The following is a 288,358-nucleotide window of genomic DNA, read 5'->3' as shown; positions in this document are numbered from 1 at the left end:
GCTATCTTCAAGTGACGCTTTCCAAGTTTGTTTTGTAAAAATCAAAAAAAGAGTTGTAATCTAATTTATCTTAAGTTTGTAATCGGGCAAACCAGTGTAGATTTATTTATTGCTAAAGACTCAAAGCACTTTTGTACGTCGCTCTGGACAAGGGCATTTGCCAAATGCCCAGATGTAAATGCAAAAAATATATATATATATATATATATATATATATATATATATATATATATATATATATATATATATATATATATATATATAATATAAATTTTTTTTTTTTCATTATTGTCTTCATTTAAAAAAGTAATGTTGTAATGTGTACGACAAATACAAATGACTGAAGTGCTGTTCTTGATATTTACTAATCATCTGGATTGCATTGCAAAGTGAGCACATTCTATATGGTGACACCTTGACTGGCTAAGTAAAACAAGACACAGTTGTGTTCACACAGTTCTCTATGAAGACTTAAAGTATAACAACTCAAATATTCAGATACATTTTAGTGAGTAAGATTGAGGTATATTAGGATTTCTTGGAGCAAGGTATGGTTCAGCTTCTTCTTTTTTTGTGGTGGTGTTAATAGTGTTAGTGTTTGTGTGTTTATATATAATTCAAAACATGAGCCCAAATAGTAAAAGTTTTTCTATGTTGCATCTACAATATTTTGTATTTGAGAAAAAGATAAAAGGTTCAGATACCACAAAATTCCACGGGTTATTGCAAGCAATGTGGGGGGGAAACAATACTTTGGGAACCTTTATTATTAAATTGAATGGAATGGAACTGGGAAAATTGTGTATAAAATGAAAAAGTGAAAGAGCTAGAGAGAGTGGGGGAAGAGAAACCAATAAGGAACTGTAGAATGGCCACTGCAGAGCCAACTCAATTACAGAGTCCACTTTGTCCCAAGGCCTCCAGAATCCTCTGTCATCTGATTCAATAGCACTGGAAATTCCATCCAGCTACATCCATCTCCCAAATGAAATGAAAGCCTTCATCTTTTTTTTTTCTTCTTCTTTCTTACTTGCTCTATGTGAGAATGGCAATGCTGAAAAGGTCAGAAACAGACAGAGAATCGGAATGAGAAAAGATTTATTACTTTTATACTGTTTCACCAATTTGGGCAAGTTAGTGGTTTAATAAAGATGGATCTTATGGCATGTTCATAATGACAGGTTCATATTAACAAATGTGGGCTAGATATGTATAATCTGCATATTTATTTATTTATAATTTGTGATTTTGTAAAAAGGTACCAGAGCCATCCAAACTTTTACTACTACTACTACTACTACTACTACTACTACTACTACTACTACTACTAATAATAATAATAATAATGATTATTATAAAAATAATAATAATAATAATAATGCTAATAATAATAATGATTTATTTCTCCTATTGTTATTCAACTAAATTAATTATTTGACATTGTATAACACAAACCTTTTTTTTTTCCGCAAGCCATTTATTTTGTAATTACTATACACTATATATTTACAGTATAAGTTATGTTTGGCTGACTGGGTCTTAATTATTCTCTTAATGAATTTGGAAGGTGTTTTTTTTTTTTTTTTACCCTACCTACCATCCATTTCTGAATGTTGGTTTAGTTTCTGGGAAAAATTACATGTTGACATGTTGTGTTTATCACCTGAGTCGTTTTATATAGATGGTGAGGACCACCCAATTGTTATTTAGGCTTTTAAAAAGAAATATAGAAAAGAAGGAGAGAGTGTACTTTTTTCACATGATGTAAACATCATAAATTGAATGCTTAAATTCAGATCTATCATCTCATAATCATCTATTGATCTCACACCCAAATGTCTTGTATGTATGTATGTAGTGTATAGAAAGTACAAAATAATACCCTTGCTGTTTCAGTACTTTTACAAAAGGCTGCAAAGTATGCAATCCTGACTATGCAAGCATGGGTATGGGAATGTGTCTGTTTGTTATATCACATTAGGTAACTATGTATATAAAACTGACAGACAGGGTCAACACCTCAGTGAAAGTGGTAGACAGAATCTCATCCCCAGCCAGCGTGAAGGGCTGCTGTTTTAATCAGCCAAATGAACCGGGTTAAATGAGTATGACTGAAACTCATACATTTTAACCAACACTCCTTCGCTCAATTTCAGCTTTCATTTCACCCTCATTCCCTCCATTACTTATCTTTGGGCCTTATGCTGTCAGCCTCCATCAGGCAGTGAGTAGAACACACATATATGCACACACACACACACACACGAGCACACGTCTGGGTTAATCAGTGTCGTTAATGGTGGATGGTTCTCTCATAGAGATAGCCATTACCAGGTGAAAGGAGGATCATTCAGAAGCAAATGCTACTGGCAGGCAGAATTTCAATCAGTCACCCTATCGTTACAATACCTCTCTGCCTCTCCACTCCTTCATTTCACTTGGCTATTCATATTGGTGAAAAGTTATTATTAGGCTACTAGTTTTACACTTATTTTTTACAGCATTACAGACTTTAAAACCAAGGAGATGTATTTCTTGTTCTTTTTTACTTCTTTGTGAGAAAGAAATCTTACATCTGACAAAGAAGACAGCAAACATGATATTTTTGTAGTGTAGTATAGGATCTTTTAAAGACTTTTTTTTTTTTTTTGTCAATGGCATGGTGTTGAACAATGAACAGATTGTTACCTAGTAAATACATAAAATTCATTTTTATTGATAGTTGAAAGAAAAGTTAGACACTGCGTATAACTGGTACACTCTGTGTAAGCAGCTCAGACTTATTTTAGCAGTTCAACAGCAGTAAACACAAATACAATAGTCATCTTCCTGTGAGCTCTAAATCTTGAATTTTCTTTCAACAATGTCATAGACTCAGTCTTTAGATCTGAATAGGGATTCATCCTTCTCTCTCATCGCCATCTCTTTCCCATTTCCTTCTTTTTTCTTTTGTAACTCTGAATGCCAGGCCAGAATAGGGAATTAATCTTAATTTAGGTGAAACTTAATTCCAGTAGCATGCTCAGGCAATGATTAGAAGGGAACCATTCTGTAATCTGTGTAATCTGAGACCTGATGAGCCTGACTGACATCATGCTGGGAGCATCACCATGGCTACACCGCATCAGCCAGCTCCTCCAAACATAGAAAGGTCATTCTTCTCATCACAGTGGAAAAAAAATCCTTACAGCTATTTGCAGCTCTTTAATTTGTTTATATATATATAACTGTTAAATTGTTAAATATATAACTTAAATTAATATATGTATGAATAAAAAGTACACTCAGTTTGAATTCTATGGTTTTGCATATCATAACATAATAAACAATATCTGGTCCTTAGCAGGAGTAAGAATGAGGTAAATACAACCTCAGATGAACAACACCACATTAAATATTACACCATTATTTCTTTTTACAAAAATAAAGCCAAAATGAAAAAGCCATGTGTGAAAAATTAAGTACACTTTTTCTGGACTTACATAAGTTCTTTAATTAGAGCCCAAAAGGTCAAATTTGGAGTAATCATTCCAAAGTCTTTCTTACAGTCATTCATTGTTTAATGCCAGTGCTAGCTAGTTTGCATATAAACAAAATGACCTAGAGACCAAAAAGATATATGCATGTATCCCCCAAAAAATGAAGGACTGAAAGTGTACCCAAACCTCTGGCACACACACACACCCCCACAAACACACACACACACACACACACACACACACACATATTGACAATATATAAAATAAGAACATACTGTATTAGAAAATGTAGCGAAAAACAAATCACTATTTGATTTTAAGCCACCAAAGATAGAAGGGGTACCTTCTATATAGATTTATTTTACATCACATGTCTGGACAGCATTTCTCTAAACAGCTTAATATCACAGTGAAATTTTCTTTGGGTTATTAACCCTGTCTACTGGCCAATTCGAGCATTATAATAACAAGCATGTATTGTATTGCGGTGAAACCATGGGGTGTATATGTGAAAAAACGCACAACACATTTCCTCTACTGGAGTGACAGTTTCCAATATGTCACATGCTAACTAACTTTTCTGTTGTTTTAAGAACCACCCAAGGATCTTCCAGTGGACAGTAATGCCAATGTTGGATTGCAAAATCTTTTGAAAGACAGGACTAAGACCTGGCCAGATTTTCATGTCTTTCTGTAAAAACCTGTTCAATGCCTGCCCAGGAAATAACACCTGGAGCTGAACTGCCCTGGGGGACCATACTACACAGAACAGAGTCCACTCAACTGGATTGCTGCATGAATTATCTGGTGGATGAGGAGAGGGTGTGATCCTGAGGAGTGCTCCTGGGCCTTCTCAGAAGATTTTTCTTTCACTCTTTAAATACTTCTACTTCAAGCACCCGGTCTAGGCTGCTCTCAGACTAATTATTCATATAATATTAATGTGTTGTAAGTAATAAATAGCTCCTCTACACAGTGTTCTGTGAGCCAGTGATGCAGAATGTGGGAGAAACTGTCCTGCTGTTTTATTGGAATACTGAATATGTAAAGACACGTGAAAGTAGCTTACTTTACTCGAGCAATTTCTTTTCTTTTTTCTTTCTTACACGTGTGAACTCACCTATATTTGAAGGATGTACTAAATTTGTTTAAATTACCAAATTGGAAAATATTTTCTTTTTAAATCCAATTGATGTTTAAGATCCACCAAACAGAAAGCAACGAGGAAATAGTGTTGCTATCTTCTTTTTCAAATATTAGAACTATAAAGAGATATGTACAGTTGATAGACCTTACCTCCTGAAAGTGCTAAAATGCCTTAAGCATATTGCAATTGATTTAATGTGTATGTAGTAACAACAACATCTTTGCTACTCAAAGTACTTTTCAAAGACAAATTAATGAATTATGGACCTGAGCACCACAGAGATAGAGAGCAATTAGAAGAGAATGTGTAAGAAATGTGGCAACTGATAACACCTTGGCCAGACTGACACAAATTGAGGAAAAATGTGTCTCTGGAATTGTAGATTACGAGAACTACAGGGATGAGATCTTCAAAAGTCATGGGGAAAGAATAATAGTTCTGCAAGCCATGGCTAATCATTGCTACATTGCTCTCCACATGTAATAAAAAAAAACCTCTACAAGCTGTTGACTACTACAGCAGATTTTACTAGCTATAAGGACTTTATTCAACCACTTCTACAGCTGTCATCCAAAATCTCAAATCAACCTTAGAAAGTGATCTCAGACAATGGTTCCTAAAATATTTCACTAAATTCTGTATTTTTGTTAACAGCATGGACACATCATACACACTACATCAAGCAACTACTACACCCAAAACAAACCTTGTAGAAAAATTGTACCAAAGAGCCAAGTCAAGGCACAAATTAAAAATTAAAGCACCTTATCAAGTCTATTAGAATACAGAAATGCACATGTAGACAACTTCAAGTATTGCCAAGCCAGCATAACCATAATACATAAATGTGCTTGAAGAATGTGCTTGCTACTGCTGATACAGGCACTTGATTACTTACCTAAATGTAAAAAATGGTGCAAATTTTGCTAAATGTCATTATTAAATCCTGACTGTTGAAATGGATAAAAAACACTTATGTGGGTCTTGTAATTGACGCTGTTATGTCAAGACTGTGCTCCAGGACAGTACCTCTCCATGCCAGCAGAGGTCACTGTTACCTGAGTTCATGTTTTGCTATTTGTTTCTTACTCCATTTACACTTTCTGCTCATGGCCCATATAAATACATGGTTTTCAGTATGTCTTTGCAAGTCTTACTACTATTTACTGTTTCTTAAGTTTTGAACCATTTTATTCTGACTGGCTTGCCTGCGATTGAAACGTTTTTGCTTTCACTCTTTTGGATGATCAAATAGAGTAATAGGAATTACAATTACAATTCAGCTTAATTAAATGTAGTTACATTAAAATGAATACAGTGGGCATAACACAAAACAGTTTTACAGAAATCCAAATATAATTTTAGATTTAGATCCTTATTTAGTATGACAGAAGTAACTGTGGAAAGTGCCAGAGACGAGATTAGAGGAGGAAGTAAACTTGAGAACAACCAGATTCAAAACGGAACCCACCCTCTTCTGAGTAACACCAGGTTATGATATATACCTCACTATATACTTAAAGTCAAACAGAACTGAGAGTGTTTAAAGTATTCTAAGCATAACCATTAAAGTAATATTGTATTCTAATATTGTATTCTAGGGTTTCATGTTTCCAAACAGAAGTGGAGCATTAGGATGGATCAGGCAGGTCCAGATAATGCCGGCTGTGAAGTTTTAATGCTTTAGTGCATATGACCTTTGTTAATTTTTAAGATGTACATTTTGGGTTGTGTTCAATATTAACATGCACCTGAACATGGACCCACACACCTTTCCCAAGTCTGGTTTGTTACGCATCTTGGTTTTCTTAGTCAGTCAACTGTGTCCCACTTACTGCTGAGGGAGAGAGATCGGCACAAACGACTTGGTATTACAGTGTTTAAAATTAGCCACAGTATCCTTCATTTCTGCCTGGTGAGCTGTGTTTGTGCCAGCGTGTAGCACTGGCCATCCGTCAGCCCGTGCCCGTCTGTGCCAGAAAGACACACCATCAGTCAGCACCATGACCCTGTCACTTCACAACAAAGGCACAAACCCATGAGCGCTAGCTCTTTACCGAACCTACAAGTCCAAATACTCATGTGGCACATTTTCAAAAAACACAAACAAAAATTTATATATATGCACAAACTACCACCACGTATAGGCATCAACTTTTTTTCCCTCATTAACATAGTTAAAAAGACAACTTTTGTAATAAAGAATAAAATTACATTTGCTGTGAGCAGTGCACAGGGTTGTTATTTTTGCAACTGCTTCAAATGTGTATCATATTGTCTTTTTTACCAAAAAAACAAAAACAAAAAAAATTATCATGTCTGGGAAGAGGTCTGAGAGTGCACTGATTAGGTAGTTGCTACTGGCAATCACTCAAAATGTTGTAACCATGGTATCAATCTAAGTATAGAAATTTCAAAGAAAATGGTCTCTTAACAAAGCAAAATACCTGCAAAAACAGGTTGAGTAACAATAAGAGTTACATACAGCATAAAAAAAAGAAAATAGATAATGAATAGCGAAATTGAAGCATCCTAAAACATAAGGATTTTTCAATATGCAGAAAACACAGTAAGTACAATAGAGTAAAATTGAAAATTAAAATAACAATACATAAAACATCATTTGCACACTGTGCTGAATTTTTTTTAACTATTTATATATTTAAATCAGATTCAATGCAGGTCAGTGGACTTACACGCATACATCTATTAATGCTTATGAAGTTCATTTCTGCACCTACCTAAACCATTAACTACCATGATTGTTTGCCACATGCAAATGAAAAAAAGCAATACATTAATACTGCCTCTTTGTCATGTGACTATTCTTGATGTTTGTTATCTTTCAAAATGATGCAAACAGGGATCACAACAATGTATTCAGTATTCAGTGAATTACGGCACTGAAAAGTGAAACCTAATAAATGGCCATGGCACAAGTACCGTAATTTCCGGACTATTCCGGACTGAATTTGACAAATATTTTAATTTTGAACATAAATAAGCCGCACCTGTGTATAAGCTGCGTGTGTTTACACTTAAACTAATGAACTTTACACAGGCTTTACCGAAAGACAGTGTCTGTTACACGGTGTAACGGGTGAAATATGTTGTGGCTCCGTTAAGAGCAGAGCGGCATTTTGGGAATAGCCTGCCACCGCACTTTTCCGCTATTACTGCATGTGTGCAAGACCGAGGAATATGTCCTTATTATTTTCTGATGCTCATTTCTAAGTTTCTTTGACTAACCCGTAACGCTGTTGCCAAGAAAAATAAAAAAGCACGAGTTTTGGAAACCTGTCTGTGCTTATATGATTTCTGTCGCAAATGGAATTAGTGAGCTCTCCCTTAACCCTGACTCAACACATTACAATGGCTTGTATCTAAACAGTAGACTACCAAGTAAGTCATTATTCACTGTCTTCCTCCTTCCTTTCACAACTATTGCTCTCGGGAGTTTATCTTTTGGCATCGTTGTGCGTTTAAAAAAAAAGTTTTTTCTCCCGATGACGTGCAGCTCAGAACACAGGTGTGGTGCGTTTTTTCGTTTCCGTTCGGAAAATTCATTGGTCTAATGTTATGGGGTTCAGTTTTTTGGCTTGAAGTTTGTGAAACCTGGAAAAACCCAGGAAAAGTTCATAAATAAGCCGCGGGGTTGAAAACGTGGGAAAAAAGTAGCGGCTTATAGTCCGAAAAATACGGTATATGCTTTTCAGTATATTATAATTGATGTCCAACTCTCCAACCTTAAATCAATTAGTGCCATTTTAATTTTAATGGAAATCTGTAATCCATGTTAAAGTTATGTAAAATGTAGATATTTGGTGCACATGTCACAAATAGGACATTACCTTGCATTTCCCAGGAGAGATTAAATTGTGCTCATCAATCTGGGTGTAAGGCTATGTGACAAGTGCAATATCAGTCGATTAGAGAAACTGGGGTTAAAGATGGGGTCGGCCTTTTCAGTCACACCACAGGACTTCCTACTGTCAGTAACCAAATCAATATCTCATTACTGCATGTTTTGCACTTTCTTTTTTCTTTCTTTTTCTGTTTCTCCTTGGGTCTCACTTTCAGGGCTTCTTTTACTGATTTTATTTACATTGATGCATTTAAATCTTGGTGTATCAGACTTTTGTAACAACTGACAAACAATAAGTGGACATTTAAAATAAATAGACATTTTATTGACGACATTAATAATATAATGTGACATGCATAATGACAATAATAGGCATAAAGATAGGACAAGATTTTTTATTGTGAATAAGAGCATTCTCACTAACATGAAAACAAATAAAAAACAAATATACACATGTTTGCTCAGACACACATAGCTATCCTGAAACAGTCTCTTACATCAAGCCTCTTCATTACAAGTACAATTGTGAGCATAACAGAATAAAAAAATAAAAAAAAGTGTTACTATGTAATAATCAATGCACTTGAAAAATATAATTGTTATATTTTGTGGGAGAAGAGATTTCTTTAAACTATATATTTCTAAAATACAGGTTTATTTGTTATTTTTATAACCAGATAACCAGTTATTTGTATACCATGAATGTGACATGCTTTATTTCAGACTTTTAGGAAAACTGTGAAGAGCAGCAGAAAGTCCAGTTAAGCATTCACCTCACTGTTGCTCCTCATGACATTTCAACTAATTAAATACCAACGATGTGACACCTAAAAACGCTTAATGTTATGTTTAATGTTGTAATAATTTGTATCCTATATTAAACATGCTCTTACTTAGGGTTGCTAAATAAAATTTGTGTGTATGTATGTGTCTGTGTGTCAGGATCTGCTGTATGTGTGAACATTTTAAATTATTGTAAAAATTAACTCATGAACAATCAACTACTCATCGAGAACAAAAGCATAAAAAGAGGGAAAAGACCTCTGAAACGTTGTTTGTGTATGCACAACAAAAAATAAAATGTTCCACTGGGTTTATAAAAATTTCTGAAAAGCTAAAGCCCCATAAATAACAGAAAAGGTGCATTAAGTGTGAATTAAGTGAGTTGAAAATGAGAAAATCTACACTGTTGATCATGCACATCAAAGCAAGTCACACAGGGAAACTGCTATTTTTTTAAATTGGTTAAAATAGTTTCGGCTGATGCACTGGAATCATTGCATACATAACAGAAGATGCCACTGCAAGCAGAATTGATTCATAATCCATATTTCATTCTCCCAAAAAAAATCAAGACAAACAGTCTTTCACTCATAAGCGTCACCTTAATCTTTTTTTTGTTTATGGCTTATGACTATGTGCAGACAAACCGGCTTGTCCTCAGTTTATATACAGCATTTCTTTTGTTATAATGAATGAATTGATAGATTATCTTTTCTTGTCTTAACATATTTATATATACATTAATGAATGATAACTGCTGTAAACGTGATTTTAACTCGACATTATTGCCAATATATAAACATGCAATAATCCATGAAATTCCCAGGTATAGATAAGCTTGTTTAATTATGTGTTAATGTATTCATACTCTGGAGCATTAGTAGCATATGAATATTGTCCAGATTAAATACGTTTGTATCCAGCTAGATGAATAACGCCTAATGCAAGTAGAACATGACAAAGTTTAGCAATTATGCTACAACACTCAGGCCTGGAGAGCACACATTGTCTTTTTTAATATAGGAATGATGTTAAAAAGGATCATTTTCAGTTATATTTGTAATTGAAAGCAAATCACCCTTCCTTCTGCTTGGTGATGGAAACCTGCTGAATTTGGTTGTTTACTCAAAAATACCTTTCTACAATGGTATGCACTGGTATGAGTCTGCTTTGATCAAACACCAATGTTTAACGTAAACCCAATTTTATATCAGCCTACAGTTTAGTATTCAAACCAACTCTAAAATCAACTCTCAAGACAATCTTTAATGCATTGCTCATATCAGCTCTTAACTGTTCCCTCAAATCAGTGCAAGATACACTTGCACCCAGTCCTCACTCAATTCAGCTGTCTATCAAGTCCTCAACTTGGCCCTCAACACATTAATAAGATCCTCAAGAGAACATTGTATTCAGATCTTAAATGGGTCCTCATATCAGTCTTCAATCAAGCCCTTAGGTCCTTAACTCTCCAGTCAAATACAGTGCACTACCTTGTTTCCTTCAGCCGGTTTGAACTTGCAAAAAATAATATTAAAACAGTCTGCAGTACCTTCTACTCAATACCTTTACACAAACAAGAGTTCATACCAGGTCTACAGTGTACAGAGACTGCTGTAGAGTGCAGTCTCACATCTCACAGGACTGCAACACTAAAATCAATGCTTATCTAATGTTTGATTTGATGCTGGCCTGGACCCGATTCTATGGCCAGACTACATGAGATATAACATATGTAAGTAAAAACACAATAGCAGCTATATCCAGTGTCATAGTGGCAGATATACAGCCACAGACACAAATGTAGGGTAAGACACTATAATTCATTAGAATTGATTAGAATCGAGATTTTCAGTCAAAATCACTAACATTGAACAAGCAAGGTTAAGGTGATATGCAACATGAACTTGGCAACATGAGCATGAACTTGGCAAATACTACAAACCTGCAACCTGAAGCCAATTAACAGGTTCATAAATCAAGTAGACAATAATGAGGCAGAAGGCTTTGAAATGACAGGTAACAAGCCCTGAGCATAAACACAGCAGTTTATAAAAGGATAAGAGGCTCCTTATAACAAGTATATAAATGAGTACAGATGACTGTCATCAATAATCAGGTGAACTTAAATGAGGTAATGGCAGTTAAAGTCTTTGGTGGCCAAGTTTGTGTGGTTTTATGGCTTATGGATTTTAATGCCTACATCCTACAGTAATCATCTTGAAGCATGGGACTGTTAGTGTAGTTGTCTGCATGGACATGAAGCACTAACATCAGCATTCAACATTTCATACATTTCATTTCATCAGAATATAACAAACCAGTTTTATTGGCAGTCACACATGTCCCGTTGAAACATGTTGGTATCACTCTGGAAACTTGTTTCATGGAAGCTGTGGATTTATTTAATTCAGAGTAAATATTTCTACAAGGAGAGGAACTTTCTAATAACACACATTCTACATTTCTTTTATGGAGTTTACAATTTCCCTAATGGACCTCATATATTTAACATAAAGGAAACTTTTGTGCTTTTTTCCTTACTTATATATATATATATATATATATAATCATAATCATATAGATAAATTATTTAATAGAGCTTACTTTTAACTGCATTGGACATTACTGAGTCTCGATTCCTGATGTAACTCATTCTCTTTGACAGTCTTTAATATCTGTTTTTATAAAGCAAATGATTTGAATGAGAAATAGCAAAGCAGCTTAGAGTCCATTTGACTTTATGAAAACTTTCCTCTATATTCCAGTCATTCACTTCATGAATCAGTGCACACTCTGAAAACTCGTTTAAAGAGAATCATTCAAAGGAACATAAGCCAACAGAGAAAGAAAGCCATTTTTCTGAATCTGCACCAGTCTTCTCACTTTGACGCATATCACAGCGACCTTTTGAGAGAGTTTGATGGATAATGCGCATTGTATTTTAGAGTATATAATACTAAATCAAAGATTGTTTTTGGAAAAGAGCTGACCTGCAGATTATTGAGAGCAGCTCTTCATAAAACATCTATAATCATATAGTGGAGATGCTTGGGAATGTGCTCACTGTCTGCTATATTCAACAATTAACATGCAGTTTTAATGAATTGCTATTAAATGTTTCAATAATATCAGACAGAAAGGTTTATAATTTTTTTACATTTGGCACAACATCATGGTGCTATGCATTTTGTTCTTAATTTTTCCAAAACTTCTCTTCCCTGACAGATGGATACGGGAAGTGTGGCATGAATGCAGAGACGTTGGAATACAAAAGAAAGTATTTTAGATGGTGCAAGAAAAAACATGACACCTCCATTAGGCAAAGATAAATAGATGATTTCCCTTTTCTCAGCTTCCTTAGGGGGAAAAATGTCCTTGGCACATATTATTTTTATAGCATGACACATAAAGACCGCTATCATAAAAAGCAGCCGACCACTTCCTGGAACTAGTATATTTATGGCTTCATACTGGTGTGTGAATAATAAATGCTTTCACTCTCTTGTATTCTGCCTTATAATACATTAAATGTGTGTGCATAGATAAACCCAGTGGTGGGCGGTCATGGCCAGCAAAGCCTTCTCTGCTGGCCTAAACACTATCAGAAGCACTGACCTACATTTACAACAAAATTATAATATTTGTTCCATGAAATTGTATTAATTTATTCCCAACAGTTTATTCTCTTCATTTCGTAGTGCTTCCAGTATGTGGATGTAAATTTTTTTGTTCAATCAGATTTCAATCTCTATGTGCTGCCATCTCTATGTGATGCAAATTATGAGTCTGCATCTCCGGTGAGTAGGTTGTATTTTATTTACATTTTTATGTTTTTGTCATGTTATTAGACAAATATTGATTTTAAACTGCTCCAGATGATGTAGGTGCACAGTTGCGGTGGTAGTTTAGAAGTTTGGAGTTGGTCTTAACTGGGTTTCTTGCTTTAGTAAAATGTTTTTCACCCTCCATATGTAAAAATCCTCTCTTTCTGTAATGCCACGCATTTTTATATTGTGTTTTTGTATAGTATTGATGGTTTCTATAATTGTGGTATTAAGAGGTGGATTAAGTCGGGTAAATTCTCACTTAAGGCCCAGGTACCAAATGCACGGCCCGCCATTGGATAAACCTAGACCACTCCTACAGATTACTCCACATGATCTTAGTCTCTGAGATCTCTCAGTCTCTCTAATAATCATTTAGCATAATTAGATTAAATAAATTTTTTACATTGAATAAATGTGCATTATACACGATCGGCTAATAGGTTAATGAAGTTTGATGATTCTAGCGATTATTGTTGGTATATGTGCAGCTCTGAATTTACACTACATACTACAGTGGCCGAGAAGTGCAAAACACATTAACAAATCCGAAAACAAATGAGCAAATCCAAAAACAAACTAACAAATCCGAAAACAAAATAACAAATGCAAAAACAAATTAACAAATCCCCCCCCCCCCAAAAAAAAAAAAAAAATCCAAAAAAAACAACAAAAATTCAGACAAACCGGAACCTCAAGATATACAGGTAAGAAATCTTATAACTTTGTTCTTGTACATTTGTAAAGTTCTTAGTTTACTTTAAATTAATATTTAATTCGATTAGTGCACCTTTAAATATAAGAAAATAACAAAAGTACACATTGGCAAGCAAGGAGAAACTGTGTTCCATTCACAAACTATACCTACCTTTTCCTGTTTGTCTGAATCGTTGCACGAAACATTAACAAATTCAAAAACACAAGACAATTCAGACAAACCGGAAAAAGTAGGTATAGTTTTTGAATGGAACACTTACTGATCATTGGACGAGACACCTGTCATTCAAGATATACAGGAAGTACAACAGTCTTTTTTTTCCTTCTTTTTTTATTACTATTTTTTTTTATTAAGCAATTAGCCATATACAAACAACGTGGGTACAATTTACATTACAATACACAGAGCAGTTGCATATAAATACAAATATATACACATATATTAAGGGGAAAGAGGTAAAAGATAGATAAATAATAGATAAATAAAATGTATAATACTAATACTAATAATCAAATTAAATAAAAAAAGATAAAAATAAACAGGGCTATGGTTTATTCTGTAAATCATATTTTCCTATAAAGGACAAAAGATTAATTGCATTTGGCTTTTGTGAAAGAAATAAACTCATTATAAAATGCAAAAAACGTTGGTTTCACTATCAAGTATTTAGATTTTGTATAACAAATTTTTCTATCATAAGTAAATTATTAACAAGAACGTCGTCTTTGTTATTGTTCATTACAAGTCCAAAGATAATGTCCTTCACAGTGAAATTTCTTAGATGGGGAACCTTTGGGTAAAGCCAGTTATGGATATCAGACCATAAATCATCTAAAGTCCAACAATCTGCAGCAGAGAAAGTTGGAACGTATGTGTAAAAGTGTACAAACTAAATCTTTACGTTATGATATACTGCAGCATCTCCAACATCACTGCATATGAACGTCCTTCCTCAAAGTAGCTTTGAATTGAAAGTAGCTTTACTTCTGTTTACTTCTGTTATTTTCTTATATTCAAAGGTGCACTAATCGAAATAAAAAATAGTTATAAGATTTTTCACCTGTATATCTTGAATGACAGGTGTCTCCTCCAATAATCGGTAAGTGTTCCATTCACAAACGATACCCACCTTGTCTGAATTGTCGTTGTGTTTTCGCATTTGTTAATGTGTTTTTGGATTTCTTATTTTGTTTTTGGATCTGTTCATTTGTTTTCAGATTTGTTATTTTGGTTTTTAATTTGTTCATTTGTTTTTGCATTTGTTATTTTGGTTTTGTATTTGTTGTTTTCTTTTCGGATTTGTTTATTTGTTTTCGGAAATTGTTATTGTGGTTTTGCATTTGTTATTTTGTTTTCGGTTTGTTGTTTTGTTTTTGCAGTTGTTATTTTGTTTTCGGATTTGTTAACATGTTTTGCACTTCTCGGCCACCGTAACATACATTTATTTTTTACTGTTTCTCTTTTGCACACCTTTGCACTGCATACCTCTCTGCATACACAATATTTATGTATTATGTTTAGAGAAATGCTAATATTTCTCCTGTTTCAGTCTCAAGGCTATGACCTTAAGCTTTCTTATATGCAATATTATTCATACTTGCAGGTAAAACAAGTGTATTCGTAAGTCCATTGGGAATTCATGGTAAACAAGATCCGCAAATACACTTCCCTGAAGGTTCATTACAGTAATGCTCTGTTAGGCAATGCTGATCTGGAGATGAGTGACATTCATCAGTGACTATCTAGTTCATGGCATAAGGGAATGTGACAGATTTAGTGAAGGAAGGGAAAGAAACTGCAATGTGCACTGAACTGTGCTCTTTTCATTATCCGGCTACCAATCAATAATAGCTGCATCTCTTGCCAACAGAACATAACACACAAACACACACACGCACACACACACACACACACACACACACAAAAGCATTACCTTAGAGAGTAGGGGGGGAATTTGGCTGAGACTATGGGTAAAGCGGTTCATTCTTACAGCTCCCATTCTCACAATCTTGAATTTATTTTCCACAATGGTTAAAGAACTAACAGGGTCAATATGCTGTTAATAATGATCTGCTGCTTCGAGCAGTCATTCCTTCATTCATTTTCAGTTACTGTTCAGACACAGATTTATGTCAAATCTGGAGCAGATCGACCAGTGCAAAGCGGGAATGCACCCTGGATAGGATGTAATTTAATGGCAGGGCAATTGAAAATATGTTGTTATCCTCAAACCTTAATCCAGATATGCATACATGTGTTAAGGTGTCCAGAACCAAAACACCAGAGCCCAAACTACAAACAGTGAAATCTACTCATATTGCTTGTATATCGTTGCCCATTATTCTACAGCTGTTAACCTGCAATGGTCTAGTGATGACCTTATCTTATTAATGATACTTTAGCTTTCTAAACATGGCAGCTAATAAAATTAGACTTGGTTTTGTATTTGGGCAAGAGTTTTGTAGGTGGGTGCATGTAGGTTCATGTACTTTATAAATTCACTTCGGTGTGTACGCTTGTGTTTATTGGGACTGTGCTGGTTAATTAAGAACCAATGCTGTCTAAAGGCCCAATCTTTCTATAAACTATTTTCTATTGTTTAAGTAAAGTACAACAGTGTTTAAGTAAAGAACAGCAGAAGTGTTAGGTTTTTTTTTAAGTTATGGGTAATTAAAGAGGATTTGAAAGAGGTATTTTTGTATTAGTTGTGTATTACATTTTTATTTGTATGTCTGTTTCTGGCCATTGAGTAATATTATAGAGACACAGAGAATAAAAAAAATGGTAATTTATTAGGATTAAATATCAACCAACAACAAAATATAAATGTGACACAAAGCTGAAATAATAGTTTAACAAATGCTGGCAATAGATACACTTACATCAGTTCATTATCAGTAAAGTGAAAATAATACATGGCAACAAATAAATAAATAAAAATAAAACAATACAATTTCACAACTGCACAATTTCTTGTTAAATTCGTAATGTATAGTTACAATTCCATTAGATGACCATCTTACAATCGGTGACTCTACTACTTGGTTCTTGATTTTCCCTTTCATGCTGGTCGGGCCGTAATGGTTCTGAAGCCACGGATAACGATGCAGTTGATATCCAAGCTCAAGCTTGCATGCAGCATTTTCACTCCTACTATTTTTGGTGTAAAGCCTACCATTGTGTTCATGGTCTCCCTGGGCTGCAGAAGTGCCACACTGTAGCAGGGAAGAAGAGAAAGACAGCTTAGACATGAACTCACTGAACTTACTATACATAAGTATACTTACTATATCAGTGTCCATAATATAATTATTTCCAATTTGGTAGATATAGTTCTTCCAGTTTTGGAAGAAAATCAATACACAGGTAACTGGCAGAGATCATACACACAAACACAGAATACACAAGGTTTAAAAGTTATTACACGTAGAATGCACCATTTATGCTTTCTTTAACATGATTCTGTGTACATACATACACACAATACATGAACTCTGTTCAGTACAAGTATCCTGCTTGATCTGCTTATCTACATTACATACTGTACAGACAGTAGTTCACAAACCATCTCCCCTGTAGAAAGACTAGAATTTAGCTAATAGTGAAGATAACAAGACAAAAGGTTTCCAGGTTACCAAGAAGTCACCCCACCCAGTTTAGGCATGTACTGTTCAGTTATTTAGTGGGTGGAATTTGACGTCAAGATTCTTCAAACACTGGAACAGTGCTTTTTTTGTTGCTCTTTCTCTTTGCTGTGTGACCAGTAAAGAAAGAATGCACAGACTCATTAATGAAATTGCACTGTGCTGACTCGCACTGCTTTAGCTTCTATTCCAGCTTAACTAACTCAAACAAGATTAAAGTATAACCTTCTAAAACTATACTGTTACAATATTCAAAGTCAGATAGTGGGGTGAAAAGCACTTTCACCTGCTTGTTCCAAAGACATGGTATGATCTCATTATTGCAACACATTCTAGAAATCATGTAATCAGTGCAAAAGGGAATGAGGTTAGATTGAACTGCGGTAAACTGCGAATGAACTGTAAAGCTTTTCCCGTACTTGATAAGCACTTTGTCCTCCAGCAAGCCTGAACCGGCTACAGTCAACATGCCTTTCACTGCCACAGAGAACGGATTGGTGAATGTCACCATAGCAACCTGTGGTCTGTGGGCAATGATGGTGTCCTCATCTGCAACCTGGACAATACCAACCGTGATATTAATACAAGTGAACATGGCTTTCAACAATTTTTCAAGTAAACATTAAACATTTAACCTTAACTCTAATGCTGTTTGACAATGCTTAATGGATTTTAAAGAATAACCTTTATTTTTAAATCCATTTTGTTTATAAAATCAGATTTGTGCAGTATATATATATATATATATTTTCCCTCTTTTCTCTCCGCATGTTCTTAGCCTGGATCTCTTACCTGTATGTTAATGATTGGGCTAGTAATGTTAAACTCTTCAGAAGCCAATATTCTCTCCTGAGTGCCCAAATCTATTACAACTGCTGCCAGATTTATTAGCTGCTCATTCCCCAGTGCTGAATACTGACTGTATGGGATCTGGTGCTGAAGCACTTCACCTGAGAAAAAAAGAAACAGAAAAGATATATTAAAATATAGATAACATGATAATATGGATTAATTATAATTAAAGAATATAAATATATTACAAAATTACACAGTTTTATCAGATTTCCTGGGTACTATTGCAAAATAGTCTTGAAATGAATGCATGACATTGCCAAAAAGAGCCAGAACTGATCGTGGATTATAAGTGACATTCTTTTCACATTAAGACAAAAGTTGTGTATGGTTTGGGGAATACTTTCCCTCATTCTAAACTTATTACAGATAAACCAGTTTACTGAACTACAGTATTTGGACTTTTTAAACAATGATACCTTATACTCATAAATTACATTCAATTCTGCTCAAATTTTTAGAAATCATCCCAAATTAATTTTACACTTGCATAAACACATACTTTTATGTGGAGCAAGCCGGATGATGTTATCAGCCTCCCAGAAGGTGTCAGATGGTCTGCGGTCATAGCTCTTTGCCTGAGCATTGACATATTCTTTTACTGTCTTCAGAACACTGCTATGATTAGTCACAGTGACCGAGAAGCAGATAGTTTCTCCAACCACAGGAGCTTTGATGTGGTTTAGTTCTAAAGAAAGACCTTTTACTGATCCTATGTACAAGGAGACGAAAAAAAAAAAAAGACATCAAAAACAGCAATTAGCCATATCATTGATGAAAAATTAACAGTCATTTTTAGTATCATAAAAACAATAGCATTAAATGACAGAATTTACAGTGGGTGTTGTCAGAAGCAAAATATTCAATATTAAATAAGGCCTAATATAATTTAATATTAATTTTAGTATATGTTGTCATGAATATAAAATATAAAATAAAATATTGGTTAATATTGTCTTACATACTGAATAGACTTACTTGGACTTGCTGTGCGGAGAGATGACCGTAGGGCTGCATTGATGAATGAAAACACAATTTAGCTATTTAGAAATACAGTACAAATAAAGGAAATGTAATAATTAAAATACCCCCCCCCTATTCCTTTTATTTAACCTTTTTTGTTTTTGTAGGTAGAAGTGATATCCTCTGGTCGGTTGGATCCCAGGCTCTTAGTGCATATTAGTACACCCACTCTGTCTGTCTCAGTGGTGCAGCTTAATACTTGTTTTTGGCGCACAATGCAAACACGTACATCAGCATTAACTTCAGCATAGATGAATTGCACATCATAGTCTATGTTGAGCTGACACTCCCGAATGGCTTTTACTGGTGCAGGACCACACCTGTATACTCCTGTGATGGGGGTGGACATGGGATGGGTAATTCAGCATTTATTACTCATGTAATTAAATCACTATACCAGTCTGTACAGTACGAAAAATATCTCCTACTGAATATAAATGATTCCAGAGATTCAGGATATGCTTCAGCTAAAAATATTTGACTGACCTCCACTTCTCTCCTGTGGAGTGGGATCAAGCACCTGCCAGCCATCAAATACTGGTCCAAGATCTCCCCTCTTCATCCAACACTCCACCCACACATGAAAGTTCCTGCAAGGATGATATAACTGGGGTTAACACTGTTTCCAAGTTTAGTCTTTTATAATAAATAAAATCATAATAATAAGGCTATATATTAACTGCCCATAGAAAGAAGTAAGTAATAATTTTACCAGTAGCACCACTAACACACAACTCACCAGATGCTGTCACGATTTTGAGTCAGTTTTTCTCCTTTCTCAGTGTAATACTCCTCGATCACCAGGTTCCCATTAGTGTCATGAGCTGAGTTATAGTTGGTGACCACTCGAGTCGGGATTCCCAGGACTCTCAATACTAATTAAGACAGTTTTTAAGAATGAATTGTTCTCTAAAAAGCAAAATCCTGTCATCTTTTTTATCAGCACTGAAAGCTTATACAGTATTGCTCGGTACCTGTGCACATGACAGCAGCAAAAACCCAACACTGTCCATATTTGACAGGACTAAAGCCAGATTTGGCCCACTGTTTCAGAATGCTTCCACTGTCTGTCCACTCTGATGGGTTAAGGCCACTGCTGTAATCCTCTGACCAATTTCCTTGCAGCACGCCACAGTCATCATTATTATTTATCTGCTCAAAAACAACCCCACTATCAGTACACAAGAAAGAAGCTGAGACACGGGATTGAGAGGAAGGAGAGGACAGTGAGAAGTTGCTCACCATAGCTGAGACGACTCTGCTGATGTAAACAGGGTCAGATCGATTAACATAATCGCTCTTCCAGTTTTTCTTGTGTTCATTGCTCACCTGCAACACCATCATACAGATCTCCAGGATACCACTATCATACTGAAAACATTCATAATAAGTTAGTTAATAATGAAACAGTGAACAGTTTACAGATTTACAGATGACAGCACACATATTTGAATATGATTACATATGACCTAATAAAAAGACACACAAAAAAGTCTGAACTAGTGAGTGAATTAATTAAATACCATATAACTACAGGCTGTAACTTGTAATTCCTGACCTCCGACCAGGAAAAAACAAAGAAAATCTTCCATGTATCTGAATTGTTTTCTCCTCAGGAACTCAAAGTGATCTCCTCAGCTCTTAATTTCTTTGAGTTCAACAACTGACATCAACACAACACAGATGTCAATAGCAATAAATTAATTACTTGGTAATTGCTTTAAATAGATTTAGTATTCGCTTTGGATCAAACAATATATTGAGTTGTTAAATATATAGATTGCTGTGTAGAGAATTTATTTTATTTGAAAAAGTAAACATCTCTCATCACAGTAAGCTGTCTAGTTTGTTGCCAACAAAAGACAAACATGAAGGCATCCATATTGCTTTTTCCCTTCTTTCCCTAGTCTAAATTACACAGAGCTGGAAAATGATATCTTTCTGCACTCTGATCTCGGTCAAATGCTGCATGCTTGAGTCTTTTGGAGCCGACAGTTCAACAGAGATCAGTGAAACAAAGAGATGACGATGAAGCCTGTGCTTAAATGTAGAAAAGATTATATATGATGCTGGCAATTAATTAAATAACTAATTTCTGCTAAAAATTTAGAATTCTTTAACATTGTTCCATAATGTTTTACATATATAAAACAGATTAATTATAGTATATATGAAGAGAGGCATGCTGGTTTTTAGGGGTAATTATTAACACACTTTAAAATGTGATAAAGACATCAATTTCAGTTTTATATATAGTTCACAATCCAAAATTTGACCATGTGACCAGATGTTTTAATATTTTGCACACACACACACACACACACACACACACACACACATATATATTATAGGGCTGTCAATAGATTAAAATATTTAATCGTGATTAATCGCACGATTGTCATGAGTTAACTAATCACAATCTTATTTTAATTAGACACAACTTAAACTCACATATTTATCTGTTCTAAATGCACCTTAAATCAATACTTTTCAAGTTTTTATTACTCTAATCAAAATGGTCATGGACTAATGTAGATGCTTTATGCAAATGTATTAAATTATTTTACTATTATTGTTTATTAGTAGTGAAACCAGACTCAACATAAAGCATGAAGACAAAATATTCTTGTAAATAAAGTAATTATGGTGTTTTAAATTACATAAATCATCATGACAACAAGCTGAACTTTTGCTATGTTACCACGCAAACGGGTAACGAGGTGATACCGTAGAAACTATACCTCTTCTTACTTTTATGTGTAGTACATAATCAGAGAATATTAGTTTTCGATGTGAATTATTAAAAGTAGGCATTTTGAGCTTTATATACATATATTTTTTATGTCTGTGATGCACATGAATGTGAAAACGTGTGTTGCGTTGAAGGTTTTAATTTCTTTTATAATTATATTATTTAATTATTTTTGTTTATATTTTTAATGAAAATGGTCAAACAGAAATGTCTGCATTAATCGCACGTTATTAGTTACATTAGTGGCATTTAAATATATATATATATATATATATATATATATATATATATATATATATATATATATATATATATATATATATATATACACAGTGAGGAAAATAAGTATTTGAACACCCTGCTATTTTGCAAGTTCTTCCACTTAAAAATCATGGAGGGGTCTGAACTTGTCATCGTAGATGCATGTCCACTGTGAGAGACATAATCTAAAAAAAAAAAATCCTGAAATCACAATATATATGATTTTTAAACTATTTATTTGTATGATACAGCTGCAAATAAGTATTTGAACACCTGTCTATCAGCTAGAATTCTGACTAGACTTGTTAGTCTGCCTTTAAAATGTCCACCTCCACTACATTTATTATTCTAAATTAGATGCACCTGTTTGAGATCGTTAGCTGCATAAAGACACCTGTCCACCCCATACAATCAGTAAAAATCCAACTGCTAACATGGCCAAGACCAAAGAGCTGTCTAAAGACACTAGAGACAAAATTGTACACCTCCACAAGGCTGGAAAGGGCTACGGGGAAATTGCCAAGCAGCTTGGTGAAAAAAGGTCCACTGTTGGAGCAATCATTAGAAAATGAAAGAAGCTAAACATGACTCTCAATCTCCCTCGGACTGGGGCTCCATGCAAGATCTCACCCCGTGGGGTCTCAATGATCCTAAGGAAGGTGAGAAATCAGCCCAGAACTACATGGGAGGAGCTGGTCAATGACCTGAAAAGAGCTGGGACCACCGTTTCCAAGGTTACTGTTGGTAATACACTAAGACGTCATGGTTTGAAATCATGCATGGCACGGAAGGTTCCCCTGCTTAAACCAGCACATGTCCAGGCACGTCTTAAGTTTGCCAATGACCATTTGGATGATCCAGAGGAGTCATGGGAGAAAGTCATATGAGACCAAAATAGAACTTTTGGGTCATAATTCCACTAAACGTGTTTGGAGAAAGAAGAATGATGAGTACCATCCCAAGAACACCATCCCTACTGTAAAGCATGGGGGTGGTAGCATCATGCTTTGGGGGTGTTCTTCTGCACATGGGACAGGGCTGCACTGTATTAAGGAGAGGATGACCAGGGCTATGTATTGCGAGATTTTGGGGAACAACCTCCTTCCCTCAGTTAGAGCATTGAAGATGGGTCGAGGCTGGGTCTTCCAACATGACAATGACCCGAAGCACACAGCCAGTATAACCAAGGAGTGGCTCTGTAAGAAGCATTTCAAGGTTCTGGCATGGCCTAGCCAGTCTTCAGACCTAAACCCAATAGAGAATCTTTGGAGGGAGCTCAAACTCCGTGTTTCTCAGTGACAGGCCAGAAACCTGACTGATCTAGAGAAGATCTGTGTGGAGGAGTGGGCCAAAATCCCTCCTGCAGTGTGTGCAAACCTGGTGAAAAACTACAGGAAACGTTTGACCTCTGTAATTGCAAACAAAGGCTACTGTACCAAATATTAACATTGACTTTCTCAGGTGTTCAAATACTTATTTGCAGCTGTATCATACAAATAAATAGTTAAAAAATGATACTTTGTGATTTCTGGATTTAATTTTTTTTAGATTATGTCTCTCACAGTGGACATGTACCTACGCTGACAATTTCAGACCCCTCCATGATTTCTAAGTGGGAGAACTTGCAAAATAGCAGCGTGTTCAAATACTTTTTTTCTCACTGTATATATATATATATATATATATATATATATATATATATATATATATATATATATATATATATATATATATATATACATACATACATACACACACGCAGGTATTACATTGTGATTTGGTTATAGAATAAAATTTTCTTCTACATTGATCCATCAGTATCAATGTGAAGTTTCTTTTAAAAACATATTAGAGTACATTGGAAAATCTCCAAAGGTCAAACTTATTCTGTATCATTTCTTAAAGTATCACACTGAGATTGCTCTCACCAGATCAAAGCCCCATGGCCTGAAGATGATGTTTTTGGCTGTGCCCTGGTACAGTAGGCCGAAGTCATTTCTCACATACTCTTCCCTCTGATTTTCTTTAGGCAGGTAGACAGAATCAGCTAAAAAGTACAAACACAAACACAAACACACACACACACACACACACACACACACAAAGTTAAGTATCTTGAAGCAGGTTCGCAACTTATATAAAATTATGATCTTTTTCTCTTTTTGGCTTTTCCAATTAGGGGTAGCCACAGCGGATCATTCATCTCCATACCCCCCTGTTCTCTACATCTGCCTCTTTCAAACCAACTACCTGCATGTCTTCCCTCACCACTTTCATCAATCTCCTCCTTGGTCTTCCTCTTTTCCTTCTTCCTGGTGGCTCCATCCTCTGCATTCCCCTACCATTATACCCCATGTTCCTCCTCTACACATGTCCAAACCATCTCAGCCTCCCTCACCTTGTCTCCAAAACGGCCTACATGCGCGGTCCCTCTCATAAACTCATTTATAATCCTGTCCATCCTCAACACTCCCAATGAACATCTTCAGCTCTGCTACCTCCAGCTCCACCTCCTGTCTTTTACTCAATGACACTGTTTTTAAACCATACAACATCGTAGGTCTTACCACAATAATATAAACTTTCTCTTTTACTCTTGCAGATACTCTTCTATCACCAATTACTCCTGCCACTCTTCTCCACCCACTCCACCCTGCCTGCACTCTTTTCTTCACTTCTCTAACACACTCTCCATTACTCTGCACTGTTGACCCCAGGTACCTAAACTCCTCCACCTTCATCACCTCTTCTCCCTTCAACCGCAACTTATATAAACTTATGATTTGAAACAGAAAAGTTTTATTGTGTAGGAGCAGAATGGTTTAGTGTACTGTGTAGTGCAACTGCATATGTATTGGATAAAATGTTTAAAACTTTAAAAATCTCAAACTCACCTGCACACCAAGGATTACAGAGGAGGGTGAACTTTCCAATTTTGCAGTTGTAAGACCCATAGCTAGACTTGACCAACAGATGGAGCTGATACACTCCGACTATAGCAGTGGGCGGACTGTAGACACACACCGAAGTATTGTGAGGGGTACTGGGGTCTAGCCTGCCCTGCTGAACGTAGGCAGACCACTGGGACTGAGATTTGTTTTTTGAGGACGTGATGGGAACATCACAGTAAAGGCCGTCTGCAGGGAAAAATAAAAAACAGGAAGGCTATAGATTGAAAAAACAGTAGGGTAGACCTTTAAGAAAGAGTACTTTATTCTCATTATTTTTGCATCATTGTCATGAGTTAAATCGGGATTAATCGCAACTTATAAATGTGTTGCGTTGAAGGTTTTAATTTTGCCTTCATATATATTAATTTATTTAAATGCACAATGCATTAATCACATCTTAAATGCAATTAAAATGAATTTGCGTTAATGCATTACTAACGCCTTAATTTTGACAGCCCTAATTGTATATATAGAAAGTAATAAATTGACCTCTTTTTTATTGCTATATGGTATTAGCTCTGAATCATTAAGCTTGACACTAATTTTATCAATAATGTCAAATAGGTGTTTTATAATCAATCGATATTTGGAACCCCCAGTCTTTCCTGTCTAAATATAATTTGGCCAAATTGTAACATCAACATAAAAAGTGTATGAATGGCAAGATGAAGGAAGCAGGACTACAATAAGGATAAGTCATAAAGCCAAACGATGTAGATTCATACCTAGTTGTATTTTCAGCACAAGTTCATGTTTGTTTGACATATATGGTCTGTTAAAGCTCAGAGTGAGTCTAAAATTCTGCCCCCTCCTTACTATGAGAGAAGAGGATTTTAGCTCTTCTGTCTTGTGCCACACATGGTTCTGAGCTTCCTCCAGGCTAGCATGCACAAGTTTCAAACCTGCTCACACATAAACAACAGAATATTAAAAACAGACATATGATTATGATTTTCAAAACATTTTTAAGATTTAAAAAAAATATATTATATTGCATAATCTTAACTCATAAATAATGAATGTATAATGCATCATGATGAATGCCATAAATGTAAATCATGTGACAAAAGCAAAATACAATTAAATGTTCATATACAGAATAGTAGAAGCTCACCCTCCATTAGTGCTGTTCTTGATGTTTGAATCTGTTTGTCATAAAGTCATCGTTTCTTTATATAACCAGCAAAATGCCACTCCTTTCTATGGAAAGAATTTATTATGCAATTTGCTACATAGTACAGCGAGTAGAGTACAGACAAGCAGAAACGCCCTTTTAATTGCTGAAGTCATGCATTGCATCTGGCATGCTGCAGTTATCTTTTAGGTATCTGATTTTCTTTTTTCAGAACTAATTTCATTCAATAGCACCTTACAATTCACAAATATCATTAGATATTAATTAATCTCAAGAAATCCTTGAGGTGATGGTTTAGCTCCCACAAAGCCCTGATTTGAACGAGTCTGTCTGGGATTACATGAAGAGACAGAAGGTAGTCAGCCTACATCAACATTAGATCTGTGGTTAGTTCTCCAACATGTTTGATAAAAACCTACCTACCTTGTTCCTTTGGCAAAGGGTGGTCAAATATACTGAAATCAAATACTGTTTTGATTTGGATTGCTCTTCCGGTCATTTTTTAAGTAAAAAACTACAATCTGGTAAATGGTGTTTAATAAAAGGAATTTCATTCAGAAATCTATAATAATCTATATGTACTTAAAAGAAGTAATAAAACAAAGTACATCAACAGAATTTTTAAGCATTGTGTGTGTTTTGTTGTTGTTCTTTTACTATAGAACTGGCACTTTATATCATAGTAACCATGGCATTACCTGGTAGTACAGGTTAAGACATGGGTGTACCCCTTTAGGGAGGTGTGTTTGGTTATGAGCTACAAAAGTTATGACTCAAATGGCTTGTTCTCTACTCGTTTCACTTCTGTTTACGTGACGTTTTTCACACTCTCACTCCTGGAACATTGCTGACTGGTTACCATGACAACAGTTTAAGCCATATCAAAAGGTTGAGGGGTGCACTGCTAAGATTATTACTCTTTTTTCACACCACTTCATCTTTACAGTAGATTTAGTGTGCACTTCCACAATTTTCTAACTACACTATATGGGCAAATATACAGTATATGTATATGGACAGCTGCCAATTCTCATATGTGAGTAAACCAACAAAAATATATTTATAAAGGAGAGGAATATAAAGCTGTTTGATGTTTTTTAAAGACTAAAAAGTGTGCAAATAAAAGAAATAGTAATGATAACTGTTATGTGCATGTGTGTCTGAGTGTGAGGTGTGTTTATATGTAAGGTATGTTTGTGAGGCGTGTCTACTGTACATGTGAATATGCAGACTTTATCAAGTGTGTGTCTCCAGAATGTCTTTGTATACTGTATTAGTAAGATCTTTCTTCACTGGTAGTAAAGGGCAAAAAAACCTGTTCCAGCATGACAGCCCCATCTTCGTTGAACTGCTGTGCCCCAGGCTTTCTCAGTTGTAATCAGAACCTGGACTTAACACTGGACACACACTCATTACTCATCTCAGCCCATTTATTTATACTCTACCGTACTACACTGTTTACATGCTGTTTTTTGCACCTTTGACTCTTATACCGTTTACATGTTGTTTTTTGCACCTTTGACTGTTTCTTATTACACTATACTGTTACACTATACTGTTTACATGCTGTTTTTTGCACCTCTTGACTGCTGCTGTTTTTTGCACTACACTGTGTCTGTTTATATTCACTCCCGGGTATAGTTTTTACAGTTCTCCTTGTACAGTACTTTATATTCAGAGTACACAGTAGGTTTACTAGTCGGCGCTATCTCATGTTTTGTGTCTTGTCTTGTGTTGTCTTCAGAGGTGGGAAGTAACGGAGTACAAATCCTTCGTTACTGTACTTAAGTAGATTTTTCTGGTATCAGTACTTTACTCCACTATTTATTTTTCAGACAACTTTTTACTTTTACTCATTACATTTTTACACAGATATCTGTACTTTTTACTTCTTACATTTTTAAAACCGGCTCGTTACTTTAGTTTTAATCCATTGATTTGGTGAAATATATATTTTTATTTTCACTGCGCGCCGATTTTAGCCGAATAACCGATTTCCTGTTACTGCGCGTCTTTTTCAATCCGCTGGTGTATAAAGTCCTGACTCTCACTCTTTACGAAGATAAGAATCAGCAGGCAGAAGGCAGTAAGAAGTTTGGGGTTAATGTGGATGAGACAGAGGGAGTCAGTGATGTAAACATGACTGAGAACAGACACATTCGTGATCATCATCATCTTTTCTCTGCTTGTGTTCTATATGTGGATCTTCAGCCTCGATACATTCATTAGGTAACAACATTTTTAATTAGTTTTGTATTAATATATATATATATATATATATATATATATATATATATATATATATATATATATATATATATATATATATATATATTTGGCTAAATTACAATTATTGTAAACGGCACTAGATGTTATTAACACACTATCAATGCAGCGTGCATTTCTGTTTTTACATTTTTATAAAAAGTATAAATAAATTAATAAATAACTAAATATAAAAGAGGCGAAATTAAAACCTCCAGCAAAGCATACACTTATTCATGACGTCCCTTCTTTATTTAGATATACAATAAATAAATAAACTACACCGAAAAATATTTTTAATCAGTAAACTTTTGTTTTATTTTTGCACAAAGTCTCAAATCAAACACCAAATCCGCCATGTTTTACACAATTTCCCCTTTGGGTGGCGTTTTGTGGGTTTTTCCCTCATAATGGCTACACGAACATAAATTACTGTCTTTATTGATCGTACAGATAAAAACAATACATCATTCAAATCTGTAAAATGTCTATGATTATATATATGTAAAAGCTTCTTGACTTGAAGAGGTGCACTTGCTCCGGTATCACCTCATTAACTGTCCGTGTGGAAACATAGCAAAGGCTCTTAATAATGTCCACACATTTCTGCACTGTTATAGCCTTTATATTTAATCACTGTGCATATGCTTACATATATATCACATGCTGTATATATGCTACATATTTATCTGCACGATTGCAACTTTTTGCACTTCTGGTAGATGCAAAACTGCATTTCGTTGCTGTGTACCTGTACTATGCAATATCAATGTTCTATCTATCTATCTATCTATCTATCTATCTATCTATCTATCTATCTATCTATCTATCTATCTATCTATCTATCTATCTATCTGTCTGTCTATCTATCTGTCTGTCTATCTGTCTGTCTGTCTGTCTGTCTGTCTGTATATTATGTGATGTCCAGTTAACAGCTTAAACAGGTAGAAGTAATAACTAGTTTTTACTTAAGTACATGTCAGAGCCAAGACTTCTTTACTTTCACTTAAGTAAAAAGGTATAATCAGTACTTCAACTTTTACCCGAGTATTTTAAAACATGAGTATCTGTACTTCTACTTAAGTAATGGATGTGTGTACTTTTGCCACCTCTGGTTGTCTTGTGTTTTCTGTCTGCACTGTCTGTCTGTATTGTTTTTCGTCTGCGCTGTTTGCACTAGGTTGCCCTCGATGCACTTTATGTAGCTTGTTGTTGTTTAGTTTAGCGGGAGTGGCGTTGTCTGTCCAAAACATTGTAAGTGGCTGTATGTATTACATAATATAATAAGCTCAAGAGAACATATTTTACAGAATATGACGCACACACCAAACTGTTTCTGCCATAAACAATTGTCATCTACTTTTTCCCCAAACAAAACGTAAACCGACCTGGCAGCAGCACTCCCAAACCTCTAGTGACCTCTAGTGGCATAAGCAACAAATGTTAGAAATGTGTGTGATGAACAAAACGCAAGACACATTTCACTCTTTTGAGTTGTATTTGCATAAATCATTAACGCGTTTGTGCACAAGTTTCATGATAAATAAAAAAAAATCTAAAGGATCTTTGGACATTTTTAGATAACTAAACATTTGGGTGCTTTGTTATTTCACTTGTGTGAAAAGCACATGATTGCCTTTATGATCAGTTGAAGTTAAGGAGTCAGCTCTTCATAAACACACTACTTAGAAGTCCTGTGAAATATGCAAACAGATATATAGTATTGAATGATAGCTGGAAATAACAATTAGTGAATTGAGGGATAGGGGTGGCAGCTAAGCAGTGAAAGAACCACAGAGATTTTCACAACCTTTGCATTTTATTTATCTCTTTCTGCTTTGATTAGTGAAGTAAGGATATTGTTTGCTTAAAACAAACAAACAACTAACAGCATTTAAAGACAAAAAAGTGTGTTTACTCTCTGATTCAAGATAAAAACAGAAGCCCAATCTTCAGAGTCTTGCTGCTACACAAATGTGGTCATGCAAAGCACTACTACAAAACAAAGCGATTTCAAACTGATGTGTCTTTAATCATTAATCATTATTTCAAACACCATTTGTGTTAGCTGCTTATCAGTACCTTCTAAATGTAATTCGTTTTTTTTTTTTTTATGTTATGGAATATTCAGTAAATAGGTCATAAACTAAAAGTAATTATGCATAAGTGATAGGACATGAGTGACATGGACTGAAAAAAAAGTACTGTTTGCAGTCATTGTTGCAAAAAATATTACATGTAGTTAAAAAAAAGGACCTTTGACATTTTACTAAATTGAAGAAAGACAATTGTTAACTATAACTATAAATAGGTATTTAAAGTACATTATTATAAATTATAAGCAAAGTTTCAATTTTTTTTTCTTATTCAGTTTGCCAACTGTTGTTCCCTTTTTGAACACAAATGTGCAAAAAGTAAAAAAAATTAAATGTACATTTTTATCATATGTTCATTTAAAATTACAAACAGGAAATTATATAAAAGTGCAGATATAATGGTTATTATTCCAAAATAAAATGCCATAACCTAGAACAGTCACTGGTGACTGACTCATTCAATTAATCAGACCACTATCATTAGCTGTGGTTTAATAAAGATCAATGTTTTACAAGTTTAAACCTGTGGTTTGTTGTATATGAGAAAGTCAGAGAAGTCATGCCATGTGTTACTGTCGTGGTAGAGGTAGGTCATGGAGGACTGGAGTGAGGGCTGCAGGGTGTGAGGATGGTACTCAAATAGCCATAGGACGATGCCCCACACCAGCATGGCAAACAGTGGGAAGGGGTCTCTTTTGGGCTTGGGGATGTAGCCCTTTTCTACAGCCAGCCGACTTAAGGCAAAAAGAATTCTAGATAGCAGGTACATGTTTATCTAGAAAACAGAAGATAATAGTATCACTGCATCAGATCAGTTTATGAGCCCATACTGATTAAATTACCAACAAAAACCTTTTGCATTATACAAACATTATACAAAAATTTATTTCACATCAGATATGCACACCTATTGATATGTAAAGTACAAAACATACCTGGCTATTGATATTGTTATTGTCCCCAAATACCAGCCAACCTCCGAGACAGGCAGCCAAGAACGAATGAGACTGAAGACTCTTTCCCTGAATATACTTCTGAAGAGCCAACAGTCCTTTATAGGAAAATACAAAGTAGGCTAGGTTCCTTGAGTGTGTATATGTGGCCTGGGCTATTGCTTTTAGCTTGGATTGAAGGCTAGAATGCAAAAAAAAAACCCAAAGCATACAAAATAAGTAACTGTATAATAAAGTTGTGTGTATATATATATATATATATATATATATATATATATATATATATATATATATATATATATATATATATATATATATATATATATATATATATAATAGCCTGCTTTACCTGCCACTTCGAAAAAGAAATGTCATCACCAGTGCATGCGGAGCCCGGATCTTGGCACCGTACCTGTAATACAATTTAAGATAAATGAATAACAAACGGACAGTGACAAGTTCTTAGTTGTTTTCTCTATTTTGGAAAAAACTCTCAACCTAGTAGTATTAGTAGTAAACTAGCAACATTAGATCACATTAGTACATAAAGCTGCGAAACACATTTGCTTATGTGCCCTTTAACTGGCAGTGGTAGCTCGGTGTTTATGACGTTGAACCTTTAATCAGAACATCTTGAGTTTAAATACCAGCAGCACCATTGGGCCTTTGTCAGAAATTGTCATAAATGTAGTCCTATGTGTAGGTCTGCATCATTTTAAGTTAGTTTTATGCTAAATCATGAATTTCTGTGTTGTTTTTATGTGGCCCTGGGGTAAACATTGTTTGTTTTTTTCTTTTCACTTTGTACCGCACCAACTGTTTATGTTTAAATTGACAATAAAAGCCATTTGACTTGAAAGGAGAAGAGATGTTTACATATCTATGATACGCATATCAAACCTCAACCAAGAGCAGATCTATAATTAATATTAGAATAATAAGCTTAGCATTGTTTTGCACTGAATGGACCAGTGAAACACTGCTTACACCCATCGTACATATAGTACATATAACAATGTACATTTTAATTAAAAAAAAATGGAATTAAAACCAGAAGTGTGTGAGATGTATTGTAATGACAGCAGTCATTTTGAGCACAGTCCGTGATTATGTACTGACACATGCGCAGTGTCTCTTTCAGACTCAAACGAATGGGTCAGTTACAGTGACCTGTGTCCCATTTGCCAGTTCAGTGAATTAGCACGGACGATGTGCGAGTCACTATATGGGAACCCAGTGTTTTTTTTATTATTACTAATCGATAGTATGATTTATCTAGACGTACCCAAACAATTTATGAAGCTGTTAAAATGTGTCAGGGAACTTGTGTGCAAGCCATAAATAACACAACTGTTCCGAAAAAAAAAGAGAACACACTCACACCGCGCCATTTCTGAATCCTTTAAGCACAGCAAGAACTGCTTTGTATTTTTCCTGCTGTAGTAAAGTGTTGACTGTATATAGCAGGGTTTTCAGAATATCGGACCTTGCCATATCTAACCATTGGGGATTATTAATGCTGTGGCAATATCTCCCGAGCACCAGCTGCGCGCCGACCAGAAACATGAGTTTGGTATAAAAGGTTCCGCGTGTATGCAAATAACGCACGAGCATTGCTTATGAGCCAGTGTGTACTTGTGTAGTTGTAAAAACTAACGTAAATTATATAAATGACAAATATATTTATTTGCAACAATTGTCCAAATTGATGAAAAGTTTGTCAAAAGAAGAAAAACATTTTGATAATTAATTAAACTTTTATTTAAGGACAAACACGAAACACAACAATACAACAAGCAGAAAAACAACAAGCAGAAAAACAACAAGCAGAAAAACAAACAACCAAAAAAAAAACCAATAATCCACAATATTATGTATTTTCATACAGACTACTGTTTACAGACTCTAATAACCTACACATACATCTGTACATGAGATTACATAACACAGCAGAGCAGGTTGGCAAACCAACGCTGGCAAACATCTGACTTGCACTACTCCATCATGTCACCTTAAGCAACAACCTCATTCCATCATTATATGCTACCTTAAGTTTTTGCATGCTTCTTCTTCTGTAATGCTGCCATAAATAGGCAGTATACATAAGTGTACAGTATGCTCTATACAGTACACAGGGGCGTAGATTACACGGGGGATGCAGGGGTTATGTCCCACGCACATTTTATAAAAAGTACATTTGTCCCCCTCACTTTTTTAGTGGAGAGTTGTGTTCACGACATGTTGGGGTTTTAATGGAGCAATGTATATAAATGCAGAGTGATTTAAAATTCAAAGAGACAAGATAGTCTATACATGACGTTCACATATCCATGGCAATCAGTCATTCACTTGTCACGTCATCATCACACGCCCTAGTACTGTAGCTCGAGTCGCATCCGCGGTCCCGCGCGCGATCCAACAATCGGTTGCGATGAGCTCAAAGCGGCAAAAAACGCTTCACTCCTTTTTTACAAAAAAGTCAAGCAGTGCAAGTTGGCATATGGTATCCGAATTGTGTTGCGCAATGTTTAGTAACTCTGCCTGTTGCTCTTGTTGAATAATTAGCAAGTTTTAATAGATTTAAAGGATTATAAGGAAAAATAGCTAATTGGACAAACGTTCACTTTTCTCTGTGTATTTTCCTTAAACTCTTTTATAGATGGGAAGGAACGTCGCAGAAACACTTTTGGCAGTTTTGAGTAGCTCTATATATTGAGATAAATGTTAGCTTTAACACTGTGTAAAAAGCTACTACTTTTAAACAAACCAGCCAGGAAGCTTAAAGGAGTTCAATACATATTTTCTTTTAATAGTTTGTTTTGAATGACTTGTTTTATTCCTGAAACATGGACTTTAGAATAGAACAAAATGAAGTATTATTTGAATGTGCAAGTATCCATTACTGTGTGCCATGTACTGTGCATACACAAAATACAATTTGAAATATGTAAACAATATACTCCATAATGTCCATTATAAGGATATCTTTGTACTTTAAACTCAAAAAGGTACACATTACTACCTTAGAGTACCAATGTGAACCTTAATGTACAACTATACATTTTTGGGTAAATAAGGTACAAAGATGTCCTTTTAAGGGTACTGTCCCAGTGGCAAGCTGTTGTCTTTCTTTATTTCTTTCTGTTTTATAATCATATATAATCATAAAGCATAAAAAGCAAAAGAAAAAAAAATATATGATTAAAAATAAAACCTGTCAATTACACAACATTTAACTAAGAAAAAAAACAAAACAAAAAAAAAAACAGGTAACACTAGACATTTCGCCCCCCCACCCACTTTTGAAATGATGGCTATGCCCCTGACAGTACAGTCTTAATATAGTTTGATCACATTCTAAATTTCCTAACCAGCATATTTGCTTGTGCATACATGACATTGTCTGAAGATGTCCCAATCATCAGACAAGTCATCAGTCATATAATGTCCTAAATATTTTAGCTCATCACATACTTTAAGGGCACTTCCAGAGAGAGAAAAGTCAGGAATTTAAAGTTTCCTGTCATCCTTAATCCTGATAATCATAATATTTATTTGTTTTTTTTAATTATATATATATTTATTATATGTAATGTCAAAATCTAAGCCATATTAAGAACAAACCCTCAATAGCTGTTAAAGTCCTGCATTGTATGGACAAAAATCACCAAATCATCCGCATACATCAAATAGTTGATCATGTTTTGACCAACAATACAACCTGTTCCACAACTATCTAGCAGCTTTTATGTCATCTATATAAATATTAAAAAGAAATGGGGATTTAATACTTCCCTGTCTAACCCCATTACCTAAATTAAATTGAGCAGACAAATTAACTGATAAGCATACCAAAAAGCTAGAATTCTCACAAAAGATTTAGGAACCCCTTCTGTCGTGTAGCTTACAAAATAATTTTTCATGATTTACACTATCAAAGGCTTTAGATGCATCAATAAAACACATACAAATTGTGGAATTTTTACTTACAGTGAGGAAAATAAGTATTTGAACACGCTGCTATTTTGCAAGTTCTCCCACTTAGAAATCATGGAGGGGTCTGAAATTGTCATCGTAGGTGCATGTCCACTGTGAGAGACATAATCTAAAAAAATAAATCCAGAAATCACAATATATATGATTTTTAAACTATTTATTTGTATGATATAGCTGCAAATAAGTATTTGAACACCTGTCTATCAGCTAGAATTCTGACCCTCAAAGACCTGTTAGTCTGCCTTTAAAATGTCCACCTCCACTACATTTATTATCCTAAATTAGATGCACCTGTTTGAGGTCGTTAGCTGCATAAAGACACCTGTCCACCCCATACAATCAGTAAGAATCCAACTACTAACATGGCCAAGACCAAAGAGCTGTCCAAAGACACTAGAGACAAAATTGTATACCTCCACAAGGCTGGAAAGGGCTACGGGGAAATTGCAAAGCAGCTTGGTGAAAAAAGGTCCACTGTTGGAGCAATCATTAGAAAATGGAAGAAGCTAAACATGACTGTCAATCTCCCTCGGACTGGGGCTCCGAACAAGGTCTCACCTCGTTGGGTCTCAACGATCCTAAGGAAGGTAAGAAATCAGCCCAGAACTACACAGGAGGAGCTGGTCAATGACCTGAAAATAGCTGGGACCACCGTTTCCAAGGTTACTGTTGGTAATACACTAAGACGTCATGGTTTGAAATCATGCATGGCACGGAAGGTTCCCCTGCTTAAACCAGCACATGTCCAAGCACGTCTTAAGTTTGCCAATGACCATTTGGATGATCCAGAGGAGTAATGGGAGAAAGTCATGTGGTCAGATGAGACCAAAATAAAACTTTTGGGTCATAATTCCACTAAACGTGTTTGGAGGAGGAAGAATGATGAGTACCATCCCAAGAACACCATCCCTACTGTGAAGCATGGGGGTGGTAGCATCATGCTTTGGGGGTGTTTTTCTGCACATGGGACAGGGGGACTGCACTGTATTAAGGAGAGGATGACCGGAGCCATGTATTGCGAGATTTTGGGGAACAACCTCCTTCCCTCAGTTAGAGCATTGAAGATGGGTCGAGGCTGGGTCTTCCAACATGACAATGACCCGAAGCACACAGCCAGTATAACCAAGGAGTGGATGTGAAGAAGCATATCAAGGTTCTGGCATGGCCTGGCCAGTCTCCAGACCTAAACCCAATAGAGAATCGTTGGAGGGAGCTCAAACTCTATGTTTCTCAGCGACAGGCCAGAAACCTGATTGATATAGAGAAGATCTGTGTGGAGGAGTGGGCCAAAATCCCTCCTGCAGTGTGTGCAAACCTGGTGAAAAACTACAGGAAACGTTTGACCTCTGTAATTGCAAACAAAGGCTACTGTACCAAATATTAACATTGACTTTCTCAGGTGTTCAAATACTTATTTGCAGCTGTATCATACAAATAAATAGTTAAAAAATCATATATTGTGATTTCTGGATTTTATTTTTTAGATTATGTCTCTCACAGTGGACATGCACCTACGATGACAATTTCAGACCCCACCCTGGTTTCTAAGTGGGAGAACTTGCAAAATAGCAGGGTGTTCAAATACTTATTTTCCTCACTGTATATACAAATCTAAAATTCTCCTTTTGAGCAAAAATACACATATCCAATTTTAGATTTAAATCCAAACTGGTTATCAGAGGTCAAAACAAACTTTTCCAACTTGAATACATAACTGGCCAAGGCTATAGCTGGCGAACTATCCATTCTATTTCTTTTCCCAGCTATATCTTTGATAATAGGCACTAACATAACAGATAAGATAGAATCAGGTAAAATGCCATGAACTAAAAACCCAGTAAAACAAATAGCAAGCAGAGGACAGAGTTTTCTATTCGCAAATTTTAAATGCTCAGCAGAATATCCATACCACATGCATTGTTTTCTTTTAACCTCATAATTGCATTACAAACCTCTAGTGAAAATCACACATCATCATTATTTTCAATATGACCCACTACAAAGGGGTTATTTTTTTTACCACAATTAAAGAGCTCATAGTAATGTTTTTTCCACAGCTAAGTTATGTTCCCTGCTCCGCATACCCTATTAATATTTGTTGGCAAAGATGTTTTACAATTATTATAATTTTTTATTTTTTTTCCAAAAAATCTTATAAATTATTATTTTGCAGTGAGCCTTTATTGTGTTTCATTCCTCTTACAGCAACTTTGGAGCGTTTCTCAGATCAGAAATTACATTTTCAAAACTACTTGTTCAACCTCCACATCATTTAGTCAATTGTGCTCATCATAAGAATATTTCTTGTTGCTTTTCATCAAATAGCGATTGCTTTGGTACAGTCATTTACTCAATTGTGTACAAGTGTAATGTTTCCTACATTATCAGTTGTTTTTGTCGTATTGAACAAAATATATTATACTGAGTAGTCTTAACCATAAAACATCTCAGCATCATCTTATTGCATAAGTCACTGAATGCAAAAAGTTTAAACCAGTTGTCATTATCTGTCATCTAAAATTTCTATACCAGTTTTTCTTAGTTGCTTTGGAATCATCCTTAAGATTTGCCAGTAAATGCATTCTCAAAACAATTTGTACAAACAGCACAATACATTTTTTTTTTCTTGCAAAAGCCTGTATTTTAATATAGCTAGTTTAATATTAAAAAGTTCATCTCTCAAAAGTAAGTATTTGTGTCAATAAACACATATAATTGCCATCAGTATAACAAGTCCTTTTGTCATTGTTTACAAACTAGATAATCAAAATGCTTAGTCGTGTTGTCAGTATGATTCTGTAAAGTTTTAGTATTTCTTGATATAAAATACAGTTTGGGTTACAATGATTTTCTTCTGTATGGTATATATGAATCTCAGCAGCACAAATTCATTTATTTAATTGCATATTTTATTTATTTTGATTGCAAGAGATCGGACAGGATTTATACTTTTACTGTACTATACACGTGTTTGTTAGTTTCTTAGTTGTTCATCCATTTTCAAAAATGTGATTTTTTTGTTTTGCTTTGTCTGTATACACTCTTTAATTGAAGGTTTACAAGATTCACCTTTGACCTGTTTTAGAGAACTAGTTGATCATCATCATCTGATGCAGTAAACTCTGTTTGTTTTAGGGGTTAAGACTATTTAGGTAAAACTAGTATAACATATTTAAATCAACATGACATAAACAACTGATAATGTAGGAAACAGCAGACAATTGTACACAATCGATTAAATAAATGTACTAAAGCATTTGCAATTTGATCAAAGCAACAAGAAATGTTTTTATGATGTGCACAAATGACAATGATGTGGAGGTTGAACAAGGAGTTTTGAGAATTTAATTTCTGATCTGAGAAACACTCCGAAGCAACTATGAAAAACTGTTATTAAACTGTTAAATGTTATTCATCTTTATTCTGAAAACTCTTATAGGGTCCATAAATGTTCAGAATTATGTACTTTTTGCCACCATTACTGAAATAAATTCCTATAGCCTAGTCTACATCCAGTCTAACCACTTTAACTAGCTGATATAACTTTTGGTGCCATTCTCCCATGAACAATTCAAGCACTCAAATCAGTGGTAGATTCCCCACCACATAAAATGTAAGGAGTTCAATCTTTCCAAGTCCTGTTTAGGTAAAAAAGTCTCTCGAACACACAAAACATCACAGGTTTCCAATAATCTATCTACCACAAGGCAGCGTGATTTATGTACTATGTCCAACACATAAACCTAGGGCATTATATGACACAATATTGATATTCACTTGGCTTGACTCTTGGCTGCTACTCTCCCGTAGAGCTACAGGTGTAATGTCAGACACAAGCGCTGATGCTGCAGAGCCGTCTCTCCTTTTGACCCACCAGCCACGCTTCCACTATCAGCTTTAGATAGAAAACATATCAGTAATAATATAAAATATGAAATAAGAATACATAAATAATGCTTTTCTTAAAATAACATTTCCTTAAATTGCCCATGAACAGCGTAGCCCTTTCCAGCCTTGTGGAGGTGTACAATTTTGTCTCTAGTGTCTTTGGACAGCTCTTTGGTCTTGGCCATGTTAGTAGTTGGATTCTTACTGATTGTATGGGGTGGACAGGTGTCTTTATGCAGCTAACGACCTCAAACAGGTGCATCTAATTTAGGATAATAAATGTAGTGGAGGTGGACATTTTAAAGGCAGACTAACAGGTCTTTAAGGGTCAGAATTATAGCTGATAGACAGGTGTTCAAATACTTATTTGCAGCTGTATCATACAAATAAATAGTTTAAAAAAAATCATACATTGTGATTTCTGGATTTTATTTTTTAGATTATGTCTCTCACAGTGGACATGCACCTACGCTGACAATTTCAGACCCCTCCATGATTTCTAAGTGGGAGAACTTGCAAAATAGCAGCGTGTTCAAATACTTATTTTCCTCACTGTATGTGTATATATATATATATATATATATATATATATATATATATATATATATATATATATATATATATATATATATATATATATATATATATATATATATATTCTGCAACAAAAACTGCCTGATGCATATATTTGAAAATATAAATATTTTGCTAGTTATTTCCCTCGATGATAATAAACAGTCAGCAAGCCATGTTGTAAGTCACCATGTGTAAGTCTGCCTCTAGTGCCACAGAACAAGCTTTATTTCAATTCAGAACTAGGGACCACTGAACGAGTTTTATATATGGACTTGTTCTGTTCTACTTTTTCTTTGAGTATATTTTTTTTCTCTTTAACTCAATGTACAGCCAAGCTAGCAAGCTAGTTATTTCAGGCAATAATATTTACACATTGCTCTTGCTTTTTATAGATGAGTAACTGCTTGATATTTTTTCTTAGCAATGAATCTGAAGCACAATTAGGTGTTATGATTAGGTTGGGAAAACATCATCCCCAGCTGCCTTTTCATCTGAGTACAATGCCAAGTTCAGGATTTTATTAGCTGGCGACGATGCAGCTGAGCTAGTCACAATATCTGGAAGACGTCCAATAGCTACATGAATTACAGACTTGTCATGATTAACACGGGACATTGATAAATGTGCATGACAAGGACAATTTGTAGGTAGGCACTCAGAGCAAATTTAAACTGACTTCAGTTCAGTTAGATCTTAATTTTGTAGTGCTTTTGTTTTCAACAAACATTGTCAGCAGCTTTCTGGGTGTGGGTCCCTAATGAGCAATTTGTGACCTACATAATGGCAAGAATATATATATATATATATATATATATATATATATATATATATATATATATATATATATATATATATATATATATATATATATAAAAAAAAAAAAAGACACTTTTTACAAAATGTTTTATTTAGAGGTTTAATATAAAATGTCTTCTAGAATCTATATGCCAAATTCTAATACACATCTACTACTGTGGCTCTTCAACCCCAATAGACTTGCCTCATTGAGACTGGTGCCCTGTTACTGACCTTCTCCTTATTTTTTTTTTATTTGTCTTTCTAACGAAGTCTCACCTGGTGCTGTATTCATTAACACAGGATTTCATTCCATTCAATTGTAACAGATTAATTCCCAAGTTGAGGATAAGGCAATGTGTTTGATGATCGGCTGGATTCAAATTAAACCCCAGAAATTGCCACCTGGCAAGGAATCATGCAGTATTTTGGGGTCATGTTCAGAGAAAGATCTCCAAATTGACCCCAGAAACACAGAAGGTCTGAAATTGGCCAGTTCCACAATCTCCCTCAAACAGTGGCTCACCTACATTTAAAACCTAAATTCTAATATTTGTTTTATGGAATTGTATTAATTTATTCCCAACAGTTTATTCTCTTCATTTTGTAGAGTTTCTCTTTTTCGATTTTTTTGTCCAATCAGATTTTAGCCTCTATGTGCTGCCATGTCAATCTAATCTGACCAGGGCCTTCAAAGTCAATACTGCAGGCCCTTTTACCATAGTCTACTTAAGAAATAGCTCTGATCAGATTTTATATTCGCCTCACAGGGCCAGCTAGCTGGCTCGGAATAGAGTCAGCATTTTTCCGTCCTCTGATTGGTTAGTCAGAAGGAAACTGTTACTGTTACAAGTTCGACTGGCAAAACAGGTGTGTAGCACTGCACTCATGAATACATCTGAGTTAGACATTTTTATGCCTATGGAGGAAGAGAAATTGATTTGATCATATTTAAAAATCTATTTTCTAGAGAAGCTAGACATCGTGAGGAGGCCGGCCAACCCCGCTAGCTAGCTTGTCTCAGCCCGGGAAAGGGTTTGTTCTCCACTTCCAAAACAGTGAATACGAGCGGTACCACTGGATTACAGCCTCTGAGGATCGCTGCAAATTATGAGTCTGCATCTCTGGTGAGTAGGTTGTATTTTATTCACATTTTTAATGTTTTGTCATGTTATTAGACAAATTTTGATTCTGAACTGCTCCTCGGACTGATCCCAGGGGCAGAAGGGCTAGATGGCTTTTGGAGTCGGACCCGGTAAATTGGGTCATGGTGCACAAAAAGGGAACTCAGCATAAAAATGCTGATGTGCTGTCTTGTCACCCGGTGACATCAAATTAAAAGGACTGTGAGATAGTAGCTGAAATAATAAGTTGACGTGGTGAATACTGCACAATCTTTTAATGACGTGTCTTGTTCCTTTAAGACCACTGAGGGGGCTGGGAATGTGGCTGTTTCTGCCACGTCCTTCTGTGCGGACAATGTAATGGCCTGTCTGATTAGTCATTAATGCAGCAGATATTGTTACTATGCAGCAGAACCATCCAGATATTGGCACAGTACGGCGATGGGTGGAGCGTTCACGAAGGTCTCCTAGAAGACAGCTGGCAGGTACTATACATCTCACAGTTTATGTAAATTCCATTATAAATAGACTGTCGTGTCACTTGGTTTCTTGTCCTCTCACAGATGACCCTGCTGCTCAGATGGTGGTCCCTCATGTTCTTAAACATGACATACTTTTCAGCTTCACTGGGCCACAACTGCTGATAATTTTTCTCCGGAATGGGTGTGGAAACAGGGAAAGCGCTTTTGCTACTGGCCATCTAGGTTTAAGGACATAAAGACAATGTACTGCATGCTAAACTTGTCATAAGCCTGTCACTGTTCATCAAGCACCCATGGGTGGGTCCCCAAAAATGCAAACCTTTGAGAGAGAGTCCAGATGATCATTTTGGAACTGACAATAACAAACGGCAGTTTGTCTGCTCAATAATAATTTTTTATTTTTTTAAATATTTTTTGAGCAGACTTTCGCTTACTGCCTATTTAAGGATTACATTTTGATGCATGGCATTCCTAAAACTTTACATTCAGATCAGGGCTGCCAGTTTGAATCAGATGTGGTCTTGACCCACTGTCGTTTGCTGAATATAAAGAAAATCACAGCATCGGACGGAATGGTGGAGCGTTTTACCAGAACGTTGACTGATCAAATAGCTAAGATACTGTTGCCATGTGGTGGTCAGTAGGACGATTACATCAAAAAGGTGGTGTTTGCATACAATACTTCACCTCCCCTAGCACCAAGTTTTCACCATTATTTTTGGTTAATAGACAAGAAATAAGGATGCCCACTGACTTGTTGCATGCCACATGTGCACTTAACCAGAACACAATTTAACATCTCATGCTGCATTCGTTTCCACTTTACTTGACAAAAAACAGGATGCTTTTAGGAGTGCTACAATGTACAGTGAAGTAGCTTTTAAACGCCAGAAATTATATCATGATTCAGAACTCAGGCATCAGCCTTATGCAGTCGGTGCCAGGGTGTGGATCCATAATCCTGTGAAAAGCAGCACGAAGCTGGTACCTCACTGGAAAGGACCTTTTAAGGTTGTACAAGTCTTAGAGTCTGGTGGAGAGTCAGGACTGACATACAGGATCGTGAGCACCTTCCCAGCAAACATGTCCATGTGGGCCCCACATGGGTTTTATTTGGGTTATATGGGCATCATATGGGCATGGGGTCAGAGTGGGCACTTTGATGGGCTGAATGTGGGCCCCAGCTTAGTCAGGGTTGTGGGCCCCAGTTAGGTTGCCCATTTTGTTTATCTAAATGTTACATATTACCAATAACATAGTATGACCTTTAGTTAAAAAAAAAAAAAAGAAAGAAATTCAGTTGTGCAGCTCACAGCGCCTCCCATTGGCTCCTGTGCTCCCGCCTTCTGATTCTGAAGAAAGTGAGTCGTCACTCACTACCACTGGAGCACGATAACCTGACATCTCTGTCACGATAAGAAATGATCTTTTGTTTTAAATTAATCACATTTTACTGTTGCTTTTATTTAATGTATACTTCTGAAAGATTTGGGGTAAATAAAGTTACAGGCACGATATAACAATAATAAGTGTCGAGATTGAACTGGTTTACCTCAGAGATAAACACCTGTGGAAACTGAAAATTCTTAACGATTGGCAAATAACTAGGAAATTGTCTACTAAAATGTGTCAATAACGACTTTTCAAACCATTTTCCACCGTGTTTTCTCCATATAGTGTCCTCATGATAGGACGGTGAAACAGTAAAAGCACTGTGGAGTAATTTTTTTCTTTCACTACCTTTTATAACGTGTATATGTAATAACCAGAAAAGCTCTGAGGAAATTGTGACAATACTTAACATTATTTTAATGTGATTTAGGTGAAATAGGTAGAGGTGATAAAAAAAAAAAAAAGTTCAAAAGTCCCCCGCTCTCGGCTCCGAGGCTTCACGAACTGAGATGCGTTTGATTGGAAGCTGTGCAGTGCAGACCGACAAATTCGATAGCAGACGACTCCGTATTCTTCCGAATCGCTTTCACTGTATTTTTATGTCAAGCACGCTTTAGTTTGTGCAGTCAAGTCAAACACTTGCTGTGTTAGCTCCACTAAGGCTTTTTGAAGACAAAACATCGTTATAAATAAGTAACTTAAACTAATGTTACAGTGGTCAGTTCAAATTCACGGTCTAAAGTGTACCAGTACAAATTTAATAATCGATCTGTGTTCAAGTCCTCACTAATTATTCTAAACATTAATCACAACAAAGCCTGAAATTCACCATATTGATGCATTTAACTTTTTGCATGATGTTGTGTAATTTTAACATTTACTCAGATCAGTTAACAGTTTGGGCAAATGGTGAATTAGAAGGTGCTTACAACCTTGTGATTTTTAGTGATTTTAGTTCTAATAGTCTTATGCTCATGTAACTTGCATGCTTTATACGTACAAATAAAAGGTTGTGCCCTGGTTGATGCGGTAGCATGCTTTACTTTATATAAAAATGTTTTGCTTGACAGGTAGCCTGAAGCAGAATCCTTTGCTGAAAACGGTTAGTAAGAAAAAGATGGAGACAGCGCTTGGTAAATGGTTCGCAAATGCAAGAGACAGAGAAGGCAACCGTGCTTTGAGAGCCCAGCGGGACCATGATCGGAGGGGAGTACAGCCGGAAGTGTAAGTCATATAACCTATCGCTAGGGCTACACAATTAATATTTTATCCCAATCACTGTTTTTGCCTCTGTTTAATTGAGGGAATACTCCTGATTAAAAGTACATTTTAAAAAATCCTATAAATTAGAAAAAATATCTCATAAATTACTTATCCTCAAGGCATCCTATATGGTGGCTGAGAGAGCTCAACACGCTGCAACTTAAGAAAACACATGCAAATAAAAAAAAAACACCAGCAAATAAAAAACCCAATGTTTATGTTTTAAGGGGACCACAACAGTGACAAACCCATCTGGGACTGCTTAATGTTCAATGTCTATTCGTCAGTTGTGTTGTCGATGACCTGAAAGGTGTGTTGTTCGTAAACAAAAACAAAAAAACTCACCTTTCAGATCATCAACAACACCACTGATGAATAGACATTAAACAAGCAGTCCTGGGGTCGTCACTTGTTGGGGTCCCCATGAAACATTTATTTTGTGGTCTGTGCTATTTGCAGTGCAGATTAATTGGTTGTGTTGTGAGGATTTGCAGGAGGTTTCTTTATTTAGTTGCGTTGTGAGGACTTGCAGCACGTCTTGTTTAACTGATGAAGATGTTTTCTTAATTTTCTGGTGTTTTTTCTATTTGCATATTTTCCAAGTTGCAGTGCATTGAACTTTCTGGGCCACCGTGATCCAAGGTGTGACTTACATCTTTAAGCTGATCAGAATCATTGTTCTAATCACTGGCTTTTGGCAATGGACAAATATTAGTTTAAGAGTCAAATTCAGACGCAAGGTTGATATTTCAATTGTTACATTTCATAAGTTTTGGATTCATAAGTTATTACTGTGTGAGGCAGAGGTGGAAACAATTCACTGATGAGATTCTAGGATATGTCTTAATAATATTGACGCATGTTTTTTTAGATGCTGCTGTGAATGATAGTATTTTAAAATTTACTAAATTGCCTTTTCTGTCTTCTCTTCATTTACTGTTTTGTAGGTGTGCAGCCGAGGAATCTGCATAGACCCACCAGTGAACTATTTTACCCAGTAATTCTGTTATTCCTGTTTCTTGTTTACTTTTATTAAATGTGATTTACACATTCTGAGTTGAAGTCATTTATTTTTCACAGTTCAAATACTCAACCATGTAATTTTAAACATATAGCAGCACATAAAATCAACTAATATTAGTTCTTTGTTTGGTCAGGCACAGTTTTACATTGTAACTGAGGTTTGAAATGGTTTGAAAGTGGATTTTCCATAGTAGCACATTAAGTTCACCCACAGAAATCAATGATGAAATTAATAAATGGGACCCAAATCTCACCCACTGTGGTCCCACAACCCCATAAAGGGGCTATTTGTGGGTTGGCCCATGATTGAGTCATGTGGGCCCCATAAGGGTCCTTTTTGTTGCCCACTCTGGCCCCATTTTTAACACCTATTTGGACTCAAATGAGCCCATTTAAAGAACACCTATACAGGTCCCACTTAAAGCCCACCATGGCCCCATCAGTGGCCCCTCTGGGCAAACACACATGGGGCCCAAGTGGAGCTGATGGACAAATTTGTCTGGGCCCTATTTGGGTTGCCCATGCAGGGCCCAAGAGACAGCCCATCAAATACCTGCATGGGGCTCACATGAAAATGTTGGCTGGGTTATTCATTGCTTGTTCCAGCACTTTCATTTAAGGAGAGATTGTCTGAAGTTTCTCGTTCCTTGCATAATTCTAATTCTCTAGAGTCTGACATATTAGATGGGTTGAAGTGCAGTTTACCTTAAGGGGATTTGAGTGTGGCACCTGAGGGACCTGATGAGAGCATACTTGATGTAAGTAGGGCTGGAAGGACTTTAAAAGTAATGAAAACGAGAGTCAGCATTTCACTGAATGGTGTGCAATATATATTCCACTCTTTATTTACTTTATATAGTTCTCCACATGGCACTGTCACTCTGGGGACATCATGCTCATGCCTATTCCCTTGCCTACGGCAAGCCCCAAAGGACAGAATGCATTACACACACTTAATGTAACACCCCATTGCCTTAAATTCAACTCGGGAATGAATTTGATACACTATGATTCATAAATGTCCTGTCAGCACATTCCATTATGTTTTTAATCTGTGTAATCATCTACTGAAGTGTATATAATTTGTAAAAAAAAATTGTTTATAAATAACAATAAAAATTCCCCATGTAATCTCAGTGTTGGGGTCACGAGCAGGCCCTGGGGGGGCGTGGCCCGGCCACTTAAATCACTGTGCCCCCTTACTTCTCAAAATAATAACGAACTTAATAATTACAAAAAATGTTTTGCAAATGTATTTTATTATACCATGAATACTGGTTAAAGAATGAAGAGTATAAGTAAATAAATAAATAAAAATTACTAACCCATAATGCAGTGCCAACATAGTCAATTACATACATTAATGTCATTAACGTCATTAATGTAAATCAGTAGGCTAAATAATCAGTGAAATCGTTATTCTAAAGTTTGTCTAAAACATTTACCAAAACACTTTTAATTTAAAACTCTTTAACAATGGATTTAAGAAAATGGTCAGTCTTGTTCTTAAAAAAATTCATTCCTAGTCCTCTCGTCTTCAGTTCTTCTAAAGGTAAGATGCCCATATGCTTTAGTAGCTACATTTGGTTATATACTGGTGGTTAATTTGTGTGTGTTTTTGTGAGTCTTGCACTTTAGAGTTATGATAAATTAGGGTTTACATTGAGTGACACGTTTAATATTTTATGTTTATTGAAGTGTAATAATTATAATAATAGTAATAGTATGTGAACGACCCCCCCCCACAAAAAAAAAGGTTCTATTATATTTTAGATAATTGTACTCATATTAAAATATTGAGCAATGATAATTAATATGATTATTATTAATAATTTAAATGTTAAGTCTGCAATTTCTGCAGAATAAACCTTTTTTGTTTGTTTGTTTGTTTAGTAAAGCCTCACTCTGCTCAAGAGTATCCAGAATTTGGAAAGGTTTAACATTCTGAATAAATGTAGAAAAGTTAAAATAAAGAAATATGAGCAAGTTCTATAATATTCTTACTGCCATAATATAAATAATGTATAGTCCCACACTTCATTATTTCATGTGTCAAGCATCTTATATTTCTCTCAGGCAAAAGTAATCTGAATAGTCATATCAATCATCTGAAATTCAACATTTCCCAAAAAAAAAAAAAAAAAAAAAAAACCCAGCTTGAAGTTAACTACTAAATCAAATTGTGCTGCGTATAACAGATGGATGCCTATACAAATACAATTTTAGATTAAATGTCATGTAACCAAATATTATAATATAGTTTTATATTATAACATTAAAATGTAATATTAATATAAAACAACACACGCTGTAGGAACCATATACAGTAGAACCAGCCATAATCACAGATTTGCAATAGCCTCTCAAACCACTAGGAGTCTCCCACTGCCTTAAAAAGTTTTTTTATGTTTTTAATGGATATACTCATGATCTGCGGAATCGTAAATATCCACTAAAAGCACCAGTATTGAAGTCCAGGTGATTCATGTGGTCATTCAGAAGATTTATAATCTCCAAAAAAACTCCTAAACCACCATGAGTCTCTTACTGCTTCAAAAAGTTTTTAGTGTTTAGATATTTATGATTTGTGGGATGGAAGTACTTCTGTCAAAGGCACCTCTGTCAAGAGATTTCATAAAAATCCAAGTCCGTAGTTAAATGGTTCTACTTTTTGCATCTTCTGCATGCTACCTGGTCTACAAATTTGCCTCATCACTAGCATTATTATGAAGTTTTTCAAAGACCATCTGGTTAGACGTTCATATAAAGCTAGTGTCTTAAATCTGGGTGTGTGTATATTTCCTGTGTAAAGTCATTTAAACATCTGATCAATATTATATTGATATTTGTGAAGTAAGCATTTTTATTTGACAGGTTTTGTGTCTTACCTGCAAGAAAAAACTTTTTAATCATATCTATCATAATCATAATTATTATTCCCAGTTTACATGTCAATGGAAAGAATATGGCCAAAATGTATTTTTTTTTTTTATTTATTTTTTTTTTAGTTATCTAGTATTCCCTTTTTTCTGGAGGGTTTTTATAAATCTTGTGCCTATCCCAAAATCAACGAAAGTTGGTGAGGTAGAGGAACATCCATTAAATCCAATAGTAAATCTAGCACAGAATCAAACTGGGAAACCTAGTTGTAAGGTGGCAATGCTCCCCTCCAGATAAACTTCCAACATGCATGAATAGAAATGGCGGCTAACACTGACTAAAGAATTGGACTACTGCTCAGACAGTGGTGAGTTACAGCTGACAGTCCTTAAGTAAGACCTCCACTGCTTGTATCATGTTACTTTTGAATATAAGCTTCATATAAGCTTCAAGTAAATGTTAAACACATTTTCAGTTTAGTTCAATGAGACCCCAAGCTTATCGTTTGTGTACCGTATTTTTGGGACTATAAGCCGCTACTTTTTTCCCACGTTTTGAGCCCCGCGGCTTAAACCACGAAGCGGCTTATTTATGAATTTTTCCTGGGTTTTTCACAGTTTCACAAACTTCAAGCTGAAAAACTGATCTCCATAACATTAGACCAATTAAATTTTCGAACGGAAATGAAAAAACGCACTTCACCTGTGTTCTGAGCTGCACGGCATCTGGAGAAAAAACTTCCACCGGTGTTGATTTTTAAGCGCACGACGATGACAAAAGATAAACTCCCCAGAGAAATACATTGATACCTTGACCTACGAGTTTAATTCGTTCCGTGGATGAGCTCGTATCTCAATTTGCTTGCACAGTTTTCCATATTGACAATACTTAAAATGGCATTAATCCGTTCCAACCCTGAAAATGACACCCAGTTTTTATGTTTCATGTTATTAAATTGGAAAATACATTTCTAAATAACAAATCTTGTATAAAAACATAATAGAAAGTGTATGTAAAGATATAATAAGGTTTTATTCAGTGTATTTTCCTTGTAAATGAGACGGCTTGAGCTAACGAAAATGCCGGTGAGGGTGTGTGTGTGTGTGTGTGTGTGTGTGTGTGTGTGTGTGTGTGTGTGTGTGTGTGGAGGGGGGGTAGAGGCGATAAGCGGAGGCGGAGGGAAAACAAATTTTTTACTATCACTCCTGTACACTACGTTTCCCTAAACTTTTACATTTTTACTTTTTCTTCTTTGCTTATCTTAATTTTCGTCACAATCTTCGCTTTCTGGCTTCGCTTCGCCATCTAGCAGCGGCGTCTCAAGCTCGTACCTCAATTTTTTGTTCGCATAACAAAGCAAAAAAATTGACAGAGTGACCGCTCGTATGTCGGAAAACTCGTACATTAATGCACCCGTAGGTCAAGGTACCACTGTAGTTGTGAAAGGAAGGAGGAAGACAGTGATCAATGACTTACTTGGTCGGCTACTGTTTAGATACAAGCCGTTGTAACGTGTTGAGTCAGGGTGAAGGGAGAGCTCTCTAAAACTCCAGTTGCAACAGAAATCATATAAGCACAGACAGGTTTCCAAAACTCGTGCTTTTTTATTTTTCTTGGCAACAGCGTTATGGGTTAGTCAAAGAAACTTAGAAATGAGCATTAAAAAATAAAAAGGACATATTCCTCGGTCTCCACACACACGCAGTAATACCGGGAGAATGCAGTGGCAGGCAATTCCCAAAATACCGCTATGCTCCTAATAGAAGCGCAACATATTGCATTTAGTGTCTTCCGTTAAAGCCTGTGTAAAGTTCATTAGTTCATGTTAAAAATAAAAATCTTTGTCAAATTCAGTGGGTGCGGCTTATATAAGGGTGCGCTTTATAGTCCGGAAATTACGGTATTTTGATTTAGAATATTGAATTAAATGTGATATATATGCTATATATCTAAAATGTTAAGCTTGCTGGTAAGTCATAAGGTGATGTAGGTTACTATCATGCAGCTTTGAAGTTTTACTTAATAAAACATTTTCTGATAATAGAAACTGACTACTCAGTTTTCTTAATAGATTATGATCTAACATGAATCTAGACATGTAACTTCAGAAAATACACAGCTGCTATTCAGTGCCACACTTGCCTGTATGTCATTGGTTCACATGATTCAGAAACAGGGCCTGTGCACTTCTTGTAATGTACTTGCCGATTAGTTAATTGTGATTGAGCATTCATAGCACAGTGCTTATCTTTATAGTTTTTTTTTTTTTTTTTTTTTTTTTTTTTTTTTTTTTTACTGATCACAGGGATTTAGATCAGCTAATCCAAATTAGAATGGTGTTAAAAAGTTCTGCTGAAAATAACTCTGTGAAAGTTTACATCTTTGCTGTCACTTATACGTGTTTTCACTGCTCCTGCAAAGGTCTACACTTCCTCAATCTTTTCACTAGCATGGCATCCTGTGAAGAACAGGACATTCCATCTGGAAAAATAGCAATATGTTAGTTACACCAGGGATATTTAGGTGAAAGGGAGACATCACAGCTGGCAGTTTAAACTGATCTCAGAGACTTGTGGATAATTAAACATGAATATAACCTCCAGCATCTTGCCCTCCTTCTCCACATCAATAAACACACAGTAGGGACCATTCACATATACATACACCTGGGGAGAAAGGGCAGGGGTAAAATAGAGATCATAATTAGCAGCATTAGGTGAACCCACTCACTTACTATCCCATCCCCCAATCTTCCCCTCCTGTTTTAGCATTTACTAAAAACAACACCCTACATGCTAAATAGTCTACGCAGAACGTGATGCAAACAGGGATGTTTACACAAGCTGAGAAATATGGGGTAGACAATGACACTTTAATTGTTTGTTGTCCATTCCTGCTCACTTTACTGTTATTTTGTAATTGTAATTGCCATTGCAATGTTATCAACCTGGAAAGAGCTAGTCCAAAAAGTTGGCATGCATATACCATATCATGAGAAACGTCCAGTGTCTATGCAATTGGCACAGCTTTGAGAAAGGTGGCAGGTCTATGTTTTTTAAGCTAAACCTAAACTCATAAACATTACCAAGAGAGCTTAGTGCTAGTTTGCTCAGGTACTATGCGTCTTCCAGAGTTAATGGCATTCACATTGAGCACATATGATATATATAAAAATCACATGCATTTAATAATATTTTGATTTCATATATGCGGTTTTGTCTAAACTTTTTAAAAGAATGCAGTTCTTTCTAAAAAACACTTTCACTGAAATCCATAGGATTAATATCTTGGGACAATTGCTTTGAAAGGGACAATAGCGATCACTTTCTATGATGTCTAACAAGCTTGGAGACACGTGGAGCAGAAGCGAGCTTGTCTTGCAAAACATTTTCAATTCCATTATATTCTTACTTTTAAACATGTAGATGTCAGACTAAATGTACTTAAATAAATTTTCAGATTATATTTTTGTTATAAACATAACTATACACACTATGACATCCACTGAAATGCTTCTTATGACTGTTTAGTGACATATAATAACATTAAAAATTAAAAGAATATACCGTAATTTCCAGACTATATAAGCCGCACCCACTGAATTTAACAAAGATTTTTATTTTTACATAAATAAGCCGCACCTGTCCATAAGCAGCAGGTGTCTACACTGAAACTAATTAACTTTAGACAGGCTTTAAGGAAAGACACCAAATGCAATATGTTGAGCTTCTATTAGGAGCATAGCGGTATTTTGGGAATAGCCTGCCACTGCATTCTCTCCGGTATTACTGTGTGTGTGAGACCGAGGATTATGTCCTTTTTATTTTCTGATGCTCATTTCTAAGTTTCTTTGACTAACCCGTAACACTGTTGCCAAGAAAAATAAAAAAGCACGAGTTTTGGAAACCTGTCTGTGCTTATATGATTTGTGTTGCAACTGGAGTTAGCGCGCTCTATCTTTACATACTCTTCTATTATGTTTTTATACAAGATTTGTTATTTAGAAATGTATTTTCCAATTTAACAACATGAAACATAAAAACGGGGTGTCATTTTGAGGGTTGGAACGGATTAATGCCATTTTTAGTATTTTTAATATGGAAAACTGATTTGAGATATGAGCTCGCCCACGGAACGAATTAAACTCGTAGGTCAAGGTACCACTGTATTTCTCTCGGAAGTTTATCTTTTTTCATCGTCGTGCGCCACCGGTGGAAGTTTTTCTCCCGATGCCGTGCAGCTCAGAACACAGGTGAGGTGTGTTTTTTTCGTATCCGTTCGGAAATTTTAATGGTCTAATGTTATGTCGCTCGGTTTTTTGGCTTGAAGTTTGTGAAACCGGGAAAAACCCAGGAAAAATTCATAAATAAGCCGCTTCGTTGTTTAAGACGCAGGGGTTCAAAACGTGGGAAAAAAGTACCGGCTTATAGTCTGAAAAATACGGTAAATAAAGTATAACAAAGACACCAAAGAATAAAAATGGGAATTAAACAGAATTTACAGTAGTAAAATGTACAGTAGTAATTAAAATAATTACATGATATTGATTTTGTGTTTATTAACAGATTTTGTTGCTCTTTACTTATTTTTGTCTCTACCCAGAATAACCAAATCTTAACTAATTGAAACACCTAATATTTTACAAGTATTAGCTATTAGCTATTAGCCTCGGTCACATGTCTTACCTCAATCTGCTACCTTCTTAAAGGGGCTGCTCCGGCCGCTAACACATAATACATTACCGCTAAACTGAACCCCCCAAGCTAGCAAAATAAACAAAAAAACTACACAGTGGATTCATGTTTATTATATTTAGAAAATACCAGTCATATCATTTTATTTTGTTGTATTTATCCACCACACCTTAAAGGCCGGTCCGTGAAAAAATATTGGCTGATATTATATTAAATATTAGCAATTGGGAGCCACTGCTACATGATCACAAAGTTAGATTGGTCTGTATATAGCACTATTGTAGTCAGGTTCTGAATTTTGTGAGATATTCTCAGAAAAAAAGTATTTCCAAGGATTTGTTTTCAACAACCTCTTTTTATGCATTATTTCTGTTGCTTTTTCAATAGTAACGAATGGCAAAAGGATTTTCCGTGTGTGAAACCTCATATTTGTGCACCAGGGAAAAAGACCATGGTCAAAGGTAAAACCAGAGTTTTTGTGAACAAAGAGCAAATAGAAATAAATACGTTTTTCAAGATTTGTCCATTTCTTTTTAATTGTTTATACATCTAAATTAAGCAAGAAAATATTATTACTTAAACACATTTTTTTTGTTGGAAAAAAAAATTCTTTCTTTCTTTTGGACTGCATTCATTTGGCATCTGTCTACTGTTCTCCTTGGATTTTCCATCTACACCTTTAAGCGCATTCTGTGAGTATATAAGTGAGTATATAATTACAGATTGTAGTCTGTCTGTTGCTATGCATTTTTAATACATCAGCAATAAAAAGGGGCGACAATAAAACTAGTACTTACCAGACATATTTGGGAACATCCTCAACACAGCAATTACACTGACATGATGACAGTGTTTGTTCCACTGGTACAAAGGTATTAGATTCTATTATGATGCAGGGGTTTATATACATGGAGTGGATTTGCAGAAAATTTTATCAAACCTAATTTATTTTAGTAGTTTATTTTGTAGGTATGCAGTTACTATAATACTTTGATGCATTCTAATCTTTGTTTTGACCACATCCCATTTGCTGGGCAGATCATTTGGAAATGAAAAAATGAAAATTGCTGTATTACAGCAGAACCAGGTAAAGTACACCCCTTTTGAGGATTTCTAATAAAACAAATTTCAGGTTATGCAAATATTCTTGAACTAAAGTTGAACATTTCAATATTTAAATCACTATTTGATATGCAGTTTAAATATTTAAATCTGTTTACTGTCTATTTACTTACAAACTGCACTTTATCAGGAGAGACTAATGTCTACCTTTCTTGCCCACATAAACTGTTCTCAGAAAAGACCTCCATAACACTGAAGCAGGCACTATGAATCATCTTGAGGGTAGATCTACAAACAACCCTGTTACCCCAAGGCGTAGCAGATATCATCATGCTTGTGTTGTTCTGGTCCCTAGTGCCAAATTAACATACAAGTACCGTAACCTACCAGTTCCTGAACACAAGAGCCTCTAGAACGTTGGCCTTTGCCATTAAATGGAAGATTTTGCATATTGGCTATATCTTGCATAATGCCCAATTCTAAAGATAATAATTATTAATCAGGGACTGATAGACTTCTCAAATGTATATCTGGCAGCCATTTCTCTAGACCACTGCACACAATTGGCATTTTGCTGGTAATCACTAAAGCAAAAAAAAAAGTATATTCATTGTTATATCACCCAACTCTAGTAGACTGCAACCTTCAATATAAATTAAGCATTGCAGACCCCTGGTTTACTGCTCCTTTGCCATGCAGGAATGATATTCTCTAAGCAGAAACCCTAGACCCCCTGTTACCTATGGGTGTGGCTGTCAGGTATGAACACCTTTTTATTAAATTTTTATTAAGTGCAGTCCATTCACAGTGGAATACATCAAATATATCATACAGCACTGTATGACTCTGTCAGAAGGTCTTGAGATGTGTGAATTACTGTACTCAGATGACTCTTACTATCCTTAGTGTTAATATTATATATGTACATGTGAACCATAGTAAGATATTTATCTACTTACGACACCTGTGGGCCACAGAAAGTTTTAGAATTGTAGAGCCACCCAACATAGAGGTAACATCAGATATTTGCTCTTTATTTATGCACAATTATACATAGTTGCAATTAAACAATCAAATGTTTCAATACATTAGTGCACACACACGTACACACACAGATTAGTTCACAGTATAGTAACATATTTAAAAATGCTGTCAATCATTTGAAGAATGTTTGCTTTCCTATGCTTCAGTTTATTAGATGATTGTTGTTTTGAAATGGGTAAAGACATTTTTTTTTAATTATTGTAGCAAAGAAATAATAATATAGAAAAAGCACACTTAGGCTTTTGAGAATTTTGGACTCTAGGGATTACCCATTGGCCCCTGGATCCAAGGTTTTCTCCATAGGAAACTGCATCACTGCAATTTTGTGTTACCTATAAAAATATAATTATTAGTATTATAGGTCCTCACATCAAACATTATGCTCAGATGCCAGTTTATTGCACATAATTACTTTGTAGCTACAGTCATTGGTCATTTTATTCTGGAACATCTTCTACAAAGTTGCACTTTTAAGTTGCTTGCTGTAGCCTCTGTTCTTATAGACAACTGTTTACCCTAAATTGTTTATCAGTGGATTAGTAACCACCAGTAAGACCAAAGATTATTTGGTTGATGATGTGGTGTGAGTGTATATGGTGCTGCAGTGTTGCTATGATTCTTAAACACCTTGTTGTCACTGAAGAAATATTCAGCCAACAAAAGTTCTATAGTCAGAAACTGCCACAGAGGATGATTAGCCCACACCATATAGAGACTGGCAGTTTTGTTATAGTAAAAAAATTGCATGGCTAGAATTAATGATGGAATTACTACAGTCAATACACCTAATAACCTAGCAAGTGAGACTGTATGTCTGCCTGGACATGTGGACTTTTGTCAGGACATGGTCAAGAGATTTTATTTTCCAATAAGGCTCAAATTCCAAAGCATTGTAAAAAAAAAAAAAAAATTATAGCTTACTGTGACTTTATTTATTTTCAACCATATTAATAAGATTTAATTAAATAAATTTACCATAAGGCTGAGCCTACTGTAAATAAAGAAAATGGGTGTCTGACCAAGCTACTGTAGATCTGGGTAGTTCGATATGAAGATGCAGACTTGAAAAACACTCAGCGAAGAAAATGTCTTATGTCCGATGTTTGGAATGACTAATTTTTTCAACATAATACATTGTCCATACAGAATTTCAGAGCATTGTGTATTCATCAGGTCAAATTATTGTCTATTCTGAATAAGCAAACAGACATGTAAGAGTTTGAATACCAATTAGAACAGAGAAGCATTGCATACATATTTACTTTTACATTCTCTGTTTAACACATGCACCACTGTTCATAACAATTTTTAAGTCCTTTCCATTGGGTTTCTTGTTTTGATTGCACTGAAGCTCGTCTGTTCACTGAGGTCCATAGCAGTGACTTAGACTTGCTTTTTGTGCTTTTCTGTTGGGCAGATTCTTTGGGATCCCTTGGGATGACTGGTAGGTAGATCCTTTGGAATAACGAGATCAAGTTATGAGTCACATCCTGAGACATAAAGATGTCCCCTTAGGATCTTTATCTGGTCTTCACTGGAATATTTTAGTATACTGCCCAAGTTCTCTTCTGTAAGTTCACCTGTCTGAAAGAAACCATGAGAGTAGTCAACTGTAATGGCCTGACTTCCAGTCACAATAGTCTGATCGTTCTCAGTTGCAATCTGCCTTCTGTTACATTGTGTGGTTGCTGTAGCTGATGTATGTTTGTCTGGGGCTAAGTCCTGAAAGAGAGAGCACATGCCATGTTTCAAAATTTTCCTCCCAGCTGCTTGTAATTAACATCTGTTTCTTCATGTCTAAATGAAATCACAAGAGTAAACCAGATTGTTATTTCCCTAAATATGGAGCCCATAGTGCCTAACTCTCTCCACAGGCACAATTTAAATCTCTCTGCAGGATACAAACAGTGTGGTTGCATAATCATAAGTAATTTCTGCTGAATAAGCTAATATTTACCTTGTGCAAAGACTATCTACATTTTGCCCAGTTTTACTTTAGTGCCCAGTTTTACAAATGGTGAAAGATAAGTTTCAAGACTAAAGGGCCAACTAAATATAAAACAATTTACCTTGTAGTTGAATTTCTAGAATGAGATTAGGCAGCATTTTCAAACCGAAAATTTGGGAATAAAGTGATACTTGTTGCTGCAGTGACTTAATTGTATGTACTGCATAAGAGAATACAAGCAGAACTGCACCATATTTGAACATTTGTAGGCACTTTGGTTTCAGTGATTTCATCTTATGCTCCCACGTTTTGTTTATCATGTCCTGCTAGTCCATTTTAAACACATTATCAGCATTAACACAAACAGCATTACTATATCTTAACAATATGAAAAACACACTAGTCATGTAATGGACACACAGAGGATAAACAAGATGAAAACAGAGAGAACACATGCCTATTTTTTTTACTTGCATGCATTAGATGCATATACTGTTTGTTTACTGCCCTACTGTCTTGTGTCATACTTTTTAGCTGTATTGTAATTACAGCTGTCCCCTTGGAATGTATAAGGGTGTGAAAGTGTGTATATTTAAAGCCATGAATGTATAAGACTGGCAGTCCATACAGAGCATTTTCACACCTCAAGCCCAGTGTTCCCACAACCGCATCTGAAACCACCTCACCAGGATAAACTGGTTAATCACAAAGATGATGATGATCCAAGATAATTTGTTGAAAAAATGAATTGTCACTTATTGTTTCTTGTAAAACTCTGAATATTGCTTGCTATATTGCAGCAGGTCATTCTATAGATGGTATTTTACAATCTTGATCCATGTGCCCCTTTCTGCATGGCCCTGAGAGAGAATATTACATAGACTTAAAAACACCCTTTTATTTCATATTTACAAATATTTCATATCTGGTTGCTCAACTCAAAGTAGTTTAAATCAGGTACATTTTTATATACATGTATAAGTAAGAAAATTGTTTTAGTACTGCTCCACTTATTTTGACAGGCACAGAGCCTATGGATGAATAAATAAAAAAATGAGAACATGAAATGTAGAACACAAAAAGGGCTTCTCACCTTGAGTTTCCAGGTTCTCACACAGCTCAGTCTTGGCCTCTCCATTGGGTCTGAGGTTGGCCTTGGGGTTAAATTTGTTGGACATGGTGGCGGCAGTGACCACAGCCTTCAAGCTACGTGTGCTGCGCTTAGCCACATTCTGCTCAGGGTGGAGGAGTACCACGTAAACTTTGGGCATGTAGAGCAATCCCAGAGACACAGACGCACTCAGGCTGACTGAGATGGTAAGAGTGGTTGTCTGGATGTACATCTGCAAATAAACAATGACAAATGCGAAACATGAAAGAGTTACATATGGAACATGTATGAACATGCATGTTTTTATTATTACTATTACTGTTTCTGGGATAGGCTCCAAAACCTCAGTAATTCAGATCAGGATAAAGCAGTTAATTATTAGATATACCAAAGAAATCCTGAAGCCAGAAGTTTTTTTTTTTTCGTTTTTTGTTTTTATTACAGTCCACAGTACAGTCTAAATTCTTTGTCTAAGAAGATGGAGTAGGTGATGCTTCCTTCAATAATGATATTACAAATCGAGTTTGCCAGTAAAAAATAAGACCATTCTAGATTTATAATAATAACTAATTTAATTCAAAGACCTGACCTCTACTTGCTGCTAAGATTGAAATTCTTCAAGGAAGACAGAGTAGACCTAATTTTGTAAAGAAACCAAATAAAACCAAGCCTCTCCAAAAAAAACACACATAGGCTCTAAATGAATCAAATGCCTTTATTAATTTTAATTTTCTTTTCATTTTTATAGTGAGGGGTCATAGAAGAAACTGGGTTAGCCTAAACTTGCTTTTTTTACAGACTGCTGCTCCACCAGATGACAGATTGCAGCTACAAGATGATCCAAAGCCAATCATGAGATATAATAAAGTGGGACTTGCCTGATGCAATTCTAGTGAAACCTGGCCAGGGGATATCCTTATATTCTCAACAAACAACTTTAACTGCTTAATCTATTGCTAATTTTGCTTCAATGAATGGCAGGAATATAAAATGCCAATGATGAAAACATTTTCTTCGATAATACTCTTAGTCCATTACCTTTGGTCCTCTTCGGTCCTCTATATCTCTTAGTGAGTTCATATTCTCACATGGGTTTTCATACCACTGCTATGCAGATGACACTTGAAGCAATTTTATCCCAATGAAACTGAATTTCTGTTAATCTCAGGTGTTTCATTCCTATGCCAGTTTCTTGTTATCTCCATGAACAACACTCAGATCTCACATTCGATCACAATGCTTAACAATAGTGTGACTAAAGGCAATCAAATATACGGTTCTTTGCATACTGCTAATCTAACATGCAAATGCATTATTTTTACCTTTACAACATCAGAAGGGTTTGTTTATTTCTAGCCACACAGGCCACTCAGTTGATTGTTTGGTCCCTTGTCATCTCAAGACAGCACTACTGCAACTCGAGCCTGGCATCTTTGACCCTGATCAACATTCGACCTGATCCTTTCAACTAATCCAAAATGAAACTGCACAATTAAATCAAATTCAAATTAAATTATAATAATCTATTTTAATAAATGAAATTCAAATGACAGAAATGAAATCTGTATTTATCAGGCCTGATAAATGAGACCCAGTATCTGAACTGCACCCTTTTACATTAGTCTACAATATCACAAAAAACATGCAGAAATGTTGACCAAAATTAAATTATTAATTCTGAATTCAGAATAAATAACCCAAATCCACAGCATTGAAAAACAGAAAAGCACCAAAATCAAATAATCAACACATTCTTTGGGTTATTAAGAAGATTCCCTGCTAGAAAAATACTTTGATATAATTCCTTTATCCTTCCATTTATTTTAATTAAGTAGTTCTGAATATCTCTTTAAAATGCATGCAGAAATACAAAGCCTTGATAAAGTTTCAAAGACTGGGAAATATTAAAATAAATGTTTTTTGCCTTTCTTTTTTTGACCAAATATTGTAATTCTGCTTTACTGAAACTTACTGTTTATGAAGAGCTTCTTGAAGAGTAAGTTTATGGATAAAATTGTACCTCCTTATATAATGGCATATGACTGTTTGTATCTGCTTCACATCTGTGGGTAATTAGCAGTTGTATTTAGTTTCACCGTGCCCCACACTCATTGTTTCAGGTTTGTTTTTTCTTGGGTGGCATTGTTTCTTGTTCTCGCTCAGGTTAGGGATTTTCTTGTTCATGTCACGTTGTGTTTTTTTATTGTCACTGTTTGTGTATGATAGCACTGTAAAATAAAACCTCTGCCTCTGCGTCTGCTCCCACTTGTATTACAGAACACTGCCATAGATGAGCAACCTTAAAATGATTAATCATAGAAATTATAAAAATCATGTAGTTCATGATAATACAATCATAAGCTGTTTTTAGTGAATGATCAGGTAAGCAATGGTTGGGGAAGGCTTATCTACTGTAGCACCACTTGTTTTAATACTAGGTTCAACAAAAACATTATCTGTGTCCATGTAAAACAGGACCACTTTAAACTGACTGGTCTGACTACATAATTTTGTACCTTATTCATCTTCCTAGTCATGGTTACCATGGACCAGATCACTGGAAAACTGAGTGCAAAGCAGGGATTCACCTGGAATGAGAAGTCAGCTAATCATAGGGCAACAAACACACACACACACACACACACACACACACATACACACACACACACACACACACACACACACACACACACACACACACACACACACACACACACACACACACAACATTCAACCAACATAGGGTAATCCAAGCTCAGTGCTGAACCCCTGACCCTGGAGCTGTAAGACAACTGCAATGCCTGCTGCAGCTCTGTGTCACCTATCATTCTGAATTTAATTTAATAAAAATGAACAACTGCATTCAGAGAGCAGGCAAGTGAATGGGAACAGGGGACTAAAACAGGTTTTGCCCTCAGGGACTTTGTCCCAAGAGAGACTCTGACTCACTGCATTCACACTGCTCCACTTTATTTGTCCAATTCACAAAGCTACATGTAGATTAAGACTTTATCAATATTATATATTAAGAGGTATGTCATTTTCTATGCCCAAAGAACAAATCATGTTATTGTAGAAAATTGACCCATAATGAAATTGCACTTTCACTGTGTTATTAATGCAAAAGAACCATTATATTTGTGGTAGCACTCCATTTTTTAACCTGTCATTACTGAACACTAATATAAAGATGCCACCTTGTAGGTTATTACCTAAAAAGGCATATTACATAACGGCTGCAGTACAACTCACTGGCAATTCACATTGCATCACAATATTTCTGTAGTCCAGCATGACACGTTTGGGAAGCAAAAGTGATGACAGGAGTGAACAATACAGCAAAGTACAACACAATTTTAGACCCACAGAGAAAATGGTTACTCTAAGTGATGAGTCAAAGCATCAAGAATGCTATTCAAAGAGTCTTTCAGCCTTAAAACGCACCTGTATGTAAATAAGTGCTGTTGGCCTCCCCTTCAAGGAGACAACAATTATTCTGTCACCAGCACAATACACGATAATGCTCCAGCAAATGAACCATTTAGCACCAGTGTGACAGCCTACAATTCTCCCAGGTGAGCATGCATGCAAATAGCAGTCTGAGTGACGTGGGCGGCTTGCACTCGGACCTCAGTATCAAACTCCGCGCTTACAATACTTACCGGTAGATTAATGTAATATCTACCACTTCAGCAGAGGACACATCATTTTGTTCTCTCCTTTAGACCAGGAATTTCCCTTGCTGATTACACTTTAGAAATTGTACCAGACAAACTCCATTCAAACGATCCAGAAAACCCCTAGTGGCATTCATCACATTTACTTTGACACAAGCCATATGAGGTTGGCAGCCAGAATCCTGATAAGGCGTCTGGCAGTAAACAGGCGATGAGCGAACAGGTTGACAGATGAAGTAAATCACAAGCTAGAGGCAAGTGAAGCGTTTAATTGCTCTGAAAAAACAAGTCATCACTGACTCGTTGTGTTTTGTTGTACTTGTCAGCTCAACTGATTGTGAGACATTCTTGTTGTGATGTGTCAATCCTTATCACAAAGCATTATATTTTTTAAACATAGTACGGGAATTTTCACATTTTTCACAGTTGGGGCATTGCAAGTGTAAGACCCGGTGTAGACAATTCACTCGTCTTATATTTATTTAATATTGAACATGAGAGAAATTCAATAATTTATTTATAGACTATACAACTTTAGATAAATACATCATGTTGGATATACCACTGTTGAGCGATACTATTATATTTATTGATTTTTTTTATTTAAAAAAAACATTGTGTAGAAGTAATTACCAATTTAATTTTACACTTTGTTGGTTATGTGTTTAATTATTCAGTAATTACTAAAGTAATCTTGCACACATTTAAAGCAACATTAGTTCCCTAGTGAAAATTCCCTTTCATTTCCAATCATTCCCACACCATGTTTGAATCTTATATCCTCCTAAAAAGAACTTAATTAAATAGCATCAGAAACAATGGAGTGTGTGGGACTTATTTTGTGAACTTGGTCCCAATTAGTTAATTATGCAATCATGACTGCTTGAAACTCATCATGGTCTGGTTACTCAGAGTGTTAGTATAGTAATAGTCTAAATATGCATTGTTCTGTGTCCCAGGTTCGACTTAGCTTATCTTGGCTAAAAAAAGAATTCTCTGTGTAGCTTTCCTGAAGGTGACAATCACCTCTTCTTTTTTCTTCCTCAGTCCTTTTTTCTTTTTGGTGATTGGGTTGTTACAGAATACAAATTACCACATTATGTATTCAGAATAATTCAAAACTGATGAATCCTAATTCAGCTCACATTATACAAATACACAACTATAATCTGACAATTATTATACTTTGAAAATAAATATATAAAAATTATTTTTCAAATGCAGAACATTGTATTTAATATGCTTTTAATCTGCCCAGCTCTGGTACAGTGGATATGAAATTTTCACCTCTGTTGGAATTACAGGTTTTTGTGATGTAAACTAATGAATCTATAATAAGTAATGTCAGATCAATTTTTATGTCGGATCAAATAATGTGATAAAGTAGCTAACAAAATTCTAATGAAAAACAAATAGCTTTGGAAGCAGTGGTGGGCCATCTGGGCCAGCAAGGCCTTCTCTGCTGGCTTAAACACTATCACTGATTTACATACATATTTTATATAATTTTTTATTCATGAATATGTATTAAATTATCCCAATAGTCAGATCTATTCATTTGAAAGCTTTTCTTTCACTTGTGCTGCTTTCAGGAGTGGACTGTTTCTGTGGAGATTTCCTATCCCATCAGTTCTAGCCAATTTCAGCCATTATATCACGATGTCATGGTCAAAGAAATCTTCCTTGAGGCCTTCAGAATCAACAGTGCAGACACCTGTAGCATTAAGCCCATGTTGCTTAAAGCTGTTGTTTTAACCAAACAGATTCCGAGTTAGGATCATCAGGGCCATCTAGCAGGCAAACCGCATCTGTAGCAAATTGAACAAGCTCAAATATATTTGTGTAGAATTTGTGGCTGTTTTTTTATTCCTCCATGGTTGACAGGGTCACTAATATACTTACAAGACCAATCTTCAAGTCCAAGAAAAGTTGGACATCATGAGGAAAAGGCAACAAAACAGTTCAAAACAGTTGTTAAGCGTTTTTATAACCCATTTATACAGCAATTTTGCATTATCTTTCCTGCAAAATTTGCACAAAAACACACAATTTGTCTTAATTTAAAATCCCCAAGAAAACTCTATGGTATGGAAAGGAAATGCACAACAATGCACAGAAAATGCATTTTATGAGGTTAATATTGATGCTTCTGCTAGAGAGGATGTAAATTTAATGGCCATCTATCAGGGAAAGCCCTCTCCAAATCGTTCTACAGGTTATCAATAGCATTTTTTTTATGCTACAAATGGATAATTCTGAAATGTTGGCTTCCCCTCGGGAACTTGATCTGCATCAACAACGCTTTCGGAACGCCTCTGCCTGACCAAACTCAATAAGCGCTCTGTGTGTGTCTATTCTTCCCTCTTTTAGGTTTCACTATGGCAAGCCAAAGGTAAGAATGTTATGGAAAGAGGTAAGCAATCCTTTAGGCTAAGTGTGTTATTCCTTGCCTGCATGTCTGGGGGTGAAGCATGCTCGTTTCGAATTGTGCACACATGCTTAGGCGTACACTCCACTCCCGGAGTCTGGTCCTGCTTCTGCTGTGACAAAGCTGAGGGAGTGCAGTTATGGCCAATTCTCCGGGTCGAGGATATGCTTGCGAGATATGTCTATCCCGGTGCTGCATCATCCTTCCATTGTCTACCAAGCAGCTTCGGACCTCCTCGGTGGGCGCAGCCCCAGCCAGGTACGATTTCACATCAATAGGAGGGCTTAAACAAAAAAGTTCTGACAATTCTGGACCTCTGAGCGGTCCCAGCTTCTGCCCGGGAACGTAGCGGCTTTGGGGGGCCCGCTGCCTCACAGGGGGCCTCTAGAACAGCTTCAGGCATTGAGATGATGTTCTCACACACATGAAAGAGTTGGGGGTAAGTCTAAACGGCAAGAAAATTGTGTGTTCTCCTGTACTGAAGACCACCTATCTAGATATAGTGAGGGATTCAACCACAATGCGGGCACAGTTGTTTCCTGCTCAAATCAAGTCTATACTCTCAGCTGTCAAGAGAGTGAGAGCAGGCCAGTCACTCACTGTGAAGCAGTTTCAGAGACTGCTGGGTCTGATGGCAGCTGCATCAAATGTGGTAACTCTTGGCCTCCTGCACATGAGACCTCTGCAGTGGTGGATCAGGAACAGAGGGTCACTCCACATGATCAAGGTCATGCGGCAAGCCTTACGGGACTTAGACATGTGGAGGAAACCTGGGTTCCTGCCACAGGGCCCTGTGTTGGGAGCTTTCGAAAAGGTCTTTCGAAAGGGCCCCATCTCTTGTGGAACATCAACTGCCTGAAGATGCTGGCCACGCTTCTAGCATTGAACATTTCCTCTCAGACCTGAGGGGCCATCATGGCCATGGACAGCACATCTGTAGTCTCTTACATTAACCTGTGGGCCCAAGGGAAGCTGCTTACAGAGGGCATTATACATACCAGGGTGCCTAAACCAGGGAGCAGACGCCCTTTTAAGGCAAGGGCCGAGGCCCAGGAAATGGAGGCTCCCCCCAGAAGTGAGTGCAAATATGGAGGAAGTTTTATAGAGCATAAGTGGACCTGTTTGCGACTCGAGAGACTCGAGAATGGTTGGCCCTTCTTGAAATTATGGAGGCTATGGCTGTTCAGGGGAACAGCTTTTAGCCTCGGGTCTCTCAGCCGAGGTTGTAGAGACCATTCTCCAGTCCAGAGCTGGCTGTTCACTATATGGTGTGAGAAGCATCAGTTAGATCCAATTTACTACCCGGTTGGCCCAGTTCTGGAATTCCTTTAGGAACAGTTCACCAAAGGGTTGTCTCCTTCCACCCTACAGGCTTGTCTGTCTGCTATTGTGGCACATCATGCAGTCGCTAGGGAAAAATCCATTAGTGACTCGTTTCTTCCGTGGTACCCGAAGGCTGAGTCCTCAGGTGCAACCTAGAGTGCCTTTGTGGGATCTGGCAGTAATTCTGGAGGCCCTGTCCTAGCTTTCCTTCGAGCCTTTGCATGTGGAGGAAATCGACCAGCTGTTTGTCTGCTATGGTCCGTAAAGGAGGGGTCTTCCTGTGGACAAGCAGACCCTCAGCAGGTAGGTTGTGGATGCTATCTCCTCCTCTTATGAGTCTTCTGGTCTCCCTGCTCCTTTGGGGTCAGAGCTCACTCGACCCGGAGTGTGGCGGCCTCTAAGGCCTTTTTCTCTGGGGTTTCTCTTCAGGACATTTGAAATGCTGCGGGCAAAGTCATACAGCCTTGACCTTAGTGCCACTCCTGGCCCCTCAATCCTTTGACCTAGCTGTGCTCATCCACAGTAGGCAGGGATTTGCCAGTCTGGCTGTGTTGTATTCTCATTCCCAAAGCGTTGTTGACACAGCTCGAGTTCCCAAAAGGGGAGCGCCTCTAGGGTACATATGTAACCTAGAGAGTTTAGTTAAGTCAAGAGGCTTTTATTGTCATTTCTACCATACACAGTGGTACACAGTACACAGTGAAAATGAGAATCCTCCAGAACGCTGGTGCTACACTAAACAACATAGAGCTACAAAACACAACATAAAGCTACATAAAGTGCATCGAGTGCAACCTAGTGCAAGCAGTGCAGACAAAAAAACACTGCAGACAGACAACACAAGACAGTGTGGGACAGATACACATAACACAAAATAGCGCCGACCAGTAAACCTACTGTATACGCTGAATAAACAGTACATGAACAAGAGATATGTAAACAAACACAATGCAGTGCAAAAACACATAGGTAACCTGGACCTGATGAAGGTCAGAGGGGTACGGGAACATCTCTAGGTTACGAATGTAACCCTGTTTTCCCCGAGGAAACAAGACGCTGTGTCTCAGTGCCGCACTCCGTTCATCCCTGCAAGCGCTTCCTTCACTCTCCAGAAGCTAGCAATGTCTCCACCGAGCATGCTTCATAGCTTCCTGGTCACTTTGTCACCCTGTCGGTGACGTCACGCGGTTTCATTGGACAGATTGCACATGTGGTTCAGAGCGTGATCACGCAGAGGTGCGCCCAAAGCGTTTTTGCCTCTGGGAACCAGTTTTACATACATAACCTAGAGATGTTTCCTCTTTTAAAGCTATTCCATTTTATATCAAATTTTTCACTTTGATTTGAGTTACAATTTAGATTGTTACAGTTTTTTAAAACAGTTAATTGTTGTTATCTATGTTTCCATCTGTGGGATTGATTTTTTTTTGGTGGTAAGTTGTATGTGTAGTTTTGCCCAAACGTATATTAGAATTATGCAAAACACGGTCACATGCCTTATGGTAAGTTTTTTTTTCTTTTTTGCCCCAAAATGTGTGATTGCTTTTCTATGAAACTTTATTGGTTGCTATAACAAAAAGTTGAAAGAAAAAAAAACAAGATCATCTAACATGATTGATATTGGTTTGATTTATGTTTTATGAAAAAACCTACAATTAAAAAAGAAAGCTGCTTAAGTTCCTGTACAATAATGGATAACCTAAAACAAGCTGATAATTTTGTAGACTAAACAAAAGACTAAACTTTTTAAGTAAACACATAATACTCTTTCACTTCAATGTACTAAATCGTGATTTTTGTTCCCTTTTACAGCAATCACTATAAAACTCTTGGCTGCTCTGGTTTCTGTGACAGAGCATGTAATTGGAAGAATATGCCTAGTTAACCTGACTTGGACTGAACTGAATTAACTAGTTTTTGCATGACCTCAATGAACTAAATGAATTAAATAAACTGGTAACTGTTGGTCATGAATAAAACGATGAAATGGGCCATGAGTCGTTTCTGGAGTCATGTTAGAACGAGAAAGCAGCACTTTGGAGAAGTTTTACATCTGCACACAAAGCATAATACCAGTTTATGAATATGCAGTGATTGGTGATCTTGCACAATAAACATGATGTGGATTACATGACATAAATTTTTTATTTTTTTTTACTTACTGCAAAATTTTGTAGAGCTGATGGTTGTAAGTTATTTAAAAAAGTTTTTTATGTAAAAATATTTCAATAACTAGGAGTGTCATATCATAATTCTTTTAATTGTTTAAAACATTTAATAAAATTTTGCCTATGATTACAGTGTTAATAATTAACACTTAGTTTTATCTTTTACACTTTATAGGCTGATCCCTTACGAGGGAAATATCAAGGTCCGTGACGTCGGAGTGACGTGGGGCCGCCTTCCCGTGGGCTCACCACCTGCAGGAGGGACCGTAAGGGACGGTGCTGTGAGGATTGGGCAGCAGTCGAAGGCGGGGACCTGCTTAGACTGCTGCCCCCTGCGACCCGGATTACGGATAAGAGGGAGAAAATGAATGAAGGATGAATGACTTTATAGGCTGATATAGCACAAAAGAGAGTGCAGACTGGGAAGGAGCATATGATGGTTAGGATGTAATGAACGAATACGCCCCTTACTATGAACTTGAATGAAATTGGTAGAGCTACTGGTTTTGAACAAACTAAACAAGCTGGTAACTTATTATACTTAATAATAAATAAATAAGGATCTGAGGACTCACTGATGTCAGATAGGCTGATATTTGCACATGGTTTGTTCTGTTTGCTACACTTTCCACTAGAAGAAAGAGAAAGAAAAACATGCATTTGAGAAGTGAATAAGAAAAAGGCTAGAAAAAGACAAGCCTTATGTGTTATTGCTGTGTTGTTAAAAGCAATAACTGCTATACATTAATGTGTTGTTAATTGAATAGTGTGTTAAACATAAATGCGTAAAAATGACTGGTGGCTATTTTTCTTTTTTAGAATAACTGCAGCATTGAGAACTACTTTATGCAGGTATGCAATTTAAGTAACATTAAATTGTGACCACTCTCAAACTTCACATTAAATTATGGAAACAGTCATTGAATATATCAGTGAACAAATTTGAATGAATAATATTTGTGAACTGAATCATAAGATTTGCGTCACAGGGATGAATCTGAGATTTTGGACTGTTTTTTAGAAACAAGAGCATTAGTGAAGTCATTCACAGATGTTGGCTGAGAAGGCCTGCTGTATTCTGCATTACAATTTATCCAGAAGCTGTTGGGTAGGGATCAGGTCAGGTCTTTGTGCAGGCCATTCAAGTTCTTCCACAACAGCCCCGGCAAACTATGACTTAAAGAACCTTTCTTTGTGAAAAGTGGGCATGTTTGGGTCTGTTTGGTCCAGTATAGTGTATTTCTCTGACAAATGCCCTTCTGACCTTAACCTTTGCCCAATGCCTTGCTTCAAAAAGAGTTTCCATATTCTTTGAATTTTTTTTTCCAAACAAATTCTTTATAGCCACACATTGATTAATCTGTCCTGGCCTTGTTTTGACTTTGTGCATGTACTCAAATCTATGTATCCATTCAAAATTACATGAAATCTGATGACATCTGGTTGCACCAGAATCCATTTATAGGTATCCACACAACTCTGGTGAATAAATGTGCAATAAAGTAATTCATACATTCAGGTCTTTCATTTTTGTAAACACACACTCTCACACACACACACACACACACACACACACACACACACACACACACACACACACACACACACACACACACACACACACACACACACACACATACAAATATGTTTGAGTTTTGGGAGCCCTAGAGCTATTTCTTTAAGCCTAACCCTGAAAGATTTGTGTTTAAAATAAAGCTTATCAAAATATTAATCTGGCCAATTCACATTTCTGGAAACATTCAGTTAAATATCATATAATAAGCATTTCACAATCTGATGATGCATATTAGTGTCATTATTTCAGGCTGTCTTACCTTGTCCATTGATTGTGAAGTGCCAAAAAAGATAGGGATAAATGCAAGCCAGATGATGCAGGTGGTGTACATGGTGAAGCCAATAGGCTTTGCCTCGTTGAAGGTCTCAGGCACCCCACGTGTCTTAATGGCATAGACTGTACATGTGACCATTAACAGCATGCTGTATCCCAGCAGACAGATAAGTGACAAGTCTGAGATATCACACTTGAGGACACCTCGTGCCATCTCTGGGTTTGACATGCGTTGGTCTTCATAATCCACAAAAGACTGGGGAGGATCTATCACAAACCATATACACACCCCCAAGAGTTGTAGTGAGATCAGGATGAAGGTGATAACCAACTGGGAGGCTGGGCTTATAAATCGTGGGGCACTTACTGACATCTTCCCTTGTTCAAAAATACGGTAAATGCGGTTGGTCTTGGTAAGCAATGCAGCATAACTTATACTCATTCCAAGGCCCAAGAAAATGCGTCTGAATGAACAAATCCCAACATCTGGAGTGGCAATCATCAGGAAAGTGGTAACATAGCAAAGGAAAATGCCTGTCAGCAAGACATAGCTGAGTTCCCGTCCTGATGCCTTAACAATTGGTGTATCATTGTAGCGTATGAACGTGAGCACTACAAACAGTGTAGCCATGATTCCCAGGATAGCAAGAAAAACAGGTATAACCACCCAGGGTGAGTTCCACTCTAGCTTTATAACAGGGATGAGCTGGCAGGCTGTGTGGTTCTTGTTGGGGCGTAGGTCAAAGCGGCACATCTTGCAAGTGAATGGGTCCGCTTGGTACTGGTAGCCTTCGCAACGCTCACAGTGCCAACAGCAGGGAATACCTTTCACAATCTTTTTTCGCCAACCTGGTTTGCAGGGTTGGCTGCAGTTTGAGGAGGGCACCTGCTGCACACCACCAGACCACTGCATCATTGAGATCTGAGGCACAATACAAATTTTTTTTATATCAGGCAGAAGCATACTTTAAAAATACCAGTGAAAATTGACCTTTAGAAGACACCACTGATTTATAAATCATTGAAGGTTTCAGGGTTTAATATGGCATATGCTCAGGTTACACCCGAAGGGACACTTACGTTAAGGTTGAGCTTGTCAATCCAATTGCCAATGATTTTGTACTCAGCAGTTTTGTTGTTAATCTGGTACTGGAAGATATCGTAACGACCTGGGGAATCTCCATTCTCATTGAACTGCACTGGATTGCCAGCTGTGACTGAAGATAAGCGCATGGGGACAGATCGTTAATCACAAAATGCATTCCATCACTTGTATGAAAAGTATAGGCGGCTTTTTTTCCTTTTTTTTTTAAGTACACAATGATCAGTGTGCTAAATGCACAAGATATTACATTTCCTGAATAAATACCTGGTATAAGGTCCAATGTGCTCCAACAAAGGGACTGGTTGGAAACAATGTGAGGAACAAATTTTGGGGTATCACTTTAAAATCACCCAGTCTCTGATTTTGAGTTCCTTGCACAGCAATACCACAAGAAACAGTTTTGCTGTCACTTGATTGCTTTTTTAAATTCACAAATGAGCACAACATGGGTTCATAGAAAATCAGTGAAGATTATCACATAGGGTTAGTTTATGTACATAATTGTATCCTGATTTTTTTTGTGCTTGGTTGGAAAAGTTTTGATTCCTAATCCACAGTGTGAAGTCTGATGAGCCAACCCAGCTGGATTAATGGCTGAAAATATTTCTTAGCCAGAGTATGACAACAGCATACTGCACCACAAAAACCTACACATTGACTTAAAGGATTACTGGGATTTTGTGTAGGAGGAATATAACACTTCAAACACTGGTGTGCATAACTGCAGTGATTCGTACCTTGGGAATACATAATTAGTTAAGTGTATTACATGAAATGCTTTCTCAATCTGAATAAACAATTTATCAGTTCTATCATCATCAAAAGCTGCTAAGCAACTATTGCTGATAATATCATTTGATTTCCATTCAGAAACCACACAACAGATGACAGCAATTTTAGCTACAATTTCTCTTGAAGTCATCCTGTACTTCAAAACTGAACTTGAGCTTAAGGACATGAAATAGTCATGGGATGAGTCTGGGATGGGACACTAATTTTGAGGATTATACTGATCTTTGCATGGCATCTTGCAGTCCATGAAACAAGAGAGATTGTCTAATTCACAGTGAGCTCATCAGATGACAGATCTGACAGACAATTATACAGTACAGACCAAAAAAGGTGTGTCCAAACTTTTGGTCTGTAATGTATATGGAGCAAGTCCAGTGGCGGGCGATCAGGGCCAGCAAAGCCTTCTCTGCTGGCCTAAACACTATCAGAAGCACTGACCTACATTTATAACCTAAATTCTAATATTTGTTCCATGAAATTGTATTAATTTATTACCAACAGTTTATTCTCTAAATTTCGTAGCGTTTCTTTGGCTGCACTGCTTTCAGTGCGTGTATGTTGGATTTTTTTGTTTAATCAGATTTCAGCCTCTATGTGCTGCCATGTCAATCTAATCTGCCCAGGGCTTTCAAAGTCTGTACTGCTGGCTCTTTTACTGTAAAGAACATTATGAATGGGTCTGTTTTTTTAACCAGTCAGATTTAATTTTCGCCTCACAGGCTAGCTAGCTGGGCCAGAATAGCGTCAGCATTTTTCCATCCTCTGATTGGTTGGTCAGAGGGAAAATGTTACAGCCAAGTTTGACTGCCAAAACATGTGTGTAGCGCGCTGCACACATGAATACACCTGAGTTAGACTTTTTTATGCCTACGGAGGAAGAGAAATTGATTTTGGTCGGCCAACTCCGAAGCTAGCTAGCTTGTCTCAGCCTGGGAAAGGGTTTTTGTTCTCTACTTCCAGATCACTGAATACGAGCGGTACCACTGTCTTACAGCCTCTGAGGAGCGGTGCAAATTATGAGTCTGCATCTCTGGTGAGTAGGTTGAATTCTATTTACATTTTAATGATTTCATCATGTTATTAGACAAATATTGATTCTAAACTGCTTCGGATGATTTAGTTGGCACAGTTGCGGTGGTAGTGTAGAGGTTTGGAGTTGGTCTTAACTGGGTTTCTTGCTTTAGTAAAATGGTATTCACCCTACATATGTAAAATGCCTCTCTCTTTGTAATGCCACACATTGTTATAATGGGTTTTTGTGTAGTATTAATGGTTTCTATAATTGCAACGTGAAAGTGGTGGTATTAAGAGGTGGATTAAATCGGGTAAGTCCCCACTAAAGGCCCAGGTACAAAATGCACGGCCCACCACTGAGCAAGTCATATAGCTAATCTCAACATATAATATAATCATGTCAAATTAATATACAGGTTGAAAATATTTAAGGTGACTAGATTAGATACTTTAAGTTTGTGACCTGGCCAAAGTATTAGAGAATTAAGAAATGGCCCAAACATTTTCAATTGTGATTATTCAAAATTAATTTACAAATAATCACAGATTGACATGTAATACAATAACGAGAAATTTCCCTATCTGTGAGAAAATCACATTCTATTACAAATACCACAAAAGCCACCACTGAAATAAAAACAATAGAGTGTTCTCCAGCCCATGTGAGGGCTTAGCAGATTAGATACTGAGGAGTGCTTCATTTTGGACCTGTCTTATTGTGCCTCTTAACCACTCCCACTTCACTGCAAGTGGCACTCCATTCTCACCCCGTCACAATGAATTATAGGATATAAATGTCAGAGGCGAGCTGGCATCAATGCAGTCTCACCTGAGAAGAGCTTTACAAGCTACCACTTCTCAGTGCTAATAGTTTGGGACACACTCCAAGACTGCAGACCTTCACAGGAATATACAAAGTGAATCAGTTTAGTTAAAAAAAATAAAAATTATAATAAAAAAAAAAAAAAAAAAGCTGTAAAAGACAGAGAGAGAGAGAGAGAGAGAGAGAGAGAGAGAGAGAGAGAGAGAGAGAGAGAGAGAGAGAGAGAGAGAAGCTCTATACTACTAAAACCTTTTTCAAAACCAAAAAACCACATTCAAACCAAACATTGCTAGCCAATTTTGACCACTATATGGCTTGCATTCAGGAGTATCACCAAAGAAATGTCTAAAATCAATAAAAATAAGTAAGAGACTAACCTGTGGCGTTGACTTTGCGGATGTACTTTAGAAGGAGACTTCCATCGATAGGGTCCATTTTTGAGCAAAGTCCCACCTTTCCAGGACACAGGTCTCTGTGCATGTTATGGAGAGCATGTGCCATGGCATATACAGCATTGATCACAAACATCACTTTGCCCTCTTGCTCATATGCTGAATCTTTCCCAATCCTCTCTTGATCTGAAATTAATTAGAGAACAGCTTAAATTAATAGATGTTCACTGATGTATAATTAGCATTCACTTCAAAAGAAATTAAAGGAAAATGGCAAGTGGATATTTTGCTGGCATGGTTTGGGCCTCTCTTTCGCTTTCGAGATTCACTGGCTTACTGCAAGTCATTACAAAGTTCGGTCTGATCACCTTTATTCCATGGTGACATTTCTATCCTGATGGGAGTGGCCTCTTCCAGGATGACACTGTCCCTATTCACAGGGTACATGGGCTTTCTGAGTGAAAATGATGTAAATTGTAGGCTCTGTACTGTCATTTGTCCCATGCCTGCATATCTCTACCAGCCAGAGCAATTTATTTTCAAACAGAAACATGCCTTAGACTAAAACCAAGACATGACCAAGAGCCAAAGTGATTAGAATAATAAATTTGTTGAATTTTTTGTGCAAATTGCCAACACATAATGCACAAAAGTCAATTGTTAGTCTAAATGAAAGAGACTAATTTACTGTAATTACTTGGGAACTCAGACACACAATTCCCATCCTCATCTCCACTGTAAGTACTTGTTAAAGTAATTGCTACGGTGGATATAAAAAGGCTATACACTCCCCCTGTTAAAAGGCAATGTAAAAAAAGAAACCAAGTTACATCATATAATGACCTTTTTTCCAGCTTTAGCATGATGTAGATTTTAAAAAATTCAAATTAAAAATTAAATACATTTTAAAACTTTTATGGGGAGGGAGATTACAATAACCTGTTTACACAATCGTGCACACCTTGACACTGTTTTAAAAGACCCTTACCTTTTTAATAATAGACTCATTCTTTCAACTTTATTTGCAAATGTTATTCCACCCTTCTTGGCAGAAATGCTGTAAATTGATGAACATGTGAGCTCTCTTGATACCATTCTACAGGTTTTGGAAATAGCTTTATATTTGTGCTCTGACTGGATCATTGGAAATTGTTGATCTAGAATCATGATCATGGGCACCAGTCATGATTATCATTTTCAAAAAGTCGAAGTTGCAGAGAAGCATGGTTCTGGCATCACCATTCTTCTCAGTGTGCATGGTGTTCTTAGGGTATTAAGCTGTTAGGATTTTTCACTTAACATAACTTTTATAATTATGCCCAATAAGTAATATTTTAGTTTCATCAAAGCATAGCACAATTTGCCACAACATGTGGGGTGACTGTAGACATTTAATATAAAAGTCTAGGATTTTTCTTGAAAATGAGCTCCTGTCTAGCCCTAACCCATTTTAAGATATGTAAGATAGTTGTAGGCTACAGGGATCGACCTGTACTTGCATGATATTCCTGCAGCTCCTTTATTATTACCATAGGTCTCTATTGGTAGCCTCTTTGATAAGTTTCAACTTGTCATTTTGACAATTATGGAGAGACTTCTTGATCTTGATAATATCATTGACGTTTTCTATTTTCTCACTTTTCGATGATGACCTTCATAATAGTCGATGTTACATAAAATGTTTTTGACATTCTCTTCTGGCTGATACATTTCCACAATGAGATCTGATATATGCTTTATAAGATCTTTGGAGAACATGGCTTCAGCAGTCGAATGCAACCAAGATGCTAAGAAAAACCTACTGAAATAACTATCTCTTTATTTAATGTTAATCACTTTATTGATGACATGTCTATGATAATAATTTTTGTACAAGTTTGAATGTGGTTGGTGAATTCAGAGTGCAGCCACATGACCCATATAAAAAGGGTGTAAGTGTACTGCATCACCAAGCTGCAACTGCTGGGCCCTTGACCAAGGCTCTTAACCCACATATGCTCAGTTGTAAGTCGCTGTGTATAAGGGCGTCTGCCAAATGCCACAAATGTCAATGTCAATATTTAACACAAGTGGAACCTACCCTGTGTGCTACTAACAAAGTGGACACTGAGTGTATAGAATGTAAAAGTATTTGTTCACCTTAAAATATATTTTTTCATTTTATTTTTATTGGTTGCTCTATCACATTAAGGGTGGGAAAGTCTTTGACATGATTCAACATTTTAATCACAAATTTTACTTCTGTATAAGCTCTGTGACTATCTTCCTGTAAAGGTCAACCAGATTTACCATCACAGCCTGTTTAATTGAAAATTCAGAAAATTACCAACATTACAAAATGAGGATGCTTCTAATTCACTGGGTCAACATGAAGCATTTAGGAGTAAAATGAAAAACAAGTTGATAGCTTTAATTATCCACTCCAGTGCATATTATAATATTCTGAGTGAGTCTAATTAAACCATCTTTAATAAAATGTTGATACGTTTGACAAAAGCAAAGCACTGTCATTTCTAAACCCTTATAAGTGCTTTCCAAATCTGTAACATTTCTGATGACCCTACCAACATATCCTGGATGATGAATGGAACATGTCTGCATAAGGGTGGAAGCAAGATTAATTATCTCTATTCTTTCATAATTATACCAGACAGCTGTGCATTCATTTGGGTTGTGGTTAGCCAATGTCTTTTTTTTAAAGATGTTATTATTGGCTTTGAATGACTCCAATTATGATTATGTTTAAGCAAACTAAAGAAGGGCACATAATATGTCATGTGTGCAGATTTTCTTTATCCATACAGATACTAGCTAGATTAGTTTCATGCAGTGTAGCATTAGAATTGGATTTTCTCCACACATTGCAATTAAAATTGCAATGAGAACACTGACAAGACTTGGCAAAAATGCCAACTAAAAATACAACCAAGCTTCGAACTAAAAGGAAAATTCAGACTTGGTTGTCCAGCACACCCTACATGTTCAGTTAGATAAACCTCTGGAGAATTTGGAGGCCAAGTCAACACCATGAACTGTTTGTAATGTTTCTCAAACCATTGCTGAAAATGTTCTGCAGTGTGGCAAGACACATTATCCTTCTGAAAACGGCTACTGCCATTAGAAAATACTGTTGCAAAAAAGTTTATTTTCTGCAATGTAGGTAGGTGTTACATCTACAAGTAAAATCTACAAGAATCGCAGAACCCAATTTTTCCAGGCTAAGCATTTCCCAAGGTTTCCCCCTAAACATCATTCTGCCTTCAATGTCTATGGAACTGTCTCCAGTTTATAGGTTGTTCTACCTTGGGCCATTTTTTGTACATTCTAACTACTGCATTCTTGGAACACCGACAAGACCAGCTTTTTTTGGATGATCTGACAAAGTCATCCCAGTCATCACGATTTGGCCCTTTGCCAAAGTGACTCAGATCCTTGCACTTGCCCATTTTTTTCAACTTTCAACACATCAACTTTAAGAACTGACTGTCCACTCTAGGGCTAAAATGATTCCTCTATTAACTTAAGTAATTCGAATACAAAAATCATCAAGGCAAATTGCTTCATTTATTCTATTTAACTACACACAGAGCATTGTGTTTCCCTGCAGACCATTATTACTGATCAAATCAATCAAATCAAATTTAATTTGTCACATACACATACATACAGAGTACGACATGCAGTAAAAAGCTTTATACGACGGTCCGGCATGAGGGAATAAGAATAAACCAAGAAAAAAGAAGGCAGATAAATCAAGGGTATAAACTATATAAAATATAAAAAAATATATATAAGAAAAAAGTGTATATACAGGATGCTTATGACAGTAAACATTTACAACAGTAAAAATTTAAGGTGGTTGATGTGATTGTCCTTAAAGTGACCGTGTGCGGTATGGTGTGGTTTAAAGTGCACTGTGCTGTGCAAGTCGATAGTTAAAGTGAAAGTCCAGACATTAAAGTGATTAAAGTGTCATAGTGCGAAAAGAAAAAAATGTACAGAGGAAGTGTGACGATGGAGAGAGTGGACCAGTTTTAGATCCTGGGTGTTTCCTGGTTCAAACTCCGAATGGCCTGCGGGAAGAAGCTCCTCCTCATTCTCTCTGTGTTTCCCTGAACGTAACAAAGAAAAGAGTCCATTGTTGGGATAGCTGAGGTCCATCCACTAAACTCTGAAGTGCTCTGGACTGGTAACACAGATGTTTCAGAATAAAAAAATATAGGAGCGGGGAGAAAAGAGCGAGGGGTGAGGAGAAGATTCATATGGAAGCCCGTTTCCGGCACATGAAAAAAAAAAAGTTGGCCTAATTTTGACTTTTTTCCTTGCAATTCCAAGTTTCTTTTTTACAATTCTGGAAAACATTTTTTAGCCAATCGGGCAGCGTCACCCCTCTGTAGTGCCAGAAGGCTTTATACATTTAAAATTTAATAGGCTACAATCAACAAATCCCTTATCAAACTAAGCCCCCGATCCCCAGAGAGAACTCTGTCTAACAATCAACTTTTTTAAAGTTATCTGAAATTCTTTATATTTCAGATTTTGCACTAAATGCACTAAATAGGTTTAGTTTTCACAGATATTTTTGTATGCAATTTCAGCAATAAAATGTAAATTTTTCTAAAAAGGAAACAATATACTTGTTCATGTTAAGAGACCTGACTTATTTTCTAATGTATATTTAGTATTGTGCTTTAATAAAGAAAAAGTACTTACATTTACATTTTAAGCATTTACTGTACCTTGTCCAAAGCAACGTACAGAAGTGCTTTGAGTCTCTATCAATAAATAAATCTACACAGGTACGCTAGATTACAACTTAATTTAATTAGCCTACAACTCTGTTGAGATTTTTTATTTAACAAAGCAAATTTGAAAAGTGCTAGTTTAAGTGTTTTCACCAGGGACTCTGCTGTTCAGACATCTAGGCAAGCATCAGTGTTTTGAATCTGATACCTGCAGCTACTGGAAGCCTGGAAGTGGAGGGAGTGCAGCCAAGCTGCGTTTTGGATTATTTTCAGTGGACGAATAGCACTCAGGGGTAGACCCGCAAGCAGAGAGTTGCAGTAGTCCAATTTTAAAATAACAAGAGACTAAACAAGCACCTGGGCAGCGTGTGTGGACAGAAATGGTTAAATCCTTCGGATGTTGTAGAAAAGAAATCGACAAGAATGACCCATATTAGCAACATGTGAGGAGAAGGACAGTTGATTGTCCATAGTTACACCAAGGTTGCGAGCAGTGGCTGAAGGGGAGAGCAGATAGGAGTTCTTGACCTGGAGATTCATGGCCTGGGATAACCAGCAGTTCTGTTTTATCTGATTACTCGATTAATCATTGGAATAATCAGTGGAATAATCGATTAGTAAAATAATCGATAGCAACAGTTTTAGTTCACTTAATATATCCCACCTGTTGACAGGTGCCACTGTAACAAGATAACCAAGGTTATTCACTTCAGTTGTCAGTGGCTTTAATGTTAGAGCTGATTGGTGTATATTGGCAATGAAAAATTACAGATGCCATTATAAATTGGAGCTGTGTGCAAGACTAATCCAAAGGGAACACATACTCTCTTTAACCACACATCTCTGTCTCACCTTCTCCACAAACACACAGTTCTCATCCAGAGTCAGAGCACACCCACACACTCTACTAGCTAGCTTTCGGCCTTTAGAGAAATCCATTCACATTAAAAGAGGCATCACAAAGGGGTTTTGTGGGTCTCACTGGTGTCACAGGCTGTGACAGAGTAGTACACCCCTCACCTTCTGCATTTGTGCCACTCAGGGGCTTTAAAAAACTGAGCCTGTTTCCTCTGAAGGTGCAGTTTCCCCAAAGACTAATATCTTTGTGTGCCCAGGGAAATGCCAGTGCACTAATTCTGCAGCATGCTCCAGTTCTTAGTCTGTTTCATTTAAAGTCTTATTCTTAGGTGCTAGCTTTGCATGTCCTTCTGTATATACTTAATCTTTGTGCAATGATACTTGCCCCATTGTTCATATAGTTATATATAACCAGTTGAATAAGCAATTTCACGTTATTTAACACTATTTTTATCCATTCCTTTCACTTGGTAACCCAAGGTAGTAACCGTTGGTAGCCCTTCTGTTCAAAAGTATTTTCTTCACCAGTCTAAAGAAAAAAAAAAACTCAAAGAAAAAACAAAGTAACAAAGAAACAGATACTAATACAAACTTGATGCGCACATTATCAAAGGGCAATCGGTTTGGCACTCATCAGCATTCAAATTAAACTATCACTTGATCTGCCTATGTCAGAATGAAACAATTTTATGGAGCAATCCATTAACTCTTGGCTGGAGAGGAAAAAGTAATCAGAATGGACATAGCCATCATGATGAAAATTAAGAGAGCACAACAACCGCTTCAAAAATTGTGTGCATCACTTTGTGCATTACTTAAACCATGAAACCCTTACAGTTATGAAAAGGCAATTGTTCTTTTAAATATAATTCAGACACAAATGCTTAAATTCTTTTGTCACCGACTTAATCTTTTAGGTACATCAACGTAATACATACCAACAGTTAGTTTTGCTGAAATTGCTTTTATTATTAAGGAAACTACGTTTATAAACACATAAAGTATTAAAATAATTTTTACTCTCAACAGATTCATTCACTGTGATCAACACATCAAATCCTACAAATATAATTCTTTCCCAAGCAATGACTTTTCAAAAATGACACACATAAGCTCTAGAGCTTATTTTGGTAGAGACTCACACGGTTGTTTAGTGCTGAAGCAGGACAGAATGATAATGGAGCAAAACAATAACTGAAAAGAGCAAAGACATGGCCAAAGCAGTAATGCAGTGAGGGTTCTTTAAATGAAAATATATCACATATATTTTCGCACTATATATGCACTCTCTATCTGTCAAACTACATGTGGTCCTGAGTTACCAGTAGTTTTGTCCCCTTTTTCTTCCTGGACCTGCCTGATTTAACCTGATGCCCTACTTCTGGATGGAGTGCTCTTCAGTTTGAAAACAATCAATGCTGCTGAGCATGGCTCCACATGAACAGCCTAAATATGCATTAGGTTACTATGGAGCATTAGATTAAAAAACAATAAAGATGGATTTGGACTGTAATTAATATTAAGCAGTTTGCTACCATGGCTAGGGCTACAACTGTCATGAACAGTTTTGCACTTAATTGTTAATCAGTAAACAGACGATAACCTCAACAATGATGAAATTATAATGAATGGACATGCGTCTAAATTTGTTTTTACTCGCCAATCACCTCTGGCTTGTCATTAGGGATCAAACATAGAGGGACAAATTTCTGATGTTAAAATTAGGTGTTATTTTTTTCTCTGACTGCAAAGATCTAACAATAGCTAGTGCTGAAATATTTTTATAGGAACAGCTCTCACACACACACACACACACACACACACACACACACACACACACACACACACACACACACACACACACACCCCGCCGGCTGAAGTTTTCTGTTACAAAGATACTTATTTACCCTTTATTGATACCAGTGGTTTTTGTGGCTATGGTTGCATATCATATGTTTGTTTTGAAATGAAATATGCAATCATTAACAATTAACTTTTGATATAAAAAGAATAAAACTTTTTTTATAATAAAATAAATCCATTTATTAAAATAATAAAATAATCCACTCTGCTTTGCACTCAGCTTTATCACACAAACCCCTTTAAATTAATATAATATTATGAAATAAATATCAAATTGTAACAGCTGTAGACAGAGGACTTTAGCACTGTGTTAGTATATTCTAGTCAGTACCTCATAATTTAAAATTATTGGTAGGTGCAATGGTTAGCCATTATTGTCACGATTAATATTTGTCATTGTCATTATTATATGCCTGTTTACTAACACCATTTGTGTTTCTCAAATATTTATTGTAGTAACATTGTGCATAACCCAGTGTGTATCATGTGCATTGAAGTGTGGAACAATTTCAGAGTTGTAGAGTTGTAGTTTTACTTTGATTAATACATTTCATTTACTTAATAAAACAAAAAGATCTGTATTTATGGTTGACAGTTAAGGCACCAGATCGATATGCATTTGAAGGAAAACCAGCAAATGCTGTAAATCTAATAAACTGCCTTGGAGACCTAGTGGGAGTTACCCTGGTGCAGCTCAACCCCCTATATTAAGAAAGAAGAGTCTACACCTCATTATATTTCTTTTATATATATATATATATATATATATATATATATATATATATATATATATATATATATATATATATATATATATATATATATAAAATCACCCATTCGACGTATAAGTGAAGTGAGCTCACTAGAAATGTGAGATGTTCTCGGGACGTGTCAAGGTGAACCTAGCAATAACAGTATATAGCTGCAATAGAAAACTGTTAGATTTTGTTAGCTGTTCTACAGAGAAAAAATTATAGCCTATATATTGTGGATAATATATACTTTAAATGCATTACTATAATAACATATAGTGTATTCTGTAAAACTTGTATTAATCACTAGTGGTTATGTATGTGATTCAATCTAATACAATCTGGTTCCCACAATCATCTAAACGAAATCCTCCTGAGCTGGGAATCAAATTATGCTGAACCCTGAGGTTACTAACAATGTGGGTAAAACTTCTGCACCACATACTTAGAAATCATATTGTTGAACTTTTGTAGAATATATATATATATATATATATATATATATATATATATATATATATATATATATATATATATATATATATATATATATATATATATATATATATATATATCTTCAATCATAGCCTCACCATGGGATTTATGCTTACAAGAAGTATGTTTTTTGTTGTCTTAAAGTGGAGATGATTTGTTGCTCAGAATTGCATAAGTACAAAAAGAAACAGATGGTTTAAACACAATCATTGTTTCTCAAATGATCTTAGAGTTGCATATACCTTTGTGTGCTATGATGTATTACCGTCTACTTTTTTCTTTCCCTTTCTTCCAGATATTTGCACTATTGTTACCTATAACTGAACAATTAAATACTCCTTACTTGTGCATTTCTTAATGCCAGTTCCTTTCTTCAAGGCATTGCGGTTGAGTTTGCAGTTGAAATTGTTCTCCCAGAATTCAGCAAACCAGACATTCCTCCTGTTGTTTTCCAGTGTTCTGCCGATGAAGTAGTTATCAAACCCTGAGATCAGACAGGTCATAATTAGTGTTAACATCTACGGAAATTCAATTCCATAAGCTTCAGGATCAAATGTGTAATCCTATGATTTAGCTGATTATACTGTTAACAATTTACACACTTGATTAAAGGTCTATATGCAATTGATGTACTATGTAGTGCAAAAAAAAAGGAGCACATTTTCCAACAGAGAATATTAGTTTCAGGAATTGGAATGTCTCAAGAAGAGAATCTAATCACTGATCTACCTCTGATAGACTGGTTCGGATAGTGATGGCTTTTTTAGCCATATATTAATTTACTCATTCTTATACATAACAGCTATACAAAACAGCTTCTATACAAAACAGCTTACACACATGGACTTGTGAGTCACAAACTTGACATGCTGATGCTTAATTACCTTTTATAGATCTCAGACCTCTGTCATGTTTTCTGTTACAGTGTGATTCATTCATGTGTCTTGTGTCTTTTACTGTTAAATTTAATATTGTAATCATTAGCAAACCACTTTGGTAGAAGATTGCAGCCGTACTCTTTTTGTGCAATACTAATACATCTATAGTTTTTTTGTGCAATAATACTCTTTTTATTTTCTTTATAAAAATTTTTGATAACTTTTATACTTTTATTCTTTTTTATTTATGTTGCTTTTTTATTTCCTTTTTATTTATTTTTTTACATTTAAAAAATGTGCATCTAGATGCTTCTGTCACCAAAACAAATTCCTTTTAAGTGCAAATATGCTTGGCAATAAAGCTCTTTCTGATTCTGATATTATCACACCAACCCGTGTTTTATTTTCTGTAAAAGCTCTATACTAATATTCTGAAATGAATAACATTTTGTTATTGCCTATCCAGCTGTGTACAGGGGACTTTAGCACTGCTTTATTATTCTTTTGTAAGTATCTCATATTTAAACATTTAGGTAGTTGTAATGTTTAGCCATTATTGTTACTATTACTGTTTGTCTTTGCCATTATTATGCACACTCTTACTATCACCATTTGTGCTTCTTAAATTTTTATTGCAATGTTTTTAATCAAACGCACAGATTAGACAGGTCATAGTCACAGGGTCAAAATCCATGAAAATTCTATTTCATAAGCTTTAGGATAAAACGTGTAATCCTATGATTTAGATGTTTATGCGATTAACAATTACACAATTTACTGTAGGTCCATATGCAGCTGGTGTACCATGTAGTGCGATAACAATCTGGGAGAAAGAGGCCAAAGAAGCACATTTTACAACAGAAGGTATTAGTTTCAGGGATTAGAATGCCTCAAAAATAAAATCTAATCATCAATCTACCTTTGATAGACTGGCGTTTGGGTAGGATGGTGATAGCTCCTTCAGCCATCTCCTCTTGGTGTAGCACAGGAGAGATCTTAGAGCCCCAGCTGTCTGATCCCACCCAAATAAAATGTCCTGTTTTGTTGGCTTTCTTTGCTGCCTGCAGGAGTCGCCTTGATAGAGAGAAAAGAAGACGAATTTCAAATGTATTGTTAATACTGACTAAATACTGCATATATTTTTATTGTTTACTACTCTATAATATTGTCCAACACATCAAATGAATGGTTTTATAATGACAACAAAGTAACAACTCACAAAAAATGTACATTTGATTTACAGTATAGGATTAAGTTGATGATGGAAAATATATGTCAAAAGCATCCTTTAGAATTACATAAATATGGTAAACTACAAAAGGTGGTTTCAGTTTAGAGGTAAACTGCAACTGCCGTGTGAATTTTTTCAAACATGCAAATTGAATTTTTTTTTTTTTTTTTTTTTTTTTTAATTTCAATAAAAATTTTATAAAAAAAACCCCAAAACAATAAAGACCTTATATTATTAGGCATTTTTCTAAATTGGTAAATTAAAAAGATTTTTACATTTGAAATGTTTTGGTTTGTTAGATATGCCTTTATTTTCTAAATGACATATAGCATAAATGTAATAAACATGCAGTGTCATATTTCGATGTATTTATTTGTTTGTTTATTAAATCCACTAACAAACATTGATATGCCAGCTGATTAAATGGCTGACTAAACACAAATGGTCATAAAACAAATTTATAAAGATCATACAATGGCAAACGTTATGCTATTAAAACATTTTATCTACTACATTACTTGCTGAAAATAACTATATAAAAGTCGAATGATAATGTTTTAAATGAATCCCAGTTTATTATGGATTTGTTAAATAGAGGTTTTGAATATTCACATATTGCACACATTTCACAATTACAGTATGTAACTATTTTTTTAAATAAACACATTCATGACAAATTAATAAAGTAAACTGATGTTAGCCAATAATGTGACAAAATAGCTTTAAAATAGCATAATTATAAAAAAGTATACCAACAAATTAATCTAAACTTTACTTTAAGTATTTTATTATAAAAAAAAATTATATATAATGTTTTCTTTTTTTCCCTGTTCAGCACTCATTTTTGACAAAAATTGACTAAGTTGATGCTCTAAATTTAAGAAATGTAAATCGTCCTGGAAATCTAAGTTGCTAGTACCAATGTCATATATTGCTCAGCTTGGTTTTGTCAATAACACATTGACCTTTATATGTCTGTAGAGGCTGCCACCTCCCTGCATAGCTCTTGGCACATTAATTCCCACCCTCACTTCACAGCCCCTAAAATATGCAAATTTTTATTTGACTGTTCTGGCAAAATGCCTAAAAATAGACAAGTTAAAGATCACAGAAAAACAAGATACTACCCAACAGCCAATTTGCAAAGCTGTCTTTGGCGGTACATAGAGTGAACTCTAAAAGTATTCAGACCTCTTCATTTTTTTTTTTTTTTTTTTTTTTTACATTATGCTTTAAATATTTACTTTTTTAATCAATATACAATCCATACTCAATAATGACAAAGCAGAAACTGGAATTGTGCAAATGTATTAAGCAGAAAAAAACTTAAATATCACAGTGGTATAGGTATTTAGAAACTTTATTATGGCACTTAAATTCTTGCTCAGTTTACACCATTTGTCTCTGTTTTCTCTTTTTTTTTACACTTTGAAAATGTATAACACAGAAAAAAACAAACAATGAGGTAAAAGGAACTGCCTGCAGAGCTCAGAGACAGGATTGTGTTAAGGAACAGAAGGCACAGATTTGGTGAAGGCTACAAAAATTTTCTGTTGCATTAAAGGTTCCAAAGAGCACAGTAGATACATGACACATGTGCAAGACACATTACAGCCAAGTTGTAATTAGAACTTTTCTTGCAAATAACAGGCAGGCTTTCATGTATATTTTATTGAGAAGAGGCTTCCATCTGGCCCCTCTGCCATAAACACCAGATCAATAGTGTTATAGTAATGGTTGCTTTTCTGTGAGTTTCTCCCATCATATGATCTCTGGAGCTCAACCAGAGTGTCCATCAGGTTCTTGGCCCCTTAAGGCCTTTTTTCCAATGACTCAGTTTAGTAAAGAGTCCTGTTTCTTCCAAACTTCATCGATTTAAGAATTATATCTGTGTCTGTGGTCTTGGAAACCTTCAGAGTAGCAGAAAAACAATTTGTAGCTTCCCCAGTAATCTCCTGGATTATTTTCCCAGCAGCACCACTACAATCTCTGTTATTCATTTTATACTACACTGATTTGCCAATGATTACTGTTTTTTAAGTTGTTAACAAATGACATACTGCACATGGTGATTTACATTTGCATTTAATGTAATGGAATATGAAACAACATAGTTTAAATTGTCATTTAATTTATAGCAACTGCAAACTTTGTCACTAACCAGTCTCTCTGTTTTTTTTTAAACATTTATTTTTTATCCCGATATATGAGTAGTATCCATAGAAATGATATAATATTAGGAAAACATTAATATTTTAATGTTGATTTTAAATAAATATATACTGTTTGTCAACATCCACTGATCTGAGAATTCACATCTGTTCTAATATTTGATTCTAAAACAATCAAAGGGCCACAATACAGAGTTCAAAAGTGGTCATAAGACAAATCCACTCAATTAGATAACTATATGGCCAACTAAAGTTAGCTTCCAAGATAAATGCACCAAGTAATGAAGGAGCAATATATCAAGGTATAAAAGAAAAGAAAAAATCATGCTACAGTGGTTCCTCTTGCATATAGAGCAGAACCCCCACTGACCTCAAGAAATGAATATTTTTACTGTACACTGGAATTTCATTTGTTTATTAGTAAACAATTATGTCTTTGTATAAATAAATTAGGAATAAATCAAAAAATAATATTTCGCAATAGATTAATTATTGTGTTAATAATACACAAATATGAGTGCCAAATATAAAGGTCAGATCTTATCTAGCTGACCTTTTACAACATTTAGAGTGATTCCAATACTTGTTTCATGACAGAGTTAGTTTCAGTGCAGTCTTATGCCAAACATAATGATTGCAAAATCACATATTTGACTTCATTTAAATAAAGATTAAATGTAAATATTATTCCTACTTCCATATTAGTATTATATTAGTGGTCTAAAGTAAAATATAAAGGTGTACAACAGGAACTGTTCATAAAATGTTCATATCTTAACAACAAAATATGCCAGTTGGACTACGGCAATTTGGACATGACATTTCAAAATGTTCATTACAGAGGGAAAAGTTGATTTCTGGGTAATGTAGTGATGTCATTAGCCCCCACAAAATAACAGGAAACTACATTGAACATTAAACATTTACTGTATATTTAAGCTTTACATTTTGTCTTTGCTATACTATACTAAACTATACTATATACACATTGTTTAGGAAAATATTATAGTAAAATATAAATTTTTTATTTTAAATTCATTTCTGCCGACGTGAATGCTTAAATGTTCTAAAAAGTCTGCTGGGAAAGACAATTAAACTTTTTCCACATTGTGCTCAAAATTTCCATACAAAGTCTTAATGTTCATATAAAATTTACGGACCAGTGCATGCTCACATGGCATGGGCAACGTGGTATAATTGACGTAGTATAATTGAAATGTTGCTGATGTGATAAAACGTGTGGCTGTGGGCGGAATTACGGCCACACTGCAGCAGTGTCCTAATGAAAATTAGGCTCTGCTGTGAAAATATTGACGTACCACGGTAATAAACTCACCTCCCTAACTCTTGTTTTTTTTTTTATTGTGAGCTTAATCTGGTTAAGAGTTTTTCAAGTTAGCATTGCTAGCCTCTCTATCTTTAACTCATATTGTTATTTGCTATTAATGAAAATGCTTTATATTGTTGTTAAGCAGGCAGCAAGGCAGACAAGATCTCAAACTATCTAGCCAATGAACAGAGCCTTGAATATGCCAGATGACACAAAACATTGTTTGGACTCCGTTTTCTTCCATTCGCCCCTCACTCTACCCACTAAGTCAGGCCCTCTCCCGAGTTTATCTGCACAGAGCATTCCACATTCCCTGCTCTCTAGCAGCATGTCTGCTTGTATGGTTGTGCAGTTTTCCCTCGCCATACCACATGCTGTTATGCTGTGAGTCTGTTAAGTCAAATTTATTTTGGGTAACATACTAAAGTTGTCTTCGCTTTGCACAAGAATCCCCTAATTTTTCTTCCCTTAGGTACAATTTCACCTTCCGCTTGCACCATGCTGTAAGACTTACACTTGTACAGCAGGTGTCAGAATCCCCTGGCAGCTGAAGACAGGCTCTAGAACAACATTAACCATCTTAAAATGCACTGTAATGCTGTAATCTGGTAGAGTTTTATACACCGATAATGACTTAGTAATTGAACTGCCACTATTAACTCCACCCTCAGCGAAAATGGAAATATCGCTTTGGGTTGGCCTCTGCTGGCTCATAGGTGCCCCTGACAGGCTTTAAACTAATTATGGCAACCACTTTTTAAAATGTTGGTTGCCTGCTGGGAATTGGATGCTGCTATTCAATCTACAGTATGAATGTGTTTTTTTTTACATAGTGCTGATCATGACAGATTTTACTATGACACAGTGCAAGACTTTTATTAGCACAATGGATATTTTACTAAAAAAATTCGACAGATATATTAACAGATGTTTGTGGTATGTGTAATAATATAAAGGATCATAAGCAGGTCAAGCTTGTCTGCTATTGATGCCTGTATGGCATTTTCAGTGGTCTTATGAAATAAAGCATATGTGTGCTTCCTAAGTCCTGAATACAGATGTAGTGATTAAGTTCCTCTGGGAATTTCCAATATTGCATCAGGTGCGACGCACTCTGGCAATCCATTAGTCATTTTACAAGGTAGAATCACTGCATTCTACAAAGTTGAGCTGATCCACACCTCACTCCTAGCAGATGGACACTTACAGTAGGCAAGGGTGAGGTGGCTCATTTGGAGTAATTATCAACCACAACCAAGATGTATGCTAGAATCTCTATTGGGGCTTTAGCCAAGGAACTAGAAAAGAGCCCTTTCATTTGGCTTTTGTCTTACCACTACCTGGTTACATGCTTTAATGTTTGCAAAGGCTCTGTGTGCCTCACTGAAACCTGCAATGGTAAAAATTATGCCTTAGGACTGATGGCTTCTGGGTAAATCCTAAACTGTACCTCAGAAACAGTGGCAATTAGTTTGCCCCGATTACAATGTCATGGTAATTACAACTTCAGTTTCAACCTTCTTTGGCCAACAAAGTTGCTCTTTTAAGAAATGTTTAGGTCACAGAGGTTATAAAAATGTAAAAAAAAATATTAATAAATGAATAATATTAATAAAAAATCAAATAATAATAATAAACAATAATAATAACAATTTAGCTAGCATACTTTAAAAGAATGCTGCAAACATTTTTTTTTATCAAATTGTATTTTTAGATAACTGAACTGAAGTTTTTTAAATGCTCTGTGCTGACAAGTTTGCATCAGTTGTTGGTGGACCTGTGTGATGGCTAAGATCAGAGATTCTTTTCCTTTTTTTGCCTTCCAGTGACCGGCATTGTAATTCAAAGTTTTACCCTTAGGCCTCTTGCTAGGGCCCTGGGTGTTTTTCTTTCATCTGATATCCAGAGGCATCAGGATGCTGCTTTTATTGGACAACTGGCTCCTACATGTCACCATCAACAAACAGGCCATTTAGGAAATGGCAACTCTCCTCATACTGTACACATTAAAGTGCTTGGTCTCCTACTAAACTCAGAAAAGAGCTTTTGTAACTAAAATGTGTAATATGATTTAAAACAGAAGAACTATAACCTGTTGTTATTCACTACCTGCTCATTGTGGGGCACCATTTTAGCCAATAGCTCACATCTCACAAGTAGTTAGCTCATTAAATCAACAAGCTGCCAGCTATACATCCCACTTGTAGGTCACAACATGCTTCTTGATGAAACACATTCATTGTTTCTGAAATGAAGCCAGATTGTTTTCAGTCAGAGAGATAAAATTGCAGCGATAAAGATGTTGCAGTTAACAACAGTATACTGTTGCAATACATCTTTAGTCCCAATCACAACTGTATTTTATAACTTTATTATATAATTTTTTCAAATTCTGAAATTGTTAATTCATAGTTTACACATTTAAACTTGCAGTTGTCTTTTGTCTGTGACACTAAACTCGGGGTGGCCAAATGTGAAGTATATATTTAGCATTAAACATTTACATATACAATAATTATTCTAAACGTTAAAAGGAAATGTATAGTAAAAAGCTTAAATAAACATGGTAAAAATGTTTAGAATTTCTAAAAGGATTTGGGACATGTTAATTATACAATTACATTTAAATCATATAAACACTTTGGTTTATATTGAACCTTTTCAATATATACACTATATATATATATATATATATATATATATATATATATATATATATATATATATATATATATATATATATATATATATATACTGTATATATGATCATTACACAGAAAATGTTGCAGGAAACACGAAAAGTCCGCATGAAAAGAATTATAGACCTCACATGGAAACTACAAATTTCCGCATTTTTCATAACCATTAACTGCATAAGATTGCAGAATGATTTACAGTGGCATCAGCCTGCTACACTAAACCACTACACACATCTAGTGCTGGGGAAAAATGGGGGACTAATAAAACACAAAAACATTCTGTGCATTACACAGAATGTGTCTCATAACTGCAACAACGTTTGTTGGTGTATTTTGTACATATTTCTAGAATTTTGAATCTTGGTAAAAGCTGTTAAACAAAGTTTGACTGTGGGTGGTGTGCCTGCATTTCATTGCTGCTTCGCTTATATTGTAATGCAGTAGCAACATCTCAGTTCTAATTAACCAGATTAACCTCTAAATTACTAGATGCAGATTTCTAGGGCGAGTGTGGAAGGTTGCAATTATCTTGTTGCAGTTCAGCCACTTTGTTAATCCCTGTCCCTCTAACTTCATTTAAAAAGCCTAATGTCTACATTGTCATGCTTACTCCATTTTTTGTACTTACCTTATATCATCTTCACTTGCAAAAATGATCACCACTCTGGCATTGGAATTTTCTCCAAGTGTGTGAATAATCTTGTCAAACTCTCCTAGTTTGGGTTCACGAGGAATTTTCACTGTCTGTGCTATACACACATGTCCTGCAGAATGTAAAGAAAAAGGCATAATGAGGAAACAGTTCTTGTAGCTTATCTTTCATAGTTTCAGATCAAACAGATCATACATTGAGCTGTACACTCGTAAAATGTGGAACCTTTCAGGTTTCTCAGTAGTCCTGCTGGCTGAATCCTTAAAGGTTCTATGTGTAACTATATGACAAAGTTATTTCTTATTAGAAAGATTTTGAACATGGCATGCATTTTGGGAGCTTCTATCTGCTAATTATCCAACAAACTCTTAAAGAACCCCTGAATAATTCCTGAATCTATTAACTGTGGAATGTTTGCTGTGAAAGTCCAAATAATTGTTTAGTTTTTATTGTTTTTTTTTTTTTCAATAGACCAAGTTCTCAGAGCCAGACATTTAAAATACAGCTAAACAGTCTTGGCACTTGGTGCACTAGCAAAAAAAAAAAAGTCTTCTTAACTTCTTAATGATTCTTAGACTTCTAAATGGCTAAAATCTTGGAACCCTGACAGGGAAGTCCTTTGTTGTAGAATCCTTTATTGAACCTTAAATAGTGCCACCAGTGGGACAAACATAGAAGCCTTAATGGTTTAAAAACAAAATGAATGCAGGAAAAAAAACCAGAAATAATTTTAGTCTTTCAGATTCATTTAATCCTAGCATTTCCTCCTATTCCTCAACACACTCAAATTTCTTCTTTGAGCTGTGAAACTATGAAATAAAATTGCTCCAGGAGTCTACAAAAACCATTTCCCTAAGACTCTAGTCTGTTTAATGCAATTCTACACTGTTTTGCTTAACCCTATCTCTTCTGAGTTTTTGAGTAGACTGTATTCTAGATTAACTATATAAATGACTATATATATATATATATATATATATATATATATATATATATATATATATATATATATATATATATATATATATATATATATATATATATATATATAAATATATATATATATATATATATATATATTTATTTATTTATTTATTTATTTATTTATATAATTATATCCTTACTTACAGGTCAGACTATACACAGACATACACACGCTAAAAGAGTTTGACATGAGTTCAGTAGCCTGACTCTGCTCTCTTTCCTCTCTGCAACCCATTGAAACCCTGCCAAATCCTGACAGACTGTTTGTTGCCCTCCCAAATAGAGGGAATTTTTCACAGTTGGCCAACCTCTGTTGAAAGAAATCATCAAATGAAATGACAAGAAAATCTTCAAATGTAGGTTTTAAAAACAAACAAACAAACAAACTATTAAACAAATTAAAAAAAAAATGAAAAAAAAAATGGGTAGGGCTGATGAATCACGTGATCAGCAAGACTCTTGCTGACTGTAGATGTGCTGTGATTCAGACGTTTGATATGCTCCTCTGAAATGACTCCTGGACTGGATTTAAAGACTTTGTCTCTACACGCAGATGATTAACAAAGTCAAAGTGAAAACATCACCCACTCTCTATTTTTATACTAATAGCATTATTAATTAATAATTATTACAAATAATTAACAAAAGAATATATATTATTAGTTGAATATAACTTTTCTGTATAAAATGTATTATCTACATTGAACAAGTGTTAAAACAGATCATATTAAAGGATTCTTAAAATGATTTAAAACCATTCTATTTTATTTAATTAAAAAATTTTTTTAGCATAAACATTTTTACTGTCCATACCTGCTCTACCTATACACATTCTAGCTGTTGCTACATATATAGTTAGACACATTTATTAGACATTTCTCCAAAGGTTTAACAAATCTATGGGTCAAAAAAAAATGCAAGGTCAACAAAGGAACAGCAAACAAACTGGATAAATGCATAAATATGTATGGCATATGCTTATGAACTGATGTCTAGAAGGTTTATTAAACATAGTACTGCAAAAAAATATCAGAGCATCATTATGGCACATAGTGTCAGATAATGCCAAAGCAAATGTACAAGTATAAGAAATTAAATATTTGATTTTATTCAAGGCAATATTTCAGTAAATTTAAAAAATGAACTGTACTTTTTCTCAGCTTTTTTCAGCGCTCCACCTCAATGCAGTTATACCCCAAGATACCTCGAAGACAATGTCAGCAAATCCTATGCCAGAGTCAATATTAATGGGCAGGCACCCCATACAAACGGCCAAAGTGGAGCCACTTAAACCTCTAAAATGTTCAAGGACTTTAGCTGTCTGTGTTCTCCAGCAAACTTTGGGGACTTAAATCACTGTCAATTAAAACATTTCTGGCTCACATTTAGAGATTGTTGAGAAAATATACAGATGTTATTCTAAAAACAGTCTCTACAAAAGCAGGATTGTAAATCTAAGGTAAACTTGGCACCTGTATAATATTTTACTATTATAAAAGAAAGTCATTATAGTTATTAAACCATTGATTTTTATCCACTAAATTAGACTAATTTAATGTCATGTCAGTCAGATGAAACTTGGCTTACAATGACTTCCATATACCACCTATTTGTGCTTAAATTATTTAAACTTGTGTACTGCCTTTTCATAGATTTTGTGGAAGTGTTTTACCCTTTCATTGTATGTTTAAAATTTTTCTCATTTAAGGTCTGTCCCATCGCTTCAATGCAATATACATTTCATACGATGCAATCACTAATGGCCTAGAGAATTAAATGATTCTTGCAAATAATTTGCCACCTGAACATATCCACACCTGATTGAATTAAGCATTTAGGTCCCTAAGGTTTTCTGTTTGCCATGAATTCTAAATCCTCCTCGGATGTGGGTTTGTGCATGCTGGTCCTGTAAAATGTCCATCATTCAGCAGTTGGTCCTGTAGACTCCACAGAGCTCTTAACTATCAGCCTTACTCTGTGAAATCCAATCACTGCAGTCACCTTTAAAAGTCACCAAATCTCTTCAGCTATTTCGGATTTCAACCCACCATGGCTGCTCAACACATGATAAATCTGGGCCATTACCGGAACTCTAAAGATATATTAAATATTGAGATTCGGGGGGAGTCAATGGGGCAAAAGGAGTGGGGGCTTTTAATGCTGCTGCTGATGCATTCAAATTGATTAAAAAAAGTCACTTTGTCAAGAGACTAAGTGCTCAGATTTGCCAAGTGCCTATATCCAACTGCCTGGAACACCACTTAGTTTATGGGGTGGGAGGGGGTGCCTAGACAGAGAGTACAACCAGAAACATCTGATTATTGTTTTTTGAAATACAGACATCTGTTAGAAATTGTTTACAAATTATAAGCTTATGATATACTCTTCCTGTAAGGAACTAGAGAATGTTCAGTTTACAAATAATGATTTGTCTCTTTATTAAAAATACAAAAAAGGCTAAAAGCAGAATATACATAAATCACCACATGGAAAACAACAGAGACATGGAACCAGAAACTCTCTCTCTCTCTCTCTCTCTCTCTCTCTCTCTCTCTCTCTCTCTCTCTCTCTCTATATATATATATATATATATATATATATATATATATATATATATATATATATATATATATATATATATATATATATATATATATAAACAATTTGTGTCAAAAAAACAAACTAGGTATTCAGAACTGAGGAGGATGGCAATAGGAAGGCAGAAAATCGGAACCAGGGAGCATAAGGCAGGAAGCAATGTCAGTAAAACACAATACAGAAACACCCAGCCTCTGTGACACCTTTTTACATTCCCCTTTTTTCACAGTCTGTTTGTCTCACCTTCTCTGCCTCTAAGCTTCTAGGGCAGATGTGCAAACATCTCTATGGCTTGAGAAAAGGCTATTAGAAGAAAGCAGAGTGCAGCTGTGAGACTCATGGTTATTCATATCACAGCCCTCAAGTCTCATGCTGTCCTTCCCCCAGCACATTTATGAGACTGGTCTGGACAGGAGCCATAGCTAAATAATGGAAAAGAGTAATCTTTTTAGCTGCCACTGTAGCAACTGCCAATGTTTCTGCTTCAGAAGAGAGGGAGTATGTTTGGACTGCACTTTAAAAAAAGAATTTTAAATTATATTAGTATGTACTTTCATCCTGTCTGTTATTTGATGCAATTAATAGTAATTGAATGAATTTTGGTGTAAACCGATATACCGTCTCATAGTGTCGCTCTAGCATTAGAAGGTTGTCTGTTTTCCTTCTTTTTTTTTGTTTCTTTTTTCTTTTTATTTGTTCATTTAAAAACATTTGCACATCACATGAGCCAAATATGCAACAATTTGCAATTACTGCATTAAATATTTATTATTACACAATATTAAAGTTAACTCATTGCTATCTTTTATTAATATCGAAATAAGAACATCTGAATAATACCAAGTGACAGGACTAAGGATTCAATGCTGAATGTTTCTTTGTTAAAGCAGTTGTTACTCTTGACACCTGCAAATATTTTCAATCACAAAAGTATTGTCATAAAGTCAGGTTTCAGGTTCTCATATTCGTCATTTCATGGCTTTTTATTTCACAGTGCTCTGCTTCGAACAGACAATTTTTCTCGATGGTTACTGTGATTTTGACAAATACTAATCAAATTTGCCACCCACCGAAACAGCTTTGTGACTTAAAACTTCGGGTTGTCTCGTTATTTGTTTACTGGCAATTAATTAATTAATGCCTTACTGTTGGCCGCTTCTCTGGCCATTTTCAGCACTGTGGGTAGAATATTTGCTCAAACTCTTAAGCACTCACTGTGACTTTGCCTGCTGCCTTCCATTCTGTTTAGCTTTGTGGTTAAAGTAAAAAGATCGTTAATGTCCTGGTGTTAAGGTGATGATTTTTTGTTGCTGAAATTCAAGGTTGCAAGTTGTATCTCCCTTCTCCACATTAGCCTTGTAGTGAGATAAGATGTCAATACATGGATAAGAAACAGTATCTCTGCTGGAGCCACTCGGCTAGAGACAGGCAAAATTGTACTGGGGAACTCTGCAGCTGATGCATTTCAACAGCAGTAAGTGGGTTTCTTTTCCCTACAGCAAATTACGTGAGGGGTATGTTATAACAGGGTTTCCATCCTCTGCAATATTTAGCTCTTTTTGAAACACCACATACCTACCAGCAAATCTTCAGCAAAGGTCTTTGGAGGAATCTAAACACTACAGAGAAACAAATGTCTGAAAACAGGGGTGAACCAGCCTTAGGGAGTCTCAATTGGGTACAACTATTTTGGAGTTTTGTACTTTCGCTCAATTTTTGGGTCAGGTGGAATTCTTTTACAAGGTTTTTTTTTTTTTTTTTTTTTTTTTTTTTTTATACCCAAACTACATACCTCCACCAAGACCTTATGTATAGTTATTAAAGCATTAGATAATTATATTTATTATCATCATGTTTTTATTTGTACTATATCATAAATGAACAATATGCAACATGCTTTGTTGCCAACTTGTATGAAAGGGTCTTTGCTATGTCACAAGACATTTTATTATACAACAGCTACAATACACTTCGAACTTCAAATGTACAACATATTTAGGAGACACTTTAAAGTTAGTTTTATTAGGTCTGAGTGAAAAGGTCATAGCTATTTCAGTTTTTACTAATTTACAGTATTTTCACTTTTTGTTGCAGGATCCACCTTGTCAAACCCATTCTTTACGGATTTCTGTTGACAGCAAGAGATACCTATAGGCAAAAACAGCCCAGAACCAAATACATTACTGTACGTGGTATGAAGTTCACATTGCAGACAATGTTATCCAAGTATGACACATTTCTTAACAAAACCTGTAGAAATGGATGATTACTGGCAGAACTGTTGGAATAAAACATTTACAGAAAAAATGCCAATGTAACTGACATAGCGACTTTATATGTATGAGAATATGTGAAGTGTGTGTGTGTGTGTGTGTGTGTGTGTGTGTGTGTGTGTGTGTTTACAGTTTACTGCACTCCAAACAAGCCTGCAAATTATTTTCTTAAAGGAAATTAAAGAAATACACACTGATCTAATATGTCAGGTATTTTCTCACCATCATCACGGGTCTTCTGGATAAAGGCATCCACTCCACTTTCTCCATAATTGCCCTCTGAGGCAACAGTGGCCACATAGTTCCAGCCCATATGCCTCACTATGTCCACTATAGCCTGTGCCTGGTATGTATCCGGGGGAACAACTCGAGAGAAGAAGTCATAGCGTGTGTTGTCACTCAGCTCTGGTGCTGTAGACGCATAGCTCACTTGGGGGATCTGGGAAGGACAAAATACATTGAGTTTTAAGTGTTTTAAAAACCCCTGCTAAATCCAATGTCACCTTTGACTACCACACACCCTCATGACAAAAACGTAATACACCATACTTTCTTTCGAAAACAAGCATTTCTCTAGTATTGTTATTATTAGCAAAAAAAAAAAATATTAATATTATACTGTTAGTGATCATGTAATATTCAGTAAATATTTGAGATTGAGACTTTTTCTTTTTACATTTTGTCCTTTTACACAGCATATTAAACACCCTTTGGTTTATTTTGCTACTTCAAATATTACTGACAATAATCAAACAACAATATCAAACTCCATAAGCAACTAGATTTCACAGCTTTGCTGTGCCACCTGCTGAACTTTAAAAAGTTTAGTGAAGGTGGTTGGACACCTCTCCAAGACCTTTCAATCCAGCTTCTTTCAGAATAGATTGATGGGGTTAAGGTTGGGTTACTGGGCAGATCTATTAGAGTCAGCAACGCATTCTTCCTCTCCATCTCCACAACTTTTAGGTGTTTTTATGAAACCCCTCAAATAACAAGTCACAAAAAGTCTATTTTTTTTTACTTCAATAGGCAAATGTTTTCTCTGCACAATAATAAGCCAATGATGGTAAATAAAACATGCATCTTCGTTATTATATGCGGTTTTTAAATGAAATTTTACATTTTACAAAACAGAATTGGAAACTAGTGTATTGCACACACTAAAATTATAAATTAGTTAATTATTTTGTAAAATTGTTTATAAATATTAATAGATTATTGACAAGTTTAGACAAACAATAAAGTCTATAAATTCATAAAAACTGTACAGCATCCTATGCTGTAGCTAGACAGCATCGGATGGTGGTCTGTAAGATGGCTTTGAAGGTGAAGAAGAAGAGGAGGAGAGTAAAGACTAAAAAAAAAAAAAAGATTACCAGTGGTGGTAACTAGGGCTACAACAACTAATCGATAATAATCGATAATGAAATTCGTTGTCAGCAAATGGCGATTAATGGGGCTGCTCAAGTTACGGGTTAGCGTGACGGTAAGATAGCACAGCCGTGTGCGAAAATGGTGGACAGTACAGGGTCAGCAGGAAAAGTTTGCGTCCCAAGTCATCCAAGTCATGGGAGCATTTTAAAGTATATAAAACGCAAGTCATGGGAACGAAGAAAACTGTACCTGGAAGTTATGTAAAGCGGAGTTTGTGTGGCATATGAGCATGTGGAAAGAAAACACACTGGTGTCACAGATGAAGGTGAAACATCAGCACATTGAGCAAAAATTTTATAATCCTCATTATGAAAAAATGGTATAGTTTAATGAAGTGCTATTGTGTAAACTGTTTGTTTGTCGCACTGGATCTGTTCTGTCGGGATTCGTGAGCATCAGGTTGCACAATCAGCTCGCTCATGACATACAATAGTGATGGATTCACTTAAAACTGCACGAACAAACACTAAATCTAAAAGCAGCAAATAATAGCATCAGTAAATGATGTAATTCTTATAGTTGCGATTGTGGTTTTCAGTGAATGTTAATGCAGTTGTACACTAATGCATTTCCCCCTTTTTTATTAAGTCTGTTAACTTGCTGTATTTCGTTCCATTCTCTTTTTATAGCATATGTCTTCTACATTTGTTTTCAAACGTGACTTATTGGACTTTACTACGTTCACATGCTTGTTTTTAAATGTGTGTATATTTAATTTATGCATATAACATTAAATTATTATACAAATTTAAATAAATTATATCTTCACAAATGAAAAAAATATATGTGTATTTATTAAACAAAAATTGTCAAAATTTGTTGCATTATATTTTATATTGATTTTTAAGCCTGGTTGTCAACTTGCCATCTGTAAAATACAATACCAATTTTAATTTACACAAATTGCTTCATCTTGCATACTCAAGCGCTGTTTTTTTTTATTTATTTATTTATTTATTTATTTATTTATTTATTTATTTATTTATTTTTACAGAAAGAAAAAAAACCAGCATAATTAAATTTGGTAAACGATTAGTGCCCCATGCACTCCTCAACAAGTAGCCACTATAATCTTTAAAATGTCTAAATTAAAGATACTTAAACTCATATATGTGGCTTTTGCATTTTTTCTTAAGTACACTTTTATACATAAATACCCTGAATTGGGTTTTATATAGCTATACTAAGCAAAACATCTAATTAAAAACAAATATTTTTTATCTGATTAACCAAATAATCAAATAATAATAATAACAATAATAATAATCATCCGACTAATTGATTATCAAAATAATCACTAGTTGCAGCCCTAGAGACAATTTAAGGTGGAAGACTGTAGTGTGAGATTCAGGGAAGAGGTTAGACAGGGGCTCGGTGGTAGTGAAGAGGTGCTGGATGATTGGGCAACTACTGCAGAAGTGATAAGGGAGACAGCTAGAAAGGTACTTGGTGTGACATCTGGAAAGAGAAAGGAGACGTGTTTGTGGAATGAGCAAGTGCAGGAAAGCATAAGGAGAAAGAGGTTGGCGAAACAGGATTGGGATCAGCAATAAGATGAGAAAAGTAGGCAGGAGTACAAGTAGATGTGGCAGCAGGTGAAGAGGGATGTGGTGAAAGCCAAGGAAAATTCAAATGAGGAGCTGTATGAGAAGTTGAACCCCAAAGAAGGAGAAAAGGATTTGTACCGATTGGCCAGGCAGAGGGACCGAGCTGGGAAGGATGTGCTGCAAGTTAGAGCAATAAAGGATGCAGATGGGAATAGGCTGACTAGTGAGGAGAGTGTGTTGAGAAGATGGAGGGAGTATTTTGAGCAGCTGATGAATGAGGAAAATGAGAGAGAGAAGGTTGGATGATGTGGAGATGGTAAAACAGGAAGTGCATATATAGTTAATAAGGATTAATAAAGAGGAAGTGAGAGCAGCGATTTAGAGGATGATGAGTGGGAAGTCGGTTGGACCAGATGACATACAGGTAGAAGCGTGGAGATGTTTAGGAGAGATGGCAGTGGAGTTTTTAACCAGATTGTTTAAAAAGATTTTGGAAGGTGAGAGGATGCCTGAGGAATGATTTTTAAGAATAAGGGAGATGTGCAGACCTGCAGTAACAACTAAAGTTGTTCAGTCACACTATGAAGTTATGGGAAAGACTAGTAGAAGCCAGGCTGAGGAAAGAAGTGACCATCTGTGAACAACAGTCGGAAGGAGTTGCAATGTGAGTTTGTGGATTTAGAAAAAGCGAATGACAGGGTGCTGAGAGAGGAGTTGTGGTATTGTATGAGGAAGGTGGTGGGACTGCATCGAAGATCTGCTCTAAACCCTTTCCTGTTTGCAGTGGTGATGGACAGGTTGAAGGACGAGGTCAGACAGGAGTCTCCATGGACTATGATGTTTGCGGATGATATTGAGATTTGTAGTGAGAGTAAGGAGCAGGTTGAGAAGAGTCTGGAGAGGTGGAGGTATGCGCTGGCGAGAAGAAGAATGAAAGTTAGAAGGAGTAAGACAGAGTACATGTGTGTGAATGAGAGAAACGGCAGTGGAGAGCGGTTACAGGGAGAAGAGGTGGAGAAGGTGGAGGAGTTTAGGTACCTGGGGTCAACAGTGCAAAGTAATGCAGAGTGTGTTAGAGAAGTGAAGAAAAGAGTGCAGGCAGGGTGGAGTGGGTGAAGAGTGGCAGGAGTGATTTGCGAAAGAAGGGTATCTGCAAGAGTAAAAGGTAAAGATTGAGATGGTTTGGACATGTGCAGAGAAGAGACATGGGGTATATCAGAAGGAAAATGAAGAGGATGGAGTTGCCAGGAGGGAGGAAAACAGGAAGGCCAAGGAGGAGGTTTATAGATGTGGTGAGTGAAGACATGCAGGTAGCTGGTTTGGAAGAGGCAGATGTAGAGGACAGGGGGGTATGGAGACGGATGAACCGCTGTGGAGACCCCTAACGGGAGCAGCCAAAAGAAGAAGAAGAAGATGAAACAAATTTACTGGAATATTTTACTGGAATAAACTCCTGATGTCTTATATGTGCACAATAACCATTCAATGTAGCAGAACTGACTCACCATAAAAAATCTTAAAAGCATCACTGCCACAAAATCGAATTATTCCTGCTAAAATTATGAGTTCCTCCTGCTCTCATTTGACCACAGCACATAATTATTTTTGTAGTTCCAATGATTCCTGCTAAAGTATTGTTTTTGTATACATTTTTTCTGAAGCAGCTTGTTGTTAAAGAGGCATTGAAAGTGAGTTTGAGACTTAATAATCTGTGCAATACTGCAGCTGTGACCTTTGTGTCCTTTGCCCTCTCTGGTCAGCAACTATTTGTAATTTTTCTATTTTTAAAGTGTGGTGTTTTTTACACAGGGTGATGGCAGGAAACAGGATTTTCCAACTCATATTTGGTTTACTCATATTATAAATCAGCAACTGACAGCAATAACATCATCCATTTTAGAAACTTTTTTAAGGATAACATTCTGATTTCTTTTCTCTCTTTGTCTTTTTTTTTGTTGTTTACAGAAAAGTTTTGTTAATTTTTTTAAGTGCCAGTATGTCTTAAATTCTGTTGTTACATATTCTCTAGGAGCATGATGCCACGTTAATTGATTAGCAGTAACAATAACATACTATGATGATGCAGATTCAGATCTAAAGGGTAAATATTTTCTTACATATTTTTAATGTAAACACTACAAAAAAAAAAAAGACTGTTAGTTTAAAGGCCTTTACACAACATATATCAAACATCCTCGATGTCATTTTTATTCATTTTTTTCAACTGATAAAACATTTCATTAATGCAGCCAAACAAAAAAAGAAATAAAAGACTGTTTTGAGTTTTCCTTCTCTGTGTTCTGACAAGAGTGGAGTGCTTAACAGAGGTTACTTCTGTTGTCATGCATCAGATGTGAATCTATTTTAAGTTATAAAATAGGATTGCTTGGATAGCTGGTGCAGAGGAAGACATTTAATCATAGCAACAGCCATCTAAAGTAAATTCAAAATATCTGTTCCCATGAATCAAATTTCATCTTGTAAAACGTGGGGGAATGTACACACTTGGTAGGATTTAATTTTTCTCATCACTGTAAAGCATTGTTCACAGTTAAGGCTTTTGACAGCTTGCGTACCTAGGGCAGATTGGGTATTAACCAATATGAAACAAATATCTTCCTCACACTATATAGCACTGTTGCTCAATTGTTGTTGTTTACTCTGATAGGAGGGCCAATTTTCAATCTGTCAGTGTCAGGCTAAGTGCCACAATAAATGGCTGAACAGCCAAAATGGAATGTCAAAAATGTTGTGCAATCACAAGCAACAGAAGAAAATTGCCCAGTGCTGTGCCACAACAGCTGTCTGTTGAGAAGGGTTACCAACCACCATCATAATCCAATTCCATAAACCAATTTTATTTAGATTTTTTTTTTATACTGGCCAGCAGGCAAAACAGAATCATGCATTCCCAGTCCCAGGTGTGAATGGAACGTCAGAATATCTTCACGTTGCTAACCCAGGTATTATGTATGTTGTATAATTATGTCAGGTCAGTCTCTGCAACTTCTATATTTACTATTATTAGTTAGTTACCTATTATTAGTTATTAACAGATATTTCTACTCAATTTACATGGTCAGAAAAGACACATTTATATTTAGTTTTAATTCCACTGCCAAAACAGTTACTACAATATTGTCAATGGCAACGGATATGGCAAAATACATAGTTTACATAAGCTTACTTATTAAAGTCAATAAAATGTAATTATTCATAAAGACTCAACATGAAAGTTGGATGAAGATGAAAACCAAGATTAAATTCTAAATTTACAAGACATCGATTTAACAAAATGTCCACACCAATGTGAAATAGCAAGACAGTTGTATATCACCTTCGGAATACACTAGTAGAGGGAAAATAAACAGACAATTCGGCTATATTATGTTCTAAAAGTCAGTTACTCAATATTAGAACATAATTTCTTGTTTCTAGAACTGCTCTATAAAAGCAAATTTCCATTCGCAATCATGGAGTTATACTGAATATTGGCATGGCTATGATTAGCTTTAGCACTTACCCACTATGGACAAATCACGGCCATGCCGATAATCTCTCTCGATACTGCTAAAGCTTTTGAGATATTGCTTAGTTATCCTCAGCCCACAATCTCATTACATGACATCCAGTTGAGCTAAAATCCCCTCTCAGTCACCTGACCATTAATTATACTCACCTGTCCATCACACTACTTCCCTGAAACAATCTGGAATCACAGTGTTGCACTGCAAAGTCTGTCCCTCTCCAACATGGTTTGTGTGATGAATCCAAGTCTAAGTTATCTGCCTGTTTTAATAAGTGCTTCTCTTTTATTAATAGTCTACTCTAGTTTATGCCTGTTTGCAAATCACCTGACCAGTTGTCTGGCTTACATGTCAGAGTTTTACTTAGCAATTGGTTTTAACAAAATAAGAAAATCAAACCTTACATTTGTCTGTCCTCTTCATGACATTTAGCACTTACAAAGCTTGAGAAGGTTAGATTGGCATGACAAAAAAAAAAAAAAAACACTTTGGCCATTTTGCGATGCTAAAGCTTCAAGAAAAGCATGCAACCCAGGTCTTTGTTAGAAGGCCACTGCTGAGAAACATCCATCAAAAACACCACACTGGCTATAATGTCACACTGCATAGTCTAACGAGGCAATTTTATTACTGATGAACCTTTCTGACATCCACGAAGACATTCAGACACTAAAAGTGTCTGACTTTAAGCTATGAAGCAATGAAATTGATCTGTCAGCATAATGACAGAGCAGCGCACAATGACTGACAGAAAGTGGCAAGCTCTCATTATTTAGGTCTTCACCAAATGGAATGTTTAGGTGATGCAAAAATTGGGCTGCTTCCTAGGGATTCATTTTACTAAATACCAATTTAGCAAGCCACACTAGCGGTTGAAAGAGTTCTACAATAAAAATGTTTTCTACACATTCCTAAAGTTCATACGACATCTGCTAGATGACACGCATTCTAGCTTGATAACCAAAGCATCTTTGAAATCATGTTAGTTATAAAGCTGAGATTACTTTTCCCAGAGAATTTCTACATAATACAGTCTTATAGCATGCTTTGACACTTAGATAATATACTCACTGCACAGATTTGACCTTTGAAGCTTTGCATTTCATGCTGGAAGTGGCATTTATCTCATTCAGTACCTCTGGTGTATCTGCAGTCATGCTGTCCTCATTGCAGCCTTCAATTGCATTTAGCTTTGTGATTGTGCACTTTCAGGTGAATCAAAATATTTGACTCTTATTCAAAAAGGGTCCCAAGGGCTTGACCGAACAATGGCAAATATAATAAAGGAACTGGGGAAATAGCCGCCCCTGGGCATAGACTCACAAAAGGGCTTACATTAACTGCTTTAATGTGGTGCTCCATTCTGAGAGCAATAACATTACACAAACTTTAACCATTGCTCACTCGTTTTTATCTTGGACCTAATCAAACTGTTAGTGTACTCAAGAAATCTCTATATGTGAAGAAGCTAAATGTAGTTTACTTAATTGAATGAATATGTAAAGGATATTTGAAAGAATAGTGTTCATTAATAGGACAGAGAAATGATGTGCTCTTACACAAGAAAGCATTTTTATCTACTTATCACAGTAATTAAATAAGTGTATAATTAGTGGAAATGTTATTCTTAAGCATCACTGCAAGGGGTTTGTAAATGGCATGCATAGATTTATGGTTGGACTAAATAACACCGGTAATGTCCTCATGGATCCCACTTTATAATGTCTTAGAAAAACATCTTACAAATGGTAAAATAAAACTCATTTAACTTAATGACATGCCATCTTTGTAGTGTCATGGCATTTTCTATAATCATGCAATAATTCATATAAAATATATAATAAGAAAAAAGAAATTCACTTTACTTAAGGGTCTGAGAAAATGTCTCTGTCACAGTGATATACGGCAGAGCTTTATGGAAGGTCAAGGTTAATATAAAGTGATGCGTTAAGGAAATATCTCAGATTTTTTCATTTTTCAATTAACCCTTCTTGACAAGCAATGTCACAGCATCACCCTTATTTGATCCTGACACATTGGAAGTACACTAAGATACAATTTCAGTTGTCAGGATAGTTTTAAGTAAGTGTGCCACGATACAACAACAAAAATATTTCACTTGTTACATGTTATGTTAGCTTGACATCAAAATTGTGGGGGAAAAAAAACAGCACCATAAAGCAAGTGCTACTTCTATGTCCCACTTTGGTAAGTATCTTGCTTCTGATACTACCTGAATAAACTGGCCTTATACTGTGAAGGTGATAAATGGGAAATCTTTAAGGTCAGACTTGTGATCAGCAACGGCATGTGTGGGTTGGAAGGGGATGGAAAGTATTTGCTGGTTCATTATCTGCTCCAAACAGCACAACTCCTGTGAGATGCCTGGGAGGAGAGTAGCTTATCGAGTGTCAGGATCAGACGAGTTGGGACATTATCGCTACAGCATCCTCGAGGCCACTGGTCAGTCAGCTAAAGCCAACACTAGAGTGAGACTTTTTCTTCTTTTATACTAATATAAACCCTTGAAAATTAAAAAATTTAAAATAAACTGATTAGCAAAAGTCGAGTGATAGAAAATAATGGGGAAAAATACATTATTAAAATGTATTCATTTCATTGTCTTTATGGACAAATTAATGTTATCTGCAGGTGTGTATTTGAAAGTTGTGGCACTCAAACAAGTCTGTCTCACTGGGCAAATATTTATGTAATTATTTGAAAATAGTGTCATATAAGTGGTACAGTCTGTTTGCTTGAGATTTTTCAATGACTGCACACCCACTGGATGTCTCGATCACTAACACCAAATACACTTAGAGACTATGGATATTTCAAACTACACATGTACATAAGTTTGAATAATTTTACAAGAAAACATTATATTGCACTTACTGTGGCTTTCTCACTTTAGGCTTTTTTGTAAAAATAAAAAAATAAAAAAATGCTGTTAGGACGTGATTATTTCTTCTTCTTACTTTAGTAAAATTATCACAACAAAAGCTAAGATATACTGATCATCTTAAACAATAAATTGTGTTCATGTAACTGAAAAGCTTATCAAAACACTTTTGTTTGTCTTGCTGTCTATTTTTCTTTAATTTTACCTTTTCCTGACACTCTGTATTCTTACATTTTAAAAGGTGAAGCTCTAGAAAGTACACTAAATTAGAAAACAGTCTATTTTTACCGACTGCTGAACATTTCTGCCCAGTCCTACTTTGGCTCTGAGTATGAAACTGGGATGCAGTTCTATGTTTGTCTCTCTCTATGTCTGTCCCTCTCTCCATAGGGCTACCAGCAGCTCGTAGACAAGCCTATGGGGATTTTTCTTGCTGCTCCAGATGGCTAGTTTGCTATTGGCTCCAGCTATTGATTTGTGTAAGACAGCTAATAGTCTGTACTTGGCAGAAGAAGCATTTGATAGCTTGATGAGTCCTAGAGCAGCTGTTACTGAGAGCTGTTATTTGCAATATAAATATGAATGAAGTCATTCTTCGAGCACACATATTCCATTGACAAATATTATCCAAGAATTAGTATCAATCGTACAGTCTATTATACTAAACCCTAATGTTACTAAACCCTAATGTAATCAGCTAAAATAATATAAGACACTCCTCTGCGTCATAATGGTGTGTTTCGAATCCTGGGCTAATTGGAATCAATTTATAAAATCTTCATTAAACATTTTATGCTGTTCAGGATCTTGACAGAATTATCTTGGGATCAGTAGGTTTGAAGCTGGAATACAGCATGCAAGTCTAGAATTCCAGAATTCAGAATATGTAGTCATTCAAACTTAGGGGCAATTTAAAGTAAATCTACTTTCTAGCATGTTTTAGGTGGGGGAGAATGGAGAATGCAGAGAAAACCCAAGTAAATATAAGAAGAATATATACAAATAAACAGTAAAAAATAAACTGACATCAAGGTGAAATTGGGAAACCCAGAGGTGTGAGGTACAGTAGCAATGCAGCCCAATGGAAATGCTCTATTTTAGTCCTTTTTTATGTAATCAATGCTTGACAAGTCTCTTCTCATCAACAACTATGTGCCAATCAACACTTTCAGAACTAAACACAAGTCTAAATCGAGAATCTGCTGATGGCTTGTGAGAAAGCTTCATTTTATGTGACAGCTTAATGGGATCCCATTGGAATATGAGCCTAGCCTGGAAAGTTTGCATGAACTCTGGGTGTCACAGGGCACAATTCTAGTTGTTGATTTTATAACATTTTAATTCAATATTTAAATATTTATTTATCCAGTAGATAAGCTTATATAAGTCTAACATTATATGTCTATATAATGTTAGACTTATAATGTTAGACTCATATAGGCTTATCCAGTAGATTGTACATGCAAAATTGAAACTTATCCAAAAGCATTCATACAAAAAAAAAAAAACAGGTAATTAACAGAAAAACAGCAGACAATTTACATTCGATTTAATTACAGAGAATCTCTCAATGATACTTGGCTTATAGCATCCGCAGATATTTAATGAAGAGAGGGTTAAATTATAGATGTTTACAAGAAGCATTAATTATTTAAAGTTGTCTTTTTGGTCTCTCAGTGGCTGCTGTGGGTAAAATACTGGCAAGGGAAATGCCACCTGCATAATTATAGTGATTAGCACGTGGCTCTAGCTCATCTTCCTTTTAGCACCGATATTTATTTATTAGTGAGATGCACCAGATAGGGAATTTAATAGCTTGAATAGTGGGTATTAATTGCTTATTCTGTCAAACAATTATGCCATTTAAAAAAAATACAAAATAAACCTAAACTATAGAAACTACAATTAAAACTAAATATGAATCTAACAAACAATTTTCAGGCAGTAAATATTTAACACTGAATATATTACACACAATAACTTACAGGCCAAAGTGTGATATGGTTTATGTTTATTATTAAACTTTTTTTTATGATTCTTGAGAAAAAAAACATCTATCATTCTGAAAAAGAGGGCAAACAAAGGAGTCAAATCATTTAAACAGATGCCAACCTCGATGATAGTTGTTTCAGCTTTAATACTGCATCTTAATGTAAGCTTTTCCAATTCAAGAATTGTATTAGATTGTTTTATAAACTAGGCATTAACAGTTGCATTGAATAGTTTGTCTAGGACAATAAACATTTTCACAATTCAGTTGCTAAAAAGTGCACCAGAAGAGGAAAATATTTGCAAAACAAAATCACTATGGATTGATGAATTAACCACCAGTTGTTTCCTAAGCTGGCAAAATGGGCTGGATCGGTTTAGATTGTGCAAGCTGAAGATTTTTCTAAGATATCAGATCTCTCACTCTTGCTATTTCCTTCATCAGGAAAGAGGTCATCAGTGTAATTCAGAGATTGACAGGTCACAATTCAGCTGAGGGTCTAGAAGCCTCTACTTAACACTCCACCTGACAGGCATTAACACAGTGTCAGAGAGTGCACTTATTTATTCTCTGTGCATTCTCATTCTCTTTCATTCACATACTTATATAGTGTATTCATATTTCTATTACTCAATCTTTTTCCATTCTCTCTCTCTCTCTCTCTCTCTCTCTCTCTCTTTCTCTTTCTTTCTCTCTCTCTCTCTCTCTCTCTCTCTCTCTCTCTCTCTCTCTCTCTCTCTCTCTCTCTCTGTAACACACACATACAGATAGCTGAAAGTAAGATAAAATGCTTTTCATTTTGGTCAGCCTCTAACAACTATTATTTATTAGCCCTAAAATAATTTGTAGTTCTCACCATTTATAACAATCAAGCACGCTGTAAACATGTTCTCTCTATAATTTACAGAGCCCAGTGTAATAGCCTTGTTTTTTTTTTGTTTTTTTTTAGCCCAGATTCAGTGGTTGGAGGTAGAGTATACTAATTGGTGAATGCACATGCATGTTAAAAATAAATGCAAAAACAATATGTAGTAATAATTTTATATAGGAACCCATCCACCCATGTTTTCTGCTACTGATCACCAACAATGAAGCAAATCACAATTATCTGTATAAAGAGAAATGTCAATTACTAATGACTTTGAGTGCATACTCATTCATATTCTGACCACAGATTAATCTTTCAAGTCTGATTATAAGAGCTCATGGGCAGAACGTTCCTGTTTTTTTTATCTTTTGTGAATATGAAGGCTGTCACAATGGGTCAACACACTTTAAAAGGTTTTTTGTATCCTGGCTGATAACCAGTACATATGAATTTTAATTAGGAAGTGTAAAGCTCTGTTCACACATAGAGCAACTTTCAACAAGAGCTGGTGATTTCTAGCATCATTAGAGACGACAAATCTTCATGAGCTAAATGTGGGTGCATCTATTTAAGCTACAAAATTGACAGAAGTTTAACTTTGTGCAAATACAGTAAGACGTGACTTGGTGGAACGACTACCAATGTGAGTGAAGAATATTTGCATATACAAATGTTCTCCCTTCAGAATGTGAGAAGAAAACATAGCTGTTGTCAAACATGGAATTCTAGTTAAACCACACAAGTTACCATGAAAACCAGTAGTGGGAACAGCTAATAACTAATAACTAATAACAAATAACATAAAAAAAACCCTGAATCAGTATGTGAATTTATTATGAATGTGAATTTCATCTTTTCAAAAGATTTCCTTATTAATTTCATTGATAATTTAATAGTTATACTTTTTGGTTTAAACTTCTTTAACAACATGATCTATTTTCATTTTCTATAACAGGTTTTTTTTGTTTCTTTTTTTACCTATTACCTACAATCCTATTTAAGTGCTTGCAGTGGGATTCCATCTGGACCCAAAGCAACTGGTTCAGCAGCTCTTTTATACAGTACTTTTTCTGTCCAGCTATCTCCACTTCTTATCCATATATTCTGGCTCTAACATAAATGGTGTCACTGCTACAGATTTCATGCTAACATTGCCATCCTCCATCCCTTGTGGCCATCATCTTGCAGATCATTAACTAGTTGCTGCTTGGGGTAAAGCTGCATTGCAGGCAGAGCTAATCTCAAAATCTATCAAGCCTCACTTATATCCAAGATTTTTCTCTTAGAGAAAATAAAAAATACAGCTCCAATTAACAAATTAATACAAACGTCAATATACATTTATCACAAATATTTCAATATAAACATATTAAATGTGCTTCAAAATGGACCTTTCATTGCCTTTATCTGAATTGTGAGAGTCTGATTCATTTGACTGTTTAGTTTTTTTTCAAGGCTTTTTTGAGATGCTCTATAATAGGATAATGTGCAGGGTTCTGAATTCAACCGTTTAAAGGCAACAATATAATTTTACCTCCTTTTTTTTAGTATTTGCTAAGGGTTCTTTGAAACATTCAAAGTTTTGGTAGTTGTACAGTGAGGATCCCACCCGTGAGAGATAAAAAAAATGTGTTTATGGAATATCATAGAAAAAAGTAAAAAGATTTATTTGCGACTTCATAGCCCCATAAACTTTATGTGTTATCTCTGCTTGCACTAAAAATGTTTCAAATGTGCTATGAGAAAAAAAATCAGAATGCCTTACTGCCTAAGAATAATATTTGGGTTTATCTCGCTTTAGCTCTGTATGTGTGCAAGCCAGCAGTAAACAAAGTGCAGACCAGGACAATAGTTTCAAAACGGAAAGACATTAGAAAGATCACATATATCAAAAATGTGAGGTAAAATGTGTAAAAATATCAAATAGGAATAAGCACAGCTGGCCACCTCAGTGTTGCAGTGTTGTGTGGTTACAGGAAAGTCTTGCATGGTAAAATGTGAAAGCATTTCCACTGACTAACAAAGAAAATGTTTCTGAAGCATTTTATTTTGATGTTGGTATAATTTGCCATATGGAAGTGGTTGAAACATGAAGTATGTTATGTGAAAGACATCAGAGATGATTTTGCCTTTACTTGATGTACAGAGAACACACTGATAGGAGATCACATTTGATTATGCTTGAGAACATGCTGAAAATACATTTAAGTTGATCTTAATGTGAGCGACAGTGACAGACTGGTTTGGCTGACTGCAGAAAGAAACAGCTAAATCTTTACTTTATGCTTCCAGTTCCATTTAAGCACACAGCTGGTATGTTTTTTTCCCCCTGAAAGACTGTGATGATCATGCTGACTCTAATGCGCTCTTTAAGATTCATTTAAAAAAATGAATCTATAAATGACTAAATAAACTATACAAAAGGCATGGTATCTGCTCTTTCTCAACTTTCTCTCAGTGTGTCAGATATCTGGTTAAAAACCGTGCTTATAGAAGCAAGGATTTTGCTGCACTTGCACAGGGGAAACTCCGAATTCATTAAGTTTTTACTACAGTACATATTTTGTGCAAGATATCGAGGCCCTCATTGTAATGATAGCATTGATCAGGCCATGTTCATTTAGTTGAGTCATGCTCTACTAATCAGGTCCAAATTGCAGTAGTAGTGGGATTTAATAGTAGCATTATTCTGCTGGAAGATACGGATGATGTGATAGAATGTAGTGAAACAAGAACTGAATCTCAGCACACTCTGTCAGCTAGTAATTAGTTCTATGTCTAGTAATCACTGTCCTTTGGGAACGTTAAAGAAAAGTGGTTGTGAACTTAAAATAAAACATCAAGTAAATTTAGCTGGGGATCTTGGGGTTTTGATGGGTTATATAGATCTAAGCATGACATGCAATTATGTCTATTCTGGTTGTTTGTTTTGGTAAATAATGAAAAATTTAAATTAAATTTTTAAAAGCATATATATCTGGCTGTGCTATAAGATTTATTGTATGTCACAACAGATGTATATACTGATCATATAAATCATTAGGTAAAGGTCACCATTTCCTATTCTACTGATAACCGCAGAGAATCTTATGGCAAAATTGTACAAAATGGTACATTACATGACACCTGAGCTAGATACATGACACCTGAACTTCACATTCATGTATGAGCCTTCCCCAGACTGTTACCATAAAGTAGGAAGCACACAGTTGTTTAGTATGTCGTTGTATTCTGTTGCATTACAATTTCTCTTCACAGAAATCAAGAGGCCCAAACATATTTCTGCATGACAATGCTCCTGTGGAGGAATGGAAATACTCCTGTGCACAAGCTAGATCCATGAAGACATGGTTTGCCTAAGCTGGAGTGGAAAAATTTGATTGCACTGCACCTTAGCTCCACTGAACAAATTTGGGATGAACTGTATAACTAAATGCTTTATCTATTTGTCTAGCTAGCTGGTTATATAAAGTATAAGTTTATAAACCTTGTGTAATTTTTGTCAGTAGGAAATCAAGGTCAAGAACTGCAAAACAATGAGCTATTCAAAGCAAGACAAAAGCCATTTATGATGCGTAAACATTGTCTGCAATGTCAATTGCCTCTTTCTGTGAAAGTAGTTTTTTTTTTTTTTTGCCACATTAACTGAAACAACATTCCAGACCAGCTTTTAGTAACAACAAAAACATGATTAGGCTGAGATTACATAGTTTGACAGAACTAGTTGCCACCTATGGCAAGAGAAACTTATAATGATAGCAAATAATGCTAAGGATGACCTTTATATATTTTATATATACAGTATAGTATACAGTGCCTATATGTGTAATCTGGCTCCCTAACACTTTTATGCAGACTGGATGAGTCACAAGTTGGCAACAAAGATTTCATTATCTTTGAAACCCTGGGTGGTTTGCTAAATGTAATAGGCCTGCTGGCAATATCCCACAGTATCCAAGAGTAATCGATTTTTTCCCCAAGCTGGTCTTATTTCTTTACTGAAGCAATATGTTAGCCTGTAGTTCTTTAATGTGATCACATTTTGCAACAACACATCACTACAGGTTAAAATAAAGTTGGGATTTTGACAAATTAAAATGTGGGTGGACAGATAGTAAAGAAACTCAGAGAGACCCAGAAGCATTTTCACACTAACATTTTCAAAGCCACGGAAATGACTTGCTATTAGCATATCTCTGGTGAACATTTGCCGAAACATTATTCATGCTCATACTTTAATATAGAAGTTGAAAACATCTCATCGATAAGCTAATGGAAATAAAGTATAGAGATATAAAGTCATATTTCCTGAGTGGTTGACATGAAACTTGAATGTTAGTTTGAGTAATTCAGGCAGGTGCAGGAGAACATATAGATAGTAGTCTGGCACAAAAAGAGTAGAACTGTGTCTGGTTTCACATCAAGACTGTTCTGCTGGGTAGGGCACATTTAGAACAGTAGGGTGACATGGTGTCTAACCATCACAATTTATGAGTAAAAAAGGTTTTACAAGGCTACAGTCACTCCATAAATTCAGCAAACATATGGGTATTGCAGCAGAGCAACATAAAAAATAATCCTTTTTTGTAACTTAAACTGGTCTTCACTTTAATCTTAAAAAAAGCAATAAGTCTATGGGTTTCCATTTTTGAGAACACCCTTTTTTCTCTACAACTCCTGAACAGATGGAGACCAGATTCAACTGAACACCTCCCAGGGGAGCATGTGAAAGCAAACAGACATTAGGTAAAACAAGCAGTGTGTAGTTGGTCACGACAGGAGACATCAGCAGGCTTTGAGAAGCTGTAAAATCAATTCTCATCCATTCACTGTAAGTGTTGAACACCCACAGGCAGAGACAGACAGAGCCTCAGTGATTCTGGCACATAAAATGGTCTGAACTAATGCCATCTTCAGTCTGTGTTTTTGAGGAGTCCTACATCCACATGCTCTCTCACGTATTTTCCTATCCTCAAACCAGTAAGGCATACTGTAAAATCCCCAGAATGAGCAGATAGCGAGCTGATGAAGTGAGCCAAATGAATTAAAAGGGCATAAACATTACATGCACAACTAGCTCAAGTAAAGAGTCAGCCAAGAGTGCTGATGAATTCTAAATGAGTCGGAAATCAGCATATTTCTCTAAGTGGCTGAGCAATTCTTTAGTGGCTGCTTCCATTTTTCTTTTGTAATAAATTTACAATAGCATTTCATTTTCTTCTGTTTATTTCTCTACTCATGCAAACTGTAATGCAAAATATATACATAGGTCCACATTAAGTTTAGGTAAGCTTTTATAAAATTCTTTAAAAACTTACATGCACAGTATAATTCCATACCACCAAACTTTGCAAATGCCTTATGGCCAATAATTTGTGGTCACCTGAACAATCGTACCAAATATTTGCCTCTTGAACACTCAAAACCAGGTTTAGCTTGGGATACAGCCTGTGCTCCATCCTAAAGATGTTTACAGATGTTCACAGGATTTCTTCCACTCCATCCAGCAAACCAATATTAATATGGGCCTCACTTTGTACACATGAGCATTTACAGTCTGAAAAGGGTTTGTGCCTCTTAGTTCCAGTTAAGTAAAATTGCACACAGTTGTGTGCTTATACGTTTGAGAGAAGGCCCATATATAATTATGATGGTCAGGTGCAATTAAGGCCTAACATAGTAAAATGCAGGATATGTATTATAAAGTTATCTTTGGCTGGATTATAGTAAAATATTCCTCACATTCCCATTGTCCCTACTAAAGTATGCCTGTTGTGTTAACAGTCAAGGCTGACGGGGATGGTTTCAAGGGGGATTTTCATGGCACACTTTGGGCTTGTTAATACAATCAATCATCGCTTGAATGCCACCGTGTTTTCGAGAGTTACTTGCCTAGTGCATCCTTTCATGGCCACAATTTATTATCTTCTGTGTATGATAATACAAAGAAGAAAGCTCAAAGAAAAAGTCACCTCAAACTGTTTTCAAGAACATATCAAGGAGTTTTCGACAGTTGCCTTTCCAGCCACAATATCTGAATCCAGTAGAAAACCTCTGGGATGTGGTAAACCAGGAGATTCACAGCATAAAAGTACAAGAAAAACAGAAGTTGTAAAAGCAAATGTGTGTGTGTGTGTGTGTGTGTGTGTGTGTGTGTGTGTGTGTGTGTGTGTGTGTGTGTGTGTGTGTGTGTGTGTGTTTGTGTGCGTGCGTGTGTGTGTGTGTGTGAAGATAAATAGATTAAACATTTTGTACATTCTTTATTGCCATTTTATGTACATAAAGCTGCTGTGAGACAATGTCCATTCTTAAAATTGTTTACAAATGAATTGAATTAAAAAATGTATTAAATTCTGATAGATAGATAGATAGATAGATAGATAGATAGATAGATAGATAGATAGATAGATAGATAGATAGATAGATAGATAGATAGATAGATAGATAGATAGATAATTTGCATTATTTGCAATGTCACTGAAATGTCTTTCAAAACAGCTCATTTGCATGCATGTTGTTCATAGTAACCAATTTCCCTCTGCAGAAACAAACCCAGAACAAGAAGACTGTGGTCTGACTATTATACTGAGTGTCCTATTATAACATGGTGACAGATTGAAAGAAAAAAGAAATAAAGGAAGCATCGTTTTTGGAATGTAGAGGCTATTTTTGTTGTTGGAAATGAGCATTGCTTTATGGAAAGTAAACTGTTATTGGTATGATTACACTTAATAAACAAAATTTTAAAATAGTTAAATTATATAGAATGTTTGATTTTCATGTAGACAGGCTAATAACCATTACTCTCAGCTCCTCAATAACATCAACCTCTGCAACTGAACACATGTGCAAGTAGTTATGTTCAGTGCCCTAAATGACATACTGTGTGGCATTTCTTAATCTGGCTATTGTAAGACTTAATGTGGTCACTCAGGTGCACTGTCAGAGAACAGGAGACCTGGAAAAAGAACGCCTATGTGGACGACGGAGCTTCCTTCAACTGAGAAAACAAGGCTCAGGAGGTTTATTTACAAGCTCATCTTTTACAATGCACAGGATTCATGTGTAATTGGCTTGCTGCCCAGGCGTCAGCACTGGGATTACTCTGCATGAAATTAAACAGCATCTGAAGGGAGTGCACACCCACCTCTGGCGTGATAGTCCTTACTGATGGGCAGTTATCCATTTGCATAGATTTCCCAGGGGATTTGTTGGTACACTATTATTATATAACCAGTTTTTGTTTATCAGTGCTGCAAGCACAAGTGGTTTGTGGAATAAAGGATTTGGGCCATGGTGACTAAAACCCTTGATACCAATGTGTCTGATGGTATAATATATACAAGAAGGGATATTATTTTAAAGTAAGAAACAAAGAACTGGGTAACAACTGATTCTCTTAATCTGAATATTGTTCTCTCTTACATTTAGCTTGGTCCCAGAGTCTGAATTTACTATCCAGCTTCAGAGGAATCTGACTGAATGTAACCAGATATAGTCCTCCAGACACATATTTTGGCTGGACATAAGGCAATTAGGCATGGGCCATTCTAAATTTTCAATCCATTTGTTTTATTAACACAAAATTCTTACTCTATATACGAATAATCAAACTTTCCTTTCAGACCAATGGTCAAAGACTACTTATTTACAAGTGCGTAGGTACTGAAATAGACAAGGTTTGTGCACATAAGATAATATCACAGGACTTGGTTTCACCACTATAGATGAAAATAGATGATCAATCTAATTATTAATAACAGTATAGTTTGGCCACACACCCAGACTTTGTGAAAGCCAAATCCTACAGTGGATAGAAAGTGTGGATGTGTGAATTCATTAGTTTTTGAGGCAGTTTACACTTCACTTGCACATGCAAGTACACAAAAATAGAGATGACAAGCAGTGCAGTGTGATGCAGGGCATGACATTCTACATGCCTCTACTGCAGCCAATGTGGATTGGAACACATTAAAAAATAAGCATAACTGCCATGTGTGACACACATTGAAATGATGAGAACCAGACAAAACCAAGCAGAAACCTGCAGCTATAAAAAAAAAATGGTAAATTATTGATTTGAATATATTTCTAGCTTGTATAAGTTTCAAATCTGTCTTCTTAAATGTGTCTGGTTTATTATTTAAAAAAATTAGATGTTTCAAACATTTGGTATGTAGTCCTATTTAATGCAGACACATTCCATTTCTTTCTCACTATAGTCACATTTGAGGCACTGGGTTTAAAGATCAGAAGAATCTGGTATCAGTGAAAGAGATGATCTGCATTGTACACAAACTCTACAATTACAGTACAGAAATTCTTTTCATGGAAAAAGATTCATGTCAAGTGGTTAAACTGTGCAGAACTTCTTCTTTATAAATGAGATATAAATAAAATATAAATCAAGGTGAGATATAAATAAAGGTGACCAGTAATACCAGGTGCAAAGTCATTCAGCCATAAAATATTCAGGAGACACCAACTTTCAGTCCAGATGGTGCTGTCACGAGAATGCTCACAGCTCAAAAATAGGCTTAATGTGTCTCAGGGAAAGAATCATCACACCCAAATTGGTAGCCTCTGGGTGTTATCTTGAGGACCAATGTATAGCATTCTGTACACAATTCATTTCTTGCCTTTGCAACTGGTATCTTTTTCTTTAGGACATGTTGTTAGTACGTATGCAACACACCCACTTGTCATACTACTAAAAACACAACAGATGATTCATGAGGCTATAAACATTGCAGGTGAAAAGCTGCAGCTACATTTAGCCTAATCGCATGCACAGCTATTGGAGACAATGGAGATATGTGTGTACATTTTTCTAACTGATGCAAATTACATACTGGTATGCATTATATTTCCTTTATTGTTTTAGATTTCTACTGATAAAGACTATTTTTATATGAGTCAAACACCATTCTTAAATAAATAAATAAATAAATAAATAAATAAATAAATAAATAAATAAATAAATGAATGAATGAATAAATGAAGAAGCGATGCAAAATAAACCTGGCTGCCTAAAGGAAAAGCATAACCTGTGTTCGTTCTAATAGATTCATTGTGTTAAATGAAATCACCTCTTACATTTGTGCTTTAAAAGCTATATTCTATTTACAGCTACAGTATATACAAAGTTATCATAAAAGACCAACGACAAATTAGGTCAATACAGAAATGCTGTTTCATTATAGTTCCTTAAACAATGCATATATATAAAACATATGTACAAAATCGTATAAAATATAAAATAATAATTACTGTGTTTAAAATGTTGGGAGGACACATAAATATCTTCTTAAAAAAACTAACTTCTCCCTGAGAGTTTTTTATTTTATATTTATGCTCTCTTTCTTGGTGTATCAGAGGGCTAAATCAGATATGACTGTCTACAGATGAAATCAATAGAGTATCTCTGAGAGTTCTCAACACCAGTGGGGAGAATTACACCAGTCAACCCCAATCAACCCCAGCAATTTTCTACATTTGTTCATTTAGGAAATCAATACCACAACCACTGCTTAATATCTATCTATCTATCTATCTATCTATCTATCTATCTATCTATCTATCTATCTATCTATCTATCTATCTATCTATCTATCTATCTATCTATCTATCTATCTATCTATCATCTCTCTCTCTCTCTCTCTCTATATATATATATATATATATATATATATATATATAGGAATTCATCTAATGTAAGTGTATTATATAATATTTTTAGTTAATAAAATGCATGATTTATACTGTATGAAATTCCATAATACTTCATCTACTATTCATCCACTTGTTAATTTTTTCATGCATTCACTCAATAATTCACTCAAAATAATAATTCATCCATTCATTTATCCCCTTATATCGATTTTTCAAGCATTGTTTTTAGGTCAAAACCTAATGGTATCAGTTACAATCAGTCCACTAAAGGCGGTAGAGCATTTTCACATTTAGCTCCTAAACTCTGGAATAGTCTTCCTGACAGTGTTCGGGGTTCAGATACACTCTCCCAGTTTAAGTGCAGATTAAAAACATATCTTTTTAGCAAAGCCTACACATAACACACATCACACACATCACATCACAACCTTGTGCTCCAGAACATCTGATCACATGCACATTATCAACTTGTGCTGTTAATATCATGAACAGCAGCTACGCTAATTCCTCTCCACTGCTTCTCTTTCTCTCCCCATCCCGAGGCTTCCTGAGGTTTGGCCAGCTCCAGTCACGTCCCACCTCGTGAAGATTATGGACCTATGGATGATCATGGAGAAGTAGATGCCGAGTGTTTAAAGGCCCTGGCATGGAGAAGCTGATGCTGGATCTATGATGATCACAAATTGTTCTGTATTGTTGAAAGATTTATGACCAAACTTTTGATGTCACCCATATGAGGATGGGTTCCCCTTTGAGTCTGGTTCCTCTCAAGGTTTCTTCCTCATATCATCTAAGGGAGTTTTTCCTTGCCACTGTCGCCACGGCTGCTCATCAGGGACAAACGCACACCATTCACCTTCACTGTTGTTTTCTGTAAAGCTGCTTTGAGACAATGTCTGTTGTGAAAAGCGCTATACAAATAAACTTGACTTGACTTGACTTAATGAAAAAGTTACAATTAATTCAAGTTGGGATGAGAAGTGGATTTAGAGGCCATTGTGGCCACTGGTCATTCACTCAAATCTTTGCTTATGCCAAATTAAAGAAAATCAATCTAATTTGTTACATCTCCTATTGAACTAGGATTTTAATTATAAGAAAAAAAAAACTTTCTAGAGTAACAGGCTCCCAACATTATCTTATTAAAGTTTATATTTATCCTAGAGATAATAGCATACAGAACTCTAAGATTATTGTTGTGAGTGAATTTTCCCCCAAGCCCCAGAAGGCTGGGATCACCACCCACACAGAAATACTTATAAGGGCTTGACTTTTTTGTATTCTTCCTTATAAGGTTTTAGGTGTATGTTGCTTTGTCAAAACTCTGCAAAGGCTGCATCTGCTTTGAAAAATATCTATCAATGCTGTACCTGGCCTCTGGTGTGCTACAGGGCTGTCAGTGTTCAATATTACAATACAGGTAATGTTCTTTCTGAGCCTGTTTCTGAGTCCCATTTTGGATATTAATAGACAACTTCAATTTTGCAATGTTGCACAGTAATATTAAAAAAGAAAAGGAAAAAAGCCAGTCCCTATCAAAATATATCATGCTAATAAAGACATTCAATGCATGGAAGGCCTTTTTTAAAAGGCATTTCTAAGTAAATGGTTAACAACCAGTCTGCCATTTGTGAGTTCAGCTCTTCCTCTGAACAAAGCACACATCAGCATTTTAGATGTTATCTGGAATGTTAATGGAGTATCAGCTTGCATGATATAACCCTCCATGTAAAAACAAGCTCTCAGCTGGTAAAATTATAATGCTTTTAGAATGTGCTATAAAACCTGATCATTTCTGTGATGCAGATCAAATTCAGGTATAAATATTTACCTGAGCAGAAATTAGAGTTTTTAGGGAATTATAAATACAATTATATGCAATTATGAATAAATTGTTTATTTATTTATTTATTTCAGTAGACTTGTAAAAATGTTGATGTGCAAATATAGTAACAACACCATCTAAAGCATATAGTGCAAATAATGGTTCTTTGAAAAATATAGAATATTTAAAAAAAGGATAGACATTAAAAAAAATCTTTATTTGCTATAGATGGCGCTGTTCCAATTTTTGCACAATTTAATGATCTTTTCTTTCTGGACAGAGTAAACAGGGATCATATCTTTCATGACATAAAATGCAACAACTGAGAACCCAGCTTCGGGTATTCTGAATTACCTGTTTACCGAGTGAGTTCCAATCAACATGGCTGCACACAGCATCCAAAATAATCAACATAATCCAAAATAATGTAATCATACAGACATGTTCATTTATTAAATAATCTCTACAGTTTACTGTTTGAAAAGAAAAAAAAAAAAAAATAATAATAATATAATATATATATATATATATATATATATATATATATATATATATATATATATATATATATATATATATATATATATATCTCACTGATCTGAGTTAGCTGCCTAGTCACTAACAAAATAGAAACATTTTGTTTAGTGAACATGGGGGTGTTCTGCAAAATGTACTGAGGTTAATAATGTAATAATTCTGACTGGCAAAAGATCACTTTGGATTTAATACAGCATTATATTTGAACTAAATTTGTCACACTTCAAACTCATACCTGATCCCAGTCAACAACACCTTCCAAACATGGCCGATACAGATTGCTATTCCAGGCCACACATACAACCGCTTTCTCACTCTGCATCTCCTAGCTACTGATTGCTCACACACATAAAAGAGACTTCCTCTCACTAAATCTTGTGACATGTTCCTTAGACTTACTGAGCCTTATAATACACGCGTTTGATCTCTTGTTGCCAGTCAGTTTTAATCCCTGTCTTTGTGTATCTGTTTTGCCACCTTTGTATACACTTTACTCATCGCTAGACTATTAGTAAAATTTTTATCACATTTTGCCTTTCAATTTTGGATTATCCTGCATGGTTATTAAAGAATGGTTAAAATTGCACTTGCATCCACTTGTGTGAGTTTTTGCATTACATGACAATACCATTTCAACACCATATCTCCAACCTTTCTTCTGTTTTCTCTTCCATGCTTCCTGTTTATCTTGCCGTTTTATAGTGGATGTAGGATCAATGGAGAGAAAGAGAGAGAAAGTGAGAGAGAGAGAGAGAGAGAGAGAGAGAGAGAGATAGAGAGAGAGAGAGAGAGAGAGAGAGAGAGAGAGAGAGAGAGAGAGAAAGAGAGAGAGAGAATTTTCCAAGTTTAAAACTTAGAATTTACAAGTTGCATTTCGAAATTTTCAAGTTTAAAACTTTTAACATTTTAAGAAAAAAGAAATACAAATTTTGCATTTAACCGCATATACACTTTGCAAGGTTGGGCAGACATCACTTGTTAAGCATTACACCTTGCATTTTCCCCTGGATTTAGCAACAAGGAAATACTTGTTATTTTAGCCCAGAATCACCAGATTATCATAATGGAAATTTCCAAGTAAAAAAATTTTTTTTGCTTTGTTGTTTTCTTATTCTAAAGTTTTAAACTTGAAAATTCTAAGTTCTAAACTCGGAAATTCCCTGCCCCTCCCCTTCCAAAATTTTTTTTAATCCGATATTTTCTGTAATACACTGTTGTATTATATGCGGTTTTCTTCCTTGATAGACATTTAAACACACTTCTTTCACATTGTCATTATGGGGTATTGTTAGTAGAATTTAATGCAAAATAATTAATTTAATCAATTTTTGAATACGGCTGTAAGATAAGATGTGGAAAAAGTGAAGTTCTGTGAATACTTTCCAGATGCACTGTAGATAAATAGACAGACAGACAGACAGACAGACAGACAGACAGACAGACAGACAGACAGACAGATAGATAGATAGATAGATAGATAGATAGACCATTCATCAGAATTACCAGACAGAATACCTACTGCACACATACAGTATGTTGCAAATTATATTTCTTACAGAAAATCATTTACATACTGCAAAACATTTAACACCTGCACAAAAGTAAACAGTACGTTACCTAGTTGCAAGAGACTAATGTATACAATGTCAAGGCAATTAGTTTGGCCATCTCTCTATCTACAACTAAGTGCAGTGCATACACAGCCGCTGCAGCCAGCAGCACACTATGCTTGCACAGCTGCTGGAATTTTTTACTGAAATGTCCAGGACACATACAATATGTGAAGTAAAGATGCATCTCTCATATTATTCAGATATGTTATGCAGAGTTAAGCATTGTGGTAACAGCATTGCTTTTTTTGGGGGGGAGTGGTGGCTCCAGCCGTTAAGGTGCTAGGTTACTGATCGGAAGTTCAGGGGTTCAAGCCCTGGTATTGCCAAGCTGCCACTCTTGGGTCCTTGAGCAAGGCCCTTAACCCTCTATGCTCCAGGGGCGCCGTATCATGGCCGACCCTGCGCTCTGACCCCAGCTTCTAAGCAAGCTGGGATATGCGAAGAACAAATTTCACTGTGCTGTAATGTATATGTGACAAATAAAGGCTATTCTAATTTACTCTTTAGCCAAAACATCTCTGAGGGACTGAGACGCTGCGTCAACAACGCTTTGGGAACGCTTCCCACGGAAAAATGTGACGTCACCGGCGAGGTGACTTCACGACCAGGAAGCTAGTTTCGAAAGTGAAGGAAGTGCTCGCAGGGAGTATGGCCTGAAGAAGCAGCATCTCAATCCCTCAGGGAACCAGGGTTATACTTAACCTAAAGACGTGGCACTAAGGCTAAGGCTGGAGGGGCTTAAGGAAAGGGCGAGAAGGTCCCTAACCCTCTTTAGAGATGAGATGGCCAATAGAAAACCAGTCTTGACTGTTAAAAATCTCAAGGGCACTTCGGACAGGGGCTCAAAGGGAGGCTTAGACAAGGACTCTAGAACAATGGCCAGGTCCCATACAGGCACTCTGGGTCACATCTGAGGCTTTAGCCTCAGGGTACCGCAGAGAAAACGCGTCACTAATGATATCAACCGGGCCAACTTGGCAGTTAACTGGGTCTAAGTGGTTACCTACGCACCATATAAGGAACAGGCGCCACTTTGCGGCATATAACCTCCTCATGGAGGAAGCTATGGATTGCAGAACGGTCTCTACGACCTCGGCCAGAGAGATCAGTGGCTAAGAGCTGAACCCCCTCAGGGGCCACAGCCTCCACAGTATGGGGCATGGATGAAGCAAAGCTCCCCCTACCTGAGTGAGAAGGTCTTTAAAAAGTTTTACCAGATTGGCAAACCATGGCCGTGGCTACCAGGAGGAGATGGACTCCATTCCAGCAAACTCTCTCCATAACTCCCGGTAACAGCACAACAGGGGGAAAGCATACATACGGAACCTCGGCCATGCCTGTACCATGGTGTCCAGCCCAAGAAGGGCTGGGTGAGTAAGGGAGCACCAAAGGGGACAGTGCAACGTATCTTGAGTCGCAAATAGGTTCACTTGTGTTCTGTAAAATCTTCATATTTGTTCCTCCATTTCCCAGGCCTCATCCCTTGCCTTTGAAAGGGCCTCTGTTCCTTGATTCAAACGCCCCGGGATGTATAGTGCTCTCAGTAATAACTTTTTTACATAATTGATATACTCTGTAATTTCATACTTCGAGTGGAAAAGATTCTGCTACGTTGTTATTGTGCTAACAATAACCTGCAATTTAACATACACATAGACACATAAATTAATGAAAAATAAAAGAGAACTAACAAGGGAAAACATATGAATAATAATTATAACCCTGTTGATAACAGACTAAGTACCTTTTAAAACATTTGTTGAGCTAAAGACAAAGGTACTACATTTGGCCAAACTAAATAAATAAATAATGCTCCAGGTCATTTGTCTCCACCAAGATCTGAAAGAGTGAGAGCATTAGGGTAGGAGTGAAGTCCTTGAAAAGCCCTATGGGAGAAAATTACACGGGGAAGTGTTTCTCGAGTCAGTCAGTACTATTTTATATAATCTTGGACCATTTGGTCACCCTGGAAAGACCTGTTGAGGACATGTGGTATTTGTGGCTTCAGCTCAGATGCAGCCAAATTTAAACAAGGCAACAGTAGAAAACAACGGAAATTAAATGACAAATGCACAAACAATTTAGTGGCTTTGACACTGGTGTTGTTACAGCTTCATCACGACCTGTCGACATCATTTAACTTCAAGAGAATAGAATGACTTCTGAAGTATAGTTAATGATCTGTAGCTATCTCCAAACCAGAAATTAAAAATGGTAAACTAATCCAACAAAATGTTATCTATCAATGACAATCCAGGAAGGAAACAAACAAGTCATCGCAATCTAATGCATGTGTCAGGGATTCACCCTGCCACGCCCCCCTCTGTAGCTGTCAGGGATTCACCCTGCCACGCCCCCGTCTGTAGCTGTCAGAGATCCACCCTGTCACGCCCCGTCACGGTTGTTAAAATAAAAGGACAATGATCGGACTATATCGGCTTCCGCGTCTGCAGCCTGACAGAACGACCGACCTATACCGAACGCGGATTCGCCATTCCGCGATTCCGACCGCAACGGATCGGCAGCTGAACCCGGCTTCGGATTTCCTCCGGAAGCTCAGTGCCGCTTCTCGCGGTTCAGATCCACAGAAGCCGGATCATGAGAGCGCGGCTGCGCCACGCCCCTCAGAGAGCGCGAGGGGATTACCGGCTCGTTACTCGGGGAAAAAAGACGAATTGGGCGGATTTCTGCAAGGCATCGGCGAGTATGTGGCTGTTAACATTTCCCGGTTTCCTTCCGAACGAGCCAAGATTGCCCTCTGTATTTCCCTCCTGTCTGGAGAAGTTCTTGCCAAAGCCAGCTCACTATGGAGCGCCAAAGGGGGCAAATTCGGCTCACTCGCCGAATTCAGCGGGCTGCTTCTGGGGAAGTTGGGGATAGAGGTGGTGGATCTCCACTACAGTCCCCTTGAGGAGGAAGGTGCTCCATTCCAAGGTTCTCAAGAGCACGCGGCTCCGTGCCGGATCTCCCATGAGCCTGCAGCTCAGCCCCAATGTTTTGATGAGAGGGCTGCTTCATCTCAGGGTCTCTACCAGCGTGCTGCTGTGTTCCGGGGTTCTCGTGGACGCACCACACCATCTCCGAGCGTCGGCGAGCACACCATGCCGTCACAGAGCTTCTACAGGCGTGCTGCTCTGTTCCGAGGTTCCCGTGGGCGTGCCATGCCGCCACAGCGTCTCCAGGAGCGTGCTTTCCCGCCACAGAGTCTTCACGAGAGCGCCGCGCCGCCACAGAGTCTTCACGAGAGCGCCGCGGCGCCACAGAGTCTTCACGAGAGCGCCGCGCCGCCACAGAGTCTTCACGAGAGCGCCGCGCCGCCACAGAGTCTTCACGAGAGCGCCGCGCCGCCACAGAGTCTTCACGAGAGCGCCGCGCCACCACAGAGTCTTCACGAGAGTGCCGCCACAGAGTCTTCACGAGAGCGACGCGCCGCCACAGAGTCTTCACGAGAGCGCCGCGCCGCCACAGAGTCTCCAGGAGCATGCTTTCCCGCCACAGAGTCGTCACGAGAGCGCCGCGCCGCCACAGAGTCTCCAGGAGCATGCTTTCCCGCCACAGAGTCGTCACGAGAGCGCCGCGCCGCCACAGAGTCTCCAGGAGCATGCTTTCCCGCCACAGAGTCGTCACGAGAGCGCCGCGCCGCCACAGAGTCTCCAGGAGCATGCTTTCCCGCCACAGAGTCGTCACGAGAGCGCCGCGCCGACACCTCCGGTCACAGAAGGCGAAGTGACTCCTCCGAGTCCCTCTCCAGACGACGCCCCATCCCAGAGCCCCTTCCAAGGTGACATCTCGCCCACGGAAAGCTCGGCTCCGCCCCAGGACCTCCAAGAGAGCTCCGCCCAGCTCCAGGTCCCTCCAGAGAGCTCCGCCCAGCTCCAGATCCCTCCAGAGAGCTCCGCCCAGCTCCAGGTCCCTCCAGAGAGCTCCGCCCAGCTCCAGGTCCCTCCAGAGCGCTCCGCCCAGCTCCTGGCTCCTCCCGAGAGCTCGTCTCCGCTCCAGGCTCCTCCCGAGAGCTCGTCTCCGCCTCCGAGCGACCCCACGAGCTTGTCTCCGCTTCAGTGTCCCAAAGAGAGCTCCACTGATGTCGTGGACCTCCAGGCGAGCCCTTCTCCGCTCGTGGATCTCCAGGCAGGCTTCACCTCATTTCCAGGCTGCTCAGTAGGCTCCGATCTGCTCCTAAGGGTCCCAAGGAGCGCCCCTACGCCCAGGGGTTTCCCTGTGCACTCACCCCGGCTCCAGGACTGCGAAAGGGAAGTTGAACCGCTGCCCCCGGGTTCCACCGACGGCGACGGCTCACCCCACAGTCCCGCAGAAGGCGACGGCTCGCCCCCAGCGCCCGCAGAAGGCGACGGCTCGCCCCCAGCGCCCGCAGAAGGCGACGTTTCGCCCCCAGCGCCCGCAGAAGGCGACGGCTCGCCCCCGGGCTCCGCAGAAGGCGACGTTTCGCCCCCGGGCTCCGCAGAAGGCGACGTTTCGCCCCCAGCGCCCGCAGAAGGCGACGTTTCGCCCCCGGGCTCCACAAAAGGCGACGTTTCGCCCCCAGCGCCCGCAGAAGGCGACGGCTCGCCCCCAGCGCCCGCAGAAGGCGACGTTTCGCCCCCGGGCTCCGCAGAAGGCGACGTTTCGCCCCCGGGTCCTCTTCAGGGCGAAGGATCGCATCCAGGCTCCACGCAGGGCGAAGGATCGCATCCAAGCTCCACGCAGGGCGAAGGATCGCATCCAAGCTCCACGCAGGGCGAAGGATCGCATCCAAGCTCCACAGAGGGCGATCCGTCGTCCTGAAGAGGACCCGGGGGCGAGACGTCGCCTTCTGTGGAGCCCGGGGGCGAGACGTCGCCTTCTGTGGAGCCCGGGGGCGAGACGTCGCCCTCTGTGGAGCCCGGGGGCGAGACGTCGCCCTCTGTGGAGCCCGGAGGTGAGACGTCGCCCTCTGTGGAGCTTGGATGCGATCCTTCGCCCTGCGTGGAGCTTGGATGCGATCCTTCGCCCTGCTTCGCCCAGGATCCCCGCATGGCGACGTCGGTCCTCCAGGTCCCTCTAACGACGACGTCGGTCCTCCAGGTCCCTCAGAGGGTGGTACGACGTTCCTGGTCTCCGCCCGGGATGTCCTCCACTCCCCGGTTATTGTCATGGTTGGCGTCCAGTTCCGGTTCCCCGCCATGGAGGTCGCTCCGGCTCCAATCCCCGCCAGGGGCTTTACTCAGCCTCCCGTCAGCACCGAGGGCGTGGCTCCGTTCCGAATCCTCCTGCAAGGTGTTGTCCCATGCCGGCTCTCCGCAGAGGATGCTCACCAGGCCTCCGTTGCTCCCAGGCGTCTAAGGAGGCCTTCCTCGGAGTGCCCTGGCCCGCCTGGCATAGGTGGGTTTTGGGGCGTCAGGTGTCGCCCCTGGAGGGGGGGGTACTGTCAGGGATTCACCCTGCCACGCCCCCCTCTGTAGCTGTCAGGGATTCACCCTGCCACGCCCCCGTCTGTAGCTGTCAGAGATCCACCCTGCCACGCCCCCCTCGATAGCAGTCACGCTGCTTCCCAAGATTACCGACAGCTGTGGCTCATGAAAGATCAGACTACATAAACTCACGTTCTTGAGTCACAGGCTGTCGGTCGTTATATTGTCAAGCTGGACAATCGCGTGGCTGCTCGACCGCCGGCTGTATATGCGAATTCCACTTCCGACTTGGATTACTCATTGCCGAAGGCTTTATGGATTATGCTTGGGACATTCGAACTCATAGCGGACAACGCGTATCGAGCGGATGTCTTTGTTTGTTATTTTCAACGGCTTATGAGTGTTTTTGTGTTGTACGGTTGTTGAAATAAAAGGACAATGATCGGACTATATCGGCTTCCGCGTCTGCAGCCTGACAGCATGCTACTGATGCTTGTCTATGCAAAGAGGGCTCAGTGAGCTTGGCAATCACAATACAACTAATGAGGCTGAACAGGAATGGGTGCATTAAGTACCTATGATACAGCAGTATTAATTTTAATTAAGCACTCCCCTTTTCACCATGCTGTTAAATCATTACAGCGTTGTACAGTCACACTATTTAATTCTAAGTAATTTAAAGAAACACACAACCAGAGAAAGTGCAAACATGTGAGTATTGTATCTGGTGTTTCACATCTTTTTATCATCCTTGGTATTTAGTATTAATAAAAGATGGAATTTAAATTTAAAGTAACCATACTGATCAATATTCTAGAAGCTTTTTATTCTGTTAAACTGTCATCCACAAAGTAGTATTTACAAGAACAGGAAGCCTTTACACCATTACTGCAATTAACGACTTGGCAATTAATAATCTGGAAAGACAGGTCGTAAAACGTGCAGTTATAAAATAGATATAAAAAATAATAGCGCAGACATTCCAGCTCATTTGATATGTACTTGAAAATCCAAGTCAATTGCAGTGAAGTGTAGGAAGTTATTTCCACTTAAGGTACCTTGCTACAACCTTGATTTATGAAAAGAGATTGAAAAAATATGTTGAAAAATGCTTCCCTTAAATTCAAACTGTAAAGTTTATTCAGTGTTGCTCAACAAATTAAGGAATTGCCTATAACCAGTTGGCAAGGTTTTTTAGTCTGGGTATTACACAAAAACATTTTTATGTTTTTTGGCTAACGACTTGTATTGAATATCAATACTGAGTTGATTTAATTTCTACTCTTGCTTGAAGCACTTAACAAGCCAACTCAACAAGCCACCACTCTTTCATAACACCAGTTCATGGCAATTACCTCTTACCTGTTCACTTATTTCACAGTATTTAAACTCACTGGTTTTGTAGTTCATCATAAAGTCTTGCTAATGTCACATTTGCGTAAATTTTGAACTTTTTTTAAATTCCTTTATTCTTTGGTTCACCATCTGGTTTTTTTTTGTTTTTTTTAATTATGTTTAGATTTTTGCCTTTTCTGCTGTTGTGTTTATTAGACTATGCTTTAATATTAATATTAAAGCTTCCTTTTACCTCAATCCTGCACAAGGAGTAAACTATTTTACTGAGTTGAAATAAAGATTTTTGTAAATATTGCATTCTTTATGTGTTATACATGTAATTATTTTACTTAAATGCAGTATATAAACTCCTTTTATTATAGGCTGTGAATATCTTGGTTTAACTGCTTTATATAGCAATACAATTCATGATGGCTTTCTAAACTAGTCAGCAAACTATGTCTATTTACACATATATGGATGATAAATAAATTATACTAAGTTTCATGTGTGTTCATCTCTCTTTGATAGACAGTGCTTTGGTACCAGTTCGACAATGTCTCCAAATGTGTTCTTGGATGGATAAACTCAAATCTTCCGAAGGTTATTCACTCAGTTAATGTTTTGACGAAGATGGTGAAGAATACTAACACACCATGACGTCAGCCAGTCTGATCAGCTTAGTATTGATTTGCAGTGACCCTTACCACTAAATGCCCTCTATAGCATAATAGAACCACTGGACCACCTCACTGTAGGGAACTACCATTCAGGTCTGTATTGTTGTTTTTGTGTATGCCATTCACTCATTTCTGACCAAATTATATTTTTTCACATCTGCCGACAAACAGTCCCTGATATTTGTACCAATAAATTCTCATACGTGCATACTTATTTGTAATGAATGTTTATACCCTGCAAAAATAGCATAATATCCCTCTCTATTCTGTATTTAATGGAAGGTTCATGCTGAAAGTCTGATCTCATCCAGTACTGACCTTCTCAGTCATCTGAAGAACATCTGCTCTTCTGTTTTTCCTTACACCTAGCACTACTTTAAGGAGCATCACACTCTCAACATGTGCACTTTTGTCCACAATTTCGAACCCTATTTACCAATATCTTTCTCATATACTGTATCTAAATGTAGATGTCACTAATAAAGCAGTAGCAAGCTTAGCAGCCCCTGTGACTGAACCTCCTGCATGCATGCCCTGATAATAAAATCCGCTTTCAAAGATCCTTTCTTCTTGCCATCCTAATTCAAAATCGAGATTAGTTGGATCTGCTTACACATGCCTTTGCAGCATGGTAGAATGTTAGCTGCTTAAATGGGTTATGCAGAACACTTATCTGAAAGCTTCTGCACTTGTTATGTTTCTTCATTCATTTTTTCAGGCTCCTTTTTTATTCATTATCCATCTGTACATCTGTACATTGACTGCACATAAGCACATTTGGATAATATTTTACATAGAATGAATTCAAAATCATTTATCCTAAGATTATTTCACCAAATTAAACCAGGCTAAATAAATCCATTCACAAACTGCCTGCTGAAATTGTGCTCGTGACAACTACTGCTTAAAACATTTCTCGTAGTGTGCTGCATGCATATAGCAATGTTTAAGCTGTCCATAAATAATTGTGCAGGGATTATTTTAATCATCAATATAATTAAATTATAAAAAGAAAATTAACCTGCAAGAAAAAAAAACCTCAGGTTGGTATTTACATTCAATATTTTTCTCAACCTCTCAGAGCACAGGAGGAGCAGTAACAATATTATTACTGGTGTAAATAAAAAAATCCAAAAAGTAGTCACCAGTCCAATGGTGAAGATAATTTCAGAATGAGAGTTTAATGAAAATGTAATGAAAAGCAATAATTCTCCTGCTTTAAATGAACTCTGTTGTTTAGATGTTGGTGAAATGGTTTGGTAGCTAAATGAAGTCTAACACATAAAACTAGATAAGAAAAGAAAGATGAGTCAATATAATTCAAAACAGAATTGAGCTAAATAGCAAATATAGGAAAATATTAATGTTAGTGTAAAATTGACAAAATGCTGTGATGATAATGATAATTAAGATTATGGGTATGAATCGATAGGCTTGCTCAGTGAGATAATTATAGCTAGATGATTATAGCATCAGGATCAGGACAGAGACTCTGTTTTCCATTAGTTACTGCACCCTCTTGTGCCATGTCACGTGATCTCTGCACCTGATTCAGATTTACTCTTAATTAGCACTTGTGATTAACCTCACCTTGAACCACACACTTGGAGTAAGCTTTGTATTTCATGGTTGTCATGTTTGTCATCCATGGCCAGGATATAGTTGTGTTTCTTATGTTTTAATGTTTGCACTTAAACATAAAATAAATATTCAAATAATATTTATATAATAAAATATTTTCTTGCCGTTTTCTTGCCTCGTTACAATACAAGCACTTCTTGTGACCCAGTTCTGTGACTTTACCAAGTCTTGATATCTGTGTTTGTTACTTTGTTGCCATTTTGTCTTTTTTCAGTCTGTTTGCACATCGCCTGAACTTTGCCTGTTTTTTGACCTTGCTATTGTCTTATGATTTGGATCTGTTCACTGGGATTAAAGACTTTACACTGCACTTGCATCCCCTATCCGCCTGTTACGTGACACATACCAAAAGAGAGGAAGTTTAGTGAAGAATAGTGTCATTGTGTTAATATCTGAGCATTTTGGTTATTGGGTCAATTTATTTAACTTTTCCAAACACTACAAAGTAACATTCTGTGCACAGGATCCAACAGAGATCATGCTGCATGAGCAGCAGTTAAGTGTTAAAAGTCAAAAACATTCATTCATTCATTAATTTTCTCCCGCTTATCCGTAATTCGGGTCGCGGGGGCAGCAGTCTAAGCAGGCCCCCGCCTTCGACTGCTGCCCAATCCTCACAGCACCGTCCCTTACGGTCCCTCCTGCAGGTGGTGAGCCCACGGGAAGAAGTCAAAAAACAGGTCTCAGAAAATCCAGGTATTATGCACCCAGTGCACAACAGCATCACTTTCCCTGCATCGTACCTGAACAGAGGCTACTAACTTGTCAGTCATCCAGAGAGAAGTCAATGTAATTTTTTTCACACTTGCCAAAGAGACAGCACAGCTATGTCCAGCTAGTTTAATTATTTTTTTATTATTATTATTATTTTTATTTTATTTATTTTATTTATTTTATTTTTTTTAAACCATGTCACGTAGTAAAATTCATTTTGCCATTATGCCCAGATACATTGGATATTGATCTTTATTGTGGCCATGACCATGATTAAGCTGCCATTTTGATGTTGGCTTATATTTTATTAGACTTCTGGTAAAAGGATAATTATTACCCTTAGATGAACCCCCTGGGCTGAGAGGTTGAAATGATTTGCCAAAAGGGCTGCAGTGCACAGAGTTCACTGGTTAAGTGAGTTGAAATGTTGCTGTTGTAGATCGATGGATCAGAAAAGGCATAACTACAGGTTTTAGAGCTGTTTGAGTCTTTAAATAAACCAGTGATAATTGGCCTGAAAATACTTGTATTCAGGTGTACGTGTCTGAATTTAAATTGCTGTTCAATTCTAAGCACATTTGATGGCAGTAGTAATAAAAAGAAAACCATTAAATACTTTAAAATGTTTAATATTGTATTTCTAGAAAGAAGCATGGACAGTGCTAGAAAATTCACTATAAATAAGAATTGGAGTTAATTCATGTCACTTCAGATATCAGATTCATAAACATTTATACTCTTTTTTAATAAATAAGGGCTGTTTCTAATACACTATCTGTTTAGCTCTTTCTAATGCACATGTATAAAAATTCAGGTTTTGAAAAAGCCTGAAAAAAATGTCTAAGACGGGAGAGATTCACAATGGCACATAATCCAATGATAATGCCCTTGTGGGGTTTAAAAGATTTACAACCATAATTACAGTTCTTTCATTTTAATTAGTTACAGGGACTGATTGGACAATAAACCAGGATAGGGAAATATCACGTTCCTTCAGGGGGTTGGGTCAAATTTCCACAGTCAACAGCTCATTAGCTAGCTAGAGGATGCTGGCTAATAGTCAATAATATGCACCTACAGAACACATGCCTTTAAAGAAACATATTATATAAATGAAAAGCTAATAAGAAAAATATAAGTATCTATTTTCTTTCCCTAAATTCTTGCGAGTAACCATAAAAAAAGTAAAGAAATCTGGAATACCAGTGACTGAGCAGCCTTATGAGGTTTGATGTATATATTTCAAAGCCATCATCAATATACAATAATATATTTCACTTGACACACGAAAGGTGAAATTTTAAACTGTAGATGCATGTATATAAAGTTTAGCTATTAGTGCTGGGTTGTAATTTGGCCACTTAAAAATATCACCCAAGATGGGAAACAAACAAGGTAACCTTTCTGCTAATGACAGCAGTGTATAAAATCAGGAACAATAGTTAGTTGTGATGCCAGTCTTACACAGCAGACGTCCGCTCTCTGACAATAAGAACAGATGCTCATTACAAGACTGTAACTTTTTTTTCTTCAAAATGAAACAACTTTGGTAATTTGCCAATTTGCTTTCATATTTCGTAACAAATCACATCAAGAATGCGCATAGCCTTTGTCATTCAGCGTGTGCCACATGGCAAGTTCTCAACAGGAGAAAGAGATTGTGTTATGAGATTGTAAAAGAAAACTGTGTGCTTTGATAAAATTGACCACCGTGACAAGGTGTGGGCTAGGATGTAAGTCGAAACTAATCTCAGGCCAGAGGGCAATATCATTGTATTCCCAGACAAATGTACTAGAGCAAATCCTAAAGGGGAAAAAACTCTACAAAGACCTTTATAGTTTATTATTTGGCACTGTCTTTCACACACAGACCTCCAACAAACCTATATTATATTCTGAACAAACACACTATATAAACAGTTACTGATGTCAAGATGAATCTTAAAAAACTATATAAATAGAGCTACAGTAGCTTTATATCCTGCTAAAACTGAATACTAATAGAAGATTCTTTTGGGTATAAGATGTACCATCAAAGTCTATTGTCTCATATCAAAATATTTTTGATCACATAACAAGAATATATTTCTGTGTAGCTCTTAGATAATGTCCACATTTGAACACAGGGCACCTCTGACCACAAGCTTTATATAACCCTCTGAGGTGTAGAAACTGCAATCATACTGGGTAGAAAAATTAAGGCTACATATCAAAATAATACATTAAACTATGTTCAACTAAATATATATTCACCAGAGCAGTACCAATTTATTACAATTCTTTATTTCAAAGATGAAAATCAGTCTGATGCCTTACAATATAGTAAAAGTATGGTGGAAAATGAATCAGTGCCCCTTTATTATCAAACCAATTGGGAAAAAGTTGGAATAGCTTCAAAACAAATAAAGTGAGAAAAAGAAAAACATTAAAGATACAATGGCACCTTCTGAGACTATGATGAGAGACAACATCTGGTTCTGCTTGTGCCTACACATGATAACGATTAATAAGAGCAAATTGCAAAACATTGTACAATTCTTTTTTTCTTCAATTTATCCAATGAAAGCTTTTTATAAGACAATATAAATCCCATTTATCACATTGAACAAATGAATGTTTACTGAATTCATTAAAATATTAAGCTAGTAATAAATAAGAGACTATTTGAATTTAGCAAGTTTTTATCTTTTTATTTTGCATTGTGTAACCCTTACAATATGAACCTAAATACCATGTAAACAAATTCCTCTACTCTTTGCTTTAGAACTTAAACTCACTTGGGGGACAGGGACATTTCCTTGGACTAACTACATTTCATTAATAAATGGACTCTTGTTTATCTGGGGTCTAACTGTAATGTAGGCTTTTTGTTGAAGTTTGCCAAGTTTATGTCAGTGCAATCAAAGTGTTGTATTTTTCTGCCAAGACGTAAAAGCCTCATCAGTCAGAAAAGCAAAAAGCACTAACCTTGCATAACCCATCCTAAGGGAAGAAGAAAGAGAAAGTATCCGTCTGGAATACAAAGTGTGCGGTGAAATACAATCTTTGAAAGTGCTCCATAAGAGTTTTTATATATTTTCTGATTGTTGTGCTAAGCAGGCATCTAGGCTTAAACCCATCTACAAATGAAATTCTGCTTCTGTATTGTATACTGTATACAGAAGTGTAATATGTATATATACATGCATACATACACACACACTATACAGACAAAAGTGTTTTTATATATATGGGATAATTCACTAATCCACAATTATTATGCATTAGATGGAAGACAAATATCAACCCAAAGCAAAGAGGTGGATTGTTGCTTTGCAGATGCATTAAAACCATACAGTACACACCTAGCCATGGATTATCTTTCTTGTACCATGGTCACAGATGCTTACATTTACATTTAAGGCATTTAACAAATGCCCTTATCCAGAGCAACATACAAAAGTGCTTTGAGTCCCAATTAGTGCATAAATCAACACTGCTGCTCTAAGTCATACACTTTGTATGTTGTGCAATATTCATGTATTTAAATTAGGTATAACAAATAGCTATAAGAGAGTGAAACATGTGCCAAATAAAATATGCGGATCACGAAGAAGAAGATCGCTCCCCACGTACATCACTGAGCCTTGCCCATGACCCTGTCGCCGGTTCACCACTGTTTCTTCATTGGACCACTTTTGATAGATACTGCAGACCAAGAGCTGCAGTTTTGAAGATGCTCTGACCCAGTCGTCTACCCATCACAGTTTGGCCCTTATTAAACTCACTCAAATCCTTACACTTGCCCATTTTTCCTGATTCTAACACATCAACTATGAGGATAAAATGTTTACTTGCTGGATAATAACCCACCCACTAACAGGTGACATGATGAGATAATCAGTAAATATTCACTTCACTGGTCATAATGTTATAATGTCATAATGTTATGGGTGGACCTTGACACTTGCGACCTTGATAGTTTGTGACTTTTCATTTGGAACCGCACTAAGAGTAACTCGGAAAAAATCTGATAGTTCGCAAGAATCTACGAGTGGCTTGAAAGTTCGGAGTAACATTACAAAACAGAATTTGTACTGATAAATTACATAAAAATGTTTGAAAAATTATTTGATCATTGTATTATTCATTTGATTAATTTACAATTTTTGTTGAGTTTACAGTACGGTACATGTACAATTCCCCCGGAAGTATCAAGGTTGCCCTTTGTGTGTGTGTGTGTGTGTGTGTGTGTGTGTGTGTGTGTGTGTGTGTGTGTGTGTGTGTGTATATATATATATATATAAAATAAGTGGTTTAATCAAATGGGGTCATATTGCATAAATCATGCAGTAAATACTGTCACTTTCTTAAGCAGAAAAATGAAAAAATCAGATCAATAGTAATGAATTGCCTAATAAATTAAAAGTTCCAAGGATCTTTGGGAAATCAATCACACTGCCCCATGCTAACTTCATAAACATTAGAGTAGCAGCAGAAGGATTAATTAATGGCAGGGTTGCCAGTTTGGGTTAGTTATATAATATAATATATATAATAAACATCTGCCTCTTTCACACCAACTACCTGCATGTCTTCCTTCACCACATCCATAAACCTCCTCCTTGGCCTTCATCTTTTCCTCCTTGCTGGTGGCTCCATCCTCAGCATTCTCCTACCGATATACCGATATATGTCCCTCCTTTGCACATGACCAAAACATCTCAGTCAAGCCTCTCTCACTTTGTTCCCAAAACATCCTATATGCGCTGTCCCTCCATTAATAAACTAATTTCTAATTAATTAATTAATTTATTTCTAATTTCTAATTAATAAACTAATCCTGTCCATCCTCGTCTCTCCCAACAAAATCCTCAACATCTTCAGCTCTGCTACCTCCAGCTCCACCTCCTGTCTTTTAGTTAATGCCACTTTCTCTAAACCATACAACATCACAGGTCTCACCACAGTCCTATAAACTTTCCCTTTCATTCTTGCAGATATTCTTTTATCACCAATCACTCCTGCCACACTTCTCCACCCACTCCACCCTGCCTGCTCTCTGTTCTTCACATCTCTAACACACTCTCCATTACTTAGCACTATTGACCCCAGGTACTTAAACTCATCCACCTTCACCACCTCTTCTCTCTGCAACTGCACCCCTCCACTGCCCTCCCTCTCATTCACACACATGTACTCTATCTTACTCCTACTGACTTTCATTCCCCTTCTCTCCAGCGCATACCTCCACCTCTCCAGGCTCTTCTCAACCTGCTCCTTACTCTCAGCACAAATCACAATATCATCCGCAAACACCAAAGTCCATGGAGACTCCTGTCTGACCTCGTCCGTCAACCTGTCCATCACCACTGCAAACAGGAAAGGGCTTAGAGCCGATCCTTGAACCAGTCTGTCATTCCTACTGCACACTTTACTGCTGTCACACTGTCCTCATACATGTAATGCACCACCCTCAGACACCTTCTCTGACACACCTGACTTCCTCATACAATACCACAACTCATCTCTTGGCACCCTGTCATACGCTTTCTCTAAATCCACAAACACACGATGCAACTCCTTCTGACCTTCTCTAGACTTCTCCATCAACATTCTCAAAGCAAATAATGCGTCTGTGGTGCTCTTTTTCGGCATAAAACCATACTGTTCCTCACAGATGGTCACCTCTTCTCTCAGCCTGGCTTCCAATACTCTTTCCCAAAACTTCATGGTGTGACTGATCAACTTAATTCCCCTGTAGTTACAGTGAGGAAAATAAGTATTTGAACACCCTGCTATTTTGCAAGTTCTCCCACTTAGAAATCATGGAGGGGTCTGAAATTGTCATCGTAGGTGCATGTCCACTGTGAGAGACATAATAATAAAAAAAAAAATCCAGAAATCACAATATATGATTTTTAAACGATTTATTTGTATGATACAGCTGCAAATAAGTATTTGAACACCTGAGAAAGTCAATGCTAATATTTGGTACAGGAGCCTTTGTTTGCAATTACAGACGTCAAACGTTTCCTGTAGTTTTTCACCAGGTTTGCACACACTGCAGGAGGGATTTTGGCCCACTCCTCCACACAGATCTTCTCTAGATCAGTCAGGTTTCTGGCCTGTCGCTGAGAAACACGGAGTTTGAGCTCCCTCCAAAGAGGGAGACTGGAGACTGGCTAGGCCACGCCAGAACCTTGATATGCTTCTTACAGAGCCACTCCTTGGTTATCCTGGCTGTGTGCTTCGGGTCATTGTCATGTTGGAAGACCCAGCCTCGACCCATCTTCAATGCTCTAACTGAGGGAAGGAGGTTGTTCCCCAAAATCTCGCAATACATGGCCCCGGTCATCCTCTCCTTAATACAGTGCAGTCGCCCTGTCCCATGTGCAGAAAAACACCCCCAAAGCATGATGCTACCACCCCATGCTTCACAGTAGGGATGATGTTCTTGGGATGGTACTCATCATTCTTCTTCCTCCAAACACGTTTAGTGGAATTATGACCCAAAAGTTCTATTTTGGTCTCATCTGACCACATGACTTTCTCCCATGACTCCTCTGGATCATCCAAATGGTCATTGGCAAACTTAAGACGTGCCTGGACATGTGCTGGTTTAAGCAGGGGAACCTTCCGTGCCATGCATGATTTCAAACCATGACGTCTTAGTGTATTACCAACAGTAACCTTGGAAACGGTGGTCCCAGCTCTTTTCAGGTCATTGACCAGCTCCTTCCGTGTAGTTCTGAGCTGATTTCTCACCTTCCTTAGGATCATTGCGACCCCATGAGGTGAGATCTTGCATGGAGCCCCAGTCCGAGGGAGATTGACAGTCATGTTTAGCTTCTTCCATTTTCTAATGATTGCTCCAACAGTGGACCTTTTTTCACCAAGCTGCTTGGCAATTTCCCCGTAGCCCTTTCCAGCCTTGTGGAGGTGTACAATTTTGTCTCTAGTGTCTTTGGACAGCTCTTTGGTCTTGGCCATGTTAGTAGTTGGATTCTTACTGATTGTATGGGGTGGACAGGCGTCTTTATGCAGCTAACGACCTCAAACGGGTGCATCTAATTTAGGATAATAAATGTAGTGGAGGTGGACATTTTAAAGGCAGACTAACAGGTCTTCAAAGGTTAGAATTCTAGCTGATAGACAGGTGTTCAAATACGTATTTGCAGCTGTATCATACAAATAAATAGTTTAAAAATCATATATTGTGATTTCTGGATTATTTTTTTTAGATTATGTCTCTCACAGTGGACATGCACCTACGATGACAATTTCAGACCCCTCCATGATTTCTAAGTGGGAGAACTTGCAAAATAGCAGCGTGTTCAAATACTTATTTTCCTCACTGTATATACACACACACACACACACACACACACACACACACACACACACACACACACACACACACACACACACACCACACACACATATGCCCTGAGACCAGAATAATCACAAAGTTTTATAAAAAATTATGAAAAGTAAAATTTTTCAACACTTTTCCAGAAAACAATATCAAAGTGCAGACAATATGTCTATGATGAATAGCATAACTGCTGTTTTAAGGTTTATTGGTCTCTCACAAAGATTGAGTGAGTTAAGCGTACGGTGAGAATCAAGTCAGACATGAATGGGCACTATAATGGCCTTGTTTCCTATAAAAAGGGGTAGAGGCTAGTGTCAGGTGCTGCTAGTTTCTGGTGCTGTTGTTCTCACTTATGCTGGCCAAGCAATATGATATTTTCTTTTAAAAGACTCAAAGAAGTACAATGCTAACTATTGCTATCTAGGTTTTTGGCTAAATATTTTAAGTTGGCTTTTGTGACTCAGCCATCCAGTGCTGTACAGAAAAATCTTTTAGCAAACAGTCATCCACAAGGATTGCCAAGCACCTGCCCTGGGATCGTCCTCGTTCTGGTCTCTGAGCAGAAAACAGCAGCTATATTCTAAATTAAACCTCTCAGGGCTGTGTATTAACAGAATGCTTCCCAACTGTCCCAATTGACCAATTTACAAGTTAAACGCAGCCAACGGTGAGAGTGTACGTGCTGTCAGTTTTCTCAAATGCCATGTAGTGAGAGATATCCTTCATAGTTTAAAAGCACAGCTTGCAGGATGAGACATAGCCAGGTATCACTCTAGTATATCATTCACTTAACATCTTTGTGACAGTTAAGCTCATACATTTGGATGACCATGGCATGATAAGGCAATGAGAAATAATGGTGTCAGTTGCTTAAAATGAAATTACTGAAACTTGATTTTAAAAGCAGAACGGCCCATTTGCATGCAAAATTTCATGTTAACAGTTAAGAGATCTCTCATAAACAATTTGTTGGGATTTTTTTTTTAATAATACTGCAGCTATCATACATACCTGATTTGCTAAAAATTCACTGTAATGTTACACCTCATTTTATGCTGCAGAACCCATTGGATGTCATTCAAGTCATTTGAATACCTTAAATAGTGCAGATTTCATTAATATTATGAAACAGCTACAGCTGTTACAAAGCACTGCTTTGATTTAGCTGCATACAGTTTCTGACACTCTTTCATAAAAACTAGTGTGTTTCCCACAAATATCCACAAAAGATCCACAAGAATAAATTCATCTACAGGCTAAAATTGTTTCAACCACAGGCCTACAGTTTGCTTGTGTTAACGCATATATATATATATATATATATATACACATATATATATATATATATATATATATATATATATATATATATATATATATATATATTTATATATATATATATATATATATATATATATATATATATATATATATATATATATATATATATATATATATATATATATATATATATATATATGTATTTCATATTGCCTGACCATAATGTGAAGAAGAACCTCTAGTACTATTTCCTTTCCATTTACAGCAACTGGTTAACAGTTTTTAAAATCACTACTCAGAAGCTAGATAAACACAGACTAGATGTTCTTTCTTTCTTTCTTTAGATGTTTTATTAATCAACCTTTTTTATCATGTTTTCATCAAATAGAAAATCACTGTGCCTCCACCTAAACTTGATCCTAGACAACAAGCCCCATGACAGTAGACTTTAACCATCGAAATATTATGGTCCTAATGAGGATATATGCTTTGTACATTGCTTGCCTTTAGATTTATAATGTCCCTTATTATGAATTTCTACTGTTCAAAATACTTCCAGCTTTCATCCTTTTTCCATTCTCTTTGCCAGTAATAAATTACTTTTTCTTGGAAAAGCATTACCTGTGTTTATACAAGTTTATTTCTATTTTATGAGCATTGAGTGTTGTTAGTGTAGTTTTTTTTTTTTTTTATTTAATCTGGCTACACTCTGTGTATAATCTATATAGTATACGGCATTCTGTTTATCCTTGTACACGTTTTAACCAACAGCCAGTTACAGCTATTGTGGTTGAGGTTAGTTTCTCTACTCAGGGTTTGCAGAGTTAGGACAGCAAGGGCAATGCTGAATTAGAACAGAGGTCAAGATAGCTAGATTACAGAAATCAGCATTGTGATAATGGTAGAATTCTAATAAAGCATTGATATCATAGATTATATGCATGAACATATAAAAACCCACATGTTGTATATAGTTTTAAAAGTGAGCCATAATAGTTACATTCTCCAGCCAAGTAAGTTCTCTAAACAAGTATCTGTTCCTGTGTAGCTTTTCTAGCTAGACCATGTTATTAAATCTGTTTGAAAATGTTTTATTTATTTATTTTTTTCAATGCTGTCCTTAATTACTTCTGTAAGCTGCACACAAATGTTGCCATAATAAATGGCTGTTAAGACATTCACAAAACTAAAAAGCTTGGGGGAAAAAATGGTTATATTCTTTCAGTTAGATTTTATCATAGTTTTGTTTGTTTATTGCATTTGTCCCAATAGAAATGCTACATCTTTAGACTTTATTTCAAGTCACTTTGTGAGTCAGTCATCATGTGATTGGGTGTAACTCAAGTCTGTGTGCCTATTTTGAATGAGTCCATGGAGTGGAGTACCCCTTTAAAATAGTGTACTTACCTATTTAAGGCATTTTCTTACACAGGTGTTTACTTGCACACACACAGCCATGTAATCTCCATGGAAAACATTGGCAGGATATTGGGATGCTCTGGAGAACTGAATGGAAACATCTATGAGCAACAACAGCTCATCTCTAAAGTGACAGGCCACACACTAGCAAAGAGGCCTGAAGTACATACAAAGTGGAAAAAAAATCATTTGTCTTCCGTTGCTACAACTGCTTCTGACACAGACTGTCTCTGGAAGCAAAGTTAGCATGCCCAGGAGCTAAACATTGTTTTGTTTTTTTAATCTGAGCTGCTGCTGCAAAAAAAACCCTAAGATCACCATGAACAATGTCAAACATCAGTAAGAGTGATATAAAATACAGCACCATTAGACTCGGAGGAGTATAAACATGTACTCTGGAGTGATGAATCACACTTTAGTGTTTGGCAGTAGGACAGATAAGTCTGGGTTTGGCAGATGCCTGAAGAACGCTACCTGCCTTAACATATAATTCCAACAGTAAAATGTGAGAGAGAAAATGCTCTAAGGCTGTTTTTTTATGTTTGAAGCTGGGATGCCTGGTGTCAGAGCTTATCAAGTGACATCCTGGATAATTCTTTACTTTTTGTTTCACATCGCTCATTTCAGCAAAGCAATGACAGAATGACGTATTTAGGGCTAATACAATTGAAATATCATAATTCCATTATTCAGACCACAGACATATCTATAGATTTAAAAGACAGTGGTGTAGATTTTGCACATGAACTGATGTTTGCTGAAAACATGTCTTAGGCATGTTTTAAATTCTTTTTCTTGCTTTGAATATTCAAGGAAGGTGCAGTGCCATTGTCTGACTATTTGTTGTAACCACAGTATCCTGAATATCATGTTTCGAATTGTAAGTACATTTACACAAGTAGAACTCGAAACTAACAGCTTTGAAGGAAGGAGCCTGAGCCAACAACATGTCTGGTCCTTTATATTCAGCAATTCAGAATTATTAAAACACTCCTCAAGCCAAAAGGAAGAGACTTAATAAAAAGACTGTTTCAGACATTTGACTTTACTGTGTCTTTGACCTTTTTGGACCATTTCCAAAAATCTTCTGGTTACAATGATAATTTCTTAAATTGTATGTTCAATTGTTCCTGAAATATTCTTTGACTCTTGTACAGGTGCATTGATAGATAGACATACAAACCAATGGCAAAACTAATAGATAATGTTTTGGTCTCCACTGCAATTTTGCCATTAGCACTGTTCTATTAATTTTACTATATGACAAGTAAAAATACTAAGTCAAAAGCAAAATAGCTTACATCCTATGCACACTACAATTTTATGAGCTTTGTCAGGTCACAGCAAACCAGCAACTCAATTATCTGTGAAAAATATAGTCTCCAAACCTGGCCACCATTGCCTACACTTCCCACACTCTGCAGCGCTCTCAGACACCAAGCTATTGATTGAACACACCTGCATGCAATTTTACACACATACACGACCCTGCTATGTAAAGAGATTTTTGCCTGAAAACCCCAAGCCTTACTGTTCTGATTGCCTTGTTAATATTGGCCTGCTTTCGGTTCATGTTCTTGATTTTAATCTAGCTCAGTATAGGCTGCCTATAGAGTCCCTGATCCTCTTCTGCATTTTGACCAAGATTTATCTGTACAGTTCAGATAATTCAGCTCTAGCATTAGAAAAAAAAAAGCATTTTCCCAAGTTTCTCTTATGGGACAAGCTTAATTTAGCACCTAATATATACATTTCGTTTTGTGTATAATTATGTGTCTGCACATAACATTAAAAACTAAAATAATAGCCTGTCAACTTGCTGCAATACTGTAGCATAGAATATAGAATAGTATAGTAAAGAATTGCATTTTCATTCTTGCCGAAACTGGAGGCATTCTGTTATACTTTTAGTGCTGGAAAGCACTATTTTGTTAGGTGCCAGATAATTAATTAGGGACACTAATTTGACTGATTGATGTGATAATTACTATTAAGGCTACTAATTAAAGAATATATTTGCAATATACTAGATGTCTGTTAGTGGATTATTTGTATATATAATACTCAACAATGTGCAAATTTTTTGTTTATTTTCTAATTCTACCTTGGTTTTAGGTTACGTTGTGTTAAATCTAAGAGCAGAGAACAAACACAAACTTTTTATATCTGTAATATCAATTTTGCTAATGGCAAATTGTGGTCTATATTTGAACTCTGCATGCTGACATTTTTAATTTTAATCAAAATGTGCCGCCAAGAAAATGAACTAAAGCACCTTTGTAATCTGATTCTGAATCAAGTAAAACTGTCATAAATACTGACCTAAATGTGGAACATAATCTGCTTAATACCACCCATGTGGTCCCTGCTGAAATGGTTTGTTGAGAACAGAAAAGGAGATCTTGGTTGCCCGGCACAGAGCACCGATTTCAACTTATGCCAAATCCCTAATGAAGTAATGTTCCATCATCTAATAAAAAGCCAACATCTTGTGGAAAAGAACTGGCTTTGCATAAAAAGGGAGACTAATTCTCTTTCAATGCCTTGATCTCAGAAGAAATATTGGAAAAGGTACACACACAATGTGCTGAAACTTGGACACTCTGAGCCTTCTGCATGCAAATGCATGCAATTTGACTGTCTCTAGGCATAGCTCAAAGAAGGCAGCATTTTCCTTCAATATCTAGAAAAATACTTGTTTTCTTTCTCCAGTTCTCTTGTACAACCATAGAATTATACCGCTAATATTCTCAATCATGTTTATAGTATAATAATAGCCTAATTGCTGTCATTCACAAAATGTATACCTCACAATTTTGTAAGATTAAGAAATGATCAGTGACATAATGCATAATCTTTAAACCCCTATTTTGCACTCCAATTAATCGACCTAATAAGATAAAGCATATTTTATTATAATTTGCTGTTTATTGACTGTGCACACAGCCACCTTTATACTGCTAGTCATATGCAAATGTGGACATTGTTGTGAAGTTCCGATCATTGGGGGTATAAAATGGTTTAAATGCAGTATCCTAAGTGGAAATTGTAAGGGTTCTCTTTCATTTGAAACACGTTTACACAATTTATCACATTTGCATTTACATAAGCAAAGAATCTACAAATGTGTCTGGTGTTGGACTTTTATGACTTTTTGCACTTTAATCCTAATTGTAGTACACAATACAGTATGTGGTATAGAGTGTAGCATACTTACAAAATCTGTATATTCTAAAATATTGACACTATAAAATGTTTATTCGATTGAATGAAGTAAAGAATAGCTCGTCACGGTCTTTTGGAGTTCATGCCACACACACACACACACACACACACACACACACACACACACACACACACACACACACACACACACACAGAGTCTTCCTTCATAATATATATATATAGCAGTGGCCTCTGTAATTCTCAAACAGGACTCTTCCAAGAGCGGGCCGCCTGGCCAAATTGAGCAATTGGGGAGAAGGGAGAAGCCTTAGTTAGAGAGGTGACCAAGAACCCGGAGATCCAGTGTGGAGATAGAACAAAGTTACACAAGGACAACCATCACTGCAGCTCTCCACGAATCTTGGCTTAATGGCAGAGTGGCTAGATGGAAGCCTCTCCTCAGGGCAAAACCCATGGGAGTCTGCTTAAAGTTTGAAACATGAAGGACTCTCAGACTGTGTGAAACAAGATTCTCTGGTTTGATAAAACCAAGATTGAACTGTTTGGTCTCACTTTACATTCACATTTATGAAATTTGACAAACACCCTTATCTTACAATTCATCTCATTTATAAAACTGAGCAGTTGAGGGTTAAGGGCCTTGCTCAAGGGTCCAGCAGTGGCAGCATAGTGGTGCCTTGGATTTGAACTCATGATCTTATGGTCAGAAGTCCAAGATCTTAATCACTGAGGAAACCCTTCCCAATTTAAAAACATTATGTCTGAAAGAAATCAGACACCTCTCAACACCTGCCCTGTTGTGGGGTGTTTTTCAGGAGCAGGGATATTTTCAATGAAAAATTGTTCTCAGGACCTCAGTCTGGGCCACCTTCCTACATGACAACAACCCTAAGCACACATCCATGATAACACAGGATTGGCACAACTCTGTGAATGTCTATAACTTGGACTTGATCTCTGGAGAGACCTGATCTTGAGAGGATTTGCTATAAAGAATGACAGAAAATCTGTCAGTCCAGGTGTGCAGAGGATGATGCATCATTCAGCAATAAGTACTTTATTAAAGTCGGGGACTGATATACTGTAGGGTAAGGAGGCCTGCGATGCAGTTACCATTCCAATTTATCCCAAAGCTGTTCTATAGGGTTGAGTTCAGAGTTCAAGTTATTCAAAATCTTGCTCTACAACCTAAATGGAGTTCACTTGCAGAGGAGCATTATCATGCTGGAACAGGTTTGGATCTTCTAAATTAAGTGAAATGACCCAACAATTTTTCAAAAGCCCAAACAATGGTTGACAGCCTTCAAATCAGCACAGAGCTCATTTATAACCTTTAAATGATAACGATGAGTTCAGCAAGAATTCCCGGAGTTGAAGTTGTACCAAACAGCTGTTATGCAATGTTTATTTAAAATATTAATCAGGCGAAGTGCATTAACTCATTACACTCTACTGCTGCGGAGACAGATTTCCTTCACATTTTATCAACCGGTGTAGATAAAAGGGTGTCTTTAAGGGCGGATGCTTTTGTTGTATCAAGATGTTATCATGTCTCTGCTCATTCTCTTAGGTGCTTTAGACTCTGTATTTGACAAGACCAATATTGATTCAAGAAACAAATGAAGACTATCTGCAGTAGGTAAAAAAAAAGCTTAACGCTCAAAAGGAAATGTCTTAAAATGATATGCACTTTGCTTTTCTGTGAACTCATCTGTCTGCTCTGAGAAAACGCCTCTGTCCACCTCTTAAATAAATGAGGTGAGACACCAGCTCATTTACAGATTTACTGTTTAATCCATAATAAAGTATCTTGGAAAAGAGTGATATAGTCTGGCAAGAAAAAGGGCATGATTTAGCACCAGCCTCTTTCTTGTAAGCCCTTTGATGTGTAGTCAGGGAAAATCGTGGAGCTTGAGCACTGTAGAAATGTTGCACAAACTACAAGCGATTACCAGCAGTGGCATTCAGCACTCAGGCATTTTGCAACAGACAGTAAACTGTTTAGGAATAAGAATGAGAAGAAGAGAAAGCTGTCCATGAGTAAATGAATGTAACTGATGAAGAAGAACAAGTGGCATTTATGTCTGAATGCAAGGAGAATTGCATGTTCATTGAAAGTGTTGAAATAAGTAGTGTTGACAAATGGGGGTGGGAAGACACCTCTTTTGTTCAAGGGGGAAAAAAAACATCAAGGTTGATTGCAAAGAGCTGAAGAGCATAGATAAAGGTGTAACGTGCAACCGGTGGTGTAGTTAAAAGGTTGGTGACTAAAGCGTTTAATCAGTGGCGATCTCAGAGCTGATTGTTACAGTGCAGAGATGAATAATAGTAAAAAAAATAATAATAATTGTGTCTACAATATTAGCAATCCATCCACATCAAGTATGCACTGATCCAGACCACACACCTCTCCATTAGTAATGGTAGCATTTTAGCTGTATGCTTTAAATGTGCTTATAGCAGCACTTGTGCCCAAGGCATATCATCACTGCCACAAATCTGCCATACACACACACCCTGCCATAGATATGTCTGTAATCACAGCTCCAGCACCAATGAATGCCACTGCATAAATGTCTTCTTTTTTTTTTTTTTGGGTAAACATCCATTAAACACACAGCTGTCTCTGGGCCACCCAGCTTAGAACAAGGAAAAGGATCAATCACACCGACTACAGACTAGCGGCAGATGACAAACATAGCTAAGCGCAGATTCGTACATTATTCATACAAAGCAGGTGCAAAATTGAACCTGAATGCAAACAAAATTTGGGTACATTACTACACAGAATCCATCAGAAATTTGAGAGGTGCCTTTTGATCTTTCAGAATGATTCAAAATTCATGTAGCAAACAGGAGTGAAAGTAATGACTTGCTTTAGCTGTCGCATCAGGAATGAATTGAATATGAATCATAGAAGCATGTTTTTTTCTTGGTTGGATTAAGTGTTGGGGAAAAATCATTGGGCATTTCCCAAAAGAAGGACTTTTACTTGTAGGATTTAGCTTAATCAATGTCTGGAAAAAGCCAGCCTGTAGAGTCTGCAGATGTATTTCATCATATCACAAGCAAACCCAAGTCCAGTAAATGCTTATCTGGTTAAAGCAGAGAAAATATTTGCTATTCTAGGTTAGTCTGAGATTATTCTGGTGCTATAAGCTTTGGCAGTTAAACTGCTAATAGCATGAATCTGCAAACTGCTGCAGAACCGTTGCCTAAATGTTATTTCCATTACCAGAAAAATAATTCAGCCTGTTATTATTTGAAGGTAAGCTAAATAAACAAATTCATTGTAAATGACCCAGTATTACACACTTTGAGAAGCAATATTTTCTTAAAATGTAGAAAGGGCAGCTGATGAATATTTCCATTCTAATTCTAATAAATAAATAAAAAGAGAAAGCCATCACCTATTCATGGCCATGATTTTTACAACTGAAGTCCTTTTGTACATATTTTAATATTACTATTCTGTTTGCACTGCATGAAGGTGGGCAAAATTATTATTTGCACATTCAATTTATCATTTAGCAATTTACATATTCATATCCTCACCACCCAAGCATTCATTAAAAACTTGCTATTTAACATTCATCATACTGATGTACTACCTGACATTCCAGGATACATATGCAGTATATTTGATGTTTGAAAATAGAAAAATTACTTTTTTATTCATGATAGTCTATATGACGGCATGTTTTATAATAAATAGAAACCAAATCATATGAGTAATGAACATAAAGTGTCATTAATAAAAAAAAAAAAATGCGTTCATTTATTGATGTATCATTACTAACTGCTTTATACTGGCCTGGGTCATTATGGGTCTAAACACTGGGCACGAGGTAAGAATACACCCTGGACAGCCCTCCATTCTTACACACTAATATCTTGGAGCCATTTAGCATAGCAAATCCATTTTTCTTTCTTTGTGGAGCAGCTCTACAAGGTCTCCTTATTTACATGTGACTTTCCTTCAGGTTTTAGTGATGAGTTGTTCAGGAATAACAGGACTCAGGACTAACGAGATGTCTTAGACAGTGATTCACTTGTAACATGAAAAACCATAGATTCTGTACAGAAAACAGAAATGATTAGTTTACTTAAATCTTCCCTCCTGCTTTTGTTCCTTTTTGCTTTAAATATTTGAATCTCAAGAATAATCATTTCTGTTTCCTGTACAGAGCCTAACCAGCTTTTACATTACAAATGAATGATGTGGTGCAGGCATGAACGAATCACTCTCTTACTCTCACTCTTATTAGTCAAAAGTCATATTAAGGATTTGTTCAAAATGAACAAACCTTCACAAAAACCTGAAGGAAAACTACTTAAAAATGAGGAAATCAAGCAGCAACAACTTTAAAGACAGAAACACCTCCAGAAATCAAGCTCCTCAAAGACAGTCATTTAAGCTCAGAACACAACCTGCTGTGCCACCAGGAACTCATTTTTACCTTTTAAAAACAAGCTGCAGTTTTCTCAACTGAAAAAAAAAAAGAGCTGTGTGAATACATGAATCACTGTGAAGGGAACCTAGCTGTGTGTGCCTATACTGTCACTCTACCTTAAACACTAGAATTCTTAGTAATTCTTAGACTCTCAGTAAAGTGTCAGATTTAAAAACTGCATAGAATTCATGGATCTCACAGGGTTCTCTGATAAAATGAGTAGATTCCCATAATGCACTACAAACTTTGATCATTTTTTTATTCTTCACACTGTGGTATGATAGTAGTATTCAAAAGAGTAATGAAATGAAATCTTAAAGGTATGTTTTTTCATACCTGCTATTAGGCTTAGCTAAGTGCTCTAACATATACCCCTGAATGATGGTCCTTCGAAGAACTGAATGAAAGCTGTAAGGAGCTAGCTGCTGAAATGGCCATGACAGCAGGGTTTGCTGAACACTGTGACTGTGACTTAATTGGTTTTCAGGTAAAAAAAAATCAAACAGAACACCACATAGGGTTTACTAATATTGAAGCCATTCTGACCTTATCTGGTTAGCATTAGCTCTAAGGACTGGAAAGACAACTATTGACAGCACCACATGCTAATATCATCTAGCCAGATTAAGCCACATTCACATTTATTGTAACTAGTTACAGTGAATAATTTTCAGTAGATGCTGTACATGCTGGCCTATTACTTACAATTCGATATTACTAAAAATCCTTTTTACACATTTTATTGTCATTGTTCGGCACAGAGCAGCATCAGAAATGTGATCAGCCTAGAGGGAACAATGGTACTTACCTTAAACAAGCGCAGGATATTAGCTACCATGATGGACACTGAGCTAGAAGAAGCACCAATGACACCCACAACTCTTTCTGGCTTTGTAATGATGGGAGAGCCACCATCAGCACACTTCACATCCATCCCATCCTTCTCTATAAGTGCCTGGACAAATGTTAGTGATTGCTCCAGAGCATGTGTATCTCGGGAACAAGTGTCCAGAATACGGGCCCCCAGTGTGATGTTGGGAAGCAAGTCGTGGTCATTGTTAATGCGGTCCAGAGCAAAAAGCATTGCCTCCAGACGATGAATTCCCTTCTCCTTTTTCAGTTCTCCACATGGCTTTCCACCATGGCCTCTTGCATGCACTGGGAACAGTCCTCCCAAAGAGATGTCTCCATCGATACGAATGGAGTTTAAATATGCATGGCCTGGGCCTTTAGGTTTTGCTGCCAAAGTGGTCAGAAAGAGACTCAGAAGAACAAGCAGTGAACATAAGCCACAGCAGCTGGTCAATCTGACTCCACTTAATAAAGGTGGAGACATTGCAACAAGCCAGCTCTTGTCTATACTTCTGTGTTTTTTTTCTTACTTAAAAAGGTGACCAATGGTGGACCCTTTCAAGGGTGTAAAAGCATTTTAAAGCTCATTGTTGTATCAATATATCAAAGTAGGTGCAATAAAATGAAATAGACATTTGGCTTTACTAGAAGGTGCTGTCTCTTATTCCATTGTTCACAGTCCATAAATATTCATCTCCTTGAGGTCAGGTTTTTCAAAAGCTCCTTAGGCCTGAGATAGAGCTTTGTCCTCTGGAGTGACTTCCTGGAAAAGAGAAATGATGAAAAGGATTTAGTCAAAAATGCGTGGAACATCTTGACTGGTTTGGGCAGCACTGAATTTTCCATTTTCTCCTCTATAGTTTGAAGCATCTACTTTAGAACTGCTCTCTCTCTCTCTCTCTCTCTCTCTCTCTTTCTCTCTCTCTCTCTCTCTCTCTCTCTCTCTCTCTCTCTCCTTTTCTCTCTCTCTCTTTTTGTCTTACTCACTCACTTACACACACAGACACACACACAGACACACACACAGACACACACACACACACACACACACACACACACACACACACACACACACACATACACACACACACACACACACACACACACAGAGTCTTCCCTCATATCTTGCACTTAAATAGTTGCTATGGGCTCCCAAGGTCGAAAAGACTGAGTGAGCTCCCACTTGTATGTTTTTGCTATTCTGAATAAAAGAGCTGCATTCTGATGAACCATTTTCTCTCTTGTTTTTAAAAATTTCTATTCTATTTATTTGTTTTTTTTATTTGTTTTCAGATCTTTACCAACAATGTGTCATAGGAAAAGTTAAATAATTAAAATTATACTTCAGAGTACATTCTGATTTAAAACAGCAATTCATCCCAGGATAATAGCTGGGCTTTTATTTAAGATTCCACAGTTCTTCCAGTGCACAAGGAAAGTAAATGAGCATTAATTAAATAATGAAATACATGCACCCTCGCACACATTTGGCAAACCTATTAGTGTGAGAGTCTAATAAGTGATCCCAGTTTGATTTTATGTCATGCATAAATAAGCCTAATTTGCAGCTGGGATTGCTAATTGAAATATATTGGGAAGATACTACTAAGAATTAATGAGAATTACCCTAATATCAGTTGAGACATGCTTAAATGTAGAAAAAAAGGGAACAAAATAAAACACTTTGAATAATGTTTGTCTTTATAGTGCAGCAGTATGCTGTATTTACTGTTTATTATTTAACTGTTGATTTTGCCCAAGCTGTTTTATATTACATATATGAATTCATCATAATACATGACAAATTTCAAAATAATAGCACATCACTATAATATATATTTATTCTCTTTCTCTTCTTTTCATAAAAATAATAAATTACTTTGTCTCAAGTCTGTTTTCAAGTCTCTTTATACAGATTGGCAAACATATATTCATTCTAAATGCTTCCTTCCTGTTTCTTTTGTTTTTATTCACTTCTTTTTACTGTCACTTTTTTACACACTTAAATGAAATTGCAGCATACAAATATATTAGCAAATATATTTTACAAGTTAGAAACTCTAAGCTACTCGGACTAAATTGTGCTGTCAGGAGCGTCAGTGTTTAAGATCTAATGTATATAATAAAACTGACAGGCAGTTTAACCTACTTTCAGGAAACCATGTCATCCTGAACTTATATCTATAATAATGTAGTAAAAGCTAGTTAGCTAGTCAACTAAACTTAAAAAAAATTACAGTTTAGGAACTTTATAACATTATTCATATTGTTAGTGCTGATTACAAATACAAATATTTACACTTGTTAAATTGCCTGCAACTGTGTAAACCACTTCCATGTTTTCACTGTCTGTAACCACCCCCCTGTGCTCTTTTAATGTAAAAACACATACTTGATATGCAATCTGGAAAACATTCAGGAGTATTAAATTGCACAGGGAAAAAAGAATTTATGTTAAAATTGACACTTTTGACAAATTAACTAATGCCCAGTCAGCCATGTTCTACCTCTCGGATATAGTCAAATTTATCTTATGTTTGAGAGGCAGAGTCTCTCAGAAGTAAAGATGGGCCGAGGTTCACCAATCTGCAAAAAACTGTGTCTACAAGCTGTGGAACAATTTTAGAATTATGTTTCTTAACATCAAGGGTGGTATGGAGACGGATGATCCGCTGTGGCGACCCCTAATGGGAGCAGCCGAAAGAAGAAGAAGAAGAACATCAAATTGTGAAGGATTTGAATATCTTATCATCTGCATTATATAATATCATCAAAAGATTTAGAGAATCTGGGAAAATCTCTGGGTAAAAGGGACAAGGGTGAAAATCAATACTGGATGCCTGTAATCTTCGGGCCCTTAGCCAGCACTGCATTGAAATCAGGCATGATTCTGTAATGAAAATTACTGTATGGGCTCAGAAACACCTTTAGAAATCATTCTCTGTAAACATAGTTTGCCTCACCATTTACAAATGTAGGTTAAAGCTCTATCGTGCAAAAAAGAAGCCATAGGTAAACATAAGACAGATATTTTGCCGTCTTCTCTGGGGTAAAACTAATTTAAGGTGGACTGTGGAAAGTCCACAGACAAATTGGAAAACTGTTCTGTGTTAAGACAAATAGAAATTAAATTTTTTTGGAAACCATGGATGCCACGTTCTCTGACTAAAGAGGAGAGAGACTGGCCGGCGCTAATCAAAGATGAAAAACATATACAGATTTAAAGCAACATATGCTTCTATCCAGACAGCATATTTTTCAGGAAAGGCCTTACAAAGTTCAGCAAAACAATGTTAATCCACACACTGCATTTATTACAACAGCATGGCTTCATAGCAGAACATTTTGGGTTCTAAACTGGCCAGCCTACAGTCCAGACCTTCCACCAATTGAAAATATTTAGCGCATCATGAAATAAAAAATTAAAAGACCCCAGTCTATTGAGAAGCTAGAATCCCAGGACATTGCTCTTTCAAAATTCCAGCAACTGGTCTCCTCTGGTCCCAGGGGTGTATGGGCTCTTGTAAAAAAAAAAAAAAAAAAAAAAAAAAAAAAAAAAAAGGCCTGTGTGACCTTATATTTTTTGATAAAATCAGTGCATTTCTTCTTTGTTTTCTATGTTCTATGTGTGTGTAGTAATCTAATAATAAGAAACTTTTTATAATTATTTTAGATAAAAAAAGGTCAAAAAGTGACATCATTAATATGATTCACTAAATGACCACTTGTACAATACATTTCATTTAATACATTTAATGCTTCGAGTCATTAAATTCTTCTTTATCTGGTCAACGCTGCATCAGTGCTAGTGTTATCTAATCACAGTTCAAACACATGCACCCATGACCTATTTCTTCACTACAGCAGATTTAAAATTGTCAGCAACTGTCTTTTATTGTTGCTCACCGAAGCTCAAAAACTCATTTTAACCTCCACTTATAACTGTTTTAGAAGCAGCATATTGCAGTGGCCTTTAATCCCAGTACTAAGCTCAGCAGACCATTTTTATTTGATCCCACTCTTCTTCTTTTTACCTTCACCCCTTATTCTTGTACTAAAAAGATGCAGATATGTCTACTCAAGTGTACGATACTTCAAAGACTTAAAATGGGATTTTTGCAGGAGCCATAAAATTATATATTTTTTTTTTTAACACTATGCTTTGATAAGAGAGCTTACAAGGGATTCATTCCCCCCAGAACAGAGAAAACGATCCACATATTTCAGGCTCTGTTTCTGTTTGTTCCAAGAGATCTGCGTCAAAGTGTGGACTGTATTTTACCTATCTTTGATTATGGAGGAATATGACTGCTATCTAAAATCTGTATGACAAGACAGAATTACTTAACCAATATGGCTGTAATTTCAGTGAATTGTGTGGGAGAAGATTCAAGCACCTGCTCCTTACAATCTCTCATTATCAAAGTGCTCAGGGAATCCTCCCTCTCTCTTACATCAAGCGCCGCACCCCCACCCCATTTGCTTTACCCAAGCTGTTGGCTGTGAAAGTTTGTTAATTAATACCACGAGATTAGCTTAGGTAGGGTTTTTTGTCACTCAATATGCTGTCGGTACCGAAGCAATCCTTAATAGATGGATTTACATAACTTGTCGTATTGTTTATCCTTAATTCATATACAGTGAAACCTTCGATTCTTGCGGGGGCATTCTAGACCATTCTAGAAAATCTCTCCTTTTGACAGTTCCTTTTTCAAGGGGAATTGTACATGTACTGTACTGTAAACTCAACGAAAATTGTGAATTATAAATGTTTTATTTACTACTTCAAATGAATAATACAATAATAAAATAGCTTTCCAAAAATTTTTATGTAATTTATTAGTACAAACTTTTAAGCTTTTAAGCCACTCGCGGCTTCTCGCGAACTATTGGATTTTTTGCAAGTTACTCTTAGTCCAGTTCCAAATCAAAAATCACGAACTATCGAGGTTGCGTGTGTCAAGGTCTCGAGTATGGAGGTTCCATTGTGTTTCCTGAAAGCATGTTAAAAAATAGGACATTATATTTTATGACTGATCACACCCATATCTGCTTAAAAGTTCCCATTCCAGGTTAGACTAACTTTATTGCTGTTATAATAACCTCCACTTTTATAGGAGGTCTCTGAATTAAATTTCGAAGTGTGACTGTGAGCATTTGACCATTCAGCCACAAGAGATTTGAGATCAGTCACAGTTCATCCCAAAAGTGATCGGTAGTCTAAAGGTTACAAGCCACTTAAATTCTTCCACTCCAAACTTGGCAGCTGTCTTTATAATTTGATAACCTGCAAATGTTCACCCAACAGTCAGCTTTCTCTTTCCTTATAACAATCACCAATTATAGAAGTATTACACATAATAAAAATATTGGAGCATTGTATATATAGTTTTTTTTTTTTTTTTTTAGCCTAGGTGTGCCCTGCTAGATTGTTTGTTTACATTAATTATGCCTACACTTGGTTTGAGCTCTGGTTTCATTTGAGAACAATGTTAATGTTGTAAAGATAAAAAAAATATGAAGAGCAGGGCACTGTTACCTAAACCTATGGGAGAAAAACAATCAATTTTGATCAGTTTGATCAGAGCCATTGCCCAAAACAATTGGACTGACCTAAAAAAAAAAAAATCCACTGGTGTACTAACAACCAGACATCGAACAGGTTGTTTAAAAAAATACAAAAACTTTTTTGCATGTCCAAATGTTTAAACTGTTTAATATTTCAAGAAGACTTTCAGAGCAGACATTTAGAGGCCATACCACAAGAGTTTTGGAACCAACATTAACCTCTACCAAAGAAAAGGAAAAGCCATTAGTGTGGAGAAAGACAGTATCGCTCATGATCCAAAACATATGAGCTTATTAGCTTATTATTGCATGGCTGCTTCTAAAACTGTGAAAGGCTCACTAATCTTTATTGATGATAACTTATCACAATAGCCACAGAATGAATTTATAAGTCTAAAGAAACAGCCTGCCTGCTATTTTACAGAGAAATAAATGTTATTGGGATGTAGTTCAGCAAGACAACAATTGTAAATGTGAATTTAAAATGCAGCCAAATCATACTGCCAACACTACACAGAACTTCATCAGAGGAAAAAATAGTGCAAGATGAAAAGTTGGCCAAGTCAGTTATCAGACCGCAACCCTGCATTCAAAGTAAACAACAACTGAATGAAGTAACAAAAGAGAATTAAGCAGTTTGGGATATCAGTGGGCCCTTGGCTTGGTTGATGCAGTAATTACAAGCAAGGAATAGGCAACCAAATATCATGTGTTATTTACTTTAACCTTACAATATAATCTTTTACAATACTTTTACTGACCTAAAATGTTTAGCTACCATGTTGTTCTATTGTCTCATATTCATATTTTTATCCCAAACCCAAATGTCTTCAGTCTACAGCAAAAGCAAAAGAATTGGTACTAGTACAGTACAGAAGGGACTGTAGGCTGAGCTGAAAGATCTGGGGAAGAAACTGAATCACTGATATTAAAGTGAAAGATATTTAGGATTGTAAGTAAGTCATGTAAGCTGTTATTTCTACTTTGAACCTTTTTCTTTCTAGTTGAAATAAACCTTAATACTTTCATTGTAAATGTTTTCACAGGTAGGAAATTACTACAAATTCTGTAAGAGGATTAGACATACAACTGAGCACAAATCCCAAATAATCACTGTTTGTACAAGTGTTGACTTCATTACAACAAATAAATGAAAACTTTTGACAGTCATATAATAGCAATCGTGTTTTGTGATGAAAGTCTTATAATCTACTGAGCAAACAATGTGGATTAAAGAATTATTGTCCTGTTTCAACAGCTATTGTTTGAGTGTGCAGCCATTACTGGAAAAACTGGCAAAAACAAACAATTCACATAAGAAAAAAGAGTTCCAGGTCTCATGTTCTCTATTGTTCCTTCTATTGTTCTATGCTGTATTGTATTGTATATGAAACACTATAGTTAAAATTCATGTAAAACTTTTGGTAATAGATAATAAATGATAAGCATTTATAATGTCTCATATTTCCTTTTTTGCTCAGCAATACACGATTTGGATTTCACAAATAGGATTTTATAGATAAAAACAAAGCTAGTCTAACACAATTGCTATTTGGATCATGTCGCAGGATACTGCTCATTCTGTGTTTCACAGCTTCATCAAATCCACTACAGAGATACCATTTAAACAGTTAAAACTGTAACTGATCTTAAATAATCTCCCTTCCTTGAAGTTAACAAATACAAAAAAGGTCCATGCACTGGAGTAAAGGTTACTTTTGACAGAGGTACTCATAACCCAGTAGATCCATTACACTTTCATCTATTAGCACACTAAAGGTGGCAAGCTCCTTTGAATACGGATTTCCATTAGGTGAGTCATTTGTTACAGTTCATTCACTTGAATATCATTTTAATCATTAGTGAGTTAAATCAAGGGGCAGTCTTCATACCCGTTCTCTATTCAACATAGGGAAGAGAACACTAGTGATGACACAGGAAATGAGTCAGTTTTTTACACACACACACAAAAAAAGGTCAGACAAAAAAAAAAAAACAGGTTAGACAATTATGTCTTAAAGGTTTAAACAGTTTGTGTATGAAAATGTGAGCAATTATTAATAATGTGTAAGTGCAACTGATGTACTTAATCAGACATAGTATTTTTAGTTGATAATTATACTTGAATCTATTCGATATGTGTACTTTATTTAAGACTTTTCTTGAAGTGTGTATTGCTATGTGTTTGTCTCTAGTCATTCATATTCTTCTTCTTCTTCTTTTTCTTTCAGCTTCCCACATTAGGGGTGGCCACAGTGGATCATCCATCTCCATACACCCCTCTACATCTGCCTCTTTTAAACCATCTACCTGCATGTCTTTCCTCACCACATCCAAAAACTTCCTCCTCGGCCTTCTTCTTTTTCTCCTTCCTGGCAGCTCCATCCTCAGCATTCTCCTACATATATACCCCAAGTCCCTCCTCTGCACATGTCCAAACCATCTCAATCTCGCCTCCCTCACCTTGTCTCCTAAACGTCCCACTCTAATAAACTTGTTTCCATCCTCGTCACTCCTAATGAAAACCTCATCTTCAGCTCTGCTACCTCCAGCTCCACCTCCTGTCTTTAAGTCAATGCCACTGTCTCTAAACCATACAACATCGCAGGACTCACCACAGTCCTATAAACTTTCCCTTTCACTCTTGCAAATATCAAAAACACTTCTGCCACTCTTCTCCATTACTTTGCATTGTTGACCCCAAGTGCCTAAACTCATCCACCTTCACCACCTCTTCTCCCTGTAACTGCACCACTCCACTATCACACTCTCTCTCTCATTCACACACATGTACTCTGTCTTACTCCTACTGACTTTCATTCCTCTTCTGTCCAGCGCGTACCTCCAAATTCCCAGGCTCTTTTCAACCTGCTCACTACTCTCACCACAAATCACAATATCATCCGCAAACATCATAGTCCATGGAGACTCCTGTCTGAACCCGTCTGTCAACCTGTCCATCACCACTGCAAACAGGAAAGGGCTCAGAACCAATCCTTAGTACAGTCACACCTCCACCATGATCCAGTCTGTCGTTCCTACTGCACACTTTACTGCTGTCAAACTGTCCTCATACATGTCCTGCACCACCCTCACTTACTTCTCTGGCACACCTGACTTTCTCATACAATACCACAACCCCTTTCTTGGCACCCTGTCGTACGCTTTCTCTAAATCCACAAAAACACAATGCAACTATATATAAATATTGCGTCCATAGTGCTCTTCCTCGGCATGATACCATACTGTTGCTCACAGGTGGTCACCTCTTCTCTCAGTCTGGCTTTTACTACTCTTTCCCATAACTTCATAGTGTGACTGATCAACTTAATTCTGCACATCTCCCTTATTCTTAAAAACCAATACCAGCACACTCCTTCTCCATTCCTCAGGCATCCTCTCACCTTCCAGAATCTTGTTAAACAACCTGGTTAAAAACTCCACTGCCATCTCTCCTAAACATCTTCATGCTTCTACCGATATGTCATCTGGTCCTACTGACTTTCCACTCTTCATCCTCTTAATCGCTGCTCTCACTTCCTCCTCATTTTCCTCATTCATCAGCTGGTCAAAATATTCCCTCCATCTTCTCAACACACTCTTCTTACACATTTCCATCTCCATCCTTTATTGCTCTAACTTGCAGCACATCCTTCCCAGCTTGGTCCCTCTGCCTTTCCAATCTGTACAAATCCTTTTCTCCTTCCTTAGTGTCCAACTTCTCATACAGCTCCTCCTTTTCCTTTTCCTTGGCTTTTGCCACATCCCTCTTCACCCGTTGCCGCATCTCCTTGTACTCCTGCCTACTTTTCTCATCTGTCGATCTCAATTCTGTTTTGCCAACCTCATTCCCCTTATGCTCTCCTGCACTTCCTCATTCCACCACCACGTCTCTTTGTCTTACTTTCTATTTCCAGAGGTCACACCAAGTGCCTTTCTAGCTGTCTCCCTCATCACTTCTGCAGTAGTTGCCAAATCATCCAGCACCTCTTCACCACCACCAAGCCCCTCTTATTCTTCACCTCCAAAGCCATCCTACAGACCACCATTTGATGCTGTCTAGCTACACTGTCCCCTACCAACACCTTACAGTCTTCAATCTCCTTCAGGTTGTATCTCCTGCATAGCATATAGTCCACCTGTGTGCACCTTCCACCACTCTTATACTTCACCCTATGATCCTGCTTCTTTTCAAAATATGTATTCACCACTGCAATTTTTATCCTTTTAGCAAAATCTACCATCATCTGCCCTTCCACATTACTCTCCTCTGCCCATCACCTCCTCATTCCCTTCCTCTACATGACCATTAAAGTCTGCCCCAATCACTAATCTTTCATTCCTAGGTAAACCTTCCACCACTTCATCTAACTCACTGTAGAATTTGCATTTTTTCCTCCATCTTCCTTGTGGAGCATAGTCACTGATGACATTTATCATCACCCCTTTAAATTCCTGCTTCATAAGTATCACCCTATCAGAAACTCTTTCCATCCACACCATGAAAGAACAGTTTAAACCCACTTCCAATGTTCCTGGCCTTACTCCCTTTTCACTTGGTCTCCTGAATACACAACATATCTACCTTTCTCCTCTCCATTATATTAGCTACCTCTCTCCCTTTACCCGTCATAGTACCAACATTTAAAGTCCCAACCCGAACCTCCACTCTCCTCCACTTCTCCTTTCCCCGCTGTCTCTGTAGACGTCTTTCTTCTCTCCTTCTCCTTCTTCGGACAACAGTAGCCCAATTTCCACCGGTACCCTGTTGGATAACGATACCTGTGGTGGACGTTGTTAACCCGGGCCTCGACCGATCCGGTATGAAATTCTGGTTCGTGATCTGCATATTTTATTTGGCAAAGGTTTTACGCTGGATGCCCTTCCTAAAGCAACCCTCCCCATTTATCCGGGCTTGGGACTGGCACTAAGAGTGCACTGGCTTGTGCAACCCTAATGGCTGGGTTTTTGTCTCTAGTCATTAGCAGTTCATATTAGAGTCGGGGGTTATATTAAAATAAAATGACCATTTTACTGTTATAAGATTGCACAAGCATGGTATTTGTGGGACAGTGTTATTTTTCCATTAAACTGTGTTTTCCATCACAGTGATAATAGCCATATTCAGAGAGGATTCATTTTACATGGAGAGCTGGGGTAATTACTTCTTTTAAGGGGGCTATCTAATTATTTTTTATTTCTGGCTGGATTGACAGGCTCAATGTTTCTTTCTGCACCCGTGAGAAAACTCCCAACTAAAATTACCGTACTTAAAGAGTTTTAACAAATTCCAGCATGCTCTAATAATTGTAAACTCATCCATACTTTTTTTTTTTTTACATGCTGGTAATGTCTTCTGCATAAAATAACATTTTGACCATGGCTAGAATCCTCATTTTACCATCTTTGCATATTCAGGGAATTTTTAGAAAGTCAGAGTAATTATATAAAGATAGATGCTTTGTAAGAGACTTTCAAATAATATAGTGCTGCTATGGTTTATTATTGCTTAGTCTCCATTGAGATCCTAATGTAAGGAAAAAAAAAGATAGTCAATCAAAGGAGTATACAATTCCAAGCTAATATAATGTTTTACGTTAAATCACAACTGTCCAGATATTTATTTTATTATTGAGCAGATTAAAACATTCTGATTATATCTATTGATGTCACAACCAGAAAATATTAATGTCTCAATAAGGCTAAATGTCCACCAAAGAAAAAAGGACAGTACAAATAGACCTGTGGAAATTAGAAAATCCCAGATTCACTCTTCGTTGAATTACAAACACCACAAAGTCTATAGGTATAAAGTGACATCATAGACATTGTGGTAGCTCGATTAGTGTAGCCCTAGGCAACAGGATTACATAGAATTCAGAGTTTTCAATGCCACCATTCATGGCATGCATGATACCAATGCTTCAGGCTACCATTCAACAATAGTGACAAGCTTAAGTATATCAACACATATTCTCTACCTACTACAGTTATGCCCCTCGAGCAAAGCACATACTTGCAGTATATGGGACCATTTTGCTGCTGTCATTTCAATCCAGCTGTGTGCCTCTGGCAATGAGGTATGCAAAAAAAAACAAAAAAAAAAACAGCCTATATAAATTGAATGTGTGAATATTAAAAACTTATTCCATGGTCTGATGGATTTCTGCAGTTTTCTGTTATGAAATGTATAGTACACCTCTAGGTAGAATAATCATTTTATTATTTTTTTACAATGTCTAATGCTAATTTTTTTTTTAAAGGAATGTGCACAATTTTCCAATTACTGTAAAAGTTGGTCATTCAGACAAGACACTTAAACATCCAATGTTGAAAATCATTGAAATCATTGATTTATGAGGCTGTATGTGATCAAATCATCCTAGTCTCACTTACACTGTGTTGTTTTGTTAAAAAGTGTCAAATAAAGACTACATGGTAAAGGTAAAGTCTATGCTATATCATATAAGGTTTCTTGCATTAAATGACAATGTTATCTGTAAAATGCAGTCAGAAGTGGAATAAAAACATGAATAGCAGGCATCTTGATAACAATATTTTTTACCTTTTACAATATACTTCTAAGTGAGTGCATAACCTGATTTTTCTAGTTGACCCACACAGATTATTGGAACTGCATGCAGTTCACACTTCTGAGGATGGCAAATTATTCTTGTGCACACAGCTAATTTGAATAATTATGGCTGTCTGATAAGAAGTTTTTCAATATTGTCTAAACCTCCACATTTAAAGCAAGAACTTGCCTTTCTGCCTAAAATAATTGGGAATAGATAATGCAGACCTATGAAGCTGATCACAGTTTTTTTTTCTGTCAGTTGCATTCTGACATAGTGTAAAAGCAGGACACAATTAAAAAAATACAGATAAAGTTTCAAAAAGGAGCCAAAAGGAGTCATTTTCTGAAATATTGGTGCCCTTGATAAAGATGGGCAAAAAAAGGTCATGGAAAAAAGTCTTTGTTGTTAATTAGCTTAATCTCACACTTTAAATTTGAAAAATATTTTAACTTTAACTAAATAAAAAGTATTCTAATGAGTTTATTTTTAAAAGCCACAAGCAATATGCAATATTAATGCTTCAATTACATTCAATTCTTTTAGGAAATTCTGTATTGAAGAGTCTCATATTCCTTGTCCTGTGTTCCCCAATTTCATGGTGCTGGTTTACTGATCGGAAGGTCGGGGATTCAAGACCCGGGATCGCCAAGCTGCCATTGTGGGCCCTTAACCTTCTGTACTCTGGGGCACTGTATCATCTGACCCCAGATTCCGAGCAAGTTGGGATATGCGAAGAAAATAGTTTGACTGTGCTGTAATGTATATGTGACAAATAAATGCTATTCTATTCTATACAAATTTGAAACATGTGTTGAGATTAAGCTCATTAGCCACAAAGGCAAAAAACCTGAAATACACAATATATTAACAGTAATAATTAATGATAAATTTGACATCTTTGCACACTTGTCTCGCTTAAATAGCCCTGGAATCCATTTGCACTCTATAGCAAATTATACACATTACACCACATTATACAACATTATACAGAAAACCGTAATGACAACGGAGAAGCAGGTAGAACAAAGAAAGTCTGGATTTTTCATACAAAATGAGGAAGAAGTCTTAGCACATAGATCTGCAAGATTTACAGGCTTGCATGAACCAATTAATGCTGTTAATCTGTTAAAATACTATTTAAACCCTATAAAGAAGCATTGATCAAAAGGATCTAATAATGTATCTAATTATTTATTTAATAAAACTATATTTTTAATGTATATATATTTTATATTGCTATCAAGTAGCAGTCTATTTTTTGTATATTCAAATGATACATTTATAATGACATTTATAATTTGTATATTTATATATAATGACCAATGCATATAGAAATATAGTTTCTCTAAAACATGGAATACACATAATACCATGTGGCACTGAATATTTTTTGCAGCACAGGGAACAACATATAAAGCAAACATTTTTGGCCAGACTTTTCACCAACCCCCAAACAGAGCAACATCATGTTTGCAGTCTTGGGTTTAACTCCTCAACATATCATTTGGTAAGACATGTATGCATCAGAGTCACATTGTAGAAAAGGGTTCTATGTGAGTCTGTGACATATTTGTTTTATTTGTGGTATTACTGACAAATGGCCCCCAGTACACCAGTGCACTTATCCAATCAGTCAATCAAAGCAGCACAACACATAAACAGATACTGTTCGAGAGTTTCAGTTAATATTCACAAAAAAACTTTAAAATGCTGGGGTGGTCATTAATCTCAATGACTTTGACCAATACATGGCTGTTGGTGCCAGATGGACTGGTTTGAATATTTCAGAACCTGGTGACCCCCTGGGAATTTCACACACAACAGTCTATAGGGTTTACACAAAAGTGTCTGAGAAAATAAACCGAAAATAAAAAACACCCAGTGAGCATTAGGAACTCGTTGATAGAGAGAGGTCAGTGGAGAATGGCCAGACTGTGATTGGTGTCAAGCTGACAGGAAGACAACAGTAACTCAAATAAATGCTTTTTAGATGGTGCTGAGTAGATAAACACTTCAGAATGCAGAACACTTTGAGGCAGATGGGCTACAAACAGAAGAAGACTACAACTGCTTACATGCCTACAGTGGTGTTACAATGTATACATACAGAGTGTAGCAAAAGTCTCCATACAAAGGTTTGGCATCTGTGTCATGTTTCAAGTCCATCTCAACCTAGCGACAGCTTCCAGATCCAACCATATGAATGATTTAATTGTGTTCTTTTTTTGTCAACTGCAATTTTAAAAGTTATATGAAAAAAAAACAATGTAAGTATGAAAAAACATTTTGCTTTCAAATTGACAATTGCTCATTTTTCCCCTATGTATAAAGACTTTTTGGAGACTCGCTATATACAGGCTATGCAGAACATCACAGTGAATAATTATCAAAATATTTTTTTTACTTTTTAGCTTTTGGATAAAAATTAAGGGTAAAAATCCTTCTGAGTTGTACAGGAAAATGTGGACATGATGTAGTGACCTTCAGAACTGTCATTCTAGTCTCCCTAATTGGAAGACACGTCTTTAGAGCTAAATAATTCACTGTCATTCTCTAGTGGGAACTCTGCCACATACTGTACAAAGATAAGCCGTGAAGGTGGTTAATATTTCATCAGCAGAAAGTAGAGGGGAATGCACATCTAGCCTAACCACACAAAAAATCATGGATCTCTGGAGTTTGGGATGTAACTGTATAAAAAATGCCTTACATCAGCAGAGCAAGAAAAGGTCGATATCCAGGCACACAGTGGAGCAACCTTTCACAGCTCAGTAATGAAGTGTGCATGGATGGATTCATTTGTACATTAAACAATTAACCTGGAGTAAATCAAAGCCAGTGTGCAGCAACTGTCTTAAACCAGCATGATAAATGTATGGAAATAATGAACGTCATGGTAATGCATACAGATGTTGCGTACGGTCAGAGAATTTCATATCTATCAAATATATGGTTTCTGACTCTTTGGTATTAAATCGGTCATCATATAAACCTATTTTTCTATTCAAATGCAAAGCACATTTAATGATCCTTAGAGACTGGAAGGACATTTTAGATGAAGTTCCTTTCTGTTTTTTTGCTTTCTTTTTTTTTATCAAAGCTGGGAACAACCTAATAAATTAAATCCATTAATATATCCAGAAATGCATAATTGCGGAATGAACTAAAATAGAACCGAATGTTTTGATAATATCGCTGAATCAGAGGGCATGCTTTTATAAATGTACAAATATATATATAAAACTATGCTAGAAACCGAATCATTAATTACGTACTGATAATTCGGGTTTATAAAAAACAAGTTATTTTTGCATTTAAGTATTATCTTTCAAAAAAAAAAAGTTTGAGAAGAGTATTAGGTCAGTTGAGTTGCTACTTTTACCTGACTACTACAATGTTATACACTGAGAAGAAAATGGGGACATCGTTTGTGAAAACCTTTCAATGCTGTCCCACTTTCCCTAGCTCATTTTTCATCTTCCTGCAGTAGATAACCAACAGGTTTCTGAAACCTTTATTGAACCAGCAGTTGCAAGACTATACCTACACATTTTGATTGTAATGGAAGAGGAGCAAATTCCATTTTTGGACGCAGCAATGCACCAGTTTTCTAGTGCATACATTGAAGCAGTATAAATTAACTAGTGCAACTTATTCTTCTTGAAAAATACGTCAAAGGAATCTTTGACAGCTTACTGCTCATTGCACTTTGGCACGACATTTTGAAAAAATACATCTAAATAAGGTTGATGGGTAACACCCACCATTTTTCTCTCTTGCTCTGTTTGTTTGTGTGTTTGTGTGTGTGTGTGTGTGTGTGTGTGTGTGTGTGTGTGTGTGTGTGTGTGTGTCTGTATATAATGCATCAGTGTTAGCCTCCATCTGCCCCCAGACAAGAAGGAGGAGTATAGTAATTGCCTTGCAGTGATGCTTTGTGGGAAGGGAATAAAGGTGGAAGAAAATACAAGATGAACCATCGCACTCTCTTGGCATTTGCAAGTTCATTGTGAGTGTGCTAAAGCACAATCAACAAAAAGATCATTAGCAATCTAGACAAAGAGCATAGACCAGTATGTTGTACACATTGTGGACATTTAATGCTGGTGACTCCCATCTTGAGATTTCATTTCTGTTCTTGAGCAGTGTGCATAAAGTTTATGTTTATTTTATGTGTTTTTGAGATAAAAACACTTAAAATTCTTCACAAGGTGCTTATTTCTTATTACACAAAGTGCTTACTTTCTTATTACACAAAGCCAGATGTTCTTTCTGCTGCCATGTAGACAGCTGGCGCAACACCACTAACAGTTTTAGAGAATGACATTGATTATCTCATTACAATAGCACCTGTCAATAGTGGGATATATTAGGCAGCAAGTAAACAGTCAGTTCTCAATTTTGTGGTTTGGAGGAATCACCAGTTTGTGATAGCTAGATGGCTAGATGGCAGGTCTTACCTGTGTGAAGTGTTCCCAATCATGCAGTGATTAGTAAAAAAAAAAAAAAGTGGTCTGTGGTTTGTGCATCATTTACCCAGGGAAGAGACCGGAGCAGGATGTATTATTGAAAGAAGGCAAGATGGTGGAAATGTAATGATGCTCTGGCCACTGTTCTGCTGCAAAGCCTTGGGTACTGGCATTCACGTGGATGTTACTTTAACACATACCACATACGTAAACGTTCTTACAGATCAAGTACACCACCTCATGGCAATGGCACTGGTATTCTCTAATGTCACTGGCCTCACTGCAAACATGAATGATTGGGAATGATCAATTATTTGCAGAATTTCACACAGAACTCAAAGTATGATTTGACCTCAAATTTCCAAGATCTCATTTACATTGACATCTGTGGGATGTGCTGGTCAAACAAATCTGATCTATGGAGACCTCACAACTAACAGGACTTAAAAGGATCTGCTGCTTACATCTTGGTGCCAGATACCATAGCACACCTTCGGGAAAATTGAAAACTGCTTAACAAATTTAGGACAAAAGATTTTCCCGGGTACAAGGTGGGAAGCATATCTTAAACTGACATATATTTATATATCTTTATCAAATATGTAAGTATATATTTTACAATATATTGACTCGGATGCTCTACGCATATAAATGTATATACTTGAACAACATGTTTGCTTTGCTTTCTTCAGTTTCCCCCAAAGACACAGAAAACATAACTGAAATTAAACAAATTACTTTTTTCATAAAGAAAATTGAAATGCATAAATAACTCACAGCAAGAGCCCATCTGTTTCTCTTAAGAATAAACAAGCCTGAAAGGAAATTGCCAGTTTCTTTTCAGTCAGCACAGACCTGCACTATTCAGTGTGCAAACACCTATATCACATTTTGCAAAACAGCATTTATAGTGAATGAAATAAAACATTTTTAAAGAATCTGACAATATGAAGTTTTCCTCTTGTTAAAATCAAAGCATGCTGCCCTTGAAATAATCTGCTGGAAAAGCTGCTTTTTGTTAAACAATATGACCTATAAATTATTTAGTTGGCCTGACTTTTGCATTCTACTGTCTTTGTTAACACAGGCATCCTATACACTGGAGCTAAATATCTAGTTCAACAATCAATAAAAAATGCATCATTACACCAGCTCTAATTGTACAGGCATAAACTAAATGTGTATTGTATTAAGTTGGTCAATAAATACCACAAGGCAAACAATTACTGCCAGGCACAGATATGTTTCTTTCATTAAGATTAGAAGTAATTGATCAGTAACAAGACTTGGGCTGAATAGTAGATATTTAAAAAAAAAATCCATAAAATCAATACAAATTTCTGAAAGTAAAGAATTAACCTTCTTACTATTCTGCAACTAAAATGTGCCTTTAAATAATGAATAAATATTGGTCATTATTTTTTCTCAGTATCACATATATACATTACATATACATTACATATACATTGTGTATGTAAATATGGCTAAGCAGGCACGTTAAAGATTGAAACAACAGCATGAGTGCTTTTTATAGATATAATGTGTACATGCAGTAATCTGTTACGCAGTGTTAGTGAGGAACATTTCATCAATTTTAATGGAAGTGCTAATTGGATTTGTCTACTAAAAATAACAGAACATTTAGAGAACTTTTTCAGCTTGCAGTCTCAATCAACTCTCCCAGCTTTATTTAATTAAATGCTTATTAAAGTAATTCTCTAAGGTGGGCTATATCGCTGACAGGACACCAATATGAGGCAAGCTGAGGCTCTGTGGCTGCTCACCACATGCTATAAAGCTTCCTAGACAAAAACAAAGAACAAGAAAGAAAGCGGACCACAGGAAAGAGACTTAGCCACCCTTTATGTGCTAATCAGCCTCGTTCTATAAAAATACACATTTGGTATGCCACATCAACCCCATTCAGTGTCTCAGTCTAAATCTTGGATACCTGGAGAATTAGATGAAAAGAGAATAGAAAGTCCTGGCTTTTTCCTGTCGCAGCAGCAAAAATCTCTGCAGGGCTGAACAGGAATTATTGTCTTCAGACAGGAGAGGAGTTAGTGGCTGACAGGTGTAAGGCTGCAAGCTCACAGCTAACTCCTGGAATTGACCACTTCCTCACTCTGCACCCTGTCTCTAAGAAGACTTGTGTTAGTAACTCAGTGCAGAGACATGCCAGCTGAGTGTCTATCACATGCTTCCCAGTAGAGAAGCAGATTCAATAAATCCAGTAAACCGGATAGCATTTAAAAGGAACACCCCAGAGTAGACAAATAGTGACATTTAAAGCAAATGACTAGAAATGGACCACTAATGGTATGTTTTTATTATGGGCTTTCACTCTTATATTATAGCTTGTCATTCTAATTGACTGTACCTCAAGAATGACACTGGTCTAAATTACATACCAAAATCAATTCAAAATATGGGCCAGGTATAATTACAAAAAGTACTACACCAAAAGAAATGATCAGCTGAACCTATATCACAATCAAAAAACTGTAGTTGATGTCAGCTGCTGTAAAAAAAAAAAAAAAAGCTTAAAAAAAGGCCACTAATACTGAACAGACGTTTACTAAAAAGAGGCAGTCCTTCAGCTGTATCTACATTATAAAATGGCTTTAGTATCATTACTGGAAATGACTTAACGCATTCTCCATTTTATAAATGTAAATACGTTCGATTATTATTGGTGGATGGTGTAATTTAAATGGTAATGATATAGTTTATACTTTCCTATATAGCTCAGTCTATTACCAATACACAGAGAAAATGAGACTCCATAATCTCTGTAAACCTTGTGCTGCCCCACTTGATTGAAGCCACTGTGCTCACAGACAAGGAACCACACAGCTCTCCTCCACTCTATGAAACCTGTCCTTTCTGCTGAGTGAGCAGCGCATCCAATCTTGCTGGTATAAGCAAGTCAAACTGCACGCCTCTCTGTGTTGCGATGTCGCCCTCGACACCAGGATCTGTCAAAAGAACCTGCGATAATTTCACACTTCAGGAACCATAAACACTTACGTGTCCATGCTTTTGTGTGGCTGCCATCAGACCCCATCATCATCTTGATGTGTTGTTACACCGAAGGCTAATCGCTGCGTGATGAGCCTGGTGCTTCTCTTATCAGTGTGCTCTTAATACATACAAAATATCCAGTCAATTGAAATGGCAGTCACCAGTCTCTCACTGATCTTTCTATAGACAGAATCCACTCGCACGTCAGGATTATCGAGTAGCTTCGTGAAGGTTTCCAGATGTTACATTAATTTCACCGTGACTGCCATAGCTGTGGGGAAGATTAGCCTGTGTACGACTGCCTTTGATCCTGTAAACTAGCTCAGCAAAGACTAATGCCTGCTAATTTATCAGTTCTTTAATGTCCTTCAAAAAAAAAAAAAGGAAAAAGAAAAAACTAAGAGAGAAGGGTTTAATGGATTGGAACTAATATTGCATAGTTTATACATATAAATCCTAGTGCAGGTGGGTCATCCATTCTTCACTTTTCGACTTGACAGTGCGACAGTGACTTTTCTCTGCATCACTTCACACAAATTACAAAGTCTCTTAAAGGTTTCCAATAAAATTTAAGTGCCAGGAGTCACTCTTTTTTTTTTTTTGTATGTGTGCTGCTTGAAAGACAGTGAGCCAAAGTTCTCTTCCATATTTGATTGCTTTAATCAGCCCTCCACCTCTCAATCTGCTCTCAAAATCCTTGCTGCTATGACGATAATGAGGATGGCCATATTTCAGCACCCTGCGTTTTTTTTTCTCACTCTATTCTTATTCTCTCTTTTCTTCTATTAAATTATTGGCATATTTGGGATGTACTGTACAGTATATTCCCCAACATTGCCATCTGTATTTGAAGTATCTTTTTCTGATCAAAAAATGTTGCCTGAACATGATTTGTAAAATAACCCTCCCTTCATCTCTCTTTCCCCATCTTATTCTCTCTCTGCCTCTCTATTGCCGAGATTCCATTCCTTATTCAGTGCACTATTAGTATTTTGTAGTGTTGTCAAAATTCCCAGTGGACAAATTATATTCTCTGGATACTTCAATATTACATTCATAGTGCACTGTATATTGACTGCTTGCACAACAGATGCACTATGACAATGCCGAGCAATTTATTTTAGTGCAAACTGTACTTTGGGATGGATGCCTAAACAGCCAACTTTGTAAGTGAACATAAATAATAAAATGTTGTTGAGTGATCTATAAAGCCATCAGGTAAAGGCGTATTTATTACAGTGGTTGCCATTTACTCTGTAATTCTTAACATTCAGATTGTTTATATAAATGCAGGGCACAATGATGTGTCTTCCAAGCACTTAGTTCTCTATTCATTCTCCCTGCTGACCTTTATAGTGCTCTACAGAGAACATTCTGTGTAGTTAAAGCTGAACGAGTAAATGACGGCGCAATCTCAAAAACAGCGTCCATCGCTTTCATCACTTTACTAAGTGGGGCTTCCTATCATCTTTCACCTTTTGCACACTGATTATTCTCTGATTATTTTTCTATTAGATGTCACAATTTCCCACTTAATCAGCTGTTAATTAAAATAACTTCAGAAGCCCTTCTGGAGTTTATTTCCCTGGAAAACCCACACAGATTTTTATATCACATCTAATGAAGGTCTAATCTGTCAACTCAATTGGTGTACCATTTGGTCTAATTTAACGTCTTGAGTGTCAGCCTCAGTGGAAATGGCTTAGTGTGAAGATGAATTTGCTATGTGCTTCCCAGAGAAGCATCTCACAAGCTTTCTCTAATGCTCTATTTTTATGAAAATAAAATTTTCCTACACAGGATGGATTGCCCACTTTACCAGACGTTGGCTATATATCATAACCAGCACTGTCTTCAGAATCAAACCACCACATTTGCATTCCATATGTGATATGCTATTAAATACATTATACATTGTCAGACCAACATGCTGTATTGAATGCATAATGAATTTTTACGTGAGCAGCTTTAGCATCAGATTGTCAATTTGCAGGGTTTGTCTATATGTTGTAGGGTAGAGGGATCAGAATGCCTGTGTCTGGTCTTAGGTTGTCATGGTAATAGGTATGAATGGCTGGATTTTCAGCATTTGATGAAGGCTTAGCAGAAGTGGAGCATGGGTGAAACGCTGCACCAACATTCACAAAGAATATGGATGAAGTGCTCTAGTCATTTCAAGTTGTTGAATATAATCATGCCATTTACTTCACTTGCACTTGCAGATGTCCACTACGGATTCGTTATATGCTAATTTGGAAAAGCTTTTTTTCTTTCACTTTGCTTGTCTGATACAAAAGAAATTTCAGTGTATACGAAAATAAAAAAAAACTGCAGATGTTTTCAAGTATCTATGGTTCAGACATTTATTTACCACAAACCATTAAATGTTTGCCATCTTATATGAGCCCTTCTGGGTTAAGAATAAACGGAAGATTCTAATGCCATGGCTTTGAGTATTACTGTTGCATCTATTCAAGATTATTATGCCAGTGTGGCGTGTTTACTGTGAAAATGTTTTTAATGATACCAAATCTTACTTCAATTTAGGACAAACACAAACATATACTGAAATCACTGTTTTTGCAACACGGACACACCATTATCCTGTGACATCTAACATGAATGATAATATACAGTGGAGCCCGGTTATGTCGATGTCCTAGGGGGGTCGCCAAAAAGCATCGAGGTAACCGATGATCGAGATAAACGAAAATCAAAATGGCGGCAGTATATTAACGTGCTTGAAATTTCTTTATGTACATGATGTGCGTTAATAAATGAGAATGTGCATGCACGTGTTTTTGAAGGGTTTTTTTACACAACAGCGTTGCCGCGATTTGTTTGATGAAGGCATGCTATAAAAATACATACAGTACATGTTTATCTGTCAGGAATCCACCTGCCACGCCCCCTTCGGCCCCCTTCAGCGTGGCAGGTGTTTTCTCTGAAGCTCCCGGCTTCAATCGCGCACATATGGTGCTCGTTTAGCATCATCACCAGCTCCTATTTAAACTTCCACACTCTCACTGTCCGTTATTGTTGGTATATGTTGGTTCACGGCGGTCGTTGTTATCGCTCATGTGTATCCCGGTACGTGTCTTCCCACCGGCACTCTCTCAACGGCTGCTCTTTTCTTCCCAAAGCCGCGCCGCGCCCCTACTAACACTACGAACACTAGCACTAACTAACAGCAGAGATTCACCAGTATACAATACAACACCTGTAGCATCTGTAAGGTTTGATTTTTCCGCCACTTCCGCGAGTTCTTCTGCGGCTGCACCGAGATAACCGACGTTAAATGGCAAATTGTTCCCCCTTGTGCTCGAGATATTAGGGTTCGGCGACATAAAAGAATCGACATAACCGATAACAAATGCTTAGTAAAAAGGGAGAATTTGGCGGTTCCACTTCAAAAACGTCGACTTAATAGGGTTGTCGAGGTAACCGAGGGCGAGATAACCGGGTTCCACTGTATATATATTTTTTTCCTACCGAATAATTAACTGGCGTGGGCTAAAATGACAGAATTCATGACTAAAATGTGCTTAGTTCGTGACCTAAAAATTTTAAATCATGGCCTAAATATATTAATTTATGGCTACATAATAAAATTAACCAATGTGTTAGCTTAGTGGTTTCACAGGTTAATTAAAGCATAAGTAAGAGTCTCAGCCTTAATTAATTACCCAAATATGGAATTCAAGTCATTACATGTTTGCCTTATTATCCCAGTAACCTTATTTGGATATCATCACTTTACCTGATATGAGACAGCTAACTTTTGCAGTATAGGAATATTCATATCATCTATTTTCTAAATTCTAGAATTATTCATAGATGGAGTTATCTGCTAAATAATTACAATTGTTTATTTTAAATGCTGTACTGTTTGTATAAATAAAATAAATTGTTCTAGAGATTTTATTCCTCTGATGTTAACAGATACATTAGTTAGCTGAATGGCATTTAGTTGCAAAGATATGAATTTTGTGGTTGCTATGAAGCGGATTTATAAAGAGGTTTTCCAGCCACAGTAGAAAAGGCATACTACCAGAATCTCAGTTCAGTCATAATATTGTCATAAATTGTGTTGTTTTTTTAACCAATAAATAAATACATATAAAATACAATAATTGGAATGCATTTTAAATACAAGACTCACTATAAGAGTAGTGACAAATAATTTTATTCTGTCTTTGTTTGTTTAGATGGATTTTACTGAGGGCTTTACAGGGGTTTTTATTAGCAACTAAAGCATTATTGAAGTGGACAGTCAAAGCCAGCCATGAAGACCGCTTTGTGCAAATAAACTTCAGCTTCCATAAGAACACTGTCTGTTTATATGGTTTATATGTTTATAGAAGAAAACAACAACAGAAGGCCCTGCTTTCAAAAGTGCTCTCTGGATTTAAAACATTGGAACCGTCTTGGCCCTGCCACTCATCTCTGTGCTCCAGTTTCGACTGCAGTTGGTTAGCCAATATAAATACCATACAACCATTATATAGTTTCCTTTTTGAAATCCAAAATAGAGAATATAGTGAAGGCATAAGAAGTGTATAAACCTAGAATTTTGATAGAAACAAGGATTCAGTAAAGTTTAATCATTGGATTATTACAGAAACCAAGTACCAGTGTGCCAATGCCGCCTCCACTCTGGCACCAAGGCCTGCCAGCCACTTTAATCCTTGTTTTGATCTCCTAAACCCTGTGATGCCTGGCAGTGAGTAAGTCCCCAGAGATCAGCAGCACAATGCAAAGTAAGCTAAGAGTTCAGCAGTATGGTGAGAGGTATAACTTTGAACTTCATCTTCTTGTCAAGGGAATGGCACGAAGATGAGAGGGACACCAATTTCTTTTTGAAGCCTGGGCTGTCAGGACACTTATACACTAACTGCTTCAGCTTATAGAGCTGTCATAATGTGAATCAGCAAGAGTCAAAGAGTCTACAGTGTAGATTATAGGTCCATGTGGATAAAAAAAAATAAAAAATCACCACTATTTGACCAGAAACTACAATGCCAAGGTGGCATTTCTAAGAACACCTAAGAACAAATAAAGCTTCTCAACCCCGTTGACAACAAATTGTTCCACAATATATGTCATTACAGCCCTAAATGAAAGATTTTACTCCTTTAATCACATTTATAGCTACCTAGCATTCTTGCAGTATATACATCCTAAGGATAAGATGCATCATATTCTCTCACTTCTTTTTTTCAATAAAGAGTGGGCTCAAAGCTTTACCTCACATCAACCCTAAGGCTCACCTGATGTCCTGTCTTCCCATGGTGGAATTTACTAATAATGCTAGCTGACATACTGACAATTTGCTGATTGCTGCAGGGCTGAGAAAATGAATTGAGGGAGCATTTGGTCATTGGCCATTTTAAAAAGAGGACATTATAAAAAGCCTACAGAAAGGCACACTGGAGGCACAGTGAAGTGCACTGGAGGCTGCAAAATTTGCTGACCAAGCAGCATAGAGACAGTGGAAGCAATTTTGACTTTCTAGAAAGCTGCTGTTTACCCAAGTGCACTTGTGGTGTTGTGACCCTGGAGAAACCCTCATGAATCTTTATTATAATTGGTGTCATCTACAAAGAAATCAAGAAATCCATTCAAATAAACAAATTATTTACACTCAGAGTCAGAGTCTGAGACCCCAACTGAATACAGTAAATATATTTGTATTGAAATGTTTGCATGTATGCAGAGATTTTTTTTTTTAGAGTAATCTGTTATTTTGTGTTGAATTCTTTGCAGAATTTAATGATTGTGTGATAAGAACAGCAGCATGCATTAGCAATGACATTTAAAAAAACATTTAAAAACATAAATGATAATGTTTAGATTTTGTAGTTAAAATAAAAAGAATGAAAACATTTATTTTTGTACTTTATTAATGAAATATATAGAGAAAGTAAACATTGGACTCCAAGTTCAAATAAAAAAGTCCACTCAATTTAATCTTCAAAGAAATCTTTTGAACAAATGTATGATTTGAAGTATCTCACAAAAGTAAGTACACCCCTCACATTTCAGCAACCATTGCACAACCATCTACCTGTGTACTACGGCAAATAAAATGTACTGACTGTATTCTAGTCTCCGACTCTTGATCTGAGCATGACTGTATATATATATATATATATATATATATATATATATATATATATATATATATATATATATATATATATATATATATATATATATATATGTTTATTATTAGTGAAACCAGACTCAACATAGAGCATGAAGACAAAATATTATAAAATATAAGTAATTATAGTGTTTTTAATTATGTAAATCTGCAGGACACCAAACAGAACTTTTGCTTTGTTTCCATACCGGCGGTTTTAATTGCCGAATGTGTGCATCATTGTGAATTTTGGTGCTCGATTTGAGACTTGACGCTTCAGTAAAACAAATGTTCAGTGATTAAAAATAGTTTATTTATTTATTTTTTTATATCTGAGTAAAGAAATTACATCATGAATAAATGTTTGTTGAAAGATTTAACTTCTCCTCTTTCATATTTGTTCATTAATAATTTGTATAAAAAATTGTCAAACATACATTCGTGCTGCATCAATCGCGTGTTAAAAAAATTAGTGCCGTTAAAAGGAATTTGCGTTTTACTCAGATTGTTTGCTGTATAGGAACTGCATGCTTGTAGCTGTTACATTTGTAGGTAAGGACACACTTTTTCTACTCATAGTATCTTCCAGTTTTCTAAGGCTTTTATTTCGTGTATTGTGTATTCTAACACTGTGCAATACACTTAAATTACTGCCTGTGAATGTTTCATAGTAGTTGCTGTCTTTTCAATATTTAAACAGCTTTAACACAGCTAGACTGTGTCTATGTGCTATACTTAATAACTGTAAAAACTGTGAGGAATTGTTTTCCATCTGACAATATATGTTTGTCTTTGTTGTCATTTACAATGTGCAGAGCAAATTTAAAAACTAAGCTTTACAAGATTTTGATTAAACTTCACCAATATTTTCTTCCTTCCTGCATTTCGTTACATTCTTAGTAGTTTTACAATGTTGTTATTTGGTGTTGACAGTGTATTAACGTTATTATTCACACTGTCTTTATAAAAGAAAGTATAGTCAAAAAGAATGCATTCACAGTATTGCTCAACTGACATGAACATTTCCATTAGGATTGTATATAATTATGTAATATTAGGCATAAACTCTTGCTGGTGAGACAAAGTCTGGATTTCTTTATTTTTTGTGGTTGTAAGACTGGTACAGACTTAATAGAATTATTAGATTTCAAATCATTTCCACCACAAAACTCAATAGCATTGTTATAACTTGACCCTAAATGCTCATGTCTGCGACAAACTCAATGTTATAAACTTGATCCGAAATGTTGGCATTTAAAACAATGCAGGGTTTACCAAACCTCGTACTGTAAATATATTCAGATTGAATCCTTGTGTGTAATAAAATTCCAATCACAGGAACAACAGGTTTTGGCTGTTATCACTTTATTTAAGTTCTTATATTATCTGCTTTGTCTGATATTATAAAGTGAATTTAATTTAATACTGGATTTCAAAAACTTGGAGGGAGCTTTAGCTCAGCATTCAGATTATTCAGCATACAGTTTGTGTAGGGTTTTTCATGTTAAGACCTGAAGATGTTAAACAATTACTGCATTGCAATAATGCATGTTTATGTGTAGCTAATGAAAATGTATCATTTGACCTAATTGATGGGGTTAAATAAAACATTATTGAGGTGAAAGATAAAAGATTAATGTAGACTAAATAAATAAAAATATATACGTTTAAAGACGATTACGATTAAATTATGATTTCCACCACCCACTTGTTGTTTCCTTTGCTTAAGAATGATTTTTTGGAGATTTACTACTTCACAGTTCTTTTACAAAGCAGTAATGGAATCAGAGATGGCAAAAGTACACACATCCTTCACACAAGTAGAAGTACTGATATTCATGTTTTAAAAGACTTTGGTAAAAACTGAATTACTGACTACACTTTTTCACTCAAGTTAAAGTAAAGAGGTTTGGGCTCTCAGTGTACTTAAGTAAAAAGTAGCCTTTACTTCTACCTGTTTTAGTGTCACTGGACCTTACATATTAATAACATATTAATACAAAAGAATTTAAAATTTTGTTACTTAATGAATTTATCCAGGTTAAACAAGTACCATATAGAACACAAGCAGAAAAAAGATGATGATGTTCAGGAATGTCTCTGTTCTCAGTCATGTTTACATCACTGACTCCCTCTGTCTCATCCACATTAACCCCATACCTCTTGTTGCCTTCTGCCTTGCTAGTTGTTAGCTTCGTAAACTAGCCTACATCCGTGGTGTGCTAGAGCGAGGAAATGATACACCAGTGGTAAATTGAAACCCATATATAAGATGCAACCACTGAATTTTACAAATATTTTTATTTTTAACATAAATAAGCCGCATTTGTCTAGAAGCCACAGGTGTCTACACTAATGTACTTTACACAGGCTTTAACGAAAGACATGTTATACACGGTGTAACGGGTGAAATATGTTGCGCTTCCTTTAGGAGCATAGCGGTATTTTGGGAATAGCATGCCACTGCATTTCTCCCGGTATTAACCGGGAAAAATTCATAAATTAGCTGCTTCGTTGTTTAAGCCGCGGGGTTCAAAACGTAGGAAAAAAGTAGCAGCTTATAGTCCGAAAAAAACGGTAAGTACAGTAACAGTAAGTATTTGTACTTCATTACTTCCCATTTCTGGATGGAACCATCTGTATTATGTGGTATATGTAGAATATTTTATTTACATCAGTTTGAATTATTTTGGAGTCATTTATATTGAGCCTCATTAACACTGCTTATTCTAAAGTCTTTAAATCTGTATAACGCATAACGTGCTACTTGAGTACTAAAAGAAAAATGATTACTAAAGCGTGTATGAATGCATTGATCAGATCATTGAAAAAAATCTTATGTTATAAGATTACTTGGAACATATAAATGTAAACTCAAACAACTACTGATGTAGACAGATTCTATGATAGATGCCAATTGTCAAGTAAACACAGTTTATCAATATATAGCAAATATTGTTATTGCATCTTACAGATCTATAAAAACCATATGATGGTTAAATTAATCAGTGGTTTTGTTTTGAATTCAAAACATTGGCATCAATGTTTTAAAGCAGCTTCCTGCACCCTAACTGGCCTTTCCATTGTGTCATTTTATTCATTCTTGCTTTTCACATGGTGAAATAGGAACTGATGAACATGTGCTGTATGTTTGTGAGAAACATAATAGCTTGATTGAGAACAGAAAGAGGCAAAGTGCCCCAAGGCATTTTTGGATGTTTCAGGAGACTCGGAGGCTTTGTATGCAAGAGTGCTCACTGGCCAAAGCCAAAAGCAAGTAATTTACATGCACAATGTTAAGTAGATTGAAAGAGTAGCATTTTTTTGTATGTTTTTGCAGGGTAAAATGGTGTCTTTCAAATCTCAATGTTGAACTTTTTCTCTGCAATACAACAATAGAATCCCCTTGGGAGACACGAAGAAAAAACACCCACACAGTCCTCACGAGAGTCACAAATGCTTTCAAACAATGCTAATCAAACAATGCCTGCCCTCTATGCTATATCTTTTTATGAGGTCTTTATATGTGTGAGTGTAATCGCCTAAGGAATAGTACTGTTCTCAACAAGGATCGTCAGAAAATGTATGCAACACCGCATACATAAACAGTCCAACTACTAAACAAGGATAGGTAGGAATGAAAGAGACGATGTTATTTGAGACAGTACAGGTAGATACTGTGTATAAATTTCAAACTGATATGCAGGTGGACATTTTTAAATGGAGAATCAATGCACAGCTCTAATCAATAGGTGCTTCTAAAATGCAGGCCTAAATATAGCTGATCAATGTTCAATAGTGGTCTGTGTTGTTGAAAATCTGAACTCTGCTGTGCCTACAGAAGACAGAATCCACTAAATATTTCTAAATATGACTTCATCCCATGCTGCGCTTGACTAAGTCGCCTACAGAGCATGCAAAGTGTGAGAGAAAGCAGCTGCGTTTAAACACTGCAGCTCCAACCTCCAAATCCATGATTCCGTCTGCTCAGGCATGACGTAGAGGTCCTGAAAGCATAAAAGAGCACACCCTGGAGCACCTACAGAGCCAATCGTAAAGAAAGGAGCGAGCTAGATGGCATGTAGCTGTAAGGCTGTATGAAATAACATCCACCCAAGACCACCCCACCCCCTGGAGTGAGAATATGATGTAACATCAATCATGATATTGCTCCACTGCTGAGTTATTGCCCCTGGAAATAGGGTTAAGAGTAATCTCATCAAGTCTGCAATCGGTCACTGCATTCTAAGATGTCAGCCAGCCTTTTCCTTAGCCCTGGCTTCCTGCTGTTATGGGTCGGAGTAGACTAGCTTAAGATTTATTCGTCCCATACTGAAATTTTAAGACTTAATTCGTGCAAGGATAAATTCTTAGGAGCAGTTTAGTAATTGCAGTATGTGCCACAATGTGACAAATTTTATATTACCTTCTACACAGTGTTCCAGAGTAAAATTCACTCTCTGATATTTGAAAACATTGTTCTTTATTATTAGAGTATTTAGCATTTTTTTTTTTTTTTTTATTACGATTGAAAAAAAAAAAACGTTCCACTTTAAAACATGAACAAAAAAATTGCGACTTAATTAATGACAGTGTGAAAAGAGATTCCAATATTTTACTTCTTTGTTTATTCAGAAACTCTACACTGTGGCTAGACAGTGTACTGATAAATGACAGGATGTAGAATAAATCCATTCGAATGTAAAGATAACTTCTTTCCTAATAAGGGTAATTAACAAATGATGAAGTTTTATGTTTTTGCTCAATTTGATATGCTTATTTAAGAACACTTCAGTGAGTAAGCTTAAGCTTTGTGCCACACCTCTTTCTTCACCACAACTTACAATTTGGAAGATCTGCAGCTAGACATAACACTAAACATGATAAATAACTTCAAAATGTGCTGAGAGAGGTTAAACAAATCGTAAATATTTCAGGAAACCCGAAAAGATGAAAATAGTCGGGAAGCAAGACAGGCAAAAAAATCTCAACCCCCCTATAATATGCAGATGATTCCTTGAAACATAAATTCAATTTGAAAGACCCCAGGTTTGTAAGCAGAAGGGATTTTGAGAAAGAAGATCTCTTAAATAATAAAAGAATAACAAAATAGAATAATAAAAAAAAAAACATTATGTAAGGGCTTGTGGATGATCAAAAACAATTTTTAAATGGGCTTTCTATTTGAGCAATGGTCAGTGCAGCTATAGCAGGGTTGATATTTTAGTTCTTTAGAAGATTGCTGGAGCACTTTATGAAGCCTATGGATTTAGAGTTTGCTACAAAACCAATTGTGTATTTATATAATGCATGTGCTTTGAAGTAAAAAAAAAAAAAACATAGAATGATTTTACAGTATTGTCAGTACTAAGTACTGAAAATGCAACTGTTAATAATTCAAAATTGTGATTTTATTAATGAACAATGCTTCTTGGTTACCTATAATGCGGAATGATTACAGGACTTTAAATGTTTTTGAAGACAGAAGAGTTTGCATTTTAATTTTAATTGTATCTAGTGCAGCTACATAAATAATAACAGTAACAAATTTTAATGACACTCATTCCATTTATAAGTGATTTAAATGGAAATCTTCACCATATCAATGGGTAAGACCTTATGTTTGTTGAAACGCAGTGTATCTCTACAAACACCTTATACCAACTATCAAACATGGTGATGGAAGGTGATGATTTAGGCTCATTTTTCAGCCACAGCACCTGAAACACTTGCATTTATTGAGTGAAAAACTAAGCTGAAATAAGGCCATGCAGCAGGACAGTGATACCAAGCACACAGAAGATTTTCACCTGAATAACTAATGTATAGAAAATGAATGTGTTGGAATGTCATTGGGCCACAAACTCCAAACTGACGTGAAAGACCCATAGTGCCCTTCAAAAAAAGTTTAGCTTCTAGTCATTTCTAGTAATTGTGGTTCTATTTTTTTTTTTATTGTTGTGTTTTTCATTGTCATGTGAGGTTATCTGTTTGTTTTTTTTAGAAGGTGTTGAGGACCACGCATTTGTAACAAAAACATGAAGAATGGTGTATTTTCCTATGGAAAGGTCAGGCTAATTCATTATTAGTAACTGTAAACTCATTTCTTTTATTACTGGTCTACTTAATGTCCATTGAACTGAAACCCATTTTACCCGAAAGACTTTATAAAAATAATAATATGAATAAGGAGAATATAATCGTTATATACACATCTAATGTTGCAGTATAGTAGAAAGCATGCATTTTCCTATAATATAATTGTATCTAATTTGATCTTTGAGTGTGTTCTCAGGCATTCCATTTGCACACATGAAAAGTACCTGCGCCACAAAGAAGTTCAGAAACTATTATGTAACGTGAAATGTCATCTTGGTTATATATAAACTCTATTGTTTTATTGTTTGCAGGGTACAATGTCAAATACTTTGCTCATGTTCTATCCAGCTTGTGGTGAACACAATATTGCATAAGACAGTAAAAGATTTGTTTTGTTATTCAACACGATGTGCTATTTTTAAAAAGGGTTAGAAAAAGCGAATTGCAGAAATTCAGGTGTCATTGTACCTTGGCGAGTATTTTAGATGCAGAAAACGGTGCGGATAATTATCCGCTACATAATGCCCCCTTCCTCTAGCAGATCCCAGTCACACATCCATGCACACAGCACCCTAAAGAAGAGTTGAGAGGTCTGTCATTAATATCTCTTCAGTCTACCCTCCCTAGCGAAGCCATCAATTAGCATGCTTCCAAATATACCCATACCTGGGAAAAGTACACCATGTGTCCTTCTTCCCAGGTTGCTGTCTTTGCATTATTAATTGGGAAGTTCAAAGTAAATAATTACATCTCATTATCATAACCCAGGAATCTATGCTGGAGCCTTTTTTGTCTCTCTCTCTTTAGTTTGCTGTCTGTTTGTCCATCAGGATCAGGTGGCTGAATGCAAGGAACTACTGTAGAGCTGTCACTGGCAGAGATTCAGCAAAAGATAAAGCGGTATACTGCTCAGATAAACAGCAACCTCTTCATGTTGGTAGTAAGGACCCTCTCTATCTCTCTCTCTGTCCATGTCTCTCTCATTCCTACTTTAATCCTCTCTCTCTCTCTCTCTCTCTCTCTCTCTCTCTCTCTCTTTCTATAATAAGTTTTTGAGCTGTCTAATTTTTTGCAGCGTTAGAATGAGGCAACACCTTCCAGGCTGTGGCATGCTCATGCTGAAACCAGAAGCGGCAAGAATGGAACAATCCATATGTAGCTCCTATATATACACAGATATACTGAATGACCTGACTATATATTTTTTTGTCTCCCAGCTTATTTGTTTCCAGAAAACGTCCAATTCATGGGATTAACTCTATCGGTGTTGTTGAGGAAACACAAAAAGACCCATAAACTTTGACAGATATAAGTCTTTAGCGGCATCTATAAACCATACTTAGTTCTCTCTTGTGAAATATATGATTTTTCATCTAGAAACAGCATGAGGTGTATAGATGCGAGATCTCCCACCAAGCAATTCTGTGAAATGAAAGGCCCTTGGCAAATCACTTATTGCACTCCTCATTCATATCTGAACATGAACTGCATTTGAATGAGAAGTCTGCATGGTCCATGCGTTTCACAAAAAAAAAAATATTTTTGGATCACGGTTTTACCGATCGTTTACAGCTAAAATGTAGAGATTGGGTTTTAAATGTACATATGGAGCCCTTTAAATTAGTTTTAATCACATGCTTTTGCATACAGCTCACTGGTCTCTTTTAAATGGTACCTTGCTGTGTTTTTTTTTTTTCTTTTAGTACAGATGGAAAGTGTGATTAAATGAATAATAGTAAAGAGGAGTTTGGTTGGAAGTGAGCGAGTTGGGGGACGTCATGCTCTGTGTGAGACTGATGCTGACAGCCATAGCAAGGTGTGTTCTTTCACACTTCCTTTCACAGAAGCTTGCCATGACATGCTCTTTGCACCATACAAGAACCCTATAAGATGCTTCATGTGACATCAAATACAATGGCTTTGTACTGATGAGTGATAGTAGGTCACTGTTGGTGAGATTGTCCAATAAATAAAAATAAAAAAAACAACAACACCGCCAAACAATCTAAAAGTATACAATATATTATATTAATCTCAAAAGGCAGAGTAATGTGAATAGTGCTCTCTTTAAAAGTAAGGAAATCCCAGAAAAGGTTTAGCAATGTTTGAGTGCTGGAGTTTTCCTATGACCAGGATGAATCACTCAGCAGCAGTGTAGCCAGCAGGGTGTGTACATGCTGAGGGAGGCATGTGCTAAATAGTGACAGGGTTACTGGTAATTAGTCAGTCAAGATAATTAGTAAAAATTGATGTTCTGAATAACCTGAGAATACATACATTGAGGAGAAAAAACAAAAAAAGAAACAAAATCGAATGGCAAAAAGTTTCTGCACATCATATTTTTGTAAGATCACGCTCACAAACTGTTTTGTTTTTTCTTGTGTCATTTCTATCTGATGCGCCTCATTTGCAGTGCAGCATCATCAGACACCATTAAAAGACTTTTAGGTTGAACATGTGGTCCTTTTTATTCCTTGTTTGTTAATGCACTGGCAGCTTATTGTTATGCTTTGTAACTAAGCTTTCATTGCATAGGATTTCTTAAAATGAGCTTTTCCTTGCCAAGCACATTTTTTTAAATCAGACACAAAGATGCACTTGAACAAACAAACCTATTGGAATGAAGAAAGCTTGTATGTAATTGCAAACAAAGCCTGGGATTTGCCTTCCAAAATTAACGATACAAGAAGTAGACTTAACGGGTTGGGTCAAGCCTAATGGGTTCATTCCCTGAAACCTAAAAAAAAAAACTAAACACCCAAAATGAACCAAAGCGAAATGCACGTCATATAAAAGGTCCAGAGTGTTGCTCTGATGGAGTACAGGGCAGTGAGTGGGTTTGCTCTTTACTCCAGATCTACCCCTGGGCTGTCATGTCTCTTACATGTCATTATTTTCTCAGACTAACATCTGTCTCAGCACTGCCTCTTCTCCAGGCCAGCTATTGTAGAAAGGTTGAGACTGTTCAATATTAAAGACTGGGTTTAGAAATGCCAGTATTAACACACGAATGAGTCTACGTATACAAGTGAATGAGTTTACAGCATCTAAAAATTGCATATCCAAAACAGAGCACCACATTTAGAATGTGGCCTGGCCTAGATTTCAAAAGAAAAGCTACTGGTTTTTGCTCACATCAAGGTGTGTAAAACTTTGGCTTTGTTAATGAGCTCTTTATTGTTTTAATCTAGTTCATAGCTGAACTAAGGGTAACAGTATTTCTCTGCTGCAAACACTCACAATCCCTCAGTTTGTGTGTGTATTGAGTATGTTCACGAGGATAGTGATTTCAAAGCATCTTTGTTTGTAGTAATCAGAGCAACCAACAAACCACTTGAGAGACTAAAAAAAAAATCCTGCAGGTATGACGCACATTGACTCATCCGTACAGACTGCTATATGTCACAATTTCATTAACAATGACTCTTTTATTCAAAATGATTAAATGTAGAACAATGCTGTCCTAAGTTGAAAGGCAGTGTATAGAGTTAAATACTTTATACAAGCAGGTATATGAAAATAGACTTATAGGCTAGGGATGTAAAAAAACCGAGAGAGGGGGAGAGAACTTCACATTCTGATGGTTGAGTGATGAGAGTGGAGGAGCCACAGGAGATTGCACTGCATCTTAAAATATATGTGTCAGCCAAGTAACCCAAGCAACTGTTCAAACTGTTCAGGTAGTTTTGCTGTCTATCTTTATATAGATTCTTACTTAATTACAAATACATAAACACTGCATTTAACGTTGTGTTATAATTAGTGGTTTATGAAAACAGGATCAGTGAGTAAACATGACTGAGATGAGTTAATGAGGCACTCATTTCAATGCTACATTTACTCATCTGACAGATGTTTTGATCCAAAGCAAATTACAGTTAGGCTTAAAGATTATAGGCCTTGCACAGAGGCCGGACAGTGCTAGGATTTATATTTGACCTTTTGATCGGCCGTCCAAAGCATTCAAATCGTTTCAGCTGCATTTGGATAGTGAGATAATTTGTGAATACATGTGAACTGTTATGACAGAAATTTCCCAAGCTTGTAAACAAGCTTGAAAGCATTCACAACATGACAGCATGTCAAGCTAATAAGGCCAATTCTCCATAATTAAGAACTGGCCTGCTGAATATTTAATAATGTGATTCAAACAGGGTCCATGGTTTCAGACAGAGCTCCAAGGGGGGGATGGGGGGGGGGTTATGTTCTCTCCATTTCAGTGTGGTTTAATATGGGTTCTCCAGGTTCCTACCACCACTTTAACTTTTGCAAGGTCTGTATATGCCCCTGCCTAGAACCCTGAATAGAATATGGGATAGGCTCAAGATTAACTACACTGACTAGGATAAAGTAGTTACTAAAGATAGAAGATAAATTAATAATTTAATGAATAAATGAATGAATGAATGAATGAATGAATGAATGAATGAATGAATGAATGAGTGAATGAATAAATGAATGAAATGCAAAAAAAGCGGTTGTTTTTTCTAACATATTTATACCAGTAGAAAGAAAATTCAGTGATTACCTCACCCAGGCCTAGACTGTAAGTAACAGCATAATAGCATAAGAGCATTAAAAGTTTAAGCTACTGAGTTCTGATCTCTTGAACTGATCCCTCAAGTGCTCATAAAAAAATCTCCCATCTATTACCCAGAGGTTTGATATATAGTTTTGTCAGAAAATCAATTTAATTTCATTGGATTTATTTCTCATCCAAATGTATTGCTCACTTGGCTTCCAATCTCATTATCATTAACTTGCCTAAAAGCAAACAGAAGTCGCAGTCTGCATTTAAATCAGAGCAAGCCACACCCCAGCATGCCCAATGCAGCCCGGTGTATATTAAATAAGACTTGATTCTGATGTGGACCCATAAAAAATTCATTGAGTAGTAGTGAAATGCTTTTCAGCATCTTGGCTGTACTAACTGTACTCAGTTATCAATAATAAATGTTAAATGTGTAGATGAAGGCATGTGTTAAGGACACAACACAAGTCACCTTATGCAATTAAAAAAAATGGTGGCAGATCTAAATAATTAATATAGCATCAGGTACAATATGCGTTTTTTTGGAGATTTATCAAGAAACATGAAATCGCTTTCATTTCCCTCTGCCATCTGTTCTTTTCCTCTCAAAGGATGCCTTTTCCCCTGTCAAGGACTGTTAATGGAGAAACAGCTCAACAAAATGAAAAAAAGCAGATGACCCAATATTATAAAACAATTTGAAAAAGCATTCATGTTTCTTATGGTTATGTCCAGGCATTTCGTCTTGGTTTATTGTTCATGCTTATTACATTTTAGGCAACTTTCTGACATGACCTTTGTTGGTTATGCTTTGTTTCGTTTGCTAAATCAATGGAACTTGGTCAACAAGTGCTAACGTTTCTAATTCATTATTCATTTGGATTGAGGCAATAAGGTCGCTCGAGTCATTTTTCACTGTCCAGCATGAGCTTTAATCAACCATATGCTCCCGAGTGCCAAAAGCCTCAGCATCTGTAGCGTGAAAAAAAAAGAGCTTGGCTGGCTCATACATACATCTTCTCTTTCCCTCACTATTTTCCCATGATGTTCAGGGAATCCTTATGTGGGGGAAAAACAGACACTTACTAAATCATACTGTTACACCTTATTGTCATCTCACCTACTCATTCCCATAAACAGATCTGATGAATACCCTGACGTTAACCCATGACTCCCCGTACAGCTCTTTAAGCTGCACCTCTTACTGCACTGGTTCCCATGCCTGCTACTGGATGACCCCCTGTCCTGCCTGGTTTAGTGTTTTCCCTGCTCAAACACACCTGAGTCAGATAATCAACCAATGAAGAGCATGCCCGGGGTTAATGTGGGTGTGAACAGGATGGGGTGTTCTCCAGGAAACCTGTTGGAAATGAGGTTGTAGAAGTGTTTCAATTTAGATTATTGGTATTTTTCTAAATCTATTGCAGCAGTCCATCTTTTTTCTTCTCTGTTCTCATAAGGATTTTTGGAAAAGCTTTTCCCTGGCTTATTGTATTGAAATAGAATATAGTATAATTAGCTCCTTCTCCATTGAAGATATAATGCATGGTTGTTCATTAGGCGCGTGCACGACACATTTGCAGTCTAATACATTTCAAAGTTGACCCATTTGGCACTTACCGTCTGTGGCTTTTCCGCTTTCTGTTTACAACTTAACCCGGGCGTTTGTTGATATGTGTTGTTTTCTCGCCGAATCGAACCGAACTCCGTCCACAACGAGATTTGTTTATTGATTTTTTTTTTTTTTGCAAGATGGAAATCTTCTCAATCTCAACAACTATGTGTTTTTTAAGCTGTTGCGCTGTCCAAAAGCAGAGGTGCTGAGACAGCCGTGTAGGACTGTCTTTCTCCGTGTCCCTATCTTTCTTCTCTTCTTGCACTCCGTCTGCCTGTGCGCGCGACCGAACCGCTGCCGAGTTTCTCGCTGATCCGAGTCGCGTGCGGTTCGAGCTCGTGAGGATGACTAATGTTACAGCAGTACCGTTAAAGCGAGGGCGCGCGCACTCAAACACACGCAGGCACGCAGTACAGGCGGGACACGGTGTTTCGCTGCATTCAGCGCCCCCCAACACATATATACACGCGCACACACACACACACACACACACACACACCAAACTGCACACTCCAGCGGTGAAGAAGCACACACACACAGACCAAAAGAAAAAAGTTAGTCTGAGCGCGCGGGTAAACCGGTTATATTGTTTTATTTGCTGCAAGTAAACAGCGCTGCACACACACTTCCTTCGATCCATGAAACAATATTTCCAATTAGGTTGCAAATAAAAAAAGGGTTTAATTTTTCTTGAAAATGATCTCTTGTGCGGTTTTGCTGTTACTTTACAGCAATTTGTCATATCCATAGGATGCATGCAACACCACAGCTAATAGGCAAGCTAAAATAAAATCACATTTATGTTTTGCTGCAAATTGATATCTAACTTTTGGGAATGCCCAAACACTTGTGAATTCCAGGACCTATGAGAGCATGCGCATTATGCCCATTCTAGCTTAGTTATATGTTGCCATCTAGTGGTGCATCCGTGTTTTGCTTATTTCCTACCCACCACCTTACCACAAAACATTAAGCGTTATTCAAATTATTAATCATAAGTAAAAAAATTTATTCATTTAGATAGCAAAGCTCACCCAAAAGGAATGCTCTGCAACAAATCGGATCAATTCAAGAACAGACAAAACCAATCAATCAAAAGGAAATGATTTATTGTGAGGGGAAAGAAAGATTCCAGAAATTAAAGTGATTGCACATGAGAAAAGGATAAGCTAGCAAACCAGTGACTAACCGAACATATATGACAGAAATTACATATAAAATGACAGAACAGATGTATGCAAAAAGAATGAAGTTATTAACAAAATCATGTAAGCAGTGTTTCAATTGAAGTCTGGAAATGATGTAAGCAATGCAAGAAAAATCAGGCTAGAGGTAGTAAGTTAAAGAGACTGGTCTAGTTGCTTTCATGTTGAAAATATTTCACCACTCATTTGGGGGGGCTTTATATATTCATACTGAATAACTAGAAATTCCCCAGCATTTCCAACCACTCAGTAGCAACAAAGAAGTCAGATGAATGAGTTGTGAGACATTTTCCAACATCGCATCGCACAGCAAGTCCGGTTACATGGACTTACTACAACTAGATTTTTCAAATATCTGGATAAGAAAGAAGAAACAAAAAAAGAAACCCTTTGGTCTCATAGCCTACACAAAGAAGAAAAGTACATTTGTAACTTCACCAGTGGTAAAGTCAGCAGAGTCCTGTGTAGTCTCCATAGAAACACAGGGTTCTATCTTGAGGACTCTCTACACTCACTCGAACAAATCACACACCATTCACGACAAGGTGTTCTATTTTCACTCGTCCATTTCCCAGTATGCTTTCGCTCGCTCTCAGTCACGACTCATTCTCTCCATGTACGCACATCTGGTTGCGCACTTGCATTTCCACACTCGTTCGCACGCACTCTCTCTCTCTCACACTAATCGCACTGATGCTAGTCCATATGGTTTGTTGGACACTGTTGAGACTGAGGCCCCCTAGTGGCCAGTCATCAGTAAGACAGGCCATGTGGTGTGATCAACCGGGATTGGTGGTGACCAGAGTTTGCTGGATGCGATCGCGAGCGACTGCATAGCGCTGCATGATCTGCTTTACATGCTCCTCCTCCTCTCGCTTCAGAATGCGTATGAAATTATGCAGCTCCGGCATAGAAAATGCATCCCACTGGGAGAAGAACAAAAACAAAAAAAGTCAGCTATAAGAGACCGTTTAATTAATAATGCATGTGTGCATGATAGAATTTGTGCTCAGGTCTCTCACTACAAAGCGAGGACAACCTCAAGGGACAAGAGTTAAGTGAACCCAGCAGACCTAACGAATAAAGAATTCTGTCTAAAATAAGTGTAGCTGCAGACAAACTTGCTTTGCTTGCTTTTTTAACAACAAAGGATGCTCGATAGCAAATTACCCTCATATGAAACATGACCCTTAACAAGACATATGCAGGTACTGGAAATTGGAAGATTATATTCAGAGGTAAAACTGATTCAGCAGACGTGTTAATCGTGTGAGGGTAGTAGCTGGTTTTCCTTACATTGACCTCTCCAGTCTCATTCTCCTTTAGTACCAGACTCAGCACCTTCTCATTTGGGCCAGCAGACAAACGCAGGAACAATGGACACTCGTCATTGGGCAGCTTCCTTAGGTACACTGAGAAAAACGAAGAAAAAACAGGTGAGCATATTCTAAATCGATTTTAGAAAACACTCTGCTACCAGAAATGGCATGCGGTATAAAGCAAATACCCTCGTGTTAGCTCAAGCTTAAGCTTCCTAACACTAAGTTTGATGTATAACTGTAAAGTATAACAAGTATAACAAGAAATCAAGCTAAAATCACAAACAATTAATGGCATACCCTGGTCATGCCGCTCAGTGCGTTCAAACAGCGCGAACTTCGCAGGATTGTCGATCACTGTAAATTTCTTGAGCAGGGCCTGAATCACTTCCTGTGCACGAGTTCGAGAGCTGATGTGCAGATGTTTGGCTGTGTCCTTGGGAAGGTAGAAGGATGTGCGTCTTTTCACCCCTCCCCCTCGCTTCCCGTTGGCTGGCTCCGCAGCACCCTTTCGCGGAGGAGGTACAGACACAGGTCGCACCAGCTTCAGGTGAACTTTGATGAAACCATTGTAGGTGCCATCTTTGTTCTGTGCAAGACAAACAAATCATGTGTGAAGGTTACAGAATGGAACTGCTAAATAAAACGGGCATAATGAAAAAAAATTATAAACGTTGGCGTGTATATTTATAAAAGTGAAACCGTACCAAAGACATGAAGAGGTTGCTGTTTATCTGAGCATTATACTCCTTTATCTTCTGCTGAAGTTCTGCATGTGAAAGCTCTTGTTTCTTGCTTTCGGTCACCTCATCCTAACAGACAGACAAATTACAAACAAACTTAATTCCTACTTTAGAAAAATAAAAAAAAAACAGGATGCTATACATTTAATAAAATACATAATTTACAATTGAAGATTAAGCAGCTGTCAAGAACTTATCCAGAAAATACATTCAGGCCATAACCTTGAGAAAAGGAGGAAGTGATAATTAAGCTAGTGTGGGAGTCACTACACGAGTCATGAATTTGTGCATGACTGACCAGCTGTGAGTTCATGTAATTGAGTTTTATTTGACATCCCCTTTTTCCATCATTATACATATTAGGTCATCTCTAGACCACAAAGCTTAGAGGAAATGCCAGAAGTGGAACTGGCATATTAGTCAAATAAGCTAGTAGAGAAACAGGCTCTTCGGGTTGTGGATCAGACAGCTGGGGAGAACAACTGACACACAATCATTTCCTCTTACTGTAATGTCCACCACGGTGTTAATCATGTCCTCAAACAATTTATTAAAAAAAAAAAAAAAAAAAAAAAGCACTATTTACTAGTCTATTTCAGCCTTAGATAAAATCCAGCAAGCCTTTTCACTTTCTATAAAGTGTCCCTTGTAAAATCTCCCTACAAAACCAGTATAAAATTATTTGTAAGGGATTTTACCAAACTTATAAAATTACCCAAACCCAGACATAAACAACATTTGGATGGTAAACATTATTTCCAGTATTTACATGCTCTTAAAAACAAAAAACAAAACAAAAAAATCATCATGATTATGTTTATCCAGTAAATCAGTCGTTAAAAAGTTGCATCAGCCTCTGAACTCTTCCAGTTGAATTTAACAGGGCAAAGCCATGATGTCACGCACAGCCAATCACAAGCTTTGGTCCATCCCATTATTTAAGAGAACGAACGCACGTGGATGGTTTCACAAGTCAGTCATGGATGTCTTGGCTTTAAAGCTAGGATTCCTGCATCCGGTTAGAGCAGAAATAGTCTCTTCTCTTCCCCCTTAGGCTCACACCATGGAAAGAATGCTGCTTTTGTGTGCCTTGTTCACATGTGGGTGTCACATGGTGTCATTTTTCAAATTACATCATCCTTCCTGTTTGGGTATTACAACATCTATATTGTCTACAAGAAATGCATACATTATGTTCTCACGTCAAAGTGTTTCAGAAAGTTCTATCGCAAGTGGTATAGTGCATCCTAAAATCAAGGAGCATAAAATAAACGGGAGCAGTAGTTCGAGCGAATTGACTAGTTTAATGACTTAGAATCATTACAGCACCTTGGTCCCGGGGGAAGGTTGTTTCGTTTCACTGTGTACTGCACTGTATTTGGTAGGAATGACAAATAAAGCCTACTTAACTCGACTAAACAAAGCCTACTTGAAAACCTCACTAAAACCATGATGAAAGACATCTATTGATCCCAAAAGGCCAGCATGTGACTCAAACTACAACTCCCTCAATCAACTATTTGAAACTCACAGTGCCCTTAGGGTTGCTTACTAAATGTGTGCTTAGATACAATGACTACATTTAAATATTAGACTGATATCCATGAAGCTTGAACTGCTGATAAGTGGGTTTGTGTCATGCGACTGCAGGTCACAAATAACTGAGAAAATCTAAAAGCTTTGTGGTTCAAAAATGACATCAATAGTAAAAAAAAAACAATAAAAAATGGTCATGTTAATATAGTCCAGGTTGTTTGTTGTATTTAACAGGAAGTGGATAAAAATGTGCATGAGAAATGAGTGTCGTGGATGACCGGGTAAAGAGTTGCGCCAGCTTGTGTAATGATTCATCCTGCAGTTAACTCCATTTCCTTCCTCTCCCACCCTCTCCCTAAAACATGTCTGTAGGCCTTCCTGTTCTCCTCGTCCAACAAGCTTTTAGTTCAGTATAAAACACACAAGAAAATCCCTAAATAAATTTACTTTCTAGAGGGCATAAAAAAAGCAAACTGTTTATAATAGCCTAAAACTGTGTATATTATAAATGAGATAAATAAATAAATACAAACTCGTCTTTAATGATCATAAACCCTAAATGGCAAAGTATTCATCTTTTAAAAGTCTTTAAAAAAATAATAAAAAAAAAACATTATCAGTGAGGAAATGAGCATAAACAAATGCAGTCCTGAGACCTCTTGTACCACCAGTTGCTCTTTTACTGTTTGGGGAAGTTAGAAAGAGGAACATTTACTTATATTAAACTCTTGTGCAGGAAAATGATGTTTAAACATGACTGGGTTCATGAAGTTTTATCCAAATTCATTAACTACTTGATGCAAATCAACACTGAACAAAACAAAGATATTAATAGTAATAATAAAACACTGCATGTCTTTTTTTTTTTTTTTTTATGTTTCCCAGTTCTGGATATTTTCATGACCAATGATTTGTTTAGAGCCATAAAAAGCAGGGTTTTGTTTATGTTTTGGCCCATTTTCCGCTCAGTAGTGAAGACGGGAGTGGGCAGAAGTCAAGTACAAAGTTACGTTTAAACATACAGAGATATCTATAAATAAACATTATTGTCGCTGTTTCGACGATGTGACAAAATGTCTTAAAAGTAAATGAAACAGCAGCTCGGTTGCTCTTATTTTACTGTACTGAACGAAAGTCTGCTCGAGCTCACCTTCGCTTTCAGGGGTTTGTGAAAGAAGGAAGTTCGCGCGGTGTAAAACTGCTCGAACTCCGAGTCCAAATCCTCTCCACTGCAGTACCCGCTGCTTGCCGAGCTGCCCCAGGTCTTCTCAAAAGACGGAGTCTGATCGGCACAACTAACTCCACTCATCGCGAACAGAGTTTACGAGTGCTTCAAAAGCTGCTAATGAACCGCTAAACACTCAAGCAAATGACTTGAGACCGGGTGTCGTTTTCTATTCAAACTCAACACAATATTGTCTTAAAACCTGTACTGTATATCGCGCTTGGGGAATCTGCTATCTTCTCTCGGCGTCTCAGGGGTGGATGAGATATTAGCCCACGTTGCTCTTATCCTACACCGGAAACGCTCCACCCAGGACGGTTAAATTGGAAAATATACAACCCAGTACAGCGCGCGCAGTGATTGGCTCTACACCGGAAGTTCCAACTCGACGATTACGACATTGCAAAGCGCCATGTTTATTCAAGCCGTATCTCAAACTACTGCATGAAGTCCACATAGTGCACTACACACCCAGAATCAATGACTCTCTATCATGGACTAGTGCACTTCTCTAGGGTAGAGAGATTATTTTTGAAATGCAACCACTTCCCCCTGATTTCTGCCATGTTGCCGGGTCTGGATTTTCCCCGCGGAATTTGGTTAATTTTGAATAACAGCACCGGATGGTAGCTGGGCGTGTTGTATACACCAGATCCCTGATTTGTGTAGTAGACAAAGTCTCTGGTATTTTTTCTTTATTTTGTTATGTGGATATAATAAAACACTCTTTGCAAATTCATTGAGTTTTTATAGTTACTGTCCTACACCATGGACACACAAAAAAAAAATCTACTAACAAGCTCAACGGTCAACAGACAAACTATTATTATAAGCATTACAACAATAAGCCTAATATCCCATCAGATTTCTGTTCCTAAAATGAATCTGTCCCATACCGAAAGTTCACATATATTGAAATATATTAAAGTGAAATAATTAACTCATCAACAATCATTACAAAAACACATGGAAACAGATCCCTAAAAGTTTTTCAAGCATTTGTTTTTGTCATGATCGTTGAATTTTGGGTCATGCCTCATACATTTGCCTTCTGACATCCTTCTTAACATTCAAACAGTTAGCAAATTGAAAGAGGGGAAAAGCAATGACTTTGCTATGGGCATTTTGACTGTGTGGTTTCAGTCTGCCTGTCCCGTAGAAGGAAGTGTGACTGCATATCAATACCAAGTATTGAAGGTGTTAGACAGATACTGAGGAACCACAGGACAAGGTTGCATTTAAAAAACTGCACATGTTTATCTCATTTTGCCAAATGAATATCCACCATAATGCTTTATGCAACAGCTTCAATTTGATAGTTTTATATACTTAAAGAATATGATGTAAAAAAAAAAAAATACAACACTACAATGATGACTACAGTAAACATAAGTTAGATTCAGTAAGTGTGCATATATGAAACAGGAATATTAAAGATTTGCTTCAAGGATTCAGGTGGAGTGTCAAGGCTTATTTCAGATGAGGAAACTGTCACTTTAGGTTACAAAATTGCTCATAAAAATTATATTCTTCACTACCTTCGATTTCAAAAAGTATTAAATGGCATGTATTAACATGTTTTTTTGCTATTCCTTAAATGGCAAAGATAAAGTCGTGATAATAATCTACAAATGATTATGCTAGTTACTTTATTCAGCTTTCAACAAGAAGACAAACATACTGTATGCATCCATACCAACCCTCAAATATATATCTTACCACATTGGTGTCAGTTTCAATGCTCTCCTGGACATCAGTGGACTGATCGGTAGTAGACGTGTCACCTTGATTACAGTTCAGTTTAATGAGAGCTCTACAGCGGTAATGGCAGGTGAACCTACAGTCTGGCAGACACAATTAAGGTGAGAGATGATGAGAATTTTGCTATCTGCTCTGTCATTAGATATAAGACAAACAAATTCGAAGCATATCAAGTGAGAAAGTGCAATTCTGGTATAGGCAACAAATTAGGACTAATACAATTATGACAGGTAAATAAAAATTTATCATTTATCATTATAAAACAGTGAGAGGGAACAAAGGTACTTTTCAAGAGAAACAAAGCTGTCTTATGAGAGCATGAAGAATAGCACATGTATATTAAACAAATTTCACAGAATGTTCTTAATATTAATGATTACGCATATTTAGCTAAGACCAAAGAGGCAAGTGTTTGTTTTGTATTCAAATTCTGAATCACCTTAAATTCGGGACAGATGTTTGTTCAGATACACAGTGACTGAAGATGAAGACTAGGTAGGTTTTGAGAAAATAAACAACCATAAATGATAAATGACAATTAAAGTGATAGCATGGTTAATGAATAACCTCTGAAAGTCCGATACGCAAGCAACTTCCTGTCATAGCATGCTTACTGTGTGAATAGGGTAAACCACAATCAGCTCCTTAATGCTTAGACATCACATTTATTTCATGAACACAGAATCGTTCTAACATCTTTTTTATGACCAATGCTAAAATATGTTCTGCTTACACTTTAATAGTATGAATTTTGGCTAGAAAGGAGAAATTGGTGTGGTATTGTGTAAAGTATACAGTAAGCTATTATGAATTGAAAATTGTGTGGTCTTTTTGAAATTTAAAGCACCACTAAACCAACTGATGGCATGAATAACATTTGCATAAAAATCTAATTCCACAATATGTAATTGTGCAATATTGTGTAATATGTAATATGAATGTATTAAGAATACATGTGAGCAAATCAAAAGTGAACATATTTAAACACAGGTTTTGTTATAGCATCTTTCAGACCACTTATGGAGGTGGTGTGGGATGCTTGTGGCCACCTTATTATTTGTCAGTATTGTTATTTGTATTATGTGTTTCAATGCATCTCCTAAAAGACCACGTTAGAAGACTACAAACTGTACTTCTGTATTAAATGTTTCATTTAGTGTTTTTTTACTTCCCTTTTTTCCAGTTGCATGACTTGTTCAATGAAAATAAAATGTACTTAACAGAGAATACATCATACAGCATGTGACCCAGCGTGATTTTATGTTTTTAAATAGAAAATTACATCTAATGGCTAAATTGTTTGTTTTGCATTTGCTAGTATTTTGAGTCTGGTCTTGAAATGATGTTTTGTCACTTTTGACCAATGTGCAGCTTTTTGAAGTGCAATATTACAGAATTAAAGACAGTGCATGATGCATTAACAGTCAAATGTATTTGTTTAATATGCGATATGCAATGACTTTATTGGAGTTCAGGCTGTATTGTTACTACCTTTTGTATGCACTGTTTTTCAAAGGAAATGTACTGCTAACACTGCAATCTTTTTATATGGTAGGTTATTTGCTAATCAATTTTGATATATTTACTTAGTTGAATTCTAAAGACATTCAAAATCCATATTCGACGAGGGAATAAAAAGCACAATACTGTGATGTCAATTTAGTGTGACAAGAATGTAGAGTAGTTATGAGGAAACACACACACACAGAGAAAAACACCCAAAGAATAGATAAAGGTCAGAGATCAATCTCCATCCTACACTGAGCCTTTGAAATAAGTATGAAGAACAAAAACCCACAAAAGGGAATTTCTAGCTGAGAATGAAGCTCTAAAATGAGGTTCCTCTTTAGTTAGATGTCCTGATTTACAATTTAACTGCAGGAGCCATACTTCAACAGCAGTCAGTAGTCATCAAGAAAGAGATGTGCAAATGTGTTGTGCAGGTAAAACACTGAGCCAGTGCAGCATTTACATAAAATGGCAGCTGTTTCATGTTTTCTCCGAAAAAGAGCGGACGGCGTAGAAGCAGCAGAAAAATAGAAGCCACATGTTGAGGCTTAAAAATCTGAGCAGTATAGTGCAAGAAACAACACAAATAGACAAGAGTGAAAACAGCAAAACTATGCAGCACAAGAGCCATCACAATTAAGGGTGAGAGGTAAAGAGACTTATAAAAAGTGGAGGCAAGAGACTGTGGGAGAGAAAGAAAGCACAACAATATATGCTTATCTGGAAACATGCTGATTTCATATGTACAATTTTTGTGGTTTACTAATTTGTTCCACACCCACATATGTGTTCCAACGTTCATAAGCATGTTTAGTTTGATTCCATTCTTACACATGAACATAAGTAAACTCTGTCATCAAGCTGATGTAGTTATAAACAGGTTATATAGTTATGGTCATATTTTAACTGCAATGAATTTACTATTTGAATTTACTTAAAATACTAGGCTTAAGGTGAGGAAATATCCCAGACATGCAATACATTACTTTAATTTGAAATTAAAGGCAATCAATTGTGGCCAGCCTACTGTATGTTTTTAGGAAGGGGGAGGAATCTGAAAAAAACCCACACGAACACACAGAATGTGTAAAGTTGCAGACCCTGGGAGGTGGTGACACTACCGGATGCCCCACTGAGTACAGCTATCTAGCCTAATGTTATTTGTATAATTGTGTAAGATTTCCTTTTTACTCCATAATGGAATAATCTAATACTTATACACTATATGAACAAAAGTCTGAGGACACCTGACAAAAAGATTCGTATGTACTCTTTGATTGTCCCATTCCACAATAAGTCCCCATTTGCTGTTATAATAACCTTCATCCTTCTGGGAAGGTTTTCCACTAGAATTAGAAATTTGGTTGTGGACATTTTGATCATGCAGCCACAAAGAAATGTCAGGTGCTGGTGTAGGGTGAGGAGGCCTATGGGTGCTGTCATCCGATACAAAAGTGTGCATTTAGTTTTGACACAGTTGACATAGTTTTGATTTACTTAGTAGTGTAATAGTGTACTTAATAATTTAACTTAACTGCATTATGTTTCACAAAACACCCTTTCACTCCACTTTGAACAGTTTTACATAAAATACCTTAGCCACTGGTTTGAACCCATCTTGTTTTTCATCTTACTGAAATATTCATCTTATCTGCGACCAATTATTATGGAAACAATGCTAAAGATTATGTTGTTACAACGTATGTAGAGATAAACGTAAATCTGGACGACACCTGTGAGTCTAAAAATCTAAATTTGAACTTGCTTGCCTTTACATGGCTACTGTTATCACACACCACACAATTTTCATTAATCGCAGACACAGGACACTACCATTACACACAACCTCAAAAAAAAGAACACTCACTGGCACAGCGCAGGCTTTGTTTGTATACCCCCCAGATGAAGTCTCCACACAAATCACACCAGGTGGGTTGAGTATGGCTACAGGGATGAAAGTCATGGCCTTCTCCTGTGTCCTCAACCAGCTGTGGGTTCTTCAAAGTGTCTCCCAGGACCCTGATAATCCGCAAGCGGTTCCAGAGCTCTGGTACTTTCCCTGGGCTTATTCTCAAGGCATTCACCCTCTCTAACCGAGGAGTCCGAGGTTGTAATGTATTAGCAAGCTCGATGTGTTCTCCAAGCTCCTCCAGCTCAATCAGTTCCCCCAGTGACATGATGTTCTTCACAGCTTTAATGTATCCCTGTGTTGAAATGATCCATCTTCTGGGTTTTTAGGTCATAGTATACTGTCTGATTTAAAGTCAACTGACAGCAATTGATACCAGTCCATTTTAAGAAAAATGTGTGTAAGGTTTTTCATTGTTTCACAGCTGGGGACAGTAAAGGTCTATCAAGTTTGTGAATAGGTCTGAAAGTTTGTGCTGACTTTTTACTTCTGAAAATAAAAAAAAAGCAGGAAACAAAATAAGTTTTGTGTTTCATTACATTCATTAACACTTTTGGATTTAAGAAACAGTCATTGTTCCTCCCATGTCAAATTACAGACTTCAGTAGGGAGTTTTCACATGAATGCAGGCATAAGATATACAGTGCGTCATGGTTCATATATATATATATATATATATATATATATATATATATATATATATATATATATATATATATATATATATATATTCATCTCACGTGAATTTTGTAATGACCTACCTAAGCGAAAAGAATGAAAAGAACCGAAAAGATCCCTTTACAGGAAAACGGAGCTCCATAAGCCCAATGTCCGAAACAAAAAAAACCTAAAAGATTATTAAATAACTCTCAGGCTCTACATCTCAGCAGCTGCCTTGGGCTCTGTTGTGAAAGTTGCACGGTTCACTCTCATCACTGGAACTGCTGACATGGAGCTGTGAGTGAACACACCCAGACTTCTAGACGAGTTTCCATCCGTCTCGTGGTTTGCGTCCGTTTAATCCAACTCGGTGTGAAATGCTGCCACATCTGCAAAGAAAAGTCCCCTGGTCGCTGTAGTGCAGCATGTAAAGCAATAGCGGAATGAATTTGTGAGCCACTTCCTGAGTGCGTGTGTGTGTGGGGGGGGGGGATTCAGTCGCTTCTTTTCGGGTCGCTTAGGCTGCACCCCCTCTGATCTTCCCCCGTAAGCCACTCGCATGCAAGCGTACATTGGGCTGGGCTAAGTTTCTACAAATCAGTATAGCATGCAGCTATGTATGTCTTTAGGAGTATTCTTTCTCTCTCTCTCTCTCTCTCTCTCTCTCTCTCTCTCTCTCTCTCTCTCTCTCTCTCTCTCAATTCACTTTAATTGTTTTCTAAGAGAAAACAGCCATGACTGTAACTGTTCACCAGGCATCAATTCACAATGTACAAAAAAACTCCGCTTGAGCTCTGTAAATCTTCAAACAAAGCAAACATTGTTGGCCATATATAAAATTCCTTTTAATGTTTAATGTTCATAAGCATGATCTTAGAAAAGTCAAATTTTTGCAGTGCATGCAGTCATACACAGGCTCTAAGACACTCTATATATAAACTAAATTCCCATCCAAACCCTAACACCCCAAGTTCTAGGTCATTCATGCAATAGTATTTAGATTAGATTAGATTAGATTAGATTAGATTTATAGTCCTTGTGTTCCACAGATCTCTGAAACTGCAAATAAAGTCTCAGCCTCTTAAAAATCAGTAAGCAGAGGAGTTCAGCATCAGTTCTTGATGTTCAGGTTTTCCTGTAGTTTCTCGGTAGCTTCGGCAATCATTTGGCATGCAGGTTTGTGCTTGGGCCAGTGCTTCACCTGACATTCTCTGTGAAGAAACGCATTTCGTTGTTGAATACAGTGAACTGAAGTACAGTTTTTTTTTTTTACAATTTTTCTTATTTAAAATATGCTACAATCCAAAACATGGTAGGCTATTTCTTTTAAAACAAATCTTTCTTTGTTTCAGAATGTGTTAAACTGATGACACCTGTTGCAGTACCACTCTCCCTGGCAGCGTGAGCAGCGTTTGGCCCCCACCGCTCCACAAGCACCACACTTCGGGTGGTCTGGGATGAGACACTCCATCACATCAAGATTATAAGTCTTAGCCAGCCTGATATACACACACACACACACACACACACACACACACACACACACACACACACACACACACACACACACACACACACACACACACACAAACAAAATGAATATAGTGTTTCAAGGTGATATTGACACTGAACTGATAATAGTTTGCAAAACATCACACAAAACATTTCTAAACTAATGACTTACATGTTGGCTTGTTCTCTCAGCTCACTCTCAGATGGGTTGAACACCGTTGTTACTTGGTGTTTGGCAATGGCCTTCCATTTCCCAGAATTCTCTGCGACAATCTCATTCCAGATCTCAGGAAGCTAGATGTGTGTGGTGTATTAACCATAGTTATAATTTAAAGATAAACTCTGTCATATAATAAGTAAAATTTACAGACATAACTGCTGAAACACAGTACAATACCTGTTCAAGGATAAGGTCTTTTTTTGGAGGTGCAGGGTCTGTAACAGCTAAGTGGCAAAGGAAACGCTGAAGATCAGCAAGATTTGGCAGCTGATCGATGACAACCTCTGTCAAAAAGCCACGCAGCTACAAACACCCAACAACAGAAGAACCAATGATCATCGTGAAAAAAAACTTGATTAAATATGTTTGCATGGTGTTTCTTATTGAAAAAAAATTACAATAATTATATATACAGTAAGGAAAATAAGTATTTGAACACCCAGCTATTTTGCAAGTTCTCCCACTTAAAAATCATGGAGGGGTCTGAAATTGTCATCGTAGGTGCATGTCGACACAAAAAATCCAGAAATCACAATGTATGATTTTTTTAACTATTTATTTGTATGATACAGCTGCAAATAAGAATTTGAACACCTGAGAAAGTCAATGTTAATATTTGTTTGTTTGCAATTACAGAGGTCAAACGTTTCCTGTAGTTTTTCACCAGGTTTGCACACACTGCAGGAGGGATTTTGGCCCACTCCTCCACACAGATCTTCTCCAGATCAGTCAGGTTTCTGGCCTGTCACTGAGAAACACGGAGTTTGAGCTTCCTCCAAAGATTTTCTATTGGGTTTAGGTCTGGAGACTGGCCAGGCCATGCCAGAACCTTGATATGCTTCTTACAGAGCCACTCCTTGGTTATCCTGGCTGTGTACTTCGGGTCATTGTCATGTTGGAAGACCCAGCCTCGACCCATCTTCAATGCTCTAACTGAGGGAAGGAGGTTGTTCCCCAAAATCTCGCAATACATGGCCCCGGTCATCCTCTCCTTAATACAGTGCAGTCGCCCTGTCCCATGTGCAGAAAAACACCCTCAAAGCATGATGCTACCACCCCCATGCTTCACAGTAGGGATGGTGTTCTTGGGATGGTACTCATCAGTCTTCTTCCTTCAAACACGTTTAGTGGAATTATGACCCAAAAGTTCTATTTTGGTCTCATCTGACCACATGACTTTCTCCCATGACTTCTCTGGATCATCCAAATGGTCATTGGCAAACTTAAGACGTGCCTGGACATGTGCTGGTTTAAGCAGGGGAACCTTCCGTGCCATGCATGATTTCAAACCATGACGTCTTAGTGCATTACCAACAGTAACCTTGGAAACGGTGGTCCCAGCTCTTTTCAGGTCATTGACCAGCTCCTCCCGTGTAGTTCTGGGCTGATTTCTCACCTTCCTTAGGATCATTGAGACCCCACGAGGTGAGATCTTGCATGGAGCCCCAGTCCGAGGGAGATTGACAGTCATGTTTAGCTTCTTCCATTTTCTAATGATTGCTCCAACAGTGGACCTTTTTTCACCAAGCTGCTTGGCAATTTCCCCGTAGCCCTTTCCAGCCTTGTGGAGGTGTACAATTTTGTCTCTAGTGTCTTTGGACAGCTCTTTGGTCTTGGCCATGTTAGTAGTTGGATTCTTACTGATTGTATGGGGTGGACAGGCGTCTTTATGCAGCTAACAACCTCAAACAGGTGCATCTAATTTAGGATAATAAATGTAGTGGAGGTGGACATTTTAAAGGCAGACTAACAGGTCTTTGAGGGTCAGAATTCTAGCTGATAGACAGGTGTTCAAATACTTATTTGCAGCTGTATCATACAAATAAATAGTTTAAAAATCATACATTGTGATTTCTGGATTTTATTTTTTAGATTATGTCTCTCACAGTGGACATGCACCTACGATGACAATTTCAGACCCCTCCATGATTTCTAAGTGGGAGAACTTGCAAAATAGCAGGGTGTTCAAATACTTATTTTCCTCACTGTAATTATGAAATGCTCCACTGTAGAATTGTCTGTAAAGACAGATTATTAAGAAAATAAGAAGAAAAAATAAGACAACAGGATAAAGAAGAGCAAGAGTGCTAAAAATAAAATACAGCCAACCCATGCACAGTGTTGGACAATGACTTGGCGCTCGATGAAAATGACACCAAGACATCACATCCTGAGGGATGCTGATGATGATAAAGTAAAGACAATAGTAGGATAATAGGGGGCCACATTGACTTTCACCTCTCCAATGTGTTATTATATGACGACGTTATGGTATGTTTTTATCACTTGTGTATATGATATGAACTCTAAGAGAACTATTTTAGTAATGCTATGATGTACCTTTAGGAGCTGGTTTTTGTTGACGTTGTTGAAATCATATTTCTTCTGGCAGTCAGGTTTAAGCAGTAGATTCAGCAAAGCAATCCACACCTGTCCTTCAAGTTTGGTCATTTTTAGCCTGTCCTCTGCAGAAATCTCTCTCCACTTCCCACACTCATACTTCTGCATAATTCCTACAGAGGGAGACAAAGCAAAATCATCCACTGTAATGTAGCTGTGGTGGATGTTTTGTGGGATAGTGCATGATAATCTAGGACATTCCAAACCACCTGTGCATTTTCATTGGAAACAGGTAAAGTTGTGGTTAGCTAAAATTAAAAGCTGCTGAGTTCATATGCGTTATAGTTGAGGATGTTGAGGAAGTAGATTCATAAGATTTGTTAGTGTTAAATGTTTGTGTTTGACAGTTTGCCATTACTGCCCTGTTTAACTATGTAATTAGAAAATGAAGCAACACTGTTTCTGTGACTGTATAGACCATAACTACTTGCATGAATTCCTAACATGTTTCACAATTTTGAATTTTTGCTACTTTTCCAAACTTTTATATTTAGTGGCAGGATATGATTTGCTTCTTTTGCCATGCCCAGATGTAGTTGGATGACAGACATGATCATAGCTCAAAGTGTTTAGGGTATGTGTATTTTTGACAAGAACAGACAGAGCCTTGCTCTAACTGCAAAACAATGCTGATAGCGATGTGTGAAATAGGCCTTGCAAGGCTAAAGGAGTACAGTGATATGAGCAACAGACATAGCTGCAAAGACCATGAGGAAGAAAAAACTTCAGGAACAAGAACAGTCAGAATGTTAGTTTTTTCAGGAAGAAGGATCAACTCTAAACTCTGAAATACAAAGTAGAGGAGTTGGCACTAGGCACAAGTCAAACTCGAGAGATGTTACATTTCTGGCATTTAGCAGCAACAGTTATCCAACTTTCAGCAACAGTTATCCAACACTAACTTGCCCTGTAACATAAGAAAGGACTAGCTCACTAAAATGCTCAAGCAATTAAGTAAAAAATGGAATTGATGAATTGCGTTGAATCAGACTAGACACACCAAGGCTAATATCTCTACTGAAACTAAATATCTTAAAAAGAACAATTCTAGCATTGTAAATTAGACTAAAAGCTTGACACTATGCTGAAAACTAAATACATTTTTGGAAAAGATGATAAACAAATAATATATCAGCCTGGAATGGGTTTCAAAGTGGCATTTCTCAGGTTCTTGGACTCCAGTGAGCCATAGTGAGAGCCCTTTTCTCCAAATAGAGAGAATGTGGAGCAGTGGTGAATTTTGCCAGAAGTGACTGAACTAAAAGATTCCTCCAAGAGTGCATCAGTACTCATCCTTGGAAGTCACAAAAAAACATCTAAGGAACAGCAGGCTTAGTTTGTCACGGATAAATCAGCATTTATAAATCCAGCCCCTAGAAAGAGACTGGGTAAAATAGATCAGAGCTGCAAGACATGATAAAAGGCATGTCGCCCATTTGACAGAAATAAACCACTCTCATGATCCCCAAGCTTTCATGCTTTATGAGATAACATTCTGTAAAGCTGAAAGTGGAACCTTTTGAACAACGAGTCATTAAATGTAGTTTACAAAAGGAACATTATACCAACAGTCATGGCTGGTATTCAGTCTGAAGCTCACTCACAACTGAGTTGTGCAGCAAGAAATCAGAGACAAATAGCTAAAAAAAAAAAAAAAAAAAAAAAAAACTTAAACCTGAACCCCATTTAGATATTGTGGCAGTATCTTTAACAGGCATCTTAACAGGCATTGTGAAAGACTAATCTTTAGTCCTTGATTGAAGCTGTTAAAGTGGCATAACCAGTTAGGGCCTAGGGGCTAGGTAAGGAGTCACAAGTGATTACAGATGTTATATAACGTTTTTCCTTCAATAAATTAAATGAAGCTTTAAAAATTTTTTGGCCTTGTCTTGGTAAATTTTGTATGAATCCATTAAGTTTTATAAAAGTGACAAAATAAATTATATTAGGAGGGGGCAAATACTTTTTTGGCACTGATGTTTTCATCTAAATGAATTGGATTTAATACAAACCTTGATGATGGCAAAAAATAATTAGATAACTTGAAACATTCAATTATAAAAGTGTGCTCTTATTAAGCAAAACTCTATCAATTCTTCTTCTTATTAATAATAATAATAATAATAATAATTATTATTATTATTATAATTTATCAATAATCTATAATGAGATGATCTGTGCATATACATTTACTGTTAAAGTAAAAAATCCTACTTTAGTGTTACTGACCTCCAGATGTACGGCTCCAGGGTGAATTCTCCACTAATTGAACCAACACACAGGGCAGGTTATAAGTATTCAGCATCCTTGTGAGAACACTCAGACTCAAACTGTGTTGAGCAAAATAATAAGAAGCATCATCAATAAATATATTTCAGCGCTAAGATATGAGAAATTCTGTTATATATCATTCTTAACAGGCCTAAAAGCAATAAATGTTTCCCACACCTCTCTACATGATCCGTAATGTAGCGTAGCACAGAAAGGGCCTTGAGAGAGATCTCAAATTCTAACATTGTGCTTTGATTTTGCAAATCCTGTAACAGATAAACATTGAAATAGAAAGCACTTGAGAGTTAATAGAATTCAGTTCACATTTTTTAAGTGTCCAGTGGGAAAAAAAAAGTATATTTCTGGATTATTTAATTACATTTTCTATATGTCTATACTATATTATACATTTTCTTCTATTGACAGATTTTGCTTCTTTGTTTCCAGATTGAATACATAAAATTAGCAAAATCTGCCAACAGAAAAAGAAAATTTTAAATGTAACCATTAAAAATGTCTTAAAAAGCTTATATTTGGTTTCTTGTAATCTTTAAATAGAAAACACTTGATCATTATGTCTATATTAAAGATATCTTAACTTGCTAAGATATACATTTTGCAGTGTCGCATTTACCATATTTCAAAAGTTCCTAGTCACAGATTATTGTAATGTACAGTTCAAACTAATGTACAATTAATTAATTATCAGCTACAATCCAATCAACCAAGTTGTGTATGATCATGGATAAAATTAATACAAAATGTAAATGATTTGTTTTATAACCCTACTTTGCTTCTTTACCTGTATAGAGTTGATGTTGGAGACCTCAACATGTGAGGTTCTCTCTTCAGTGGGGATCTCTCTCCTTGCACTGCACCCTGCCAGCAGAGTCAGTTTACGAAAGCAATAATCGAGAAGGTCCACTACAGCATCATCTGCTGCCTCACATAATTCCTGCAACATCGCAAACCTTAACATTCACAGCTTCACAACTACTTCACTTTGAACATATGTGAGAACATATGCAATGTCTTAATAATTACACGACTTAATCTCTCATTAAAACGAGATATGAAAAATGTTGTGTGGACTATTTATTTAAACTATATTTATGTGACTTTTATGGCGAAAAAGGAGTTCTTTAAATATAGTAAATATGTATTTAAATATAAAATGCTTTAAATATATTACACAATTCTATGTGAAATTATTTATTTATTTAAACATCAGCTTCTATCAGGGATCAGCTAGTCTAGTGAATAGATGGGGCTGGAAAATATTTAAAGAAATTAAATTCAGGTAAAAGGAAAAAAAAAAGTGCTTACTTTATGGTATAAGATTGTCTCCAACAGATTTATGATTGTAGCTTCATGGTGAATCTTATAGGAAAAAATATATATCAAATTGAATTATTCATTTTAATGTGAAATAATAATTTCAAAAGTTTCCAATTGTTCACATACCACCATGTACAGTGGAAAGGTACTCTTTGGTGTAAAGTCCTGAAGCTTGCAGAGGACAGGGAACACTTTCTGCTTCCAGACTTCAATAAGTATCATTCCATGAACCAGTGTTGGAACCTGCACAGAACATATTCCCCACATAATCTTTCATATAAAATTGACATTCATATTATATATTACTCCACAAGATCCACTTCACTTGCATTACCTTTCCATGCGACACAAAAAGGTCTTTGATAAACTCTTCTTGATTAGCGCTGGCCTGAAGAATAGCTTGCATGTTGAGTTTCTCGATGTAATCATGCTGCCGAAACCATCTGTTGAATAGAATATGTTTGAAATATAAGTAGATATATAGCAGAATATGATCCTGTTTCAAGCTGATCATTAGAAGTTGTGTGTTTTTAGACATTTTAGTGTTTAGTCTTCAATCTTAAATCTGGCTTTCCAGTTCCATAAAAGAAATATACATGAAAACAAGCATATCGTGGTGAGCCAAACAATTGTTTGAAGTCTTTATTACTGTAATTAAATCACTTTATAGTGATATACTCCTCCATTGTTAATATACTGTCTAACTTTATTTCTGAAATTCTTTTTTACCAACACTCCAGTTAGTTATTTTAGTTAAACTTAGCATTTTCTCACATTTCTTAAAATATTAGGTGTGTGTCTAAAACTATTATTAACGCATAAGAACAGTTCTACCAATGACAGCAACTATACAATATTTGATCATAAATCTGGAAATTCATAGAAGTAAAATGTCATAGCTGTACTTGCTTAGAACAATGTTAATTCTATGGGTTTTTTTATGGGTCAGGGCACAGCCTGGGTCATAACATAGCCAGCAGATCTGTTATTATTATTATTATTATTATTATTATTATTATTATTATTATTATTATTATTGTTGTTGTTGTTGTTAAGTTACAGTGGTGCAATTTACAACCCACAAGCGTTTATATTTTTAATTAGGCTGTTATTTGCCTGTTTGATTGTTCATTTAAATTCATTTAAACCTCACTAACTGTGCAACTACGGTTGTAAGCAACATACACACACACGTTTATACACTTAAATAATGTTCATGAAACAAGTTTGAGAGCCCATTTGTAAGAGAATATCTGCTGGAAATGATCCAACCTTTATATTCTTGACATATTTCCTAAAACAGGTCTCTATTACACGACAGAAAAGTTAAAGATAATGATCACGTCCTTCAACGCTGCTGAAGCTCACCTGGGACTCCCAATGTCTCGCAGTGCTACTCTTTCTAAAGCTTGGATGTAGCATTCAGCCTCTCCGTGCAAAAGCAGAGAGTCCATCACCGCTGCTTAATGTCTTGTGTAAAGGAAAATCGTAGATACCGAATAAACTGTGTGTATATCAACTTTTACTCACTAATACGCAACAAAGCCACTGCTACTTACGCCAGTTAGCGGCTATGCCTCGTTACTATGGCAACAAGTACAAACAGACTCGCTTATTCATTCGCAGGTTTGAAGGGACGGACGATACCATTATCCCCACCCCCTTTCCAGACTTTAGATCCCCACATAGTTTATTCACTTCCCCCATGCGTATAAAAAAAGACATTTCATATAAATATACACAAAAACGAACATAAAATAAATATAAATTGATTTATTCGGAACTCTTTTAAATAAAATTTTATTTACACGAATCTGAGAGCGGGGTTGAGCAAAGATACCTCAAAATGTATTAACAAATAAAATACCAAATACCTTCACTTTAAGTGTATCAAAGGAAACTACAAAATAAAGCAGCCACACCAGGTATCAAGATAAACTACTGTATTTAAAAATAAATACTAAATACTTTCACAAGAGAGTGTGACTGATGTTAATCTTTATGTATGCATATTTACGATGTAAATATACACATTTCACTAATAATTCATCCTATTTGTTTTATTTGCTTTAATTTGTTTAATATGTTTTATGTCCTGTTTAAATCGATTAGTTCTATTTTGGCAGAAGTGTTTTCCCTTGCGATTAAGCTGCGCTACGTGATGACGCCATCCGCGGGTCACGGCACCAATGTAACCGTTGCTCGTTACAGGAGCATGACATTTCACAAACCTTCCATTAATTGGCCTGTTTGATTTACCCTTCACCATTACACTGACTGATTAAGTAAACAATGTTTGATAGCAACAGTTTTTCTTTGGCGATAAATCTGACATAGGCAACCAGCTGAAAGATCAAATATTCACATAGATTTCCCTGTGATCTCCCAGATGAAGGTTAGTTTTAAAGTAACCAACAGTTTAAAGTTTAGCAGTTTGTGAATGTCTCATAATTGTATCCTAATTTAGTTATTTAGTGTTTGGTAACATTCATAAAAAGAAAACTGATGGCACCGGTATTCATAGCAACTAGTTTCTAACGAATTAATAATATTATGTGTCAGGTAGTCATCTGTGCAATAGTATGGAAAATCAGGATCCTACTAAACAGCTACTTCTATTATAGGTCTAATATTCTTTATTTGTCAATCATTGGACACCTTTTTGAAAGCTGGCAGCCTGCCGCATTTTATGATGTCTTTATATAGACTTCTTACAAAGTATTTTACCGTATTTGACAAATACAAAAATACAGAACACTAAAGTATTTTGATACAAAATATGAAGCCATTTTCATTAACCCCTATCAAATACAAATGACAAAATCCTATTTTCAATTGAAATACATCATAAATTCTGCTTATGCCTGTCTGAAATAACATTTCAACCTCGAGATGAACAGAAAAAAATTGGAATTCTGAAAAATGTATTGAAAAAAAATGTAAGAAAATGTGCAACATCATGACTATTTGGTATTTTGAATGCGCTATTTCTAGGCCACTATTTCAAACTAAGTACATTTGCGACATCATATTTGTGGCAGTGTTATCCCTTTCGCTGAATCACATGTTTAGACGACACATTGATTGATCTGATCAAAACAGGGATCATCAGATTTATTCATCAAACTTGTGGAGTCTTGTGGAGTTCACACAATTTCAATATGCAAGTGCTGAAATACAACACATTTCAGCAGCCATTAAAACATAATACTCTTGAAGTAGCTTTATATAATACTTTAGCACAAAACCAAGTTGCCTTTTTCAAGGTCATGGTTTTGGTCAAGATGCACCCAAAAATGTAACATACCTGGGAATAGGATGAATTATTTTTTTTTTTTTTGCAATCTCATTCTTTTAGGGGAGACCAAAAATTTACTTTCTCTTCAAGGGTGACAATGAGTGCAATGATTTCCATCTAATCCAAGCAAGAAGATAAAAAAAGAAAAAAAAGAAATAGAAAGATAGGAATGTGTAATATATATAAATATATAAGACAGTAAATACATTATCTACGTATTGTAGATACAATAAAATGAAGGCGATAGACAAAAACATTTTGTTCCTAAACAATTGATTAAGCTTTAGAAATAAGCTCTACAGGTACCAATCGTTGTAGTTTTCTCAAACACTATTAGATTAAATGTTAGATTGCACTCATGTTCCAGTGTCATATAATCAAATTAATTGCAAATACTTTCCCCCTTACAAGTGTGTCGATATTTCTGGAGCTGGAGAATTTCTGGAGAATGTATATGTTCTTGGATTTTGGTTGAGGCCCTGGGTGTCATTGAGCCACTTAACAAATCTTTTATGTGTCCAAGACTGCAGTCCCAGCGACTGCATTTTACAGCTCGACTGTGCTGGTTTTCTTGATCAGATAAAAGAATCCACAAAGTCTTAATAAACACATCACTTCCAGCAGATGATAATATTGGGGTCATTTTCTAATCGCTCATCCAGCTCTTTGTAGCTCATTCCTGCAAACACAGACAAAAGGTAAAGGCCAGTTGTTTAAAAATCTTTTCAAACCTAATGCATTTTATACAGAAAACAGAATGGGGCACTTGCCAGTTTTGCAGCAGATCTCATCATAACTGTGGCAACCAGTGTAAAGTTTTGGAGGACGACTTCGCTCATCTCGAACAACTTTAACAGGATATTTTTGCAACCTCCGAATCAGGCCCTTCATTAAACCAAACTGGATCAGCTTTCTACAATGCAAAAAGGGTCACGCATTCATGAATGGACAAGAACTATGCTAAAGCACAATTAAATACATTATATGGACAAACGTTGGAGGCACACAGTTGTATAGGATGTTTTTTTTAATGTGGTAACGTTAAAATTCCTTCATTTGAACTAGAAGACCAAAATCTGTTCCAGCATTACAGTGTCCCTCTCGCACAATGTGAACTCCACGAACATACGGTTTACATGGTTTGGAGTGGAAGATCTTGAGTGGCCTGCTATAAATTTCTGATTTCAACCTTACTGAAGTTTGGGGTGAATTGGAACGCTGACCGCACCCCAGGCCTCTTTACCCTACATCAGTACCTGACTTTGAACACAAATTTCCATACAGTCCAAAATCTAGTGAAACATCTGCCTAGAAGAGTTGAGATTATTATAACAGCAAATGGGAACTAAATGGGATGTTCGAAAAGCAGATCTAAAACATGTGCTCTGACTTCAACCCTACTAAACAGCTTCGGGATGAACTGAAATGCTGACTGCACCCCAGGCTTCCTCACCCTACATAAGTGGGAGGTTAATATAGCATCAGTTTGAGAGCAAGAATGTGATATGGGATGTTCAAAAAGCACATACAAATATTACAGTCAGGTGTCCACAAGCCTTTGTCCATAGAGTGAATGTTTCAAGATTCAAATAAATCAATCATTATTAGCGGTTTACAAATAAATATTTAGAATATACTGTATAAAATAATTATACTATAATAATACATATATGCAACAAAAGGATGAAATTTTAAATCAACATTAATTCAACAAAGACATTTTAATCCATTCTGATCCCATAATCATGATTGTGCTCAAAAAAGTAAGAAATGAAATACCTCACTCACACTCACCTCTCATCTACTCTTTGTAATTGCTGAGCATAGCGGGAACACAGGTCTCGCACTGTAGTTCCTGGAGTCAAGCCACTATAAAGCTGAAAAACATCTCGGACGCTGGGTCGCTGTCCTGAAGTGCCACATTACACACATGTATTAATACTTATAAAGAATTCATATTTTCATTAGAAAACGATTTTTTAAGCCACTAACAAATCCTGATACAAACACTAGAAAGTATTTCCAGCAAATTGAACAAACTCTACACTTGAACTCCTGACTCATTTTGCATTATCAGCACATTTAGCATAGGATAGATAGATAAAACCTCATTGTCATGACATTGTACAGGTTCACAGCAACAAAATGCAGTTTAGCATCTACCAGAAGTGCAAGCAGTAGCGTGGTGCAAACTGACAAGTGCAGATAAATATGTAAATATACATACAGGAAAAGATAATAAAGGCCATAGAAGAAAGAAAAGTGCAGAAGCTGTTGATGTACAATAAATAAATAAATATAAAGGCTCTGTACAGTAAAGAAATATGCAGGAGCTGTAATGTAAAAGAGCAAAAGAGTATAACTGTAGGGAAGATTGAATTGACCATAACAAACTAGCACATCACAGTGCACACAAAAACCTGTCAACAATGCAGCAATGATAAATGGATTTAAAGATATGTCAAGTAAAAATAAAAATACACAAATAATTAACATCACAACTGGGAAAGAAAATACTGAGGTCCAGATATGCAGACTATGAATGTGTTTTGCTATTCAGGAGAATCTTCTACCGTTGTCCTATCAATTATATGCTCAAAATATATTACAAATATATTACTTTTATTTTTTGAAAGCAACGAATCCCTGGCACATTTACACACACATTTTTATACACTTCTCTGCTTACCAGGTTTATTGACATAATGAAGACATTCCTCCTGAATAACTTTGTCATCTATCAGGCTCTGGACTTTTGGTGTTGGGCAGTAGACATTGGAATACTAGGAAAAATCATAGATAATAGTCAGCATGAAAAACATTTCAAAAGATTAATATGATCTAATTTTTATTTTATTATTTTTTAAATGAGTGGCACACACCTGAAATATTGAGACTAGTGTTACAACTCCATAATACCTGTGAAATAAAGTATTCAGGGTATTAATATTAGAAATGTATAATATGCCTATTTTGAGATGGTTTGGACATGTGCAGAGGAGGGTTATGGGGTATATTAGTAGGAGAATGCTGAGGATGGAGCTGCCAGGAAGGAGGAAAAGAGGAAGACCAAGGAGGAGGTTTATGGATGTGGTGAGGGAAGACATGCAGGTAGTTGGTGTGAAAGAGGCAGATGTAGAGGACAGGGGGTATAGAGACAGAAAATCCGCTGTGGCGACCCCTAATGGGAGAAGCCGAAAGAAGCAGAAGAAGAGAATATGCATATTTTGTGTTGCTTATGAAAAAATGGATGAACTCACAGTAAGTTCTGGATTGCGATTCGGACCAAGTTCAACTCAACATCTGCCTCAGCAGAAATCTTTTGTATGTGTCGATATCCATCGATGTAGGCCAAAATCTACAGAAAAATTATGTGAAATAATAGCAACGCTATCAATATTACACCAGGTGCCACAGCAGTGGTGGCGTCCTAATCATCTATAGTCCCTCATGCAGTTGATTTAATCGCCTACTTTCAGTTATACAAATGACTGTTATTGTTATCATGTAGCAGATCAGTCCATTCAAGTTTCGCTTGTGTTTTATCACCCTAACATTTGGCGTTACATGCCTGTTTCCTGTTCAAGTGCTTATGAAAATTAGAAAAAAGAAATGCAGACCTGCTGTGTGGTGAGGTCCCACTGAGACTTGATATAGCGCTCTTTGGTTTGAGTGAAAACCGGGACATCGTACTCCTGAACGATGATGGGATCTTTCCTCTGCTCGATCAGCTTCAAGTGAATTGTATTGGACTCATCTGTGTCAATATATATATATATTTATTTTTAAGTGATTTGCATTTATGTACTACTTTATTTTTTTCAATTTTTTGTTGAAAAATGGTGGAAACAAGAACACTCGACAAACAAGAAGACATACAGTGAGACGCTAAAACAATGAATAAACATAAAAATGTCAGAGAGATTTTTTGAGGTATTTAGTTTTTTAAGGACCAGTGACCCGCTTCTAGCTTTGAGAAAAGCAACAGCCGTACAAGATAGATTATTCAAGCATAAACCGTGACTTTCACACGTCATGTATGCCTAATAAAGGAGGGTGTATATAAAACAGAGTGTCATACACTAACCTATAGGAAGAGTACAGGCTCCTGTTGCGTTGAGCTCCTCAAGTAATGTAGACATGATGGGCAATAGCTTCTGTTTACTCTCCTCATTGGAAATAAAGCCACTCTCCAGCTAATAAAGAGAACGTGTTAATAACACACTGTTAACTCACAATTCGATTCAACTTCACTGCATTAAAGCTTTAACCATCTGCTGGATTCAAATGAAACTTCACCTCCAGAGTTGTGAGGTACTGCGAGAGCTTCTTGACTATGGGTTCAAGGGCACACGTCTTCGTCTGGGCATCGCACACGAGACCCAGGTTGAAAAGCAAGGCGTTGCGGCTGTATTTTTTATGTTCGATGCACACTGGACATCCAATAAGCTTCTTATCCATTGCAGTCCTAGGAGAGTCAAAAGAAGGGATTTCTAGCACTGTCTGAATGCTTGATACAGCATGACAGTAGTTCCAGCTGCTTTTGCTAATCTATTATCATGTTCATTGGAACAACATGCCATGGGACTTGTGTGGCAAACAGTTGCTATAAAAATTACTATGAAAAATATGTGCAGCTATAAAATGTTTTGATTTAGCAGTTTTAGACGGAGCGTCCAGTGTCCAGCTGTGAGTTGCAGGTCATGGAAAAGTCATCAGTCTGCAAACTTTGTGTTTTCCTGTTTATCTTTGCAATGACGAGCTGCAGTTTAACTTATTAAAGAGAAAAGAGAAGAATGACAGCTGCTATTGAACAAGCGATAACAGGAACAAGATTTTTTTTTATGGACGTTGTCGAGTATGTAGCTGGAAACAAATACAGGGAACTGTTCTTAAACCGAAATGTGCAGTAGTTAAAGGATTGCTATGATATGAAAGGAATAAAATGCTACAGGATGTGCGATTATTTTATAATAGACAACTTTGCTGATCATTTATAAGGGGAAAAAAGCTGTCCAGACCTGTCCAGCCTTAAGTGAAAAAGTAATTGCCTCTAAACATAATAACTAGTTGTGCCATCCTTCACCTGAACAACTGTAATCAAGCAATTGTATGAGGAAGAATTTCTGTGTGTGTGTATGTGAAATGTACATATACACACACAGTATCTCACAAAAGTGAGTACACCCCTTATATTTCAGCAACCATTTTATTTATTACCATAATATCTTCTGAAGGGACAATACTATAGAAATGAAACTCTGACATATTTTAGAGTAGTCAATGTGCAGCTTGTACAGCAGTACAGATTTACTCTCCAATATAACTCAACATACAGCCAAATATTTGACAACAAAAGTGAGTACATCCTAAGTGATAACAGCTGTACGTTATGTAACCATGCAAAGCCACATTTCCTATTCATCATGTTCATGTTTTTGTCTGATTGACAGAACAATACAAATGTGTGTATCTTGTATTAGAGCAGTTAAAATTTAGTGCTTTGAGTACAATTCTCTCATACTGACCACTGGAAGTTCAACATGGCACCTCATTACAAAGAACTCTGAGGATTTAATAATAAGAATTGTTGCTCTCCACAGAGATGGCTTGAGCTGAACACCCTGGAACTGAGTTACAGGACAGTGGTCAGGTTTATACAGAGCTTCTCCAAGATGGGTTCCACTCGGAACAGACCTCGCAAGGGTCAATTAAAGAAGTTGAATCCTCGTGTTGTGCATCAAATGCAGAAGCTGCTTTAAAAATCTGAAGCATACGTGCTGCCAGCATTGCATTGGAGGTTGCAGAATCCCAGCAACAACCTGTGCAGGTGAATTCCATGCTCAGGAGGATTAAGGCAGTGCAAGTTAACAAATGATGCTCACACAAAATATTGACACTTTGTTGACACATTTTCTCACTTTTGTTGCCAGTTAAGTTCTTTTTAAAAGACAGTAAATCTATACTGCTATACAAACTGGACAGATTGGAGACAGAACAAACTTCTGTCAATCATGGAAAATCCCTCCCACCCACTACATGATCCCATACAGAGGCAGCGGCGGTCATTCTCCAACAGACGGATTCAGCTTTGCCGTCACAAAGAACGGATCAAGAAATCATTCCTACCATATGCCATTGCACTGTACAATCACTCACCCCTATGTAACAGATGTTAATAGCAACTTATATGCATATCCCATTATTCACGCTCACTTTACACGCTCACACAATCACTGACATTTTGCACATTTCATTCTGTCCAGCATTTAAGCATAAAAATAAATAGATTTAAGGATAAAAATAAAACAAAACAAAAAAGGTAGATCAATAATAAGTATAAACTATATAAAATATATGAAAATATATGTATATACATAAATTATTTTTATGTTACAATTATTTAGTTTTATTCTCACACACACACACACACACACACACACACACACACCACACACACACACACACACCACAGACAGACAGACAGACAGACAGATAGTTTAGATGCTGTATGTTAGAAAACAACCAAGAAAGGTGAAAAGCTGAATACATACACTGTAATGAGTTTGTTCTGTAGTTCTGGTTTGGTGATGATGTATACCTGCACTGTATCAAACAATTCCCTTGAAATATACTCTTCAGGAACCTGCATTAGAAATAACAAGTGAGAGAAAAACACAATTTTAACTGTAAAAACACTCAGCAGGAGCACCTGGTGTGGATGCACAACATTTGGCAGAAACCTGTTTACCAGACACCACACTGATGACACTGTTGTTAGTACACGCACTCAGAAGGCTGCTGCATGATCTCCTCACCTGATAGGTGATTTTCGGCCCGAGAGTCGGATGAAATTCACTGAAAAATATGCACTCGATTCGCTTACTAGTGCCCATGATCGGAGGTGAAGCGCGCAACAATATTGACAACACTGTGTGGCTGCAAGATTCACCCTCTTAGTATTTCAAAATAAAAGTGCAAATGAACGCGTATTAAATTATGACTTCGTGAGCCTCATTATGAACTGCATAGTTGATATTCGGTGGCCAAAGTCTGTGTACAAAAGTAAACACTAATCGCAGCTATTTTTTAAATGTTATTTCTCCAAACAAAGCTTTTTTTTTTTAACCAGGTTTTATTCACAACAATGTCAGTTTTCTTGGTTACATTTTACCATATTTGGCATTCCTATTCCTACCTACTATAGAAGCTTTTTATATAGATATGTGTTTTCAAAGCTAACTAAAACTAAACAAAAACATTGTATACAATTTATTTTATTAAACAATAAATAAATTGACACGCCAACAATCTGTGCTGTATAAATCTTTCTCATGTTAACCTAAAATTATCCAAAAGCTAGAGCTATTTTTTAATAAAGTGTGTATTTGTTATATGAGTAAAATAAATAAATAAGATATTGACACTTTAGACACAGTTTCGACATGTTCACTTAGGGTGTACTCACTGCTGTCGCCAGCTATTTTGACAATAACGGCAGTGTGTTGAGTTATTTTTAGAGGACAGTAAATCTGTATTGACTGCGGTAAAGCCAGCCGCAGTTTGAAAATACACCGTCAAATCAGCCGCACTTTTATTTATTTTTATTTATTTATTTATTTATTTATTTATTTGCGCGTCTAATCTTACACTTACGGTATGGGTGGTGGGCTCAGTCAAAATAGAAGAAACTTTTTCCTTTATAGGTTTGCTTAAAAAAAGTCATTTTTCTATACAGTTTTTGAAGAAAGTAAAGACAAAATTACCTTAAACGTCAGTGCTTTTTACATAGACAGGGACACTCATACAAATTATTATTTGAAAGATTGAGCAAATCTATAAAAGAAAATGTTACATACACCACAAACACGAAATTCTATTATGTGTGCTTTGATGAAAAATAGCAATACATTCGTTTTTATTTATTTTTTGTCTTTTTGTTTTTTTTTTATAACGGAAACGCCGTTCTGAACACAAAGAAAAGTGCGGCTGCTTGACCGTGTATTTTTAATAAATGCTTTGTTTAAACAATATTACACATTTCCTTATATTTATTTTGTATTGGAATATAACAAGTGAAGCACTGCCTCTCCTGACTGCACGTCTCCGATACCTACATTATAAACATTGGAAAAAAAGCAATGATTACGCACTCCAACGTCAGTTATAAGCCGTGACTTGTATCGTATATTCACCCGGAAATAAACTGCTCCCACGCTGGACCGTTACGCACAGTAGGGGGCGTCGTGAAACTGACATGACCCGGAAGTTGAACAAGAAAGCACGTTGTAGCCGGTATACTGTAACTCTGAATTTATTGTGTACTTGTTTTTTTTAGCAGATGTTTGGTTTATTGTGATATACTAATTATAACATTATGGAAATAGAAAAAGCAAATTAGTGTATATTCCGATAATAAGTGCACTGACTGTATATCCAGTAGGCAAGCTTGCTGTGCTGTTCTCTCTCATACGGGGAGAAGTGTCTGACTTGGCGGGTGAAATCAGACTTGTTCACGCTGAGATCGGACTCTCTCTAGTCGGCACAGTAAGAAAAGTCAAACGTGTACACAAACATAAATGATGCTTTGTCATGTTGTGACCGATTCTCTGTTTTGCAGGAGAGAAATGGCTGAAGTGTGTGTCAACAAGGGAAATGAGGAGCTCCAGCCCTTCACTGTCACTGTAGGAGCTACTGTTCCTACAGGCTTTGAATACACTGCAGCTGAGGAGGTGCAGGAGAAAATAGGAGCCAGTGCCAGAGTTAGCAAAGACCGAGGCAGAATTTATTTCGAAATATCTACGGATCATCTGCACAAGGTTGGTGTTTTACAGCTACAGTTCCAGTCCTTTGATTTGCTTTAAAAAAAAAACATCCTGCCCCAATACCCTTCTTTTCAATTTCTCACTAAATGCTTTCCCACTGGACATGAACACACAATGCATTAGTCTTTTAGGGTATACAACCAGACTCAATATTGATTTCATAGAAATGAATTACTTCTGAGTGAAATATTGTTGTGCTTAAAACCAAGTACTGATACTTAACATTCAAACATGCAAATCAATATACTGTCATATAAATCCATTCAAATACCACAAAGCTGTTCATGAGGTACAGAAGAGGAGGTTGCTCTCGGGAAGCTGTCGCAAGGTTGCAATGGACTTTACCAGGAAAGATGAGAAACACGTTTCGAGATGTGTTTAATAAGGAAATAACAATCATATGAAGGACATTTTGCTAAAAAAAAAAAAAAAAAAAAAGGACAAAAAGTGTCTATTTCCTTTGTATGGAGATTTTTCGAGAGATTATTTAAAAAAAGTATAAACAATTACAGTGAAGATGAAAAAAAAAAAAACTGTTCTGCACATATTTCTAGTTTTCTACAAAGACTGATTATAGACTGGAGTGATGTAACTGAGGTTGAGCCAAAATTCAGAGCTTATGTTGATTTTGCTGAGATTTGTACCTCTAGGTTTTTTTGTGGTGTTTTTTGGCCATTTGGGGCTTGTTGCTTAAAAAAAAAAAAAAAAAAAAAAGCCACAAGCCACACCTACTGGAATACAGATACGAGTATTTGCTAAAGATAAAGGCATTGCATTACAGCCATATTTGCTTAAATGCTCATATGTATTTGTTTGAGACCTTTTACAGGGTATTTATAAGCTAATCGTGACTTTAATTTGAGACCACTCAGGTAGCAAGCAAGCTGACCCTATTTCTGTATACAGGGACCACTTTTCAGTGAAAGTAGGCTTTAGTGGGCATCATCAAATTGGAAGAAAGTAAAGAAGTTATTCTTTTCTGCCACTTATATGTTCATTAAAGTCCAAATGTAGAGAAGCATCCATTAGATAGATATCGGTGGAGATATCTTTTCGAACATCCCATTCCACATTTATCCTCCTATCCATTGTATTTGCTATCATAATAACCTCCACTGTCCTGGAAGGATGTTTCACTAGGTTTTGAAGTGTGGTTAGTAAAGTCAGGTCCTGATCTACAGTGTGGAGGTCTGAGGTGCAGTAACTTCTAATTCAACTCAAAACGTTTTAACATGGTTGAGGTTCTACAGCAGGCCATTCAAGATCTTCCACTCCAAACTCATGTAAACTATATCTGCATGTACCTCGCTTTGTTCCCTGGAGCATTGTTAAGCTGGAACATGTATGGCTCCAAGTTTGTGTTAACAGAAGTTAGCACAAAGTTCTTCTTGGGAAAGAACCACATATGGCTGGGAAAAGTCAGGGGTTTTAATACTTCTGTTCATATAGTGTATGCACAACATTGAAAAGAGTAATATTAAATAAAGGTGGAAAAGGAGAAATGATATTAGATAATATATACAACTTACAGTATGTGTGCTGTAGCCTGTATGTACAGGTAGTGGTGAACTCCTCTATCACACAGATGGTCTGTAACTGTGTTATGGTGAAACGGTAAAATATTTCTTTAATAAAACATTCTTTTTTAAAAACTTTCACATATCGTCTTATCCCAAAACATTGCCATTTTTCTAATATTATGTCCTTAAAGCTCATATTTGACCATATTTTACTACAAATCATCTGCTAGCTGAGATGTAAGACGTGTAGGTTTAGTGCAGGTTTTTTTTTTCTTTCTTTCCCAAAACAAATCGTTTGTTTGTGTGTGTTTTCTAGCATCAAGGTTTAAGTACACTATTTACCAAACTGTGTAAAACAGTTTTAAAATGCTGAATCGTGAAAATATTTACAAACACTTTCCAGGATGTTTTTTATTTATTTATTTTTTATTTATTTTATTTATTTATTTATTTATTTTTTTTCCCCAGTGCATGTTATTCCATAATAGTCATCGTTCTGTGTACTCTTACTCAAACTACAGTGATATCGACACAGCATGGATTTACAAAATGTGGTGTTTTTTTTTTGTTTTTTTTTTAGGTGCACCATTTAAAGTCTGTGGACAATCTGTTTGTTGTGGTTAAACATTATGACGATTATCAGTTCAAAGAAACAAAGGTAAGCATTTTATTTATAATTGTCTATTTCTTTTTACCACATGGTTGTAAGTGATGAATTATGAAATGTATATGAAAGTCATGCTTTATCAATAAATAGAATGTGACGAATACTTTTCCCAATAGGAAGACGCTTTATTTGACCTTCAGCAACTCGCTCCTGTGTTACCCTGGAACAATGCCTTGGCGGTCTGGAAAATGAACAACTCTCTGAAAAAGAAGAGAACTCGCCGGAGAGGAGCTGCGGCCCCCAAACCCAAGCTTAGTGATGCATCTGAACCTGAGAAACCCCAAGCTGAGCCTGATCCATCCCAACTGAACAAGAATCCTGGAAACGCCTGTTCCCAGCAGGAGCCCGGTACTGACGGAGAGCAAGATTGCGATATTCAGGAGTCCGAAGTTAAGCCTCTAAAATTCCGCGTGACTTGTAATAGAGCCGGAGACAAACACAGCTTCACTTCGAATGATGCAGCACGGGACTTCGGTGGGGCTGTGCAAGAGTTCTTTCAGTGGAAGGCAGACATGACCAAGTTTGATGTGGAAGTAAGCCTATTACTTGAGTATTATTCAAGAGCCATTTGGTGATTTTTATTTCCGTTCAGATTGACAATATTTGTATTGTTCGTCGTCCCATTTCATGAGGAACCAAGAATGAGGAAATCAATCACGGTTTGGTCACACACACATTCTCTGACATGCGATGATGCTATGATAGTCGGCAGAATGTGTTTATTTTCCCCGCTGTATTGAGTCATTTCTTCCCATTCTCAAAATCAAAAAAAAAAATAATAATAATGCAGTGGAGCTGTGGGCCATGTATGTGGGTCATGTAAATATGCTGTTGTCACTGAAAGCTTGTTGAAAGCTAACGTAATTGTTTATAACCTGTATACATGATCATGAATTTCCCAATTTAGCTTGATTCATGAACAACAGTCTGTGCATTCATAGGGGTTTTTTTTTTTTACACTTGCAATAAAAGATGTGGAATTACAGTAAGACAAGTTAGTTCCTGTTATCACTGAGCAGCACTGTGAACACCACCAGTCTGTCTTGACGTTTGTGAAAGGTTGTGTCAAGAAACCAGAAAGCTAATCCCTTATTACAGTATAAACGTTGAAATACAGGTTTTACTACAAAGGTGCAAAAGGTAAGCACTCTTGAGATTCTAATGCATTCTAATTTGTAGTTTTATTGAAATCGTTTTTTATGTCATTATTTGTTAGGTGCTGTTGAATATCCACAACAACGAGATGGTGGTAGGCATCGCTCTTACAGAGGAGAGTCTGCACAGAAGAAACATTACTCACTTCGGCCCCACTACTCTACGCTCCACCCTGGCTTATGGGATGTTAAGGTCAGACAAAAATGCTTGGTTACAGCAAATAACTATTTGAGATGGATTCTTCATTATTTCAAGTCTAAAATTGGATCTGATTGCTACACAACAGTCTTTAAAAGGATAACATCATAACTATTGTTGTTGTTTATAGGCTTTGCAAGCCACAGATATCAGATGTTATAGTAGACCCCATGTGTGGCAGTGGAGCCATACCTTTAGAGGTAAATAGTGCGTTTCCGTGAATGAATGTGTTCTACTTGGGGTATTGTTTTGAAATTTGTAAGACATCAACAAAAAATGTGATTTTCTTAGGGAGTCATTGAGTGGTCAAATTCGTTCTTCCTTTCTGGGGACAACAACGACATGGCCATCAGTCGAACAGTTAATAACATCAACCACATCGTGAAGAAAAAACAAGATGGTGGCAGGTGAGCCTGTTATAATCTCTATCCATCTTCTTTTAAATTATTAAAGAAAATGAGGCGTTCATAAGAAATTGGATTTCAGAGGAAATAATTACGATGAGACTTTAAGTATGTACAGAATTATTTTAGGTAATGTAATGCTTACATTTTTTTATGTAGTACATCTCCAGGTTTATCTATAGACACTGCACAGTGGAACTTGTGCAATTTACCACTGAGGACTAGTTCTGTGGACAGCATCATTACTGACATGCCCTTTGGAAAGAGGTACTGTAATACTATTTAACTAAATCGCCATATGGAATATTATCTAGCTGTTTTTTTTTATATTTATTTTTATGAAAAATATCAATAAAAGATTGTTGTTGTATTTTTCTCATTGCTCACACTGTGGGGGTGGAGGGAGTGAAAACAAGGCTTTTTGCCATCTTTTCTTTGATGTATTATTTAGGCAGACTTATTTGAGACAAGTAATGCAGGGGCATCCGATTTTATCTGGAAAGTGTGGGTGCATGTTTACATTCCAGCAAAGAAGCCACACCTGAGTCTTTTGAAATCCAAGAACAACTGATTTAAACAGGTCGGACTCCTGCTGGATTGAAATAAAACTCTGCACCCACACAGACCCTTTTGAAGAGAGATGGGACAACAAACTTCTGTTTCTGTTCAAGTCGTCATTTTTGTTTATGTTTCTTGATTAAATATACAAGACACTTTAGAGGATAAGAGAAACCCTGTTAATAGCTACAGCTAGCAGCCTGAATATGGTATAGCTCATTATGTGTCATATATGCATCATTATACTTCTGCTATTTGAAGAAAACATTGCTACGTTATATTCTCAGGCCAAATAAATGATAGTTTGTGTCTAATTAATTGTGTGCAAATGTTTTGTCTTAAAAGAATGGGATCCAGGAAGAAGAACTGGGATCTGTATCCTTCTTGCCTTCGAGAAATGGCGCGGGTCTGCAGGCCAGGCACAGGACAGGCTGTATTGCTGACCCAGGACAAAAAATGCTTTGTTAAGGTAGAATACGCATACGTGTTTGTGGGCAATGTAAATTCATGTCATTTTAAAACAATCGATTATAGACAGTTTTATTATTTTAGCTTTGACTTTATCAGACAAAGTTTATATTTACCAGTAGAAAATGAAATTGAAAAAAAAAACTTCCTCTGACTGGATAATTGACGTAAGGAATAACACACTTCTTAAAGTTACTCAAAGGCAGTATACACCAGGGGTGTGTGATACACAGGTATCCCATAACAACATTGTCTGGACTTTGTTATTCTGCTTATACCACAATATTTTTCATATATTATAATACTTATATTATTAATGAGCGGTGCGTCATTTTACAAAGAAATGTGTTTACAAAGTGCTTACAACTGAGACTTTTTACTGAAACATCTACTTACAAAAACATCACTAAGTCAGTGATCATATATCTTATTTGACACAATCTAGTCTTACATTAAATGGAGTGTCCTCTGTACAATTACCTGTCTGTGACATGCTACTATGGAATCAAGAACGTTTTAGAAGGAGCACATTTATATTGACTTGTCATTCATGGTTCAACAAAAATCACTGTTTGAATGAAATAATGCATCTTCTGACCGATCAGATTGAACATTTTGGACTTGATGATCAGTGACAAATATGGAAGAAAAAAGAGTGATGCTTTAAATCAAAAGAGCATACCAACTGTAAAACATCATAGAGTGGGAACATTCACACATTGTCCCATTCCACCCCATTGTTACTGTCCCTCCACTCCCTTCCTGTTGCTGCCCACGTCCGTTTAAAAACAGTGCTTGCCTACAAATGTGAAAACAGAACCCTATTAGTTAAAAGAACTTATCAGACCTTTCACTGTACCACACTCGCTCTGATCCTCAATCGCCACTCGATTGGTCCCACCATCTCTTAGGTTCTGTTTATAAAATGCCATGAGTGTAAATATGGAAATACTAAAGACATCAAAAACATCACCTAGAAAGTTAACTTGGTCTTAATGGGTCTTTCACTGGACAATAATTTAAAGCAGTGGTCCTAAACCCCCCGGGCCACTGATCGGCACCGGTCCGTGGGTCAATTGGTACCAGGCCACACACAAAGAATACATAACTTACATTATTTCTGTTTTATTTATTATCTGATTCTGAACTATGTTTTATTTTGGAAAATTACCGGATTCTCTCCGTCACATCTGTCTATGACTCACTCTTTGTGCATGTCATGATGCCTCGGTCACATATCTTACCTCAATCTGCTACCTTCTTAAAGGGGCTGCTCCGGCCGCTAACACATAATACATTACCGCTAAACTGAAACCCCCAGCTAGCAAAATAAACAAAAAAACAAAAAAAGCAAAACAACACAGTGGATTCATGATTATTATATTTAGAAAATACCAGTTTTTATGCCGGTCGTATCATTTTATTTTGTTGTATTTATCCGCCACACCTTAAAGGCTGGTTTGTGAAAAAATATTGTCTGACATTAATCCGGTCCGTGGGGCAAAACAAGTTTTGGACCGCTGATCTAAATTATATCTTTTGAACTAGTTCACTGAACTATAAGCATGGCTGCACATGGAGGCCCACAAACATGACACCAGCTGTCAGAAACAATGGGCAAAACTTTTTGCATTGTGAAACGCTTGGGAAGGCTCCTCCAGGTGTTTGATATAAGTTATACACTTAAAAGCCAATGGCAGCAAATACAAACAAAGCGCTTGTCAACTTGTGACCCCTTAGTAGGTTTAATATGAATTATAGCTTTTATTTTAAAATTATTTATTATGGAAATAAGGTTTAATGCCTATAGTGAATTAACGCAAGGAAAGTATGGTAACCTGAAATGTGGAAATGAGTTGGAATGTTGTTAGCAGGTGGGTGTAAGCAAAAATGTAACCTCAGTTGTATTTGTTCTGATCTTTGAACAGCTTTAATGCTTGAGAAAGGTCCATTTTGTTAGAAGAAAAAACACTGTTTTAGACTCTCAGAAACCAGTCTGTTTGGTATGACATAGTAATTAAACATGTCTCAGGTAAAATCACTGAAAGTTTCAGATTTCATACACACATCATACAATTCAGGAACAACACTTCTCATTGCAGCAGAGTTGTAAAAAAACAACCATGGTTGCTTCATGTTTGAACTATGAGTAATATTCTAACAAAAAAGTATGCAATAATGTTAATTCCGGAGTGTGTACTTATGTATGTTTATTCTTCACAGGCTCTATCACGAATGGGAGGGCTGTGGAGGAAATCACACACGGTTTGGGTGAACGTGGGAGGGTTGCATGCTGGTGTGTTTGTGTTGCGCCGCACGACAGCAGTTTTTGGTACCACTCCAGAAGATGTCAGAGATCCTCATATGGGATGTGAATCACAAGAGGTCAACATGGAGGAGAAGGTTCACACACCAAGATCTGAATGAGTTACTATTATACCTAAAGAAATATAATACCTATAAAAGCTATACCCCATCACTTTGTTCATATTTAGTTAGTTCTGGTGTTGAATACAATGTTCTTTTCACATATCAGCAACACTGGACCTCTTGGAATGCTTTGATTGTGAAAATATTCATTTTTAGAAATGTACATGTTGCTGTCAGACTGAAGTTCCGAACAACAAGTTCAATAAATGTGAAAACCTCCCGTGTCAAAGAGCTTTGCTTCCAGTGTCTACAGGAAAATTGGTTTTATCTTGCATAATCATTTCCTTTCCCCACACATCATAATGGGGTTTTTTTCCCAAGCATTTCTTGAAAGCTGTTTCTTCCCACAAGATGTCTTTGTTTGGGTTTTGGTCAGTGATGATTGAATACACTGACTCCAAGAGTACCAGGAAAAAAAAAATAGTATACTGTAGAGTAGTTTAAAATAATTATGATCAGTAACTCTGTTCATGCTGTTTATGCTATTTCTAATTTAAAAATACCCAGAAGTTAGTGGATGAATGTCTGTCTCTCTCTCTGCACCTCTGCCTGTCTTAATGTCATTCTACTTTTCTTATTTCATTGCATAACGCTTTTAAGACTTTTCTAAACTTCATCCTAAACATAAATAAATTATAAACATGTACATGATTTTGCCTTATATGGCAAAAAATATATATTATAATGCCTTATAAATATATTTTATAAAATATATTATTCATGACCGTTTTACAACTCGGGTACCTGGAAAAGTGTAACATCAATTACTTATCTTATTTTGTATTTTTATTTATTTATTTGCACTTTGCTATTCATTTTTCTCTTTTATTTTTTTTCATATTATCTTTTATATAAATAATAAAAAAATGAGTTATTTAATCTGTAAACGTTTCTCACTAACCACTGCCATAGGAAAACATCATTATATTTTTTCGGCTGCTCCCATTAGGGGTCGCCACAGCGGATCATCCGTCTCCATACCCCCCTGTCGTTTACATCTGCCTCTTTCAAACCAACTACCTGCATATTGTCCCTCACCACATCCATAAACCTCCTTCTTGGTCTTCCTCTATTCCTCCTTCCTGGCAGCTTCATCCTCAGCATTCTCCTACTGATTTAACCCATGTCCCTCCTCTGCACATGTCCAAACCATCTCAATCTCGCCTCCCTCACCTTGTTCTCCAAAACATCCTACATGCGCTGTCCCTCTAATAAACTAATTTCTAATCCTGCTCCTCCTCGTCACTTCCAACGAAAACCTCAACATCTTCAGCTCTGCTACCTCCAGCTCCACCTCCTGTCTTTTACTCAATGCCACTGTCTCTAAACCATACAACATCTCAGGTCTCACCACAGTCCTATAAACTTTCCCTTTCACTCTTGCAGATACTCTTCTATCACAAGTCACTCCTGCCACTCTTCTTCACCCACTCCACCCTGCCTGCACTCTTTTCTTCACTTCTCTAACACACTCTCCATTACTTGCACTGTTGATTCCAGGTACCTGAACTCCTCCACCTTCTCCAGCTCTTCTCCCTGCAACCACACCACTTCACTGCCCTCCCTCTCATTCACACACATGTACTCTGTCTTACTCCTACTGACTTTCATTCCCCTTCTCTCCAGCGCATACCTCCAACCCTTCTTTTTCTTCTCAACCTGCTCACTACGAAAACACATACACCTTAAATAAATAACTACATTCTTGTAATTATCCAAATAGTCAATGCAACAGCAGGCCAATGCACAAAAACCTGTTGATGAAAGACTTGTTTTGAGTATTTTTAGAAACAGCTGATCAGCAAATAACAGATTTGCAGGATGATAGATCTTGTTGATGAGAGAAATCAGAGCACAACACTTTTCTTTTCTTTTCAAGTTTACAATAAGGCTGCCACAAATCAAGTACTGAACTGTGGTAAGTAGAAAAGCAGCTCAGAATACACAACACGTGGAAGCTTGAGGTGGATGAGCTACAACAGCACAATACAACAACTTTCATCTTCCCAAACAAGAAGAAACATCTAGGTCACACCAATAATATATCTTTTATGGTTATGGGTCTTGCAGTGATGGTTAAGTTTATGGTTAAGTGACCGACAGTAGCATCTTGGTTAGTTAAAGGCTTAAACATCCCACCCAAGGTTTACTCAAAATTGGCATTAAAGTGTATAAAAAACGAATCTTAGCCCTCAGGAGTGGTCATTAAACCAGAAAACAAATCCTGTCACGATTAACGTGATCCCAATACACCTGAATGCCAAACATTCACCTGTTTCACGCGTTTTAAATGCGTACGTCGTGCCACTGTTTTAATATGGGTGTGGTTACTTTTGGTAGCCTGTATACGAAGTTCATTTAAATGTACGTCAATAAAGAAGTTGATCCGACGTAATCGGATCTCAATTGTGTGTGTGCGTGTGCGTGCGCACGCCAAAGCGACGTTCACACACACACACACACACACACACCTCTGCTTGAGAAACACCCCATTGCTGTACAGTATATAAGACCGTACATGTTACCAGCAGTAGTTACCCCTTTTATTCATTCGGGCTTGTTTCTAACTTAGATAAGGAACCAACATGATTTGGGCAATCCTCCTGCTCCTCAACGGGATAATGTTCTATTATTTTCTTTCTAACCGGACGCGGTGAGTGCTGAATCTTAATTTTTCCTCCCTTATTAAAAAAAAAAAAGACCTATATTGGATAAAAAACTTGTATACAATTATAATTGCTTCAAGCTTCATGTATCATAAGAAATACTTGTCTCATAAATGAACTGTAAAAGCCTTGTGAATATATATATATATATAGATAGATAGATAGATAGATAGATAGATAGATAGATAGATAGATAGATAGATAGATAGATAGATAGATAGATAGATAGATAGATAGATAGATAGATAGATAGATAGCCAGTTTTTTTCTGCAATAGTTCTTTTGGAAGGAAAGCTATTACATGGCACTGAGAATGATGAATGTACTAGACAGAATTCCTGATGCACAGCCTCCTTATTTGTCTTTTACTACTGCAAAAAATAAAAAAACATGGTGTAGCAATCCAATATTCTACGTCAGGTTGAATATTCTGCTGCCATCAAGGAACAATATAAGAATCGAAAGAAATATTATTGATTTTATCATCAAGGCTGCAATAAGTAAGCATGGTGCAAATAAAATCGAATACTAAAGCCACATTGAATACTAAGTACACGAACCCATGTGCTATTTATATATGGCTTAGAGGACGATTATAACATCACAGCAGTCAAACGCAAATATTAAGACACTTAGGGGATTAGAAACATCTGATAAAGTTTGTTTTTTTCTGACAAATATGTTACTAATACATTTTGTATTAAGAAGATACATTGTTATGAATCCTAATTTGCTGTTATTTGCTAGTATGTAAGCATGAAAGGAAAAATGAAACAAAAAAACACACTCTACAACTTCACATGAGAAATCTGATCTGATTTCAGGTCGAAAAAAGAACCACCTTTGGACAAAGGAGTTATCCCTTGGTTGGGACATGCACTAGATTTTGGAAAAGATGCCACCAAATTTTTGAAAAGAATGAAACAGAAACATGGGGACATATTTACTGTAATTTGCAAGCATCTAAGCATATTTCTAAGTATACCTTTTACATTTTAATATATAATTCTGTGTTTTTCTCCCAATTTTACTCTGGACCTTATATGATTTTCCAGGTTCGTGTGGCTGGACGTTATGTTACGGTCCTGCTGGACCCCCATTCATATGACTCTGTCCTTGAGGACACAAAATCTCTAGACTTTTCACGCTATGCTCAGGTGCTGATGGACCGGATTTTTACCCTGAAGCTTCCGAATTACAAACCTGAGATTGAGAAGGATATAATGAGAAGGTACATAATTAGACACATTACATTCATTCATGTTTTGTATAATTATCTGTTTGATTATCTTACACATTCGTTTGGCTTCATAGTAGTCCCCTTGTTCCATATCCATTTGTTTACTGCAACACGACAAGGCTTTTATAGTTATAATACTATAATACTTGACTTCCGTTCCTAATTCGGCTCTTTTTCAGAAGGATTTTCATCTTCCTGCAGTGATAGCTGAACATTAAGAACACATTTCAGGTTAAGGCTGACACCCTTGTACAAAGATTTTTAACAGGCCCTTAAAATACACTATTGTGATGTGAGTGCAGTATATTCCATTAAAACATGGTGAGCATTATTATAAACAAGAGTAATTGCATCGAGCTATATGTATTTCAAACTTGTTATAAATATATATAACACCTTTCCTAAAGTAAATTTTATGACCTACACAGTACTTTTCCTCTCAGTATTTATCCAGTCAGAGATTTGTTAATGAAAGCTTTACCAGTTTATTCTTGTGTAAATAAAGGCATTGTGCAATATCTGTCTGCTAGCGTAGTGTTTAAATCACTCATACGAAATCATGCTCTTAAAGCAAGCTTCTGTAATCCAATGCTGTTTTTTTTAACTGTCACTATGACTCGGTGGTAAATGATTTATGTCATTTTTTACAATAACCAGACAATTGGAGGGATGTTTTCCAAGCCCCAAACACCCACACTTGCTGCCTGTAAACCGAGTAACTACTTTGACACAAAATGTTCACTTTGTCAGGAATCACTCATTGAAACATTTACATTTTATTAAACTGCTCTGACAAAGTAGTGTCACCATGGACATTCAATACATATACTAGATGGCCAATGTTAGATCATTTCTGAATAACTCCGAACAACTTTTAATGTCAGTGTAATTCAATATATCTGTGGTATTTGAATCTCAGTAAATATATACAGTGCAGCCGTTTAGATTCTTGTGAAACAGGTAAGGGCTTTTGAATATTTGCTTGCTAATTATATATAGGTATTTAGGAAGGAACCTGTTGCTTGCTGAGGGAATCACTTCTTGCTTTTACAAGTTTATTGTAATTGCTCTGGTACACTCGCTCTGTTGTGGTATTTCTACGTATGCACTGAGGGTGTGCCCTTTATGAATTTGTTCTTTTTAAAGTGCTTTCACTAATTGTTTTCGCCAAACAGTGTTTTATTTTTGTCTTTGTTGCAATCACAGGTGACATGCAAAACTCAATAAACACCTTATTACATAACAGGTGGTGTTTGTAGAATAGCGGGCATTATAAGTTATCACATCATCCTTTAATGCACATGGTAATGTCCTCACATTTTTTATCAGGTGTGTTTAGCTTACTAGGGTTAGCTAAAGGTATACTGATTCCTATACAAAATAAAAAAAATCCTCTTCCAATGAGTCTCATACATGCAATCCAGGGAACATGAGACTGAGTATATTTTATCTCTTAGATTTCTTTGTGCACATTTCTTACAATTTTTATATGCTTTGCTTTCTGCAGGCATTTCCAGGGCGAGAGCCTGTTATGCTTGAACCACGTCATGGAGAACCACCTGCGAAAACTGCTAACACTAGAGACAGAGACTCTAAACCAGTCTGACTGGAAACATGACGGGCTCTTCCACTTCTGCTACAGCCTGATGTTTAGGTATAGTGCATGTTAGCAGTAATACTAAAGTGCACAAAGCGGAAGACATGAACCTATCTCTCATAAACAGTTTATACATGCAAATTCTTTCCCCATTATCCTGTTTGTAAATTGGCGCCATGATAAATGTTGACTAAGTTGTAAAAGAAACAAGCCATAAGACTTTAGAAGGGCACTTAGGAGTGATTTGCAGTATTTCCTCATTATATTTATTTATTTTTTTGGTTTATTTAGTTGTGCTGTTAATGTCTGCTTTAAAAACGCATGCAACATGTATATTAATTTAAAGTAAACTGCAAGAACTAACAGTGATGTCATTCAACTCTTGCAAAGTTCATCAGATAAAGTTTATGACTATATTCTGAAAAGGGAAAGAAATGGGAAATCTCAATAAAGTACATCAAAAAGGTTTTTCAGTTTGTACTAAAAGTGCTACAGACTAGAGAAACCTATGGGAGTTTTTTGCTTTTGGGTTCTAACAGGTTCCAACTAGAATACTTATTAGAGTCCTTTTCGAATGAGAAACTATTCAAACTATGCATTTAAAAAGCCTTTAAAGATGTGCAGGGGACAAAGACACTCAGTGAGGTCATGAAAGTCATATATAGTTATGGGGATTTTTGTCCTGCTCTGTTTTCTTTAAATTTTTTCCTCTTTCTTTCAGGGCTGGATATCTCACTCTCTTTGGTGGAGAAGAAAACAACAATTGTGCTGATGCTGCTAAAGTTTTTACAGAGTACCACAAATTTGATGGCCTCTTGATTAAGTTGGCTCGCAGCACTTTAAAGTCTGGTAAGTTGAATTTGTCTTTATCTGTTATCCTTAATACATTTACAAAGATAATGTTTGATTATTCTGTAATACATTAAGTTCCGTTAAATAAATCTGTTTCTTCAGTTATTGGATTATTATTATAAAAAGCAAAAGGTAGCGTGTTGTTTTCTAATGCTTACATGGCAACCTTGTATGAGGCATAATAATGTTGCCCGATGAATACGCCAGATTTAAGAGTCACGTCAATTTGAAGGAGTGCCACCAAGTTTGACAAACTCCTGTGATGATGTCATCAAATATAGATGTATTTTGTTTTGTTGCTGTGGCAACTGTACAGGGGAATTACAGACTGTCCTGTTGTATTACGTGACACCAGCAATAATACTTTACACAGTAAAGCCAAGTTTTTATGGTTATACCCTCACTTTGACTTCAGAAGCTTATTTATATTTGCCATGTTTACTGTGTTTATTCTAGGATAAGATATAAGTAAGCAGGTGTGATTAAGGACTATGCACCTGGACACAACAGTGGCAGATTTGGTAGTGCTGTGATTTTAAATTAGTTTCACTGCCTTACCCACTGAGTCACCACTGCCTCCATAGATCCCCTGTTCCCGCTCACATTCCCAGTCACACTGAAAAGAAAATCTGGTTGAAATGTTTGCCATGTCATTCTAGTCATGTCTGATCTTGACTCTATTATAAGGAAACAATTCAACCTATGCAGACATTTGGTAACCCATAACATTCCCGGGCCACTTACCTATATAACAGATTTACTTCAGCCTAACCGTAGCCTAAACAGATACCAATTAAAAAGCATTACATTGATGTCACAAAAGACCATTTTCCCCCAACCACCTCCTACTCTTCCTTAAGCTATGTCATCACTGTCTCATTCCCTGTCATTATGACACAGGTTTCATTACTAGCCACAGAACACTTGGTTTATTGCTGCTTTTGGTTTGATGACAGTGTGTAGATAAGGTGTAAACAGTGTGTCACTGTGAATCACATCATTCGCATCAACCTGCTGTTTACATCCAAAGTATGAATCAGTTGTTTATAACTCACTCACAATTTCTCTTGTTTGAATCATAGTGGCCAATGATCTCTTAACTTTTGTACTTAGGTTTCACTCTAGTCCCTCTCTCTCTCTCTCTCTCTCTCTCTCTCTCTCTCTCTCTCTCTCTCTCTCTCTCTCTCTCTCGCTCTCTCTCTCTCTCTCTCTCTCTTTCTTTATCTTTACTTTTGTCACTGTAGGGGAGAAGCAGACCGCAGGCTTGGTAAAGCAGAGACTGTGGGAGTTGCTGGCACAGGCTGGACTGAGAGAGGATTCCAGTTTGTGGATGCAGAGTTACAGGCATCACTTAGAAGAAGAGGGTGTTGATAAAGAGACACAGAGAAAGGCCATGTTGTTACAGCTCTGGGCCACACAGGTCAGTGTGTCTACCAAACCGCAATCTTAATCCTAAAATCACCCTCTAAAATCTGTAAATTCCTCATCCATGGGTGCATAAAAAACCATGATCTCTGTCTAAACCTTGTTTCACCCAAAGTGTCTAATTTTTTTTTATATTTTGCTGACCTCAAGCTGAAGAATATTGCAGCTTGCACTGTGATTAGTGATTATTGTGCACACTTTTGTGTCTATTCTTTTTTTTTACACCAGTTTTAATTCATTTTCAATCTTATTTGTATAGCTCTAACAAGAGACATTGTCCCAAAACAGCAAGTTTCCGTAAAATATTTTGATAATGATGCACAATACATCCCAAATTGGTTAATCATGATCATATAAAATTTTTAAAACATCTATATTAACAGGACAAAGGATAACTGCAAGGTGAGCTATATCTGTCAGGTCATGTATGTTGGCATTAGGACTGAGCTATAATTAAACTGTCTAAATATAACCCAGGTGATTTCTGAGTTATTTTAAGCACATGTATAGAGCTTTTGATGTATGTAATCTCTTTGTTTTCCTGAATGCAGTGAGTCATTCTTCTTTTTGTGCTTGTGTTTGCAAAAAAGCCCTGTAATATAAGTCACTCTAATGTCAGTCAAGCTGTCAGAGTTGACATGCCACAGAAATGAATACGCAAAAGTCATCAATCACACACTAAACCTGTATGGAACCAGGCAGAAATAATATCAAGACTAAGAAACCTGACTGCATTTCAGAATGAATTATGCAAATGGAGCACAGATGAAGAAGTGTTATAGAATTCAAGTAGAATGACTACAACCAGCAAATCATTGAGAGCAAAAAGCAGTAGGACCACACGTTTTTAAGGAACCTTAAACATCAAGGGTTCTCATTTATCATTTCCCATTTACTGTTTTTTTATTTTTATTTTTAGGTGTCTGCAGATATAAAGATTTAGATCTACTAATTTCTACCACACTGTCTGAGAGAAATCTAGAAAGATTAGATGAAGCTGTGTATTTATATGCCCAGTGGGAACTACACAGATTCATGCTGTGTTTCGCAATATTTCACAGTGTGAGAGAGTGGTGGAAATGAGCTACATAAATCTGAACAGGAGGTTGTTTGACAGGTTGGCCAGAGGAGAGCACTGTTGAACAATATTTCTTCATTTTCCTCTGGCAGAATTCAAGTGATAAGTCACTTTGCTAGGGCAGGTAATGAAATTGAAGTGGACTACTGTATTTTATGTCATATTATCCATTCACTTTATATGCTATATAAGGTATCCTGATTTAGCCTATGTTACTTTCCCCAGAGCATAAAAAGATTCTGACATTTAGTCTATAAGAACCAGTGCATTTAAAACATTTTTTTATACTTTTCTGAAATGTTCAACCACCATTGCATGGTTTTGCTGCATGATTTAAATGTTTTTTTTTTTCATGTGCATTTATAAACATTTAGTGTCATATATAGATAATGTGTTGTATGAAACCAGCTGCGTAAAACCAGATTTAATTTAGTCTCAGATCATGGTGTATTCATTCAAGTGCTCATATAAAATGTGCCGGCCATAGTATGTTCCATAATTTTAACATTATATCCTTCATTCTATCCTCCCAGTGGACCTCCTTTTATAGTAAGCACTTTGACACTGGTGTTGTGAGGCTAACCAGGTTTAAACACTACTGTAGATCATCCCCATTGTCCGAGGACATGTTATTTTCCTGGCTCCGCCTATTGCACTACCTAATATACGACATACCATGCTTATCAGTTGTAAGCTCTCACTGTTAATACAAAGAGTGATTCGAATTGTCTTCAGCCTTATGTAATTACACCCATACACCTCATTCTTCCACTGGTCATGGAGGAGAGATGCCAGAATGAAGTAATGAAAGAAATTGTCTGCGATTGTTACATACCGATAAAGTCAGGAGCAAGCTATAATGTTGCATACTGTTTTCTTCTTTCAGGGCAATGTGGGTCCTGCTGCATTCTGGCTCCTGACTTTTCTCCTGACCCACTCAGAGGCCATGATGGCAGTGAGAAAAGAGTTTCAAAGTGATAAAGTGTCAGGCAGCAACACACTCAACCACCAGGAAGAAACTCCTGTGTTTGGTTAGTGTCATACTTGTCTTTAGAAAAAAAATGGGATAGTGTTTGTGTAAAGTTATACTGATAGGTGTTTCAAGGGAAGAAAATAATATCTAATTATATATTAAATATCTTGTTCTTGAAGAACACAAATCACAAATGGTGCATTCAGTTTCTAATTTTACTGAAAGAAGGGAGCTGTTATACTATAAGAAATGTGACGCCTTTCCATCGATGACGCAACTGCATCGTCATATCGCCCACACTATACAGCTCTAATGTGTCTCCATGAGATTAACTTAAGGTACAGATTTAGCCTGCTCAGAAAAGAACAGTGCAAAAGAGTCTTTAAGCACTGACTCATGTAAGATCAAAGGTTGCACTATAAATTAGTCCACTCAACAAGTGTAACCTTATAGTTAAATGTGGATGTTGTGTCTGTCTGTATGTCTATGTGTCTGTGTGTCTGTCTGTCTGTCTGTCTGTCTGTCTGTCTGTCTGTCTGTCTGTCTGTCTGTCTCTCTCTCTCTCTGTCTGTCTGTCTGTCTGTCTGTCTGTCTGTCTGTCTGTCTGTCTGTCTGCATGTCTGTCTGTCTCTCTGTCTGTCTCTCTGTTTGTTTCCTTGAGGATGAGAATGACTAATTTAAAAGAATTGTATCCCACAAGGGAAATGATGCAAAACATTGAATTATGTTAGGGTTGCAGTGTATTAATAAAATTGCTTTTCAATTGCTAATTCAGACAGTGTGCTGGAGGAGACCCTCCGGCTGACCGCTGCCCCGTTCATCACTCGGGAGGTGCTGCAGGACAAGACACTGCATATGGCAGATGGACAAGAATACGATCTGAGGAAGGGGGACCGTGTCTGTCTGTTTCCTTTCATAAGTCCACAGATGGACCCAGAAATACACGTTGAACCTGAGGTACACAAAGAGTCAAACTGATAAACAAACCATTATTGTTACACAATTCATTTCAAATTACAAAAATTTTACTGTTCACTACAACAACAGTGAGTACATTTGAGCTTGAGACAGAAACTGGATTCAGAATATTCTGCAGTATTACCCTTTAGTTTTTAGTTTAAAACATCCTTGTGTGTCTACTTGTCTACTATCTTGTGTACCATTTATTACAAATAGTCAAAAGGATTGTGAGCTTATATATAAAAAAGACAGTGTTTTCTCTCTCACACACAAACCCACACTTCACACTTACCATGGATTACCCTTTGGATAGGTTTAACCCAGGACATGTGTCAGCCATAGGATTACGTTGCAGTTATAATAGAAAGAAGCTAATTGGCGGAAAAGCCTAGTTACATATCTGCGTCATGGCAGACGTTACCCTAAGCTATCAGTTTGGAAAATCTCACCCGATGTCAAATGTAATGACAATGCCGTGGAAACTTGATTGCAGTCCTGATTGACTGAACGTCAAAATGCTGATCTCACACAGATTATTGAGAGAACATTTGTGTGTGTGCAAATCAGCCCACCCTCCTCTGCAATTTTCTTCACAGAAATTCAAGTATGACAGGTTTCTTAAGGCAGATGGAACAGTAAAAAAAGACTTCTTTAAAGGTGGGAGGAGGCTGAAGTATTACACCATGCCTTGGGGAGCAGGGACCAACGCATGTGTGGGAAAGCCATTCGCAATCCAGTCCATCAGACAGTAAGTATCCTCTGAGACAAAATGCATTCCCCAATGGAAAACACCGCTTGGCTCACTTAATGCGCCTACACACAAAGGGCCACAGAGATTAAAGTTCACACACAAACACACACACACACACACAGACACACAAATTAGCATTTTGCAAGCATATGCAAAGGCAATTTAAAGAGATATGCAACATTCCTATTGTAACCAAACATCTTCATGTCCCTAAAGCTTTCAAATGATAGATTTATACTTCAGTGACGCATCTTTACTGAAGATCTAAACTCACGACTAAGAAAACCTTCCCCTTTGCTGTTTTACTGTGCTGTCTAGGTTTGTGTTTATGATTCTCTTCCATCTGGACATTGAGCTGCAGGACCCTGCAGCTCAGGTGCCTGAAGTGGATGTCAGTCGCTATGGATTTGGAATGCTGCAGCCAAACAAGGAGCTTCAAATCCAATACAAACGCAGAGAGCCCGTTTTATTCTGATAACAACCCACCTGTGCCAATTACTCACCTCACTTATACATATTTATTTAACATTTTTATATACCTGTTTCATATGGCTGTACATATTTTTGTATAAATTTTAATACTTTGTATCTTACTCGAGTTTGCAATTGTATATTATAATTGCCTGTTTATAAAAACTAGTTGGAATACACTATATTATTGTTATTTATTAAACAATGACAATTTTAGGCATTTTAAAGGGGTTTTTATGGATGAAAAAATAAAATGTTAAATTATCGAAAAGCATGATTATTCATTTCATTTATAGAATATAAATTATTCATTTAAAGAATATCAAACAATGTGGAACCTTTCCTAAATGTATAAATATTACGTCTGATTCTAACCATACAAGCAACATAAAAGTTTGATTATAAGCCACAGAGCTGATGTTCTAATACCTGTTCTGCTTCACTACAGTCTGTTCCTGTGCCCTTCTAAGCATTAATCCTAAAGCTGTACTAAATAAGAACAGGACATGAGGATTCCCTAGGCAGACTGGTTAGATTCTTGTCATGATGGTTCTTGACTTATATAAGACTTTTTTAAATATATTTACATTTGGGATTAAGTAAAATAAAAAAGAAACAATTTGTTTGAAATTAAACAAAGCATGTTTCTTTATACATTTTTAAGCATGATTAAAGCAGCATTGGCCCCTGACTACTACAAAATACCAATCAATTACTGCATTTTTTCTTTTGCGGATTCTCACATAATTTGTTTTTCAAAGGTCCTTATGTTCTTTAACCTTTCTCAATTGTGTTTGTGAGGTACCAGTAGATAATTTAGGTTCCTTGATTTTTTTAGCTAGTCTTTAAAATTTTTAATTATTAGTTTACTTCAAGGAAAGTTTTTACAAAATATTCCTTTTGCTAGGATTCGATCAAGTACAGCCTTTTTGCCAATAATAACGGTCTATCAATCCTTTTTTTCTAAGATACATGTAATGCACACATGTCTTGTAAATTAAGTTAGTAAAGGTACATCAGTGGTTCTTCAGTACAAGTAAACAAGAAAAGCAACAAGTATAGTTTCACATTTTTTATTCAGAGAGACATGTATTATTTTTGCCTAATATTACAAAAAAGCAAGCACATTGTTTGTAGGGTAAATTCTTTATTACATACCCTACAACATGTATGTATGTATGTATGCATGTATGTATGTATGTATGTACACTACCAGTCAAAAGTTTATAATATTAGTTGGTTATCTCTTTAAATGGCCTTTGCTTGTGCTTACTATTGCTTTTTTGCTCTTCCCAAACTATCTAAATTGGATTAAGATTAGGTGAATTTGAAGGCCATGTTATCTGCTGCAGTACTCCACTATTCTCGCCTCTTGGGCAAATTGCTCTTACATAACATAGAGGTGTGTTTCTGATAATGGTCCTGGTGGTAAACAAATGATAGTCCCACTATATACAAACCAGATAGGATGACATGCTGCAAAATGTTGTGGTAGACAAACTAGTTAAGTTTTTCATCAATTTTGACTAAGTCAACAACAGTGTCAACTGCAAAGCACCCCCACACCAACACAACACAACCTAATGAGACCTTTTTAATCATAGTATTTGATAGTTAGGCTGCCTTTGAATCTAACGAGAGAATGGCAAGCGTGTGCATTTTCTTTGTTTACTACACCATTTCATACATGTTCTTTCACAGTTTGGATGTCTTTAGTATTAATGTACGCTGTGAAAAAAAAGAAAGAAAGAAAGAAATAATATTGCAGGAAAGGGTGTGTCCAAACATTTGACTGGTACTGTATAAAAAAGACAAACGTTTCTGCACACCTGGCCATAAGATTCATGTTTGCTTATTGAACAACCCATTCCACATTTAGTGCCCATTTGCTGTTCTCATAACTTATACTCTTCTGGAAAGATGTTCCACTAGATTATAGAGTGTGGTTGTGGAGAGGCGAGTGGAAGGGTGTTAGCAAAGTCAGATACTGATGTAGGGTGAGAAGGCCGGGTGAAGTCAGCATTTTAATGTGTTCATTAGGATTGAGGTCAGAGCTCTACAGCAGGCCACTCAAGATCTTCCAATGGCATGCTGGAACTAATATAATCTTGTTATATACAGATAACTAAAATATATACAGTACAGACCAAATGTTTGGACACACCTTCTCATTCAAAGAGTTTTCTTTATTTTCATGACTATGAAAATTGTAGAGTCACACTGAAGGCATCAAGGGCTATTTGACCAAGAAGGAGAGTGATGGGGTGCTGCGCCAGATGACCTGACCTTCACAGTCACCGGACCTGAACTCAATCGAGATGGTTTAGGGGTGAGCTGGACAAAGTGAGTGAAGGCAAAAGGGCCAACAAGTGCCAAGCATCTCTCGGGGAACTCCTTCAAGACTTTTGGAAGACCATTTCAGGTGACTACCTCTTGAAACTCATCAAGAGAATGCCAAGAGTGTGCAAAGCAGTAATCAAAGCAAAAGGTGGCTACTTTGAAGAACCTACAATATGACATATATAATTCCACATGTGTTAATTCATAGTTTTGATGCCTTCAGTGTGAATCTACAATTTTCATAGTCATGAAAATAAAGACTCTTTGAATGAGAAGGTGTGTCCAAACTTTTGGTCTGTACTGTATATATACTGTATATATACAGAATATGTATCGATAAATACAGAACAAACAGGTCACAGTTAAGCAAGATTCAGCCGAAAGATCAATCCCTTAAGCAACAATAGATTTAGGTCCCAGTGTCGTGGCACAAAAAGAACTAGAGGGAAAAGAAAAAAAGAAGCAGTGTGGGTACGAAAGAAGAGCAGTGTGTGTGTGTGTGTGTGTGTGTGTGTGAGAGAGAAAGAGAGAGCGAGCGAGAGAGAGAGAGAGAGAGAGAGAGAGAGAGAGAGAGAGAGAGAGAGAGAGAGAAAGACACAGAGAGTGAGAGTGGGGAGAGGGTGTGCGTTTGGTGTTGCTGTAGCCCTCCGCCCCTCTGCAGATGTAACGGAGCGGAAGCTACTGCCGTTATGCGCGCGCAGTCTTGATTAGCAGGTGGAAAAAGCGCTCGCGCGAACGCGTTTCATAAAGTGAACTACTTGTTGGTGTTAAGTGTTTATAAAAATCAAGTTTAAATGGAGCAGCGAGTCAGAGTTCTGTGTGCTCGAGCATGCCGTGGAGGAGGCGATGCTCCGGAAACCGAAGGAAAACCAGAGGAATAGCTCAGAGAGAGAGAGAGAGAGAGAGAGAGAGAGAGAGAGAGAGAGAGAGAGAGAGAGAGAGAGAGAGAGAGAGAGAGAGAGAGAAAGCGCAGCCTCCTTCTCCTGCCTGGAGACGGACTGAAGCTTTTCCGCTGACGCCTTCAACCTGACCGAGTGAGTCGCCTTGTCTCGCGCTTTCACATTTCTCTACCTTGGCTTTGCAGGTAGTTTTAATTATTTTACATATAACTTTCTATTTTACATTTGTACTTAATTTTTGTTTGAAAATATAAGCAAACACTTTCCTTTCAAACACGTAACATAGTGAGGGGTCTTTTTGTTTATAGTATGTTACAATAATTATGCACTTTATTTTAGACCATAAGTAGTTTTTTAGAGCAGCTAATTAGCAAACAGACATATTTTAGAACTTTTAGGCAGATAAAATACGTTTCATAAAACTAATTCTGTTCACATTCGTGATTTTGCGCTTCAAATTTAAAATATTTGTCATTATTTCTATACAAACGATTCTATTAGTAAAATGATGTCAAATGTTTGCGCAGTTTTCCAAACCAGCGAGCAGCTTTCCGTTTCCAAATCGCCGAGTCGTTAATCTCTGGTGAATTATAAACATAACCTGCTTATCTGAGCCAGTATAGGGCCTTGATCGCTTTAGGAGCGATGAGTAAGACAGTGGAACACCTTTAAATGTCAAACTGGGACTCATACATTCTTTAAAGAGCGTCTGAAGTTCGTGTTTAGGTTTGTTTTCTAAAAACTGGTTTAGTACCAGACAAGTGGAGACGCGTTGCCGAGAATAAAACGCTTTTTCTGGTTTCAGCACTGGACAGCGATCGCTCCTAAGGCAAGTTCACTGCGCTCCACAAAGAGGGGATTATCACCGAGCCAGACGTTCTCATTAGCGGATAACCAACATGGCCCTTGAGCTGTTTCCTCGTTCTTCACGTTCAGATTTGGGTTTTAGTCTGTTACACATTAGTTCTTTTTTGCAGCTGGAAGAATGAAGGAGAAGAGAAGCAGATTTAGGCGGTAGTTCTCTCAGACACGTCCAACTGTTAATCTTTTGGGTAAGGAGGGATCGCTAAGGGGATAGGAAATGATTAAGACCGGGTCACGCTCTGCCTCCACTGTGCCACCTGAGCCGGTGGAGATCATCCGGAGCAAAGCGAGCTCACGGCGTGTGCGCCTAAATGTTGGCGGCCTCCTGCATGAGGTGCTGTGGAGGACGCTCGATCGACTGCCACGTACACGCCTTGGCAAGCTGCGTGACTGTAACACACACGAGGCCATCATGGAAGTGTGTGATGACTATAGCCTGGAGGAGAATGAATACTTCTTTGACAGGCACCCAGGTGCATTTACATCGATTCTGAACTTTTACCGCACGGGTAAGCTGCATATGATGGAGGAGATGTGTGCACTGTCGTACAGCCAGGAGCTTGACTTCTGGGGTATTGATGAGATCTACTTGGAGTCATGCTGCCAAGCACGCTATCACCAGAAGAAGGAGCAAATGAACGAAGAGCTGAAACGTGAAGCTGAGTCCATGAGGGAACGTGAGGGCGAGGAGTTTGATAACACATGCTGCACAGAGAAGCGCAAGAAACTTTGGGATCTCTTAGAGAAACCCAGCTCTTCTCTTGCGGCAAAGGTATGTACCTGTTAGGATTTGTTTATGTGGTTTCAATATGTTCCACATTTAGGGGCAAAATATAGTAGGTTGTGTAAACTGATGTGCTGCATGCTGTTTGCTTTCAGCCTGATATTTATTTAGCCCAGGGATACTCAAAAGTGCTACACAGTTTCAAGTTACAACCCAAGTCCAGTTTATCAACAGCTTGCTAATTATCTGGTGAGCTGTATCAAGTGTTTGCACACAGGGAATATGTGAGAATATATGTGGGTCACAAGAAGCTGAGAATATTGGGTTTAGAAAGATTTAGGCTTTATAGGTGATGTCATTCACTTACTGAGTTTATTGGGGGAAAAGTCATAATAGATGTGGTCAGAGCCCTGCCCAGTAGTTTGTAATGATGGTGTAATAACCTTATTAAGTAGGACAAAGGCACAGTACTCTAATGCAAATTATATAGAAGTGGGATGGAATAGACAATATCCTTTACTCTTCTGTGTGTTCTAAGTAAGTGTCATCATATAATTTCCACATTAAGCTAATTGCAAAATGGCTTGATGATGAATTCAAAGTAATGCACTCGAGTATCCCTTAGCGGCCTTAGAGTCAAGCTCCAGAGGTGTTCGTAGCACTTGCTTCACCATAAGAGATAAGTTTATTATTGTCATACAGTAAATTTACTTAAACCACTAATGCTTTTAAACACTTTTTTATAATCTCCCTAAAGTAAAAAATGGAGTACAGACCTGTCATTCCCACAGTTATAATAAAGTGGTGTAGTATTTGCATTACATGATAGTCATTTTTATTATAGGTAGAAGATTTGAAAAAAAAGGCCTCTTACTGTGGTAATAGTTTTATAGTTTTAAAGCCCCATTTTATAAATTGGGGCTTTATTAACATAAATCTGGATAGATCTGAAAACTGTTTTGTTTTAAAATGCTCTTCATCTACATTTTAGAACTTTTTTCCTGAAATTGCTTGTCCACACTAAAACGTCTAAAAACTTTAACATCCCTATTTTGCGCATGCATAAAAACATAAGAAGCGTTTGCCTGCATCATTTCCATCAGGAATTTATTTACTCTTTCAATTGATGTGATTGTGAGGAAACATTGTGTCCTCTTTGAAAAATGCAATCTGAAGGCTGTACAAAGTGACAATAATTTTTAACAACTCTATCAAACCGAATAGCAGGCACACCACCGCAGTACGGCATCTTCTACCATCTAACTTGTTTTAAATGTGTCACATACCATACCTAAAATACGTCATTGTTTTTGAATATCGCTGTCCACACAAGTAGTCTTAGTTCACACTACAACATAAAATCAGCATTTAAAAAAAGGATCCACTTGAAAGAACGTTTTTAATTTAATTTACTTTTTAAATAAATTTTCACTTAATTTATGGCTGGACATAAGCGTTGTGTCAGTTTGAAAGGAAGGCCAAATCATAGAGAAAGATTTATGTTTTATATTATTTTGGATTCATTTGGATGTGGATTTGGTAATGTGTGTGCTAAACCAAACACAAAATACACTGACATAATTCAAGTGCTGCATCTGGGTCATTAGTAATTATCTGAAGGTTTATATATTTAGAATGCAAATTTGTGTCTTTTTTCCAACTATTTCTGGTGCTTGGTAAGTATTTTACTGCATATATGGAGCTTGCATATATAAATCAATGTGATGAATGTTTAAAATTTAGACATTCCAGACTACATCACAGACTACATCAGTAAACTTAATACTAGCCATGTTTCTTCATTATTACTCAATGACATGAAACAATCCATAGTCTGAACAAATTCTATGAGCCGAACATGATCCTCCTGGATATTCTCACCTCCATTTGCCCTCATACAAAAGGGTAAAAATGGCTTCTATAAGATCCTCTTTGCACCTCATGTCCTCATGGCAAATAAATGCAGGGCATACAGCAAACAAAGTTAATTTTACTGAGTGTAAAACAATAATTGCAGTGATATCATTTCACAGGGTTATTTGATGGCTTATTTTACTTTAACACAAACCCTATACATATTATTATATACCTCAAGCTCTGGTTGATTTTTTTAGCATCCAAATACATATAACTGATTAAGCAGCATTAAACCACGTGTTTTTATGTGTGGGAAAGAGTGAGGGTAAAAGCCTGGTGCCAGAGTTATGCCATTGATTTTACTGCTTATGTTGACAAACAAGCCCCCAGTCTCGTGCTCTGCTCTCTGCGTAGTGGACATGAAGCAATAAAAGTGTCAGCAGCAGGTTTAATAGCACCGGGGCAACAGCTTGCTTGTTTCTATGTGCTTAATTGTGGGTGAGCAGGACTGAAACCACCTTTTATCTCATCCACAGATTCCTCTGCATTCATTTTTCAGCCTATATGAATATTTAATAGTGCAATTAATTAAGCTCGACTTTGTGCCAAAGCCAGCGAAGGTACAATATGGTCTATCCATAACTCTCACTGTCAACCTTTTGGCATTACTGTAGAGTTATCACCTCCCAAAATACATACAGGAGACAGAATTCTCTACAGGAGTGATTTTTCATCATCAAAAAGGTGATGTGAGAACTGTGCTTTGCAGCATGTTATTTTCAATTTACACCAATTTGTCCACACATGGGGCACATTATGCAATGATGTAGAAGCACATTGTAGAAACTAAAAACATATTTGAGTTTTTTTTATGCATATAATATGACTGAGCTGCTTCACAATGTGCAAGAAATCCTACTTTTAGCTGCTGTGCATTAGATGCACTTTTTTGGGACGTAAATACACATAAGACTTTATCTTTGTAATTGCATGTCCAATACTTATTCCAATACAAGAGACTGCATATAGATGACATACATACGTGCAAAGCATACTGTATAAGCACAGCAAGCCAGGGCAAGCAATCCCATGGATTATTATTTTGTAATATAAATTTCACGATGCAAACATCATAAATAGAAAAACACTTGCCATTAATAGAGGCAAAACATTTTTTTTAATACATAAATGATTTCCCATGACCATACAAACACATGCACATGCACAACACATTTTACAAACACACAGAAAAAGAGATATGACTCAGCAGAAACACTTCTGTTGTTTAGTGACATGTCCATTAAAGGTTTTGATTTCAACCGCAGTCAACTCTTTCACAGTTTCTAAATCCAAGTGCCATCTTATCCCATAGACAACCAATACTTTTCCACTCATAGACTGATGGAAGATGGGCACACTCTGTCCTCTAAAAGTCAAATACTGGAACTTAAAACCACTGCAATGATCACTCGAGGCAAAAGAAACATTTAGAGACACTATGAAAACTGAGTTATACACCTAGCCTTCGTACATTAATATAATTTATAATTCAGATTTGTATGCTTGATATTTGGAAACTAAGCAGAATAAAAAAAAAAATGATTCAATAAATGCCATTTTCCACAACAAATTATGCTTCGGTAAATGTGAACCTGGAAATTTTGAAAACTCACTTCAGAAATCAATCTGTTGCCATGGTTTCGGGGAGAGATTATATGTGCATGTAAATGTGCAACGCCATAAACTCTCCAAGTGATAGGTTCAGGATTCTCCACATTTCCATTACATAACCATCCAATTAGTTTTACTGTAGTTACCAGATTATTTATAGTATTTACTGAGAATTTATTTTGTGTAATTTCTTTTATTAAATATGAAATTTTTGAATAAAAACATACAAAAGTGGGAGTATCAAGTAAAGGTGGACTGATTAGGGAAAACCCATAATCAGTAGCTTGAAGATTAGAGAACAACTACACACACATATACAGAGTCACACACTTGAAAAATTACTAGATGGCATAACATGGGTGAGGCATCCAAAAACATTGGTGAGACGATTAATTGCATGTGTGTGTGTGTGTGTGTGTGTGTGTGTGTGTGTGTGTGTGTATGGAAAGACATATAAAGACACAAAGTCAGTAGAAAAACTTGATTTCCTTTCTTTTCCAGATGCTTGCCCAAAACATGAACACTCATAGACTATGTATGTTGCACGTACACTGAACAGTCATAGCATTAATATCACCTGCATAAAAATGTGTAGTTACTCTTGTGCCACTAATACAGCTCTGATTTATTAATGCATATACTCCTCATAGACCAATGAAAGTGTGTTCTCATATATGGTACATTTGAAGAAATGGTGCATCCATAGGCTTTGGATGAACATGACCCTGTCACTTGTTCACAAGTTAAACTACTTTAGGTATATACCAACCACTGCATACACTGGAAAAACCTATGGGACATGTTGTTTTGTAGATGCATTTACCCAGTTGTCTAGCCATCAAAGTTTGACTATTGGTTAAAGTTGCTCTAGTTGCCCACTTGTCACTGCTTGTAACATCAGCTTGTAACTTGATGCCTAATATATCCCCCCTTGATAGATGCCACCGTAAGAAGAACATTTTTATTATTTAGTTGACCTGCCAGTGGCTTAACATTATGTCTGATCGTGTACAGTGCAATATTCACTATCAGATATGATTTCCACACCCAGCAGCAGTAAGGCTCCTCTGACAGGTTTTCTAATGATCCATCTCCACTGAACTTGTGTGGAAGAAAGCTATTTTTATCTCACTCCATAAATTTGGAACACAATACCAGACAAAAGGAGCATGGAAAGATGAGGCATGGTTTTTCGCCAAACAAACAAATTAGTATTGTTGAAGTCTGACATATGTTTGATCAATGGGCAGAAGGGCAATGAGCAGGTTAACAAATCTAAAAAAAAATCACAAGAACTGCAACTCAATAGTGTGAATTGCTGCATCAGCAGGAGTCTACAATTAGGTTGAGACGCTTGATGAAGCAGCTTGTGTTTATTTCACATGTCTTATTAAGTAAGCCAATGTACCAATTTAAAAAGCTTCACAGAGAGAATTACAGTGAGGAATGCTTAGTGGTAGCTTCTATAAGCAGTACAGATTGTATGGAATACTGGATTTGATGACTCATTGCTTTTGATTTAAACCATTTAGTTTCAGCTTGTGAGGCACTTTCACTAAATATTCAATATGTTTCATTAATAAAAGTAGGTCTGTAAACATTCAGGTGGTTTACGGATTGTGTGGACTACCGATTATTTTCTTTATTATAATAGGAACTTGACAACAAAACTTTTTAAAGAAGAAAAGCTTTTAAGAATGATAGCCCAGAATAAAACAGAGTACAAGCGTTACATATTTGCTCAACTCGACCATCCTATTTCATTATTTTTACTTTTGCTCTAACCGTACTAAAACTAATTATTATTACAAAAGTGATCTATTTTTTATACCTGAAAGTCAGATTACAATTAGAGATGTATTGAGAGCCCATGTTGAGGAGACAGTTTAATTAACATGTTTGACTTCATGCAAAGCAGCTCTGGTATTAAAATATTAGAAGTTGTCAGCCAGTTCAGGTTGCCAGGGAGATATGTGACCTTTATTAGCCTATCACCAAATACGGCACAGAGCAGGTTTAAAATAAATAGACACTCCCTTTGCCATGAGACTTTTGTCAAATGTAGACATCATTGAGAGTGGACATCGATGAATGAAAACCTCTATATTTTTTTTACAAGGTGTAAACAGGAGTCACAAAAGTGTATAGTTCTTGGGCAAAATTTCCATTTTGTACAATATTAGTGTTCTGTCCATATAACTTTAAAAAATACTACTCCTAAATTATTTAAGATTTGTGTTTGTTTCTTTTTCTTATTTATACTGCAGTTATGTTGCAAGGTTTTAATTTTTTCCCACCCAACACAGACATACTGTATTGGGATTGTGGCTGTAGGGATTTGCTCATTCAGTCACAAGAGCATCAGTGATGTCGAGAAAGGATATTTGAGGAGTAGTTCCCATTCCAGTTTATTTGAAATATTTTCAGTGGAGTCACGATAAGGGCTCAGTGCAGGCAAATTAGTTCTTCCACTCCAAACTTGACAAACCATTTCTTTATGGAGCTCACACTGTCAAGCTAAAACAGGAATAGGCTTTTTAGTTCCACTGAAGCGAAATCTACAGCATACAAAAACATCTTATGTAATTCTGTGCTTCACTTTGTGATAGCACTTTGGGGAAGGCCCACATATAAATGCGATGCTCAGGTATCTACCAAATGCTGGCTGTATAGTGTATTTGATGAGATGGCAAATAGATAGTATGTGGTCCTGTTAGTCATCTTCTGTTTTCAAAAGGAGGGATTATTTTTAGTAGACATAAAGTGCACTAGCTTCCCTGACCTCAGGTAATTTCTCTTTATAATTGAAATAGAGGCAATGTGGAAAAGCTTGTAGATGCTTGACAATGGCAAGTAACTAACCTTTTATTTAAACATTAAAGACAGGTCAGTACTTAATGTAGAGGAACATATTGTACTTTAAAAATGTGCCCGGCCACAGAAAAGCCTCTGAACTGCGACTTGTGAAAGGTCAAGCATGATGGCCTGCAGATCTCAGGATTTCATTAATTCTTTATTGCAGAGCTGTCAACCATAACTGTAATCATCAGTCAACTGTGGGGATATAAGGGAGGTAATAGTGTAACAGGAAAGCAAAGCGGTTGTGGTAAGAAAAACTGCAGGAAGAAAAAGAAGCATAGTGGGAAGGCACAATAAGAAACAGTACAGCAACAAACAACATTTTAATCACATTTTCAAACCACATTCTCTTTTCTAGTACTCTTCTAATTTTTGATTACACATAGCTGTCTAGTGGGTTCACATGCAAAAAAAAAAACTAAAAATATATAAATTATGTGTTAAGCAATCAACACATCTATTTATACCTCATGCACCAGGGACCAGGCTTGCGCAGAAAAGAGGAGAGAAATAATAAGGGCAAAGAGCTTGTCTACAGTGCTACTTTTGTCTCTGCTAAAAAGCTGTTAATTGTTTCTGAATGCTATAGTACATTGCTGTATATTACAAAGAAAAATACACATTGTTGGTTGCATTATGAATGAATGTATGAATGTGTTTGTGACATATCAAATTAAAGCTATTCAGAGAATATTAAAGTACAATGTCTATAACCGATCCTTAATATTTAGTTTTAATTCACTAAAATTATATTTGTGGAATGACAATGTAGAATAAGTACCAGCTTTCAAAACCCATAGATGTGTGAATTATTAGGAATATCCTTCTCTTAACTAATCTAACCCAGCCATTAGGGTTGCACAAGCCAGTGCACTCAGTGCCGGTCCCAAGCCCGGATAAATGGGGAGGGTTGTGTTAGGAAGAGCATCACACGTGCCACATCAAATTTGCGGATCAAAAACCAGAATTGTATACCGGATCAGTCGAGGCCCGGGTTACCAACGACCGCCACTGATATTGTTAGCCAACAGGGTACAAATTGGGCTTTTGTTGGACGAATGAGGAGAAGGAGAGGAGGAAGACGATTACAGAGACAGCAGGAAAAGGAGAAGTGTAGGAGAGTGGAGGTTAGGGTGGGCACTTTAAATGTTGATAATATGACTGGTAAAGGGAGAGAGTTAGCTGATATGATGGAGAGGAGAAATGTTGTGTGTTCAGGAGACCAAGTGGAAAGGGAGTAAGGCCAAGAACAATCGAGGTGGTTTAAACTGTTGTATCATGGTGTGGATGGAAAGAGAAATAGGAAATAGGAATATGGAAGGGCAGATGGTGTTAGATTTTGCTAAAAGGATGGAAATGGCAGTGATGAACACTTATTTTAAGAGGAAGGAGGATCATAGGGTGACTTATAAGAGTGGAGGAAGGTGCACACAGGTGGACTATATGCTATGCAGAAGATGAAACCTGAAGGAGATTGGAGACTGTAAGGTGTTGGCAGGGGACTGTGTAGCTAGAAAGCTTCAGATGGTGGTCTGTAGGATGGCTTTGGAGGTGAATAAGAAGAAGAGGAGAGTGAGGACTATGAAAAGAATAAGATGGTGGAAACTGAAGGAGGAAGAATGTAGTATGAGATTCAGAGAAGAGGTCAGACAGGGGCTCGGTGGTGGTGAAGAGGTGCTGGATGATTGGGCAACTACTGCAGATCTGATAAGAGAGACAGCTAAAAAGGTACTTGGTGTGACATCTGTAAAGGGAAAAGAAGACAAAGAGACGTGGTGGTGGAATAAGAAAGTGCAGAAAAGTTTTAGGAGAAAGAGGTTGGCAAAACAGAATTGGGATCGGCATAGAGATGAGAAAAGTAGGCAGAAGTAAAAGGAGATGTGGCAGCAGGTGAAGAGGGCAAAAGCAAAGGAAAAGGCATATGAGGAGCTGTATGAGAAGTTGGACACTAAAGAAATAAGAAAAGGATTTGTACTGATTGACCAGGCAGAGGGAGCGAGCTGGAAAGGATGTGCTGCAAGTTAATGCAATAAAGGATGCAGATTGTTTCATGCATAGAAGAGCATTTTGTGTTTGTGGATCTAGAGAAAGCGTACGACAGAGTGTCGAGAGAGGAGTTGTGGTATTGTATTAGGAAGTCAGGTGTGGCAGAGAAGTATGTGAGGGTGGTGCAGGACATGTATGAGGACAGTGTGACAGCAGTGAAGTGTGCAGTAGGAATAGTTCGAGGCTGCATCAATGATCGACTCTATGCCCTTTCCTGTATGCAGGGTGGAGTGGGTGGAGAAGAGTGGCAGGAGTGATTTGTGATATAGGAGTATCTGCAAGAGTGAAAGGGAAAGTTTATAAGACTGTGGTGAGACCTGCTCTGTTGTATGGTTTAGAGACAGTGGCACTGAGTAAAAGACAAGAGGTGGAGCTGGAGCTAGCAGAGCTGAAGTTGCTGAGATTTTCATTGGGAGTGACAACAAAGAGGATGGACAGGATTAATTATTCGTTTATTAAAGGGCCGCACATGTACAGCGTTTTTGGGACAAAGTGAGAGTGGCGCGATTGAGAAGGACATGTGCAGTGGAGGGACATTGGGTATGTTGATAGAGCTGCCAGAAGGGAGAAAAAGAGGAAGGCCAAAGAGGAGGTTTATGGATGTTGTGAGAGAAGACATGCAGATAGGTGGTTTGAAAGAGGCAGACGTAGAGTGGTATGGAGACAGATAATCCTCTGTGGGGACCCCTATTTGGACCAGCCTAAAGAAGAATAAGATTCCTCTCTTTAATAGTCTAATATCACTGTGTTTAGCTAAATGCTAATAAACTGTCTGCATTTAAGACAAGTAGATATGAATTGTATTTTAGTCTCTGAGTATCCTACCTAACTACATAAGTATCTACAGTAACTAGCTATATTTAGCTTATTGTGTACACTTTAGGTGTGATTTGTTTAAAGCTTTTAAGCATATGTAGTTGCATCCCTTTTTAAATTAAAATAATAATAATAATAATAATAAAAACACAGATACATGACTGAGAAAACACCTTTTAAAGCAGCAGAAACAATCACAGATTGTCATACTGGCAAACCAGCACACTTAAAAAAAAATAAAAATAAAATAAAATAAAATAAAATAATTCAAATTAAATACCAAATGTAGCAGAAATTATTAACCACCCAATATGCCCTGGAGAAGTTGGTTCACATACTGCACATTCACTAGCTCTCCCTAGCCAATATCAGCACTTAACAGGAAGCTAGCCTGGGGCACTGAGCTAGCAGAATGCACCAGCCTTAAATCTGAATCACTGCAGTGATCAAGACTTCCACTGCTATCTTCTGATGAGTCAATATCCTGAACAAATACAGAGCACCAGGTTAGGATTAGCCAGGAAATCCACGTCAGGAAAATATAGACATTATTATTAGACACTTCAACACAGCAACGGTTAAAGGCGTGTCTTTTAATATGCATCCTACTGTGTTGTGTTCTTGGACACCTGGCTGTTCAGAAAGAAAAAAAATTATTTAAGTACTTTATTATCCTTTGCAAATCTTTCTTTTCTCCACTATTTCATATTGATCAAAGTTATAACACACTTTTTCCTATGTATTTCATTAATGAACAACAAAGTTATCTGCAATTATTTGCTCATATTGTAAGTTTTTCAAGGATATGTGAAATATACCATATCTTTCCTACAAATCCTGCAGCATTGCTAAGTGTCGTGGTGAGCCTGGCAGATAGTGCTCCCTCAATTCACTACAGAACAAGGGAGTCTTCCAGTTTTGTGAACGACAAACAGCAAACTGAGGCTATCCCTTCTGTCTCAGCTATACCACACCACAGATGTCAAATTTTACTGCCCAAATTTCAACCAAGAGATAGGGCACACGTTAAGTATTCTGTTTTTGCATATAAACAATTAGCACATTCATATAGCGGTGCTTTTTTTTTTTAGTTATATTAAAAACATACCAATATACCTCACACAAATCTATTCAACATATTGATTTTGACACAACGGCTAAAAGAAGCAGCAATCATGCAGCTGATCGTTCTGCTTTGCGTAGCATTGATCAGTCACTAATTACAAGATGCAGATTGTGAGTCACCCGATTTCCACCCCTTTCTAACAAAGCAAACAGTCCTGATAAATAAGATATCAGCCGGATGAATGAGCAGAGCCAAGACACATAGACATGAACAATGAACTAGTCATTTCAGGCATTTGTTAGATCAATATGCACCAAATGAAATCATTTAATCAGAGTTTATGGTTGTTCAAGGGTGGAGTGGCTCTCGCTGCTAATGAAGAGTGGAACTGAGGCAAAGGCTCGAAGTCTAACCTCAATGGAAAACACTGCTAATTTGAAATGTCTGAATAAATAATGATTAATATCTTAAATATAATTTCTAAATATTAACAAAGTAATAAACAATATAATTGTCAGCAAATCTATAAAAAGGAGATCAGTGTGCGTCTTTCTGGAGCGAGGAGAAATCTAGGGCTATTCTACCATTAGATTCTTGTTTAGAAAAATCATGGGCACTGTCATCAGCAATAGCGGCATCACAGCACACTGTGTACTCAATTACACAACCAGTGAATGGCGTTAGCTACAGCTCAAACACAGATGAGCCGGTGATAAAAAAGCCCCTGTTGCTATGCAGAAAGGGAAAGTCTTTTTGGCTTCTGCTTTGGGCAAACAAACATTGAGAGAACCCTCAGCAAACATTTGCTCTATGTTTATATCCCAACCTTATTCACATAGTGAGCACCAGGCAGCTAAGATTACACTGGGAACAATGCTCACAATCACACACACCTGGTAATGAGATAGCATAAACAAAAAATATATTGTATGATCTACTCTCACAGAAACAATACAATATAATACAATAGAACCACCTAAAATTCACCTGCAGAAGTGGAAAAAGTCTGTGGATGAACTCTGTAAAGTTTTACAGTAACCTAGGAGGTGGTCCTTAGGTAATAGGTATGAGGAGGACACTATTTATATATGCGTTTTATATTAGAACTGCACTTTTCAGGGTTGTAGGTTGTGGTTGATTGTGGGTTACTGAAAATATTTGTTCTTCTGGTCTTGTTGCTTTTGTCATAGTATCGCTTGGCATATTCTTGCAACCTCAATGTTTGACCTTATGGGTACTGGTGTCCTAGAGGTGTTATCTGATCTCTCTGGCAGTCAGTAATTTGGTTTAATTAAAACATTTGGGTCAGACTTTTTCAGACTAATATTGTTATTGTAATTGTATATATAAATCATTTAATACACCACCCTTAATGGCAATACAATCAAAAAGTATGGCCTACAGTTTCACTGCTATGCTGATTATTCACATACAGTACACAACAATGACCCCCTAAAACTGACTACCCTCTTGTGAACCTCCTTGTGGACCCTGACTGACCTAAGGACCTGGATGAGTATCATCTTTGTGAGGTAACAAAAGTAACACATTTACCAAAAAATATATATAATTATATTATATAATATTCTTTTATATTCTTTTATATTATATTATATTATCAAGTCAAGTCAAGTCAAGTTTATTTCTATAGCGTTTTTCACAACAGACATTGTCTCAAAGCAGCTTTACAGAAATCAACAGTTAAGGTGAATGGTGTGCATTTATCCCTGATGAGTAGCCATGGCGACTGTGGCAAGGAAAAACTCCCTTAGATGTAAAAAGGAAGAAACATTGAGAGGAACCAGACTCAAAAGGGGAACCCATCCTTATTTGGGTGACATCAAGAGTTTGATCATAAATCTTTCAACAATACAGAACACTGGAGAGAGAGAACTAACATGAGCACTGGAGCATAAGATTATAAGTAAATGTTCTTTCAACAGTCTTTGGTATAAAAGTAGGAGCTACTGAGCTCAACATTTGTGATCATCACAGATTCAGCATCAGCTTCTCCATGCCGGAGCCTTTAAACACTTCAGGACGTCTAATGTCAAACTCCACACATGCAGTGGGATCCAATTGGCACTGGTACGTCTCTAGATGGTTCAGGATGTTTTCGAGTTTGGCATCTACTTCTTTAAAGTCCGTAATCTTCATGAGGTGGGACGTGACTGGAGCTGGCCAAACCTCAGGAAGCCTCGTGATGGGGAGAGAAAGAGAAGCAGTGGAGAGGAATTAGCGTAGCTGCTGTTCATGGTATTAACAGCACAAGTTGATAATGTGCATGTGATCAGATGTTCTGGAGCACAAGCATTATTATAGTTTAAATTTTATTATATAGGATTATAATACATTTAAACATTGTCAGCAAGATATTTATAAAATAAGTGATAAAATAAAAACAAATCAATATTCCTTGCACTGATTTGCCAGTCTAAAATATGTGTTTTTATAGGAAAAATAATCCATGTAAATTTGGGGTTATACTTGATGCATGATTTGATTGTGCATAAAGATTATTGCTCTTATACTTGCTCAAATCTTCTGTACATCCAGAAGATTTATAGGGTGCATTCATTAGATGGCATGTCAGAGCCAAAACCTTCCTGTCATTTAGGTTTCCAAGTTGAGCTGTAAAATGTGTAGAAATTTCATACAAAACATTTCATGCGAAATTTCAAATGTAAAATCTGAATATTAAAGTTCATGTATTTGCTAATCTAGAAAATCCAGAAAACTTGTGCAAAAAACAGACAGTAAGTTTGAAGTCTGTAGGAGAGGTTTTTGAAATTTAAATTTGTATCTTTTGTACAAATTAGCATTGTGTCTAAGATATGCTCTGTTTTAGGATAGAAAAAATACTTACTTGTAATGACATGGAATAAAAAATGTACACATAACTTTTTAAATATTAGTACCGTAATTTCCGGACTATTAAGCGCACCCAGATATAAGCCGCACCCGCTGAATTTTACAAAGATTTTTATTTTGAACATAAATAAGCCGCACCTGTCTATAAGCCTACATTGAAACTAATGAACTTAGGCTTTAATAAAAAACAGTGTCTGTTACATGGCTTGTATCTAAGCAGTAGCCTACCAAGAAAGTCATTGTTCACTGTCTTCCTCCTTCCTTTCCGATGCCGTGCAGCTCAGAACACAGGTGAAGTGTGTTTTTTCATGCCCGGTTGTTTTCAGCGTGACAAATGATTCGCATTTCCTGTAGACAGTCCGAGTGAGCGGCAGGTCAAACGTCAGAGGAACATCATCCATATTTATGATGTAGTGCGGCCCGATTCAGTTGGAGCGCATCTGATTTAATATAAAGAGTTTCATTGGTTCACCTGAACCCGTTCGGCAGTTTCATTGGTCTAATGTTATAGGGCTCAGTTTTTTGTTTTGAAGTTTGTGAAACCGGGAAAAACCCAGGAAAATCCATATACTATCCCAGGGGTGGCCAACCAGTCAATGACCGAGAGCCACATTTTTTTACTGTGTTACCGCAAAGAGCCACATCATACACATAGGCACACATGAACATCACCCATCCCTTCCTCTAACACACACACACACACACACACACACACACACACACACACACACACACACACACACACACACACACACACACACACACACACCTCTGCTCAGCCAGATTTATTGTAAATGTCACACACCAACATAATGACAGAAATAGACTCCTACAGTTCTAATACCACAGGACAGTCATTTTCAACAATGAACACTGTGTGCACTGTCTCACACACACACAAACTCTTAGTTTAACCAAGTCCACAAACAAAAATATAATTATTTACAATAGCGCTTTTCTTTTACTATGCATGTTACTAAGTGGGACTTTTGGCATTCCTTGCCTTGAACAATCCCCTTCAAATCTGCCTCGTATTCCGTTGTTGCCATTCGAAGCAATTCTTTCACATGGGTGTCAGTCAGAACAGATCCATGCTTTGATGTCACGTGTTTCAGGGTAGAAAACACAGACTTTGTTTGTGTTTTTTTTTTTATGTGCGTGTTCACTTCGCTTGAGTTCAATACGGTATTTTCGTCAAATGCGCATATACCGCAAAGTTTCCCAGTACAGGTAGGGGCAAGATTATTTAAGTCTTAAAAATACCGTAATTAACTCAAGCTAAGCGAACACGCACATTAAAAAAACACACACAAACTTCGATATGAACGTAAGAGCCGCATGAAACCAGCCGAAGAGCCGCATGCGGCTCGCGAGCCGCGGGTTGGCCACCCCTGTACTAGCCGCTTCGTTGTTTAAGCCGCGGGGTTCGAAGCATGGGAAAAAAGTAGCGGCTTATACTCCGAAAAATACGGTATACAAAATCTATAGTCAATATTTCTAATGAAACTGAAATGAAACAGTAGATTCTCTTGTAACCCCTTTTGTAAATCAGGTGACCCCACATGGGACACACATGTCTGGTTAATTGGGATTAAGGATTAATTGTGGACTTTTTAAATCCTGTTATCTATCTCACAGTAAGAAAGCAGTATGATGGTTGAAAGTGTAGTTCAATTAAACTGTTTTTTTAATTGTAAATGTGAGGAGATTTTTTTCTTAATTGTAAAATTAAGTAGAATGTATAGGAGGTTTTCCTCTCATGTCCAGAATTTGTTCCTGGGTTCCAGATTTAATTTTCTGTTAGGGATAATAAAACCATTAAATCATTGCCTCCATTCAATATCTCCTCATTTACAGGAAATCAAGTGCCTGAACATTGTGAGAATAGACAATATTTGCAATTGAGTGACTTTGTTTGCATGGAAAATATCAAAATCTCTGAATCTGGAAGGATACCACAGTAGTGTCAAGTTCAGGGAGAGACAGTGCTGTGGGGGAATAAATATTTTTGTAGTGAGTTTCAGTTAGAAAAAAAAAAGAACAGCGAGGGTGGAGAAGTGAAAAAAATTAATAGAGAAGTCTGATAATGACAATACAGCTTGGAAGATGTGGTACCTGTGTGGGTGTCTGGCTCCAAAGTGACACATTTTCCCCGTAGACTTAAAAAATGCCTCATAAAGTAACACATTTGTGTCTCACACTCACACAGCAAACCTAGGGTTGTGATGTAAGTGATTTGCAATGACAGAAGCTGAATCACTTGGTCACACTGCATCAGGGCACCTCACAATCGACTGATTTCCCAGAGGTAGTTGCTGTCAGATTAATGGATATGGCATATGAAAGACACTAGTAGCACTTAGATGATATACCTCAGAGACCAAGATAACCCAGGTTCTCAAAAGAGATGAGGGAGAGAGAGAGAGAGAGAGAGAGAGAGAGAGAGAGAGAGAGAGAGAGAGAGAGAGAGAGAGAGAGAGAGAGAGAGAGAGAGAGAGAGAGAATAAGACTGTCTGGTCTTTTTTATTACTGTCATAGCTGTGTCCAAGTGTTCATAAGAGAAAATACAGATGTTGCACTGGGTCTGGAAAATATAATAACAAACATTTTTAAATGGTGAAAACCATTACCATTACCTATTGCTTTTACTGCAGACCACTGCAAATCATAGGATAGATCTTTGGGTCCATTGTTGGGTTTTCTAGTAGAGAAAGTGTGCTACGCTAAGACATTTATGACTGCTCTCTCTGAGTAAAATCTGATAAAATAAATAAATAAACATTAACCATTTAAAATCCTCAAATGCTACAGAAACTATGGCAAAATCAATTTTCCTCTGTATGGTATTATTATTATTATTATTATTGCTTTGGCTGAAACCCGAGTGCCATACATAAAACTACATACAGTATGTAAATATACATACAATTATTTATATATTATTAAATGCAGAAATGTGTATATGTGAAATTTACTAAGTATTTATGTTACGTATGATCAGAAGTACTTAAGAACATTTATTTAAGCAGGATATATGACAAGAAACAGAATGGGGAGATAGAGGAAGATTTTTCTAGGTCAGCACAGAAATGCGTTCTATCTAGACCAGTTTCTATTTAAAACCAGTTTTTAGGATACAAAGCATCTGACTGATATTCATATTCAATAATTTAGTATTTAAAAAAGCATTGAACAGTTAGAAAAAAAACAAAAACAAAATGTGCAGAAGGTCAGGCAAGTTTATAAAGCTCATTAGATGCATCAGCAGTGGCTATGGTTTCTTTTTTTATTTAGTTAGTTTAGGATTTGCAATACAAAACCATGAAATGCTCGTAAGTCAGAATTGTTTTTTAGATGTTAGACAGTTTACTACATACAAATCCAAGAACATCTTACACCTTTGAACCCTTTCTCAAACAATAAGTTCAAGCATCCAATACTGCTGAGCCCCAGACAATGCAGGAGATGCTAAACAAATATGCATAGCAAATTGCATTGTAAGACTTACAATGTTAAGGATCTATGGACATATATACACCAATCACCATTACATTAAAATCACTGGCATGTGACGATAATAACAATAATTAAATCTTTGCAGTAGCACCTGTCAAGGGATGGGATATACTAAGCAGCAGGTGACCCTTCAGTTCAGTGGATTTGTTGAAAGTTGCAAATATAAACAAGCATTATGATCTAAGCAGCTTAAGCTAGGACCAAATTGTGATTGCTTGACCGTTGGATCGCCTAAAAAGGCAGGTCTTCTGGGGTGTTCCCAGTAATGGATAGCTACCAAAAGTAGGTCTAGGAAGGACAATCAGTAAACCAGTAAAAGGCACATAAGCAGCAAAGTTGTATCATAGAGCAACGGCAAAAGGTGGCCTGGTTTGATAAATCACATTTAAGTTCATCATCATCTGTTGCTTGGCCATCAATGGTATTCCTTAATGGCAGTTGGCTCTTTTAGCAGCATAAGCAACCTTCACAATGTAAACACTGAATAAAAATGGTTTGAGGGTCATGACACAGAGTTGACCCTGCTTCCAAATTCCCAGATATCAGTCTGATCAAGAATCTGTGGGATGTACTGGACAATGTCTAATTGCCACACCTCACAACTTACAAGACTTTAAGGATTGCTGCAGCACACCTTCAGAGGTTTTTAGAGTCGATGACTTGAATGGTAAATCCTGCTTTGTTTGCAATAGGGGACCTACACAATATTAAGCAGGGAGATTTAAGGGTTTAATATATATTCTCACACCCACACATATATAAGAAAAACCTATTCTGCTCTTTTTCTTCTCTCCTTCAGTAATTCTACCCTGACTGCGGTTATCTTCACATTAGGTGTCCCAGTTGACTGCTATCCTCTCAGAAATATATAGACACAACCTCTGTTGTGCAGCCTTTTCCCACAACCTTTTTAAACATTTAGAAAAGTGGAGAAAAGCTTTTCAGAATGTTGCCTTTGGTCTTTGTTAAGTGGGCCAGCATTACCACAGTTGTCACACAGAGGTTGTTCAAAGTTAGGCACGCTCTCTGGAGAGAAAAGAGGGGTATAATGAGAAAGACAGAGCAAAAAGGTACTGCCTGTAGCCAGAGGCACAAGTCATCATCCACATACACCAGGTCAGCTCCCATCACTATTTCAACCTCTAACTTTTTTTTCCACACTTTGTCCTTTTTGTCCTACCCATTTTCCTCCATGTCTAGTCAAGGTCCCACTCATTAAAATGCTTATAAAGAACCCACAAGATTGTGGAAGAATTGCTTGGTTATGACAAATAATGATCCAAATGCTGATATGATGATATGATATGCATCTAAATTGGGATCAACATGGCCAATGTTGGGCCAATGATTTTAATGCCATCATCTTATACTGTAATGCATTCAATACTGTTATTGCACTTAATATTTTACTTAATTTCTTGATCAGACTTTGCTGTGCTATGTCGAGCTTTTTAATCATTTATATATCTTCCGTTATTTATTAGATCTGCTTTTTCAGTTGTGTCATATCTATATCATATATATTGATTTAGTTTTATGACTGGGAATGACTGTCGGGATGTCTGAGTTGAATTTTTCCAAAGTAATTTTTCATGCTTCGGTAGAGCTCTATGAAAAATGTAGAGCAGAAAAGGAGACTTCACAACCATTGCTTGGTGCTCTTTAGGAAATAGTGTTCTCGGCTCATTGCTCCAGCATTCCTTTTTTTTTTACTCTCTTAACAAATCAACTCATTAAAATAAAACTGTGGAATAAGCTAATGGAATTGGGTTAGTTTAAATTTAGGGTAATCAGCTTTAAGTAGCGTTCTGGAGAGCTCTACTATCTCTACTGTCATCAGCAATAGCTTCTCAAAAAAGCGTTTGTAATCATTCCCAATTAGAGATCATGAAGATGATAGCTCTGTGCTATAAACAACCTTGGAGCCCTGTGGGAGCTATTTCATACTCTCAAAATGATCATGACCACATGCCTAGAAAAGGAAATACTTCACTGAGCTTTCAGTAGATCTACATTTAATCTTGATTTTACTGCAACCAGCTGTTTAATTTAATTACAGTAATATAGATTTTGTTGCATTACCTTGTTGGTTAAGGAATGTGACTCCTACATGAGTTTCTCTGTAACTATTTGGTGTTTGAACATCGGATAGATTTGACGTAGACAATAATGTGAAAGATTATATTTTTATGCAAGCATGTGGCCACACATCTGTTCTTCCAATACATTAGAATTTCCTAGTTCTTTCACTCTCGATTCATTCTGAAAGCTTCATTCAACAAAGGATTTAAACTTTATAAAAGCCACTGATTTAGAAGTATAGGCATTTGTTTTTTTTGGACAAACTGGCTGTGATTTATGCTGCTGTGCTATACATTGGCATTTAGAGTTTGCAGTGCTGTAAAAGTCTGTTGAAGAAAGCAGGTCAGAGAAGATTGCAGTTGTTGAACTGAATTAGAGAAAGAAATCTGGTCCCCTTATCATCTAAGCGGAATACTTGCTCCTTTTTGGTATTCAGGCATGTGTTCATCAACTATGGAAAATGAGGATTAATCCTGTCATCTACTATAAAACACTCTCAGGATTTCTATTCTAATCTTCATCAGACATTAAGCTTATTCTTCTAAAGCGACGGTGCAATCAGTGCGTGGCTATGTTCTGCTTTTTTGTGTTAAACATTTGAGAAAGGGATGAGATGAACAGTGCAGAGTTGAATAAATGAACAGGCTGTTTAATCTAAAAAATAAATTATATGGCGTAAAAACAATCAGCTGCTGCTTTGCTTATAATACAAAGACAGTAATAATAATTTCAGTAATATATTTATACATGCACAGAAGGAAGAGCAACATAGATAGCATAGATAGGTGATGTATAAAATTTGCAACTGTGCATGTTTTTTTTTTATATTCACAACATTCAAAATAACACGTCCATCACCTCTACAGGAAAAGTGGCTTTCCATCGCAGTGAGTCTGTATCATCAAAGAGCAGAGTAACAGCATAGCCATGGAAAAAACACATTCTCCATGTATGGCCGAGCCTGACTGATCCCGCATGCCGAACTGAGTGTGTGTTTACACTGTGTTAAATGGATGTGGGCAGCGTGCTGTGTGTCACCCACACACAGTGAAGTCTGTTTGACGAGTGAGAGTGTGCATGCGTGTGTGTTTTTGTGTGTGTGTGTGTGTGTGTGTGTGTGTGTGTGTGTGTGTGTGTGTGTGTGTGTGTGTGTGTGTGTGTGTGAGGAATAGGGGATGGGGCTGGGATACCAGTTAAATATTAAGGACCATATGGAACATACTCATCTATGTTCTCTGAAAATGTCTGCCACATACAGCACCAATTTACAATATGATGGGTTCTTTAGAATTTCATGAATTTCATCTTTATGTATTTATTTACATATTTCAAATGCATTTTTAAAATCACACTTGTAATGCAGTGTTTCTATGAAAGAATAAACTTTCTGACAGATCACACTTTCTCTACCGAGTACAAAGACTGCACTTTAGCTGCTGACGCACCACACATACCCTGATACAATTTACAGTTTTGTTCCACTTGCAAATCAGTGTTACTGTTTGCTTCTCTTTATACAATAGTGACAACATGCTAATGGAAAGAGCTAGACAGGGAAGCCAAATTAAAGAGAACAGGGAAATAGTCATTAAATTATTTGCCAAAAAAAATGTTGGGCACAGTTGAATGCGGATACTGTTTTACTTTCCAACATAACATTTCTAAAGGAGTAAAAGGCTTTAGTATGTAGTTCTGAAAGAGTGAGATGGAGATATATAAAGAGAATAAAGAGAAACTCCAGCAGCCAAAGTGAAGCAACCAGCAAAGAAAGATAGAGTGTGTGAAGCAAAAGGAGATGCTTCTGTGTGATAGGTCCACAGAATCCTGCTGAGCTTCAGGTTTTTTCTTACATTTAGAATTAATTATTCACTCCAGAGCAGAGCCTCACAATGAGACATAAAATCCTCCTGGAGTTCTCCTTTTCTAGGCTTCATGCTACTGAGCATCTCCCTTCCTGCGCAGGGTTTCCTGATAAAGTTTTAGAACTCCACAATTGCAGTCTTTTGGGAAATGTTGCACTGTGTAGCTGTAGGTCCACTTGTTTAGCTTCTATGAAAATGTTCATTCCTCATTTTCTGGAGCAGCTGTTAGTTTTATCTAGTGCACAAAATCAAGGTTCTCAGAGAATCAACTGAAGATTCCAGAATCAATCAGTTTAATAATTATTGATTTATCTTGAAGAGTTTAGTTAAATTAGAGTTTTATTTAATGTTATTTGTATAGCACAAACCAGCTTTACAAGAATATGTAAACAACTTTGGGATACACATTTATAACTTTTAATATATCCATTATGAGCAAGCCAAAGGTGACAATAGCAAAAGCTTATTAACAGAACTAAAAATAATAGAGTTATAAAACATGTTGATATTTCACAAAAATGTATAGACTTTTACTTTTTATAGATAAAATACATTCATATTTCTTTTATTTGTTTAGCATTTTATGGAAGTAGGCAGAAATATTTGCTTTGTATTTTTTCTACTTTCCATCTTTAGAACAAAATCTTTGCACTTTTTAGTTTCTTAGTTGCATGACAAAACTACATGAACTGCGTTATTTTACTGTTATAAAATAAAAATAAAAAGTGAGGGAATTATGATCATAACTATAAAGTAGGCTTGTAAACATTGCATTAAATCAGACAAACATTAAATCTTACTATAAATATTTTAAAAGCATCATGTGTCATGTCAGCAATAAATGAACAACTGACATTTTTGAGAAATATATAACATACTTTGAAACATGACATTGTTCAAAAACAATTTACTTTATTTACAATTTACAACATTGGGAGGGGTTGATTATTTTCCCAAAGGGTTTTATTCATTAGTTGTTTTTATAAAACTTTCTCTTTCCCAAAATCTGTGATCCTGATCTTTGAATAGAACATTTCAATCATTGTTTGCAGTAAACAGTATATAACTGTTTTATATAACTGTTTTTGCTTATTCTTATGATGCATACAAAGCCAGGGATTATTTTAAGTGCCATTGAAAATAAAGACTTATGTTGCATGCCAATTTTCTCATGATTTTATCCAGTCAAATTGTTCAAATCATGGGTTTCCCTGCCTCTGACCTCCTTTAACATGTTTTTATTTTCGTCTTTATGCAGTCTGTGATCATTACCATGACAACCAACAGCATCAATATGAGATCTAATCTGTATTTTTAAGAAGCCAAGCAATCTCATTAAAGCACATACTTGGTTAATTCCTATAATCATATAGCATTAATGACAAAATATTAATATTCTTATATTTATATGAATCATTTTTATATCAAGGTCAGTTTGTTTTGTGATGTTTTTGTGTTTATCTTTTCATAGCTCTGAATCATTTAAGCAACCCAGTGCATATGCCTGTTACTTAAAATTTCCCTTTTTAGCACACCCCAGGAAGCCCATTCATTATGTAGACCAGTTCTGTGTATGAGGCTGGAATATTCAAGAAGGTTGTTGCCACAGAAGTATGTGGCATCATATAAAACATGCATGAATACATGGCATAACTAGTTCTGTGAAGCTTATTGTAAAAATCTGATTACAATAGAGAGTTTCAAGTCCAGGATTATTGTTTCTGGATTTTTATTAAACCTGCAGCATATGAGATTTCAGAATTTCATTCTCTCTGGTAACAAAATGCTATTTTGAGCTACATGCAGAAGTGCTTTTCTTCACATTGCAGATTAATTTAATGGCTGCAGGTAATGCACATTCAATGAGCATTCTGGGTTGCATCCCAAATAGCATTCTATATACTACATAAAACTGCTAAATAGCAAAGGCACAATTGGAAATTTAATATACATATATAGTTGTAGGATGGAATGTTATTTGGGACATGCACCAATTAATTGTGACTCAGAAACTCAACACTTTTGGGGATTTTATCTGCTGTTGTTGTTTTTCTCTCCTCATGTTTACAGTCATGTTATAAAAATAGAAGCTTTATGGTGTTTTCTTTTTTTTTTTTTTTTTATTAATATTGAATGGTTGACTGAGTGGGAAATTCATAAAGTAAAAAATAAACACATTAAAAATCCTTTACCCACTTTACCTTTCACACTCTCTAACTTTATATTCAATTTAAAGCATAAAGTAAGCAAAAAAAAAAAAAAAAGAGTTGAATTAACATACCTATTCTCATAGATCTGACAACCATACAGTTTTCATTAAGTGCTAAATGGATTTCTGTGTAGAGGGAAATGGTGAAAAATACAGTTTTTACCTTAACAGTAAACAGTTATAACCAGATCTGTTGTTATTATCAATGAATAAAAATAATGAATTAATGCTGTAATAGTAATTTATTTTTAGACTATTATAATGGAATCTTGTAGGTCATACTGTTTTGTATTTTATTCAAATGAAATACATGTGATGTAACTCTGAATTGTTGTTTGAACCCTAACCCTAACCCAGACTGGCTGTTTTGAGTGACTTATGTCATCCTGTAAAGTGTGAGTGGGTCCCAGCAGCTGCTATTATAAAAGTCCACAAGAGCTGTATGCTGTATGCTGTGTATATATATATATATATATATATATATATATATATATATATATATATATATATATATATATATATATATATATATATATACAGTGAGGAAAATAAGTATTTGAACACCCTGCTATTTTGCAAGTTCTCCCACTTAGAAATCATGGAGGGTCTGAAATTGTCATCGTAGGTGCATGTCCACTGTGAGAGACATAATCTAAAAAAAATAATCCAGAAATCACAATGTATGATTTTTTTACTATTTATTTGTATGATACAGCTGCAAATAAGTATTTGAACACCTGAGAAAGTCAATGTTAATATTTAGATCAGTCAGGTTTCTGGCCTGTCGCTGAGAAACACGGAGGTTGAGCTCCCTCCAAGATTCTCTATTGGGTTTAGGTCTGAAGACTGGCTAAGCCACGCCAGAACCTTGATATGCTTCTTACAGAGCCACTCCTTGGTTATCCTGGCTGTGTACTTCGGGTCATTGTCATGTTGGAAGACCCAGCCTCGACCCATCTTCAGTGCTCTAACTGAGGGAAGGAGGTTGTTCCCCAAAATCTCGCAATACATGGCCCTGGTCATCCTCTCCTTAATACAGTGCAGTCGCCCTGTCCCATGTGCAGAAAAACACCCCGAAAGCATGATGCTACCACCCCCATGCTTCACAGTAGGGATGGTGTTCTTGGGATGGTACTCATCATTCTTCTTCCTCCAAACACGTTTAATGAAATTATGACCCAAAAGTTTTATTTTGGTCTCATCTGACCACATGACTTTCTCCCATGACTCCTCTGGATCATCCAAATGGTCATTGGCAAACTTAAGACGTGCCTGGACATGTGCTGGTTTAAGCAGGGGAACCTTCCGTGCCATGCATGATTTCAAACCATGACGTCTTAGTGTATTACCAACAGTAACCTTTGAAATGGTGGTCCCAGCTCTTTTCAGATCTTTGACCAGCTCCTCTCATGTAGTTCTGGGTTGATTTCTCACCTTCCTTAGGATCATTAAGACCCTACGAGGTGAGATTTTGCATGAAGCCCCAGTCCGAGGGAGATTGACAGTCATGTTTAGCTTCTTCCATTTTCTAATGATTGCTCCAACAGTGGACCTTTTTTCACCAAGCTGCTTTGCAATTTCCCCGTATAGCCCTTTCCAGCCTTGTGGAGGTGTACAAATTTGTCTCTAGTGTCTTTGGACAGCTCTTTGGTCTTGGCCATGTTAGTAGTTGGATTCTTACTGATTGTATGGGGTGGACAGGTGTCTTTATGCAGCTAACGACCTCAAACAGGTGCATCTAATTTAGGATAATAAATGTAGTGAAGGTGGACATTTTAAAGGCAGACTAACAGGTCTTTGAGGGTCAGAATTCTAGCTGATAGACAGGTGTTCAAATACTTATTTGCAGCTGTATCATACAAATAAATAGTTTAAAAATCATATATTGTGATTTCTGGATTTTATTTTTTAGATTATGTCTCTCACAGTGGACATGCACCTACGATGAAAATTTCAGACCCCTCCATGATTTCTAAGAGGGAGAACTTGTAAAATAGCAGGGTGTTCAAATACTTATTTTCCTCACTGTATATATATATATATATATATATATATATATATATATATATATATATATATATATATATATATATATATATATATATATATATATTAGGCCTGTTAAAAATGATGCGTTAATAACGCGTGCAACACTGCTACAAGAAACATTTTTGGAAATAATATCTAAATGCTGTGGTGGTGAAGATATACAAATGGCTTAAAAAAAATCACTGCTGATATATGTCAACAGGCCTCAGTGATACTGGTTGCTACACGTCCACAAAAAAAAAACTACAAACAATCTCAATGACATGTTTGTTTGCAAATGTGAACAGAGACACATTCATAAGAAAGATGAGGTACTATGTACTAGGCACTGGAATAAAGTATATTGAACAGATGTTTATGTAAAACAGAAATAAAAGTACAGGTATCAGAGTCATCACAAGTTTCTGTGTCTGGCTATTTTTATCCTTATCTGGCTGACTCTTATCTGGTCACCCGAGAGAAGGACTTTTAATAGGTGTTGACTAGCATGTAAGGTTTCAGCAGGGACCATCTTGCCTCACTTTCTGGTTCTGGTGTTAAACAGGTCAAGTTTAATGGGGGATTAATACATTTCTGCAGACCTTATAATGTGATATCATGTTCTGTGGGAAAGAACCACAAGGCTCTTATGGAATTTATCTTCATTTATTTATTTATGTTAAAAAAAAAACAGGTTGACATTCAAGTTTTTTACATCTTTGGATGGAATTTATGACAGCTGCATTGTGCAAGTCTCTGACAAGGGACTTCAAGGACTTTATACATTTTACTGAAGGCCATTATCAGCTGCCCAAACCTGATAAAGCTGTCTGCAGTTAAAAAGTCCAGAAATTATCAGGCACCTTGATTTCTTAAATTCCCCAAAGGATATAATAATTTGAAATGTTTTAAATTTACAGAAGATGTGCAAGAGCTCATAAATATCTATTTTAAAAAACGTATGTTCAAAATGTTCATAAATATCTAGAATAAACACAGCATTTTGAGGGAGTTGTAAATAAAAATATATACAACATATTTGTAAAAAAAATAAATAAATACAAAGCTCATTAGTCTATCTTACGGTAAAGGAAGCTTGAAGAGTAGGCTGTTTAATGATTGGCAAAAAGCACAAGAAGATATTGCATGCATAGGCTACATCTGAATAACCAGCTAATTGTATAGTAATTGCCAGGAGAAGGAGAAAGTCAGAATTACCAAAACAGATATGTTTATTTCATTTTTTATATTATTGTATTTATTATAGTATTTATTCTGATTAAGTAAATTATTATAGTAAACTATTATACTCTCATACAAGCTGCATACCACAATTAGATTAATAAAAAAACCAGATAATTTTTTGTTCTCATTTGTTCTAATTATAAATTATTTTAGAGTTCTAAGACTTTTTGTAAAATGTGGTATATAATTGTAAACAGTACAATATTTTAGTACAACAAGAACCTGCATTGCAATAAACACTTTCTTCCTCTTTCTGTGCTTCGACATTTGTATATGTATTGGACAGACAGACAGATATTGAAGTTATATTGACAACTGCATGCAAACATACATTACTAGTCATACCTCAAGTTAGCAAACAATATAAACAATGTTTAATAAAGCATCAACAGTGCCCTTTGTGAATCAGCCGAACTTAGTCTTGCGAGGGTATATGACTATATCTGAAATCTTATCTGCCTGCATCTTCCAAGCTCTTACAAACAGATGAAAGATAAACACCAATATGAATGGATCAATTTGACCTCACAGGAGCCTCTCTCTCTATTTCTGCATCTCTAACAGGACAAAGTGAGTCGAATGTAGGCACAAGGCTGTGGATCTCCAATTTGCCGTAATCTCCTGTACATTAATTATTGAGCTCATGAGGCCAGAGAGGGTGCATACTGGTGAAGCATCTAACATTGAGGGAGTCATTATCATTAGCGCATGTATGTGCATTCATGTGTCATGTGTCTGTATTTTAATCTTTATGTGATAAAAATACCCGGCATACTGGTCCAATACATGCCTGCATATACTGGATACTCTTGCATGTATTTTCAGACTGGTGCACATTCTTGTGTTTTATAGACAGTTGTTAGGTCTAAATGTTGTGAACACCTGAGATTTAGTCTAACACATAATTTACACTGTATAACTGTGTGAAAAACAAAGAATTTATAATTTGACCGTGTATCCTGAGGATTGTTTCCACTTAATAGTTTTGGTTTGAGTTTTTGTTTTAGTTACAAATTAAATGTTTTTTTTTTCCAGCAAAATGTTTTTGCAGACCTGGCACTGGAAACTGTGTAGACTGGCAGGTGGGCTGATTGTGGCTCAGTGGTATAGATGCTTATTGCTTTCATTCCATTTTAAATTCCCCATCTGTTTCCATAGTGTGCTCAAATAAGTGGATAAGAAAAAGAGGAAATTTGGAAAAAAGAGACACTGCAGGTAACAACCAAAAAAAACCCAAAACATAAATAGATACGATAGGACTGGAGACTTCAATGTCTGCGGGGGGTACAAAACTCAAAGCTGTTCTATGATTCATATGTTCAGAGGTGTGAGCTTTCAAGCTTCAAAATAAAACTGTTTCTTTAATGTGCTATAGGAACAGAACTGTAAGTTAGATCAAAAATAAGACCAACAGCTTCTGAGAAATGAATGCTATGCTCCTTTTTTGCATTGAGAAGAGATGTAATTGCACCAATGACTGGTTACCTTAATTGCACTGAGGCTCTTCATGGCTATGCCTCATCAGGTGATTTCCTGAGTGAGAAAGTTATCAGTTTACATGAAGTAGTGTACATGGATCAGGTAGTGTGTGCCTGTGATCTGGGCTTAAATTATTGTATTGACAGGAATATTGACTACAAAAGATAATTGGGAAAATTAGAATTGGGAGATGAAGGAAAGGAGTAAAATTGGGCCACTCAAATGAGAAGAAAATGACTTACATTGTGATTTTTAAGTGGCTGTGATGTAAAGGAAAATGGCTCATTAAAAAAAGATCAGGAGTAAGTAATATGTTATGAATCAGGAAAAAAATAGGCTGAAAAGAAACAACGTGAGACAGATATAAATGCCCAGGGAAGCTGAATTAGCCAGTGGCTAAAAAGGTCTGTGGAAAACAGTGGTAGAAAGAAGCAGGTAATATAAGTGCCAGGCTAGTGGCAGATGAGCATTCCCCGTCATCATAACCTGGTGAGCTGTGAGAGGGTTGTCATGGAGATGGTAGGCGGGACATTGTGATCTGTTCGTGGCAGTGTGTTCACACACTCTTTTGCCAGCAAGGGAACCCTGCACTGTTTTTGCCAGGGCTGGAGCAGTCTCAAAATCCACAGACAGACATACTGTTACAGCCCACAAAATTGGGTTCAGACAAATAAAAGACATTTTTGAAAAACTCAATCAGCCTCACATGGAAGGAAAACATCTGATGCTGGGATCATTTTACACTGATGTAATATGGGGAGAATCCATAGTAATAAAGGCCCTTCAGTGTGGTCAAAGAGATGCAGAAATGCCTTTTGCTATGCCACTCGACCACCTTTTGTGGCAGTCATAAGAGCATAAAGCACATAAGACACAACACTTAATCCTGCATGTAGTTAAATGTAAGCAAATTGTATACCCCTTTGATGTTTAGAAAAACAACAAAAAACATCTAGCTGTTTTTGCAAAACATAATTAGCAACAGTAATGAAGATTATATAAATTATTTATTATTGGTTTCATGTGTATTGATATAGCTTCCAAATGAAGTCAATTCGGCCATTGAATCTGTCGTGGCCAATAATTATCAATACTAACAAATTCAATAACAATGTTTCAATGCCAAGTAAAATAAATAAAACTAGGTTTAGAATCCAGGGTTGTGGTTTCACAGGAAAAGACTTCATTTAGCAGAAATAATGCCAGGCAGTTCCATGGAAGCACCCAAACACAGACAATACACAATCTTTAATACACTTATCTGCCATCTGTGCCATCTGTCTTTTTTTTTTTCCAAGCATTTCCCTCACCCCCGCTATATTTAAATGCCCAGGTTATTTCCAATTAAATAGAATAATGTTGGTGTAGCCCATCTATCACAATTTTATAATAATGGACATGTGATTCTAAAGGCAACACTTAAAATTTTGTCTATCCGTTCTTTTGACACATTTATTATTCTTGAAAAATCACCCTTTCAGAAGTTAAGAACAAAATATTTTGTGCTCATTACTCCTTCAATTGTGCTGTTTCTACTCACAAATTAATCACTTACTGTGAATATACTAATTTGAAATACTTGAAAGAAACACACAATAATAAGAAAGGTTAAAAGGTGCAAAGCACCGTAAATCAAGCAGGAGAGAAACACAATAAGCAATCAATAGCCACAGATGGAAAATATTTGTGTTTGCTTTATTGTACGTTATTGTTAAGGAATTGAACTTAAGCATCATAAAATATTTCACTTGGAATAGGAATTTAATATTTAGTATTTCATAAATCAAATACACTTTAAATAAAAATAATAATATAATAAAATAATATAGAGTATATACAGTAGCTTTAGTAGCTTTTTCCTACAAACAGCATTTTAAAGCTCAGCAGCCGTGTACAGACAATAGCTGAAGTAAGTTTTACAGGCTTTAAAGGGAAGTTACATGAGAATTATACCAACATTTAAAAAATACAAATCCCTGGCCAGATAGTTGCCTTCCTCTATTTGCTTTCCTTGTATTATTAATTTCTAGGTCTAACCGGCCGCCTACTACACACAAACTCAGCTCATTGTATGCCCACTCATCCATACATCTGTGGTGTGTTTACTTGCAATCCTTGCATCTGGAGAAAAGCTCCCTAGTTTGCCCAGGCTTCCTACCAGTTCTCAGCAAAGCTAGTGCGCTATCAAGTTCTCATCCTGTTTGTTTGAACCACTCTCTGAGTGAGTCACATTGAGTCATTTTACTGTGAAATATCAGATGAACAGCTATCTTTGAGTTCCACTGTGTCTCAGTTTAAACTTCTATCTTGTGTGCTATAATCAGATTATACACTGAGATTACAGTCATCTACTGATCTCCCTTTGAGGTGACTAGGGTTTAACAACACGTCAGTGTGCATATTTATCATGAAGTATTTACCAACAAGAATTAACAAGAATTACTTTAGTCTAAGCCTTAGATACTTCTCCCACTACATACAGAGCATCTGATATATTTTGGACTTTTTTCTGGTTATAATCTGCAGGATCTTGAAGATTATAACCTGACAGGATGTCTGTATATTTTAAACCAGCAACAAACATACAATTACATAAATACAACACGTTTGTAGTAGCAAGACAGTAAATATGCAGATGGTTAAACGTCTAATACATCCCTAGCAAACCTAGAGGTCTGGTTTATAGATGAGGAAGAACCGGTACGAAATCTATAGCACAATATTTCCGGAGCAAAAGTGAATATGTAAAATTTGAACCCTTATTACTATTTCTACAGATTTTGTCATGGGCCATAAGAAGTGCAGAGCAATAATAAGAGAGGGACAAAAATACATACCCACTGTGTTGCTAGACTCGCCATCTACCTGCTAATGAGAACACGCAGATGCTTAGGAGGTTTCAGGCTTTCCAAGCCATTAATTTACTAATAGGATATTGTCACCTGTATATTATTCACTATTAATAATATATCTTTATTAACTATTGTATCCTGCTCAGAGTTGTAGGAGCACTCTACACTAGTCAAGAATAAACCCTGGTGAAGGCAGTTGTGATGCCAGTCTATACCATGATGCTTTATACAGATTTACACACTTATTGCCACCTAGGGACAATATAATGTAGCCTCTCTATGATCTCTAAGAAGATGGTAGGTAAACAGTGAAGTCAGAGGAAACCGATGATGTGCTTAGGAGAACATGCATGTATATATTCATTCTACTGCACCAGTAATACCCTCAATACAATAAAAATACACTTTAAAACAGCGGCAAGCACACGGCATGGCCAGTTACACATAGGTGGCTATGAGAATGGCACTTTTGAAGAATTGTCACACTGTCACACCATCAGAAGAATTATGCTGGGTTTGCACACTTAGTCACCCCTGGCTGTTTCCATAGAGACAGAAGACCAGTGGGTGTGTGAGTGTGATGGCAGTAATGGTCCATTAGGGTAGGACACTCTCTCAGTCACCTGCAGTGATTGTGGTGCTAACAATCCCATCAACCTCATCAACTGTGGCCAGCTGGTGGAGTAAAGTATGTGTGAAGCAGGCAAGAAAACACACTACAGCAAGTGCAGTACATGCAGTGCATGTGTGGACTACACCAGAGTTACGATACGTCTGTTATACTAGTGTTCTATTGTGTCAGAGTTTTAAATAGACCTGAAAGTAACAGGCTTTCTAATCTTACACTGCTAAATAGACAGTGTCACCAAATAGGCAACAAGGCTTCATCATCAAGGCCTCTTCAGTCATCTCATCTATAATTACTGCAAATCAGACCTTAGTTACATAAATTATGAATAAAGAGATCTAAAAGTAATGGCTTTGGAGTAGAGGCCACAGAAGCCTGACCCTGTTGTGCCCAATTAATTTAGAAGGTTTAGAAGGGAATGAGTGGACAAGGACAACTTTCTTCCTTGGTGGTATTATTACAGTGTCTTGTAGTGATGCAGACACACTGTTTATTCTCTGTGTGGTTACTGTTTTTTTTTGTACTAATGAAAGCATTGCAGTGGGATCCTCCTTTGCACCAAAGCACATTTCTGTCTGTCAGCCTGTAACTCTTTCTTTCCCTCTGTCTGAAAAAAGACAGCTAGGCCATTTGTGAGTGCTGATGCCTGTTTTACAGTAGAAGCAAGAAAGAGTATTGATTAAAAAGGATAAGAGGAAAAGACAAGAAGTGTGAAAATAAAATCCCTCTCTAGCTGCTCGCCCTTGATTATGAGACCATTTGTGTGTGTGTGTGTGTGTGTGTGTGTGTGTGTGTGTGTGTGTGTGTGTGTGTGTGTGTGTGTGTGTGTGTGTGTGTGTGTGTGTGTGTGTGTGTGTTTATTGCTTCACTTGGGATACTTCATGATAACAATATGTACTGAAGTACATCTAAGAACCTTTTTTGTTTGTAAAAAGCTTTTTTTTTTTTGTTACCCCGAACAACCTCATTGAAAAAAAGCGTATGATTAAGTAGAAAACCACTGAAGCATAAGTAACAGGATTAGATCCTTCCATCTGTGATTCTTTAAAAACTAAACAGAATGGGCAGTTCAGGGAGAGGGAAAAGAATTCCCTACTGACCCCGTGTTGACAAGAAGTCTGTGAAGGTGAGAAGAACATAGAGGATCTCACTGTATATGGACGCACACATACACACACACACACACACACACACACACACACACACACACACACACACACACACACACACACACACACAAACACACACATACACACACATACACGCAATCACACACACACAATGAAAATACACTCTATGCCCGGTAACCGAAGGTTCAGAGACAGCCAGAGACAGTGTCCTCTGAGGAAACTTCTTGTCCAAGACAGCTTTAAATAGTATTTCAATCCTATTACATTTATCCTCGGTCGTCCTTTGCTCTAGGTAGCCATGATGTTTCCACTCATTTATTACTACCTCCTTCGTTCTCTTTCTCTTTTTTGCTCACCCACTATCCTATAGTATTTCTTAATTTACATGGCTCCTTGCTCAATCCTGTTTATTGCAAAACAAGCAGGATAAAAATTGCGGTTTGTTATATGTCCTTATTTCTTCTTTGCTCTTTTGCTGTTTCTAATCACACAAGTATGCTCCTTGAAACACATCTGCCCCCTTGCACTGATGGTTCATAAGCCATAAGCCTGGATATTTTGGTTCAATTGCTCTTTCTTTTAAATTTATAGACGGATACAAACACTCTGGGGCCCATGTATGCAAATACAACTTGTGACTATACAAAGCTGTGTGGAAAAAATACTGTGTCATAAAAATGATTGGTCAAATCTGACCAGAAAACAAAATTGGTTTTGTAGTCCCTGTGGAAAAGTTCAGTTACTCTGCTCAGGAAGTGATTTTTATGTGCAACCTATTATATGGAAGTGAGTCTAATACTGATACTATTAACTGTACAACACTAAAAACTTTTTATTTTTCTTTAAGTCAAGTCAAGTCAAGTTTATTTGTATTGCGCTTTTCACAACAGACATTGTCTCAAAGCAGATTTACAGAAAACAACAGTGAAGGTGAATGGTGTGCGTTTGTCCCTGATGAGCAGCCGTGGCGACTCTGGCAAGGAAAAACTCCCTTAGATGATATGAGGAAGAAACCTTGAGAGGAACCAGACTCAAAGGGGAACCCATCCTCATATGGGTGACATCAAGAGTTTGATCATAAATCTTTCAACAATACAGAACACTTTGTGATCATCATTACTCTTCTACAATTCTAAAATATTAGTTGCTTGTGTATGTTCTTTTTCTCCTGAGGATTTTTACACGTGAATCATGAATTATTTGACTCAAGAACACAGGATATTGTCTAAGACAAGCAGGTTCACAGAGCGTTAGACCAGTTTTTAAAAAGTTTACTTCATGCCAAACTTTTGTTCATTTTAAATATTTATGCTTGCAATAAAGTGCAAATGATATATTTATATAATTCTATTTGAGCTAGTGTTTACTCTAAAACATGAGTATGACCTGAAGTAAAAAAAAAAGTGGGAATATGTAGGGGGAGAGGAATAACATGGCCTCTTTTTTTCTCCCTCTCAATGTCTCACACACACACACACACACACACACACACACACACACACACACACACACACACACACACACTCTGAGTGCAGAAGCCCCTTAAGAAGATAAAATATTCAGGTGTGGTTGTGTGGTATTGCCAGTAGGTGTGTGTGTGTGTGTGTGTGTGTGTGTGTGTGTGTGTGTGTGTGTGTGTGTGTGTGTGTGTGTGTGTGTGTGTGTGTGTGTGTGTGTGTGTGTATAGTGTAGTGACGATACAGTTGAGTACAGATGGAACCCAAAAGTTAGCAAAAAATATATGGCCACATTTAAGTCCTCAAAAAGATGAAGTGCATCTTTCAACACCACTTCTGCATATTCTGACCTACTACTCTGCCTCAGAGAAAACCTTTCCTCGATCTTTCATGCTCTCTGAAAGCACCCTGCAAATGTCACATTTGCCAGCTTGCTCTATTCTGTTCCTTCCAAGCATCAATTAAATTTTACTCTCTCTAGGCACCAAATGTTTGCTTTTACTTTAAGTTATTATGTGTGTACAAGCTGGTTTCATTTACTGATAGAACATCCAGTTCAATATTAATATGAATGCATGTGTAGCATGTGTGTGTCTGATTGCTCTTCACCAAGCACATGACAAGATGGTTTCTACCAAGGATTGTGCCCATCTGACCTCTGAACAATTCACATATCATATTGGCTACAACTGGCATGTGTCATATCTGTGTGATATACCAAATTACCACATGGATTTATTATAGTAAAGAATATTATAATGTTTCATGTTATGTAATTCATGCAAAAGTGAACTAAATCAAGCTGTATTTATTATTATCTCATAGGCCATAGGCTTCTTTAAATAAATGTTGCCTGCATAAAGATATTGAATGAAACAGTTATTGACTTTGAGAATGAGAACTACAGACTATGACAGGTATTGACAGTGACTAGGCAGCTAAAAATATTTGCCTAAAATGGTTTAAAAATGTTTCCCTATGGTGTATGAGATATAGCTGTATCAGTTCATGGTGTTTATGCAAAAGCTTATAGTGTTTTACTACGATATTAATAAGCTATAAAAAAAAAATGTTTTGCTCAGAGATGTTCTGCTAACCCATTTTCAGTGCCTACAGTAGCATTGGCCTTAATAAAATTTCAGGCCATTTACAATGATGTGGATGCTCACAAGCGCCAGATGTAGTGACTTGTAGCTTGTCGCTGAGTTGTTGCTCTCTTTTTTCAGCTATGTGCTATCAAAACAAAGCTAGGTTTATAGTTGTTGACTCATGTCAGAGTTATCCTATACTTTGTATGGCACTGAGACAGTGACTCTACAGTGATCTAGCACTAAAAGGCACAAGCACATGAATAAACCATTATAGTGCCCACTCTCTGCTCAAGTATTAGCTTTGCTAGCATCTCTGTGATGCTGTCTTCCCCAAAGCCTAGCAGAGCAAATTCAGTACAAGTAAAAACCCAAGCCAATCATGGAGAAGAAAGAGAGGAACAGAGAGAAAGCATGCATCACAGCTCAGTTATGAAGAGCCTGTGCCTCTCAACAATCATAGCCTGCTGTTGGCACCACCAACAAGTTCTATCTCCCTTATCCAATCATCCCAGTAACACGTCCAAATCCCTGCACTCTTACTGTCCGACACACACACACACACAAACACACACACACACACACACACACACACACACACACACACACACACACACACACACACACACACATTATGCTCTGTGCCAGAGCTGGTTACCAAGGAAACAACATGTCAGAATATGCAAGCTTTGTATTTCTTTTAAAAGACTCATTTAAACAGGATTTTTTTATTGGCAGTGTATATCTGCTACTGTGACTACAAATCTACATCTGTATAATAATGCTCTTATCAAATTAGTGTTTTAGAACACTACTTTACATAAAATGTTATTCATGTAAACAAATAGGTAAACCGCAGTAGGTTATGTACTGGTACATTATGTGACTAAATGTATGTGGACACTTATATGTGGTCTTAAACAAACTGATCTCTGCCTCGAGGTTGAAACGAATAAGCAGCTAGTATGTCTTTGTATACTGTAGCGTTAAGATTTCCTTTGACGGTAACTAATTGCCCAACTTAAACCTGTCATGGTAACCTGCCGATGCCCATGTACACAAAGTGAGACCCATAAAGACATGAATTACAAAAGCTGGTATGGTCAGGAGACTGACCTTAACCCCAATGAGCCCCTTTGGAGTGAACAGGAACACTAACTTTTTTCCAGACCTTTAAACTTTACATCAGTGCTATTAAGAATGGGCACAAATTCATTAGAATGAAATGTTCATTGGTTGTGAACACATACTTTTGGCCATACAGTGTAATGCTGCTGCTATCAATCATTTCAGTGATCGAGCATTCTAGTGATTATTCCATGGATTAATCGAGTAATCGGATAAGAAGTACTTTTTCTTTATTAAAGAGCAATACTAAATAAGAGAGAGAAAATAAGACGGTCTCTTGAAATGAACAAGTAATTTGTACATTTTTATTGCTGAAATTGCATACAAGAATATCAGTCAAAACTAAACCCATTAATGCATTTAATAGCCATATTACATCAAAATACAAATACAGTTGCGTTCAAAAAATCCATCTGCAGTGACCTCGTAGAGTGGGTTATAGTTTAAAATTAGTTTAACGAAACTCATAATTATTCTCACTCATGTATTTATTAATTAAATCCCACACAGTATTGTGATGTGGATTTCTTGTCTCCGGAAAATGAAATCCTGTGTATTTATCAGCAGCTTTAAAAACGTGTTCCACTACCTACTCGCCTACGCGGCCACTGCAGGGGGACTTTTTGAACGCATTGTATATAAATAAAAATATAAAAATATATTTCAAATTACTTTAAAAATAATAACCACACTGTACAGTGTTTTCTTTATGTTTTATTTTAAAATAAATTTAGAAACTTTCTGCTGTTTTCTTTGCCTTTTCCTTATCCCTTACCGTTTTCTCCCTGTTCCTCCATTTTTTATTCTGCATCGTATGTGTTCCCTGTCCAGAGCATTTTAGAGTTTAGCTGGTGGTACATCAGTAATAATCGTCCGTTAGTAATGGTCCGTAAGTTCTCCGTGTTTAGTTAAATGGACTAAACGAATCATCAAGGCAACATTTTATTTACTTTTTTAATCGAATTACTTGAGTTGCTCAAGGAATCATTACAGCCCTAATACAGTATATGTGTTTTTACATAGCAATAGGCTGTTTCTGTGGTTTTTTTTGCTTTTTGTATTGGTTTTATGTGTATTCCATGTTCAAATGCTCAATTTTATGGATTGTTATAATTTGTACAAAACAATGTAGCAAATATCAGCCTAAGAAAATGTATTAATAGGAATGTATTATCTGCTGAGTCATATAGTCTTTTTAATTATTTTATAGTCTGTTTTTTCCAAGATTTACAAGTTCTTGGTTTGTTTGTGTTTTCACAGGTTCTGGCGATCATCTCAATTCTGTTTATTGTTCTCTCAACCATCGCTTTGTCGCTCAACACCCTCCCAGAGCTTCAGGACATGGATGAGTTTGGGCAAATAACTGACAATCCTCAATTAGCCCATGTAGAAGCAGTCTGTATTGCTTGGTTTACCATGGAATATCTTCTTCGCTTTCTCTCATCACCCAATAAATGGAAGTTTTTTAAAGGCCCATTGAACATCATTGATTTGTTAGCCATTCTTCCTTACTATGTTACAATCTTCCTAACTGAGTCCAACAAGAGTGTGCTGCAGTTCCAGAATGTACGTCGAGTGGTGCAGATCTTTCGGATTATGCGAATATTGAGAATCCTCAAATTGGCTCGACACTCAACTGGCCTACAGTCACTAGGCTTCACATTACGTCGCAGTTACAATGAACTGGGACTGCTAATCCTCTTCCTAGCCATGGGCATCATGATTTTCTCTAGTTTGGTCTTCTTTGCAGAAAAAGATGAAGAAGACACAAAATTCAAAAGCATCCCAGCTTCCTTCTGGTGGGCCACCATCACCATGACAACTGTGGGCTACGGAGATATTTACCCCAAGACTTTATTGGGGAAGATTGTTGGTGGACTTTGTTGCATCGCAGGAGTGCTAGTCATTGCCCTACCCATTCCTATTATTGTAAACAACTTTTCTGAGTTTTATAAGGAACAGAAAAGACAAGAGAAAGCCATCAAAAGGCGTGAGGCTTTGGAAAGAGCCAAGAGAAATGGCAGTATAGTATCTATGAATATAAAGGATGCTTTTGTTCGAAATGCAGAGCTAATGGATGTAGTGGTGATGGAGAAAACAGAAGAAAACATGGCAAAGACAGACAAAGTGCAGGACAATTGTCACATGTCACCAACTCGCTGGAAATGGACACCTAAGCGCACCATCTCAGAAACCAGTTCAAACAAGTCATTCACTGGTAAGGAGCAAGAATCACCAGTTAGAGACACCAGCCCAAGCAGTCCACAACATCTTAATGTTCAGAAGCTGGAGGAGATGTACAGCAAAATGGCCAAGACCCAGTCCCAGCCCAATCTGAATAGTAAGGAACAAGGTAATTTGTTAAAATTGGCAAAGAGAAGAGATGAATTAGAAATGAGAAGCATGGCTGTTAATCGGGCTCCCACCACAACAGAAGGCGTGATGGATATGAGAAGCATGTCAAGTATTGACAGCTTCATCAGCTGTGCTACAGACTTTATGGAAAGCTCGCGATTTTCACACAGTCCCATCTCAAACCAACCTAGCCGCGTCAGTGTCAATCCAGGACTTGAGACAACCCTTGAGCATGAAACAATGAAGAAGCCTGTTGGTCCACCCAAGCCTGGACGAACATTATTCTTTGACAGCCCTCGTGGTCTTCGCATTAACAACCCTCTGAAAACAAAGTCTCTCAAGGTCAACTTCTTCTCAGGAGAAACCACAGGCCCTAGTGCAGGTTCGGTACAGGGTGGTGGCACTGCTGCTCTCTCAGACAGTTCAGATCGGTCCATTATTAGTCCAGAATTGTCTATCTACACCACTGCCAGTAGCAAGACTCCACCCAAGTCACCTGAGACACTTTTACCAACTGTTTTCACATTTCATGATGCATCGATCAGCAAGTACATTGATGCAGATACAGATGATGATGACCACCTTCATGATGGACCGGGTTCTAGTCCTTCTGAACGTCTGTTGGGTAATACTAGTCCCAAGCTCAGCAACAGTTCTTACCAAAGAGGTGCGAATCATCTTGACTTGTCACAGAGAATGCTGGGCCAAAACAGTCTGTTCTCTTTGGAGGGACGATCAAAGGGACAAGAGAATCATATGACTTCAGGAGACAGAGGACATTCTAAAACAATAAGTGAAAATAATTAAAACAGGGAATGTAGCCTCAAACAACTGGAATTACACAAAGCTAATGACTATACATTGATTTACATCATACTAAATCTACAAAACCCATAACAGTTGCCATGCTTCACATGGACAAAATAAATACTGAGTTGATGTGATAGAATAAACCCTTAGATCACTTTGTTGCTTGAGCCAGCAAGTTCCCTAAATTACAGAAACATCCAGCCAAAATGCAGTTCAAGGATTGTTGTCATGGCTGATGGCTGAAATTTCCAACCCCAAAAGCATCCAAAAACAAAAGTATAATTAGTCATTTACTAAAGCCATTTAGTGCAAAGAGCCTTTTTTCTTCCTCAAAACTGGCCAATGTACCAAGAATAAGAGTTGTATCTGTTGTACTACCAGGACATCCAGATATGTTTATTTAACCAAAAAAAAGGGTTTGCATGTATGAGAAAACACAAGAGAAAAAAAAGATAAAGGATTATCAACATGACAACATGTAAAAAACATGCAGTCTTATGTGAGCGGATTTTAATTTTTCCCATTTGAGGAGGTATGCAGGCCGAGTGATTGCAGAGAATACAGGCACTGTGATTTGCTATCTTTGGTCAAATCTTGTTACACGTAACTTTTGAAAGGAAGAAATGTGTTGTCTGTTTTACTTATTTGATTATGCATACAGTTCCATATTTTTCTGTTTTCCTTTTTTAATGAATGTATGATTATGATTGTGGAATTTCTCCTCAAATGCTTATAAAACACAAAAGCATCATTTACAACATTTGTTAAAGCCATGCTCTTCAGTTGATTGACTGATTCTTTATCAACATGGAGCACAAACGGATGTTTCCGGAACTGATGGGACGGCACTGAAAACACATTTTACAGCATTTAGGAATGACAACGGAACGTCTAATGTTGCTGATTGTATAAAAGAACAATACTGGGAGTCACATACTCTTCTAAACGATAGTTAGAAACTTCAGCAGTTTTGAATTACAATATATACAATAGACTTTGGTGTGGGGCGGGGTGAAAGAATTGTAAATGTATATTTTTTAAATACTTTCTAGAAAACGGAAGTAGAGAATGGAAGAATTATGCGAATCTCTTAGTTTTGCATAGTATAAAATATTTATTTTAAAGGGATTGTATTTACTAAATAATTTAGTGAGAAAACGTCTTTGTATTGTTTGCTACTGTCTCCTATATGTCTATGTATATGTTGTGAAAGACTTCTGTCCTTTTGTTCACTTATGAGAAATTGTATGATAATTTAAGCCAAAGACATGTACACACATATGCGCACACACATACACACACACACACAAACGCACACTATCCCCACACTCACTAGCAATGTCTTTTTGGACAGGTCTAAAATTCTGGAGCACCCTAAAGCCTATTTGTTTCATATACTTTATTTAAGGAGATTTTTTTATACTGTTTTACCTTACGTAATGAACAATTAAACTGCCACAAATAAGGAACTGTTCAGTTGAGGCTATTCCTTATGCATTATTCATCAAAAATTCAATTAACACGACTAGAGAGCTTTAAAAAGCTTAGAATTACAGCACATTACTACTACTTTCACATCAGATATGCAGAAAAAAAACTGCCTTGCCTTAAATCATCAAATAATTATCAAAATGACATGTTTTAAACTTTATGTATCAATAAAAACGAAGGGCAGTTGCTGCCTTAAAAGCCATAATACACAGAAATGCACCAACGTGTGAATCAACACTGCAATGAAACACAATGTATGCAGTTATAAGCACATGAATAACCTCAAATCCATCGCACATCTAATTTACGACCACATCAACATGTGCTAGGGAAAGACTTTTTTGAGACTGTCTTAGTGTCCCTTCAGCCCCTCTGTCTGAAATATTTAGGTCGCATCCATTTTATCTAATTGGTCCAACTCTTTACTTCTGCCCATCAGATGAATGATTTACTGCCAGCCATAGTTAAGCTATTAGCACAGGTGCGAATTGCAAATCATGTTAATTTACAGTTGATGTGGCTGATTATCTTTTAAAGTTTTCTTTTTTAAATGTTTTTGCCCAAGCAGTATATATTTTAAGAAGTTGAAAGAGGTGTCATTATGAAAAGTCTAAATTATTTAAATTAATCTAATTTTCTGTGGATTAGGCAGACTACAAATGAGTCGGATTCTGAAAACAACAACAACAACAACAAAAACAGTTAAGATCTCATTTACATGACACGTTCTTGTTTTCCTCTCTGGCTGTTCCTTTTTCTTTCTTTTTTTTTTTAATTAAAAGACCTGGATGCTTTCTTTCTTTGTGTATGTTTACCTAAAGACAGAAAGTCTAAATAAGTCATAAAAGCAAGGAAGCAATAAGAGCATTAAAAAGTTATTTTGAAACTCATAATATTAACCATTAATTAACATCTGCAGCAAAACAGTTTGAGAATGTTTGGGCTATTGGTGACAGAATGTTTGTAAGTCATGTTAAACTGTACATTTCTATGAACCACACACATTACCACTTTATTCTAGCATTACTGTTTGCCCACAAAATCAATGTCAAGACTGGAAATAAAGATGATGTTTAGTCTGACCTACTGTGCATTGCGGAAAATACGAAAAAGAAAGAAAACCAAAAAACCAATTTGGACCATCCTCTACTCAAGGAGGATGGTCCAAATATGATTATAAGCCTAAAAGCCTAATAAATGAGTTATAGGTTATTGCTATTTTTATCACATTAAAAATTATAGAATGGAAGAAAGAAATATCCATCAGAACAGCTTTTATTGCCAAAAGCATCCAGTGATACAGTGAAGTCTGGGTAAGATTACCCCTAATCATGGCTGGTTAAAACGACTGCAAATCATTTGAGGTTAATGCAAATTCAAAAGCTTATATGATTGTAGACTGCATTCTGTGCTGATTCAGCAGGGCTGCTTGCAGGAACAGGAGATTAGGTTAAGATTTGTCTTC

At 36.7% G+C, this 288,358-nt stretch overlaps 9 protein-coding genes and 2 long non-coding RNA genes across 24 annotated transcripts; 5 read left to right on the top strand and 6 right to left on the bottom strand.

Moving 5' to 3' along the window:
• Positions 1–16,594: 16,594 nt before the first annotated feature.
• Positions 16,595–26,519, bottom strand: tgm5l (transglutaminase 5, like). The gene is made up of 14 exons (XM_083520899.1): positions 26,417–26,519; positions 26,028–26,204; positions 25,246–25,488; positions 24,280–24,398; positions 20,581–20,709; positions 20,313–20,490; positions 20,078–20,213; positions 19,825–19,928; positions 19,429–19,668; positions 19,294–19,326; positions 18,818–19,027; positions 18,256–18,413; positions 17,883–18,019; positions 16,595–17,034 (listed from the first exon to the last, which is right to left on the bottom strand). Exons 1-14 carry the CDS (start codon positions 26,421–26,423, stop codon positions 16,881–16,883), a joined length of 2,025 nt encoding a protein of 674 aa, XP_083377025.1. The 5' UTR covers positions 26,424–26,519; the 3' UTR covers positions 16,595–16,880.
• An 806-nt stretch (positions 26,520–27,325) lies between these two features.
• Positions 27,326–43,693, top strand: LOC310718428. Its single transcript, XR_014531151.1, has 4 exons — positions 27,326–27,473; positions 41,977–42,133; positions 42,431–42,615; positions 42,694–43,693. It is a non-coding gene; the product is annotated as an uncharacterized lncRNA (long non-coding RNA).
• On the bottom strand, positions 30,503–33,303 carry pxmp4 (peroxisomal membrane protein 4). Its single transcript, XM_083527389.1, has 4 exons — positions 33,133–33,303; positions 32,101–32,163; positions 31,734–31,932; positions 30,503–31,573 (listed from the first exon to the last, which is right to left on the bottom strand). Exons 1-4 carry the CDS (start codon positions 33,243–33,245, stop codon positions 31,316–31,318), a joined length of 633 nt encoding a protein of 210 aa, XP_083383515.1. The 5' UTR covers positions 33,246–33,303; the 3' UTR covers positions 30,503–31,315.
• Positions 32,170–32,983, top strand: LOC310718519. Its single transcript, XR_014531177.1, has 2 exons — positions 32,170–32,470; positions 32,893–32,983. It is a non-coding gene; the product is annotated as an uncharacterized lncRNA (long non-coding RNA).
• A 12,246-nt stretch (positions 43,694–55,939) lies between the features above and the next one.
• LOC310714828 (metabotropic glutamate receptor 4-like) lies at positions 55,940–190,861 on the bottom strand. 9 transcript variants are annotated; one of them, XR_014530147.1, is made up of 13 exons: positions 190,382–190,861; positions 152,307–153,113; positions 98,352–98,568; positions 92,251–92,386; positions 85,111–85,265; positions 83,657–83,797; positions 74,586–74,786; positions 71,555–71,691; positions 70,461–71,396; positions 61,546–61,617; positions 59,012–59,261; positions 58,562–58,778; positions 55,940–57,692 (listed from the first exon to the last, which is right to left on the bottom strand). XR_014530147.1 is itself a non-coding variant. In XM_083520768.1 (12 exons), exons 2-12 carry the CDS (start codon positions 152,832–152,834, stop codon positions 58,723–58,725), a joined length of 2,829 nt encoding a protein of 942 aa, XP_083376894.1. In that variant the 5' UTR covers positions 152,835–153,113; positions 190,382–190,861; the 3' UTR covers positions 55,940–58,722. The 9 variants fall into 9 exon arrangements, 6 of the variants coding, with proteins under 6 accessions (XP_083376894.1, XP_083376895.1, XP_083376896.1 ...); XR_014530148.1 differs by having other exon boundaries at positions 58,605–58,778; XR_014530149.1 differs by lacking the exon at positions 61,546–61,617.
• A 610-nt stretch (positions 190,862–191,471) lies between these two features.
• On the bottom strand, positions 191,472–202,837 carry LOC310715144 (ras association domain-containing protein 1-like). Of its 2 annotated transcripts, XM_083521406.1 has the most exons (7): positions 202,345–202,837; positions 201,542–202,072; positions 198,124–198,248; positions 193,608–193,712; positions 193,201–193,489; positions 192,878–192,993; positions 191,472–192,507 (listed from the first exon to the last, which is right to left on the bottom strand). In XM_083521406.1, the coding sequence occupies exons 2-7, from the start codon at positions 201,849–201,851 to the stop codon at positions 192,361–192,363; spliced, it is 1,092 nt and encodes a 363-aa protein (XP_083377532.1). In that variant the 5' UTR covers positions 201,852–202,072; positions 202,345–202,837; the 3' UTR covers positions 191,472–192,360. The 2 variants fall into 2 exon arrangements, with proteins under 2 accessions (XP_083377532.1, XP_083377533.1); XM_083521407.1 differs by lacking the exons at positions 198,124–198,248; positions 201,542–202,072; positions 202,345–202,837 and adding an exon at positions 196,330–196,758.
• A 229-nt stretch (positions 202,838–203,066) lies between these two features.
• zmynd10 (zinc finger, MYND-type containing 10) lies at positions 203,067–211,596 on the bottom strand. Its single transcript, XM_083521281.1, has 12 exons — positions 211,353–211,596; positions 210,319–210,427; positions 210,111–210,227; positions 209,973–210,026; positions 209,449–209,601; positions 208,824–208,912; positions 208,605–208,705; positions 206,316–206,488; positions 204,153–204,278; positions 203,928–204,049; positions 203,617–203,742; positions 203,067–203,454 (listed from the first exon to the last, which is right to left on the bottom strand). Exons 1-12 carry the CDS (start codon positions 211,436–211,438, stop codon positions 203,355–203,357), a joined length of 1,356 nt encoding a protein of 451 aa, XP_083377407.1. The 5' UTR covers positions 211,439–211,596; the 3' UTR covers positions 203,067–203,354.
• Positions 211,597–213,068: 1,472 nt separating this feature from the next.
• nprl2 (NPR2 like, GATOR1 complex subunit) lies at positions 213,069–220,882 on the bottom strand. Its single transcript, XM_083521373.1, has 12 exons — positions 220,825–220,882; positions 220,101–220,594; positions 219,837–219,928; positions 217,582–217,750; positions 217,370–217,478; positions 216,903–217,039; positions 216,543–216,640; positions 216,165–216,201; positions 215,972–216,065; positions 215,077–215,191; positions 214,053–214,195; positions 213,069–213,961 (listed from the first exon to the last, which is right to left on the bottom strand). Exons 2-12 carry the CDS (start codon positions 220,176–220,178, stop codon positions 213,894–213,896), a joined length of 1,140 nt encoding a protein of 379 aa, XP_083377499.1. The 5' UTR covers positions 220,179–220,594; positions 220,825–220,882; the 3' UTR covers positions 213,069–213,893.
• Positions 220,883–220,975: 93 nt separating this feature from the next.
• On the top strand, positions 220,976–229,722 carry thumpd3 (THUMP domain containing 3). 4 transcript variants are annotated; one of them, XM_083521107.1, is made up of 11 exons: positions 220,976–221,577; positions 221,723–221,829; positions 221,903–222,101; positions 224,208–224,285; positions 224,411–224,827; positions 225,511–225,641; positions 225,778–225,847; positions 225,939–226,054; positions 226,211–226,318; positions 226,955–227,078; positions 229,301–229,722. In XM_083521107.1, the coding sequence occupies exons 3-11, from the start codon at positions 221,910–221,912 to the stop codon at positions 229,502–229,504; spliced, it is 1,440 nt and encodes a 479-aa protein (XP_083377233.1). In that variant the 5' UTR covers positions 220,976–221,577; positions 221,723–221,829; positions 221,903–221,909; the 3' UTR covers positions 229,505–229,722. The 4 variants fall into 4 exon arrangements, with proteins under 4 accessions (XP_083377233.1, XP_083377234.1, XP_083377235.1 ...); XM_083521108.1 differs by having other exon boundaries at positions 221,490–221,577; positions 221,726–221,829; XM_083521109.1 differs by having other exon boundaries at positions 221,525–221,570.
• Positions 229,723–231,914: 2,192 nt separating this feature from the next.
• On the top strand, positions 231,915–241,791 carry LOC310714998 (prostacyclin synthase-like). Its single transcript, XM_083521147.1, has 10 exons — positions 231,915–232,160; positions 232,998–233,121; positions 233,229–233,404; positions 234,921–235,067; positions 235,732–235,859; positions 237,107–237,282; positions 239,252–239,396; positions 240,114–240,295; positions 240,895–241,046; positions 241,368–241,791. The coding sequence occupies exons 1-10, from the start codon at positions 232,093–232,095 to the stop codon at positions 241,522–241,524; spliced, it is 1,455 nt and encodes a 484-aa protein (XP_083377273.1). The 5' UTR covers positions 231,915–232,092; the 3' UTR covers positions 241,525–241,791.
• Positions 241,792–244,328: 2,537 nt separating this feature from the next.
• Positions 244,329–287,687, top strand: LOC310714850 (potassium voltage-gated channel subfamily B member 1-like). 2 transcript variants are annotated; one of them, XM_083520842.1, is made up of 4 exons: positions 244,329–244,373; positions 244,425–244,944; positions 245,565–246,395; positions 283,498–287,687. In XM_083520842.1, the coding sequence occupies exons 3-4, from the start codon at positions 245,841–245,843 to the stop codon at positions 285,397–285,399; spliced, it is 2,457 nt and encodes an 818-aa protein (XP_083376968.1). In that variant the 5' UTR covers positions 244,329–244,373; positions 244,425–244,944; positions 245,565–245,840; the 3' UTR covers positions 285,400–287,687. The 2 variants fall into 2 exon arrangements, with proteins under 2 accessions (XP_083376968.1, XP_083376967.1); XM_083520841.1 differs by lacking the exon at positions 244,329–244,373 and having other exon boundaries at positions 244,515–244,894.
• The last annotated feature ends 671 nt before the right edge of the window (positions 287,688–288,358 follow it).

This window comes from Silurus aristotelis, assembly GCF_946808225.1.
Source record: "Silurus aristotelis genome assembly, chromosome: 2".
Classification (NCBI taxonomy): domain Eukaryota; kingdom Metazoa; phylum Chordata; class Actinopteri; order Siluriformes; family Siluridae; genus Silurus; species Silurus aristotelis.
This window is presented reverse-complemented; position numbering and strand designations above follow the sequence as displayed.

Coding starts and splice junctions, on each gene's coding strand:
- tgm5l (XM_083520899.1), bottom strand. Junction 24,399..25,245: donor CTGTAATCCTTGGTGTGCAG/GTGAGTTTGAGA, acceptor TGTACTTTTTAG/CTGATTCTGTCTACCTGCCT. Junction 19,929..20,077: donor CAAAATCGTGACAGCATCTG/GTGAGTTGTGTG, acceptor TCATCCTTGCAG/GAACTTTCATGTGTGGGTGG.
- pxmp4 (XM_083527389.1), bottom strand. CDS start 33,245: ATGGCAAGGTCCGATATTCTGAAAACCCTGCTATATACAGTCAACACT. Junction 32,164..33,132: donor GGATTCAGAAATGGCGCGGT/GTGAGTGTGTTC, acceptor ATTGTATTACAG/GTACGGTGCCAAGATCCGGG. Junction 31,574..31,733: donor ATAACAATATCAATAGCCAG/GTATGTTTTGTA, acceptor TCTGTTTTCTAG/ATAAACATGTACCTGCTATC.
- LOC310714828 (XM_083520768.1), bottom strand. CDS start 152,834: ATGTCTCCACCTTTATTAAGTGGAGTCAGATTGACCAGCTGCTGTGGC. Junction 83,798..85,110: donor CAAACGCCAGTCTATCAAAG/GTAGATTGATGA, acceptor GTCTGATCTCAG/GGTTTGATAACTACTTCATC. Junction 61,618..70,460: donor CTTCACAATCAATGGACAAG/GTAAGACAGCCT, acceptor TTCTCATTCCAG/GTGAATCCCTGCTTTGCACT.
- LOC310715144 (XM_083521406.1), bottom strand. CDS start 201,851: ATGTCACTGGGGGAACTGATTGAGCTGGAGGAGCTTGGAGAACACATC. Junction 198,249..201,541: donor ACAAAGCCTGCGCTGTGCCA/GTGAGTGTTCTT, acceptor TGTGTCTGCCAG/ACTGTAGGTTCACCTGCCAT. Junction 192,994..193,200: donor CACTGAGCGGCATGACCAGG/GTATGCCATTAA, acceptor CGTTTTTCTCAG/TGTACCTAAGGAAGCTGCCC.
- zmynd10 (XM_083521281.1), bottom strand. CDS start 211,438: ATGGACTCTCTGCTTTTGCACGGAGAGGCTGAATGCTACATCCAAGCT. Junction 210,228..210,318: donor TTTTTGTGTCGCATGGAAAG/GTAATGCAAGTG, acceptor TGTTCTGTGCAG/GTTCCAACACTGGTTCATGG. Junction 204,050..204,152: donor AAGACCTTATCCTTGAACAG/GTATTGTACTGT, acceptor ACACACATCTAG/CTTCCTGAGATCTGGAATGA.
- nprl2 (XM_083521373.1), bottom strand. CDS start 220,178: ATGGGCACTAGTAAGCGAATCGAGTGCATATTTTTCAGTGAATTTCAT. Junction 219,929..220,100: donor GGCCGAAAATCACCTATCAG/GTGAGGAGATCA, acceptor TTTCTAATGCAG/GTTCCTGAAGAGTATATTTC. Junction 217,751..219,836: donor CAGAACAAACTCATTACAGT/GTATGTATTCAG, acceptor TGACTCTCCTAG/GACTGCAATGGATAAGAAGC.
- thumpd3 (XM_083521106.1), top strand. CDS start 221,862: ATGATGCTTTGTCATGTTGTGACCGATTCTCTGTTTTGCAGGAGAGAA. Junction 224,286..224,410: donor ATCAGTTCAAAGAAACAAAG/GTAAGCATTTTA, acceptor TTTTCCCAATAG/GAAGACGCTTTATTTGACCT. Junction 226,055..226,210: donor AAAAAACAAGATGGTGGCAG/GTGAGCCTGTTA, acceptor TTTTTTATGTAG/TACATCTCCAGGTTTATCTA.
- LOC310714998 (XM_083521147.1), top strand. CDS start 232,093: ATGATTTGGGCAATCCTCCTGCTCCTCAACGGGATAATGTTCTATTAT. Junction 233,122..233,228: donor AACATGGGGACATATTTACT/GTAATTTGCAAG, acceptor ATGATTTTCCAG/GTTCGTGTGGCTGGACGTTA. Junction 239,397..240,113: donor GGAAGAAACTCCTGTGTTTG/GTTAGTGTCATA, acceptor TTGCTAATTCAG/ACAGTGTGCTGGAGGAGACC.
- LOC310714850 (XM_083520842.1), top strand. CDS start 245,841: ATGATTAAGACCGGGTCACGCTCTGCCTCCACTGTGCCACCTGAGCCG. Junction 246,396..283,497: donor GCTCTTCTCTTGCGGCAAAG/GTATGTACCTGT, acceptor GTGTTTTCACAG/GTTCTGGCGATCATCTCAAT.